At 33.6% G+C, this 288358-nt stretch overlaps 1 pseudogene; it reads right to left on the bottom strand.

Annotated features, from left to right (window-relative positions):
- Positions 1-126760: 126760 nt before the first annotated feature.
- LOC103657658 lies at positions 126761-279351 on the bottom strand (annotated as a pseudogene).
- Between the last annotated feature and the right edge of the window lie 9007 nt (positions 279352-288358).

Below are 288358 nucleotides of genomic sequence, written 5' to 3'. Positions count from 1 at the left end.
CCCAGTGCTCATTACATCATGTGTCCTCCTTAATGCTCTTCTCCCAGTTACCCCATCCCCCCCCACCACCCCTTCAGTAGCCTTCAGTTTGTTTTCTATAGCTAAGAGTCTTATGGTTTTTCTCCCTCTCCGATTTTGTCTTATTTTATTTTTCCCTCTCTTCCCCTATGTTTATCTGTTTTTTGAAATCCATGCTTCTATTAAAATTAAGTATTCAAAATGACAGGAAGCAATTAAAAATGCAAATATATGTATATGTGTGGAGATATATATATATATATATATAGATATAGATATAGATATATTTGTATATATGTATATACGCACCTGGTAGTAAAAGTATATACTTTTGCATGAGTACATTTGAAATCAAAACATATTTGTAAGAAATAAAAAACTGTCTTAAAAATTTCTCCTGACTGAATTTTCAATCAATTACAAAATATTTCCCTTAATAGAGTTGCAATGTAAAGTAAGTATACTGAAGTAAGGTCAAATTTTTTGTTATTTGAAATATATACTTCTTAAGGTTTTAACTCAATTTATTTTTCAGTGAAATACAGCAAATTTTCCAAAGTGATTTAAACTTTTAAGGTAAATTGGTTGGAATATCCAGAGGAAAGTATCTGTATCTTGAGTGCATGTGACTAATGGTTACATTTTCATCTCATAAATCTGTAGATAAAATTTAGTCATTTACTAACACTCTGATTTACAGCATATATGGATTTTTGTTTGAAGCAAAGAAGTCAGAATTACATTAGGGGCAAGCAGCTACAAATAAAATATCTTGACCTTCATACATGAAGACGAAACTTCTGACATTCCTTGAATTGAATGAAACATTGAGTGATTTTTTCTGTAAATTAGACGGTTGGGCTTTAAATTATCTAGTTTCTTGTTCTGTACTCTGAGCTAGCTATGATTTTTTTCACTCTATTTCTCTATGGGCTACTGGCAATATTTAAAATTTTAGTTAGTGAATTTTTATGTTTCAAAACATTTCATATATATAAATAGTGAGGCATTAAAATATTAATAGGCTTGAGTAAAAATAAATGCAACAATATTCAAATTCATTTGAATAATGATGTATTATAAAAGTATAAATAGGTTTAGATATTTTAATAATTATTAATAACTTTGAATATTAAAATATAGATGCACTATTTGATTTTCCCAAAGGAATTTGAATATATGATATTAAAATTTAGAAGGGAATTGTGTTCTACAGAATTACATTTTTAGAAATTCTGATTTATTCAAACCTAATTAATAAAATAAAGCCTGTTCTTAGCCATACTTTCAATGAAGTTTTAATGAGTTGAGAAAGGTACTGCACTCCAGTTAAAGTTACCAAAATTCTACATAAGATACATTTGTTCCCCAACACTAACAAATATATTTCAGACACTAAAAATGTCATTTTTTTTTCCTTTTTCAAGTTTTTATTTAAATTCCAGTTAGTTAATATACAGCATAATGTTAGTTTCAGGTGTACAATTTCGTGATTCAACACTTCCACAAAATACTCAGTGCTCATCACAAGTGCACTCCTTAATTCCATCACCTATTTCACCCATCCCTCTGCTCACCTCTCCTCTGGTAACCATCAGTTTGTTCTCTATAGTTAAGAGTCTGTTTCTTGGCCTGCCTCCCTCTCTTTTTTTTTCTCCTACGATCATTTGTTTTGTTTATTAAATGCCACATGTGAGTGAAATCATATGGTAATTTATTTAATATTTTCCACATAACTTAAACAAAATTTTGAAAAAATTTAAATTCAAAATGTGTTAGTGCTAGGAAGCATCTTTCTTCCCAAAACTGTGTCTTAAGCTGCAAATGCCTTAATGTTTATTATTATTTTTGGAAAAATATGTTTATTGTCTCTTCTCTAATTTTTAGATACTACCCAATGAATAACCAGAGAAACCATCAAACGCATACAATTATCAAATGCGATTGTTTTTTACATTCAGAAAAAAATCTATATAATAATTATTTTAATAAGAACACCAAACTATTGATAATAGTTTCTTTGGGTGGTGGCTATACTTTAATTAAATATCTAGTGTATAATGTTAACTTAGTCACAATCCTCTCAATTCAATGGGGATTCTCAGCAGCAGGCTCTTGTTACTTTTTGTTGTTGTTGTTGTTGTTGTTAAAAGTTCTATTTTCTTTTCCAATTCTTACTGCTCTCTCCTCATGAGGACTTCAGATAAAATTTGTATTTTTCACAGATATTTAATTATATTTTACACAAAGACATTGGGTTATACATCTTATCATTCCCAGTTAGCCATTTATAAGAACTGTCTATGTAGCTCTAACTATATCTAATTTGTTCCCAATTGTTGCATAATTTTTCACAGCATATATCAACCACATTTTGTTATTGTGCCCAGCCAGTGATAGGTTTCCAGGGTACTCATCTACCTTCAACCAAAAGCAATAATAATATGAATATCTTTGCAGATATCCTATCAATGAAATGTGTTAAGAATTACACCAGGAAGTATGCACATGCATTTCTATTTTGACAATGCGAAGTCAGAAAAATATATTTTAGCTTGCACTCCCTTCCATGAGTGTTTCTATATCCCTTCATTCTTGTCAACATTTGGTATTATACAGATTTCTAATATTTGCCATACTATTGAATGTAAATGGATTTAATTGCTATTTTTATTTGCATGTTATTATTTTTAATATCAGTTTGAACACCTTTGTATATACTTGTCAGGAATTGGCTTTTTCTGTCTATAATCTACTTTACCTTTATTCTTAGGCAATTTTCCCTACAGGCTCTGGTGTTTCTATTGTTATAAGTGAGAATTTGCTAAATATTTCAAATATTAATTCCTTCTTAGTCTAGGATTATCTGGATATAATCTCAAATCTTTTCAAAGTAGTTAATTTTGTCTAAGGTGTTTTTTTTAATTAGAATTTATTTATTTATTTGTTGGTTGGTTGGTTGGTTTGTTAATCAGAACATTTAAACTCACCATAATCAGTTCCATCATTCTTTCTCTTTATTTTTAATGCTTTTTTGGAATTGTGTATGAATTTACTCTTCCATTTTATATCATTTTCTCTATAGATATTTTGTAGAACACATCTCAATTTGAATCTGTCTAACATTTTGTCATCTTATTCAATATGGCAGGTATACCACAGAAATACTGTTGTGGCCTTCTTAGTCTGTTATATCAAGAGACAGATGATGGCAACCATTGCTATTTACTTTAATCACCTGGTATGATGATAACTCTCTGGTTTCCTCATTGTAAGATAATTATTTTCTCCTTTTAAATTAATAATTGCATCGTGGGAAGATACTGTGAGACTGTACAAACATACTATCTTTTCTTTGTTCATATTGCAGAAAACAAGGAATCATCAGAATAATGAAATTGTTTAACATTAAAAGTTAAAAAAATATACAGTAAAAATGAGACAAAGAAAGAAGAGAACAGAACACATTCAGGGATGAAAAGAAAAGTTTAAAAAAATTAAAGAATGTATAGTTAACTTCCTCAAATGTTGTGCCTATGTGAAACAATAACAGAATTCTACAAAACTAGCACAAGCGAGCAAAGAGTTCTTAAAAATTAAACATAATATATATATATATATATTTGATCATAAAGTTTGAAAATAGAAAGAATGAGAGACAGAGCCAAAAAGAGAAAGAAATGGGGAGATAAAAAGGAGAATTCAGCCTTACAAACATTAAAATAATCAAAGTTAACATAATAAATAATGTCTGTGGTTCATGAAAAAATAGTTTAATGAAGATAGGTTAGACACAGTATGTGTGCATGTACATGGTATTCATTTATACACATATATTGACTTGATATGTGACAAATGAGACACCACAAATAATGTATAAAATGACAGTTTACCATATTAAATAATAATAAATGCAACTAAATGTAACTCATGATCTGATATTTTCACTCGTTAGTTTTATTGATGAATCTTGCCTGAATAATTTGGCAACTTCTTAATTCCATGATCTCTTATACAATCAGCTGGCTTCTATTGTAAGGGAGTTCTTTTCCTGCTACACCATTTATTTTGGTATTTATGTATTTCTATATTCATTTCTTTATTTATAGCAGTGTGTTTAGTGGTTTCTTATTTTATTCACTAATAATATCCTTTTTGTACCACCGGTCCTTTACATTCATGCCCTCACTGTTGTTTGATGACTACTTTATTTTCTGCCACCACAAAATGTGTCAGGCTCATTTTGTGCCTATATGGCCCAGACCTGGAGGCAATCATTTATTTCTCCAAGGAACACTGGTTCTTTTTTGTGAAGAATAATATTTGTGTAGAATAATATTTGAAACCAAAGCTGGAATGATAATTGTGCTCATTTCTTCTGGTGTGTCATTGCTTGTCAAACCTCTCAGTGGAAAAATCAGGAAGGAGATGCATGAATTCTCAGACTATATATACATATATACACAAGTATGTGTGCACACATGTACACATAAATATGTATCTATATTTCTACACATAATGTCATGAATTCATGATTTCAAGCCAGTTCCCTTTTTTCTGTATTCATATTTCCCCTCCCTGTCAGTGAAAAAAACATAACCTAGGGGCGCCTGGGTGGCACAGCGGTTAAGCATCTGCCTTCAGCTCAGGGCATGATCCCAGCATTGTGGGATTGGGCCCCACATCAGGCTCCTCTGCTGTGAGCCTGCTTCTTCCTCTCCCACTCCCCCTGCTTGTGTTCCCTCTCTTGCTGGCTGTCTCTATTTCTGTCAAATAAATAAATAAAATCTTTAAAAAAAAAAGAAAAGAAAACATGACCTAAAATATTTTTACTTATTTGCCAGTCCACAATACATAAATAGTATATTCTGGTTTCAAAACTACTAGCCTATGGCTATGTAAAAAGGAAAAAACCCTATGAATTAGAGCTTATATTGTATATTTTTTCTTCAGCCTGAGGGTGTATAAATTAAATACTGAACACAAATTTTAGTTACTTTCCCTTGCCTATCTATTCTTCACTGTTGTTATGTAATTCACTTAAAATATGTTTTAGTTCCTTTGTTTCCTTTTGTAATTCATTTTAAGTATCATTTCCCCACTGTTGTTTACTATAATTACTTTCTTTGGGTATGTGAAACATTACCATGGTTCCAAAAGTCAGAAATGTGCAGAAAGAAACAGAAAAGTGATTTCACTCAGTATTACTGCTACCCTCTTCACACAGTTCCTATCCATCTTCTTTAGGTAACCCAGCTCATTGCACTGTTGTATCGTGTGTTCTTTCCTTTTACAATGTTCAAATACATGTATATTTTACTGTTCTCCCTCGCTTTTTTTTTTTTTACACAAAATGCACTGACAAGTGGCATTTCTCAAAAACGATAGAAAGTAGAGAATGTGTTAAGAATGAGTACGTTATCAAAGCAGATCAGAAAATGCTTTTAGGTCAAAGTAATATTTTTACTGAGAAACAAGATAAAATAGGAAGTCCTGTGAAGTACCAGGTTCTCTCTCTCTTGAATGCTGATGTTCATCTTCATGTTCTACATTTTCAATTTTTACATGTCTTGTGAATTGTTTTGGCTTCATGATATTATCCCAACATTTCAGAACATAATATATTCTTATATTTATCACTTAGATAGTGAATACAAATCCATAAAATAAATACTATTCCATAGAAAAGATCTTGTGAGATCTGATTAGATCATTTCTTGATGTTACAAATCATAGAACAATGTAATGTAAAGTTGACATCTATTTCATATTTGCTATCATTATATTATGCTCTAGTATACATTATAGTGATGTATGAAATTCAATCTCTTGTGCAGTCTGATAAGTAGAAATGTAAATTTTAGTAATAGTAAACAAAGAGACCTGGTAAAACAGTCATCAAATGTATGTCATTGTTAAGTGATTTTACTTGATAAACAATATAGCTAAATGTTAAGAGAAATGGGAGGAATGTAAACCAAGAAAATGAAATACAATTGAAAATATGAGATGAGTTAAATGATATTTATTATCTAATTTTAAGATCTTATTATACATCTATACATCTACTTCTCTGTCTCACTCTCTCTACAAAGTTACAGAAACAAGATTTCATACTGATTATCTCTAGCATATTTAATATATGCTTAGACACAATATTTTAGTTATTTGCTCAATCCTAGAATATACATAAAACAATTTTAAAATTGTTAAATCACACTCTGAGTAACAAATGTACTGACTGAAGACAATGTTTGTTTACTGTTCTTTTTGGCTTTAGCCTTACATTAGATAGTCAAAATGTTGTCTTCCAAAGTTACCTAGGTTCATCCCTCCTACTTGCTTCTGTGTGGTATGGTTATATTATTCATTTGAAATTGAGGGATTCATTTAGTTCTATTTTTATTTCATTTTGAGTTTTCTTTCCCTCTTTGATTTTATTTTGTAGTATGTGAAACATTAATGTGGCTCCAAAAGATCTATATAAAATGACATATTCAGAAAATCATTGTCTCCCTTCCTTTTGTTTCATTTTATTAATGACGTATAATCCATATGCAAATAATTTACCTTTTTTTTTAAAAGTGTACAGCTCGGTAGTTTTGAGTATATTTACCATATTTCATTTTCCCATTCATTCCATCCTGTCCCCTAGCCACACCCAACATTAAACAAAGTTAATAAATTATTTAACTTTAATTCTGTATGAGGTATTGTCTTATACTTTATAAGTATTACCTCATATTTATAATACATTTATATAAATTATAAATTATAGAAAATATAAACTTTGTTTATGGTTGAGGATACTAAAATTTAGAGTAAAATGTAACTTTTATGGTATTATAATTCTGTGTTTATAAATTCAGTTTAGAACCTAGCTCTTCTGAGGCCAAGATCCATGTCTTACTAACTCCAAAATGACTCCTCTACTGTTATAATCATGGTATAGATACCATAACACCTCATCGGGATTTTTGCAAAAACACCTAAGTCGTATCATTGTTCTTCCTTGCCTATGTCTGTTCTTGGCAATGCAACCACAGTGATCTGCTGAAAAACAGGTCAGATCATGTCTCTTCTTTGCTTGAATTTGTATAAATTTTACCCTTTAAATGAGGGTAAAAGCCTAAGTACTTAAATGGCCTAAAGTTACAATATGATTTTTCAACCTGCATTTTTGTGGTTTCATCTTCTAACACTCTGTCCGATGCATCAGCCAAGCTAGAGACCTTGCCAGACAACAAATGGTATCTTAACTATTCTTAATGTCCTCACCATTGTTCACTCTCTTTCCATATATCTTAGCTTATCAGGAGGTCACTTTCTGACCACAATCCACTCTTGCCCTGCCCCACCATTTCATATCACTTCCCTTAGTTATTTTGCTTTGTAGCACTTATTACTGGTGTCATAGGTTAAAAGACTTATCATCATTCTTCTGTCTCCATTAGGAGGACAGCAGGGAATATGATGGCTTTGTTCCCTACATAATTCCCAGCACCCGTAACATATACTCCTCCAACAAAATAAGAGATTAAGTTTTTATAGACCAAACTGATGGTGTGCTATAATATGTGGAGTGGATTTAGTTTTATTCTCTACTCCAGAAGTAACATAGAAAAGAAGTAAACTAAATAAAGATATAGTATACTAACATCTGCTATTGAATTGATTCTAATTATACTAATGAATCTTGATATTGCCATTTTCTATCATACAGATAATTATATAGTAGCTTTTTTGCATGTGCATATACATGGGTGTAAGTTAATGCAATTAAGAAAATGAAGAATCACTTCATGTAAATTATTGTGACCAGTAAATTATAGAAGATTTTATTATGAAGAATTTCTAAACTTTATAAACTTCCTTAAAATTAGTTTATTGCAGTAAAAAATAGAAGAAGTTAATACAGCAATCTGTTGCTGGGTGTCTAGTTCTGAATTATAGACATTCATTGCATGAACAGCTTTAGCTAAATATGGACTAATGAGGATCTTTTGGAAAACAGAAACTGCTAAATATTCAAAAGTTATTTGTTCACCTCTAGTTTAAAGGTAAAGTTGAAAGAAAAGATATTTAATGGACTCTGACAAGTATTTATAATAAAAACATGTTAAAAATTACAACCATGAAATGCTTATCACTAATGAAACAAATATAAATTTTTCTTTATTCCTTTTGACTGATAAAAGGAACAGTAAACACCTTTTATTTAAACCTATCTAGACTCTTGATTTGAAACATTTCTCATTAGCTGTAATTGATCTTTGCTAGTGCATAGTGACTAAGGAAAGTCTGATTATTTCCTTTCTTTTCTTCCTTTAAAAAAATATATATATACTTCTTCAAAGAAGCATTCTAGAATACATGGGGGAAAAGATCAAGGATATTGATGAGTATTTTTATTTTGTTGTCTACTTTAATGAGATGGTGTGTTTTCTTAAGGCAATAGACTTGCAGATTGGAAAAAAAAAGTCAGTCAAAGGATTGGCAAAAGGAAAGTAAGGAAAAAAATAATACCATAATTTTGAGCATTTTTAGATTCTATTCCACATGAAGTTGTGATGTATGCTATAAAATGTTTTCAAAACACCATAGCTTAATTATTTACTCATACAACAGAATGAAGGATTTTATCAAGACCACCTCAAAAATAGATATGAGTATTAGAGGAAGTAAAAAATGTAAAAGATGGTATGACTGTGCTCTACTATTTGAAAATACTCAATTTTTTTCTATAAGTAATAAAAACAACAAGAAGGGTGAAATTCATGAGAAAAGTTTAACATAGATAAGTAATCTATTTGCTCTTGATATCTAGGTGAACTTATAGGATATTTTTAATATTCAAGATGAGTTAGTGGTATAAAATAATTAGATTCAATTAGTGTGTTAAGTGTATAGTACATTAAATGTAAGAAAGAGCAAAGATAGTAGCAATAAATAAAGAATTTGATTTAAAAAAGTGTGCTCCTTTTAGATAGAAAGACACAAATAAGTAATGATTATGACTTATCTGGGCTAACAGCATTGTGTCCCCTAAATTGGCCACCTATTGGTGACACTCATATGGTCCTATTCTGCCCATATGTGCTCATCCCAAGAAAAACAGATAAAACTCATAACTGTTCAGCAGGATAACTGGCAAGCTATAGCTCTTGGCAAGGCATATTTTCACCTATTCTTATGAATAATTCTAATAGAGGATGTGTGTGTATCATTGGCTGGGTTGTCTTCCATTTGTTGGGGACTTTTTGCTCAAATCTTGACTCTAGTTCTTATAACCACACCTTTTGTGGAGAAGCTGGTGGTGGTGGAGAGAAGATAGAGAAAGACAATGTATAAACATTGCATAACTCAGGGATGCTTGGGTGGCTCAGTCATTAAGTATCTGCCTTTGGCTCAGGTCATGATCCTGGAGTCCCAGGATCAAGCCCCGTTTCAGACTCCCTGCTCAGCAGGGAGTCTGCTTCTCCCTCTGCCCCTCATCCTGCTCATGTGTTCTCTCTCAAGTAAATAAATAAAATATTTTTAAAAAATTGCATAACTCAGGATTAAATAGTGGTATTCTTTCACCTATGAGTACATTTTCCTAAGTATATTTAGAGGAAGTATCTCCCTAGTAGCTTTCTCCTTGCTTCTCTCTGTGCATTTCAATTTAATTTGATAAGTTATCATCTTAAATTGGTCTGTGAGAATTTCTATTCCATGACATCTGGGATAGCTACCTGGTTTTGTACTTGGAAGCTACTACTTCATCAAGATAATTGACAATGGCATGATAATGGTATGATGTGACAAGGCAATACTGCCCTTTAACCCTGGCAAAAGATCAAATGCATCACCCTTGTTTTGGAGCTTTACTAGATTCCATTTCTACACATCCCCATAGACCAAGGGAATGTTCCCACTTAGAGCATATGCCTCTGTCTTTGAAGATTATGCATTGGGTACTTGGGACTAAAATTCTGAATTCAAATGATTCTCAGACCAATATCAGAATCTGCATGTGCCTTTACCCCAGATCTATCCTCAAAGTAGCCAAGAGGAATTGTTTTCAGAGCACATGAACAAAACTTGGTCATATGGACAACTGGTCCACCTCCATGTGTTCAAGGCCCATCATAGTGCAGGAGGGAACTATGGATGGAGAGAATGTATATATAGGCTGGAGGCCAGGGCTGGCTCTCTCCACAGTGCCTTATTTCATTATGGCAGTAGAAGGAGTCTAACAATTCCAAATTCAAACCTGGCTTTCCAGGACTTTATAAAGGTATATTTGTCAAAGTGGAAAGATAGAATATACTTTATTTCACAATCTGTTAACTTGATTTTTAACTTTTAAGTATTTGGACATATGGTATGTGGGCTGCCATTTGTGCCCAACCTTCTTGCAAGTACCAAGGCTGGGACTGCCTTTAGGCCTTTATTTTTCTATTTAAAGAAGGGAAGTGTAATACCATGTGAAAACAGAATGATTTTTGAAGCAACAGCGGAACTTCGATTCAAATATTACATAATTCTCAAACAATTTTCTTCTTCTACAAAGTATTTAGCAAATGGGTTGTTTGAAGTTTGAGAAGCATTTCAAACAGAATAATTGAAGTTTAAGGAAAGGCAGGTTTAAATAGATAAATGAAGTCATGGAAACTGGGCAAAATAAGGTTTGGTGGCACAAGTAATGCTTTCTGGAAAAGGTTAGATGTTAGAACAGTGTATGGACTAGACTGATATGAATGTAATATTTCAGTCAGTTGAGCAGATATCAAGCTACAATACTTAAGCAAAACAACTCAAGGGCAAAAGTCAGTTACTCTTCACCTGATCTGTTATTTGTTGGGAATTTTATTACCTACCAATCCTTTCTTAACAATTTCTGCTGTTAATGTTGTTTGATATATGGAAAAGTAATGACTATACATGCTTTTGAATATTTAATTATGCAATGTTCAAAAGTACTTACTCATGATTTTCCTGACATTTCTTGAAGATGCTGGTAAAGGTGGTCATGGTTTTGACTATTGAGCAGTTTTTATTAGAAACTTAAGAGTTCCTTTCCTGTCAAAGTATAGTCTACCATTTTATCATCTATAGTACATAAAAGAAAATTGAGGACCAGGAAAAATAATTAAAAAATGAAGAAACAAAGATAATTTGAAGCACAATAAAGAACTTTAAAAAAATGTGAGCTTCTAAAAGTTATCAGAAAATTTTTGCATAACCAAACATAAAAGTAACTTCTATAAAAGAACAGTAACTAAAGAAAAAAATGTGTTACTGAATATTTTTAAGAGGGTGTAATCTGTATTTAAGAATTGTTGAAGAACAGAAAGGATGTATCTAAAGAATCAATGGTGTCTTGTACACAATAAAAAAATGTGAAGTATAAAAATGTGAGAAACCATACATTTCTACATTTAATTATTTTTATTTCCAAAAAAAAGAAAGGAAAGAAAGAATAATATTGGAACAAGAGTTGAAAAAAAAAAACAAATAAAATGTTAAAAAAGAAGTTACTGAAATCAACCTAAGAAAAATATGTATCTTCAAATGGAGAAACAGTGGCAAACTGCCAAATCTAATGATTTTTGGCATATATAATGATGTATTCTGAAAAAAAAAATCAGCATTAAAAAAGTAATATTCACAGAAAAACAAATACATAAATTGGTAAAGTTTGATAAAAAAAATTTGAACCTACAACTCCAGACCAACCAGAAATGCCCTCCAATTCTAAGTAAATGCTAAAATTATTTTCAAATGTGCAAGGACTCAGAACTTGTAATACACATGGAAATATATATAAATATATATTTATATATATATCTTTATATATATAAATATATATTTATATATATATCCATGTGTATTACAAGTTCTGAGTCCTTGCACATTTGAAAATAATTTTAGCATTTACTTAGAATTGGAGGGCATTTCTGGTTGGTCTGGAGTTGTAGGTTCAAATTTTTTTTATCAAACTTTACCAATTTATGTATTTGTTTTTCTGTGAATATTACTTTTTTAATCTATAAAGTAGACATAATCCCAATAGAAAAATAGAAAAAATATATTGTGATTTTGTGAAAAATGATGACATATTGTAGGTACTGATATTATTACATTTAAAATATTCACTTTGAGCAGCACAGGGTTAGTAGAGTTTCATTTCTTTCTTAATGTCTTTATACATTCTACCAAGTTCTTCAGTCAATAATATTAAACAGTTAAAAATTAAGAGTGACTTATTGTACTGTATGTTGAGAATGACACCAAAAACAAGCAAACAAACAAACAAAGCCTTAACAAGAAAAAAAGACATAATTATGGAGAATAAAAAGACAAATGTGGCTTAAATGTATAAATTGACTTTCACCCCAAATTTTCACGGTTTCTTCCATCTTTCTCCTGCATACTTCCACTACCACATTGAATCAATCATTTGCATTTAGTGCTTCAATATCATTTATCAGTAAGAGGAAAATATGAAAAGAGAAATCAGAGAAAACAAAGAACTGAATTTTTTTTTTCAAGATTTTATTTATTTATTTGACAGAGAGAGGCACAGCGAGAGAGGGAACACAAGCAGGGGGAGTGGGAGAGGGAGAAGCAGGCTTGCAGTGGAGCAGGGAGCCTGACATGGGGCTCGATCCCATCAGGGATCATGACCTGAGCCAAAGGCAGACGCTTAATGACTGAGCCACCCAGGTGCCCCAAGAACTGAAATTCTTAACTGCATATTCTAAAATAGGTTCTTTAAAGCCAATACTTTTGAGGAGTAAGAACTATTTTGCAATTTAAAATGTTACACTCAGAAAGAACAAGCATGTAATAGTTGTGCCACAAAAACAGATTGGAAAGATAATAAATAAAACAACAGATCGCCTCTGAAAATTATTTACATTTTTCTGATGAAGGAAAACATTCAGAAGCAGACATGAGACCTAAACAGTGCTACATTACTCTCATTTAAATGCCAGTGGAAGATTTAACTGGGATTATAAAATTTCCATAACATTTGAGAACTCCAGGACTCAGACTGCATCTTGATTCTTAGGTGACGTTGAATATATGACAAGCCTCACAGAGCAATCTTCCATTTAAAAGCACCGTGTGTGGACTTAAAATATCAAGAGCAGCATGCTGTGTTTGTGTATGGAGGTCCAGGAGCAAACTTGGGTGAGTTCCATACATAAAGAATGTATCATGTGGTAATCAGAGAGCAGAATGGGAAACATGCTTGCTGTGTTTAAAATTTGAAGGTACAGAGTAAACTCGTCTCAAACAAAAGCACACAGTGAATGCCAAAAAGGCACACATTGGAAAGGAAGTGTAAAAAAGGCAGTAGGTAACCTACAGCTCAACAGAACCCATTTGGGAGACGTAGATGACCAAGAAGCAGAGAGAGGGTTCGCCTTTTTGCCAGGAGGAAACCAAAGCCTTCTATGACTACACCATTCCCAGGGAAGACTTACATGTCTTTAAGAAGATATGAAAGGGATAAGTCAGGGGGAAAAAAAAAAGGCAAAAACAGTGAATCTAAAACAAATGAACGAACAAATGAACAAAAAACCAGTGACTGAGTTTCCCTTAATTGTGCAAAACAATAGTGAATAGTCAGAATTAGGGTTCTGTATGTGTTTTTAAAATATCCAATAGTTGTTAGGGTAAAAGGAATTACCATGTGCTTTTTCAGTGTCATGCTGGACATTGTGCAGCAACCCACAGTCTCCATCCTTGCTCAAGACTCTCTGGCTGAAAAGTAGGTACCTTTTAAATATATATATTTACTCTTTACTATTGATTAGGGTATTTTACATTTCTGTAATTGTAGCTGGTAGCTAGTGAAAAAACCTAATGAAGATGCAAATGAGGCACACAGAGTACGTATGATAGAGTTGCAATTAAGTTCTGTTCATAAGAAAATCTCGAAATTTAAAATTTATTGTCCTATAGAACCTTAATTTTGCTGCTAAATAGTGATCTTATTCAAGCATTCTTTTTTTTTAACCACTATAAACACTTCACACTCCTGCTTTGTTTTGGAATTAACCTTCATATCATGCCAGAGTCCCCATTAATGAGCTACATGGTTGACTCTCTCTCTCTCCTTAGAGTTTCAGTTAAAAATTAAAATTATTGGGACACCTACATGGCTCAGTTGGTTGAGAGTCCAACTCTTGGTTTCAGCAAGGTCATGATCTCAGGGTCCTGAGATGGAGCCCTGCATCCAACTCAGCAGTGAGTCAGCTTGAGATTCTCTCCCTCTCCCATTGCCCTCCCCCTGCTCGCATGCTCTCTCTCTCTCAAATAAATCTTTAAAACTATTAAATTATTGAAAATAATTTGTTGTTTCTATAAAATTCCTAGGAAGGAATTTTTAATACATAGGAATTTTTAATATTGCATGAATTGCAAAAGTAGATTAATACAGTTTGCTTTGTTTGCTACTTATATAAACTATTCTAGAAAAGAGATATTATGGTGTATTTGAGTGACAAACATTGAGGGACTTTAGAAATTAGTGTGTAAATATTATCAAACTTACAAAAATACAACAAAAATTATTTTATCTAATAAAGACTCACTTAAGTCAAATGTTGTTGCCTTGAACACAAGCCCCAGATTTTTCCCAATTGCTTTTTTATAATCCCCTGGAATTTAATTGAGGCCAAATTCCAGCATATGCTCTGAAAATAGACAGGTCAATTAGTGAAGTCCATACTGGAAGGCACAGACACCAACGTTTTTAAGTAATTAGAGATTGCACTTCTAAAATGACCATTACCTAAAAAAAGTAAAAAATTAAAAAAAAATAAAATGAGCATTACCTAATATAAATTACAGATAATTCTTTAAAGCCCATGGGCTTTGTACTCAAGATTTTCTAAAGCCTGAGTCATTCGAAAATCTGAAAATGGCAGGATGCCAAATGAGTGTGTGGAAAGGCGAAACAGATTATAATTCTGCATAAATTCCTAAGCAATCATCAAAAGGCAGAAGAAACTGTTCCTGCTGGGGTGTTGGACTAGGAAAAATAAAATTTGCAGAAGGCAGTGATGGAAGAAACAAATGAAGCTCATTTTTATCAAGGCGCAGTAATATCTATTCTCAAATAATTTTTCATGGGAGGCCTCTTCCCACAATCCTCACCAAAGTTAATTTAAGGGAGGACCTAATTTCCATTAAAATAGTTTTACTTCATTTGTTTTTGTTACACATACATCCATAAACAATGTCACACGCTCACAGATACACTGCAACACACCACCAAATTGGAATTATTTTTAGGACAACTGTATATCTGCAGAATCCCTCTCATTGAAATTACATTACAAAATTCTTAATTTAGGTATTGATGTAAAACAAATACTAAAGTAGATGTCGTACAATTTAAACATTAGCAGTCAGAAGTAACATAGATATGACCTAGCAAGTTGAATTCGAGATTGTGAAAATAAAATATTCCAAAAGTGAAGGTTAGTTATCTGCTTAACATAATTATGTAGAATGAAGACGTACTAATTTCTAGTATATATGCTAGATAAATGTGGAATACTTTAAGCAAACAAAACATAGTGTCAAACACATAGTAGACATTGAACCACTACAGTGTAAACGAACAAACAGCAAACCTAATTCCAGATACTTTGTCTATCTTTATCCAGTTGTCTTTATGGTAGTGATGATATTAACTGAATTTAATCTAGCCTCTTTAAAGTTTCTCACACTGTTGATCCATGATAATTTGGATGAAGGCATATAAAAATAGAAAAGCGAAAAATATACTACCTTTTTATAAAATTGCATATGTGAATCTGATCTTTAATATAAGAGTTTTCAGTACTGGAGGAGGTAAAGAGAGTGATCAAGATACATTTCTAGTCTATTTTATGTACATGGGGAAGAAAAGACCTGTGCATGTATAACACTTAAGGAATCAGTGATTTGGGAAATTATTATAAAAATATTCCTTTAACAAAGATTAATGACCAATCACATTATGTTAACAGGTTATAAGTAATCTGACATTAATAATAGTTTTCAGCTGAGAGGTAAATCAGGACAAAGTTAAGTATCCCAATTCTCATTTCTGGATGTACTGGTACATAATATGTACATTAACAAGTATACACAGTTGACAAAAATAAGCTATGAGAAGTAGGTGTGAAGATTAAGCAAGCTGCATGCAGCTAAGTCAACAGGAAAATCACAGACTATGTTATTAGTAGGTGACTCACATAGCACAAAAAATGCTGAAATGTACAACAGCCAGAGGCTACAGTGTGGTGGAAGATGCCACAAGAAAGGATGACCCGTGCATTATAACGTGCGGACATTTTGCCAAGCAGGAAACAGGCGGTAGGATAAGTAACAGTGAGAGCCTGCTTCAGGCAGGAAACACTGAGGTCATGTTTCCTTTAATTCAAGGTGAAGCAAATAGATACTTCTGTAGGTGGCCCATGGGGCACTTTACTGGGCCCTTGAGGATCACAGAATAAACAGAGAATCAGAGGATAATGTAGAATAAATCACTTAATCCTTCTGCATATTTTGATTATGATTAAAGTGTTAATGATTGTACATTTTTCACTTCACTACAATGCTAGGGAAATTATAAGTGGAAGAAGAGAAAAAGAAAGCCTGAAGAGACAAGGAAAAGCCTAAGAGAAAATGAATAGTAATATCACTGCACTAATCCCACCTCTACCCTCACCCTGCTTTTGAGTAAATGCCACACTCATGTGAAATAGGAGGAATGTCAGCGCCCAGGGATGCAGGGTCAATGGTAAGTCAGGAGTTTCATGTAGGGCACAACAGAGAAAGCTATAGGTCCCAGACTTCAGGTTCTCTCTGCCTCCTCTGGGGCTAGAAAGGCTATTTGTAGAATGATCCTAATTTACCACATTGCCTGGGATAGTCTCCATTTCAGGGTCATATTCTAAAAACAATTCATAATCATACTTAAATTCTTATAAGCATCTTGTTTGGAAGATATATTATAGGGTCAGCCTAGCTATGGGGCTTATAGTGGCTCACGTGAACACAAGGACTTGGAGGAAGGGGTGCACTAAAGTGGTAGATGGATGAATTAATAAAATTGGGCATTGACCTCACTCCCACTGTGTGTGTGTGTTTAGGAAAAGCAAAATGGTCAGTATCGTCGTTCAGTTTGGAGGCAAGGTGTGAGATGCAAATTCTCATTGGGAGTAACACCGTACCAGGGAGATAAGAGAGATTTTGAAGCTGTGACAATCAAAAAACAATTAAATTATGCCATTGTTCTTCATACAATAAGGTTAATTATTATTTTATTGTTAAAATAGCAGTTATATACCACATAAGTATACCTGGCACTTTCCTTTTTTCTTTTTTTTTTTAAGATTTTATTTATTTATTTGACAGAGAGAGAGAGAGAGAACACAAGCAGGGGAAGCAGCAGAGGGAGAGGGAGAAGCAGATTTTCCATGGAGCAGGGAGTCCGAGGCGGATCTCGATCCCAGGACCCTGAGATCATGACCCGAGCCAAAGGCAGATGCTTAGCCGACTGAGCCACCCAGGTGCCCTACCTGGCACTTTCCTGATCACCTTATTTCCATTACCCCCTTAACTCTCATGGGAACCCGAGGTGGTAGGTACTGTAATTTGGATTATTTTGTAGAGGAGGAAACTAGAGCAGAGAAATTCAACTGATTGTCCAAGGTCACAGAGTACTAATTGGATAGAAAATATGTCAATGTAGGCTATTTGGAGTTTCAGCATGAACTTTCAAAAATAACCCCTCAAACAGTGTTGCCTAATAAACACTCAGTAATGATGGAGATCATGATTTTGCTTGTAGATATTCTTAAAATATCATTGATAAGTAAAAAAGAAAATATCTTTATTCACTTAAAATACATTGAATAATCATTTTTGATTAGTGGCTTTTACAACATTGGCAATCAGCAAGTCACTGTCTGTTTTTCTAACCAACTTGGAGTAAGATTGTGTATGTAAGACTATTGTAGACACACTGCCAAGCTACATGAAACTTCCATAACCATAACGGATGCAACTGAAAATGATTTGCTATTTGCACAAATCTTGTATACAGTTTTTACCAGTGTTGCTTTTGTAATTTTTGTTGTTCCTGTCCCTGGTAGGTTTTGTTTTTGTTTTGGTTTGGTTTTAGTTTTGTTTTTTTTTAGGTGATGGGAATCAGGAATTCTAAGATACAAATTTTGGGATCAAATATATATGTATATATTTTACTTAATGAAAAGTTTGCTCTGTAGGCACAACCAAAGCCTAAAACAAGCTGAGTTTTGTTTCTATAAAAATATGAGCTTCCCATTTCTGTGCAAACTTTAAACACATGCAAAATTTTGTAAAATGAATGAATGCTAGAATAAATACCATGCTATCATTCAATATTACTGTAAAATATTTTTATGTTAGTAATGAAGGAAAATCTGTTTCCTATTTTCTGAACTTCAAAATAAATAGCAAAAATGTAGCTGAAAGAACTACCCAAATATGAAAAATGCACAGTTGTATTTTACATATTTAACAATGCCTACAAGAATATTGTGATACTGTTTTTTTTCCAAAGATTTTATTTATTTTAGAGAGACCATAAGCAGGGAGGGGCAGAGAGAGAGGGAGAGAGAATCTCAAGTGGACTCCATATGGAACCTGATGTAGGGCTCAATCTTATGATCCTGAGATCACGACCTGAGCTGAAACAAAGACTTGGATGCTTAGTCAACTGCACCACCCAGGTGTCCCAGTGATAATGTTTAAAATAACATACCATAACTGTGGTATTTTCATGTAGTGAAATATTACACAGCAATAAAAATGAAATTATTGATGTACTCAACAACTATAACCATGTATTTCGTTGTTACAACTGGAAGGAGTTGCTAACAACATGTAGCAGATAAAGGTAGAGCTACTAAGCATAATTGTCTATAGGGCAGCCTATGTAACAAAGCATTATACAGCCCAAATATTGAGTGCTGAGGTTGGCCAAAATGTAAGAAAGTTAATTGCTAAATTCTAAAAAAAAAGAAAAATGTAAGAAAAAATATTCTTTACCTTGTGTTAGGCAACACTGTCTTAATATGACAATGGGCATAAACAATCAAGAAAAAAATTACTTGGACTTCAGAAAATATGAAAGCTTTGGTATTCAATATTGATTGTCAATAAAATGTGAAGGGAGACTCAACCACAGGTTAGGAGACGAGATTTTTTTTTTTAAAGTATCTGACAAAGTACTTGTATTGAGAATATATGATGATCACTTACGGCTCACAAATGAAACAAACAACACCATTAAAATAGAAGTAAATGATTTGAACAAATAGCTGACCCAGAGATATATGTGTGAATATGTACTCATGAAAGATGTGAAAAATCAGTACTAATTAGAGAAATGCAAGTTAAAATAACAATGGAATACAACCAGATACCTGACATAATAATGACAATTAAAGACTGAACATACCAAGTATTATCGAGCCTGTCAATGAAATATCTGGGACTCTCAGCACTACCTGAGAATTTAAATAGGTACAGACATATTGGATAAGAATTCCACAGATTCTTGAAATGTTAAGACTATATCTACCATATCTATTCCAGTCCTAGATATATGACCAAAAGTAATAAAAACCTACTATCACATAAATACACAAACACAAATGTCCACAGTAGCTTGATTTTAATAGCCTTGAACGGGAAACAACGCAAATAACCAAAGACTGACTAAACAAACAAACAGTGATATAGCCTAACACCGAGTAACACTCAATGAACAAAGAACAAAATATTGTTTCACTCAAAAGAACAAGTATTGTTTCACCTAACATCAGAAATGAATTTCAAAATAACTGTACTGAGTAAAAAGAGGAAGACAGAGATAGTGCATTCTTCTCATTCAATATTATTAAACTATTAAACTAAATATAATTCTATTTTTATTGAAATGAGGGAAATCAGACCAGTGGTTGCCCAGGAACTATTTTAGCTCAAGATTAACTAGAAACTGAAAATGCAATTTGACAAATAGCTACATCTTTAGAATATCTTTTCAAGATGTCTGCTCTAACAATAACTAAGCAAATAAGTATTATTAAGATTTTACAGTCACTAAATTCTAGGACACACACACACATTTGTACAATTGTTTTTTGGTTATAAATAGGCAATTACATCATATCGCTAAATTCTTGGGAAGTGTGTATATTTAATAGACTGGTGAATACAATAGGCAGAAAATTAAAATGACAGTGCAAATAATGAAATTAAGTATTTTCTCCTGAAAACATGGCTTCAACTTAGTCCAGTATATATTAATGATGCCTCTTAAAATCGAATTTATTCCTTATTATAAAGCAATGAGCTATGAAAGAATTTCCACATATAAATGTAATTTGGAAATGGGATGGACATAAATACACAATTTGATAGGTAAGTAATGAAATAATACTGAGACAAAATTAGATGATACCCTTTCAGAATTTATGAAACTATTCAGAAGGGAATACTAGATGCAGGAAATCAATTAAATTATTTTCTCTTCTATCAGGTGTTCAATACCCTAGTTGTTTGGGAAAGTCCAATATGCATAAAATATTTTGAAAATGTAAATCACATACAAATATGGGGAAATTATCATCATTCCCTTTCAAATTCTCTTATCTCTAATGAGATTGGGTGTAATAGCTCAAAATTCTGAAGTTGAATTTTTCCTCTAAGAAAGAACTATTGCCTAGTGAAAGAGATTAGTAAGGTGTAGAATGAGTCCCACATGAAAATTTTCAAATGATTGTTGGAAGAGTTTTGGGAGAGTCCAAGATCAGTTTTGTGAGAACAGTCCAAGGAAGCTTTAATGGAATATTACTTGAAATATCGAATAGTAGAGTTACTCAGTTATTTTTGATGTAATACTAAGAAAGGAAGGAAGGAAGTCTTGGAAAAAAGCAAGGGGATGAAATCTTTAGAGTCATACTGTACAAAAATACATCCATTCTTGTGCCAGTGTAACACACTCAATTATCATGGATAAATAGACAGTTATGTTAATGTACTAGGTATGTAAAAGCTAATGGTGATAATTTTAGTATATGCAAAAGTGCATATTCTGCACTTTCAGAAGTTTTATAGCATGGAGCCCCTGGGTAGCTCAGTAGTTAAGCTTCTGACTCTTGGTTTTGGCTCAGTTCATGACCTCAGGGTCCTGAAATCAAGCCCCGTGTCTGGCTCCACGCTCAGCACAGAATCATCTTGAGATACTTTCCCTCTTCCAGCAACCTGAAACCCCCCCCCAAGTAAATAAAAAAGTAAAATCTTCTAAAAATAAATGAAATAAAAGTTTTATAGCATGGTGCTACTGAAAGAAAACATTTCTTGGAGAAAATTCGGGCTTTTATAACTGCCAATCTATAGCCCTGGTGTTTCACAAACCTAGTGTAGTCTCTGGTTTTCAGCATTCCAGTGCATAAAATGCTTTTTCTTGCTTCTTCTGGTGGGGAGTAACTATGTGATTGTTCTAACTTAAGAGCTCTTAGCAGAAAGCATGTGTAAATGTCTGCTGACCGGGGTATTTAATTGAGGTAGCAAAAGGGAAACTGGCTGAGGAGTATACAGGAACTCTGTAGTCTTTGCAATTGTTTTGTAAACCTAAAACTATTTTATTTCTGCTAATACAATATAATACAAGATTTTACTCATTTTTAAACGTAGTAAATTAACTCAAACAGTTAATAAAAAGATTATCACTACCATGTGAGTTCATCACAGAAATGTAGGATTGGTCTAACGTTTGAACATTAATAATCTTTATTTGTTTTATTTCTTAAATCCACATATAATTGGAATCATATGGTATTTGTCTTTCTTTGGCTGGCTTATTTTGCTTAGCATTATACTCTAGATCCATCCATGTTGCTGCAAATGGCAAGATTTCATTCTTTTTTAGGATTGAGTAATATTGTCTTGTGTGTATATACCACCCGTTCTTTATCCATTCATCTATCACTGGACACAGGCTTCTTCCATAGTTTGGCTATTGTTAATAATGCTGCATTAAACATAGGGTTGCATCTATCTTTTCAAATCAGTGTTTTTGTGTTCTTTGGGTAAATACCCAGTAGTGGGATTACTGGATTGTAGGATAGGTCTCTTTTTAACATTTTGAGGAAATTCCATACTGTTTTCCACAGGAGCTGCACCAGTTTGCAATCCCACCAATGGTTCATGAGGGTTCCTTTTTCCCCACATCCTCACTTGAGTTTTTGATTTTAGCCATGCTGACAGGTATGAGGTGGTATCTCATTGTGGTTTTGATTTGCATTTCCTGTTGATGAATGATGTTGAGAATCTTTTCATGAGTCTGTTGGTTATCTGTATGTCTTCTTTGGAGAAATATCTGTTCATGTCTTATACTCATTTTTTTAAATTGGAGTATCTATTTTTTGGGTGTTGAGTTATGTAAGTTCTTTATATATTTTGGATACTAAGCCTTTATTGGACATGTCATTTGCAAATATCTTCTCCCATTCAGTAGATTGTCTTTTAGTTTTGTTGGTAGTTTCCTTTGCTGTGTAGAAGCTTTTTATCACAATTTCAAACTTCAAGTTGTATTACAAAGCTGTAGTAGTCAAAACAGTATGGTACTGGTGCAAAAAAATAGGCACACAGATCAATGTAACAGAATAGAAAGTCCCAAAATAAACCCACAATTACATGGTTAATTAATCTTCAACAAAGGAGGCTGGAAAGAATATGAGTGAAAAAAAGACAGTCTCTTCAACAAATTGTGTTGGGAAAACTGGACAGTTACATGCAAAAGAATGAAACTGGATCACTTTCTTACACCATACACAAAAATAAGTTCTAAATGGATGAAAGACCTAACTGTGAGACCTGAAACCATAAAAATGCTAGAGAAGAACATAGGCAGTAATTTTTCTGACACTGAGCGTACCATCATCCTTCTAGATATGTCTCCTGAAGCAAGGGAAACAAAAGCAAAAATAAACTGTTGGGACCAAATCAGTTAAATTCTTAAATACCTGCCTCTAAACCAGGAAGCCAAGTGAAAATAAATGTGCAAACCTCGCCAAATTTTGGAGGTTTAATTTTTTAATAGAAAGTCTTTGTTTCCCTTTTTTTTAAAAAAGTTTTATTTATTTAGTTTAGAGAAAGACATGGAGAGACAGAGCATGGGGGTGAGGGGCAGAGGGAGAGTGAGAGAGAGAATCCTCAGGCAAGATTCCCTGCGGAGCACAGAGCCCGATGCAGGACTCAATCTCACCACCCTGAGATCATGACCTGAGTGGAAATCAAGAGTCAGATGCTTAACTGACTGAGCTACCAGGCACCATTGCAGGTTTAATTTTTGTAAAATAAAACAAAAATGTAGTTAAGGAAGGGGGCTATGTGGGGTAAAGTTAAAAGGAGATCAAATGAAGAATGAGATCTCAGTCCCATTTTTCTTCTTATAATGCAGAACATGGCAGCCAGGTTTTTATACCAGACTAAGATTTAGGATTGCCTACTTAAAAAAACCCAAATGCCCTGTAGGAAAAGATAATGACCAGGATGAATTTGGGGACAATTAAAAAGTTGTTTTGCAAAGCCCCTGACAGCATGTATTTACAGTGATTTTGTTTTATATGTAGGCAGAGAATGATATATCATTAAGTTTCAGAGAATAATATCAAATGTTAAAGAGGAAAAGGAATTCTGTTTCTACCTATGATATAGCAGTTTGATATAAAGCAATAATCAGATCAAATAGAAACAAACAAAATTTCATAAAATGCAGGGGAAAACAAAATCCCACAAAGAAGTAAAAATCAGTGAGATAAACAAATGTTCTGAAAATCATTTCCCCTGAGGTATTTGTGAATTTATAAGCTGCACCAGGAGCCAAGATGTCAAAGCTTTTCATAGTCACATGGAGTGGTGAAGCAAAAAATGGAGTTTGGGCTACCAGAAAACAGCCGGTGTAGTACACCCAAAAGGTGATGAAACTTAGAATAGAATCTATTACATTAGAGAATTATATTGAAATTCTTAGATTAAGTCCTTTAAGAATAGTGAAAAAATACAAATTAACCAAAACATAAAGAGAAAATCTGCAATAAAAATTGTACTGAATTATTTAAATATCAAATACCTTTATATCATGATATGCCATCTATTTCATAATCAGTGTTTTGATAAAATTATGTAATTTATATTCCTCTATAAGTCCTCTAAATTATTCCTCTTAGTTATTCTTTTATTCCTATTCCTCTAAATTATTCTCAGTGCGAGAAGTGTCATGATCACACTGTAGAAAATATGTGATGGTAGGTGTTACTGTGGCCATCTCTGGAAAATACAATGTCATCTGGAGCAAACTGCACTATAATAGGCAATACTTTTAGAGAAATATCTCTTAGACACCAGTAGACTATGAGTTGCCAGATGGCAATTGATTGAAGCTGAGCATAGTGAACACAGTATTTCCTAACCAACCGTATAATAAATTGAAGCATGTCAACAAAAGTTCATCATCAAGTAAAATTTGTGTTTTAGAATCAGGCTTGAATAATTACCTAATGCAAGAGTCATCTGCATTAGCAGAAGGCCCACACTCTGTGATGGTAAGTTTTATGTATCAACTTGTCTAGGCTGTAGTACCCAGTTATTCAATCAAACAGTAATCTAGATTTTGCTGTGAAAGTATTTTCTGTGTGCTCCTACAATCAGTTGAATTTTTTTTATTATTTTTCTATTTTATTTTTTGTGTGTGCAAGTCCTTTTATTTTTGAACCAGTTATGCTGAAACAAAGGCAGTCTTTCTTGTTTCAGTTATATTGAATATTCACCTTATTTATTAAAGGAGGATTAGGTAATATTTATTTATTTATTTATTTATTTATTTATTTATTTATTTATTTATATTTTTTATTATGATGTTCAGTTAGCCAGCATATAGTACATCATTAGTTTTTGATGTAGTGTTCAATGATTCATTAGTTGTGTATAACACCTGGTGCTCATCACAACATGTGCCCTCCTCAATACCCATCGGTTGACTTAAATAAGATTATTTTTGATAACATGGCTGGGCCACATTCAGTTAATTAAATGACCTGAAAAGTGAAAACTGACGTTCCTGGAGAACAGAGTTATTTTAAGGAATGGGTTCTTGCAATTGTAGAGGGGTGGTAAATTTGAAATCTGTAGACAGGCTGCAGAGTGAGTTAGAAGTGGATTCTACAGTCTTGAGACAGAATTTCTTCTCCAGAAAGTTTAGTTCTTGCTCTTAAGTAAGTTCTTTCAACTTATTGGGTTGGTTGTTTTTTCTCTGGAGAACATTGATTTATATGCACTCCTAATAATTCCTGGCAAACAAGCTAATGGTATTTCCTAAAGGGAGGATCCTAATCTATGAAATAAATTATTCTCTGCAGATTGTACCTAATTTGCCGAGGATTACTTATGTGAAAAAAATTTAGAATCTAATAATGTATGGGGCATGAATCACTGAAAAATCTTATTTAAGCTGTGAACTGAGTAAAACATAGAGATACTTAATAATGGATAAGTATCTTTTTATACCCACTGGGAAACCCATATCTTAATTTGAGACATAGTAAATCCTAACACAAGAATAGACATGGTGAGCTGAACTGGAAGTTCTCTTCCTTCTCCTTTTCACCTGTGGTTTGTTGTTGTTTCTATACCTAAATAATTAGTAAAGCTTGGGATTAGGTTCATGTAAATCTAATTTGATAATTTTTGATAATCCCTTCTTGGTGTAATCATATGTGATTAATTTAGAAATTTTGAAAACTAAAGGGAGGCATATATAAGGAAACTAAAACCCCATTCAATTCTATTTTTAGTATATAATCTGTATTATAATTATTGTGATGTCATTTATTTTGTTGTATGCAGTGCTGCCACTGAGAATTCTGTAACAGTATTATGATAATCAGAAAATTATTTCAAATGAAATATGAGACAAATCTGTTAATGTCCTCTGTATTTCAGATTAAGTGCCAAAAATAATTTGCAATTTATGACAAACCATCCATTCAAAATTCAATGTTTGGATGAAGTTATGTAATGGCCCCTTTCTCTAACTTGTCATACTTGCTACATTCCTAAAAAAAAATGTATTTGAATATTCAGTTTCTCTCTCCACCTACAACTCTTGATATGTCTTGAGTTCTTCTAGTCATCAGGGAAAACCTATTACTCGTATAAACTATTGTAAGGTTGAGTGAGTACATTGGATAATTTAGAATAATTATTTAAATACTCAATTTTTTTCACCTCTAAATGATCTGTAGATGATACTGAAATGATCAACAGACTGCTTTACTTTCCTTTAATTTATTTCTCAGTTAGCTGAATAAGAAGAAATAGATTAAAGAGTTGTACATTTATTTATAAAACCTAAATTCACAATGGATTCAATGAATATTTTTTCTAAAAAATGAAAATATGCTATTGTTTTCTAATAAGCACATTATTTTAATGTATTTAATAAAATATGAATTTATCCCAAATAAATATGCTTAGTAAGAACAGAGTTGAGAAACAAACCTTTTTCTTGTTTAGTATTTCTTCATCTCTATAGAAACTATAAAAATAGGTCAATATTTTATTTTTTCCACAAGTTAGCCATCTAAATTATTTGCTTGTGGTTTTTCAAACACTAATTTTAGTATATTTAACCAAATGCGGGCATTACTACCAAGGAATTAGAAAAGCAGTAATAAGCAGATTTAAAAACAAAACAAAAAAATATGTCATCTCAAGTTGAATAGCATTTTCCTGAATTCTGTACAATGACTACAATAAATATTCTTATCTGTATTCATAAATAAGTTAACTACTTAACTTATTCAGTATTGTTTTGAAGACACTATGACAAAAATAATGTGGTTTCCTATTCCCAAGCATATGCTCTATATTCTTATTTTTTCTCTGAAAATGCTTCCATTTAGAAGATCCTATTTATATACATGTTAAATGTAATACATCACTTTCGTTAAAAATTTTTGAACATGGCTTTTTTAGCACATGTTAAATGTGTTTTTTTTTTTTTTGCTAAGTGACTATTTTAGTATTTTTTTTTTTTACTATTTTTCTATTTACAAAAAAGAATTACTTTTTATAAAATGATGTACAAAATGAGACCACATGGACCGGATAAGGCAGTGATATTAATGTTTGCAGTAATCTATCCACTCTCTAGCTTACAAATGAAGTTAAACAAAAGTGGCAGAACCCTCTCAAAATAATGCATTGAGAACATATATCTAGATACTTCTCTTTATCTAACTATCTATTAATTTTGCAAAAATAAAGCTGTATTATTTTTGCCTCAAGTCATGAATTAAGGCAGTTTCTTCTTCATTTGGTCCTGCAATTATAGTGGCATACTCATCTGTAGTTATAACTTTTGGCTATTTTGAAAAGCAGTGATTGCACATTGCACCTGTACATGACGCAGGATAAGGCGTTAACATATGAATTGAAGAACCTGAAAATCAACAATAAAAATTAGAGGAAAATGCCCAGTATAATTTTGAGGGGAATTTTGAGAAATATTTAACCATATTTTAATATTCTTTTATATCATAGTCAAAACTTGTCATTGTTGTTCAGTTGTGTCAGTGTTTTGATAGTTACAGGTTATAGGAATGACAAGCTCAAATATGCCAATGCATTGCTGTCCAACAATAGTCTACTGTCACTTTAAAAAACAAAAGAAAAAGATCTTTTTTGAAAATTCCAAATATGTAGCTTGTTTACCAAGAGATAACATGTTTTATGTATAGAGAATAATAATTTTAATATCTCAAAATTTATTCATGGTCTATAGAAATGTTGATTTATGTGCTTTCTGAGCTATTTCCTACATAATTTTTTCAAGGTTTATTTATTTTAGAAAGAGAGAGCTGCACATGTGTGGAAGTGGGGGAGGGGCAGAGGGGGAGAATCTTAAGCAGACTCCCTTCTGAGTGTGGAGCTTGACTGCAGGACTCAGATCTCAGGACCCATGAGACCATGACCTGAGCCCAAACCAAGAGTCAGACTCTTAATTGACTGAGCCACCCAGGTGCCCCCATATATACTTTCAATACATATGATTGTTCTTAAAACTAAAACAAATCATGGATATGTTTATCTTTTTGCTCAGTTTGTCAAAATATGAAACATATAAAATCATATCTACAGCTATACATATTGATGTAATTAAGGTATCAGTAAAATATTTCTGTGTTCATTTAGCTGTTTATAAGACTTTCTGAGAAAATATTATTTGCATCAGTTATATTTTCATAGTATAGTGAGTAAGAATTTTCTCGTTTAAATTTTTGGATTGTGATCCACATTCAGCAGTGCTTTGGGAATCATGCTATGTTGCATTAATTGATGACTGCAGAGAGGGACTGACTACTTGTTTTTCAAATGCTGATGGGTACAAGCACATATTGGACAGTTTTAATGATGTCATGGGCAGAGACCCCTGGACCCCAGACATATTTTAAGTTTAAATCACAAATCTTTCAGGCATAAAACAAACAGGTTAGAAAGGAAGAATAATAATGTTTTCATACATAGATAGCATTAATCTATATAGTAAATTCCAAAGAATCTATCAAAAAAGAAAAGAAAGAAACTTTGATCATTGTACCATCTACATTTGACTCTAAATGAATCTTAGAAATAAATGTAAAAGGTAGGGGCACCTGGGTGGCTCAGTTGGTTAAGCATCTGGCTTCCTCTCAGGTCATGATCTCGGGATCCCAGTATCAAGCCCCCCGTGGGGAGTCTTCTTCTCCCTCTGCCCCTCCCCCTGCTCATGCTCTCTTTCTCTCTCTCTCAAATAAATAAATAAAATATTTTTAAAAAGTTAGAAATAAATGTAAAAGGTAAACTATAAGGGCTTAACATAAACATGGGAGAAAACCTTTGTGGCATTGTGTTCAGCATGAGTTTATTATATAGAAAACAAATAACACAGAGAATAAAAGAAAAAATTATAAATTATCAATATTTAAGACTTCTGCTTTGTGAAGGTACTCAGGGAATTTAAAGGTGAGGCAAAGACCTGGAGAAAACATTTGCAAAACTATATTTAGTAAAATAATGGTATCTAGAATATATAAGAATGTATAAAGACAAATATCTAATTAAGAGATCTGCAGAATTTTTTAACGACACTTTCAAATGGAAACACAAAAATAAAGTACTCACATCATGAGTCATTAGGACAATTCAAATTAAAATCCCAATTAAATATCATTGCATACTCTGTATGAGGACTTTTATTAGAAAGTTCGACAATGTCAAGTGCCTATGACCATGAAGAGAAACTGGAATTCTCATACAGGGCTGGTGGAACTGCAAAATAGTATGGTGACTTTGGAAAAATACTTGATAGTTTCAAAAAAGCTAAGCATTCCATTTAACAAATGGTTTATCAGTTCCACTTCGAACTAGTTACCCAAGAAAATAAAAATATATTCACCCAATGAAATGTATGTGATACTTTCTCTGTCATATCTGATATTAGTGCTGTCTGCCCTCTCTTATTTTTTCCTTAATTAGCCTGCCTAGAGACTTATCAATTTTATGATGTTTCCAAAGAACTAGCTTTTGATTTAGTTTATTTTCTCTATTGATTTTGTGTTTTCAATAATCAATTTTTTCTAAATTATATTTATTTTCTTTCTTACTTCTCATTTAATTTGCTGTTTTTTTTTTTTTTAATTTATTTATTTTGGAGAGGGAGCATGTGTGCGTGCATGCTGGTGGGGGATGTGTTGCAGAGGGAGTGAATCTTAAAGCAGACTCCTCACTGAACAACGGAGCCCAAGGCGGGGCTTGATTTCAAGACGCTGAAATCATTACCCTGAGATCAAGACCTGAGCCAAAACTCAGAGTCAAACACTTAACTGACTGAGCCACCCAGGCACCCCTAATTTGCTGTTCTTTTTAAGGTGAAAGTGCAGATTATTGATTTTAGATTTTTAAGCTAATGTATGCATCCAATGCTAAAAAATCTTAAGCACTGGTTTTGCTTCATCTCACAGATTTTACTAAGGTGTGTGTTTATTTACATTTAGTTGAAAATATTTTTTAAAATTTCTCTTGAGATTTCTTCTTTTACCCATGTGTTGTCTAAACTCCATGCATTTGGGGATTTTCCACTTCATTCTCTATCATTGATTTCTAGTTTAACTCTACTGAGTTCTGAGAAGAGACATTGTGAAATTTCTATTTTTTTATATTTGTTAAGGTGTGTTGCATGCCCAGAATGTGGCCCATCTTTATGAATATTTTACATGAGCATGGGAAGAATATGTATTCTGCTGTTACTGGATATAGTCTATACATACCAATTATAACCAGTTGTTTGATGGTGCTAAGTAGCATGTCTTTAGTAACAATGTAAGCTTTAAATTTTCAAGCATAATAATACAGACTTTAAAAATCACTACACTTAACACCCTGCTTCTTGTCTAGTTAATATTTCCCCACTGTTGTTTTGTGTTTGGCTTTTAAAATACTAGGAATTAATTTCCAGAAAAATTCATCCCTTTTGGAAGCTATTGTATTTTCTTTTTAATAATGACTTTAATTTTTTAGGGCAGTTTTAGGTGCACAGCAAAATTGAGAAGAAGGTACAGAGACTTCCCATATTCTCCTGCCTCACACATGCATAGCCTCCTCCATTATAAATATCCCTCACACAGGTAATATATGTATTACAATTGATGAACCTACATTGATACACCATTATTAACCAAAGTCCATAGTTTACCTTAGGGTTCATTTATGGTGTCATAAAATTTATTATATTTTTAACATCAATCTTCATGAATTTTATTCTAAAGGTATACATGATTAGTAAAAAAAAAATATTATTACAAAATAATAACTGCATTTCACTCTCACCCACCCAACTGTGTGTCATTTGGAAAAAAGTAATGAAAACCAGATGACAAATTCCCCTAATGAGTGACCTCTCCACAATAGGTGAGACAATGGAGAAAAATTAATTTTCTTTGCTTCTATGTAGTAAAGAGGCAGCTGTATTCTCATCACCTCTGGAAGGGAGGAGAAAAATCTTTGCTCTTCAGAGATAGGATTAAAAGAATGTTGAATTCTCACACTAACCTGCTGAGATATAAATATTTCTCTCTAAGGGCAGGATAAACCTGAATATCTCCCCAGATTTTCTGACCTAGAGATATCTCCAAGCTCCCTGACCTCATTTTCTCTCGAAAAATAAACACAAACCTCCAGAACTGGGTAAATATTTCTGGAGTTCTTTCACTGTCTATTGTCCTGTAAATTAATTATGCAAGTAATAGTTTTATTCCATAATCCTAAATTTTTACCAGATTTATTCAGAAACCCTCAATTCTGCAGAAATACATGCAAAAATTTCTCAACATCCCACAGAAGCAGCTATAACAGTGTTAATAAATATTCTTCTTTCACATGCTCTCTTCTAGACCTAACCATTTCATCAATTCACATTTTTTTTGAGAGAGAGAGAGAGAGAGAGAGAGAGAGAGAGGGAGAGCAACTGGCATCTAATCCTTTATAGCAGTGAAATTAAGTGGACAATAGCTATGTAGGGTAAGGTACAATCTGGAAAATTCATATAATAGTTGTTTTGTATTGCTGAACCAATTTTTCATGAAGCACATGCCTCTAAACCAAAAACAAGCAAACAAAAAAAGTGAAGACAAAACCTTTCCACCAAATAATTTACTTTCCTTTTATTCTTATTCTTTGGACATACACAATTGTATAGGAACATAAATGTATCGGATTTAAACCATCACATACACGATTCTTTATAATTCCTTTGTGAAGCATTCCTAAATATCTTACCCAATAGTTTTTCATTTTCAAAATAACCATTACACTTATATGCACAAGATAGGGTAAAATATTTTATTTTGCTAGAATTTAGTAAAATAGATTTGAAAGATAAGACTCAAGGGTACAAGAATATTTTATTTCATTTACTTATATCTTTGGGCACTAAGCATACAATATACAATAAAATTTGGAAGAAACACATGGTTAAAGGTATCTTCTGCAAGTTGAGGTATAATTATACTTAGTTTTATTCATACTTGGTGGAATAGAACTAGATAATTCCCTAAGCCACTGAACAATTGTTTTCTCCTCTCAACTGTGAAACAGGCCTGAAAATTTATTCAAATTACCAATAAAAACCATTAGCCCTGGGGCACCTGGGTGGCTAGGTCAATTAAGTGTCTGTCTTCATCTCAGGTCATGATCCCAAGGTCCTGGGATTGAGCCCTGCTACCCTGGCTTCCCGCTCTGCAGGGAGTGGGCTTCTCCCTTTCCTTCCACCCCTCCCCCTGCTTGTTTTCTCTCTCTCTCTCTCAAATAAATAAAATCTTAAGAAAAAAAGCCATTAGTTATCCATATCTCTTAAAGTTCAATTGCTCTTTGGAGTTCCAGATATAGCCTTGGAATTTTTATCAATTTTTGTGTTTTTTTTAATATTGAATGGTTTATATAAATAGAACAAAGCATATTTTCTACATTTTTAATTGAAAACTTCAAAGTTATAACAGCAGTTCCAATTATTTCCAATTTAAGTAATTAATGTAAGGACAAATGATAAATAAAACATAAGCAAAAAGTAATTGAATAGATGAAAATTGAATAAATATTTTATACCACATTATAAAATAGAGGTATTACTTACATAGTTGTAAAACTATTTATATATTAAAATTCCAAGGAGACTTTTAAAATGTGTTAATGTTATAAAATACAGCATACATAATTAAGAGTATTTATGATATATATCAGCATGTTAAAATATTTATAAAATTAATACCAAATTACTAAAATGAATTTTGCAAATAGAATATTACCTGTGCCTTTCAAAGCCTGCCTATTCTTCCCTAAAACTTTCATCCTACTATACACTCAGAAGTAAGTGTATCCTAAATTTAGTATAATTCATTTGTTTTTCATTATACTGTTACCATGTGTGTGTGTGTGTCTGTGTGTGTGTAAAAATCGGCTTAGCCTGCTTTTGAAATATGTGATTTTAAGCTAAATATTACTTGGGATTTTTTTAGCTTCATTTATGTAGCCTTCAATTTATTATTTTCATTGCAATATATAAGCCAGTTTGTTAATATCCCACAAAGTATTGGTTCATTCTAGTGAATCTACACTAGTGCAATTCCTTCTGTCACTTAAGTAAAACAGGAGAAGGATGTATATTCTGCTGCTGTTGACTAATATTATCTCCTCCAAAGAGTATTTATTTTTATTCTACTAGGAAGTTAAAAGAGGGGCATAACACCTTTTAAATCCGGTATTGATGCTATTGTAAATGGGATGGATTCCCTTATTTCTCTTTCTTCAGTCTCATTATTCGTGTATAGAAATGCAGCTGATTTCTGAGCATTGATTTTGTATCCCGCCACATTACTGAATTGCTCTATAACTCTAATAGTTTGGGAGAAGATTCTTTTGGGTTTTCCATATAGAGTATCATGTCATCTGCGAAGAGAGACAGTTTGACTTCTTCTTTGCTGATTGGCTACTTTTTATCCCTTTTTGTTGTCTGATTGCTGTTGCAAGGACTTCTAGTACTATGTTGAATAACAGTGGAGAGGGTGGGCATCCTTATCGTGTTCCTGATCTTAAGGGAAACGCTTCCAGCTTTTCCCCATTGAGAATGATATTTGCTGTAGGCTTTTCATAGATGGTTTTTATGAGATTGAGCAATGTACCCTCTATCCCTACACTCTGAAGGGTTTTAATCAGGAAAGGATGCTGTATTTTGTCAAATGCTTTTTCTGCACCTATTGAGAGAATCATATGATTTATGAATTTTTCTTTCTGGATAAAATCTAAGACACTGATTGATTTGTGAATGTTGAACCACCCTTGCATCCCAGGGATGAATCCCACTTGGTCACACTGGATAATCCTTTTAATGTACTGTTGGATTCTATTACCAAGGATCTTGTTGAGAATGTTGGCATCCATATTCATTAGGGAAATCGGTCTGTAATTCTCCTTTTTGAGGGGGTCTTTGCCTGGTTTGGGGATCAAGGTAATATTGGCCTCATTGAATGAGTTTGGTAGCTTTCCTTCTGTTTCGATTTTTTGCATAGGTTTGACTATTTCTAAGCAGCCTTTCTAAGTGGCTCTGAGTTGACTGGAGATTCTCTGAGGGCAGGAACTACGGTTTAATTGTCTGCCATTTCTAACCCAGACTATGTAAGTGTTTGCAGATCATTGAGTACGTGAGTAAACAGCAGGTGCTACTGTCCGTGAACCCCCTAGTGCTCTTCCTACCATATGGCCCATCCCCCCAGCTTGGCTCACTCCACACTCTTGCTTCCTGTTGTTACTGACGGAAGGGGCGAGGCCTATTCTTGCTTCCCGCTCTCTTCTTCTGGCAAAACTCCATTTAGTAACTGGAGTCGCCATGAAGAAGACAGAGCCCTCGCCACAGGATTTTGCTCAACTCTCTTATTCAGGGCACTCTATGTTTGTGTATATATGATGTGTGGCGTCTGTAAGAAACTTCGTACAGAGTCCATCTGCCCTGGGAACAAGTTTATTAAACAAAAGAGATGATAGTGACCCCAGAAAGGATAAAAACAGTTTTCCTTCAAATGCGTAAATTGCTCTGAACACATCTGTGAGTGAGCATGAGTTGGCTCTTCTAAATAGCCCTTCCATCTGTATCACCTGTTACTTATGTAATAATGACAACAATAGCAACGATGACAGTGCAGAGCCAGGCGGGCAACCTGGAAGCTGCTCCCAGATACGGGCTCTGCTCACAGGAGGGTGGGAGGCAGAGGGGGACTCGCGCACCTCGGGCTCCTTTTGAAGCCTTAGACGCAGCAAGCGTCTCCGTGGGTGTGACATACACAACAAATGAGGGGCTGTCTTCATGTGTAACCGATGTCCAAGCCCCGCAGTACACACATGGTGAAATCTAAGGTGATCTGGCAGCCTCTGTCACCCACATGTGGTGACTGCTTGGTATGGAAATCCTGCTGGCTCCCCCCACTTCTAGCCCTTCCGTCATGAAGCCCGTGACTCCAACAAGCCAGGCCTGTCTCTGGTGCGTGTACATGCATTCCCGAGGAGAGCCAGGTTCGCCGCTTCTCTGCGTGACCCTGATCGCCGGGGCTCACCTGTAGCACCAGAAGTCCACAGTTAATCTCCTGCTTCCCACCCACAGAAAAGACTGGACCTCAAAACTCCAGCTGTGTCCTTGTCACTTCTTACGTGCTGACTTGTTAGATTCTGAGAGAAGAAGGCCAGGCTGTGGACAGACGTACTCCAGCCCTGTGCTTCGTGGGGAGGAGGAAGGAGGGCTCTCTTGCTTGAGTTGCTGCAGGCACCTTTGGCGAGAAGTTTAGTGTCCTGGCCGAACGGATGCCAGGCGGTCTGAGAGGTGAAAGGTAGCAGGCCAGATACAGGTGCTCCGCACAGGCTTGCGGACCCTTCCTTCACAAACAGGCAAGGCCGTGTGAGTGTGGTTCTTCTGTGTGGAAAGTTGCATAAGAAGAATGGGATGCAGCAGCTCTTCTTTTCTTCTTTTTGTCTTTGCTGACATAGTGTGGCATCTGACACTGAGATAAATATACCCTCCAATGATACAGGGAGATGGGATGTTAAGTGTTTGAAGTGCCATTTTGGCTGGCATTGGGGCTCTAAACTGATTTTCCTTCCGGCTCTGTGCCCTTCCTTGCTTATTCCCAGGTGTAAATACTCCCATCTGTATTCTCTTCTGCTGGGCAGGAAACGGTTTCGGGTTCCCAGCTCTGGACAGCACTGGGTATGTTTCTAGCACTCAGTTAAAAATATGTACTGGCATCTGTATGCTTTTTTTCCATCTATTTCAACATTATATTATAGTATTTATCTTAGTCTGAAAGGTATTTCCTGAGCGCTGTTAAGTATTTTTAAATAAATTTGATGAAGACATAGTTTCATCTTTGATCACATCGAAAGCTCAATTTTATGCCAAACTGTTTGGTTTTCACATTAAATCTGGCCGCCCCAGACTACTTTATGGCCAAGACTAAGTAGTAGGAAACTATGGTAAGGTCTTCATGACATCTTTTGTAATTCTTAGGAAATGTACTTTGAAGTATCATCATAACTATTTTAAATTAAACTTAGCAGAAATAAATGCATATACTACACTTAGTGGGTGCAGTACTCTTAATTTTAATTATTTTTCCCTCTCTCGCAAATATGCGAAATTTGATAATTTGCAGACTGTTTTTCTTCATTAGTGAGAAAAATAAGTTAGCTCCATATTCATTTTTCTTAAAATAACTATTTTCTAAAGTTCCCTTTATAAGTAGAATCAACACTCAATTATTTGTGTTAATGGAGGAGGGAAAAGATCCAGATAAAACAATGGATAATCACAAATTGTTTATATAAGGGGAAAGTGCTGAATTTCATAGAACAAAGCTGATTTATGGACTACTTACCCAGAGACTATAGACTCTGAGAAACAAACTGAGGGCTTCAGAGGGGAGGGGGATGGGGGAATGGGATAGACTGGTGATGGGTAGTAAGGAGGGCACGTATTGCATGGTGCGCTGGGTGTTATGCGCAACTAATGAATCGTCGAACTTTGCATCAGAAACCAGGGATGTACTGTATGGTGACTAACATAATATAATAAAAAAACATTAAAGTTTAAAAAATAAATAATAAATAAATCTGGTATTGAAATATTTCAAGATTACGACTGCCTTTATAAGTACTTGATTCACCTGTTTTTTATCCTGAGGATGTAGACCTGGTTCTAAACTGAAATGCTGGCCAGCTAAGGAAGGCTGAACCTTGAAAGAAGTTTCTGAGGTCCGATTTTTCATTTTAGTTTCACATATATTTTGGCAAGTACCTCCCACAGGAAAACAAGCTTACCTCAATGTCTTCACATTGGTTTGGAACCCTTGGCCCTTCCTGACTTTGTTGATCTCTTTTGATTACAGTGTATTTTTATATTTCTAATTTTATTTATTTATTTATTTATTTTTTTTAGTCCTAGAGGAGCAATTGTCGTGATGCAAGCTACTCAGTCATAGTGAGAAGCACAAGTTCTATTATCCAACAACTGTGATTACAACACAAGAAATTGATTCAGTAATGCAATATAACAATGGAGCAAAAGAGGCACTTTGAAAATGGTCTTGCATATATTTCAATTCCTTTTAAATTATGTAAAAATTTTGAAAATTTTTTTTAAAAATTTGAAAAAAACTGAAAAAACCTGTGTGAAAATTTGAAAAAAAAAAAAAAAAAGCCTGAAAAGCTGTGTGAAAGTTTGAAAAAAAAAAAAAAAAGCTCCATGAAAAAAAAAAAGCTCCATGGTATAGTGCATATCATGTGGCAGACAATATGCTAAGTGAGCATGTTTTCCTGTAACAAGTCACTTAACACAATAAACATATATTATCTATTATTATAATTCTTATTTTATAGTTAGAAAACTGAAGTGCAGAGGTTGTTTCTTGCCCAATGCCATAAAAACATTAAATAGCATATAAAGATGTTAACAAAAGGTCTTGGCTCTCAAGTATATGCTTTAAAAATCTTAAAGGAATTAGAATAAAATTAGTATGCAATATTCATAGCTATGGGAGAGAAAAAAATTTAGTAAGTCATAAAAAGCAAAAGTTATAAAGTAAACTTTGATAAACTTGGTTATATCAAAATTAAAATTCTAATTTACCATAAACATTGTTAGAAGACAAGCAACAGACTGAGAGAAAACATTTGCCACATGTTTAACACACAGAGGATTGATATCCAAGATATATAAATATTTCCTACGGAGCAAATAAAGAAAATAAAATCAACTCAATTAAATAATTGAAAATAATTTTGAAGTGGAGCCAAAAAAAGGGAATAAAATAGTCAATACAAAGGTACATCATCTCATTAATAATAAAAGAAATGCAGATTAGAACATTATTAGCATATTTTGACCATTAGCTTTTAATAATGCCAACTGTTGAGAGTAGAAAAGGAATTGCTTCATGGAAAGTAGTCTGAAAAAACTATTACAATAGGAATGTGCATATCTTATATCTAAGCAATTATTTTACTTTGTTTATTCTTTAAAGATTTGCCTTTATGTATGCATGACAAATATGGACACTAATATCTGGGGAAGCATTTTTTTTTTTCTAATAACGAAAAAAATAAGAAAGTGTATACTTACATTGTTAGAAAGTGATTAAATAAACTTAGGCTACACCCATATAATGCAATGCAATGCAATAATATATTCTTATAAAATAATTTAAATAAACATGTATACATTTCAATGTTGAAATTGTAAAAGTTATGAATATATATTCTAAAAATAAAAGGATACATTAAATTTAAATATATAGCTTGTGGAAAGAAAGCACACACACAAGCTGATAGTATAGATTTCTACATTTAAATATGTGTACATACATACATAAAGGAAATTTTTAAAAACCCTGCAAATGTGCACACCAAATAAATAACAATGATACCTCAAATGGGGGACAAGAGGAAAGCTGACATTGGCAGAGCTGTCAAAAGAGGCATCATCTTTAAAAATATTTTAATTTTATGATGAGCAATCATATTAATGGTATATTTAAGATTACAGTTAAAAGAAAATAAAATTAAAACATTCTTCACCAAATGCTACAAATTAATTCCTTGAAAAGAAATTGACTTTGAAAGTTGAAAAAAGGCATAGAGACTGCACAGCTAGATATGAGGGCACGTGAACCCGAGCTAGATAGCATGAGGACCTGAACTGCAGTGAAAGTGAAACTAGTTGAAAATTGTGTACGTGGGGAAGTGCTTTGTAATTAAAATATTGGTGATATATTGGAAAGTCGAAGTGTTGAGAAAATAATTATGTTATGATTTAACCTGAGATTTCTGTTATTATAAACAATGAAATATCCTAATAAAATTCACCACAATTGTAAACACATGGAAGAGTGCTTTTCTTTCTTTGACAAGATGGATGGATTTGGAGCAATATACAAAATCTTAAGTTTGATTTCTCTGCTTGTGAAATATTCTTATGAACACTTACTGCCTATAAATATACTGATAATTAGATTAAATATATTAAGGAACTTATAAATGACTTCAGTGTATTTATGGCTTAAGTAAATTATTGATGGTGGTGCCATCAATTATTCACAATTATGCACTATTTTTGGTAAAATTTACTATTAAAAATTGATATTATATAAAATTAAAAATATCAAAAATACTCTCAAACACGTTTTTGAGTCTGATTTTATGCTATCATACTGACTGACAACAATGACAATGTTATCAGTCAATGGCATCTATCTTTCTATCTATCTATCTATCTATCTATCTATCTATCTATCATCATCATCATCTTCATCTATTATTTCCATCTATCTAAATTCTTTGATATTATCAGGATTTCTATTTAACTAGGGAGTAGTTACTATTGTTGGACTAATGTTTATAGACTTAAACAATAGATTAGTGCCAAATTTTCACTAAGAAAATTATCATTTCTGATGGCTGAGGAATATTCCATTGTATATATGAACCACATCTTTATCCATTCTTCTGTTGAAGGACATCTCGGTTCCTTCCACAGTTTGGCTATAGTGGACATTGCTGCTATGAACATTGGGGTGCATATGCTCCTTCTTTTCACTATGTCATGAGAGACTCTGGACTCCAGGAAACAAACTGAGGGTTACAGAAGGGAGAGGGTGGAGGGATGGGATGGCCAGGTGATTGGTATTAAGGAGGGCACGTGTTGTGATGAGCACTGGGTGTTATACACAACTAATGAATCATTGAACGCTACATCAAAAACTAATGGTGTACTGTATGTTGGCTAACTGAACATAATAAATAAATAAATAAATAAATAAATAAATAAATAAATAAATATTATATCCTAAAAAGAAAAGAAAATCATCATTTCACCGAACTTTACATATTTCCAGGTCCCAGCTATTTAGTTCAAACTAAGACATTTTAGAAAATTACTAAACAAGTTATCTTGTATTTTGAACCAACTAACGGATCATAGATGCTTCCATTTGGTATTCTATTAATAGTAAGGGTTGGTAAATATATCCTTACATATTTCAATAGTTTAAATTTTCATAGCACTTTTATGACTCTAGCTCTGTACACAACATTATGAGGTTGTTATTACACCCTTGTACAGATTGTGGCAGACTCTGTTATTGTTCAGCAAATAAGCACTCCCTTTCCCCATCTTCGGTCTCCATGGAAGGAGTGAACTACTCCACCTCATTGATACTAGACTCAGGGATGTAACTTGGTTTGGTCAAATGAGATGTCATCGATATGTTGCAAGAAGAAGCTTGATATGTCCTTGCAGTGATTGGGCTTTTTCTTATCTCCTGCTTTATGTCATGAGATTAACCTATTTCAGGTAGCTTCTTCATGAAGGAGAATGATAGCTGTCTAGAGCAGACTTAGACCCTCCCATCTTCTTGGAACCAAAGCCATCTGAATTCAACCTGGGTGAACTTCACACCAGCCAATTTACAGAATGTAAGTAAGAAATAAATTGTTATTGTTTTATGTCATTGAAATTATTATACAACAAAAGCTCATTGAAATACAGATTATAAAAATTAATTAAAGATAGTAATTTTCTTAAAACCATCCCTACTATTTAAGAGAGTCAAGTTCTTTTGTTTTTTATGAACCTAAAGGCCTTTTTGGTGTTAGGAGTTATACTTAAGCAGATTTTATGACATCAATACTGAACATAATGTATGAAAATTATTATAAAGATAAATTAAGAAGTTAATGTTTAGTGTATTAGGGTGGACTTGTGGCTCTACAAGAGGTAAATGAATTGCATGAGCAAGTAAACTAATGTTTTTGATATTTATATTTTGACAGCTGATATTCTTCATTAGTAAATAGCTATGCTCACTATTTGCACTTCCCTTGAAGGGTATCTGCATAGCTATTTAGCTGGTAACCATTCAGATTTTACTTCTTCCTTTACATATGTGCCTGAGATTTCTTCCTCTATCCAATAATTTTGCCCCATTAAAATAAAAAAAAAACTTTTAAAAAGATCAAATAATAAAACACTAAGTATCTAATAACCTCTCACTGATGCCTGTTGAATCAACTGCTGACTTAGTCCTTTGTGTAATCATGTTAAAAGTGCCTGACAGTAACCTGTAATTACTGAGAAGGTGAAATGAACAAAGAGAAGCAAACAAGAGTCATAGATATTTCTGACTGGACAGAAATACATGGTTAAAAGAGATTTTAGGATATTCAGAGGTAATGCACGCATTAAAGTTAACTCAAAGCAAGTTCTGACTCCTCAGAATCTGAGGGTCGTCATACATGCAGTTACTTCTAATAATTTCATGAGTCATGCCTAAATTCCTTCTTGCCTAGAAAGTAAACAAAAGACAGAGTGTAATATTTTAAAAAGTGAAAAAGGAACAGAAATGAAATGTGATGTAGGTGGTTATTTCTATTCAAATTTAAATAATTTCTTGATTGCATCGTTATGTTTAGGTAGTGATGACAGCTTCTTTCAGCAAGAGTGATACAGAGAATATTTTAAGCTATGGCACATGCTCTAATTTTGAGAGCCTAAGAGAGGATAAGTGGGTTTGGGGATTTATACAAATTAATTATTAATAATTTCATAGCAGTTATTTGATACATATTCAATAACTGATGTCTAAACTATCATTGAAGAAAATGTTTTCAGAATTTTTTCAGTTCATTTGAAGGCATTATTGTCACTACAGATCATTTTGTCCATTTTTAAAACAAACATTTTGTAAGACTTCCAATTACCTATCTTCATGAGAAAACTAAAACACGTTCAAATCAGTATTTTGAGTTTCTTAGAAATAGGAATTACTTAATGGTTCTTTCACATACACTATACAAAATAATAATTTGGAAGTGCAGTTTACATTAGCAGGAATTTATACTGTGTTTTCTATTGAGTAAACCATTTGATAAACTGTTTTGTCTTATACTATCAGGAACAATTAGATTAACTTGATAACTGAAAGAATGTTTAATGATAGAAAAAGAGAGGGCAAGTAATAAGAAAAAAGTAGATATCATACATAGATAATTTTAATTCTCTGTTCATTAAAAATATTCAAGGATTATCATATTACTCAGATGACCAAATGCATAAGTACTAATGGCTTATGACATCAGCCAGAAGGCAATTAGACTCACTATGGCCAGAATTGTGCTAAATAACTCAGACATTACACATATAATACTTAAAACATTGGGTAATACACTATAATTACCATTTTTGAAATAAGGTGATCAGTTGTTGTGAAATTTAACTAACTTTAAATTATTCAACTTCCCAAATTTAAAAATGGCAGCATTTAAATGCAAACCTAGAATTGTATAATCCCAAAGCCCATGCACTTAACTACTGTGCAATATCAATAATCGTATTTGGTAGGAAAGAATATTAAAGGAGAACTCATAACTTTGTCAGATTTTATTAGGATAGAGTTAAGGGAAAAGAAAATGAGTTTTAAATGGTGTGAGTTAATGTACCAATGAAGGGTAGTCAACAGTACAGGAGTATAAAAAGCACATTATATTGTGATCAATAAACTAGCAGGGCATTACGTTTACAGGAGCAATTACATTAGGACAGAAATAATTTGAAAGTTATTTTAGGAAATTTCAGCCTCTCTTCCAGGTCAGGTGTGAATGTTAAAGGACATCATAAAATATCATTATATAGAGAGGAGTAATCAGTAATCACTTTTAATTACCCAGTTTTTCTTGGAATGTTTATGATTAAAAATATTTATGAAAAATCTAAAATTAATGTTTGTAGAATCTAGTAAGTATCCTAAAGAAGGTAAAAACAAGTCCAAGTTAATGGAATATGCAATTTTCACACCAAACTAAATTTAAATGTTTAGTTCGAGAGGTTCTGCTCACCCAAGAAAGAGAATTCATCTTAAATCACTGAATTGAGAATGTTATTGAACTGAATGTTCCCAGGAAATATTTCCTTCAGGTTTCAGCCTGATGGTTTTCATTTGATACAGAAAATAATTATCATTTCCTTTTTCCTTTCTATTTGATGTTAAATCATGCAGAAATTTTATTGCATCTTTTTGACACATTTTGTTGCTTTTGCAAGCATAGCAGATTTCTTTCTATGCCAAACTTGCCTAACATAAAAGACCCATTAAAATGGCTAAAGAAATTAAGGAGATTTTTTGCTTTTTATTTTTTGTGTTTTAGTAACCTAATTGGAACCGCAGATATGTTTGAAAACAAAAAATGATTTAGTGTATTTTGAGCATAAGGAATGGTATCTAATAAAAAAAAATGTTGGAAAGGAAACTTAAATAGGACTCACTGAGCAGATGGAAGCAAAGAGTATCAAAAAAGCAATTTAGATACATAAAACTTCATGACTAAAGTAATATTCCAGAACAATATCAAATATCCAGAAAGTTATTTGATGCTTTTATTGAAATTTATTAAAATCTAATGGAATATAAAGAGGGAAAGTAGGTATTTCGACATACTGACCATACCTTGTAATGAATCTGCCAATGTCAATTTGCTATCAATCAGTATTAGATGGCACACTTCCAGAGTCCCGGTGGCACCTGGGCATTAGCTTCCCTCTCTGTTACTTTATTACTGCTCTACTGAGGCAAATCCTAGAATTCTAACTACCCAGATTGATCAGCTTGTGCTCTCAAAATATGTACTTACTCATTTTCTTTATAGGTCACACTACATAATACAGATTAGCTATTACTAGGTTCTGTGAGAAAGGATGGTTATGTCTATTTTCTTCTATTACTATACCCTATGAACATAAGCAGTCATTCTCCAAATGAAGAAAGTGGTTTTCCTCAGACACTGATGGAGTTTTAAGTCATAGCTCTTCTCTCCCATTCTAGGACTGAATTAGGCAATGTTAAAGGAAAGAAGGTTTCCTATTTATGGATAAAAGATATAGCGGAGAGGTGCCCTCAGTGCCCTCAAGATACCACAGAGTATCTTACTCTCTAATATCGGCATATTGATCTTTCTCTGAACCAAATAATATCTCATGGCATGATCTTCACATTTACTATGCATATAAGTTGGGTGTTTTGAAGAATTCTTCGAAAATGGTATTACTTTATAGCATAAATACTGGTTTCTAATATAAAGACAAAAATAAATACAGGGCAATAATAATATGTATAATAGGCAAAGGCCATGAACGTTCACTTGGACTGTCTCTAACTGTGCTTCTTAATCAAATAAAATACTTGTGTGACAGCACTAAGGTGCCTGCACTGATAGATTATCTGGTGTCAAACTATTGTCTTTTGTAGGATAAAACCTATTTAGTCATGCTGTCACATGTTGTGAATAAACAGTTGGCTGTAATTAGCTAATATTTCCCCTAAGTGCTTATTTTTATTGACCTTCATAAATGGCATTACACTACTAACCTCTTCATTATCCAGTTTGGTACCAAATGCCCATTAAATGAAGTGGGCATCTTCATTATAGTTTTATTTTCCAGAATGAAATAGAGATTTAACACTTTTAACTAATAAAACATTAAGTTGAACGTACTTTTTTTTGTTTTCGGAGAGGATGCAATGATACGTGTTGTTAACATCTAATTTCTTTGCTGGTTATTGGTATTCGAATTTTCTATTTCTCCTTGATCCAATTTTACACAGTGTTGTGATTTTGTTAGATTAACATTTGTTAAGGAGACCCCCAAGTGGGGTGTCAGATGCTGAGCTGTGGTTCAACAAAGATGGCAAGGCAAAATGAAAAAGAGAAAATTATTCCTTATGGGTCCTGGAAGAGGTACATGGCATACCTCGAGGGGCCACAGGGTACAGGCAGAATCGAAGCTGCAAGATCAGGGCACATGGCTTTATTAGGGTCTGTGGGTGGGAGCGTTTCTGGGGTTCCCTGACCAAGGCCAGATTGTTAATTCAAAGGAAAAAGAACAGAGTTTTGGTTGGCCCCACAGGAGGTCTTATCTAAGTGATGCACGAGGGGAAAGAACTGAAACAGGAGAGGCTTCATCATCAGGGGCTCGTGAAGTCACTTCAAGAACTTGAACTCACTTGTGACCTTGCAGACTGTTATAAAGGCATGTACTCGCAACAAGAATTAATGTCATTTCAAGGTCCCTGCAGGCCACTTAGCCACACAAAATGGATGCCAAAGCAGCAATATTATGGAGTAATCTAACTAAAATGCATATGTTGAGAAACATATCTGTTCCTGATACTAATCCACTGAAATTAAATTTTCAAAACGATTGGCATAAAGTTGTACACAATGTACTTGCATGAATTTTAAATCCCAATTATATACAGAGCTAATACTCAGCTAATAAACATGATGATATGTATAATTTATTAAAATATTGAAATACTTGTGTATCTATTAATAAATAACCTCTGCCCAAACCCTCAAAGAATAACTCCACCCTGACCCACACAAAGTGCCTTTTTAAAGTGACTGGATGCTGTAATTGGCTTCCCATTTCCATGCAGAAGGGATGTTCTGTATCTTTCAGCCTCTTGCCGACTATGCAACATATGAGCTGAGGCACAGGAGCATGTAACGGACTTCTCTGGCATCCCGCATTCTTCACATGAAACCAGCCAGCTATGGGCTGTGCCTGCCTTTTAGCTTTTGCTCTGGCTGGACTGTTTCCTGCCCCCTGACCAGAGTATTAGATCCAAATAGGTTCTAATCCTATTTAGTCCACTGCATTGGTGGACCTGTGCTGTCCTTACCTAAGTTGTCCTGTCTGTATGTGGGAAACATAGTTTCTAAAGATTTGGGCTCAGAATGACCTGCTAAGAGAAGGAAAGCAGAAGGGAGTAGACAACAATGCCCGCACTAAATACACAAGCCATGCATTACAGTCTCACAAGCCTGTCACACTCTCTGACTTCAGGAAATCCTGAGGGAAGAAAGGAAACACTTGAAAGGGTGGGATCAGTCACTGGATCTGAGTCCATATTTTTATCTCTCCAAATTGTTGAACGCTACCTCCATTTAATGGGAAGAGTTATTTAAAACCCATTTACATAAATAATATTAATTCTGTTAATTAAAAATTAACACTAAATCCATATAATTCATGGAGAAATCTGGCAACCCAGTGCATGCACTTTATTGGGACAAATATATCAAGTGACATACCTTTCCTATGGTCCAAGAAGGATAGAATCCAAAGGGCAAAACTTTTATGGTCTGAAGTAAACATTAAAAGAGTGGAGATAGTTGACATTCTCAGCCTTGGATCTGTGTAAACAGGAAAGATAAAATAAAGCTACTATAACTATACTAATATTAGGAAACCAGACTATATAACAAAGTAGATTACAAAATAAATAAGGATGTTTATGATGAGAAAATGTTTTATTCACTAGAAAGATGTAAACATCTTAAATTTGGAGCTAGGATCAGATTCAAAGGTAAAATTGGGCAGAAGTAAAAAGGAAAGTAGAAAGAATCACCATCATCATGGAAAATTTTGACATCTATCCTCAACTAGTAATAGAAGCCAACCAAAAATTAAATAAGGTAAGTGTATATAAGGTTCAAACAATAATATTAATAAAATTGAATTGACATATATAAGCAATACTAAGAAATGCAGAATATTTATTCAGTTATATTCTCAAACCTGTAAATATTGACCTTATAAGAGGTCATAAAGTCTCAAAATTTCAAAAGAATAAAGACATACAGAGTATGCTCTTTGAATGCAATGGAATTAAATTAAAAATTAATAAAAAGAAATAGTTACGAAGACAGGCCTTATCCTACACCATAAACAAAAATTCAACAAATTTAAAATAATTCAAAGCATGGAAGGGATATTCTCTGATGACAATAAAGTTGAAATGCAAACTAATAACAAAGTTAGCAGAAAAATTCCCTCATATTTTGAAAACATTTAATATCTAAAAGCAAATAAAACACAAATGTATGAAAAGAAATCAAATATAGTCTTAGTAGATGCAGGTAAATTACTTAACAAGTCCCACATCGAATCATGCTGAATCTCTTAGGATATTAAAATTAGAAGAGACCTTTTCAACCAGGTAAAGAGCATTTCAAGAGAACACAGCACTAAAATTATATTGTGTGGGGAAAGATCAAATGTATTTTTTCATTAGATCAGGAACAAAGCACGGTTATCTCTTCTCATCACTTATAGTCAAGAACTCACCTTACGTATATATAAAATTACAGAACATATCAACATAGGTGACCCTAATGTAATTGCCAGAATTATAAAACTTTTAGAATATGATGTAGGGGAAAACCTCAGTACAATGAGTTCAACAATGTTTTCTTAAGTACAACACAGAGAACTTGAATGATAGAATGAATAATTATTCAATTTTATCAGCATTTAAAAAAATTCACTCTTCAAAGTAAAAAGTAAAGCACATACAATCTGTACTTACAAAACACATTATCTCCCAAAGTAATTTACTTAACATAAAGAACTCTTACATTTTAATAATAAGAGGACAACAACCTTATACAAACCGGGCAAAATGTTTGAATAAACTCTTCAATAAATAACATATACAAATGGCAAAGAAGTAAGTACATGAAATGATGTTTTACATTATTAGTCATTTGGAAATGAAGAATAAACCCTTTGCCATACCACTAATGTATTAATCATGCTTTTCATTTTTTGCTATTTTAGGATGCTTCAACACTTTAGTATTTGTAGATCCAGGGTAGGAACACACCTCCCAGCTTTAGCTGATTCCTAGAGATAGAGAACAGCTTGCCTATAAGCGAAACTTTGATATGGGAGTCAACAAATTTGGAGTCCATATCTTCACCCACTTTCTTTTATCAATATCCTGCAGTCTAGGACACTATCCTTCTGCACCTGCTGAAGTCAGGTAAAAGACAAGTAGAGACCACTCTATACCCCAGAGCTACTAAAATTATTCAAACCATCCAATCCTAAACCTATTCAGCTGCTTACCCTGACTCACTATTCCTTCCCATGAAAACCACAATAAAAGATTTTGCCCATGCTTTCCCCTCATTCTTGACTTTAGGCCAACTCTGATGCTTTCCTGTTTGGCGATGCAAGTGGTGGTGTGCTCCCTACTCTTCAAACTCTGAGTGAAGAGCTATCTTTTCAATGGCAATCGTTTCCTGATCTCTTGACCTCACCATACCTGAATGAACACAAAATCCCAGGTACATTTTAAACCAACTACACTCACAACAGAATGGATAAAATGAAACAAACAAAAACTAACCATATCAAGTGTTTGTGAGGGTTTGGAGCAACCTGATCTCCCGAGTACCACTGGTAGGAATATAAAATGGTACGGTCATTTCTGAAAACATTTTGACAGTTTTACAATAGTTAAAAATACACTTACTGTATTCTACTTATTTATGTGTAGCCAAGAGAAATGAAAGCATATGATCTTAATAAGACTTGAATGCAAATGTTTATTTGTAATAGGCAATGTGTAAGCAACCCAGATGTTTCTTCACAAGGGGATAAATAAATTTTGGTATGTTCATACAAAGAAATACTATTCAGTAATACAAATATTTCAGCACTAATTCATACAACAGTGATGTTTTTCAAAAAAAGAAGCACTGCTTGATTCAATGTACATACAATTTTACAACATGAAAACTAATCTAGAGTGAGCAGAGTAGATCAGTGGTTGTTGATCAGATACAGGAAAGAGAGTGAGAATGGTCTGCAGGAAAGGATTGCAAAGGGCGTGAAAATACTTTCTGGAGATGTTTTATTACCTTGATTTGGTAATGGTTTCAAACTTGTAACCCTTTGTCAAGATACACCAAATTGCACTTTAAAAGTGTGCACTTCATTTTATGTAAATTAGACATAAATAGAGCCCTTAAATGAATGAGAAAGAGGAGGTGAAAAGATTTGGCTTCCTCACATCTCACCCAAAATACCACAGAAGTCACTCTCATATTTTATCTGTAATGTTGATTTATATTGAATATAACTATGACCCCATATTAACATAGTTAATATTAACTTACAATCATTCTTAAACCACAGTGCTGTGGGTTATTAGTCACATTAAAGGCAAGTCTGTATAGGTTCATTTGCTAATGCAACACTTCATTAACATTAATCGAAGGTAATGCTATGTCAATCACATTGAGACTTCCTTTCACTCGATCAACAGCAATTAAAATAGTATTAAGTACAGCAATCAACATTACACTTAAGATTGTCTTCATGCTATTTCTTATCATTTAACCAACTGTAACTGTTCTTTTGTCTGTTTTGTGATTTTACATGTTAATAGCTCATTTTAAAAGAGCAATAAAACAGTCTCCAGATGTCTAATTATTTATTAAATTTTATTTCAAACAACTAGTTTATTTTAAAGAAATGTACTCATCAATCACATGAACAGCCATTTAAAGCTCATATATATTTTTAAAGAAAGTAACTTCATATTTGTTTTAAACTTTTCTTTTCCTTTCCTCTCTTCTTTCCTTCCTTCCTTCCTTCCTTCCTTCCTTCCTTCCTTCCTTCCTTCCTTCCTTCCTTCCTTAACAGTGTATTAGAAACACAGTAAATAGAAAAAATAGTGTGCTCAAAATTATCCGAAGTTTATATTTAAATAAAGTGATTGTCCTACAAATATACTAGTTAATTAATTAATTTATTTATTTTTTTTAAAGATTTTATTTATTTATTCGACAGAGCCAGAGACAGACAGCGAGAGAGGGAACACAAGCAGGAGGAGTGGGAGAGGAAGAAGCAGGCTCATAGCAGAGGAGCCTGATGTGGGGCTAGATCCCATAACGCCGGGATCACGCCCTGAGCCGAAGGCAGATGCTTAACTGCTGTGCCACCCAGGCGCCCCTATACTAGTTAATTTAAAGTAAAAATCAGTCTTCTAGTTAGATTCTAGTCTAATCCATCTGATCTAGAAAAGAAAATCAAGGTTGTGTTCTTGGTCAGTATTAGAGGCTGGTAATTTCTGTATTATTTTAAAATGAATATATTTTATTTTTGATAGGAAGAAAGTGATGTAAAACTAACTAAATATTTTATACAACACAAATTAACTGATGAAATGTCAGAATTAAATATTATTGATACCTTCAGATGCAAATATAACATTCTTTTTTAATGATTAGGTTTTCCTATCAAGAAAGTGAAATTTCATGATTAAAAAAAAATATATTTTATAAAATTTATTTTTAAAGTCCAAAGAGTTCCGTTTTGTTTTAAAGGGACTAATTAAATAGTAGGATACAAAAACATATTACTTTAAATTCTGTGATATGGATGAAAAGAACAGTTATTGCCATTATACTGCTATACTGATTTGAATAAAATATCTTTAGTAATCAATGAGTTGTTTAACCAAGATATCTTCAGTTGTCACTCTAGTAATGGAAAATAGTAAATTTACTGGGAAATTATTCCTATTACACTGAGATTTTTGGTTTTGTTTTCATACTACATGACACTGCAATATTCACATACAACAGGGTTTATCTGATTGTATATTTTTAACAAGCTTAAAACAAACACACATATATATGGTAAGATGGTCAAAAAAGAATTCAACATGTGGATTTCTTTGTTGCCCTAATTTCCATTAACTAAATTTTTTAAAGCATATCAAAATGTATTTCCTGAAATGTAGAGCATCTTTAAAAGTCACCTTTATTGAGAAAGTCATGTTGAGATATACACGTACACTGTGGTGCAATTTCTGTGTTAGACAATGTTGGAATGTTCATTATTATCATTAAAATAATGTGTTAAAAACCTTTTCCAACATTTCCTAAGTTAAATAGGTCACAGGCATCATGTCGCTTTGACAATATTAAGAAAATACACCTAGGGGCGCCTGGGTGGCTCAGTCGTTAAGCATCTGCCTTCGGCTCAGGGCCTGATCCCAGGGTCCTGGTATCGAGCCCCACATCGGGCTCTCTGCTCCGCTGGGAGCCTGCTTCTTCCTCTCCTACTCCCTCTGATTGTGTTCCCTCTCTCGTTGGCTGCCTCTCTCTCTGTCAAATAAATAAAATCTTAAAAAGAAAAGAAAATACACCTAAAAATCCAAAAAGGATAAATATCCATTGCTTTGATGGAGCTTTCTAGCTTCAAGTCAGTTTACAACATTAGAAAAAGTAATCTATGCTAGATCTTTCTGAATTAAAACCACTAGAACTGCAGTAATGAGTTTAAAAGATACTAGAAATTGCTTGATTTTAACCTTAAGACTTTTTTCCACATTCTCTGACTTAATAGCAGTGACTTATCTTTTTAAATGCTGGGGGAGGGGAGCAGGGAGAAAAAAAGAAAAGAATCATACAGGTTTAGAGCTCTGATGGGTTATCTGGTCCAACTGCATTCTTTTAGACACCCAAGTAACTATCATCCACTTTGTGCGAGGGTATACAATAAGCTAACGGAGAAGTGGATCTAAAGCCAAACAGAACATCTTCAGTTTCAGCATAATCAATGTGTTCATATGCCTCAGCTACCATGGGAGCAGTGTTAATTCAAGGAAGATAGCAACTTTGTTCAGTGTATGTTTATTCCACTTTCCTACTTTCAGAAGTCAAATGAACAATGTCATAGAGCAAAATGGTGAATTGTGTAAATATTTTGGATACTGCTATATATATATATATACTTACTTTTTAAAATATTAAAATCAAGTAGAAAATAATGATTTAGCAGTAACTACTTTCACATAATCCTTCACTTTTACCCCTTCTTTCTTTTGTTTTCTTCTGCAAAATAACTGCTTTTTTTTAAGTTTTTATTTAAATTCCAGTTAGTTAACATAGTGTGATATTAATTTCAAGTGTACAATATAGTGATTCAACACTTCCATAAAACAGCCAGTGCTCATCACAAGTGGCCTCCTTAACGAACGCCTCTTTCCAAGTCTCCTTTTCTTATACTTTTCTCATGTATCTCTCTCTCGTCTCCCTATTTTTTTTTTTTCTGCTACAACCTCTTTCTATTTATTGACTTGTCTCTTCCTTTCTTTTCAGTGTTTTTTCGTACAGTGAGGGGGTGGGGATGCGAAAGCTGAAACTACTTATTTTTTACAAGTCTAAGCTGTAGAAAGAGAAATAAAGAGGAAGGGAAATTTAAGTTCAGTTGGTTTCTGTAATCTGATTGAGTGGCACAACTTTTAATGATAACTTATTTTATTGAAAAATACTTACTTTTTGAATGTGTTTCTTAGCAAAGTGTCCCTAGTAAAGTGTCCCCTATCAATAGTCATTCTTCAATTTGTAAAAATGAATTAAAAGACTGCAGAGCATAGAACGGGTTTAAAATACTGACCCTTACATCTTGGATGCTAAAGATGATCTCATTTCTGCAAATCTGTCAAAATCAGAAGAAATATTAAGACTCTTTTCAAGTGTAAGCATATATATATATATATATATATATATGCTTACACTATAAAAGAGTCTTAATATTTTTTTAATTTGGATCTCACAACTCCATTCTCTGTTTCTGTGTCTCATTAATTTTCTTCCCTTTTAGTCACACACTAATAAAAACAACTTCTTGGTCTTGGCCTCTCAATATTAGCTGTTTAATATGTTTGCTAGTAAGTCTGAAGTCTGATTTTGACCATTATTGTCTACATTTTAGGACTCAGAGAAGTTTACCAGAGGATTTGAAGTCAAAGCTGTTAACTGAAGGGAAATTTCCACTATTTAGTTAACATAAACAGAATTAGAAATATAGGAAGAAGGGCAAGTGTGTGGAAAAAGAGACAGCTGATGACAGAGGACATGGGAACAAACCAGAAAAGAGAGTGTGAAGTACGAATTGGAAAAAAAATGAAAGTCATTCTGGCCATAAAATTGTTGGATGCTACATTAAGTAGATTAAATTTATTTTTAGAACAAGGAAGCATTGTTGAAGATTTTTAAGCATGGGAGTCTTTAAAAATATTTATTTAGAATGGTGTTGGGAAAATTGGACAGCCACATGCGGAAGAATGAAACTGGACCATTTCCTTACACCATACACAAAAATAGACTAAAAATGGATGAATGACCTAAATGTGAGACAGGAATCCATCAAAATCCTTGAGGAGAACACAGGCAGCAACCTCTTCAACCTCAGCCACAGCAACTTCTTGCTAGACACATGTCCAAAGGCAAGGGAAACAAAGGCAAAAATGAACCATTGGGACTTCATCAAGATAAAAAGCTTTTGTACAGCAAAGGAAACAGTCGACAAAACCAAAAGACAACCGACAGAATGGGCGAAGATATTTGCAAATGACATATCAGATAAAGGGCTAGTATCAAAAATGTATAAAGAACTTATCAACCTCAACACCCAAAAAACAAATAATCCAATTAAGAAATGGGTAGAAGATGTTTCTCCAAAGAAGACATCCAAATGGCCAACAGACCCATGAAAAAGTGCTTAACATCACTGGACATCAGGGAAGTCAAATCAAAACCACAGTGAGATACCAACACACATCAGTCAGAATGGCTAAAATTAACAAGTCAGGAAATGACAGATGTTGACGAGGATGCAGAGAAAGGAGAACCCTCTTATACTGTTGGTGGGAATGCAAGCTGGTACAGCCACTCAGGAAAACAGTATGGAGGTTCCTCAAAAAGTTGAAAATAGAGCTACCCTATGACCCAGCAATTGCACTACTGGGTATTTACCCCCAAGATACAAACGTGGTGATCTGAAGGGACACCTGCACCCCAATGTTTATAGCAGCAGTGTCCGCAATAGCCAAACTATGGAAAAAGCCCAGATGCCGACTGACAGATGACTGGATAAAGAAGATGTGGTACACACACACACACACACACACACACACACACACACACACACCATAGAATATCATGCAGCCATCAAAAATGAAATCTTGCCATTTGAAATGTTTGGGATGGAACTAGAGGGTATTATGCTAACTGAAAGAAGTCAATCAGAGAAAGACAATTATCATATGATCTCACTGATATGTGGAATTTAAGAAACAAAACAGAGGATTATAGGGGAAGAGAGAAAAAAGATAAAACAAGACAAAATCAGAGAGGGAGACAAACCATAAGAGACTCTTAATCATAGGAAACAAACTGAGGATTGCTGGAGAGAAAGGAGATGGAAGGATGGGGTAACTGGGTGATGGACATTAAGGAGGGAATGTGATGTAATGATCACTGGGTATTATATACGACTGATGAATCACAGACCTGTACCTCTGAAACCAATAACACATTATATGTTAATTAATTGAATTAAAATAAAAATTTAAAAAACCAAATATAACCCTAGTTGTGTTGCCATAGGAGTTAAGAATGCCAGCAACATGGAGAACTCAGAAAAATAATAACGTTGATAAACTTAGTGGACAAGGTCAGGAGATATAAACTGCATAGATTGGGCCAAGTGATTAATCCCAAGTGTCAATGATGAAAATGGGTTGACCTGTGGTTATCCCAAAGATTTCTAGCTGATAACAGTATCTAGATAGTGTCTTAATTTACCAAAAGAAATAAAACAAAAGGAGCTGATATCATGGGGGAAAATTGTGGAGGCAGTTTAGATTTTTTTTTTTTTCAAAGTTGCCTAATAGAGGACAGCCCCTTTTTAAATCTATTTCAAGGACAAAATTAAGAAAAATGATGTTATTGTTGTTCTTGTTGGTTTGGTTTTTTGTCCCAGCCTGACTTATACTCAAGTTAAGTCTATATGCTATCTTATGAGATAGCAGGTATGTAAAAGAACATATCAAATACACATAATTATAAGAAACTATTTAGAAGTCGTAATTGACTAATTGGAACACGTTTTATCCATTTTTACTATTTGACATTTGGTATATATCCACAAGAAATATTATTGCTTTCATTTTAATAAAATGTTAACTATATTAAAATATGAGATTGTATTCATCAAATTTGAAGTTACATATTTAATTTTATTTCATATTTCAAATTGAGATAGAAAAAAATAGCTAGTTTAAAATAGCAAAGGCTTCTAATGTCATAGATAGAATTAAAATGCAAATGATCATCCCTATATACCATTGTTTAAACTTCAACTGTCTTATTAAAATCATCATTATATTTTCCATTGAGTACTTCAAAGGAATTTTAAAATGAGTGGCTGTAATTAAAGAAGACAGACAAAATTTATAGAGAAAAAGCTGCATTTTAGTTTCAAAGAGTCACTGATGATTAAACATTTAAAAATATTTATATATGTGCATACACACATATACATATATATGCATTATAAATAATGATATTCATAGAGATACTTTTACATATGGGCACTGAGGAGATCAAGGTGAGCATTAAGGCCTGTAACAACAGGAGCATAATAACTTTGCACAAAAGAGTCTTGGTAATGCAGAGCCTGGTTTATCAGAAAAATAATCTTTCTTTTAAATATGTATGAAGCTGTAAGCAGACAATTTTCTATAATTTATCTCCCTACTGCATGCTATCATTACATCTTCCTGGATAAAGAGATCATAATGAATTATGTAAATTCTTGATTGTGTTATCAAGCACTCTTGTACCTTGATAATCATTGCTTGATTCTTTGCAATTTGGAAATAATGACCTCCAGAATGCTCACAGCCCATTTGTAATCTGTTCCAGGAATCAATACAAAGATTGCTTTATATGATTAAGAGTATCCTCCAATTAAAAGCATGACAACAATACGTTCAGAAGCAAAAATAACTCATTGTGTTTTGTACAAATTACTTTTTGAAAGAATGAACATTTTTTGAAATAAATTTGAATATAACAAACTGCCTAACATTATCTGAATTAGCCATACCATTATTTTTATTGATCTTGGTAAAGAACAAGCATTATTTAAATACATCATATATGCAATGAAGTTATAGAACGTGTACTCCTATTCTATCAACTAAAAATCAATCTATACAAAATATAATACATCAGAGCACGATAGGTGAAACTTCATAAATTATACAAACTTCCTTGAAAGCATATACTTTCTCTTCTTTATGTTTATGTTTGGCTATTACAATCATACTTTGACAGTTATGACTTTCATTCTTTCACTTTTTTGTAATAAACACATCACTAAATCCATTAATATTCTCTCCATATTTCTTTAAATACAACGTTTCTGAAAACCTGTAAAGCTCCTATTGAGTGCTACCACCACATTGTACTTACATTAATTAATACTCTTGGTAGCTACTTTAAAATAACAATCAAAAAAATAAAAAATAAAATAACAAACCATGCTCCAAATGAAACAAAAGCTCAATTTTCTCCTAAACCTCCATTGTATCACCTGTCATTTTATTTTATTTTTTTTATCTGTCATTTTAAACTAATACAATGAATGTATTACCCTCTAAATTTTCTTGAATTGAAAAGCAAATCATAATTTTCCATATAGGCAAATATAGTATTGCAAAGCTTATACAAAATATATTAAGTACCTATAATTAAAATTCTCAAATTGTTATATATATTTTTGTTATAAATAAAGTTGATCTTAAAGTAATTTGAAACAAATTTTAAAAAAAAGATCGAAGACTGTAAGCCTTTGTGATTTAAAAGTTATTGGAACTAGGGAAACAAAAGCAAAAATGAACTATTAGACTTCATCAAGGTAAAAAGCTTTGGCACAGCAAAGGAAATAATAAACAAAACAAAAAGGCAACCTTTGCGATGGGAGAAGATATTTAGAAATGACATGTCTGATAAAGGGTTATCCAAAATTCATAAAGAACTTATCAAAGTCAACACCCCCAAAACAAATAATCTGGTTAAGAAATTGGTAGAAGACATGAATAGACATTTTTCCAAAGAAGACATACAGATGGCCAACAGACACATGAGAAGATGCTCAACATCTCTCATCATCAGGGAAATGTAAATCAAAACCACGATGAGATACCACCTCACACCTGTCAGAATGGCTAAAATCAACAACACGGTAAACAACAGAAATTGGCGAGGGTGTGGAAAAAGGGGAATCCTTTTGCACTGTTGGTGGGAATGCAAACTGGCGCAGCCACTCTGGACAACAGTATGGAGCTTCCTCAAAAAGTTAAAAAAGAGAAGTACCCTATGACTCTGCAATTGCACTACTAGGTATTTAACCAAAGGATACAGAAATATTGATGGAAAGGGGTACATGCACCCTGATGTTTGTAGTAGCATTATCAATAACAACCAAATTGTGGAGAGAGCCCAGATGTCCATCAACTGATGAATGGATAAAGAAAAGTGGTATACATATACACAATAGAATATTATACAGCCATTTGCAATGACATAGATGGAGCTAGAAAATATTATGCTAAGCAAAATAAGTCAAAGAAAGGCAAATACCATATGATTTCACTGATATATACAATTTAAGAGCAAATGAACATGGGGGGAAAAGAGGCAACTATAAGAGACTTAACTACAGAGAACAAACTGAGGGTTGCTGGAGGGAAGGTGGAAGGGGGGATGGGTTAAATGAGTAATAAATATTAAGGAGGGCCCTTGTGATGAGCAGTGGGTGTTGTATGTAGGTGATAAATCACTAAATTCTATACCTGAAACTAATAGTGTATGTTAACTATACATACATACATACAACATAAAATAAAAGTCATTTGAACTAAATAAGAAAAGGTTAAAATAAAAAACCTCATATTGAAACTTTTTAGACAATGTGTAATAAAGGCTCAAAGCTTAACTTGTTCATTCACTTGAATTTGGTCTGTTACCTGAACTTCATTTTCATTTTAAAGGTCACAAAATAAGGTTTATTAGTAGATAAATATGAAGGATCTATGAAAAACAGAAAAATCAAAGTGAAAGAGAAAGAATGAGAGGTTGACTGAGGGACAGAGGACACAGGCAATTAAAAAGATTAAGCGAGGACAAGTAATAGCATTGCAATAGTGGTCTATGTTGTAAATAAGAAAATGTGTAAATGAAAGCGTAGGCTGTGTTTGACATAACAAACAATACCAAAATATTTGTGTCTCCTACATTTGTTAGACTCACAAGTTCTGATAGCATTTCTGTAGACTTAGTACAATTTTCTATGTAGAAAATTTTTACTTTTACTTTTTTCCTGGTGACTTATTTATTTTTCTAGGTTTTTTACACTGGCTACAACCACAAAATAAGTAGTAAGAGTCAACATCCTTGGCTTGTTCCTCATCTTAGGGAGAAAGCACTCAGTCTTTTACCATTAAGGAAGATGTTATCTGTAGGTAGGTTTTACATAGATGTCTTTTTTGAGATAGAGGAGATCCCCTTTTACTCAGAAGTTGCTAAGAGTTTTTAGAGAGAATGGATTTTTTGATTTTAGCAAATTTTTTTTTCTACATCCATTGAGATGCTCATTTTTTTTTCATTATAGTAAAATGAATTGTATGAAAGAGAGAATGAGAGAGAGAGAGAGAGAGGGAACCAAGAAAGGGCACTTAACTATAGATAACAGAGATGGTTGTTGGAGGGGAGCTGGACGGGGGATGCGTGAAATAGGTGAAGGGGATTAGAAGTGCACTTGTCTTGATGAGGACTGAGTAATGCATGGAACTGCTGAATCACTATATTGTACACCTGAAACTAATACAGCACTGTACGTTAACTATACTGAAAATAAAATAAAATACCTCCCCAAAGCAAACAAACAAAACCTTATTTGTATTAAAAATAAAATTAACATGTCTGGGTTCATTCCAAATTTAAATTCAATCTTTATAAATTAAGAATTTGGCACCTTCCATTTCTGAGCATCTCTTTTGGAAAAATTGCCTTATTTCCTATGGCTTCCTTCCCAGATCTTGTCAGCTTAGATTGCATCTTTCTCTCGTGTCAGATAACTTTGCATATCTACTTCCTAGCTTCTAAAATTCTCATGACACCTCTTCTGCTACCTTCTACTAACCTATTTGTCTTTGTGTGTTCTTGACCTTTCATTCCAACTGGTTACTACAGTAACTTTCTCTGATGGAAAAGATAAATGCCTATATCTAACCCACTATAATTTAACTGTTTATCTGCCTCAGACTTTTACCTGACTTTTAAGGACCAAATGCATAAACAAATTATTCATTGTCAGTTATATAGGCAATATTCTTGGATCATTTCATAACTGAGGCCTTATTGAAAATAGGAATCAAAATTATTATAGAGACAAAGAAAAAGTGAATTGAAATAAAACACTCAGTTAAGCAGAACAATCTGTTCTGTTTTCTTAGATTCTGTATTTGTATATTTGGTATTCATTAATAACAAGGTCAAACTAACAACCAAAGCATTGGGCATCTCCCCTGATAACCAGAGCCCCTAATCTGAAACACCCTCCTACCTAACTCTCATATTCCAAGCCAATGTTTCTCCTGCTCTAAATCACCCAGTATCATCTACTAGACCACTAGAGAACAACTCTATAGCCCAGAGCCCACACACATTATTCAAACTACCAGTCCTAACCTGTTTCTCATGCCCTCCTTTGAGATTCCTACAGAAACTTGAATAAAAACTCTAGCTTAAGCTTCACCTCACTTCTCCTTTCTACTTCTTGCCCAAACCTCATGGTTCCCCATGTGTCCCTGCATGGCATAATGTGCTCCCTTCTCTTGAGAAATGTAAGAAAAATCTCTTTTCAAAGGCTTAACCCTCTCCATGTCATTGCTCATCACCTCTATAAATTAATATCTCAGGGATACAATTACTACACTGTTGTAACAAAATTGTCGGTGAGTATTCTATTTCAAACAAGTTTTCAAAAACTGGGGACTTCAATAAAACAAAATTTGTATATACTTGTTCTCATCCATATGAAAGAAAAAATAATACAAAGACCTTGAAATCAAGTATTGCTCCATAAAATATAATGCAGAACCATTTGTCAATATCTAATATAGAAACGTGGTTTAGAATAAAGGTGTTAAAACTCTAAAATATCAGTGCTTCCAGTGATTTTTATAACCTCAGTAGAAATTAGTTGAAGTAACTGATATGCTATATAATGAAGAAATATTTGCATACATTTTGGAAATCTTTCTGTTTATCTCTTCCTAAATGCAAATATATTCAATATATAAACTTTTAAATACATACATATAATTATTTCATTCTTTAAGAACCTTCTTCCCTTCACCATTTTCCCTCCTTTTATCTTCTTTTATTTATATAGATTTCTTGAATGTTACTTGTTGAATGATATCACTGGTGACTTCTAGAGTACTGGTTTGCCCTGATTTATTTATTTATTTATGTTTTTGATATTTTATCTTTTCTTGATAATTTTTATAAGCCTGAACTTCTTATTAAAAAGTAAATTAATTATATTAACACAAACAAAAAAAGACAAATATCTTCTACAAGGTAGTCTTTGGATTTGGAAACAAGAGAGTAATGGAAATAAAAATGAGTTTAGTACATTTACAAAATAATATGGAAGATGAATAATTAAATGGGATGACATTAACCATTAATGTAAGAGTTTTTCACAGACAAATAAATATCATCAGGATTCATCATGATGACTTAGTAACAGATATGCCCTTAACTCCATGTTAACTGCTGAATTTCTTTTGCACTAGAGTTAAGGCAAGTCTAAGAACTTGGCTGCATGCCCACAATTAATGCCCAGAGATTTGGAGCAATATTTATTATGGCTGACGTTCATGTGGTAGAGAGATTACTAACAAGCCCAGCCCCATCAAAAGATACCCTGTTAGGAAGCACAGAATGAGTTTAACATTATTTATCTTGACCTCACCCCATCTTTTCTCTCCCTCTCCAATTCTAGGCTCTCCTACTTGGAAACATATGACTGACCTTCTATGTAAAACTTAAATTCTAATGCAGGAAATCTATACCACTTCACCTCCCTGTGACTAACACTCACAAAGCTCAGACAGTGTTGTTCTATATAGACATTCTCCAAAATCAAAGTAGAAGCATATTTGTGTGACCAAAGGTGTACGTTTTTGCAGAAAAAAAATTCTCATCAAAAAAGAAGCTCTGACAATTTGAATAACTGCAATCTTATACCATGTTTTCTTCATTTTTTTACATTTCCCAATGTGCAAAGGACATTACTTAATATTGCTGATTATGGAACTTTTTTTACTAATCCATGAGACACAAGCATTTGTGGAATTTATTTGCTGGATATGTGTAATTTTATGCATATTCATGAAATCATAAATACAAAGTATCTTTCATAGAATAGCTGGGTCCTTTAAGATACATTCTCATATTTCATTTTTGAAGAAGACTTGTAATTGCTCATTAAAGCATAAGTACATAGAATGAGTCTTCAGTAATTCCTGGAGAATCCAATCAGTTATCAGTTACTTTGAATAGCCTGAAGTCTCTTATTTCTGATCCCATAGTCTGGCGTTATATAAATATCTTGCCCAAAGGACAATACAAAACCCACTGCATAAGCCTGATCATTCTAATTGGGATGTTGGACTAAAAGCTAAATCATGTGGTATTTTCCAAATGTTCACACTTAAAGTCTCTAGTATGGATATCTTATTTATTGTGGCTCTCATTCAATGATTTGGAAAACAAAAGTGACTTTAAAGAAATATATTTTACTTTTGGGGCGCCTGGGTGGCTTAGTCGTTAAGCATCTGCCTTTGGCTCAGGGCATGATCCCAGGGTCCTGGGATCAAGCCCCGGATCGGGTCCCTGCTCTGCTGGGAGCCTGCTTCTTCCTCTCCCACTCCCCCTGCTTGGGTTCCCTCTCTTGCTGTGTCTCTCTCTGTCCAATAAATAAATAAAATCTTAAAAAAAAAAAAAAGAAATATATTTTACTTTAAATTAAAACAAGAAACAATTGCTGAGTGATTTCACAGGGAAGACATCTGAGAGAAAGGCTATAATGATGAAGTCCTAGAAAAACAAAGGTAGAAAAACAAAGTTCTAGGAAAGAGACTTATGCTGTGACAGTTTTTAAGCCGCATACAAGTGGAGCAAGGTTTCAAATATGGAAGCATGAATCTCAACAGGAGCCCCTAGAGAATTCTCTGTATAACAGAAACATCGAGGAGAAAATTGAGCATAGTTGGCAGAGCAGTGCTTAGAAAGTGGCAGTTTTTTGGAGGAGTAGGCTGAAAGCTTTGAAGATATTTTATTAGTAAATGAGAAAGAGAGAATTTAAAAGATGCAAGAAACAATGCAACAGTGAGAGAAAGAAATGGAAAGATTAAAAGTTTTGTTAAGAAAAGAAAATTCAGTTTTCCATGGGCAGAGGTCCAGTGTGACAGCTACATTTGTCAAAAATTGTAAGTTGGGTATGACATGCTCCGTTATCCATTCCCCTTGTCCTGGTTATTTATTTATTTTTTTTAAATTGCTTCATTTACCTCCTCTCTTTCATGAATTTCTGGCATGTGGTCAATACCATTTGGAAATAACTGCTGCTGCTGAATTTCATTTAGAGAAGGTGACAACACACATCTATGACTATGACATTGAACCTACTAAATATAAAAGTAAAAGAGCATATTAACAAATGCCATCACCTACCTGGTGAAGACTGGCACAGGGTATATTGAGAATATCTGAAAACAAAATGTATTTTAAACCTGCAAATACAGAGGCCCTACAGGAAATTATATTTTATTTAGATGATAAGTTAGTCACTTTAAGTAAATAGTGATAAACACCATAAGTATTTTATGAATTTATAATTTTAGTTATTAATTCCTTAAGCTTTCATGCCACTATAGATTCTCTGATTTGTCAAATTATTTTAGAGTCCATTAGAATCATGCATTAACAAGTGAGGACAATGAGTAATTTACTTTTATTGATTTATGTCAGAGACTAAGTGCCATTATTTTGATGTCCATGGTGAAATAAAGCACTGGGAATCAACAAAACTTAATTCTTTTTCTGAGGTTTTAAATAATTGCTCATTGTGAATAAAATGTACATGTACTTCAAATATCTCATGACTATCATGTAGAAGGAATGAATCATAGCCCCTGCCTCATGCATTAAGCTTTAGACACTCTTGCTAGGTAACTTTGTATATCTAAAGCCAATTTAAACCTTCTGTAGCCCAGGCTCATTGAACAATGGAATTTAGTGCTTTGTAATAAACTGGATTTTAAAAAGAAGAGAAAATTTGTATTATATGTGTATACAAAAGAAACAAACACGGAGTGATAATCACTTCCTTGCTTTTTGCTTCTTGACACACACCTTTGTAGTAGAAGATTCTCATAGATCAGGAATTCCCCTTCACAGGAGAGATATGACTTATACTGAAAGAGTTGTTTATTAAAAGCCTTTTATTGACCATCTCAGCTGTGCAAAACCCGATCCACCTTAATTAGATAGAGTCTAAGAAGTTTGTTTCTAATTGCATACTAATGTAATCAATGTAAAGCCCACCATAGCAGTCCATACCTATCTCTAGGTTCAGAATACCATACCTTCCTTTTCTCAGATTTTAGCTATTTAATGTTAAAATAGCTTAGGAGAAGAAAGGAAGGATGAATATGATGGCTGTCATTGTCAAATTCCCTGCTTATATTCCAGGTAGAAAGAAAATCCTAATAATGATTTACTTAACTGCTTCCTATCACTTAATAACATATAATTAATAAAATATTACATAGTCTGATTTAATCTTCCTAAAATTTTAGTTAATCTATGTGTTAATCTTGTCAGGTCTGAAAGGAAATAGATGATACAATAAAATTTATTTAAAGATAATTTAATGAATTTGCTATTTGTCACGGTAGATGTAGAGTGGAACTAGAATGGATAGTGAAACCCCCGGGGACTAGCAATAACTAGAAGCTATTAGCCTACTTAACTTTGTAGGATAGAGACTACTTTTATCTGAGGTTAGTAAGAGTTACAGCCATGGAAATGGGGCCACCCAAATGTCACTATGGTCATAGAAAATGCAGCCATTGACAAAACAGTGGCCTAGCATGGACTGAACAGATGGAATATATACTAAGCTGTCTCTCTCACCCTACCTTTTGCCCAAAACTACAACCAATGAACAAAACATCTCACGGTCAGCTTTCTACAGCACAGAGGAGTCAAAAAAAGGCTGAAAATTAGTCTTGTAGAGCAAACTGAGTAAAGTCATCACCGGGATATACTAAAGTTAAAACATAGTCCATATCTAAATACACATATTTAAACTATTTTAGTTAAAATTTACTTCTCAGGGGAGCCTGGGTGGCTCAGTCGTTGAGTGTCTGCCTTTGGTTCAGGCCGTGATCCCAGGGTCCTGGGATCAAGCCCCACATCAGGCTCCCTGCTCTGCTGGGAGCCTGCTTCTTCCTCTCCCACTCCCCCTGCTTGTGTTTCCTCTCTTGTTGACTGTTTCTCTGTCAAATAAATAAATAAAATCTTTTTAAAAAATTTACTTCTCAAGATTAAATTATTGCATAGAGAATTTTAAGAAGTATGCAATTTGATGTTCAAAGAATTTAAGGATTTAATTTCAGTAACCAGTTGTCTAACATCAGAATAAGACAAACAGACTCATTGCTACCTCACAATCCACCTCAGATTCTATTCCTGTAAAGAGAATGGACAATGGTATATATTCCTGAATTTACTGTAGGAACTCTATGTGGTCATTAAGCAAAAGATTCAGTAAAGAAATGATATGGAATTTAAAATATGTGTTATCTAACATTGAGGTAGCCCTACTGCAAATTTACTTTAGGCAATATGTCAGACCAAATGCACCGGGGGAAGGGGGAAATCTCTTACTGCAAAATGACTGAGGCCTGATGAAACATAATAACTTCATGAAGTTAGATGACTCTGTATCTGAGAAGAACGGGCAGTAAGTAAGAAGATAATGTGGTTCTCTTGAAGGATGTAGGAAGTAGAAACAAGGAATGGTAAACACACACACACACACACACACACACACACACAAACACACTCCTCATATTCTATATTCAGAAGAAATACCCTTGAAGGATAAAGAAGAGATAAAGACTTTTCAGACAAACAGAAACTGAGGGAATTTATCATTCATGACACTGCCCTTCAGAAAATGTTAGAAGTTCTTCAGGGAGAAGTAAAGTGATATGAATCAAAAACTGGAGGGTCCATAAAGAAAGAATACTGGAGAAGGAATACATAGGTAAAATAAAATTAGTTTTTGAATTTTTAGGATAAAAACTATTTAAATGATAAATTGGGTATATGTAGCATATAGCTAAGTGAAATGAACGGCAGCAGTGCCATAAAAAACAGGAGAGATGAATTGGGAATACTTTTCAATACGGGCCCTACACTATGTAAGAAACAATAGAGTGTTGCTTGAAGGTACTCTTAATTAAAAACTGATAGACAAATTCTAGAACAACCACTTAAAAAAATACTGGAGGATGGGTTAATGTGAGTGGACATGATGTTTGCTAATCAAAGTTAGGCTCCTTCTTGCTAATAGAAACTGGGAGATAGGGGTGTTATTTTTCTTGATGATTCTTTAATGATAGTTACATTTCAAAGGATGGCACCCTGTCCCTCAAGAAATACATTTCTGGGTTAGAAAACTGGCAAGGGCTAGGAGAGATTTTACATTTCAAAGGAGGCAGAAAAAATAATATACACTTGCAAGTTTTCTAAAGGAAATCCTCTGAGAAATGGGAGTTCAGAGGCCAAAAGTCAAGAAGAAACTTACCCATTGTTTAATCAAACTGAGGGAAACAAATATTCAGGCCATCTCAGAAAAACTTATTCAGACGCATAAGAATTTGGGAGTTGATTGAGATTTATTTGCCAAGGAAACAAGGGACCAGAAAGATATGGCACTTTTCCTTGCCTTACTTGTACATTTTACCATGACTTGTTTCAGTCAGACGAGGCAGGTTGAAGTTAGGGGCTCAATATGAGGCCTGATATTTGTGAAGACATTTAAGATTTCTTTTGCCATCATGTGTAATCTTATGAAAGCTGTGGATTATATTTTGGTCAAGAAACTGAGAAGAGACCTAGTGGAAGGCCATCTGGGTATCTCAAAAGTCCACCATTGTGGATAAAGTATAAACCTGTGTCCATTGCCTATCAGCCTCAGGTGGTTGTGCCTTGACTTTCTTAGAATGTCTCATAATAGCTAGTTAAATAAGCATCGTTTTAGATATGGCATACCACGCCTGCGTTTTGCTGCTTAATAAATTATTTCATCTATAAGCTATTTAAAAAGAGCACAGATTCTTATTAAACCTATACAAATAACCATGTTACTATGGAAATAAGAATACTCAACAAGAGGTTCCTGAATTCTGGAGGGGTCAGGCAGGAAGAAAAAAAAAATGTTTCACCTCTACTTACAAAAGCATAGTCTACTACTGTTATGAGTTGTGGACAGTTCAAGAGAAAAGAGAGAGGTGCCACCTTAGATTGAGAAAATAAAATGTTAAGACATCAATAATATTTTTCAAAAAGCTGCAATCATCCTCCATCAGTTCATTCTTCTGCATATCCTGATTCAATCCATTAATATGTTCTCAAAATTAGTTAAGTAATGAGATAAGAAGCTATACCCAGAACTACCTGGCATACTCCTTTTCCACAGGACTCTTCTTTGTTGAAGATGCACCCTGGCACGTAGCTGATTTACAAACATTTTCAGGAAACCATCAGTATAAGACAAAACAAAAACAAAACAAACAAACAAAAGCCTATCTGGAAATACATAACAAAGACTTAAAATAGCTATAATTAAATTATGATTAATGATTTTTAAAAGTAAATAATCTGATGAGAATACATGACAAGAATAATGCAACTGAAAAGGAAATTTCTTTTTTTCTGTGCCATGCAAGAAAGTCAATCTAAACAAGTTCGGACAAAATATCTATAAAAATGATATTTTCATTTTCAAAGAAGATTGGATATTATGTCTAATAATGAAAATGGATAAACATAATCCTTACAGAGAAAAAAAATTCTTAAATGTAAAATATAGTAATCCTGACAACACTATACCAAGAATATATGATATAGATAGAATATCTCAAGAATATATCATTAACAAGTAGAAAGATTGAGTATGTCCGAAGTAGGTCTTACACAGGTAACTGAATATTAATAAAACTTCATAGGTAAGTGGGATGAATTGAGATAAGGTTAATATTTAAAAAGTAACTGCCTTTATAACTGATACTATAACGTTGTTATCTAACATAAGGCAAGGCAGACCAGGATCCTGATAAATAGAAACATGTCATTGAAAATGAGGAATTGACGAAACTCTAGGAATTTCCCATATGCATACAATTCCCGAAGCATTTATGCTAATAACATTTTACTCATATACACTTAACCTAAGAAAGGCTGAGCAACAGATCTGAATTCATGATGCTTCTCAAGAAACCTATCAATAGTAACTTGTCAAATAAAACTAATTATTTTTAGCATCTTTCTTTTTTAAAAGTGAAAAAAAACTAATCCTTTGTGATGTTTCTGGAGCCCTCTGGGAAATTGTAAAAACAGTTTTTTTTTCAAAAGGTATCATTTAGGATGTTATTTTTAAAAGGCAAAATATTAATATTTGTCAGGAGACTTGAACATTAGGTTAATAAGATTCTGGCTTATTAAATAAAAATACTTGATGATCTATTCAACTAGAGAGACAAAAAATATATATTAAAAGCCAATATAGCAGGTAACATGATTGTAACTCCTTCAAAAGTGTGATCAAGAACATGGTCAAGTCAATGTAAACACGGAAGACTAAAGGATAGTCTGATAGGACATGGAATCTTTGTCTTTAATGCAGATTACTAGGAAGGTAAAGAAAACCCTTTTGTAACCATTTATTAAAAGCAGACCAATAGCCCAAGACAGTTTTTAAAATTTTAACAGAAAAAAAATAAAATTCTAACGTTTTATTAGGATAATATTTGATACTAAAGTTCTTTTTGGCAATCTTATAAATAAACTCACCAAATCCTAACCAGCTTTGACCAGGAAAAATAAAATTCCATCTCCATGAATTTTCTACAACTTTATATATCCACTCACATTTTGTCTGGTACTTTCCTCTCATTCTGGAACAACCAATCATTTCTCTTTAGGACAAAACTACTAACTATTCCTTAGGAAATTCACACCCTGTTTACTTTGCATATAAAGTGTTTCTCTCTATAAGAAACAACAGGTGCTGGTAAGGATATGGAGAAAGGGGAAACTTCTTCCACTGTTGGTGGGAATGAAAACTGGTGCAGCCGAAGTTAAAAATAGAATGACCTAGCAATTGCACTACTAGGGATTTACCCAAAGGATACAAAAATACCAATTCAAAGGGATACATGTACCACAATGTTTATAGCAAATTATCTACAACAGCCACATTATGGCAGCAGCCTAAATGTCCATTTACTAATGAATGGATAAAGAAAGTGGTGTGTGTATACACACACACACACACACACACACACACACACACACACACAGGAATATTACTTGGTCCTAAAAAAGAATGAAATCTCGCCCTTTGCGATGCCATAGATGGAGCTAGAGAGTATTATGCTAGGCAAAATAAGTCAGTAAGAGAAAGACAGACACCATATTGTTTCACTCCTATGTGGAATTTTAGAAACAAAACAAGCAACAGGAAAACAAAAAAAATGGGGGGGAGAGAGAGGCAAACCAAGAAACAGATTCTTAAGTATAGAGAACAAACCTATGGTTACCAGAGGGGAGGTGGGTGGGGACATGAGTTAAACAGGTGATGGGGATTAAAAAGTGCACTTCTTGTGATAAGCACTGGGTGTTGTATGGAGATGTTGAATCACTATATTGTACACCTGAAACTAATAATACACTGTATGTTAACTAACTGGAATTTAAATAAAAACCTTAAAAGATACCCCAAAACAAAAGATTAAGTGTAATGTGGTATCCTAGATAGGATCCTGGAGGAGAAAAAGACATTAGGTAAAAACTAAGGAAATCTGAATAAAGTAGGGACTTTAGTTGATAATAACATATCAATATATATTCATTAATTGCAGCAAATTTGCCATACCAATGCAAGATTTTAGTAATAGAGGAAATTGTGTATAGAGTTGGAAGGTGTATAGAAGGAACTTTAATTTTTCATAAATTTAAAACTGTTCAAAAGTGAAAGTTGTTATTAATGAAAATAATATAATAATAACAATAGTAAAAAAAAAAAAAAACCCACAAAACGTTTCTCTCCGCCACTAATACTCCCATTCACATATATTGGTTATTACTTAACCATAGTAACTTTTCTTTCAGAGAGAAAACTAAGGGATGGATCCTTGTGAACTGTCATATATTTTGTCAGCATTTTGAAGCAGATTAGAAGAGCTTATGAATATACATTTCACAGGTTTTGGTGTGAAATATGTGTCCTTATATTACAACTGCTTTAAGTGCCAAAATTGAACAAGGACATAAACAGACCTAAATGTATGTATGCTGTAAAAATTAGAGGCAAAAGTATATCATTTTAAAAAAAATATTACAAAATTTGCAAACAGATGGTGCTTACATGTAATTATATATTTCATTTTTATAAATGAATTTATAATTTAATAAAGGAATATTCAAAGCAATAATTTTTCTTTGTAAATTTAGATCATGTTTTTAAATTCAGTTAATGTAAGTTTCCAGAGGCAATTAGGGTGTAAATTGTGTTTAATACTTTGGTTTATGGGCTTTTTCTTCCTTTTCTTTAAGCAATGATATTTTTGCAAAGCCACATATAATTGCCACACACTATAAGCCAAATTTTTGAAAATGACTTCAGTATGAAAGAAAAAACAACAATTAGCGACCAACTGCTTCATGTTATCTTATCTACAAGATTTCTGTTTCTATATTAAAAAAAAAAAACCACATAAGAACCCTGCAAAATCTGTAAATATATTATAATTTTACCACTTTTTAAAACAAGCCTATGCCTTTGTTTCTTTTTTTTTAAAGAGAATTTCACAAATTTATATTGTCACTAAAGTACAAATGAATCTCAAAGGAAATATTAGAATTAATTTTTTCAAGTTTACAGCTGAGATATTCACAAGCCATAGCTAATAGCCTATCTTGGGAATAATTACTGGTAATGGGTATCCAAGGGAAATTATTGCCTGCTGCTGTGAATTAGGAGTGCCACAGGTGGCGTTCATCAATTGGAATTGGTTGGAGGCGAGTAGCAGTCTGAGCCAAGACTCCTTAAGCTTGATTTGTGGAACCATTGTTTCTGGATGCTTCAAACACAAATTGATTACTTACAACAATGACCTACAATTTTTTTCAAGCAAAGCAAAATGGTGTATGTATAAAACAAAACACAGATTTAGCATCATGTCTTTAATGTGTAACAGTGAAATGCCTTCATGGTGGGAAGAAATGCAGTTTAAAGCAGATTTTTTTCTCTTTCTATCCTTCTTTCTTTCTTTCTTTCTAAAGATTATTTATTTGAGAGAGAGAGCGAGAGAGCGAGAGCATGAGTGTGGGGGGAACCAAAGGGAGAGGGAGAAGCAGACTCCCTGCTGAGCAGGGAGCCAGATGTGGGGCTGTATCCCAGGACCCTGAGATCATGACCTGAGCTGAAGGCAGATGCTTAACCAACTGAGCCACCTCATCGCCTGTAAGGCAGATTTCTGAGTAAATATAAACTATACTAAATTGAGGTTAACAATGGATAGTACAAGTTGCTTTGGTTTATTTTTGCATGAACTTAAAATAATTATTAGCAAATTGCATTAATTAGTTATTTTATGGTATATGTTTCTAAACATTTCAGGTGTCCAGTGAATATATAAATAGCACAATTAATTCCATTACTGTAGTTATTTATCACACTATTTTATGGAAATTTATGATATATCACCAGGAAATTGCCTTCATGTGTTCTGTAGCTCAAAATAAATAAGCACATGGATGCTGTTTAGTTGGTTCTTCTTTATAACATAAAAATACTGAATTTAATCTGAATAAATGTAATTTATTTAAAAACAGATAACAGACATTTGAATAATGTCAAGTTATTTGGGTGATTATTTCAAATATTCCTCAATTCATTTTTTCCTATAGTTCCATGATTATAAAAGTCCTTGAGAGAAAATATTTTAGACAAATAACAGGTCATTCTCCTAATTAAATCAAATTTAAAAATGCCAACTACATTATGACTATGACTGCTAATTTTACTTTAAATATAAATTTGAATTACAGGACACATGTGAATACACATACTTTATGAGAACTCAAAAATAAATTGAAATACTAGCAGACTAAAAAAACAAACAAAACAAAACAGAAAGTGGAAGGTCCAATTGGGATAAGATGTTGATTCCTATTTACCTCTGCCGTTATAACCAGTCAAACATGTCACGTTAATGTAAAACTAATTAAATTTTGTTTTGAGGTCTAAGAAACTTGTGGACTGCTTTCCAAAACCAACCAAGTAAATTGTGAAAGGAAACTATCTCAAACTAGGATATAAAATAAAAGAGAAAAAATGAGAATGTTAAAGCAAATTCAGAGAGCTAAGCAAAAGTTTAAAATAGAGTAGGAAAATTGTTAAAATCCCACAAGCTCAAGAAAATTGTTTTGCATGCTATTTGCTAAGGTTGATTCATGAGTCATCTATATGGTCTAGTTGCAAGCTGAAAAAATTAAAATACCATTCTTGCCATTCCAATAGTTTGCTTTAAAAAAAGCAGACAGTTTGAAATTTATCTGAATTGTATGAAGTCAAATAGATATAATTAAAACAAAATGCACTAAGATATTCCTGTAAGAAAAGAAACCAACTTATTGAGACAATATATTCTCATAGGGTGGTTAATACAGTCTCTCAGAAGTGCTTAAAGTACTACCACAGCTATAATATGATTTAGTCAACAGTAGTGAATGATCTTGAATTAGGAAGTAGAAACTTCCAGAAAGCTCTGATTATAGAAAGTGGAATTTACTCACAGCAACCCTGGGGTCTAATGGTGGTGCTCCCATGAAATAATTATAGTGCTTCCATAACAATAAATTATAAAAGAATATTAGTAAGACAATTTTAGATAAACACTAATTTTTCAGTTAGAGTTGAGTCAGGAAAGAAACCTCTCTGGATATTTAAAGGAGACAAAATTTAATGCATTGGTTATTGATGTGGTGGTTGAGAATCGGAATTAATGTTTGTGAATCAATCCAGTCTAGTAGTACTATGCTTATTCTATTCCTAGGGTAGAGGGACAAATGGAAGATGCAGTGTTACAGGAACCCAGAGGCCAGAGTCACTTGCAGAACCTGGATCATGACAGGCCTATCTGGCAGGAACTGTGCTATACACTGAATGTTTGTGCCTCCCATCCCTCCTCATATGTTGAAGCCTAATCCCCAATATGGTAGTATCTGGAAGTGGGGCATTGGGAGATTATTAGGTCATGAGAGTGGAGCCCTCATGAATGGGATTAGTGCCTTTACAAAAGAGAACTCAGTGCCACAGGTGGTGTTCATCAATTGGAATTGGTCGGAGGCGAGTAGCAGCTTGGCTACTTTGGCTTTTTTTGTGAGAACACAATGAGAAAATAGCCATCTATGAACCAGGAAGTGGGCTCTCACTAGACACTGATTCTGCTGGTACCTTGATTTCAGACTTGCCAGGCTTCAGAACCGTGAGAAGTAACTGCTGTTGAAGTCATCCAGTCTATAGTATTTTTGTTATAGAGGACCCAACAAAAACAAACCACAACCACAGAACTACATAGCCCCTGCTAGAGATGCAACCAAAGGTAAAGAAGGAGGAAATTAATGCACTCCACCTTCTTCACACCCCTTCCCAACTTCCCACACTTACCTCCCATTGATCAAATGCTGCTGGATGCCCACTGAAATGGGAGGCGATTCATGCTGAGATACAGTGCAGAGCAGGAGGACAAAACTACTACTGAGGGAATAGAGGAAAAGTCCCAGAAGAGATATAAGAAACACACAATATATGGAAAGGTGGAGAGAAATTTTAGACAAGGTAGTAAGGGAAAGCCTTTCTGTGTAAAAGAGATGAAGGTGGTTCTTTTGTGGTTTTCCAAATTTTGCTTAATTATTCTTTCATTGTTGGATTGGTTCAAGGTTCTGTTCTCAGAAACTGAACGGCAGATGAACCAAATTTTAGTTTGTTTCATCAATTCCTTCCTGACAGAATAACTGGGTCAATATTTTAAGGATCTTCACATATATTTCATGAAAGCATTTCCAAAAGGTGATTAATCAATTCAAATTCCAATAATAATGTAAAAATTTTTCAAATGTCTAAACCTTAAGTGACATGGTATTTTCATCACTGATTTAAATATATACAATTGAGAGTCAAACCCCACTCTAGGAATACAAAATATACATAGATAGTATTCCTGTAAAGAATTGAAGACACTAGAAAAATCAAAGAAATATTGAGAAAACTGGAAGCTCTACCTGTTTCAAGGTTCTAGAATAAGTTGTAGATATGATATTTATCCAGTTCTGAAGATACAATTCTCCGTAAATAAAAATGTCAAGGAGCAGTCCTCTATAAAATGACATTCCCAAGCTTTAGCTCTGAATTACTTCTAAAATCCACTATAGTATAGGAGAACTCTTTGGGATAGGGTACAGAAGAATTCTCTAGAGTCAAAGAACAATGCTACTCAAACTTACCCACTATTTCAATAAAGAGACAATTAATAGAATGTTATTAGTAATTTCCATTAAGCCTAATAGTTTTGAATTCTTTCTTATTAGAGGTAGGTGAAGGTTTTGGTGAGAAACACATTTCTTTCCTTCAGTAGTGACAGTTTTTTGATTTGCTGGCTCCTGCAGATATAACCAATAACCACAGTTGACCTTTATCTCAATGTATAGCTCACTGTTCATCCATAGTGAAATGTACCATGTTGGTAATCATTTTCTTTTGAAATCATTTTAGCTTGTCAAAAGGGCAGGTTTTATAAAGCAGGAACAAATCCCCTTAGGAATACTTAGAGGCTGTATAGACTGTCTTTCATACTATTCAACCTTTTACTTACAAAGGGCTCTTTTAAACTCCAAGTCTCACGCCAACTGCATCAAAGAAAGTCTGAAACAATGCCTTCTGTCAGTCACTTCCTTGCAATGGTTGAAGGGACCCCCTATTATGAGCTGCATGTTTGAAAATAAACCTGCAGAGAGAATGTGACTTATGTAGGTCCCAAAAAGGAACTTCCTAATAAATTGAAATTTGTATCATTTGGGTGACATTTATGCCCAAATTGGTGAAGCCACATGATATATTTATTAATAGGGAAAAAAATATGGTAAAAATCCAAAGGACATTTATTGCTCCAATTTTCTAATTCAAAACTCTTTTTGTCTTAATCTTAAATAATCCATGTAAGTCTGTAGTTCCATTTGCATTTCTTGGTTACCACCTCAAACCTTTTCTATTCTACAAATTTGAGATTTTTTTATCCTATTTTATGTAGATACAAAGTTTATTCTGTCTGTAAAAATAAAGGCAATTACTTGTGGGGGGGAATCTCACTATTAGGAAAGAAAGTGATGGTAGATAAAACTCTCTTTGGGTTAGGGAAAGCTACTAGATACTGTCTCTTTTAAATTGATAAAGCACAGCAAAAAAAAAAAAAAAAAGAGAGAGAGATGGAAATATAAAAGCCATCCCTCAGATATTGTGTTCTTCCTCGTGTTCACCTAGAACAACACCAATTTTACTTGTTTTAATTAACTTACTTGTCAGATTAAGGAGAGTCTGAAGTACCTCCAAGCTATGATTGAGGATTCTTTCTTGTACCTAGCAGGATCATGACTGAGATGGACTTTCAGTTGGAAGCAGATTAATATGTACAAATCAAGTTATGAAGTCAGAATGATTAAGGCAAGTGTGGGGAGTGGAGTCAGGGGGACAGTTTAGGATAGAATACAAAAGGATTATGACATGGGCAAAGCAGAAAGTGACCTATGTGAACTTTTAGACTTGAGCCCAATGACTGAGATCAGATTTAGCTCAATAGTTTGTGTGAATTACAACCATTAAAAGCTTTGCAGTGAGGTATACAATGTGTTGCTAGGGATCCATAAATGTGACATATGAACAGATCAGAATTATTATATTTGGAAATTTGACTAAACTTTTTGAAAAGAACTTTTGAAATTACTATAGCCAGAAACAGAAAACTGCTTTACGATTAATGTATGGAATCAGACCATTTTAATGGAGTTTATAAGTCAATAGTAGCTTTGTTTGAGGTGAAGTACAATCACCCAAGGCTAGAGTTTGTCCATAAAGATCATATAAGATTAAGGCACTTAATCTATCTATCTCTACAACTGACTACAGTCAACATAGAAAAGAGAAAAACCTACATAGAAAAGAAAAAATCTAATATCTTTCAACAACTGCTATATAAAAAGTATATGTAAAAGCATAGTTGCCAAGACCCTAACCCTATTTTGATCAGGCATTCTCAAAGAACATTTGAGCACCCAGTAGTTTATTCCCTCTATATTCATCCAATATAGGTCAAATTGCAACAGAACACTAGAAATTATTTTCTGAGCTTTCTAACCAATCCCACTCAGATGTGGCACTACATTAATCCAGATTATACTGGATTTTATTTTTAATTCATCACGCTTAAATGAACCATCACTGTCATATTTCAAAATATTTAGATGTAATCAGCAAACTTATTTATATGTAGATGTTTTAGTTGTGAATAAATTATCCTGATGGAAAAAATATAAATCCTATGTATATGATACTAATTATATTTCTGCATAGTAATTATTCGTTTATTTTTTTTTTCATTCATATATTTATAAATTCATTCCAAAATATTTATTAGGCAGCTATAACATTACAAACACTCTCCATAAGCTAGTACAAAAGAGAAATTGTCCTTGACTCCTATGGAATTTATGTATAAAGTGCATAACACAGACAAAAATGGATGTGTACAAAAAGCACTTTTTGAAACAGCTGTATTAAAAAATGCACTTTCATGCAAGTGACAATGGAAAATATTCTCTCAAAAATATCTATCCATTGTTCCTAAAATGTCTTGGCTTTGGGTAAATTACCCATGAATATGCTGTTCTGAGTAATATGTCCAAAGAAGCTGAGATCACATCCATTCAATTTCACCATGCACTATTAAATTAAGGGAAATATCAGTAGGACTACAAGAAATAGGATGAGGCCACCCTACAATATGAACTCCAACTTTATGCCTCATGTAGAGTTGCTAAATTTAGCAAATAAAAATACAGTATATCCAGCTAATTTGAATTTGACATAAACAGTTGTGTAATATAAGTATGTCCCACACATTACATAGGGAACACCTATGTGAAAAATATTATTTATTGTTTATCTGATATTCAAAATTTAAATGAGTGTCCTGTATTTTATCTAGCTAGCTTACCCTCCAGCATCTCCAAACTAAACCAGCTGAACAAATCACATACCATCTGGATCTACTTTAGAAATCCAAGTGGCCTTTTTTTTTTTTTTAATTTAAGTTTTTGTATTGATCTTTACCTTGGTCCAAGGCATTAATCCAGATACAGAAGGATATATTAGCAATGCATGGGCTTTCCTTGGGCCACAAAGAAATCTAGGGAAATCCTACCATCCATTACAATCACTGAACAGAGAACTGAGATTAACCTGAATGACTTCCATGGTCAAGGTGAGATCATTAATCACTTCAGCCAAAGAAAGGAACACATTTCTTACCACATTTTTTTTTTTAACAGAAATCACTCCCATGGTAGGAATAACTGCCAGCAGAATGCACATTAAAAAAAAAAAAAAAAAAAAAAGTCAGTTATCTTTCTAGGAAGCTTCCTAGAGTAACTAAAAGCAGTACCACTTTGAAGCGATCTCCATATTTATCTGATATTCTACTGTATTGTTTTTTTCAACACTTAAGGTCTCTTACGACCACTCCTAAGGTGAAAGTTATCACGTTTTGAGGAAGGAGAGAAGTTTGCCTGTTTCCATATAAGAAATATGGGCCCAGCAGTATTCATGCTACCTCGGAAATGAGAGAGTCAGTCTCAATTTTGAGAACCCCCGAAGTGTTAACTAATCATTCAGGGATCACAGATCATCCAAAGCAAACTTCTAGAAAGATGGTAGGCTTTAGGGTTCCCAGTTTAGTTTTAATAATTGAGTCTAGTTCTTGGTTTTAAAAGGAATGTACAACCCATCTTGTTTTTCCACGTACTCAGGCAGGTGATATTTGTTTGCCCAAGGGGTGATATACAGAAGATGTATTTGACAAATGTTTGGGTAGAGGAGTAAGAACTGGAGCCATCATTTTTTCTTTCTAAATGTCTTCTTGGGAAGATCAGGGGAACAGTGATCAAGTGCTGATCAGAGCTGTCTGGCAAACGATAGGAAACTTAGTGCCATTTAAATTTAAGGTTCAGGAAGCATATTGGAGAAATTGCTCCAGTATATTTTCCTTAATGAGGACGAGGCAACACTGAAATGCAAAGAACACAATGGTCTCTCTCCCCTATAGCTCCCAGGCTCTGAGGGATTGTTTTCCCACTGACAAGATTGTTGTTCTCACTCTATAATCATGAAATCGATTTGTCTCATTCAAATAGCTAAAACTTTACCTTTTCCCCCAATCATCCCCTACTTGCATCTAGACCTTTAGTTTGGATGGATCAATTGCAATTATTTGGAAGGGCATTTTTATAAAACTATAGAGATCCATCATGGCCAGCGTAGGAGAAGGATATGGTAAGAAGTACATTCAAACAAAATGTTTATGTCCTAAATCCATGTCAATCCAATAAAACAATCAAGGGGCAGAATCAGAATCATGTTTGGATCTTCTAAATCCCTTTTTGGCCAGGCTACCACCAGTAAGATGCAGCACCCAGGCAAGTTTGGGGTTAGTGTTAAGGGAAAGATAAATTATGCCTTGGCTGACCATGGTGAAATCCCAAATTTTCAAAATTGGTTTACATAACTCATCTACTCTTATTCTGATAATTATCTAGGAAGACGCCTAGAAATTATTTATTTCTGTGCACATCTAAATTAAATGACTAAACAGCATTATTTGGATGTGTAGACAATGAAAGAAATAAAAGAGTCCAAATCAGAAATCTTTTTAGTTGACTTGAGATTGTGAAAGCATGACAGAGTCTTTGAAAACCATGACTACCAGTCCGTTGTTGAGTAGCTTTTGCAATGACAGACATAGCCTTGTGAGACTGAAAATCGCAGTGATTGCTGAAAACATATGACTCATTAGTTTCAAGAGCTATAATGATGTGTTGGAGTTGGCTGGCCAGACTAGAACCATAACATTATAACTTAAAAATGGGTCTACATCAGGGGAAGATGGCAGAGTAGGAAGGTCCTAAGATTACCCTGTCCCAGGAATACAACTAGATAACATCCACATCAGTGTAAATAACCTAGAAAATGACCCCAAAACTGGCAGAACAGACTCTCCACAGATAAATATAGAGAAGAGGGTAGAAAGATAAGACACAGTTGGGGGTTAAGCAGACATGTGGGAATGTGTTCAGGAGGGATACAACGGGTAACAAACAGACCCTCACACCAAGCACTCCAGGCACAGGGAATCCACACAGGGAGTGAATCCACATAACACTTGATTTTGAGAAGCAGAGGGGCTTAATGTCATGAGTTCTTACAATTAGTGGGTCTTGACACCTGGCATTTTAAAAGTCAGTGAGCTCTGCTCTGGAAGAACCAAGAGGGTGATAAGAAACTGAGTCCCTGCCGTTAAGGAGACAGTACAACAAACAGCCCATGATGGAGTTACAGCATGGAGGCAGCAGTTTGAAAATATCTGGGATGTACTGGAGAGAGATTTTTTTACTAATCTCAGAGTCTGTCCTGGAGGGGCAGGAATCTTTGAAGACTTCTGCAATGACAAAAATGCTGGTGTGCACCATTTCTCTTCCCTACTCCCCCCACCCCCCCACCTAAACACAGTAACACCTGCTGGAACCAACACAACATGAGCTCCCTAATTTGCCAACAGTGCACCTCATCCCTGTTTTCTCCTGTGGACATAACTCCTCCATCCAGGTCTCAGCTCCAGCTCTCCTTCAGTAGCAGATCTGAATGGACTTTGCTGGCACCATGTGTCCCACCCCTGCATTCTCCTGCAGACTGACTCCCTCCAGTACTGCTACAGGAGTTCTCTAATGCAGCTGCCCTCTCACAGCAGACCTGTATAAACCCTGCTAATGCTACCCGTGTGTTCTCTTGCAGACCTGCCCCCTCTAATACACTTTCACTAGAGCCCATACAAAGCAGTGCTGCAAGCCTTGCAATGTGAAAACTACTCCAACAGGGACCACAACCAGTCTAAAGTAACTCCTGCCCCAGGGAGAGGGGAAGATAATTACAAACACTAGTGGTAGACACATGGTCTTTCTGCAGGCTCCATCCACCAATAAAAGCTTCTCAGGGGACAATACAGGGAAAGTGCCCTATAGTTCTGTGTTACTGCATCTCTGGCAAATACCTGGTGTGATTCAACTCAAGCAAAAAGTGGCCCCAGACTGGCCCATTAACAACACAGGGACCAATCCCTGAAGACAACAGGCAAAAAGAATCATTGCTGATGACTGGACTGAAAACAAAAGCAGCTCAGCCACATCAATAGGGTGCACACAACACAGATAGAAGACAACCCTAAAGCACTAAGTTCTGATGAACAGGGGACACTGCACTGCAGGGCACTACAGGACCACTTCTTCATAAGGCCACTACATTCAAGAGCAGGAGTAGCTGACTTTTCTAACATTTAGAATAGACACAGAGAGTTAGACAATGTGAGAAGACAGAGGAATATGTCCCAAATGAAAGAACAGAACAAAATCCCAAGAGAGCTAAATGAAATGGAGATAAGTAATATGCCTCATAGAGAAGTTAAAGTAATAGTCATAAAGATATAGACTTGACTTGAGAAAAGAGTGTAGGACCTCAGTTGAGACCCTTAACAAGGATATAGCAAACATAAAAAAGAACCAATCAGAATGCCTGGGTGGCTCAGTCAGTTAAGCATTTGTCTCTGGCTTAGGTCATGATCGAGTCCCACATCGGGCTCCCTGCTCAGCGAGAGTCTGCTTCTCCCTCTGCCTCTGCTCTCTCTCTTTTCCTCTTTCTCACTCTGTTCTCTCTCTCTCTCTCAAATAAATAAATAAGACCACGAGCAAGAGAAAAAAGGAACAGAGATGAACTAAAAAAAAAAATCATAAAACAAACTATCAATAATTTCTTTCTTTCTTTCTTTCTTTCTTTCTTTCTTTCTTTCTTTCTTTCTTTCTTTCTTTCTTTCTTTCTTTCCTTCTTTCTTTTTAAGTAGTCTCCATATCCAGTGTGGAGAGAGCATGAGCAAGGGGGAGGGGCAGAAGCAGTCTCCCCACTGAGCAGGGAGCCTGAAATGGGGCTTGATCTCAGGACCCTGAGATCATGACCAGAGCCAAACACAGATGCTTAACCAACTCAGCCACCCATGCATCCTGTAAGAGGGAATTTGATAGCAATTGCAGATCTACTTCAGGAAAGAAGAAAAATCTCAAATAAACAACCTAACCTGACACCTAAAAGAACTAGTAGGGGCACCTGAGTGGCTCGGTCATTAAGCATCTGCCTTCAGCTCAGGGCGTGGTCCCAGAGTCCTGGGATTGAGCCCCATATCAGGCTCCCTGCTCTGCTGGGAGCCTGCTTCTTCCTCTCTCACTCCCCCTGTTTGTGTTCCCTCTCTTGCTGGTTGTCTCTCTCTGTCAATTAAATAAATTTTAAAAATTAAAAAAAAAAAAAGAACTAGTAAACAAGAACAAACAAAACCCCAAACCAGTAGAAGAAATAAAGACTCTAGAAGAAATTAAAAAAAAAAAAAAAAAGGAAACAAACAAAAAGAGCAATAGAATAGATCAACAAAACTAGGAGTTGGTTCTTTGAAAAGATCTACAAAATTGATAAACCTTTACCCAGATTCATCAAAAGCGAGAGAGACAGAGAACTCAAAAAAAAACAAAAAACAAAAAACAAAATCTGAAACGAAAGAGAGAAATTACAACAACCCCACAAAAATACAAAGGATTATGAGAATACTATGAGAACTCATATGCCAAAAATTCGGACAATCTAGAAGAAATGCATAGATTCCTCAAAACATAATCTCCCAAAACTCAAGCAGAAAGAAATGGAATTATTTTAATTAATTAATTTATTTTTTAGAGAGAGAAGGAGAGGGAGTGGGAGGAGAGGCAGAGGGAAAGGGAGAGAATCTTGAGCACACTTCCCACTGAACACAGAGCCTGATGTGACCCTGAGATCAGACCTGAGCGGAAATCAAGAGTCAGACACCCAACCAACTGAGCCATTCAGGTGCCCAGGAAGCAAGAGAAAATTTAAACAGAGTGTTTACCAGCAATGAAATTGTATCAGTAATCCAAAATGTCCCAAAAAAACAAAAGTCCAGAGGCTTCACAGGTAAATTCTACCAAACATTTAAAGAAGGATTAATACCTCTTCTTCTCAAAATTTTCCAAAAAGTAGAAGAAAAAGGAAATCTTCCAAATTCATTCTATGAGGTCAGCTTTACTCCGATACCAAAACCCGGTAAAGACACTACAAAAAAGTGAACTACATATCTCTGATAAACATGGATGCAAAAATCCTCAATAAAATATTAGCAAGTTGAATTTGACAATATATTAAAAAAATCATTCATCATGATCAAGTGGGACGCAAGTGTGGTTCAACATTCACAAATCAATTAACAGGATACATCACACCAACAAGAGAAAGGATAAAAACCATATGATCATTTCAATAGATGCAGAGAAAGCATTTGACAAAATATGACATCCATTCATGATAAAAATCCTCTCAAAGTAGGCTTAGAAGAAACATATTTCAACATAATAAAGGCCATATATGAAAAACCGACAGCTAACATCATACTCAATGATGCAAAACTGAGAAATTTTTTCCTTAAATCAGGAACATGACAAGGATGTCTACTCTCACTACTTTAATTCAATATAGTACTGGAAGTCCTAGCCACAGGAGTTAAACAGGAAAAATAAACAAAAGGTATACAAATTGGTAAAGAAGTAAAACTTTCACTATTTGCAGATGTCATGATACCTTACATAAAAAGACTCCACCAAAAAACTACTAGAACTGACAAATGAATTTAGTAAAGTCACAGGATGCCCAGGAAATAGTAGTGTTTCCATATAGTAACAACAAATTCACAGAAAGTGAAATTAAAAAAAAAAAATCATTTACAATTGCACCCAAAATAATAAAATACCTGGAAATAAACTTAACCAAAGAGGTGAAAGATCTGTACTCTACATTGATAAAAGAAAGTGAAGATGACACAGACAAATGGAGATATTCAATGCTCTTGGATTGGAAGAACAAACATTATTAAAATATTTTAATATTTTAATTTTGATCCTCCATCAAAATACAAACGGCATTTTTTCACAGAAGTAGAACAAATAATCCTAAAATTTGTATAGAACCACAAAAGACCCTGAATTGCCAAAGCAATCTTGAAAAAGAAAAAAACTGGAGGTGTTACAATCCAGGATTTCAAGATACACTACAAAGCAGTAGTAATTAAAACAGTATGGTACTGGCACAAAAACAGAAACATAGATCAATGTGAGAGACTGGGAAGCCAAGAAATATACCCACAATTATATATGGTCAATTAATCTTCAACACAGAAGTCAAGAATATGGAATGGAAAAAAGTCTCTTCAACAAATGGTGTTGGGAAAACTGGACAGCTATATGCAAAAGAATGATACTAAATAACTTCTTTACACCATACACAAAAGCAAACTCAAAATAACTTAAGGACCTAAATATGAGACCTGAAATAATAAAAATCCTAGAAGAGGGCATAGGCAGAGAAACAAAAGCAAAAAATAAACTATTGGGAGTACATCAAAATAAAAAGCTTCTGCACAGCAAAGGAAACAATCAGCAACACTAAAAGACAACAGACTGAATAGAAGATATTTGCAAATGACATATCCAATAAAGTGTTAGTATCCAAAATATATAAAGAACTTATAAAACAAACAAAACAAACAAACAAAACAAAAAGACAATCCTACCAAAAAATGAGAAGGTTTGAAGATACGTTTCTCCAAAGAATGTATACCGACGGCCAACAGACATATGAAAAGATGCTCAACCTCACTCATTATTAGGGAAATGCAAATTAAAACCACAATGAAATATCACTTCATGCCTGTCAGAATGGTTGAAATAAAAAACACAAGACACAACAAGTGTTGGCAAGGATGTGGAGAAAAAGGAATTCTCATTCACCTTTGGTGGGAATGCCAATAGATGCAGCCACTGTGGAAAACGACACGGAGATTTCTCAAAAAATTAAAAAATAGAATTACTCTGTGATCCAGTAATTCCACTACTGGGAATTTACCCAAAGAATATGACAACACTAATTCAAAAAGATATATGCACCCATATGTTCACTGTGGCATTATTTACAATATTCAAATTAAGGAAGTGGCTTAAGTGTCCATCAATAGCTGAATGGATAAAGAAGTGTATATGTATAATTAAATATTACTCAACCATAAAAAAGAAAGAAATTTTGCCATTTGCAACAATATGGATGGATCTACAGAGTATAATGTTAAATAAAGTAAGTCAGTCAGAGAAAGACAAATATGGTGTGATTTCACTCATATGTAGAATTTAAGAAACAAAACAAATGAACAAAGAAAAAATGAGATAAACTAAAAACCAGATACTTAACGATAAAGAACAAACTGACGGTTACCAGAGCGGAGGAGGTAGGAGAATGGGTGAAATAGGTGAAAGGGATTAGCAGTGCACTTGTCTTAATGAGCACTAAGTAACATATGGAATTGTTGAATCACTTTATTTTACACCTGAAACTAACATAACACTGCATGTTAACTATACTGGAATTAAAATAAAACAATGACAACAAATGTGTCTACATCAATGATCTTCAAGAAGGGGTTGAGTTCTGATGAAGTTTATCTGCCATGAGTGGACAGAGGTCCTATTCCATACAATATGGCCTCCTGAATTTGTCTATACTTCCGAAAATTGGTAACCCACAGGAAAATGAGGAATTATTCAATATTATCTAAATAATTCTTATAGTCAGCCCTCCACCCTGAAAAACTTAAGAAATATTTAACCAGATATAAAATTAAATATTATCATAACAATGTAGCAGCAAATGTGCCAGATTAAGTTGGAGTATTCAAACAAGTCAACTTCTGGCAGGAGCTCCAATTCTTGAATGCAATGGTAGATCCTTCATCAAAAATAGTCTTGTGTGTGTGTGTGTGTGTGCCCAATTTATGATTGTGGATCCGTTTCTATGTGTCATAAAATGGTGGATCGAAACAGTAATGTAGTCATCTAAGTAAAATAGGTTCAATCCTTAGCTTCTGACCAATGCGATAATAGAGAACGGGCTCTTGTTTTGGGATGGATAAGAGTAACACAGATGGTTATATTAGCAGCCACAACTTGTTTCTAGTTTGTGGTCCCAAACACAAGTAACTTGAATCTGCCAGGCAATCTGTAGCTTCCCAAGAGGCAGACCAAACAGTTAAGAAAGTATCTACAGGCCAAAAGTCAGTAAAAATATAACTAGTTTTTCAAGGGGGTAATTTTTAGAGCTATGAAAATGTTTTTGAGTTCTGCCCACCATGGAGAGCGATCATACTCATTTTATTCTCCATAGAACTGGCCCTGAGGTTAAATATCCACAGCAGCCTAGTGGACAAAATCAGGTTTCAATTTAAGCAAACTAGCAGTGCATCAGAGAGGCATTTAAGGAACTTCTGTGAATCAAGGGATCCTTTGATGAAACAGCTTTGCTCCCTGTAGTATAAAATTTTCCCCAAAGGGATAGCCATTTTTTTTTCATGTGAAGCCAATGCTACTGGGCTGTTCACTGTTCTACCAAATCAACTTTTGATGATTTCTGTCTATGGAAAAGTTTATATGAGGCAACAAGATAACTGACATGATTGTTTCAGTTTCAAGAGTCCCTTGCCTGAACAGCTATAACATATTGCTCTCTCACGGGGGTTGTGGGTTTTGTGCCCTTTGGGTGACTTGGGATTGGATCACACAGTAATTTGAGGACACCACCTTATTCTGGGCCATTTGCTGCCACATTGTCATGACCACCTTTGTTAAATTTTCACTCGGTCATAATACACAAGGAATGTAAATTTTTAGGGTGAAGGGCTGACCTTAAGAATTATTTAGATTCTTTTGGATCAGTTTCTCATTCTCTTATGGGTCTCATTTTTGTCAGAAGTATAGACACAGTGCTTCGTCAGTGATTTCACACAAGTGTTTTTCTATCACAGGAAACTGTCCCTGAGAGGATCAAAGCTCTCTAGCAAGGACCCATTAAGAATAGTCTGAGATTTTTTTTTACTGTCACTTCCAAATGCATCCAAATTTGGAATGTTAGATGGTAGAAAGCTTTGAACCAGAAAATGTCCCTGATGTTGCTATTTTTCTTTGTGATTTCACGCCATGTTAATCAAAATTTATTCTCACTTAATAAATAGAAAACAATTCAGCCTATGTTAAAAAAAGAAAAAACTGATCTTCTAGGATATTAAACAAATTACAAAAATGATTTTCATTTTAGTAAAGCAGGACTCAGCTGAATCTTTAATGCACCTTAATCTGTAACTCCCACTTCTGGTTTTAAATTATGAATGCAGAAATCCTGACACACAAGCATAGATCAAGTGTCCCTCTACTTTTCTCAGAAATAAAAAGAGAGACAGAGAGGAAACATAGATGCCAGGCAAGCACCCCTTTACTTAATCAAGGATCCTTAAAGAAAGGCAGAAGAAATACTCTACACTGGGTGTTATATGCAAGTAATGAATCATGGAACATTGCATCAAGAACTGGGGATGTACTGTATGGTGACTAATATAACAAAATAAATATCATTAAAAAAAAGTAAAAAAAAAAAAAGAAGAAATACTCCATTAGTGTCTATTACATTAACAGTAGTCTAATGTAGAGCAAATTAGAAAAAGTAGAAAAGCAAAAAATCTATATGATCAGAAGTATAATATGAAATAAACAGACAGGTACTTTTGAAGTAAGGGTTTCAGTTATCTCTCAGCTATTCCAAAAAAGACAGATTGTTTTAAAAGTGATATGTATTAGTAAAAGAAATACGTCTGCAAACTATATTCAAAGACCAGTATAGGTGATTAAATGACTATATATCCATGATCTTAGGATGCCCTCATGCTGCCACTGAACCAACTGCAATGTCTACATTTCTATTTCAGAAAAGAATATCCCAAATTTATGAACAAAGAACCAATTCACTTAAAATTATTTTGTGTCTTCATTGATGAATTTTATCTTTATTTTTAAAATTTCAATATATGTATCAGTATTTTTCTATGTCTACATAGACCTACAATAAGCATTGTTCTTCTTAACATTGGCCAAAATATTAATAACTATTATACAAATATACTGTTATAATCCTTGTAAGAGACAACCAAATTGAATATTGATTCTGGGACTATACTACCTAAGTACAATTTGTTTTTCCTTCTTTTGCTAATATGTTTCTTTAGACAATATATTTTATCTCTTTGTGTCTGAGTTTCTTCATCTATAAACTAGGATAATAATGGTACCTATCTTAAAAGTGTATATTAGGTATTGATTTTGTTTCTTTAAAAGTTCATTATAAAGTAATTATTTTATTTCCTGAAGAACTTTGTCTAGTTTGTAATTATTAGAAATGGAATCAATTTTCTCCAACTGTGTGCATATCAGTAACTCTTTTTATTCTTTTTATTTAATCATGAGGATTAAAAATTATAGTGTATAACTCTTTAGGTTCCTTGAGGAGAGATGTACTTATTTCGACTGATGATTGATTTAATCTACCAGAGGGCATAGCACAGCACTGGATTCATTTGTTGGATTTTAAGAAATCTTTGAAATTTACTTTACAGATCTTCCTCACCTTATGATGCAGTTACATCCCAATAAACCCATCGTAAGCTGAAGATATCATTGAGTCAAAAATGCATTTAATACACCCAACTTACTGAACACCATAGCTTGGCCTAGCCTGCCACAAACATGCTCAGAACACTTTTATTACGGTTGGGCAAAATCATCTGACACAAGGCCTATTTTATAATAAAGTATTGAATACCTCGTGTAATTTGTTGAATAATGTACTAAAAGTGAAAAACAGAATGGTTGTATGGGTATAGAATGGTTCTAAGTGTACCAGTTGTTTACCCTCATGATCACATGGCTGCCGGGGGCTTTGGTTTCCTGCTGCTGCCCAGCATCAGCAGAGAAAATATTGAGAGTATTGTACCATCTATTGCTAGCCCTAGAAAAGATCCAAATTGAAAATTCCAAGTACAATTTCTACCAAATCTGAATTGTTTTCATTCCATTGTAAAGTCAAAAACTCATAAGTGGAACCACTGTACATCAGGAAGCATCTGTACTATGTTATCAAGTGAAGCATTTACAAGGACACGGACATAGACATTCATAAACAAGTACTTGTGTGAGTACTTGCTTTTCAGTCCTTTTGGGTATATATCTAGAAGTGGGATTGCTGGGTCATATGGTAAAATTTTTAAGGAAACACAAAACCGCCTTCTGCAGCACTTGTATCATTTTACATTATCACCAACAATGTGTGAGGGTTCCAATGTCTCTGCACCCTCACCAATAACCGGTATTTTCATTGTTTTGATATAACCATCCTAGTGGGTGTTAAGTGGTGTCTCATTGTTTTTCACTAAATATTTATTTTTGAGCAACCACGTGGTCCTCTGAAAAGGGTAATGGCCCTCAAGTAAAAATAACCCTGCTTAGCAAATTTTCAGGATACAATTATCCCGGGGTAGGAAATAAATATGATTTCAAAGGTGACTCATCAGAAAATATGCAAAGGTAATTCTCTTCTATCTTAAGAAATTTTGTTATTTATTATGAATTATAATTTATCTGTACAATTTTTGCTTTTATTGATTGGTTTTCACATATTAAGTATTTCACAATGGCTATAAACATTTCAGCCATTACAACTTACAGTTTTTTTTCAAGATGGTTGTGGTGTCTGTTGGGGAAAGATGCTGTACTCAAAAGGGAATTTGCATGGTGTCTTGCAAGCCCCGATTCCCTTTATCACCAGTGTGCTACCATAGGCAAATGTTTAGCATGTTTATTTTTGGCTTTAGGAAAGCAGCAGCAGAAAACACAGCTGTCCTGTTAAACTACCCCTTGCTACCATCATCCTTTCCTCTAAACATTTTTTTTTTCACATCTACATTAAAAACCAAGCATTTTTTCATGAATATAATTTAAAATTTAGCATTGAAAAATAGAACTCAATGTTATTTTTTCACTGAAGACAGAGATGTTTAGATTTGATTTTTACATTAATATTATGAATTAAAATCATAAAATCAATCTTTTAAAAGGTGTGCTAATTTGTGTTCATTTAGATATTCCCAAGGCATATCTCTCCTGACTTAATTTCCCAATAAAAAGTTTCAACTTCAGTTGGCTAATAACAGAGAAAAAAAGCATTATTGAAGTGAGCTGATACCTATAAACCCTTAAATATAGCCTTAGAGTGATTTTTAAATGGGACTATGAATTTTAACATGACTTTTTTAATATCTAAGTTTTTGTCCATATAACATCAACAAAATTCCAGGCCAGAGTGAAGACAGACAATCTAGTTTCAAACCTTCATTGCTTCCAGACGTATGACTTAGAGCAATTTAGTAAACCTTTCTGGAGTTCAATTACTTCATCTGTGAAATGGTTATCTACTTCATAAAATTGTATGGCTTAAATTCATCAATTCATGTAAAACACTTGGAACAGTGACTGGTGAAGGGTAGCAGAATAAGTCACCCCCAAACATGCCACTGTAGTATATTGATTATTTTGAGCTATGGGCATTTAGAAAAGAGCAAATGCAAGGAGAGGTTTTTTCTGAACTCTCTATCTGTGGAAAGGTAGATTCTCCAAAAGGAACTTAATTGTCATAGATCCCCTCCCCTGGAGTTTTGTCACCCAGGGAAGATTGACTCTTACCACAGGTAAGGAGACTAGAAGTCTACACTATACCTAGACAAACTTTCTCACAAGCTATCACACTTCCCATCTGTTCCAAAGGCCCATTCATCTTTCCTAAAATTTAGTTACTCTCCTCTGAGAGGCCTACATACCTCTCCTTTTCCCATCTTTTAAAAAATATGTTATTTATTTGAGATAGAACTAGACAGAGAGCATGAGCAGGGTGGAGGGACAGAGGGAGAAGGAGAAGCAGGCTCCCCGCTGAGTAGGAAGCCCCATGCAGGGCTGGATCCTGGGACCCTGGGATCATCACATGAGCTGAAGGCAGACGCTTAACCAACTGAGCCGCCCAAGTGCCCCTCTCCTTTTTCCTTATTAAGATGGTAATTAAGTCTGAATTCTAAGTCCACCATGGGGAGTTACTCATTTTTTCTTGGGCATCTCCCATGTATACATGAGGTACACATGTTAATAAACTTCTGTTTGCTTTTCTCTGGTCATTTATTACACAGGAGTCTCAGCTAAGAACTCAGAAAGGTAGAGAGAAAATTATTTTTCCTCCCTTACATTGGCATATATGCTTACATTCTTGCTGTCCACTCCCAATGTATTCCCCACACTTGTAGCCAGAGATACCGTAAGTCATATCTTTCCTTTCACTAAGAATCTCTAATAGCCTCTTATAAACCTAGAATTGAATATCTTCATTATATCCCTCAAAGTTCTAAATGATCTGGCATTAATCTTCCCTCTAACTTGATCTATGTGACCCTAAGGCTTGTGGCTCTTCTAGCCACACAAGCCGTCTTGTACATAAACTTGCCAGTTCTTTATCTGACTTAAGGCCTTTACATTAGTTAATCTCTTCCCTTCTCCTGTTAGAACTTCAAACGGCTCACTTTCATGTCATCTTTGCCAAAATCTCAGTGTCACTTCTTCAAGAGATCTTCAGTAATAACTCTATAAAATAGCATCCCGCCTCCACCAGACTCTGCTTTGTATTTTACTTGTATTTAGTAATAGTTCATATTATTCTGTTTGATACCTTGTTTCCCTATTTATGAGCTATGTCCTCCACCAGACCATACCTCATGTGAACAAGGCCTTTAGCTTATCATGCTATTGCTGGTACCTAAAAGAGTAACTGTCACATGGGAAGTAAATGATAATTGTTTTAAGAATAACTTATTTACCAATTTATTAAAAATCACTATTGAAATCTATGGCAATTTTTACAGTTAGAATACATTTTTTAACCAACTTTAATTGTAAGAAATAATGTACTTAAAATATAACATTACAGCAAAAAAAAGTTGGGGCTCTAGACGGCTCAGGGAAAAATACATGAAAATGGTTCTACAGTATATAGTATGCTTTTTCTCACTTATAATAAAAATAATGAAAATTAAAACTATATGATATACCATATCTTACCTATTGCCATGGCAAAAATCCAAATTTGACAACACCCACTTGATGAACTGTGAGGAATAAGAATATTCATACATCACTGCTAAAAATGCAAAATGGTTTAATCCTTATGAAAGGAAATCTGCCCATATTCAGCAAATTTGTTTAAGCTTAAACACTTTGATCTAGCAATCTCACTTCTAGAAAATCTATCTCAAAGATATAATGACAAAATTTTTAAATACTTATACAAATGTTTATTAGCATTGACTGTATTTGTAATGGCTACGGAACAGCAATACTTCATTAAAGGATGGGTCAAATGCCTGTGATACACTCCTCACAATAGAGTACAGACATAAAACAAGCAGGAATATTTATATACACTATTAAGGAACAAACAACAGACTATTTCATTAAATGATGAGAAGAAACACAAAGAAAATTTTATGGTGAGCTATCATTAATCTAAGAAAGGCTATAAATACAAATTGATTATATGTAAGAATATAGAAAGATAAATCATGAAATAAAGTGTAGTGAGTTGGGGCAAGGATACCATGATGGATGCTAGGCTTCTTTAGAGTTTTTTTTAAACATCTATAGTTTTGTTTTAACATTTTATACAAGTATAAAATGAAATTAAGTTTAAAGTAAAATGACTAAAAATTGAACGCAGAATGCTACCCTACTGTATACCCAGTTGGGGATATAATGACATAGAGGAACACTTCGAAGCTATCCTAAAACATTGTAATTTGATTTTATACACCTAATTAAATATGTCCTAGGAACAAAATGAACTATAAAAACAATATTAACTATTTAGAATAGGCATATTTTTGCGGTTGTCTTGGAATCATTATTCTGATATTGGCAATGCATGCATTATTTATTAAAAAATGAGTAATTATGTTGCTGTCATTAACAGTTGAGATTATTTTTACATGAGAAAAGGAAGATACCCATGTACTATGTTATATAAATAAACGTTTCTTAAAGGTAAAATCTTTTTTTTTTTTTTAAAGATTTTATTTATTTATTTGACAGAGAGAGACAGCCAGCGAGAGAGGGAACACAGCAGGGGGAGTGGGAGAGGAAGAAGCAGGCTCACAGCAGAGGAGCCCGATGTGGGACTCGATCCCCGTACGCCGGGACCACGCCCTGAGCTGAAGGCAGATGCTTTAACGACTGCGCTACCCAGGCGCCCCCTTAAAGGTAAAATCTTAAAGAAAAAAAAAGGATATCATAAACATTAGGCACCATACAAAGATATTAAGTCAACTCTCCTATAACTACCTAGTTTCATAAGATTAAATAAAGGCACTTAACACAGTACTACCTGAAATCCTGACACATTTAATTTTCATATGAATAATTTTTATTTTTGTAATAAATACATTGCGATTTAATACAAAGTCCTTTTCCAAAAGAAAACTGTTGTTTTGACAAAATGATGTGTAAGTTGCTGGCAACTTGCTGTTATGACTATGAAGTCTCCTCAGAAAAGTTACATAAAACTCTTAATCTTCTTGACAAATTTTAATTTGTATATTCATAAAATGCATTCCTATCTTTACACCACTACATTCATTGGGGATATTATTATATTTAAAACTCTAAATCATTTTATTCTATTTCCATGAATCTTCATTCAGCTTCAGTGTTCAACTGAATTTTTTATAATTTTTATAATTTTTGTAAATTATAGAATATTGCTTAAATTTCTATCAATAATGGTCTAAAAATACAATCTTCACTTTGAATATAGCCTCAATTCATATATCAAACATTATTACTTTACTTAATATAATTTGAACTTTAATTTTAGAACTACAGACAAACTGAACTGGAATAATGATGTAACCAACCTCCTGATTCACAGTTAATTTCTCATGTCATAAGCAAAGCAAGGTTTCAATGTTTTCTTTTTCTCTTATGGTTTATCTGTACTATTACCTGGTATATAACTACTTTCTGTTAGTATTTAACATTTTTTTAAGCTTAGCTATAAAACTTATTATTCTTTTGTTAACAGGTATTGTGATATAAACATATTCTGTGTGGAATATAACAAATAATTAATGGGGTAAAAGAATTATATGCATTTTAACAATATTTGCAAAATAATAAAACTTGATTACCTTTTGTGTTATGAAACACAAATAGTTAATATGTGGAAATGTTAATATAATAGGAAATATTGGCTCTACACATTAGTTTTGCACTTGAAAAACAAGAGAAGAAAATCTCATTTCACTGTAATATGTGATCTTTACTGACATTCAAAAAATAGGGAAATTTAACTTTGTATTATTTAATGCAGATAATTTCTTATTCTCATTTTAGAGATTTTTTTTCAGTATATGGAATAGAATTAGATTTAAGGACAATTGTTAGTAATTCTATTAATATATAAAATATCTAGGGGCACCTGGATGGCTCAGTTGGTTAAGCATCTGCCTTCAGCTCAGGTCATGATCCCAGGGTCCTGGGATCAAGCCCTCCATTGGGCTCCTTGCTCAGCAAGGAACCTGCTTCTCCCTCTCCCTCTGCCTGCCACTCCCTCTGCTTGTACTCTTTCTCTCTCTTTCTGTTAAATAAATAAATAATCTTTTTAAAATGTGTATATATATTTATATATATATATAAAATCATTGAATATTTCCTCATTACTGGTCTTTGATTGCTTGCTTTTGCTTACTTTGAAAAATTTATCATAACTAATCTGTAGGTATACTGTGTGTGTGTGTGCGTGTGTGTGTGTGTTTGAAGTCTGAAATATTGGGTCCCATGATTGTTGTTCATCAAAAAAGCATCCTTTTACTAGAAATCTAAGAGATCATTTTGCTGATTGTTCAACCTTTCATAATGCTTTTTTATTGATGAAGAATTTGAAATATGTATTTGTAACTTAAAAGTCATCATCTTTAAAAATTGATTTTAAAAATTAAGTAATGCTAAATATATTTTTTAATTTTAATAAAATCTAATATTTATGATTATTTGAGATTGATTCCATAAACTTAAAAAATCACTTTTATACCTTATTTATAGGAAATTTTCTTTTTTTCAGACTAAAACAACTGTAGCTAATGGACAATTTTTGGTAGTATGAGGAGCTGAATTGAGCAATTATAAAATCATGTAAATAAACTGTTATTAAAGTCTGACAAACATATGGTGGAGACATTACTGAACTCAACGTCTTAAAATTTTTAAATCAAGTTATGTATAAATCATTCTATTAAAATTTGAGAGTAGGAAGGACCAGTTAAAATTTCCTATTTATTTTCTCTAAATATTTATTTCTTTATTTGACAGAGTGAGAGACAGAGAGAGCACAAGTAGGGGGAGCAGCAGGCAAAGGGAGAGGGAGAAGCAGTCTCCCCATTGAGCAGAGAGTCCTACCTGGAGCTTGATCCCAGGACCCTGGGATCTGACCTGAACCAAAGGCAGACACTTAACGGATTAAGCCATCCAGGCACCCCTAAAATCCCCTATTTAATCCCAATGAAATGTGTTAGGCCTTGGAGTTCCTCCCAATAAGAAATTTATGATCTACTAGGATAACAATAATTTACATAAAGCTGTTACAAAAATAAAGCATAATGAATTTAAGGTCCCAAAGTATTATATTGGACTGATGAATTTTGTGTTTGTCTATTTAAGATAAATAAAATAAAACAAAATCAATTATTATTAATTAATTAATATAATTATAATTTATAAAGAAGGTGGATATTGAGTTGAGGATAAAAACTGCTTCACATATCTCTGGGAATATATATAGTGAGAAGAATTCTGGCAAAAGAACAAATGAAAGAATGAAATGAAAAGAGGATGAACAAAGCTGAGGCTATCACATATCTCTGTTCTCTTTTGAACTGTAAGCCCAGTGAAGGTAAGGTGCAGATCTATCTTTCTCTCCACTCTTTTCATTGGTTTACATACTCTGTTACATAGCATGAGTGTAAGAACAACTTTGGATAAATGTATGCATCAAATACCCAGGTGTAGAATAATACTAATATGTATGCACACAAGTATTTGTTTCTATGCATGTATATAGTGGATATAGTAAGACTTTTTATGATGTATGCGATAATAGAGTGTCAAGATGAGTTATTGTTACAGTTTAATTGAATACTGAGATGACATTTTACAGGTCAGATCTGATCAAGAGAAGTTCATATTGGTTGAGAAGATGAAAGCATTCGTCCCTCTCCCGTGTCCAATAGAGAAGTAGAATAAACAGAGAAAGTCATCCAGTATGTGTTAAGGCTGTAATGGTGAACACTTTCACTCTGGACAAAGCCAGTCACAAACCACTTCCTGAACTTCCAATTCACGTATCATCCCGTCTTCCCTTTTTCTAAATCATAAAACAGCCAGGTAACCCCATTTATTATTTGATCATAAATTGTGTTGATTCTGTCCTGGGAACATTTTCTTTCCTGGCAAGTGAATAGAACCTACAATGCAAACTGTAACATTATGATTTCCCTCCTAAACTGTTTTTCAAGGTGATCTATGAGTGTGAATTTATGATAGCAGCAGTCCACTTTTGTGTTTTGCTCTCCCTAACTTAGGTTCTGGATTTTCCATGCTTGGGTCCATTGCTCATGGAGAACTTCCCATTTTTTGAGGTGTGTGTTGAAAGCAAACAGTGTCAAAAAATTGGGCACATGAGGAAATGAGCTTCCTATACATGCAACTTTTTTCATGTTTTCTATGTTTGAGTTCTAAAGGGTGAATTCTGAAATCAGACTTCCTAAGATCAAATTATGCATTCATTGACACATCGGGGCCTGTTGCTTAATTTTTCTCTAATTCAATTTCCTTGACATTCAAATGGGTATATGAATAATATTTATCTTACATATGTGATGTATTATGCAATACAATATATAAAATTTAGTACACCCTAGTACTAACTAGTGCTTAGTACTGAGTATACACCCAGTGAATGTTAGCTTTTGTTAGGGGACCTTAAACCACACTAAACAGACACACACACACACACACACACACACACAAACACCACACATATTTTTAAGCAGCTTGGATTAGTGATTAATGACAATGGAAACAGAACATATCTGGAATGGAAGAAGAAGAAAATAATAATTAAACACTGATTTTAATTCATGATTTGGGGCTAATAAAATGGAAATAATAAAGAGTATCAATTATAACAACAAAGGTCTGAAATTGAAAGTTTTTGGTAATCAATCTATTAAAAGCTCCTACAGGTACTAACAATCACATATATGCAAATTAAAACCAAAGAAAATGATTCACTCAAGGAAATTTTTAACATCTTGGCAATATTCTAAGTGGTAATGAGGGTGTAAATCAATGAGAACTCGTTTGCACTGTTGAAGGAAATGAAAACTGGCACAACTAAGTTGCAGAGCCATTTGATAATATACAGTAATGAAGGTTAGAACATGTCATCAAACACTGATTTCATTCCTAAGCAAGTCCAAAGAGAACGCTCCCACATCTACATGGGAAGATATATGTAAAAACATTTGTATAACTATTACTTATAAAAGGAAAATTTCAAAAATGAACAATAGGTAAGCAAAATCTTACTCTTGATGATATATACAAGTGTGGTAAAAACTATAAGGAGATGCTTGTATATTGTGAAAACCAAATGCAGGACGGAATTCTCTATGGGAAGTAGGTGCCAAAGGTGGGAATGTGACCAGAGAGTAGTACTCACAGAAAACGTGAATTGTATTATCGTGATTTTATTTCTTCACCTGGGCGTTGGTCACATAGGTATTTGTTGTACTGTTAATAGGTGCATGTAGTCTTTCATTCTGTACTACATCTTAATGAAAATAAAGGAACAAGATATTCTGAAAGGAAATAGATAAGGAGTATAAAACATAACCTATGAATATTTAGGAGCTATTAAATTTAACAAGAGGAAAAAAGAAACACCAAAAATACAGCATAAAGAATTTCCCATGGTTGTTAAAATGCCACAGCGTGAGGGTAACAGTATGTGTTATACTGAAATCTGAAATTAAAATTTTTTTCTTTCACACTCCTTTTTTTTTTTTTTTTTTAAATCTCATAGAGAAAAAAAAAAGAGGATGATTTGGGCTTTCATTGAAAAGAAAGCTGTCCTAATACTCACCAAATATAAGCTACATATGACTCGCTCATTAAACTGTTTGGAAATAGTAAGAGAGGCTTATGATTCTTGATGAAGGCTCACAATAAAACAAAAAGATCGATTCTGGGAGCATAGGGAGGCTCTGCTTATGTGAGTGGACCTCAGAGGTTATTTCAGTGGGAAGCTAAGCTTGACTGTTAAAAAACACCCTAAAAATGTACTGCTTCCTTGTGTGCATGTCCATTGTGAGTTGGCAGGGGGTTCTTGTTATCATTATTAATCAAGTCTATTGGCTAATGGCCACTATCAGTGGTCATGGTGATCCTGATTGCAGTGACTGAAAAGATATCCTAGTGAATTACAATGTTACTCTTTTTACAATATTACTCTTAAACCTAGAAATGACAAGATAATCTTTGCTAACAATTCATTCATAAGTACGCAAACACACACAGCACAAGAAATAAAAAACATATGACCACAAATTTCAAATCAGAACACAAAAATACAACCCCACCATATGCCTGGAGCAAGAGAGGCAACATCTGTGAAAACCCTCAAGATACCACAGGGGTAATAAATTGATCTTCAGATATAAGAGTTGCAGGTAAATATCTGCTTACCTCCCACATTTTGATATACAGTGTACTGTCTAAAATTTATTTGATCTTTTAAGACACGTAAAAATAAATAAAAATGGAAGATTTATTTAGGCAGTTTACACTGTTAGCTTAGTGTGGGCCATTTTATTCTTGCCTCAATTTCCTTTTCCAAATCTTTTATTCCTATTCAGACAAAGATATGACAGCTCAGTGATAGGAGTCAAAGCTCCTGAAGGACCCTTGAAAATTTCTAGTTCTTTAAGCATGGAGGGATAATGAGAAGAGAGCCTTAGGGAATAACAATCTATCATAAAAGGCAAGTATTAGGAAAATGTAGGCTGAGAAATAAGAAACTACATGAAGAGACATTCTAGCAATCTCTAAAACAAAAAATCATTTGTATATTATAAAGTTATAGTTATTTGTGTTAATTAATCCAGCAAATATATAATGGTTAAAATCATAGATTTGTTATGGAATATAAAAAAAATATACATGAACAAACAAAATAACCTATAATTCCTTCAAAAATCACTAAATAGCTTCAACATTTGATATCATTTTCTGTGCATATATTTCAATGCATATATTCTTAAAATAATTTAATTATATGAGACACATAAATTATAAAATTTTATTCTAAAATATCCATTATTTTACTCTTTAGATGTAACAAGAATGTCAATATTCAATTAGAGAGAATATTAGAATGGAAATAAAATAATAAATTACATGAAATGCCTTTAAATGTCTCTATGCCTATTACATATATAATTGTACAAATTGGGGCACCTGAGTGGCTCAGTTGGTTAAGCGTCTGCCTTCGGCTCAGGTCATGATCCAGGGTCCTGTGATCTAGTCCCACATCAGGCTCCCTGCTCAGCAGGGATCATGCCTTTCCCTCTCCCTCTCCCACTCCCCTTGCTTGTGCTCTCTCTCTCTCCGTCAAATAAATAAATAAAGTCTTAAAAAAGTAAATAAAAAATGTAATTGTACAAACCATACAATAAAATACTACTATCCAGGCATTAAACAAATTAAGGCTATTCTGTTTGGCTTTTACCTAGAATGACAAATTTTTGTAAATCTTTGTAGTCAAGCATTAGTTACTATTACATGCAGGAATCATAGTGAAGCCAGTAAACCTTTTTACCAGATGTTTGAACTGAAGGTCACAGAAACTAGAGAGGAGTAAATATTGTCCAAGTAATTAGATTACTTGAATATAAAATGTATTATTAATTTTAAGATATTCAATATTCAAGATCATAGTTTTGTTTATTTTTAGTATTGTGCTTAGTGAAGCCTATAAAGATATAAATATGATAATCTTTTTTAAAAAAGATTTTATCTATTTATTTGGGGCGCCTGAGTGGCTCAATTGTTAAGTGTCTGCCTTTGGCTCAGGGTGTGATCCCAGCGTTATGGGATCGAGCCCCACATCAGGCTCCTCCACTGGGAGCCTGCTTCTTCCTCTCCTACTCCCCCTGCTTGTGTTCCCTCTCTCGCTGGCTATCTCTCTCTCTGTCTCAAATAAATAAATAAAATCTTAAAAAAAAAGATTTTATTTATTTGAGACAGAGAGAGAGAGAGCACAAGCAGGGGGAGCTGCAGAGGGAGAAGCACACTCCCCACTGAGCAGGGAACCCGACATGGGGCTCAGTCCCAGGACCTCGAGATCACGTCCCCAGCTCAAGGCAGACACTTAACCCACTGAGCCACCCAAGTGCCCCCAAATATGATAATCTTAATGACTATCTCCTCACCCTGGTAGTAATTACTGTATTAATCACAACTGGTCAGGAAACAGTAACAATTATTTTAACAGAATATTAGAGAATTGTATGTCAAAAGAGGAAGCACTGATATCAGAGAGGTAGTGTCTGCAGAAAACAGCTATCATTACTAAGGCTGGGTCAATAATGGGAACAGACTGAAATTCTAAAATTTGATTTTGGAAGACGGTCTCCATTCAGATGATGCTCAGACTTTTGAGGAAGAGATATTACTTAGCAAATACACAAAGAACTTGAAAAAGTTTCTGTACATAACTAGTACCCAGACCCCTGAGGAAGGTTAGCAGCTGAGACTGAGACCTCTGGAGACCAGCACTGAAAGACAGATGCTGTTCAGAGCTCAGAGATGGCGACCTGCAGGGCTGGCACTCAGGCCCCTGTGGAGAGGGCGCCGAGAGAAGGGTTCCATTAAAGACAGAAAGTCTGCCAGCTGGAACCCACTGCTGCTACTGGATAAAGAACTTCAGCTGAAATAACATGAGCAAAAAAAAAAGAAAGTAAATAGGACAAATTTCCTTCTTCCTCGTCCAGCTTTCTAGTCTGCTTCTAGCTACTCCTAATGACAAAAACTAAAAGGAAGCCAGTTGGCAAAGGAAAAATATGACGTGCTACATCCCAGCCTGAGAATCAGGTGACACAACATAGAAGTGTGACTTAGAAAATGAGAAACCATACAGTTTGCAAATTCCTTTCTAATAAATTTGCATATTTGACAATGAAAATTTTGTAATTACAACTTACAAGTTAAGGAGAGTAAATATTATATGTAATGAATGAAATTTCAAACTTGGGAATGCTAATTGGTAATTTTCTAAGACATACAAAGTATATGTAGTCAAGACAGACCACAAATTCAAGTAAAGAAAACTTGGAGTCAGTATTCATTCAAACATGTTATACAACACTTAAAACTAGAACAAGTTCATCAATTTCTCTAATGCGTAAAAAGCTCAAGATAGTATCTGTCAATTTTTAAGTGAGCATACATATTTTACATGCTAATATATGTCAAGAGTACAGTAAGAATTTTAATTATGAAAATAGAATAAATTAGGTTCATTTTAAAATTCAAAAACTTCAAAATTTTTGCTAACCTAGCATGAAACTTATCTATGAACAAAAATCTTGTCCCAAATCAGAAATCCATTGACTCACCCAGATTTCATTCTTTAATGTATAGTATAATTTATGTTAGAATATCTCACAATCACATTGTAAGATAATTTTATAGAAACAGAATATGAGTATTGCATTTAATATGGGTTTAGATATTGAATTTTACAATAATCTTCTGTGATCATTTACTACTTTTAAGTAATCAAATTTCTCCATGAATGATGGAACTTTGGGTGACTTTACTTGTCAGCCAGCAGTTAAGTCATCAACAGGCTATTGAGAAGTAAAATTAGCTGTGTAGTTTCAGAATATGAGTTACTGAGTTTGAAAAGAATAAGAGTATTTAATTTTTTCCCTACTTTTCAGCTTATACAGAAAATCTTAATTGATAAATGTCAGATGAAAGGCAAAGATAAATCTTATATGAGGTTGGGGAAATGAGATTTTTACATTCATCCTGGTACGTATGCAAGCTGACCTAATAACATTTGAAAGGATTATTAATTATCATATAATGGGATTTTTCCTAATTATTCCCCATTGTGTCTTAGTGTTTTGAATATATCCCTGTTAAGGAAATTTACACTTTACATGATTATTTCTAATAAAATTCTAGTTAAACTGGTTGACTAATAATAAGGTGAATAATGTAGATAAAATAAGTAGGAATTTTGAGAAACAGGCCTAGAGTTGAGCATTTGTTTTTGGAAACATTGCCTAGTTCTTAGGACTCAAAATCATATAAAGAAATCTCTTGAATTTAAGAATAATTTTACTTCATGACTTCAGGGATCACCTATATATCTGCGAATCTGAGTTTAATAATAATAAGTAGTTTAATCTCTTATGAGAAGACATAATATTTGGTTTGTTAACCAGAATAACTTTACTACCTAAAATGGTCTTTTTTCATAAAATTAATTCTGAATAAATATCTAATAGGTTAATAAACAAATAGATCAGTAGTAGTAAATTGCAAGAGTTAAAGGACAATATCTCTTCAGTACTGGAAAGCAAATAAAAAGCTATCAGTAACACAGTTTAATTCATTATTACAAGTTTGCATTCCTATAATTCACGTTCTTTAGTTTTTGCAATTTTTAACTACTCAGAGATGGATGGATAAACTGGTAAGCAATCATGATTTAAAATAATGCATTAAATTAAGACTTAAATACCTTTTTTGAATAAGTTACAGTAACCATAGAATACAACTAGAACATGGAATTTATTGCTACATATACACTGAGGCCTCATATTTAACAATGACCTGGAAAAGAAATCCAATTAGGTCTTTAACTATCTAATCCATTAACCTTCAGAATTACACATGGTATTTAATTGTATATATATATAACTCTATACTAATTGTAGGGGGGGAAATCCAGCAGTTTTGAGTAACAGACTTTCCTAGGCAGAACCTTCCCATTATTGGGTACAATCTCTGCAACCATGAAAGAGAAATCTACTTTTCCTTATCTTCAAAGTCAAGAATGTCAAAAGAGGGTGCAAATATCAGCTACCAAGATAATTTTGGGGCAGAAGTCAATCTTATTGCCTACCATAATACAAAAATTTTGTGCAGAAGCCACTAATAAACATGCTTACCAACAGGCCGATCAGATTCAGTCAATAATTTGAACTATTGATTCCATTGCACAGTGGTTGATGATTTGGGACCCACACATACACACATTTAAAAATTAGAACTATTTTTTTTAAAAAGTCATTATAAAATTACTAAATTTAAATATATAAGGCCAAGTTATTCATATTTTTAAAGTTTATTTTATTTCTGCACCACTTTAAATGGTATTCATTTAGAGAGAAATTGGATAATTTAACAAAAAGCATAGGGAATTACTATTGTTACAAAAACTTGTAAACTGTTTCTGGAAAGAAGTACTATTTATAAATGTATCTGAAAGTAAATTTTTTGCTCCTTAACTTTTGTTTAACCAAGCATGTCATGATAAAAAGCATTATTCTGCTCAGACTTTACTTTTTTTTTGGTTTTAAATTTGTGACAACTTATGAATCTTATTCCATAATATTCAACACACAATTTTCTAGTTAAGTATCATTCATTCTCAGAATTCTGCAGTGCAAAACCTCACCATGAATTCGTAATTAAATGATTCTAATAATGCACAGATGACAAATTAATGTAGCATCTGTCCATCTTTATGGCAGCCATTAAGTGACAGTTTAATTGTTGGCTAGTTTCCTTATTCATTAAGGATAATTTCTGAAAGATTTTTACAACCAAGATTATCATGAGCAGAATGCGCAGATCATATAAAGCTAGTTTTTCCTCTCCATAATAGCTAAATAATTTGTGTTCTCAAAACCATTAATTTCTGTATTGCTGAGCTTGAAGAAAATAACACTTTTCTATCTACCTACCTACCTACCTAGAGATAAACATATCAGGAAATATATCTGTAATTTTACACACTCACAGAATTGTGCCAACATTAATATTCTGATTTGTGAAGAGATATTTGTCTTTGTTCATATGGCTATAAGAAAACAAAACAGACTGGGAAGTTTATAAACAACAGAAATTTATTTCTCACATTGGTAGAGCCTGGGAAGTCCAAAATGACTTGTATGATTATCAGATTCTGGTAAAGGCCTTCTTCCTGGTTCATAGGCTGCACCTTCTTCCTGTATCCTCACACAATGCAAGAGCCATCGATCTCTGTGGGGCCTTTCTTTTAAGAAAACTAATCTCATTCATAAGAGCTTGATATTCATGACTAAATTGCCTCCCAAGGCCCCATCTTTTAATATTAGTACATTAGGCATTAGAATTTCAACATACTGTTTTTTGGGGGGGGTGAGGGGGGATAGGGGAGGCTGGTGAATTCATACAAATATTCAAAACAAAGCACATATAAAAGTAAGGATTTAAGAGCACCTGGATACCTCAGTTGCTTAAGTGTCCAACTCTTGATTTTGGCTCAGGTCATGCTCTCAGGGCCGGGGTCAGCCCTGCCTCATGGTTTATGATATGGAACAAACAATATAGAAGCTATGAAGAATAACATAAAGCTTTTAAAATCCAAAGCTAACTATAATATTCAAAGTATAAGAAATAAATACCTCAATGCAAAAATACATGAGAAAACTTTAAGATTGTAACTGTTGTTTTTGTAGCCTAGCACATCCACTCAAATGGCCTTTGGGAGGGGTTCTAACCATTAAAAAGATAAATAACGAATCAAATACAGAGTCGAGCATTAAGAGAGATCACAGAAATGCAAAGCAGGCTGAACCTATGAAACATGGAAATCAGTATCATGGAATGAATTAATTATGCACCAAAACTTTTGAGAAATAGGAAGACTCCTAGAAAATTATAGTAGGGTTAGGGAGAACATCTTGAAAAGAACAATAAAATAATTAAAGTGTTATCATATACCAATGGTTCAGAATCATCATGCTTTTGATAGTGAAGCTACACAGTAAACAAGACTTGATTAACTTTGCTCTAGAACAAAAGCACTGAAATGCGAAGTAAACAAAATTAATTTTTTAAAAGATATAGTGTGGAGTTAAAATCTAATATGTATTTTGCTATGATGTTGCTATTTTTATATCATATATATATATACACATATATGTATGTACATATTGGTGTGATATATTACTACTGTATATATACACATATATGTATGTGTGTATGTGTTATGTACATACATGCATGTATGTGTATATATATATAGGTGTGTGTGTATATGTTGCTATGAATGAAAAGTGGAAGACACATAAAATTACTTCGGTCAAGCAATGAAAGATAGAGGATAAGATTCTCTCAATGTATTTTATGTGAGCAGAGGAACCTGAGTAAGTTCATTAATTGGAAATCTCATGGTGCTTTGATCCACCTTCAGTCAAGGATCTACCTCCACTTGATTGGCCACATGAACAGCTGAAAACATTGTTTCGATTTTTAGATTATGGTAAACTTCAGGTTTCAAGGGAACAGAGTTAGATGTGGAGTTAAGGTACATGGTGGCATTGTCCCTAAACACATGAACTACCATAGGGTAGCAAATCCACATGAACATCCTGTTATTTAGTTTTGATCTGTGGGGCCATGTAGCTAGTAGAAGTTCCATAGATGATGTTTTTAAGTCCTCCTCATTAGGTTTAAAAAGGTGGGTCTCGAATAGTGCGTTCACAGCATTCTGACAACTTCCTCTCTCTCTACAGTATTTTACTTCTGAATGAACTGTTAAACTTGAGTTTGATTACCAAAATTGGAAAAAAAAGTTTGATGCTGTAATTTTGATAAGTCTATGTGGACTGTCCAGAACTGTCAAAGAGATCTTTATGTGGTGATGGCGGTATTTTATATCCACACCACCAGGAGTTGACACTTGCCACATGTGGCTAGTGCAACTGAGGAATCAAATCTGTACTTTAATTTTCATTTATTCGGATTTAAATTAAAATCCACACATTGGCTAATGGCAGCCATATCACATAATGCAGAACTAGAAACTAATATTCAAATAATGTGGTAGGTATGCTTTGTAACTTCAGTCCAATATACATGATGTTAAAATGTATCTCAGGTCTTCAACTGCAGTAATTAATTTGTACATCATATCAGACCAATCTTTACACTAAGAGAAGCCACAAAAAAAAAAAAAAAATACATGTAACAACTGTCAGAAGTCATTGAAGAATAACTGGGATAGGCAGGTTGAAGACCCAAAATGCCTGAGGTAAGAGTGGCGCACAAATGAGAGCTGCATATTTTCTTCTCCTCCTCCTTCTCCTCCTTCTCCTTCTTTTTGGTTGATTCATTGTTTCATGGGTAAAGGAAATGTAGAAGGAGCCAAAAAGAGCAACAGGGAGTTTGCCGCATTCTCTATGAGGTGAGGATACAGAATAAGGGGTTCCCTGTTTCCATGGAGACTGGGATTTGAGGAGGAGAAAAATATCTTAGGAAAGGTTCCCTAAAATACTGAGTGTTATTTTCTGTCAAGGCTTTTTCCAAATCTTAATATAAAGAGCGTGAATCTCCTAGACATCAACAGATTGATGTCAAACAAAACAAAACAAATGCAAAAAGAAAACTCCTAAGACTCAAAACTAAAATGTTCATATAGAGCTTATCACTAAAAAAATCATACATAGAGTGAGGGTATGCAAAACAGCCAAAGTCTGCCTCCAACTAAAAGGGTAAGATAAAGCCAGGTGCAAATTTCTAGCTCCCTTTGTACAAACCATGCTGAAAGAGTTTTCTCTCTTGGATGGAGAACTACTGACACTGATGGAACAACTTAGAACCAGAGAGTACAAAACAGAGTCTCATCCAGAATTCCTAACATCCTGCTGGTCTAGAAGGCATATTCTTACTATGTAATGAGACTTCAATGGCAGAGCCCTATGGAATTCTCACTGAGGACAGGTGCAAATCATCAATCTCACTGTTACCATAAAAATACTGACAAGCTGGTACAAACCACTTCATATATCTTCAGACCCATGATTACAAAACACACTATTAATCAGTAAACTGTATGTCTTCACCAAGGGTCAGTGGCACAGAGATACATATCACATGTTAATAAAACAGCTCAGCCTAATTCTAGGCCAGCTGGATTTAAACCTTACAACACACTGGAAAAATAAGAAGCTGAGCAAAGATTCCAGCAGTCTTAGGTTCAGGATATGGAAAAATGGCAAAACCCTGAAATGTAACAGTGTTTCATTTGTGACCCCACAGACTTCTGTTTCTTGCTAAGATGGAGTAGCAGAACTCACATTTACTCTGCCTCTTATAACAACCAAAAATAACAAAGAAGAGCCCTGATCCTAAAGACACAGGAAGCAAACAAGGTGAGACCCATTCTCATGCAAACTTACTGCCTTGAGAGGACTTACTGAATGCAGATCAGTGAAGAATATTCAGGTAAAATCCTGTGGACACCTTGAGTAGAGAAGATGGAGATGATAATCTGAACAGGACAAGGCATCTAGAATTTATAGGACAGAATAATGGAGAAAAAAAGATGCATGGAAAGAGAAATCCAACCACCTTCAGAGAGTCTTCTTTTGTTATTCTTTAGAACATACCTGTGAGAAAATTACTTGAGTCTAGGGAAGAACCACCCAAACCAATTAGAAATAACATTTCCAAGAATCCACATAGGTCTGGATATGCTGCCTGTTTCCACTAGCCAAAAACCTCAAAAACCTCCAAGTACAAGAAATATGAATATAAGTAACACAAAGTCACACCATAATCACATTGCTCAAAACCAGTGATAAAGAGAAAAATCTTAAAAGTGGCCTAAGTAAAAAGACTCATTTCACACAGAAGAACAAATATAAAGAGACGACCTTGCATTTAGCATCCTTTGGGCTAATTCAGCGTTCCACTGCTTCTTCTACGTGAGAATGTATAATAATTGATGTGCTGTATAGTTGTAATTCTTCATCCCATAAATGCTAGAGCAAATATATTGATTAGGAAGTGGTGCATATAGAGAACTGCATATCTACTGACTCCTGTGATCTTCAAATCTATGAGACTGATGATTTTCTTAATTGGAACTTCTAAGAGAGGCAGCCTCCTCCCAGGCTTCCTTTGGGGTTTGGGCTCTTAGCCTCGCTGATATGACTCAGCTATTAGCGTGTAAATGGAGTCTTTTAAAAATCGGGATGCCAGACCCTCAGGGGACCTGATGATTCTCTGGCCTAGTGTTCAAATTTTTGTGTGAGAATGGGGACAGTTCGCAACAATTTGACTTTTTAGCATAGAAGCATCATTCTAACCATGTTCACTTTGAAAGAAAAGGGTCTGTCCAGCGTAAACCGAGTTGGTATTGTCATCCTACTTAGAAGTGATCCTCCAACGTGACCAAGACAATGGACCCATGAAAATGTGAGTATGTTGAAATTTCTCTGAATATTCATGAAATTTACTTTTACTCCCTGACTTGAATTTATCATTGTAGATTATCCAGGATATCTAATAGACATCTGGGTAACAACAAATCCTTTTCACCAGTACCAGTTATCAATTTAGAAGTCCAGTATGTTGCTATAGGGTATACCAAGACAATCAAAATTTCTATGGAATGTAATATGGCAGATAGCAGGATAGTTAAAGATAATCTAGAGGCTAGACAGTGATGTGCTGCTGCCTTTTTTATTCCACTGGAAGATAAACTGCTTTTGATTCTCCCTGCTGAGTATTCAAAAGAATACCTTCATAGAATCAATAGCTGCATATCATGTTCATTGATTTGTTCCAGTGAAGACAACACATCCTGCAGAGTAGAGCAGTAAGGACAAGACCTTGTTGTGTTTACAATAAACACCATCATCTGCCTTGACCCATCTGGCTTTCACAGAGAGCAGACAGGTGAAGACATGGGAATGCACTGGTGGGAGAAGAACCAGCATCAATAAATAGCTCAGTGGTGACTACCTCTTGTCGACAAGGGCTGATAAGAAGAGATGCTGTTGCAGAATTGGGTTCCCTGATAGTAATAGGCATGGTAAGAGCCAAAAAAAAAAAAAAATAATGGAGGCCAGGTGGTAGTACTTAATCAAATGAAGCCAGGTGAATCCAATTATTGTAATGAACTGAGATCTAAAATTGGCAGTTAGGAAGGCTTGACCCATGGAGAGCTATGAAGATACTTTATAGCACATGGACTTCTCAGGGATAAGAATCATGGGCATTCAGAAAAGATATTGCCCTATATACAACATAAAATAAATCCAGGATGGATAATCAGGAGGCAGCAGGCAGCACCACTGATGAATTGGCATAATCCCTCAACCCATTTTCAAATTTGAACCATTTCTTAGCCAAGAAACTTCTTGACTGAGGGGCGCCTGGGTGGCACAGCGGTTAAGCGTCTGCCTTCGGCTCAGGGCGTGATCCCATCTTTCTGGGATCGAGCCCCACATCAGGCTCCTCCGCTATGAGCCTGCTTCTTCCTCTCCCACTCCCCCTGCTTGTGTTCCCTCTCTCGCTGGCTGTCTCTGTCTCTGTCGAATAAATAAATAAAATCTTTAAAAAAAAAAAAAAAAACTTCTTGACTGAAGGGAAGGCTGGCTCTCTATAAGGAGAAATGGTGGAACACTATAGCAAACATATAATAATAATTTCTCCATTCTTCCCACAAAGTGGTCTATGGCCATTTAGTCAGGTAAACATATACCAGGAAAAAGGAAATACTAAAACATATTTTAGAAATGGCTGAACACAATTTCCTACTGAACATTAATACCTAAGGACTCAGCATTGACCTTTGCAACATTTTTCTTGATATGTTTCCTGAAGCAAAAGAGACAAAAGCAAAATCAAACTATTGGGACTACACCAAAAGGAAAAGCTTTTGCAAAGTGAAGAAAACCATCAACAAAACAAAAAGGCAACCTACTAAATGGAAGATATTTGCAAATGGTATATCTAATAAGGGGTTAATATCCAAAATATGTGAAGAACTTATAAAACCCAAAACCAAAAAAAAAATTTTTGATTTAAAATGCCTTTTTCCAAGGCAGCCATACAGACGGCCAACAGATACATGAAAAGATGTTCAACATCACTCACCATCAAGGAAATGCAAATCAAAACCACAATGAGGTATCATCTCACACCTGTCAGAATGGCTAAAATAAAAAACACAGGAAATAACAAGTGTTGGTAAGGATATAGAGAAAAAGGGACACTGGTGCACCATTGGTGGGAATGTAAATTGATATAGCCACTGTGGAAAATAGTATGAAGTTTCTCCCCAAATTATAAACAGAAATACCATATGATCCAGTAATTCTACTATTTGGTATTTACACAAAGAAAATGAAAATACTCATTTGAAAAGATATATGCAGCCCTATGTTTATTGCACCATTATTTACAACAGCCAAGATATAGAAGGAACCTAAGTGTCCATCAATAGACAAATGGATAAGGACAGTGTACACACACACACACAAATGTACAATAGAATATTGTGCCACCATAAAAAAGGATGAGATCATGCCATTTGAGACAATGTGGATGGACCTAGAGGTATTATGCCAAGTCAAATAAGTCAGGCTGAGTTAGACAAATACCAGAGGATTCCACTCATAAGTGGAATCTAAAAAAAAAAACAAAAACAAAAATAAAAACAAAACAAAAAAAGAATAAAAAAACAGAAAGCAGAATCAGACCTATAAATACAGAGAACAAACTCATTGTTGCTAGAGGGGAGGAGGGTGAATGGTTGGGCAAAATGGGTGAAGGGGAGTGGGAGATACAGGCTTCCAGTTATGGAATGAATAAGTCAAGGGAAAAAAAAGGCACAACATAAGGAATATGGTCAGTGATATTGCAATGGTTATATAACTGGGCAGAAGATAGCTACACTTCTAGTAAACATAGCATAATGTGTAAACTTGTCATTAAGTTGTACACCTGAAACTAATGTAACATTGCGGGTCAACTATACTCAAAAAATGTCTCTCTCTCTCTCTCTCTCTCTCTCTCCCTCTCTCTCTCTCTCTCTCTATATATATATATATATAAATGTCCATTTTATATATAAATATATATAAATGCCTATTTCATATACATACACACACACATATACATATCCCCCTGGATATTTGAGTCATAAGAGATGCTGAAAAAGTCTTTATTATACAAAGCTATCGTTATATTATAGGACATCTAATATGTCTGGCTTCTGCCCAGTAAATGCCAACACACAATTATTGTGTCAACTAAACCATCCCCAAATGCCCTCTTTTTGGGTGTACTACCCATTTGAAAACCTCTGCTCTCTCATTCTGTTCTAGGATTGTCCAAAAACTGAAACATTTTTGAAAGTATATTGCTGTCACTCTGTATCCTCATGACACTGCATGACACCTAACCTGTGGCTGAATCTCAATAAATGTGTATTAAATGATAATAATTTAAGAGAAGCAGCTGTACAACTGTTAGCCAGGGTCATCTAAAAGATCAGATAATATTTTGATCTCAGGATTCTTCAGGTCTACATTAGTCAATGTAGATTTGATTCGGAGTCTGTGGGAGTTGGCATCCAATAACTTTCTCTTTTCCCAGAAGACATTACCTAGCTTTCATGTTGTTTCCTGACTTTCAAGTTAAGGAAATAAACTTACAGCAAAGTCCAATTTGCTTCATTTAAATATTCTTTAATGAATTTTTCAAGATAATGTCACCAGTTGTACCAGAAAAATGCCTGAGGTGATTGTTTCTGCATTTTCTCCTTCACCCCCAAAGACTTCAGAAAAAAAAAAAAAATAACATTTGTAATTATCACATGTAGTATGTGTTGTGTATGATACACAATTTAAAATTTCTAGTTAAAGATCTTGTATACATAGGAAAATCTTATCATAATATTTCCTTAATTGCAGTTACAAAAACTTGTCTAGCTATGAAAATAATTTGGGGTCATCTAGATCTAGTACAGGAAGCAATTACACTTAGGAAAACTTCTCTTTGTAAAATCTATATATAATGTGCCAAGTGATAGATGGAGAAAAAATATGGACACTCCAATTCAAATATGTCAAATGAAATTTACTGGAATTACTAATCAAATTACACTTTGAAACTTTCTAGAATGAGATCTCTGCTTTATTTCTTTCTGTCTTACCAACACTGAGCACAATGATACTTTATTCACATTCTGTGATCAATAAGTTAGTGAATAAAATATATTATGATAGATGTGAAGCAAAATGGCCCTAATGTCACAATGAATTTTCTTCTGACAGCTGATAAAGACATAACTAATCCAGCTCAGGAACATTTTGCCACATGTTTTCAGACTATAATGCATATGCTAAAAATTGAAATGAGGTTGTTGTGAAGGTTAATAAAATGTCTTTTAAAGGAAGTTTGTAGAATTCTCTCATCTCTGTAACCTAGGTTATTAAAGTTGTAAGTAAACAAAGGTTTCACAGAGGCACTGCCTGCTGCTGTATATCATCCTGGAAATGAGGATCAGTTAAGGCTTCATTGTGACAGTTCCTGAATGCCATAGCTGGGATATCAGTGGCAGTACGGGACCGCTCAGCTCTCCCTGGTGCAGCCAGCTCCAACTGATTCTGGTAGATGTAGATAGAGCATATCTCTTTTACACTGTCTTTGCCTGTCATTGCTACTCTCTTATCTAGTTTAATTTCCTATTTTTATATTTGTGTGTTACAGTGATTGTATCTCCAAGAGGAAAAAGTTTAAAATATAATAAGGGTATGTTCACTGTCTGGGTGAGGTTATACTGGCCACTCCGATGCAAATTTGAACCATTTCAATATTTGCCAGTGTATTGCCAGTCTCACTACAAATTTGTATCATTCACAATTAACCAGAAAAATATTTTACCCATGGGAGAAAATGTAGATAAGGGCAAATTTATCTTAATGTATAAGGTATTTATGTAGCACTGTTTATAATATAAGCTGTCAGTATACTGAGTGACTATTAGGGGGTGTGTAAGTGGTTATTAATATTTAGTCCTTTTATTTCTAGTTTTGTATACTACCAACTCTGATAAAAACATTCCTGCAAGTAAATCTTCACTCTTCTGCTGGCATGGGATGAATATTGTTTGGCCTGCCTGTCAAGATGGAAGAAAGAAAAACCTGAGAGTTCTAACTGCTTCTTATCTACATAAATTATAACCAATATATAATATAACCTATATAATATAAATGACTTGTAAAACACTTACAATGTTTTATAGTCTGAAAACTTTGGAAGGCACATATGATTTTATTTCCTTAATAAATAAAATAAATAAAATAATAGTTCCTTGAACTATCTGGGCTGAAGTATAGAAAACAGTGATTATTTTCTAAACTACAGTATTTTAAATTCCCTTTATACCTCCCACCATCCATAAATTCTTTAATGAAATAATGTGATTCTTCAAAATGAACTTGGGGCCAACAAAGCAAAAAAAAATTACATAATTATGGCTTTAGGATGGATCATTAGCCTTAAATAGAAATTATTAAGTATACCATATTTAAAATATTAAGATAATTACATAATGGTTAAACCATATTTACAAAGTATATTTGAAACAACATTACTTAATATTTGAAGAGTTATAAATTTTTCAGACCAATAACACTAGGAAATACGGAAAGAATTTGAAGAATAGTTCATATTAAGTGAAATTACAATTAACAATTTAAACATATGTCTCATTTTCTTACAATTAAAGAAATTTGAATAAAAACAATAATACAAAATAAATTTTTAACCTATCAGCTTGGCAATGACAAAGTTTTAAAAAGAGTTTTGCAGAAGTAGACACTAGATACTTTGAGAAACTCATTGTAAGTAATTGCGGTCTTTTTTACATGCTCATCCTCTATATTTATCTAAATTAAAACTTCACATGCACTTGCACCAGAAGTTCCATTCTGTGTTTTTAATCCTATTGATATATTCTACTTCTGCTTCCCATCCAAAAACAAAGATAGAAGAGTGTTAATATGTGTATTGCAACTTTGCAATATTGTTCTTACTTCCCAAGTGAAGGCAGTAAACTAAAAGTCCATCAATAAGGTCTGACTAAAAATTATATTTTATTTAATCTAAGACACTATTGTAAATTGCATCATTACTTTATGCACTACTTATAAAAAAAGAAACCAATTATATCAGAAAGACTATCATTATATTATTATAAGACACAACTTAGCTTCAGAGATATTTAAAATAAAAGAAGGTATTCTTAAAATCAGTGAAATATGATATACAGTAAAAGGACAAAGGATATTATGAAAACATTAAAATAGCATAAACACAACAAAGTGAAAGACAATCAAAACCTTCAGTAAAAGAAAAGTGAGTGGAGAATATTGTAGATGATTGTTCTTATATACATAATTTTTGAAGTAAATGGAAAAATCTAGTTAGAGCTTGCCTTTGGAAAAGTCATTTTACTTTTCAGTAGGTGACTGAATGAAGGAAAATTTATTTTATTAAAAGTAGTATGCAGTATTGCATATGTTGTTATATTTTAACATAAAATTGTTTTAAAAGACTCATAAAATAAAACAAGTTTTCTCATCTGTCGACCTCTAATTCTTAACCCTTACACAGACAACCACTTTCAATTACTTCGGTAATTTCTTTTTTAAAAAATATACTTCCATATTTTTAACTGACATGTGTTTGGAATGTTTGTGGCCCCCAAAATTCTTACGTTGAAAACTACTGCCCAAGATGAGGTTATTAGAAGGTGGGTCCTTTGGGAAACAATGAGGTCATTAGGGTGGAGCTTCTGCAAATGAGAAATTCACATCAGTGTCTGTGGTTTATAATCCTTACCCCTAGAAGCAACTCTCCCCAGGGAAATAAGTGTTGCTGTCAGTATACTGAGTGCCTATTAGGGGGTGTGTAAGTGGTTATTAATATTTAGTCCTTCTATTTCTAGTTTTGTATACTACCAACTCTGATAAAAAACATTCCTGCAAGTAAATCTTCACTCTTCTGCTGGCATGGGATGAATATTGTTTGGCCTGCCTCTCAAGATGGAAGAAAGAAAAATCTGAGAGTTCTAACTGCTTCTTATCTATATAAATTATAACCAATAATTTGATTTTATAGTTATCTCTATTTTCTTTTTCAGGGATATCTGGCACTCAAATTTTTGAGGATTTTGGGATTCAGGTAATATAACTTGTCTTGGGCTGTCCTAAATAGGGGCACATTTCTGTTTCCTCTAACAAACTTAATCAATTAACACTGCTCCCTTTGTTCCTGAGGTTGTGTTTTTTGTGTGTCTTGTCTCCTCTTCTTCTTCTTCTTTTTTTTTTTTTTTTTTTAAGATTTTATTTATTTATTTGAGAGAGAAAGTGAGTGAGCACGGGGTGGGGTGGTGATGGGGGTAGTGGTAGGGGTAGAGGGAGAGGGAGAAGCAGACTCCCCACTGAACAGGAAGCCTGATGTGGGGCTCCATCCGAGGACCCCAAGATCATGAGCTTAGCCAAAGCCAGACACTTAACCGACTGAGCCACCCAGCTGCCCCTGTGTTATCTCTTCCTGATTTATTTGTTTTTTTGCTGTTCATAGTATTTCATCTTTCCATGTATCCCTGTATTTTCATTTTACTACTTCTTAAAGCTATCAGAGGTAAAGTGTACTTTAATTCCTTCATATTTAACTGAAAACTATACATATCATTTAAATATATAAATATATATTGATAGTATATCTACTGACACATTTAAATATATTAATACAAAGTAAAGTAGATGAAGTGGGAGAAATAACTGAATTACAAAGCATGGATCAACGAAAAATAGTAATTTCTATATAATTCATTATATACAAACTAAATTTGAAAAATACATGCAATACATGAAAATAAAATAGAATTTAGGTAAGGATAATTTTTGAACAACATGTTTTACAATTTTCAATACTTAGCAATGTCTCTTCTCAATATATTCTCATATTGGTCACTTTAGATTCATAAAATACACAAAATTAATCTGGTTTAATAATGAAGGAGTTGAGAGAGAAATCTTTATAGTTCAGCTTAAATATATTTATTGAGTTCCTACCAGGGATTCAATTATTGACTAGGCTCTCAAAGAATAAAATTTATAAAGATTTTCCTTTCTCCTGAGGAGGTCATTCAGTGGGCAGCCAAACAAATACAACATGTCAAGTAATAAGATAAATACATAAACAGAGGAGATGAAAAACAGATATCACAAAATTTCTCACAGTAAATGCTTAAATATTTAATGCATATTATGCGACTTAGTAAAATATGTCATTTTCTAACGTATAAGAAAAATTTGAATGCTTGCACGTAGTTATAATTCAATGATTGCGTGCTCATAGGGTAGATATTTTCTGTATGCATCTGAAACCCACTCTATTCTTTCCATCATGCTCTGTGTCCCTGAAAGGATGATCTCTAATGACTGCTTGAACTTCAGGAACATTGGATTCCCTTGTCCTTTAGTTTCAAGTTGCATTACTTCCAAAAGATGCACCAACTGAAGAATAGGTGGTTCACTCTAGGGTTCATTTCTTAAGGGTTCATGGTTTAGGCACTGGCTCTGTTCCTCCACAGAAAACCACAGCTGTTGCTAGACATCTCCTCACTCCAGCTACAGTTTTACTGAACTCCAGTAACAGTTCAGCATCACCCCCATCATTATCCCTTAAAGAGAGAGATAATGGCTTCCTACCTTTCTTGATCTTGCAGTGCTTTACTATTTCTAATGGTTCTCTGGCCTTGTCTATATCTTTGTAAAAAATTCCCTTCATTAAATACAATGATCCATTTTGTGTATGTCACCTCTTTGGGGAGTGGGAGAAGGCTGTCACTTTGCCTTAAAACGAAATTTATATGAAAAGTTTTCCTGTGAAATACAGACCACAAATTGAATCATAGAATCACATAGCTCACAATTTTTATAAAAAACATTAAAATATTCTTTCTGAGGAAACAAAAATGAGACACTGCAGTCACTGGAGTAACAATTGGAGTAGTCATTGGAGTAACAATTATCCATGCTAGCACATGATAAAGGGCAAATAGAGCAGAAGTTGGTGAGATATTTTGTAAATACTATACATTTTCAGCAGAACAACACTTGTGATAATAAACATTGTGACATAGCCTGGCTGCCTCTTTTGATCCTAGAGTGGGTAGTGAAGAAAAGAATGAATTTATGGCTTTAAATACCCAACTCAAGGTTATGTCTTGCTGTCAGAGAGGGATATTACCAATAAACAAGAAAGGAAGGCTAGAATGAATCACATTATATCAGACTTGAGCTGGAGATAACATAAACTCACGTGTAATTTAATATACACATAACATGGATTGATGCAAGACTGTAGAACAGAGACTGTTACAAATGTATGTATATATGGTTAGTATAAACACATATTTCCTATTTCTGTTGACTGAGAATGCCTAGAAGTATTGAAACTCTCGGAGACATGAGAACATTAAGCATGGAGATCTGGGTTTCCAAATACCATTCTCCAATAAAAGAAACCAGAGTTACTTGGTAAAATGGTTGACTCTTTGAGCAAGGCAGGGAGAAGTACAAGATGGATTTAGGATATCTCGAAGTACCAAAAAGTAACGAAATGCTCAAAAACCCCCAAATGGTAGCAAGCCAAAGTGACACAGAAGTCAAACTGAAAGGGTTCCCAATGGTCAAAACTGAAACAACTTGAGAAACAAAATAAATAACACAGTATTTGACTACAATGAAAAGTATAGAATACACATAGTTGAGCCCATAGCAATATGACTAAGTTATTGAATAAATCAAATAAATGGAGAGGATAAGACAAATCTTTTGTACAGAAGAAACCCAAAGAACATTTGTGGATACCTCCCCTTCCAAGAGGTGGAGTTTCATTCCTGGCCCTCATCCTCTTGGCAGTGAGTTAGTTTTAGTGAATCACTTTCTAAGAGTAGAATAGGAAAGAAAAAGGATAGCAAATATACAGTTGACAAAACTGGCAAACACTACTGAACAGATCAATACAACCAATAACGTCTTGTGCCACCTGATATGATGTGACAGGAAGACCACTTCACTTCTTTCGTATATTTGCAGTCTGATCATGAGAAAAACAGTCATTCTGCAGAATATCTGACCACTGTTTTTCAGAATTGCGAAGATGATGAAAAAGAAAGACTGGGAAGCTGTCACAGACCAGACAGGACTGGAAAAAATATGGTGACTAAATGCAATGTGGTAGCCTGGATTGGATGTTGGAATAGGAAGAAGATATTAATGGAAAACTGCTGAAACCCACATAAAGTCTGGGTTTTGTTTAATAATATTATACAAATATCATCAGTTTAATCATATTAGAAATGCACCATAATAATGTAAAATGTAACAATAAGTAAAACTGAATGAAGTGTATCTGGAAACTCCCTGTACTGTATGTTCAACTTTTCTGTACATTTAAATAGTCTTACAATTAAACAAAAAATATATATCCAATATTCTAATTATATTAGATTCTGGAAAACAACAAAGAATTGACAAGAAAGTGATGTGACAGTAGATATGAATCATTGATAGCACCAGACAATGAAATACTATCCTCAGCTACAAATTGTGGAGATACACTTACCTGTTTTTGGCCTTTGCATTGAAGAGGAGATATTACTATTATTATTATTATTATTATTATTATTATTATTTTGTCAATTCCTAACAACAAATCTGCTCTCACATAGGTTTGGTATAAAAAAAGATCTGCCTGTGGTTATTTGGGGTTTGTTTGTTACTTAGTCACTTGGACAGAGCAAATGAAAAATTAAAATCACTGCTGGAGAAAAAAATCTTCAAATTCAGACCACAAACAATACAATAATATTTTAAGACTGCCAGCAAATTAGGCCAAATGCTGAATCAATGTATACAACTTCTTACTTTTTATAAAATTATACGAAGCCTTACAAGATAAGGAATGTATTTACGTATTTAATCTTGAGTCTTTTGCTTAGAAAAATTTCTGCAGGATAACAAATCGAATGTTTATAAACACATGTAAAAGTAGATCTGAACTAATTTAGTCATTGCCCACCGCACTGCTCTTCATTGTTTCTTTCTTTCTTTTAAGTTTTATTTATTTACTTGAGAGAGAGAGAGAGAACATGCCCAGGTTGGGGAGAGGGACAGAGGGAAAGGAAGAGACACCCCAAGAAAACTCCCTGCTGAGCATGGAGTCCTTCCTGGGGCTCAATCCTAGGACTCTGAGATCATGACCTGAGGTGAAATCAAGAGCCAGTCACCCAACCGAGCCACCCAGACGCCCCCATTGTCTCCTTCTTAACCAAAATATTTATGCCTTATATAGCCTAAACTCAAAAGATTTAAAATATTTAGGTTTGGCAAGTCAAGAGGTATAGAAATTGTTTGAATATATGTTTAAATCTATCATTTAAATAGTTTAATATAGTTGATTATATTTATATACATATGCTTATATATTTATATATATAAAATAGTTTAATATATTTCACAACTGATTTTTCAATATACATCAAATGAAGTAAAAGTTTTATATGTAAGAATTACAGTTAAATAGTAAGTCATTGAGTTCTCATGTTTTGATTTTTTTCCAATCTGCCAATGGTGGCTTTCCTATAAATCTTTATAAAGAAGACATAGGAGCCTTTTATTGTTTTCAACTGACGCCTTGTTAACAGTATACGAAAAAGCATGCAAATCACAACACTTTTAAAAAATAAAAATATATGTTAAGTTTAAAATGCTGAAAGGCATATAATAATGCTAAAATATTGATAGGTAAAATTTCCTCCTAACCATCAAAGCTAAATAATATTAAAATAAAAGATCATTTTGTTAGAAGAAATGGTCTAAATGGGGGATTAAAAAAAAAGAGAGTATAATCTCTAAATATATTTCATGTTTCAGAATTTACCATATTCACAGATTAAAAGAATTTTAAACATTTTTATTTCTAAGGCATCTGTAACTAAATTAGTTACAGCAGAGAACTATTTTGTAAAAGATTTTATTTATTTATTTATTTATTTAGAGCATGCACATGCATGGGAGAGGACGGAGGGGCAGAGGGAGAGGGAGGAAGAGTCTCAAGCAGGCTCCATGCTGAGCATGGAGCCTGACTGGGGACTCGATTCCTCCACCCTGAGATCATGACCTGAGCCAAAATCAAAAGTCCCAACACTCAACTGTCTGAGCCATCCTGGTGCCCCAGAGATTTGTTTTTAAGGATCAACTGAAAGCAGTAATTTTTCTGTAAGTTGAAAAATAAACATCTCATTAGGAATATTAGACTGTCAATCTTATTTTCACTAACATGGTATTAATATCAGTATGTTGCAGGTCTCTGATAGTGGTAATTGGTTCTACACTTAAAATTAAGGTTACAGAAATCTATAAAATATTTCATCTTTGTGGTACACATAAAGAATATAAGATAAATACAGTGGGGAATGGCATCTGGCATCAGAGTCCTTTGTGAATTATTCCCGTCACTAGAGGATAGAAGCAATATTTTATACATATTGAATTTTTATAGCCTACAAAAATAATTACTTTTGAGTTCTATGTTTATAAAAATTTTAATATATATCCAGGTGGTTATGGATCTTATGATTTTTCAAAATCAAATAAATAGCTAATTTTAAATTAAAAATGAGTCTTTTCAAACATATGATTTTTGGGATGCCTGGGTGGTTCAATCAGTTGAGTGTCCAACTTGATTTCTGCCAGGTTGGTGATCTCAGGGTCTTGGGATCCAGCCTCATGTCGATCTCCCCACTCAGTGAGGAGTCTGCTCTCTCTCTCTCTCTCAAATAAATAAATAAATAAATAAATAAAACTTTAAAAAATACACAATTTTTTAAAAAATCGGTAAAAACTGTTTTAAATTTTGAACTCAATTAACATATTGTAACTGTAAAGTCATGAACAGATTGTTCATGCCATACCATTAATGAATTGCTCTATAATTTGTAGCTGGGTATTTTATATAAACATATTTTTGGCCAGTAGGTAAGTAAACAGAAACTGTTTAGGCCATGTGGTAAAACAAGATATATGACTGAGGTAAAATAAAGTTCTTAAAAGTCTGCAGCTTTTCATCACTTAAGGGAACTGACTTCATTTTTCACAGAATATCAAATCTATGAATTAGGTAACTGTCACCTATTAATATAAAGTCAGGCAACTGATGAGAAAACAGCAATATTTAAGAATCATATATGAAGTTTTAGAATAGATGATAGATGGCACAAATATAGAAATTTATGCTTATTTTATATAATAAGTATATTAAGAACAATTCAAATATAATCCTCTTCCCAAATATAAATAAAACAAAAATTTAAATGTTAATACATTGGGTCATTTCTTGTTTTTATTCCCACCTTGTAGAGAAAAATGTCCCCTTTTGTATCTCATTCTTCTTATCTCTTATTTTTAAATTTAAATTCCACTCTAAATAATTAGTCTTCTTGAATCAGTAGTCAGAGATGGGTGTCTATTTTCAGCAGATGTTGAAATGCAAAGACGCTCACCACTGCATCATTACATAATAGGGAGCGATTTTTGCCAGGGTATGGAAGTTTAATTTTGTCCTCTTACCCCCAGCTCCAATAGGTGTAGAAAGGTATGCACAGAAATAATAGCTTCTTTCCAATGAGAATTTAACCAAAATGTCATGCAAAGTCCTTTCCTTTTGTTATTCTACTAGGTATAATTTTGTGACTCAATAGTACGTAGATGGTGATCTGAATCTGGGAGTGCAAAGCAGCAGGTGCCATCGCTTTGAGGATTACTTTCTGGAATGTTGTTCATACAACTCTCCAAAACTCTAGTTAGAGAACTGACATATTAGATCCAATGACTCAAAGCAATGTACAGATATTTTCTGAATTATTTCATGACTGCTCCCAAAGTCTATCGATCTTTTCTTCCACTTCCCCAATCCTAGTGACAGACTTTCTCCTCATCAAATGATGTCTCATAATAAATATCTGGGCACTGTCATGATTACGTGTATATATGTCCCTGATATGGGCTTTTGTATTTAAAAACAAAACAAAACAAACAAAACAAGATGAGAAAAAAGTGTAGCCCAGCATTTCAGTTTTACAATAGTAGACATAAATGACAGCACAGTACAATTTTTAAAATAATCCCACGATATTTTATTTTCTATTCATTTTTATCAAAAGACATTTTCTGGTAGATTCCCCATTGTATCACTTCACAAAATATTACTTTCTGCTCGACTTTTCCAAACCAGCTTTTTTTGTTTGTATACACAAGGGAATCTCCTGGCATTCCTGGTTTCCAATTTGAAAACTCAGTATATAATTTGCATTTTTATTGTGGGTATCCTATAGTTTACATTTAACTGAAAAAATCCTTTGGGTTATTTTCTGCTGCTAGAAGGACTGCTGTGACTTGCATTGACTGGCAGTGATTTTCCACAGGCAAACACCTGCATGGGAAACACCTGCAGTTACCTGCCTTTGGGAAGTAACACTTTTAAGCAGAAACTCTAGGGGTAAACCTGAGCATTTCCAAACTGCCTATGACTAATCAAAGGGGAAAGGAACTTTAAAAAATATAACACCTATTATATATTTATTTGGCTACCCAGAAGTAGACAGTGAATTATTTGGTATAATACTAGTAATAAAGGCACAAAAGAGCAAATATAGTAACATACACTTAAGGTAATAATTTTGAAAAATATTTAGAAAATATTAATATAAATTAAGTCTTTGAAAAATATATATTATGGACAAGTGTTTTCATCTTTCAATCATATCTAGATCACTGGGCTTTTTACATATTCATAATTTTTATTTATTATTATTTCTACAAATTTGAAGCTGGAGAAAACACTACATATTATAAACTGATTATTTTGTAAAACCATTAACGTAGTTTGAGGTAACACTTTTCGAATCCGGCACATACATTATAAGAAATAAATCACTTCTTGAGTTTAGGGGGGAAAACTATTTTAAGATAGAAGAAGGAATTTTGTAGATTTCAAAACAGAGATGAAATATTACCTTTATTATACCCTGATTAAATGCCTTACTAATTTTGAGATAATGGAAGAATACCACTAAAGAAATATATTGAGTTCATTTGTCATAAGAATAAAAATGCTACTAATTTTAATATACATGGCATAAACTTAATCTATATGCAGTAAACTTGGCTCTTTTCTCTAAATACAATAGACTAGAACAAACCTCATATACACTCTGTAAAGTTAAAAAAAAAAAATGTGTGTCTGACCGTTAATATCAGCAAAATAGTTTTCCAAAAAGATTAATTCCAGGGAAACCTTCTGAAGTAGGGAAGCTGAAGGGATTCCATTTTAGAAATACTCAGTCTATGCCATTTTTCTGCTAGGTCCCATTTACTTAATGTTCAATATTTTGCCTCTTGAATAAGCCACAGAAGCTATGTTCCCACTTCACGGGGGAAGCAACACAGTTATTCATTCTCTGAGTTTTGTCCTAATACCACCTGATACCTGATACAGCCTAAGAAAAGCCAGATCCCAAACATGTTCCAGAACATTAGCTTCAAACAAATCTTGGCTGACGCTGGCAGTAATTGCCCTATTTTTGGCAAGTTATGGAATAATACCTATTGTTCACCTGCCACTTGTCTTTGATTGGACTCTACCTTGGATTCCTGGAGTAACACATACCCTGGACCCTTTTCTAATATAAGCCCGTAGCCCCAAGCAATGATGAATCTCATTTTCCTTTCCTTTCTGAGTCTCCCAGACACTCCATCTACTATTCTTTGTCACTCACACTATTCAATAAACTCTGTTTTCACTTTCTCAGGTCACATTTGATTTCTATCCTACATGAAGTCAAGGACCCTCCTGGTTGGTCCAGTGGGACCCTCCCCTGGGTTATCCAAACCAGGCTGCCTGCCTCACTTCCTTCTGTAGGTTGATATAATCTGTGACACTGAAATATAATTTACATATTAATTTATTAATTAGATCTGCTTCAAAATTCCAAGCATATTATACAGAAAATTGAAAAAAAATAATGTATTCTTCTTTTAAAATAGAAAACCACAAACTGAAGTCCTACTCTGAACATAGGGTTAGAATTCTAATAATCAATATATGAATTAACTAAAAAAATTTTAGAATAAAACATAATGTGGGCCACCATCATTGTGCTGTACTATAATATATAGTATACATATAGTATATGGTTTATAGCACATTGTAATACACAGTGTAGTATATGTGATATACTTTTATATACCCTATAATCTTGGTTTTATGGTCCAGCAGCACAAGCATCATGTGGGAGCCTTTAGAGATGCAGAATCTTAGCCCAACCTCAGACCTATGCATCTTAACAGAATATGCTGTTACGGTAATGAATGTGCTTAATAAAATTTGAGAAGCATGGGTATAGACCGTGCCAAAAAAAAAAAAAAAAAAATCTTGAACCTGAAAAATATATATTATTCCTCAAAAGCAAAGATAGATTGCTTTTTCACTGTAGTGGTCTGGATAGGAGTGGATGACATCAAAAGATGTGAAAGGACATTTTAAATATGTGTGCAATCTTTACAATACACTTATTCAAATGAACAGTTTCTGGGTTCTTTTGGTCAGAGAGGAAAGAGAGAGGGCAAATTTTTATCTATGCCTGTTATTATTATAATTGGAGTGTGGGAGAGGCAAGATATGACAAAATTTTAGTTGATAGAAAAAAAGCTTGAGACTCCTAGTTCAGAAGACATTTTATGTTTCTCCTTCACTCAAGAGAGCAAAATGATGTGAGACAATGAATGCAGCTAGAGAATAAAAACTCTAAATCACCTACACTCCATACAAAAGACCAGACACAATTACTTTTGATATTTTGTGCAACTTCATGTTTTGTTTGTTAGCTACTGAAATGATTGTATTTGTCTTAGTTTGATACACTTGAATAAATCTCCATTAACTGTACTGGAGATTGGCAAACTATGGATCATGGGCCAATAATGGACAGTTACCTCTTTTAGTAAATAAAGTTTTATTGGAACAAAGAAATGATAATTTTATATGTATTTTCTATGGCTGCTTTTGAACTACAAAAACAAATCTGAGTCATTGAGAAACAGACTATATAATCTGCATTGTCTAAAATATGTACCATCTGTTCCCTTACAGAAAAAGTTTGCTGACCTATATGATGAAGGCTAACTATACGGTTTGTTTTAAGATTTCCTTTTCACTATGCTTTTGGTATCCATATATCTTTCTAGTGTGCCAGTAAAGGAAACCTCACTAAAGTGGACTTGAGATGTTAGAAAGGGAGGCTGGAAGAGGGAGCTGTACTACTCAGTGTCAGTTATAGGAAAAAATGATCAATTCCAGGCCCCGACAAAAAAAAAAGGGTATATAGCACTTCCTACAATGAATTGACTACCCAGCAAATGAGAGCTGTCAATTCAACCAATAAGGAACTGTCATCACCCTACACCCTCACTTTTTATCTATTAACTTTTGTTCAAAACAACCCCTCCCAGCATTCCCCTCTTCTCCATAAAATAACATTCCTCTCCTTTCTTTGTTGGACTTGCCTATGGTTTTGCCATAGCTTGCTTGCCCCAAATTGCAATTCTTAGTTATTCCTGAATAAATCCACTTTTTACTGGTAAAATAACTGACTTGTTTTAGTTTTAAGTTTAACACCAGCATCTGGAGTATTGCTTAAGAATACAGGATCTTGGATTTACACCATTTTTATCTCTAAAACTATCCAATTGTATATGTGGCTTTTAAAGGATTACAGGCAAAAATCAATTTAAATATATAAAAGTTTAAATGTAAATTATGTTTTAAAACTTATTATTGCTCTCTGAGCAGGCAGAAGTAAATCAGTGCCAGCTAAAATTTTCTTTCAGTTACTGTGGGTAAAAAGAAACAAGTTCAAGTATTATTATTTTGTAATTTCATGTGTGAATATACGCTATATACATAATATAGTTTCCGTGTGCAGTGTTCTAAGACATAAATTATATTCATATATATATAAGTTATAAAGATATGTACTGATACATATATGTGTGTGTAACTATTTCGGAATACATTACTGTTTTGTCATGCTTGCTGACTACCCTGGTTCCTGTAATGCACTCATGTCATAATGGTTATTTCCCAGACTGGAGGGTCACTGCTAATGCCAGTTATAACAGGATTGAGAAAGACACATTTTCTGTATTGTAGGAATTCACAGACAGAAACAACTGTATACTGTGTGAATCTATTTGTATAAAAAGCAATATAGAGAATCAAAGAAGCAAATTGGTGATTATCTGGAGTGTGTCTCACACAGAGGAACAGATTTTCAAGAGAAGTGGGAAATCTTTTGCAGATGATGGAAATACTCTCTACCTTGTTTGAGGTGGTATTTTCACTCATGTAAAAAGCTGGCAAAAACCCAGATAATAGTCCATGTGAAAGGATACAGTTTATTTTATATAATTATTTTCTTCATAAAGTTAAGGAGAAAAAATGAATTTCACTATATGTTTCATATGCATTTCAAAGTAATGTATATTATTCTACAGTTTCTGACTGCTGTGTTCTAAATATATAAATTACATTTGTTTTTTAGGTAGTCCTGGTGCAGCATAATATGCCTTTTGTTTTGTTTTTCTCTTTATTCTATGTTGCTGTGTTTAAATTCATGTTTATAATTGGGATGTGTGACCTGTACTTTTATTTCTGTTACAAACACACACATTATTAGTATTTAATAGTAGCAGATATTCCTAGTGTATTGTCTTTATGTCATTACCCATTGTTACCTAAATTGAATATTATTTCCTTAATTCTGTAGTGCCAGGTGTTAGCATAGCATCATGCAAGTTTTAACACTCTTTTATTTCACCATCTCTGTTCTTTCCTATATCATTATATTTTAGTGGTATCTATTTTAAGAAATATATGATTAGATTTTTTTAATACACCAAATCAAAAATTTTGTCTTTTAAGTTGAATATTTGTTTTTTTTAAGCTAAGAACTTCTGTTTTTAATGAATTACAAACTAAATTACAAATAATGTTAATAGCAAGAACACTCGAAGACAAGCGGTGGGAGAGGAGAAACGAAATCATTAAAAAAAAATACTTTTAACATTTGCATTATGAAACCCCAAGGTGTACATGGCAACAAAGTCACCCATTTTCACCTAAAAAACTACTATAACCTGAAATGTAAATATAATTGTTCATCCTTCTTTTAAAGAAAAACATTCTCCCAATGCCCTCACTCACAGCCCTATAAAAAGGGTCAGCATTCTCGAAACGTTGTCTAAACCCTAACTTCCACTCCTATGGGGTGACCTTCAGAAGAAGATGGGACCTGGCACATGAAAAACTAAGATTGTTAAAAGGAAAAGAAAAATTCACACAACTTTTACTTGCCTCACTTGTAAAGCCATGATGAAGCACAAACCTGGTCCTAGAGCCACCCAGGCACCTCCTGCCCATGGGAGGGAAGAAAGGGGACTGGGGGCAATCATTTCTCCTGCAGTCTGGAGTCTCCCGGACTGTTAGGTGAGGTGAAACACGGAAACTAGCGTATAAACCGGGTGCATCTACTTTTTAACCTAATTCTTTAAAACAGGCCCCTCCCTATGTTTTTGTCTTGCTTGATTTTCAAAAGTTCCAAGGTAGGTCCTAGCACATCTCATACTGAAGCTTCTTTTCATTTTCACCTATTTCTCTGTGCCACCCCTTACATTCCCAGAGTTGGCTGGCTAAGAAGAGGAAGTGAGTATTAAGGCAGCCAGACAAGATGAGAGGGCAAACAGCCCAGGGCCAAGCCAGATCAGGTTCCCACTGGAGGAGAGGGTGAGACAGGGTGTAGGGGTTAGGGGAAGGACATTAGAGCAGAAGGTGGGGTACTGGCTTGGTCACATTCTGGAAGAAAGGGGGAGTCAGAAAGAGAAAGCCAGAACTGCCTTGTGGAAATCTGCTTGTTGGGTTCATAGTGCAGCATTTGAAATAGGAAGCACCATCCATCCTCGTCCAAGGGAGGAGCAACTTTGCTAAAATCTTGCCGGGACCACTTGGGGAAATGCAGCTTATAATCAGGCATAGAAGGAACTCCTAACCAGACCACTTCATCCGAGGTCCCCAGAATCCGAAAGATTCGGAAGAGTTGGTCGATTTCAGAATCTCCAGGAATATAGAGCCCGGTGGGTCACTATCTCAGTAAAGATGCATGCAGCCCAGGCTCCAGTTATCTACAGCTGTGGAGTAATACTTGGAGCCCAGAAGAATTTCAGGTGCTCGGTTCCACAGGGTCACCACCTCATGAGTGTAAGTACAAGGGTATACTCCAAAGGCTCTGGCTAGTCCAAAGTTGACTAGCTTCATGGCCCTCTCTGCTTTGATAAGCAGATTTTGAGGTCTGAGGTCTTGATGCAGAATCAGATGAGCATGGCAGAAAACTAGACCCTGGAGCAGCTAGAACAGACAACTTGTGATGAGGGCAAGAGGAATGCCTGTCAAAGCAGAGACATCCAAGAATTTCTTCAGATCCTGGTGCAAAAACTCAAAAAGCAGGTAGAGTTCGTTTTCTGTTTGCATAACATCCAGCAGCGTGACAATGTGAAGGAGGTTAAGCTCCTTAAACAGAGAGATCTCTCTCCTACAGCAGTACTGGTACACCATTTGTCTCAGTGTCCAGACGGATTTTTTTAATCGCCACCACTCTCCCGTCACCTTGTTTTTGGCTTTGTACACATCTCCGTATGTGCCCTCTCTGATCTTGTCCACTTTTTTTTTTTTTTAAGATTTTATCCATTTATTTGAGAGAGCGAGATAGCTAGAGAGCTAGAGAGAGCACGACAGGGAGGGAGAGGCCATTCGATTTCAGGACCCCGGGAACATGACTGAGATCATGACTTGAGCGAAAGGCAGATGCTTAAGCACCCAGGCGCCCCTCCTTTCTACTTTTTGGAAATTCTCCATGAATCGCTAGTAAGTCAGGTCCACCCAGCCCTGCAGCCAGGGCCTGGGAACTCTGCAAAAGGCACAGGATTTCTTGGTGGGGGAAGGGGGCTGAGGGCTTGGGGGGTGGGGAGTGGGAACAGGGCTCAGCGGGCCCCAGTTTGGGATCGAGTATTAGGTTTTGTTTGTTTGTTTAACATTCATTCTAAGTATTTGCTTAAGGTCAGGAACACTACAAAGATGTCCACTATCACCACTGCTGTTCAACATAGAACTAGAAGTCTTAGCTTCAGCAGTCAAACAACAAAATGAAATAAAAGGCAAATTGATAAAGAAGAACTCAGACTTTCACTCTTCACAGATGACATGATGCTCTATGTGGAAAACCCAAAAGACTCCACCCAAAAATTGCTAGATAAATACCTAGTAGTGCAATTGCTGAGTCGTAGGGTAGCTCTATTTTTAACTTTTTGAGGAACCTCCATACTGTTTTCCAGAGTGGCTGAACCAGTTTGCATTCCCACCAGCAGTGTGAGAGGGTTCCCCTTTCTCTGCACCTTCGACAACATCTGTTGTTTCCCAAGCTGTTAATTTTAGCCATTCTGACAGGTGTAAGGTGGTATCCCATTGTGATTTTGATTTGTATTTCCCTGATGCTGAGTGATGTTGAGTATTTTTTCATATGTCTGTTGGTCATTTGTGTGTCTTTTTTGAAGAAATATCTGTTCATGTCTTCTGCCCATTTCGTGATTGCATTATTTGTTTTTTGGGTGTTAAGTTTGGTAAGTTCTTTAAAGATCTTGGATATTAGCCCTTTATTTGATATGCCATTTGCAAACATCTTCTCCCATTCTGTTGCTTGTCTTTTGGTTTTGTAGACTGTTTCCTTTGTTCCCCTTGCCTTTGGAGACGTGTCTAGCAAGAAGTTGCTGTGGCCAAGGTCAAAGAGTTTGCTGCCTGTATTCTCCTCTAGCATTTTGATGATTTCCTGTCTCACATTTAGGTCTTCCAACCATTTTGAGTTTATTTGTGTATGGTATAAGAAAATGGTCCAGTTTCATTCTTCTGCATGTGGCTGTCCAATTCATACAACACCATTTGTCGAAAAGACTGTCTTTTTTCCATTGGATATTATTTCCTGCTTTGTTGAAATATGATTGAGTGTCCATTTCTGGGTTCTCTATTCTGTTCCATGGATCTATGTATGTGTCTGTTTTTATGCAGTATCATACTGTCTTCATTACTACAGCTTTATAATATAGATTGAAGTGTGGAATTGTGATGCCACCAGATTTGCTTTTCTTTTTCAAGTTTGCTTTGGCTATTTGGGGTCTTTTATGGTTCCATATTTTAGACTTATTTGTTCCAGCTCTGTGAAAAATGTTGATGATCATCTTTATAAATTCTCTTCTGCTGGTGGATTTAGGCTTTATTTGCTGTTTTTTTCTCCAGCTCCTTTAGGTGTAAGGTTAGGTTGTGTATTTGAGACTTTTTTTGTTTCTTGAGGAAGGTTTGTATTGTTATATTAACTTCCCTCTTAGGACTGCCTTTGCTACATCCCAAAGGTTCTGAAAACTGTTGTATTTTTATTTTCATTTGCTTCCATGAATTTTTTAAATTCTTTTTAAATATCCCAGTTGACCATTCATTCTTTAGTGGGATGCTCTTTAACCTCCATGTATTTGTGTTCCTTCCAATTTTTTTTTTCTTGTGATTGAGTTCAAGTTTTAAAGAACTATGGTCTGACAATATTGCAGGGAATAATTCTAATCTTTTGGTACTAGTTGAGACCTGATTTGTGACCCAGTATGTGATCTATTCTGGAGAATGTTCTGTGTGCGCACAAGAATGTGTATTCTGTTGCTTTGGATGAAATGCTGAATGTATCTGTGAAGTCCATCTGGTCCAGTGTGTCATTCAAAGCTTTTGTTTCCTTGTTGATCTTCTGCTTAGATGATCTGTCCATTGCTCTGAATGGGGTGTTAAAGTCCCTACTATTATTGCATTATTATCAACGTGTTTTTTAAATTTTGTGATTAATTGGTTTATATAATTGGCTGCTTTCAAGTTAGGGACATAAATATTTATAATTGTTAGATCTTCTTGTTGGATAGACCCTTTAATTATGATACAGTGTCCCTACTCATCTCTTATTACAGTCTTTGGTTTAAAATCTAATTTGTCTGTAACCTTTATTTTTAACTTAGTACAGTATTCTAGGTTGGTTGTTATAGAAATATTCTTTGAAGATATGACTTCAGTATCTTCTGGATTTCATTTTACTCTGTTGACCAATAAAGTGACCTGTCAGTCTCAATGGTGAAAGTACTTGAAAGCTACATATGGTTACCACTTAGAGTTTATTTTTATCTTTACGTTTTCACATATTTTCCAGTTGGTGCTTTGTAATTTTTAAAATTTTTTTTCTTTTCAGTTTTGTCGTGGTTCTTGAAACTATAACTTATCGTCGTTTCTGATTTTAGAATATTATCAGCCACTATCTCCTCCACGGTGTTTTCTGCCTCATTATTTCTACCCTCCTTCTGGGATTTAAATCACATGTGTGTTAGACGTTTCACTATGCTTTCTTTAAAATTTTCTGTATTGTGTATATTTTGTCTCTTTTGTGTTTGTACCTGGATTCTTCCTTTTTAAATGTATGCTTTCACTGATTAGGTCTTCAACTGTGCTTTATCTGCCATTAATGCCATTTGCTCAGTTGTTAACTTAAATATTTGTATTTTCAGTTATACAATTTACATTTGTTTCCATTACATAGTTTTCAGCTCTCTGCTGTAATTGTCTATTGTGTTATTTAATTTCTTATCATATTAATCATAGTTATTTTAATTTGTTTGATTGACAACTCCAATATTTGGAGCTCTTATGCAATTGTTCTTTTTGTTTTTTTCTCTTTAAAAATTAATTCTTACTTCTACTATATTCTTTCCCTTTTAAATTTGTTTATACTTTCTTTTTTAAAAACAGAATTCCAGACAATATGAATTAAAGATTCAAAGGAATATGAGGTCCTATATTATATTAATTTTCCCAAATGGATTTACTTTTACTTCTAGAAGCTAGCTAGAATAAATGCAGATATCCTTAATAGGCTCAGATATTAAGACGATTTGACACTGGGTTTCAATTATTACATAAAGTCTATTTTCTCATCTCTGTTACTAATAAGGTAACACTCTTAAATTCCAAAAGCATGATTTATCAGAGCTCTTCAAATGAGTGATACAGATGAAAGCTCTATTCATATTCTCATCTTCTCAGTTTATATTTTTTCTTCTGAATGGACAATTGCCTGGAGGGAAATGTAGCCCTCCACTCCAGAGTAAGTTGTTTTAACTTTCTTCCTCTTCCAAATAAATACACAAAATTTCTTAATGCCCTCAATCTTTCTGAAACCTGAAAAAGGAAAATATCTATATTTTTTCTACCTTTTTGAATTGTTCTTTGTGGGAATCTTGGTCTGAAAAAGAATTACCTATATATTGCCACATACAAAACTCCTTCAAATTTAATCCTATTTGTAACCTATCATCCAGCTGAGTAAATGTATTGATTATTGGCTTAATGACCTGTGTTGTAATTTTTTAATCTTATTATGTCTTTATTTTTCATCTTATTATAAACATTGAAGAAATGGCATTAATTAAAAAGCATTAAATGCTTACCAGATTTATACACAATGGAATATTTTTCAGCCATAAAAGGAATGAAATCTTGCCATTTGTGACAACATGAATGGGCCTAGAGGGTAGTATGATAATTAAAAAAAAAAAGTCAGAGAAAAGCAATATCATATGATTTCAATTATATGTGGAGTCCACAAAACAAAACAAATGAACACACAAAACAGAGACTCATAAAAGCAGAGAACAAATGTGATTGCCAGGGATGGGGGGAGGAAAGGAGAAGCAAAATAGATGAAAGAGATTAAGAGGTATAAATTTCACGTTATAAAAAATGTCATGGGGACATAAAGTATAGCATAGGGAATATTGTCAATGATATTGTAATAACTTTGTATGATGATAGATGGTAACTACACTAATTTTGGTGATCATTTCATAATTTTTATAAATGTTGAATAACTATGTTGTATACTTGAAACTAATATAATATTGTATGTCAGCTACATTTCAATTAAAAAAAATAAAAATTAAGAGCATTTAAGTAAAAGCAGTTTGTCTCACAATTTCATGTTAAATGAGACTTGAATTCCAATTCAATAGGTCTTTTAAAGAAAGGATTTGCCAGTTATATTATTCCATTTCCTATTTTCCTCATAGGATTATTATAATGATCAATTGTGATGTATTCTTAGCACAAAACTTGAAACATAGACTCAAAATATCACCATTATAAATATAATTGTATAATATTAGTTTCACACCATAGTGTCTTTACATATAATGAGAAACATTTATCGAGGGCAGAAGTTTGCAAACTCCACTAATTGCTTTGTTGGAATCTATAGTTACAAAGAATGGAGGTAAATGCAATTTTATTTCACTTGTGAATCATGATTATCTAAGACACTCTTGGTAGATTGCTAAGTTTCTTTGAAATAGTAGAAAACTCAATAAAAATGAGAAGGGAACACTATTAAGTATTACACAGTTCTTCCTACATTCTCTGATTAGGTCCGTAACACTGAAAGAGCTTTGGCCCTCACAGACAGTATCCAGGACGTAACATCTGTCAGACATCATTATGGAAGCTAGTGAATTTGTTATCAAACAAAACAATGTTGAACAATGATATATTTATATCCTATTTGATGTGATAATAAAAATTCCTAGTGTTCTAGGAAAAGAACAATTTTTTTTTTCCTAGCCAAGATAAAACATAACCACTGGAACTAGTTTATATTCATTTCATAAATCAATGACAATTCACTTCAGTGAATGCTTCTGGAAGTCAGCCAATAAGTAACAGCAACAATCCATTAAATATACTTCTACAGATAAAGGTCAACCATTTCTAAACACTTCCATTTCTGAAAGTCTGCCAATTCCTGAACTTCATTCATACTTCTTTAAACCCTACATAAGATCAGCACCTTTTGCTGTGCTCAAGGAAGCTGCGATTTACAAGGGAACCTCATAAACAAGCCATGAATTTTACTTCTGTTTCAGGCACTACAGCACTGACCGTTGAAGGCTTCAATGATATTTTGTTTGATTTTTGTTTTGAAGACCATCTTTTCTGGTTTTCCTCTCGGGGAAAAAAAGTTGCCCACTAGTGTCTTTGTGTCCTGACAGTCCTTTAGATTTGCTGCCAGATAATTCCTTAAACGACAGTTTAAGTTCCGATTGAGATTTTCTTTCTTAATTCGCTTAGTTATCCTGGAATTTGTAAGCAAATAGGTCTTTGTATAAATTAATTAGATCCTTGACTCGGAAGAACATTATTTTTTAAGTATTCTTGACATTAAATTGCTTATTCTTTTATCGATTTATTTATTCTCGATTTTTAAAATAAATTTTTATATTATAATAGTTTTAGATTCACAAAAAAATGCAAAGATAGTATGGAGAGTTTCCATATACTCCACATTCAATTTTCTCATCTTACATTAGTATCACACATTTGTTACATATATTCATATTTTATTGTTAACTAAGTCCATAATTGACTCAAATGTCCTTAGTTTTTACCTAATATTTATATTCTGTTCTAGGATCCCATCTGAAATACTGTATTATATTTAGTCCCCATGCATTCTTAGGCTTTTCTTGGCTGTGACAGTCAATGCTGTTTTTCGTTTGTCTAGTTATACAAAATCTCATCTCATTTGATTGTTTTGTCTCTGTAGAGTTTGTGAGGGAGTACTCCATAAGGAATGGATGAAGCATAATTCTAATAAGTCTCAAATCTAAGCTGGTACAAAAGACTAATATTTTAGCTGCATTCATCTAATGACTAATTCATACAAAGACAATTGCTCAGGGTGCCTGGGTGGCTCAGTCGGTTAAGTGTCAGACTCTTGGTTCTGGCTCTTGGTTTTGGCTCAGGTCATGATCTAAGGGTCATGAGATTGAGGACCTTCAGGCTCTGTGCTCAGCGCACAGTCCGCTTGTCCCTCTCACTCCCCCTCTGTCTCTCCCCTGTAATGTGTTCTCATTCTCTCCCTCTCAAATAAATACATAAATGAAATCTTTATTAAAAAAAAAAAAAGACACTTGCTCAAACTTTGTCTTAGATCCCTCATTAGAAACTTCAGAACATTCGCTGGCATGAAAAAGGACAAAAGAGGGTTATTTTGCTTATTTTGTATTCCAGATCAATGGTAGTTGAGATGTAAATTCTATTACCAATTTTTACCTCTGCTTAGTTTGGAAATAGAGACTCCTTTTATAAGCGTACATGTTAGCATTGTAGTGGCTTCTTTCTTACGTGCGGTGATTTCATCTAAAAGAAAGTTGCAGTCTCCTCCTGGGGAGCACTCCCCCTGCTAGTGTGCTCCCTTGCTCTCTTGCTCTTTCTCTCTGGCATTCACTCTCTCAAATTAAGTAAATAATCTTTAAAAACAAAACAAACAAACAAACAAAAAAAAACAACTCTAGAAAGGGGAGAAAATCAGATCAATCAATAGTTCATTTTCTTTGATTTATATCCTGAGGCCTCAAAATTAAAGATATCGTCTCTTCAGAACTCTCTAGTGATATCCTATTTTAAAAACTAACAGAAGTCATGGAAAATGATTCACACTCAAACCATTTTAAACCTAAACTTCTTAAAACCTGCCTCTCTCTATTTTTTTTTTTTTTTTTATTCTACCATCCACTTAAATTTCTCCTTTTGCCTGCCCCTTCTTCTGGTTGGTATAAATGAACTACTCTTTCATTAGTTTTTGTTCTAAGGGGAAGAACAATCTTATTGCATATATTCCATTAAGATTTCTGGACCAAATGCTAGATCTCTACAAGTTGCATTTAAACCCTGATCTACAGCCAAGACAAGGTCAATAATTAAAGATTTTCTTAAATCAGGAAGACAGGCAGAATTTGCTTCTGAATTAAGGATTTTGTTAATACTTATTTAATCCAATAGTTCATTTAATTGTTAACACCTTAGAGAGAAATGTTAAAAGCAGCAGAGTACAAAAAGCTGGTACAACATTTAAATAGTATAGCTGTTCATAATTCAAATAAATGTGCTTGAAAAGTACGATATGAACCACATAAAGCTATTCCAGAAAACTTCCCATTAAGACTAGACTGAGCAGAGATTCCAAATTGCAAATGAAATAAAGCTGAATCAATAAATCATTTTAAAAATTGATTTTAGAAAATTTTCAAAATATTCTGAGAAAACAGAAGGTAAAAGAAAGGGAAGTTTCTCCCCATTTTGCTAAGTATCTCAACCTCAAATAGGTCTTAGCAAGGAAAAAAAAAAAAAAAAGAATTGGAAACTGACATTCAAAACATATGGCTTGGGGCACTTGGGTGGCTCAGTTGGTTAAGTGGCTGCCTTCAGCTCAGGTCGTGATCCCATGGTCCTGGGATCCAGCCCTGCATTGGGCTCCCTGTTCAGTGGGGAGTCTGCTTCTCCCTCTCCCACTTGTGCTTGCGCTCTTCTCTCAAGTAAATAAATAAAATCTTACAAAAAAACAAAAAACAAAACATATGGCTTAACAGTTTTAAAGAGCTGTGAATCCAAGTGTATCCACACTAAGTCATCTTTCATTTAAGTGTGTTTAATAAATCATCTTCCTAAATGGCAATAAATAAATAAATAGCAACAGAAATTAAACATTCTGGAAATTACAACTTTGTGGCTCACCAGATGAAATAATTGGTATCCAAATAACAGAAGACAGAGAGGTTCTCTCTTATCAATGCATTGTGACCTTATTAATAGAGACTCCTTATAATATTCAAGCAAAAGATCCATTAAAAGAACCACTATCCCATATTGCCTAAGAAACAAGAGGACCACTATTAAAAATAAATCAAACCACGCTGTTGTTAGAAGAGCTAATAATACTCCCTGATTTCTTGTCCAACTCCCATGGATCATTATCTGCAGATTTAAATGAACAACAAGAGACCACCAAGCTCAAAGAGCCCCCTCCTGATTTTGAGTTCATCACGCCCCCCCCCCCGCCAATCTCAGCCTTTGACTTGGACATGGTGAAGCTGACAGCTCAGTTTATGGCCAGCAATGGCCGCCAGTTCTGACCCAGCTGATGCAGAAAGAGCAGCAGTCTGACTAGGCTCTTGAATCACCTGGAATCTGTAGCCATCATGTGTCCCTCCAGCATATAACACAAGAGTCCTTGGAGTACTAAAAGACCTAGTAGTGGAAATTTCTAAGAATTGGTAAGTCCTTTCCCATATCCCAAACTCTTAACTGTTGTAATGGCACCATTATCATTAGAATATTCCTTTCTTCTTTGTAGCATATTTTCAAAAAAAATCAAGTAAGAAGAAATCATATTTTCAAATGGAACTACCAGATTAAATAAACTTTATGTTCACATATGTCAGAAAATTATTCTATATGTACGATCAAATTACAACTGACCTATACATTAATATTCCTACATGAAAAATAATTTAATAAACAGTAAAAATTAGCTGTCATCCCTGAATCTACCTAAGAGCAAAAGATTCCTCATACATAATTAGAAAAGTTGGAGCCCAGAGTCCAGATTGTTGTATCTAAACTGTTTATCAAAGTTCCTCAATATTTTCTTAAAGCTGATCTTAGGATAATCAATTATAGCCATTTTGAGAGAGGAAGAAAAGAATTAATTAATAGCTCTTTTTTCCACGCTCTGTAATTCACCTGCTTTACTTTCTCAAAATCTAATAATGAAGGATATAAACTTGTCCAAATTCTGTAAGGAATTAGCAATTGCTCCACAGCAATGTCTAACAAAATCAGCTTGGATAAATTTGAAGACATTTTTAGTGTAACAACTTTTCATTGAGCTTTCTTCAGTGTCCCAGTTGCTAAACATAGTCAAAATTAATTGCTTTCACCTGAATAGTTATCCATTAGAAATTTACTGTAGCTCCGTTCTTCTTCCAAATCTAAAACCAAAAACTTGATAAAATTCATAAATAACTGTTCAGTAAAATGAGTTCCTCTCTTACTGGGTAGAGATATGCTGGAATACCACAGGCAGTATTTTTATTTTAGGGATAAATAGAAGCACTCCTCTGTTGAAAAGCCACAGTACACATGGTGACCAAAGGGGGAAAAAAATCCTACCTGTAATATTCTAATTTATCTATCTGGTGATAGAAGAACTCCCTTTACTATATAATTAATTATTCATTAATTCTACAAGGTTTTATCACCTAGTCTCCTTATCATTCCAGTCATTTCTCGTAAGGTAGGATGGATAATGTGCAGATAACCTATGAATCTGAGGTTCTGAAAACTGGTGGATGGAAGTGGGTGTCACCATTTCCAGGACTGGGCATAAACGCCATTATGTGATCAATCATGGCCTTTTTTCCTCTTTCATGGAAAATAATGTGTTCTGTTGTTGGATGGCAACTTCTGTGAATGTCAATTAGGTCACAGTTTTGAAACTGTAGTTCAAATATTATACATCCTTATTGATTTTCTTTTTCTTTTTATTAATAATCAATGAAAAAGGTACTGAAACCTCCCTGTATAACTGTGGATCTATCTCTTTCTCCCAGTTGTTCTACCTGTTTTTGCTTCATGTGCTTTGAAAAACTCTTATTAGATGCATAAATAATTAGATCTTTGTGTTCTTTTAATGAATTGTTCACTTTATCATTATAAAATAACCTTTTTTACCACTGGTAATATTCTTTGTTCTATAATCTTCTTTGTCTAATTTAAATATAACCATTCCAACTTTCTTGTTATTAGTGTTAGTGTGATAAAATATATCCATTCTTTTAAATTTTAACTATGTGCACCTTTATATTTAAAATGAATAAAAAAATAAAATGAATAACTTGTAGGAAGCATATAGTTCAGCCTTGGTCTTTAATTCAAATCTGAGAACCTCTACCTTTTAACTGGGTCAATTACATTTTGTGATTATTGATATAATTGACTTTAAAATCAACATCATGTTATTTTCTGTTCATGCTGTTTCTTTCTTGATCTGTCTAGTTCCAGATTAATATAATATTTTCACAATTCTATTTTATTTCTTTTGTTGACTTATTAGTTATTACTCTTTACTATAATATAATATTGGTTGATTTAGTCCTGTGGTTGTTTAAATTGTGAATTTTTTCTCCCTAGAGGTCTTTTGACAATGTATCAAGACACACCGAAGGGTGTGACTAGCAGGTAGAGGCAAGGAATACTACTAAACTTCCTATGATGCAGAAGACAGACTTCCACAACATAGAATCACTCATCCAAAAATGTCAATGGTGCCAACTTAGAGAAACCCTGCTTTAACCTTCATAGTATATACCTTAACTTGTTACAGTCTGCTTTTAAGTGATTTTATACTATTTTGCATGTAGCATAAGAACCTTAATGTACTATGCTTCCATTTCTCCCTGATCAGGCTTTGTACTAGTTTTGTCATGTATTTTTCTACTAAAAAAATTATAACCACAAAAAACAATATTATTACTTTTGTTTTTAACAAATAATTATCTTTTATAATATTCAAGTAAAAGAAAATATATTTATATTATCTATGTAGTTATTTTTCTTCTCTTATGGGTCATATTTTCCTGTTTCTTTACATGCCTGGTGATTTTTCTGATTCCAAACATTGTTGAGTTTTACTTTGTATATTTGCATATTTCTACAAATATTCTTGAGCTTTCTTCTGTTTTAATGTAAAGTTTCTTAAAAACAATTGGTCCTTGGGGCGCCTGGGTGGCACAGCGGTTAAGGTTAAGCGTCTGCCTTCGGCTCAGGGCGTGATCCCGGTGTTATGGGATCGAGCCCCACATCAGGCTCCTCCGCTATGAGCCTGCTTCTTCCTCTCCCACTCCCCCTGCTTGTGTTCCCTCTCTCGCTGGCTGTCTCTATCTCTGTCGAATAAATAAATAAAATCTTTAAAAAAAAAAAACAAAAAACAATTGGTCCTTTTGTTCTTGGTTTTAAGCTTTGCTACATTCAACTACAGCAATGTTTATTATAGTTCTCAATCCAAGACTGAGATAAACCCTATGTCCTGTTATATCCATTGTCCTATGACTGTGGCTGATGAGGGCAGAAATATTGCCATCCCTGTATGTGCTCCTGGGATTGTTCTAATTCTTTCGTATGGTTCTTTTCTCAGCATAAAGTTTTATCTTCATATACATTCTTATAAATCAGTTTAAGACTCTCCAGGGGTCATCTGCAAATCTCCACAGATCTCTGTCTCTGTGTAGCTTTCTCCTTTCTGGTATTCTGTCCTATGGACTCTTAATAGAGTCCTTGCTGCTCTCCCTGGCTTTCCATCCCTGTCCTCAATTTAGAGAAACTGCTGGGCTCTGCCTCCTTCTTTTTCCCTATACCACTGCCTGGAAAATTTACTAAAACAATCTGCTGGGATAATCATAAGGATCATTTCATTAATAAGCTTTTCCAGTAGCCTCTAGTCAGATTTCTCTTCAGTTGTCTTATGGACCTCCTCTCCTACTTTAATTTATGACTAATGCACAATATCCATACAGAAGAAAAAATAAAGGCAATTTTTAGGGAGTTCTGTTTGGACTTAAAGCCTTCCACTTGGTACACAATTTTTAGGTTAAGAATTAGAGTGGCTTTCTTGCCCTTGTGGCACCAATAACTGATTTTTTTTTTTTTTTTTTTTACTTGAAGTCTGGCTGAGGGTTAGCTAACCATGTTACTATTCAAAAACTTTAACTTCTGAAGATAAACTTAGATCTTATTTTAAATTTTTAAATAGCATCTGTACTCATTCAGGAAAGAAACTATAAACTTTAATTCCTTCTGTTTGATTTTGTTAATTTTTGGTTTTCCTCTAAACCCAAGGTCTTTTTAGTCTCAATTATATCAAAAAGCTTCTGCACAGCAAAGGAAACAGTCAACAAAACAAAGAGGCAAACCATGGAATGGCAGAAGATATTTGCAAATGACACTTCAAATAAAGGGCTGGTATCCAAGATCTATAAAGAACTTCTCAAATTCAACGTCCAAAAAACAAATAATCGAATAAAAAATGGGCAGAAGATATGAACAGACACTTTCCCAATGAAGAAATATGAATGGCTAACAGGCACATGAAAAAATGTTCAACATCGTTAGCCATCAGGAAAATTCAAATCAAAACCACATTGAGATACCACCTTACACCAGTAAGAATGGCAAAAATTGACAAGTCAAGAAACAACAAATGTTGGAGAGGAAGTGGAGAAAGGGGAACCCTATTATACTGTTGGTGGGAATGCAAGTTGGTACAGCCACTTTGGAAAACAGTGTGGTGGTTTCTCAAGAAGTTAAAAATAGAGCTACCCTATGACCCAGCAATTGCATTACTGGGTATCTACCCCAACGATACAGATATAGTGAAAAGAAGGGCCACATGTACCCCAATGTTCAGAGCAGCAGTGTCCACAATAGCCAAACTGTAGAAGGAGCCGAGATGCCCTTCAACAGATGAATGGATAAAGAAGATGTGGTTCGTATATACAATGGAATATTACTCAGCCATCAAAAAGGATGACTACAAAACATTTGCATCAACATGGATGGAACTGGAGATTATGCTAAGTGAAATAAGTCAAGCAGCAAAAGACAATTATCATATGGTTTCACTTATCTGTGGAACATAAGGAATAGCAGAAAGATCATTAGGAGAAGGAAGGGAAAAATGAAGGGGGAGATGAACCATGAGAAACTATGGACTCCCGGAAACAAACTGAGGGTTTCAGAGGGGAGAGGGGTGGGGGGATGGGCTAGCCTGGTGAAGGGTATTAAGGAGGGCATGTATTGCATGGAACACTGGGTATTATACACAAACAATGAATCATGGAACACTACATCAAAAGCTAATGATGTTCTGTATGGTGACTAACAGCATAATAATAAAAAAAATTCTCAATTATATCAAAGTCTTTGGTATTTCAAGGTGAATGGGGCCTACAAATTTGCTCACTCTCAGTCTTCCTTTGGCAAAAGTAAATCCACTTCTTTTGGATTGTTCTTCATTTGGATTTATCTCTCTTATAAACATGGATTCTTTTTTTTTTTTTTCTTTTCCAATCTCTTAGGGGCAGATTTGTTTTACTAAATCTATTTTAATGTTCTCCTGTGCTTTCTTATTGCTGCTGTAACAAATTCCTAAAACCGAAATGTTGACAGAGCTGCATTCTGAAGGCTCTAAGTAGAATCAATTTCATTAATTTTTCCAGTTTCTAGAGTATATCTGGATTCCTTGGCAAGTGGCTTCTTTCCATCTTCAAAGCCAGCCATAATAGCCAGTCAAGTCTTTCTCATGCTGCATCACTCTGATATTGTCTCTTCTATATTTTAAGAATGCTCGTTAAATAGTGAGCTTGTTCTAGTAATCCAGAACAACTTCTTAGAGTCAGTTGATTTGTAATTTTAATTCCCTTTTGCCAGGTAAACAATAGGTATTTGCAGGTTCCAGAGATAAGGCCTTAGGTATTGTAAGGGCTACTACATCTGGCTACCACATCTCAGCCAAGTCCCTGATTACCTACTGTAGCTTCACTGGGTCTGCACTAAACACACAAAGGGATGAAAAAAAGCCCTTGCTGTCTAGTTAGGTTAGACCCTTTCTGTTTTCTTTCATTCTGGCTCCCACACAAGGACAATCCTATATTTAGCTTTTCTCCTGGATTCAAAGTGTCAGAAATATGGGTACTCTATTAATTAGTCTAATAATATACCTTTCCCACTTTTAAATATATTTAATATACCTTCTATATATATTCATAAAGAAAAAGAGTAGGCCTCAGAAGTCTAATTTTTGTTTTCTGAGTTCAGACAACATAGAAATATGGTCAGAACCAAAATTCCAAACATATCTATACCATCTATTATGGACTGAATTGTGGTCTCCCCAACATTCATATACTGAATCCTAAACTTCAGTAGTTCGGAATGTGACTATGATTGAAGATAGTGTCTTTAAAGAGATAATTAAGTTTAAATGAGGTCATTGTGGTAACCCCAAATCCTATACAAGGGGTGTCCTTATAAGAAGAGGAAACTAGGACAGAGAGAGAGAAAGGGAAGATCATGTGAAGACACAAGAGGCAGATGGCCATGTCCAAGCAACAGAAAGAGACTTAGAAGAACCCAACCTTGCTAAGAACTTGATGTTGGACTACTAGCTTTCAGAATTGTGAGAAAATAAATTTCTGTTTTGCAAACCACATAGCCTGTGGTATTTTGTTATGTCAACCATAGCAAACTAGTACATCCTTTCTGTATTCCCCCCCGCCCAATAAATACTTGGTCAAGATCTGGACTTCCTGCCATATTTCCTCTATATCAGTTAATGAATGACATGTTTAACTACACAAAATGATACTTGACTCATTAATGTTTTTCATTCTGTTAAAAAATGCATTTTCATTTGGAAGGTACCTATTCATTTAGGAGAATAATTCTGAGTCTGCCTCTAGGAAAGAACCTTTTCAACCCAATTATTTTACTCAAACAAAAGGCTGGATGAGTTACATAAAACAAAACATATTTATTACTTACAGTTTAAAAATTTGATAGAAAATCATAGCATATCAACTAATGTAAGTACTAGACCTTATTTTTCCCCTTTTATTCAGCAACTTTTTTCTCATTTGAATAGCTATATCATATATTGGTTCCTTAACATTTTAATATAATACATTTCATAATTTTATCATAATATTATCACTATTAGGGCAAATTGTACTTTTAAAATATATTTAAGATATGTCATAACTTTTATTAGTAGTCATTAGCTTAAGACTAAAAATCACAGCTTTTACTCAAATGCATTTTGTGGTGAGAAATTAGCTGTGTCAGTCATAAACCATACCATCTTAGGCAAACAAACCCACATCTCTCTTTTTTAAATTCTTCATCTAAAAAGTTATAACAAAAATAGTACTCAAATTAGAGCTCAAACAATTCAACATTGGCAAAGGACTCCAAAGAGCATCTGTATGTATAATCAATCAATCAATCCATCCATCAATCATATTAATCACTAGCATAATCATCATCTTCAACACCATTATAAGTGTAAACAGTCACAGATTTTATTTCATTTATATTAAAAATTATGTAGGCTATTCCTAAATCTTAAAATGAACTAATTTTCAATCTTATAACTTATTTTTCTTCACTTAATTTTATTTTGCAATAAATTTATTAACATTCACCACAACTTGTTTTACAAACACACACACACAAATACACAAACGTGCATATACAAGTTTACTGTTTTTTGAAGACGACTGACGAGTTTTAAAATCTGGTTTAGCACATTTCTTTTTGATTAAGTAATGACTTACCTATTATAAAAATAAATATAAATAAACTAAAAATTAATAAAAAACATTTTCATCCTTATGGGGGAGGGATTTTTGTGTAATATATAATATATAATATAAAGTATTGTGAAGAACTGACAGATGTAATTTGGATAATGGAACTACAGTAACACCCAGACTTTGGAACAGACCTGTCTCCATAAAGGGATGAAATAAGAATCCTAAAGCCAGAGCAGGGGTCAGTGCTCACTTGAAAAGATGACGACCGTCTTACATAATGCAATGCATGCCATTTTAGATTGGAGACAGAGAAAAAATGTAAGAGAGATATTCTCAGCCTTACAGCTAGTCCAAACTCACTATAAGTATTAAAGAAAAAATAATAAAACAATGAATGGTATTAATACTCTGTACTCTTCAAATTCCTGTCATTGATAAGCAATCTATTATTTTTATTACTTCTCTTTCAAAGTTGGAATGAGGTGAACACTTTTTGTTCTTTTATGTTGCAAGTAATATGAGTAGATAGAAAATGAAATAAAGACTGTGCTTCCAGTGACTCACAGAGATAAACTATTTTATCTAGGTCAAATCATCATTTTAATAATAATTATAATTAGAAAAGTCCCATGTAAGAAAAAGTCAATTATCAAGTAATTTCAAGTATGATTATTCTAATGTCTCATCCTCAGTATTTCTATTCCCATTTATCTTTTTTTATTATGCTTTTTCTTCTCTATTTTTTTAAACCTAAACTCAACTCTGACAAGAATTTTATACACTATTTTATAGGATATGCCTAGAAGTATTTTGAGGTGTAAGCAGTGTTACAGAATGAAATCTTTCTTGGTCCTGAGAGTGGGATGGCAGTCTCTGTTTTGCTGCAGTTTTTGCTAACTGCCTGAATGTCTGTCCCTGAAGAAATCAGGACTCAGGCATCGCGAGTGGAGGAAAGCCTCAAACCTGTCTCAAATGAGTTCATCATTTAAATCTTTTTATTAGGTCTCATAATGAGACACTCTGCCTAATTAAACCAGGATAAACTACTATCAAGATTCCAATGAGTTACTTCTGCATATCAAATACTCAGAAGTTACTAAAGATTCCAAACCTTTTTGTAGAACAGAGATGACTTCATAATCCAAGTTGATGACTTCTGGACGGATATCTGTGGCTGGGGAAAAAAATGGAAATTTTTAAAATGCATCCTTTTATTTTGAGACTGGCAGAGATATGTGGAGTCTCTTTCCTTTAATAGCAAAGTCAAAGGATATTAGATGTCATGGTCTCAGGGCAGCAGATACAGCTGTAAAGACAATGCACCCTGATTTGCAGATGAATTGTATTATTTTCTTTTAAAAGTGTTGGGACATTACTTCACTTTTTGAGCAGATTCCAAACAACTCCCACTGAACTGTGTTTTTAAAATTAAATAAACTATGGAATATGTCACAAAAGTTCAGATCTATATGGACGCCTGGGTAGCTCAGTCAGTTAAGTGTCTGACTTCAGCGCAGGTCATGATCTCAGGGTCCTCGGACTGGCCCTGCATCAGGCTTCCTGTTCAGCAGGGTGTCTGGTTGTCCCTTTCTTTCGGGCCCTCGGCTCCCCATTCCCCCTGCTTATGATCTCTCTCTCCTCTCTCTCTCAAATAAACAAGTAAAATATTTTATAAAAAAGTTCAGATCTATAAGCTATATATATAGGCTATATATATAATTTATTAAAAGCCTTCCAGATAGGAGTGTCAAAAGTCTTCTGACTATTCGACAGACACACTCCTTACATGGCAGATATGGAGACCCAATCACACCCTATAAATGTAGTGCATAACTGGCCTTATCTGCAGATAACTGCAGTACAAAACAGTTGGAAAATACCACTTAGATGTCACTGGAATTTAACTTGTAGATTAGTAATTTGCACCTCCATCTGACCTGGGGGATACTTTTTATTAATTTCACTACTAAATAACCTGAGAGCACTACTTTACTTTGGCATTATCTCATTAGGTCAACCCTTATTTACCTTGGTACTAGTGTCTTTGTCTTTTCCTTTAAAGTAATCAAAACTCTAATTTCTATTTATAAATATAATGGTCACATGTGTGGTCTTTTCTTACAGAACACTGGGGTGTGGTATCTGTAAAAATTTCCTCTTAATTATCTGTTATTTTGCTGTTATCATACCACCTTTCATTTTAGTAACAAATAACAAATTTAGGGTTTTTATTATGTTCATAAGATTTTTAGCTCACTAAATTAATGAAGATGTTAAGCAGCTTAAGTTCACTGTTTTCTTCTAATTGTGTATCTTAATGACAAGCAAGTACTGGACACATAATTGGAGCATGGCAGTATTACTTGTAAGAAGATAACCCAATTTACAAAAGATTGAGGAATTTTTAATGCTTCTAATCACAATTGCTACTAATTTTACTAAATACTAAAATACACCTTCCAAAATCAGTTTTAGATCACCAAAATTTAAAATATTGTCACATTATGGGTGTGTTTCATCTTGAAGATTAATGGATTCTTGGTTTAAATATTATATTTTTGTAATTTTTCAGAATTCAATGTATTTTCACATTGATTTTCATTATTTAGAGAAGAAAATACAATTCCTTCATCAACAGTACTCAACATGGCTTTAATGTTAGCAGACTTTCCCTTAAAATATTTTCATATATTCTGAGTAGAAAATGATTGAAAATTTAACTTTATTATTTGGGGCATCTGAGTGGCTCAGTCAGTTAAGTGACAGAATTGGTTTTGGCTCAGAACAGGATCTCAGGGTCCTGAGATCGAGCCCTGTGCTGGGCTCTGTGCTCTGGGGGGAGTATACTTGAGATTCTCTCTCTCCCTCTGTCCCACACCCCCAATAAATAAATAAATGTATCTTTAAATAATTTAACTTTGTTTTAACAATATAAAACATTTTAATATCCACTAACAAGTTATCTTGAAAATAATGATATCCTTTCAAACAGATTCTCATATGGTCTATATCCATAGTTTATTTTCTTAAAGTATCTTTAAATTCTTAAGGGATAATTGCAGGTTTCAAGGACAAATTTAAGGGCATATCTATTACAAATTTAATTTTGAGTAATATAATTATGCCAAAGAAATAACAGAATTATGTCAATAGAAATCAAAATTAGAGTGCATTTGAATTTAGTGAATGCATGTGCAAAGGACACTAGAATCTGTACCTGTGCTTTTAAGAACCATCTGGTTCCATTTTAGTTTGCTCTCTTGATCCCTTAAGTTGAGGGAATAATGGACAATGGAAGATTAATATACTGATTTCAAATGTCAAAAATGACTTATTTAATTAATCAAATCAATTTTGCACAGAAAATGCTAAGGTTTCTTGAATATATACTCCCACAAAATTGTACTCCAGGATACCAGGAGACTAAGAGTCATATTCAAAAGGCTTAACTCATAAATATACATTTTTATTGTAAATATACTCATATCTTTGGAAGAAAATACATAGAATATTCTAAGCTTACTTTCCTATGTTCTTTAATGCACTCATAAAACTTAGCAGTTATAAATATTGTTAATATGTGTATTAATATTTACATTTAATTTGTGTGTTATTTACTACATAATAAATCCACCAAAAGAATAACCTTGCATTTTTTCTTATCTATATAGTGCAGTACCTACGACATTATATTTTTGAATATATATTGAAATTATTTAATGAAGACACCCTTCATAGTGGCTTAAATATAAAATGATATAAATGCATTTAAATATATAAATACATGTGATGCTTTTAATGAATACATAAGTGAGAGTTAATTAGAATTTTAATTTCATGCAACTACATATAGATGTTTTATTTGATAGCTCTGTAAATATGTTGTTTAGTAAGTGAAATGTGTACAGATATTTGATCAATCCAATAGTAAGTTTTAAAAATAACCTATGCATTTATTTTCATACATTATATGCCAGATATCATTTGGACACCGAAGATGAAATGTAAAGAGATTCTATTTTCTATGTCAATTGGAGGTAGTTAAGACAGATATGTCCCTGGTATCATTGACTTTTTGTTTTCTAGTACGTATTAGTGTACTTTATCAGAATTTGCATATAAGTCATGGCTCAAGGGGTCATAGGGAAACAAAAGTCTACTACCTACCTGTATTAATCTATATAAATTTCATTAATGAAACTGTACACATTTTGATCCACCACAATATTGAATTGTGAGATTACTAGTATATTTAGTTGCTTTAGATTAGATACATTCCTTAGGTCATAGGTAGAAGAATTGAGTTAGTTATAGTTACATAGTAAGGCATATTTAGTATATTGTACTCAAATAAATGTAGAAAAAAACATTGCTCTAGATTAATAAACTGTGTGATGGTCTAAAAAGACTATAAAATTTTTAACATATAAATAAATTATAAACAAAGTCAATATTAGAGTAAGATCTCTCAAAACAGTGAATCAATCAGATAAATTTTACTTATTTGCTGTATATTGAAACTTTGCAAATGTACAAGGCAATTAACTGGAAAACATGGAAAGATGTATTTTATTTGATATATTGTTTCCATGAAGTGAACTGTATAAATCTTAAGTACACACTCAATAAATTATTACACCTATGTAGATAAAAAAACAATCAAGGTATAGAATACTTCTGCCACTATACTCGGGTTCTCTCCCACTCAAACCCTTCCCAAAGATGTAAGCTAAATTAAAAACTCTATCAGTTTGTATCAGTTTCAGTATTTTTATATTTCATATAAATTCCAGTTAGTTAACATACAGTGTAATATTAGTTTTAGGTGTACAATTTAGTGATTCAACATTTCCATGTAACAGTGAGTGCTCATCACAAGTGCCCTCCTTAATCCCTATTACCCATCCCCCTACCCACCTCCCCTCTGAGATAATACAGATTTTATAAACTTGGCATTGGTAACTATGGAATAATGGGAGGAAATACTGTTTCTATAATTTTAGAGGGAAATATATTATACTTCACTAACCAAATACCGGATGAGGCAAATTTATTTTCCTCCTCTCCTATACTCTTTTCTCAAGTATCCTGTGTCTCTCTGGCTTTTCTTTCTTTCCTTCTTTCTTTCCTTTCCTCCCTTCCTCCCTTCCTTCCTTCCTTCTGTCCCTCCTCCCCTCCCTCCCTCCCTTTCTCTCCTTCTTTCTTTTTCTTTCTTTCCTTTCTCTTTTTCTCCCTTTCTCTCCCCTTTCTTTCTTTTTCTTTCTTTCTTTTCTTTCTTTCTTTCTTTCTTTCTTTCTTTCTTTCTTTCTTTCTCTTTCTTTCTTTCTCTAGTTTTCTTCTAAATAAAATTTGTTTTTAAGATTTTATTTATTTATTTGACAGAGCTAGAGACAGCCAGTGAGAGAGGGAACACAAGCAGGGAGGGTAGGAGAGGAAGAAGCAGGCTCATAGCAGAGGAGCCTGATGTGGGGCTCAATCCCATAATGCTGGGAGCATGCCCTGAGCCGAAGGCAGACACTTAACCGCTGTGCCACCCAGGCACCCCTCTTCTAAGTAAATTTTTATTAAGTGAAACTCTCCCTCTTGTTTGGATCAAGATTTACATCCTGTTTCTCTCCTGCTAACTTCAAACCTGTCCCAATTCTGACCATTTTCCAGGACAGCTGTTATTTCAATTCAAGATTACCATTCTAGATTCTACCATCTTCCTGTTCATTTATCTACTCTTTACTACAGTAATATTAGAGGATGTTCGTTATGTTTAATTCAACACTTTAGGTGTTTTGATTGGGGAAGAGTTTCATTTTATTGAGTAAAAAAAATTTCCATATCTATAAAGAAAATACATTTCTAATGTTATAATTTCAGGCATTTGAATTGTCATTGAGGGGGATATTTTTATGCAAAATCATGTTGAATGTGAAAATCTATAAAGCTGAAGACTAACAGTGTAAACTTTATTCATACTTTTCTACGATAAGGAAAGAAAAATTATTTCTAACCTATTTTTTTGCTCTGATTGGCATTATATTACATTCTTAATGCTCTGTGGAAGCCAGCTAATGTTGGTGGGACATTATTCATATGTAAAATATCATTTCTTACTTGTTGGAAAAAAGAATTAGATATATTACCCCTTTAAATTTTCTAGCACTTGCTTTCACCATTGTATAGACTGAGAAATCTGGCTAGGTTAAGTAGCTTCCATAGAATTTAAATGCAAGCATTTTAAAAGAGCTGACAAGATTTCCATCACATTGTACCCTCTGTCCCTTAGTTTCTTCTTCATTGGAAATTTAAAATTTATTCCACCATTTCTGCATAATAGTGGCACCTGCACCTTATAAATTAAGAAATAGAGTCAAAAAGAAGTTAATTGCCTTGCTCAGGGACACACAGTAAATCAATGGTAGAATCAGTAATAAATGGATTCCTTGGTCACAAATAACCACTCTTTCCTACAAGAACATAAAGCTAATGTGAATTAAACTTTAGTCAGCCTAAATAATAAAAAAGCTCTCAAATCCAATGTATTTTAAAACAGCTGAGCCAAGTAGAAGAGGCTACTGCAACAAAAATATATTCTCCCTTTTATATTTTATTCCAGGAATATCTACAGCATTATTTCTCTGGAAAGCACTCCATTTCATTGTAGAAATAGAAGACAAGAAGTACATCTATTTTACCTGCTTAGCAGGGCTAAAAATTTAACTGATTTTAATAACCTCTGTGTAGTTTAAAAAATGTATCTTAATTTTAAAAAATCCTTCCCACTGAATTTAGTCAACAATTTTTTTTAACTCTACACTGTGATATTTAAAATAAATATTATGTAATTATTGTTTAAGTATTTGTTTACCCTAGAATTATTTAAAATTATATTATTGTGTTTCCAATAGAAATGGATGCAGAAAGTACTACAACTCCAAATTGGGAGCAGAAATACTGGGTAGATGTATCAAGTTTATCAATTAATTACTTAGTAATGCTGCATTCTAACAAGTCTATATGAAGGAGACATGCCAAGAGAGACTATTTCTCTTTTTCTACATATTTGGTTTTAAACCTCCATGTAAGCAGCCTTTGTGAGTGGCATGGGTTAAGCCTTATTGGAATTGCAATGACTCTATTTACGTCATTGAAATAAGAACTTCATTAGCAATTTCTCAATTGCTTATATTATAAAGGGTGTATGTAGTAAGAATGCTTCTCTCAGAAGCCAAAGGGAGGCCCAACTACTTAGCAGGTGAATTGTTACCTACAATGATCTACAGAAGATAAGAGGGCATGGTCATTTCCATGAAGAGAAGACCACACCAGGAAAAACTTCCTCCCATACTGTGCTACCCTAATTACTAAAGTCTTATTCTGGAAGGATTTATGAATATCTGCATTATGCCAATAGGTGGGTCTCAGGGGTACAGATTCCTCCTCAGCTGTTGAGAAAGCTGCTAATGGGCAGATGTCATCCAATAAAATTCCTATAAATGCTCTCTATAACTAGGTGGAAGAAAAGGTTGGGTTTCCAAGAGAACCTGGAGATTTCCATGAGCCTTAAGTGTCAAGGAAAATGTAGCTGTTCATTTATCTCACTTGTTAATTGATCTTATTTTGAATAATTCATCTTTATCTTTAGTCTTTTATTTATTCTTTTTTTTTAAATATAGCTGGCTTATGCAGATATATTATAACCATTTAAAGATACCAGAAAATTCAGCCTTCAAAACTGGTGCAAAGTTTCTAGTCCAGTATTATTACATCTTTGAGTATGGGAGAAATATAACTATCTCTTTGTTAAAGATTCTCTTAGACATAATATCCTGGATAAGTGTTTGCATCCCTGAATCTTTCTACTTTAAACTTCTTCATGTCAAATTTGCCATAAATTGTCTTCTATATTACATTTTAAAAATTAATTATAAGTATTAATCCAGGTATTTTAAACATTTGAACTCTAATGTTTTAGTTATCTGAAGCATAATTATCTTATCTCTACTCTTTTATTTTTCAAAAGTTCTAAAAAGAACGAGAATGATTTTCCTGAAGTAGTATTTTGATTCTGTCAAGATATTCACTTCTCTGAACTCTCTCGTGGTCTTTAATTGCTCTTTCATGAAATCACAACTTTTAATCCAAGACAAAAAATGGCATTTTGTCTCATTATTTGCTAAAATATTTGTATTCCTATTTGTTGGTGGCTGTTTTTTTTTTTTTTATTTAAATTCAATTAGCCACCACATACTACATCGTTTCAGATGTAGTGCCCAACAATTCATCAGTTGTGTAGAACACCCAGTGCTCATCACATCACTGGCCATATTTCTAATTTCATCTCAATAAATATTTCATTATTTAAGCACATTTTGTCTTTCCTACTAGATAGTTACAATGTTCAACTCTCTATTGAGGGCATTTTCAAATGTTCTTTAAATTTCACTTTATTCAAGAAACTTAAATCCTAACACAATCTTCCTGAAAGCATGCCTCTGTTCCAAAAATGTGCTACTTGTCTTTTGTCACCAAAACTAATTTATCTGGAATTGTATTTTTTCTCAATTCAGACACATTACATCTAGTTAATATTTTATTCTATGTAGCCCTTTATTTTATTCTCAAGTTCTCAATGTGTTTCAAGAGACAATGTGTGTAATTAGGGAACTCAAAGCTCTCTTACCAGTGACATCCTAGAATGAGTAAACACAATGTCATTTGTTCATGGCAAGCCTATTTGCCTTTTTGATTTTTATCTATTTCAGTGTTCTGTAGTATAAATATACTAAAACTGAAAATATGCCAATTTTTCTATATATTGTTGGCCATGTATCATGGTCAAAGTAGCAATTCATGTTATCTATGTGTCATTTATTCCTTCCTTGCCTGGTTTATTCCATCTTTTATTCATCTAAAATACAATCTGGGCCCAATCTTTGATTTCATAATGAGAATTTATTAAATGTTGCAAAGTAGAACTTTTTTATTATCCCTGAATATTTGTGATGCCAGTGAGGAGAGATGAACCTGGAGTTGTTGATATAATTGGGAGAAAACATTATAGTGTTCTTTTACTACTCAGATCCTCAAAAACTGATGGAGAATAGAGAATGCGAAAGGTGCAATTACCAGAACAGGAATACAAACCCATGTAAGGCCTCAAGTTATAATCACAGATACTGGTCTGTTAGCTAGTTATATCTAAGTCAGTGGGTTTAGGAACAGTTGACAGTTTATATGGTACTTTAACCCCACCAAGTAACTGAAATTTGCTAATATGTAGTGTGACCCATTTAGAGTATACTAAACAAGAAGAACCTTATATACTTTAAGCTAACATATGCCACAGAGAAGTAAATTGCATATTTTGAATGTTTTTGAAAACAAGGAAATCATTGAGTAAATTGAAATTTCAGTTAACTACATAGATTAATACCTATGAAATGGATCATACTAGCTATATTGCCTTACATGGTAGGGAGAGGATAGTCTATTCAATAAAAGATGTTGGGAACACTGGACAGCCACATGCAAAAAAATGAGGCTGGACCCTTTACTTACAGTCTACATATAAATCAACTGAAATTGGATTAAAGAATTAAATGTAAGACTGGGAACCATAAAACTCCTTGAAGAAAACATAGAGAAAAATCTTGACATTCACCTTGACAATGATATCTTGGATATGACACTTAAAACAAGACAATAAAAGCAAAAATAGACAACTGGAACTACATCAAACTAAAAATCTAAACAGCAAAGAAAACAATCAACAAAGTGAAAAGAGAACTTATAGAAGATTCTTATAGACTTTACATTTGATAAAGAAGTACCTAAGTAACTCTAACAATTCAATAGCAAAAAAAATAACTTGATCTAAAAATGAGCAAAAGAGTTAAATAGGTATTTTTCCAAAAAGACATAAAAATAGCCAGCAGATATATGAAAAGGTGATTAACATCACTAACCGTAAGGGAAATGCAACTCAAAACCATAATGAGATGCCACCTTACACTTGTTAGAATGGCAGTTCTCAAATAATAAAAGAGAAAACAAGATACGTGTCATTCAGGATACGGAGAAAAGGGGACCTTTGTACTGTTGGGAACGTACATTGGCATAGCCACTGCAAAAAAAATGGAAGTTCGTCAAAAAAAAAATTAAAAAAGGCACTATCATATCATCCAGCATTCCCATTTTTGAGTATGTATCCAAAGAAATTGAAATCAGTATCTTTCACCTCCGTGTTTATGCATTCCTGTGTTCACTGCAGCATTATTGACAATAGTAGCAACCTAAATGTCCATTGATGGATGATGGATGAATTTATAAACAAAATATGGTATATAAATATACACACATACATAATATAATTTGATGTTAATCTTAAAATAAAGGAAGCATCATCATCTGTGACAACATTGGATATAGCTAGAGGATATTAGGCTAAGATAAATATGCCAGCCGGAGAAGGACAAATATTACGTGATACGTCTTATATGAGTATTTTAAAATTGACAAATTCATAGAAGCTCCTGGTTGCCGGCAGCTGGGGGAAGGGGGAAATAGGAAATATTAGTCAAAGGGTATAAAGCTTCATTTATATAAGGTGAAAAAGCCCTAGAGCTGTACTAGACATCATAGTGCCTATAGTTACTAATTTATTGCATTTATAAAACTTGTTATATTTTTGTATTTATTTCCCGCACACTTAAAAATTTACTAACAGTGCAGGGGCACCTGGATGGCTCAGTCAGTAAGTGTCTGCCTTTGGCTCAAGTCATGATCCCAGCATTCTGGGATCAAGACCCACATCGGGCTCCCTGCTCAGCGGGAAGCCTGCTTCTCCCTCTCCCACTCCCCCTGCTTGTGTCCCCTCTCTCACTGCCTCTCTCTCTGTCAAATAAATAAATAAAGTCTTAAAAAAATTGCTTGTTAAAAAAAATTACTAACAGTGCAAATCTTATGTTAAATATTCTTATCACAAAAAATTTTAAAAAAAAGATGGTGGGAGGAAACTTTTGGAGGTGATAGTTTCATGGCTCTATAGTTAATCTCCAAACTCATCAAGTTGTATATATTAAATGTATACAGCTTTTGGTATTTCAATCATAATACCTCAATAAAAGGACTATAAAAAGACTAGTTGTGGGTTGCCTGGCTCTTACTAGTTGTAGTTAGCCTGGTCAACTAGCTCAGTCAGTTAGGCATCCAACTCTTGATTTCAGCTCAGATCTTCATCTCAGGGCTGTGAGTTCAAGTTCCGCATTGGGCTTCACACTGGATGTGGAATTTACTTAGATTAATCGTTTAGTAACCCTTCTGAGATCAGTTTCTTCATTTTTAATATTACAAAAATAATTCCTATGTAAAATCCCCAGCAACAGACTTCACTCTCTTATCCAAAGCTGCTTAATAGATATGTGGATAGTATATTTCGCTCTTTTTACGGTAATAGGTCATATATCTGTAAATTTTATATGTGACTCATCTCCAACTCATTTTATGTTCCCTATAATCTCAACCAGCATCTGAATTGTTTTGTTGTTTGAAAATACAGCAGTCCCCCTTTATCCACAGGGAATACTAAGATCCCCCATGGATGCCTGAAATTGGAGATAGTACCGGACCCTATATATGCTGTCTTTTCCTATACATATACAGCTATGATAAGGTTTAATTTATAAATTAGGCACAGTAGGAGATTAACAACAATAACCAATAATAAAATAGGACAATTATAACAATATACTGTAATAAAACTTATGTGAATATGGTCTCTCTCTCTCCCTCTCAAAGTATCTTGTGTACTATATACACACACGCCTCGTGATGGCATGATATGATAAAATATCTATGTGATGAGATGAAGTGAGGTGAATGCTATAGGCATTGTGAGCCTATATAAAAACATATATATATATATACATATATACATATATCCTATATATATAGTATACTATATATATACTATCACATATGTCTATGTAATATACATATATACATATATATGTACACATATGTGATATGTAATATACATGTATACTATATATAGTATACTGTATACATATGTATACACTATATATACATATATGTACACATATGTGATATGTAATATACATATATACTATATATATAGTATACTATATATATACTATCACATATGTATATGTAATATACATATATACATATATATGTACACATATGTGATATGTAATATACATATATACTATATATAGTATACTATATATACTACATATATATCACATATGCATATGTAATATACATATATATACTAACACATATGTATATGTATATATACATATATGTGTGTGTATATATATTTAAGGTATACTTTGTGATGTTTTGATACATGTATAAATTGTGAAATGATTACCATAATCAAACTCACAACATGTCCATCATCTCAAGTAGTTACCTGTGTGTGTGTGTGGTAACGCTTGAAATTTGTATGTTCTTAGCAAATTTCTGTCACACTAAAGCTCACTTTTACAAACATAATTGTGCCAAAAGCTAGGAAAATAGCCATCACAGAAAAAATAAATTTCAGCATCTGTGAAATAAACCATAAACCATTAGATTAGTCATTTTAGCAAATCTGGCAGATGTAAATGAGCATAGAAACTGTAGTTGACAATTACACAAAATATTTACATTTTGAAAATTTCAATAATATTTATAATTTTTTCATGTTATGTAAAATTTATTTTACTGTTTTCAAAAGATAAGAACTACTTATAAAATAATTAAGTAATGGTAATGCAATATATACTTTGGTGATTATAGTTAATAATACTGTATTGTATATTTGAAAATTGCTAAGAGTAAACTGTAAAAGTCCTTATCACAAAAATTTTTTGTAACTCTGTATGATGACAGATGTTAGTCAAAATTATTGTGGTGATCATTTCACAATATATACAAATATTAAATCATGCTGCATACATGAAACTTAGATAATATATGCCAGTATATCTCAATAAAATAAGTAACAAAAAATATTTTATTTTGAAGTAGTAATACTCAGAGATTTCAATATCTAGTTGGCTCCAGCATAGTATTTTTCAAATGTGCACAAGTATAACATCCTAAAAATGATTGAAAAATACTTGAAAAATATTGGTCTAACAAAATCTATAATGACAGTTCAGTTTAAAACAATGTGGGTTTTCTCCAATTTAATTTTTTTTGAAAACTTTCTATAATCAGTGATTATTATTATTTAAATCAAGGATCAGCACTCTTTATCTATACAAATGACAAATAATTTAGATTTTTTGGGACATATAGTTTCTATCACAACATTCAACAATAATGCCATAATGTGGAAGAAACCATAGATAATACATAAACAAATAAAGTGGCTATATTCCAATAACATTTTATTTATAAAAACAGGTGGTGGACCAGATTCGACTCATGGGCTCTAGCTTATAAACTCCTGATTTAGATTATACTATATATTATATTTTTATACAGCCAGTGGTTAAATTTCAGGAATTCTTTATAATCCTTCTTTTAGAAACTTGCAATACTAAGAATGTTTCCATTAAACCTTTTTACAATAATTTAGGAATGGACTACAAGTGATTAAATAAATAAAATTATTTGTGTGACTGGACATTATCCAAGAGAATAAAATTATATTGAAAACAATGCAGAAAAGATGAGCTGAGGAATGTTATTAAATTAAAAATATTCTTCTTATTATTTTTAGAGAGAGACAGAGGGTGAGCAAGTGGGGAGGGGCAGAGGAGAGGGAGAGAGAGAATCTTAAGTAGACTCCATGCCCAGCACAGAGCCTGAGGCAGGGCTCGATCTCACGACCCTGAGATCATGACCTGAGCTGAAATCAAGAGTCAGACACTTAATCGACTGAGCCACCCAAGTGCCCCCCAAATTAAAAGTATTTTTCTATCATAAACTAATTTACAAACAATAATAAATATAATATATATATTATGAAACGGGTATTTTTTTAATAGAAAACAAAATAAACATAGTCATATGAGACTTATAATTTCCATTCTGACAGGTAAAGAGCTTGGAAGCCATCACCCTCATCCTCACAACAAGAAAAAAAACACAAGAAAAAAATTTCACAATGTGAAAAATCAACAACTTTTCTTAAATCCATCAGCTAATTAAGGTCACAGGTAAATTGCTGCCCTGAAATCTGGAGAGACAGGCAGAGACAGGGAATCACAGTTTCTCTGGAGCAGAAGCTAGAGCTACTATAACAGGAACTCTGGAAGCTGTAATTGCCAAATTATCAAAGTTCAGTGTAGACTAGTTTGAAAGGTAAAAATTCAGCTTTGTGAGTTTTATCTCTGGATGCCATACCAGGTTCTCAGGGTGAACACTGGAGACCTAAGCCAAATGGGAGCAAGTTACTTTGTGGATATCAATACACTTTTTCTAACATTTATATGAAAAGCAAGAGACCAAAATAGCCACCATAATATTTTTAAAAAATTCAGAGTTGGAGGACTGACACCACTTCAAACTACAGTGATGCAGGTAGAGTGGTATGGGCAGAAAAATAGACAAATAGATGAGTGGCACAGAAAAGACATAAATAGACATGCAGAAATATAATAAATTAATCTTTGAGAAAGCAGCAAAGGCAATCCAATGGAGAAAAAAATAGTCTTTTCATCAAATGGTGCTGGAACAATTGGGCAAAGGAAAATAAATAAATCTGATGCAAACTTTACATGTTTCATAAAATTTGCCATTAATTTTTAAAGCACAAAACTATAAAAATAGTAGAATATAACATCGGAGAAAATCCAGATGTCTTTGGATATGATGATGACTCTTTAGATAAAATATCAAAACATGATCTATGAAAGAAAAATTAATAAGTTGGACTTCATTAAAATGAAAATATTTTTTATGTCCAACAGACATAGTCCAGAGAATTAAAAAAAAAAAAAACATAGTCTGGTAGAAAATACTTGAAAAACTCATATCTGATAAAGGATTGGTGCTCAAAATATATAAAGAACTCTTACAATCTGACAGTAAGAAAAGAAACAACCCAATTTAAAAGTGGGGAAAATATCTGAATGTCACAACAAGAAAGATAAATAGATTGAATATAAGTACATGAAAAGATGTTCAATATCATATGTTATTAAGGAATTGCAAATTAAAATGAGACACTAGTTACATCTATCAAAATGGCTAAAATTCAAAACACTAACACGACCAAATATTGATGAGGGTATGGACAACAGGGACTCTGATTGCTGGTGGGAATGAATAAATGGTACAGCCACTTTGGAAGACAGTCTGACAGTTTCTTACAAAGCTGAATATAAGTCACACAATACGATCCAGGAATCATGTTCCTGGGTATTTACACAAATGAGTTGAAAACTTATGTGTATACAACCTCAACAAGAGTGTTTCTAGCATCTTTATTTATATCTGCCAACCAGAAATCAGTAAGAAAAAAAGTAAACAACTTAATAATCTATTGGTCAAAGAATAAGTTTCAGTGAAATCAAACAAGACATTAAACGGAATGAAAATAAATATAAAAATATCAAAGGCTATGTGTTACAGCTAAAGCAGTGTTGAGAGGGAATTCCTACTGAGGAAATGGGGGGGGCAAAATAGATGCAAAGCAAGTAGAATGAAAAAAATATACAGACAAAAGCAGAAAAAATGAAATTGATAACAGAGAAAAACAGAGAAAGAATGAAACAAAATTGGTTCTCTGGGGTGCCTGAGTGGCTCAGTTGGTTAGGTGTCTGACTCTTGGTTTTGGCTGAGGTCGTGATCATAGGGTTGTGTGACTGAACTTTGTGTCTGGCTCCAGGCTCAGTGAGGAGTTTGAAGATTCTCACCATCTGCCCCACCCCCACTCATGCACACTCTCACTCTCTCTCTCTCTCTCTAGCTCGCTCTCTCAAATAAAATAAATCTTAAAAAAAAAAGTTGGTTCTCTAAAAAAAGTCAAAAAGTTGACAAATGTCTAAGAAAGCTAACAAAGAAAAAGAAGAAAAAATTAATCATATGAGGAATAAAATAGGGGATATCATTATGAACTATACAGACATGAAAAGGGTAGTAAGCTAATGCTACAAACAACTCTACGCACCATAATAAACTTGACAATTATGTTAACAGGCATCAATTCTAAGATCAGTAAATACTGCAAGTCTTTCAGTATGAAATATTTGGAAAAGCCCTATAACTATTAGGGAAAGTAAATTTGTGGGGAAAAAAATCCCCCAAAATATTATCTTCAGAAGCAAAGAATTCCACCGAATGTTTGAAGAAGTAACACCAACTGCAAGTGGTGTAAGGAAAATGAAGCCACTTTCAATAAAACTGATGGTATATACCTGGGCATATATGTTAAGATACAAAAAAAAAAAAAAAAAAAAAAAAAAAAACCCAAAAAACAAAAAACAAACAAACAAAAAAAACCCAGGTATTTAAAAACCAAAATGATAAAAAACCTGCAAAAAAATCCTTGAGCATGCATGTACAATCTTAGGGGAGGAAATACATTCTTAACTTAAAAAATATAATCGACATTAATTAAAATGCAGACTTTTACTTAAGTTAAAGAAAAAAATCATAATAGCTAAAATAAATAAAATTAACAAAAAATATTATTAAAGAAAAGCGTTTGCAATACAAAGACGAAGTACGTCACAAGAACAGGACAGAATCCCTAATAGAAATATAAGGAGGAGTATGAAAATACAAGACACATTCCAACAAATTCAAACGACCAGCATCCATAAGAGAAGTTGCTGAACACTGTTAGCAGGAGAAAGGCAGGTGGAGGTAAGCATGAGGTATCACATTACACATAGCTGACTGACAAGATTAAAATGAGTGATAACATCTATTCTTAGCCGGAATGAAGGCAAAAAGTAACTCTCCTACATTGCTGGTAGAAATGTGAATTGTTAAAAAAAAAAAAAAAATCTTAGAAAGCCATCTGGCAACCTCTACAAAAATTAAAAATATATTTACACTCTGTTCCAACAATTCCATTTCGATGAATCCATTCCTTAGTGTAAAAAATGCACTTGTGCATAAGAAGTTCGAAGATGTTTATTGCCATATACTTTGCAATAGCAAATAAATAAAAATAAATAAATAAATAAATAATAAACAATCCATTGGTTAATGTTCTTTTTTTTTTTTAAAGATTTTATTTATTTATGTGACAGAGAGACAGCCAGCGAGAGAGGGAACACAGCAGGGGGAGTGGGAGAGGAAGAAGCAGGCTCACAGCGGAGGAGCCTGATGTGGGACTCGATCCCACAACGCCGGGATCACGCCCTGAGCCGAAGGCAGACGCTTTAACGACTGCGCTACCCAGGCGCCCCCATTGGTTAATGTTCTTATAAAACCATTGAAAAGAATGAATTGGACTGATGTCAATTTATTTAAAAAAATAAACCTAGCTTTGAGTGATAAATTCAGAAAAATGTGCATGAGCACTGTGTAAGTTTTAATAAGGCTAATGATGACAAACAGTTCCGTATATATGACTAGACAAAAGCAAAATGAAGAGAAAGAACAAAAGCCACCTTAGTTAACATGTGTTAAGAGGATATTGGGTACGCTGAGGTGCATGGATGCTGCAGTAAAGAAGGGAGATCTAAGTAACAAATAAAGACAAAAATTGTATTATATATGTATGTCTACTTAAAAAAAATAAAGAAAACAACAAATTACAGATAGCTTATAGAAGGCACTGTTTTACAGCTGAAAGAAACTATTTATTTTAGTAGACAAAGTGTCTGCTAACAACAGTCTGGCAGTAAACACATCTTAGAACAGCTTTCTTTTAGTGCCAGATTTCGGGTTCCCTTGGTGACTATAGCCTTTAAATAGAAAATAACTCTTGAGCAGAAGCTCAAGTCTTTGAACAAAGATTTAGTGGATTTTCACAAAAGCTTCTAAAGCTAAATCTTTCAGTCTATATCTGCATCATTTTCTTGTTGTTTCTATGATCTCTCCCCTAATCGCTATGTTCGGATATCCAGAGGAATTGTAGTTTAAGTGAAATGATATAAAGTTCATTAAAAATAAATAACTACAAAGAGATTTAGTAGAATTACATGTTTTCTTTAGTTGTATATTTAAATAGTATTTGTATATAATATTTATTTTTCTACTTGAAATAATTTAAGGCAAAACAATTATAAAGAAAATGCCTTAATTTTGTTCAGCTACATAGCTTTAGTTTCCTGGTTTAAGAAACTAAAAGGCATTGCTATTGTAAAAGTGGTACTTCAGAGAAAATCATCTATCTTCAATGGGAACATTAAGACTTTTGAATGTATGTGTTTAGAAGACACAAATGACCCAAGTAATAATCTATTCTGGAATTCTTAGCTGTCCTTTACAAAGAATGCATCTAATGTAATTTGCAGGTATATCAAAATCTCATTTTCTGAAGCACACTTTTGCAGCTCCCATAGTACAGCCTAGGAAAGGCAATAAGCAATACGGGCTTTAAGAAGGAGGCATTGTTACAAATGAGATTCCTATTAAAAATATATAACAAAATAACAACAAATATATATAGCACAAGCATAATCAAAAGAAACTGTGTGATATACGAGTTTTAAATTATATTTTTAGATAAACCAAATCAGGATTCATCTGCCAACACCTAAAAATTTAGAAAACAAAGAGAGTAACACAATATTCTACAATTTCTGAAATAAGGGATCTTATTCAGTAATCTGTTAGTCATAAGAATAAACTGATAATAATAAAGTGATAAAAATGCACATGTAAAATGCTGGGTAAGAAGTTTAGCTATAACAGAAGAAAATATAATATGCCAATCCACCCACCACTATGAATATCCAACTAAATGTGGGTGAAGTTTTCACTGTTCGAGGAAAGCTTGATTACTTTTTCCTGATTCATCTGAGACATTCCCACTGATACCTTTTTTTTTTTTTTAATATCCATTCCTGAAACTATACTTTTGAGAGGTATAAATCTTGATATAGAGTGGTTGGATGGGGCTAAGTAGTGTATTCTGAATGTAAAATCATGAAGTAGTAAAGTTCACCATCTTCTGACATTGTGTAAATGAGGTAGTCTGAAGTTTGGAATATTTTATGCATTATTTACAATAATAAGATATATCAGCAATGTCTGTATATTTTATGAGCCCTCTACAGCAAGACATCAGAGTAGTAATCTATAGCGATAAGTTAGATGATTAAAGATGTTATCTGGCAAGAAGCAGATTGGGGGGTGTCTATTTTCTCTCTTTCCTTCCTTCCTTCCTTCCTTTCTAAAATGAGTGAATGACCTAAAGGAAAAAAATAAGTGAGGAAATAGTATTTTGTTGTATTTGAATGTAATATTATGGGTGGAAAAAAAAAACCTATATAGTTAGCAAAAGTAAATACAATCATATAGCACATCTACTTTTGTTTCTCTATAAAATTCAAAGAAATGCATCCTTCTTCATACAAGCACTTCAATATGAGAAAATGATTGTGACAATAGAAAAAAAAGATGATGGAGGAAATGTTAATCAAGATGGATGGAAACTAAAAAGACAAATCTACAATCAAATCATTATTAGAAATAGTAGAGTAGGGGTTTTTGGTTGGCTCAATTAGAAGAGCATGCAACTCTTGATCTTGGGGTTGTAAGTTGGAGTCCCACCTTGGGTGCAGCAATTACCTAAAAATTAAATCTAAAAAAAAAAAAAGAAAAGAAAAGAAAAGAAATAGAGTAAAAGTGGTCCTACTGCCCTGCCAGGAGTGAGATAAAATAGAAATATATAAATAAAGATAATTATGTTATCAGAATAAAAATATCAGTAGAAAAATGAAACTTTCAGTAGACCAAACAGCAGAGAGAACTAGTGGATAGCAACAACAAAGTAAAGGGGTAAAGAATGTGATTAAGAAATTATAAAATACTGTAATTACAATGGGAAATTTAAAAATATGTGTAGTAAGAATTCCAGAAAATAGAATAAGATGAGGGAGAGGCGTTATTTGAAATTATTTTTAGAGTATTTTAAAGATTTTTTTTAAATAACCATAAATGAAAAAAAATAAAAAAATTAAAAAAAAACATAAATGCATGGATTGAAAAAAATCAGAAAGAGTAAAGGAGTAGGATGGAAAGAGAGAAAAAAAGTAGACTATGATAGTGATATCACAGATTCTCAAATAAAAAACAAACTTAAAAACATACAACAGAGCAAACACAGATTACTCTGAAGATACATTCTGTATAATGGGACTAAAAGGTAACTTCTTATCATAACGTAGAATAATATATTTAAAATTCTAAAGAAAAATAATTTAATGTGGGATTTTGTACCTAGTTTCAATGTAATTTGTAAAACACAACAATACAAATGATAGATTGAGTTTCTGCCCAAAAGAACCACAATTAATATAAACTAAAGGATATTCTTGAACAGAAAAACAATAATAACAATCATAACATATCGTCTGAACTCAACAGGCAGAACTGCAATAATTTTGAATAACAACAACAAAAATAAAACTTTTTGGCAAAGCTAAGGAAGAATTTAAAGATATATTCATATGGGTTAGGAATCTATCTATTTTATTGCTGTAGAAACAAGTTGGAAAAAACAAACTAAATATGAAAGCCTGAGGGAAGGCATTCTTCCAAGACAATTTAAGGAGTGTAAAAAGTATTGCATCACTCAAAAGGAAATTGATATACCCAATATAACTAAACATATTTAATAAAATTATAGCAATTATCAATAAAAATAGAACCCCAAAAAGAAAAGGAAAGATGGATGACACACAGAATGTTTTTTAAAGGTTTATTTATTCAATTAATAAATAAACTAAGAGAGAGACTCTGAGAGAGAGAGAACATGAACAGGGGGAGGGACAGAAGGAGAAGGAGAGAGAGTCCCAAGCAGACTCAGTGATGGGCGTGGAGCCCGACATGTGGCTCTCACAACCCTGAGATCATGACCTGAGCTGAAACCAAGATTTGGATGCTTAACTGACTGCATCACCCAGGTGTCCCCCAAAACTTCTGAGTCTAACACAATAGGAGGGGAGAAAAAAAATAGCATAATAAAACTTGATAAATAAAACTCCTTGTGAGTTAAACAAAAACACACAAATAATACAATGTACAATTACACATAAGTATTATGTAACTTAAGACATTAAAAAAAAACAAAGAAAAAGAAAAGGGAAAAGTACTGAAGATGATATGTATCTATAACCATATCTGGAATGTTTTTGATGTTGTTTGTAACAACTCTCTTTATTGAATGTAATTCACATATCTCCCTTTTGCCCTTTCAAAAACAACTCAATAGTTTTTAGTATATTCACACAGTTGTAAAATCATTATCATTATCTAATTTTAGAACATTTTTATCACCTCAGGAAGAAACCTCATACCCATCACCAGTTACTCTGCAGTGTCCTCTGCCTGCTAGACCCTGGGCAACTGTCTCCATGGTTTTCCCTATTCTGTATATTTCATATAAATGGAATCACATAAAATGCACCCTTTTGTGTCCAACTCCTTTGGTCCATCCATGCAAAAATGATTGACGTAATTAACATTTCTAAATTTTTGGTGGTGAGTTACTGTTTCTCATCTTAAAATAACAATTTTTAAGGAATTGTAAAAATTATGTCTATAAAATCTTAAGTGCAAAACTTACACAGTATTGTGTAGATATCATTTGTAACATAGATTACATGTTAAATGTAATGAAAATTTAATTCTTAATAACAAACAACAAATTTAAAATTTAATAGCATCTGGAATGTTAAATCCCAGGGAATGATAAATAATGGAAAAGGCTAAAGTCCTCTTGCATATACCTAGTCTTTATTTTCTATAGGGAGAGTTACTTGATATTGTTACCGGAATAACCCATGATATTAATAATTAGAAAAAATTATACATTAAAAAGAGTTTTAGCTTTCTTAGGTGAAAGGACATGTGTTCAATGTATATTAAATTGCATTGACTAATGACATATATTTCTGGAGAGGAGATAAAGAGTAAAATGAAGAAAAAAAATAAAGAAAATTAGAATAATGGGAAACATTAAATACTTAATTGGAAAAGGTAAAAGATTTCTGTAATCCTGCCAAACTTTTTCCATAATAAAATAAAATGTTTTCTGGATAAAATCAAAATATAAAAATTAAAAAGTCCACCAAAAAAATCCAACCCAAAGTCACCTAACATAATTTTTGTTTTCTCCAAACTGAACATCAATATCCATGTGTCAAAACTTGACTCATACTTGTCTTCCAAAATATGTTCTATCTGAATTAGTGAGAAGTTCCAGCTTTCGCCCTGTTACCAGCAAATCATTAGATTCGTTCTTGGTGTCATCTCACTATGTACTCCCCAGTTAATACATTGCCATGCCCTCCTTAAGATATCTCAGATTTGTCTATTGTTTCCATGTGCACATTTCCCAAATTTAGGCTCCCATCATCCGTCACCTGAAGTACTGCAAAGTGCCAATCAGTCTTTTTTTCCTTTGAGCTTCTTCCACTTTAAGCATTTCATCAAAGTAAGGTTGGTGAATTGAATCAAATTTAATAACTTCTCCTACTACATTAACTCATAATTCTCATTCCTTATTGATTTTATGTTGTTCCAAACTGTTAAAACAATTTGTAACAACATTTATTTGCTTTTTCAGCTGTTAGTCTCAACAGTGTCCCATAACACGTGCACATATACATATAGTTTTGTTTCCTCTTTTTCCCTCTCTTTTTCTTCTTGCATCAAGCTTAACTTTTTCACTCACCCCTGGTACTTCACACATTTTTCTTTTTCTCCCTCCCTCCCTCCCTTCTTTCCTTCCTTTTTTTCCCTTTTCTCTTTTTTTTTCTTTCTTTCTTTCTTTCTTTCTTTCTTTCTTTCTTTCTTTCTTTCTTTCTTTCAAATTAAGGTATTTTTCTTACTACCGTAATGGATATTAGATATCTATCTATTAATATTATATTGAAACATAAGCATACAAACTCACAGTAAACAAACTCAAAACATTAGTTCCGACGTAATCTATTTTTCTTATTATATTCCTCTCACATCAGGGATTTGACAATGGTGTAATTGCTGCTTGTTAATCATAACACAATTTTTAATAAGACTTAATAGGAACATATATTAAAATACTTCTTAAAAAATGTAAACTCTTTCACAGAATATACTGTTTTAACTTAGAGCAAAAAAATGTAAAACTTACACCACAGTTTAATTTTATAAACATGAACTTTGTTTTATTTTCGTAACAGTCTAATCTGCATCAAACACTTGATTCCATTTGTATAAAGTATAATCACTTGAAGGCAGGACTCCGGAACATTATTTAATATCTGCATCACTTGGGGCAAGTATTATATTTCTGCTTATGATCAGAGAGATTTTGTATGGGGTGTCTGGCACATATAACAGTACAAATCCTGACAGAGGCTCATCTTAACAGCTATCCCTTGATTTAAAAGTAGAGATAGACCACTTTAATCCCTGTCGTCAGTTGTTGTATTGCTAAATTTGCTATCTCTACCTCAAAATGTGCATCTCTTATGTTGGAATTTTATATCAGGAAAAGCTTTTAATTCTTAGATATTATGAATTATAAAACATTCCCTAAACTTGAAATATAAGATGAAATATAGCTACAGTAGGATAACATAGTGTTAAAAGATCATAGTTTTAAAAATTATGTTCATGGGGCGCCTGGGTGGCACAGCGGTTAAGCGTCTGCCTTCGGCTCAGGGCGTGATCCTGGCGTTCTGGGATCGAGCCCCACGTCAGGCTCTTCCGCTATGAGCCTGCTTCTTCCTCTCCCACTCCCTCTGCTTGTGTTCCCTCTCTCGCTGGCTGTCTCTATCTCTGTTGAATAAATAAATAAAATTTTTTTAAAAAATAAATAAATAAAATTATGTTCATGAATTTGAATAAGGAAGCAGAGGCTCAGAGGAATGGCTAATAAGGGGTGAGTTATTAGTATTAAAAGTTTACAAACATGATACAATAGGGGGTAAATATGTTATATAGGTTAACATGTAATATAAAACATGTTTTCATTTCTAAGTAGTAGAATTAAGGAGATTATATTCCTCATGAAATATTTTTGGATAAAAATGGCAATGTGAATTGACAAATACAAGCACATCTCTTTTCGTAAGCATGCCCATTCTTGTATTATAAAAAATCTCAGAGTTCACCCTGCTTTGACAACCTTCAAAAAATCCACATCCTGAGAGCTGTTCTAGCAATGAAGAAGCCTTTCAGCATGGGGTTGTTATCTCAGCTCACACTGCTGATAGCTCTGCTTGCAATGAAAAGCTAGTGCTGGGAAAAACCATGAAGTGGTCTTGAGGCTTAAATCCCACAGGCAAATAGAGCCTATTTTGTGAGAAGGCATTGGGAGAAAAGGTTCCAGGCAAGGGGGTAGGAAATGTCTTACTGGCATACAAGTACATTTTACAGGGAAAACATTAAAAACAAAACAAAACAAAACAAACAAACAAAAAAAAACCACACACACACAAAAAACAAAAACAAAAACTACAGTATATTGTTCTTTAGTTGCATCTTTGGATCAAAAGTCTTAACTAACCACATAAAATTATAACTTTAGTAGATTGACAATATTATAGTTTGAATATTCTGACAATATTTTTATGGCTACTTCTTCTGAGATGCACCCACAAACTAGCCAGGACTCCTTGCTGCTGATTAATGGCACACATTCTTATTAAGAGTTCCGAAGGAAGAAATTAAAAAGAATGTCAAATGATTCATCATCACATTATCAGCCAGCTGTCTATCACTTATGCTCAAGGGCACTATTTTTGTCTCCCAACATTAGAAACTTCAAAAAGAAAGCTGAAATTATGTTCCCGAGTGTGTAAAAGCACCTAAAAAAAAGACTTGTCATGTATTATCATCTATTCATTCTCTATGACCATTTTAATAAACCCACCAGTATTTATTGAGCACATATTTTGAGTCTAGTCTTGACCTAGCAACCATCAGAGACTCATAAAAAGCATACTATGTCCCTGATCTAAATAACTTAAATCTAATAATAAGCACAGTGTGAGTCACCAAGCAATAGAAGATAATATATAAATTCTAAGCTTTAGAATGTTTGAAATAGATACATCTAAGATGCAGGCCAACATCAAGGAAGACTGGAATAGTAACTTCAAGTGGTCAGCGATGAAGGGAAATGTGAACATGTAATTGAAGAATGGATGAATATAAATAAGAATGTATCATATGTGTACATATTATAAGCTGGGAGAACATGAGAGGCTAGGAGTTTAGCATAAATGCAGGTAATAATTAACTACTTCTTGGGTGAATGCTATGTGCATGTTCTAAGATACAATACAAAGAAGCACGGGCCCTACGTATTGATAACCTAGTGGAAAACATGTCTTAATATAATAAATACTTTATAGTTCTTTGGTTATAATAAGTTAAATGTATTGTAAAACACCATATAGGAATTAATAGAGAGTGGGAAAGAAAAGGAAATCTTCTAGGAGTTTAAGACACAAGATGTAAGTTTTATATGATGAATAAATGTTCCCTCAAAAAAAAAAAAAAAATCCTTCGTGTCAGTCAATTCCAGGCAATAAACACAACTTCAAAGGTAGAATGATATGCCAGAGTGTGAGACATGGAGGCATTAATAAGGCAAGACTAGATCTTCGACTATTATAGGTGTCAGAGTAATGAAGTACTCAGTAAAGGCTAAGAGCTAGAGACCAGGTGATAAAATTATTTACTGTTATTCTAAAGGATTTGAGTTTGAATGTGAACACACTTGAGAGCCCCTCAAGGATTTTTTATGAGGGGTGATATTTTCACATTGGAGAGAAATAACTCTTTCTTCTTTTGCATCTCTATTCTGAGAATTATTTTCTCATACTCTAATAACACATATTGCCTAATAGATATAGATATCTAATTGGCATTGTAAAATTATTCTTTGGTTATATCTGACAATGCTGATTACAAAGTGAGTAGGAAGGAGGGATATTAACTTTTTTTTTTGAAAAGTAGCAACCAATTAGAGAAAATAAAATACACAAAGGAAGCACTGAAGAATTTTTAAGATGATTTCGAATAAAGATGAGACATTGTCCCGTAGATTGTGAAATAAAAATGTTAAAAAAAATGACATAAAAAGATGGAGGTAAATACTTAGAATGGTTATTTCTTCACAAATTTCACTAGAGTCTACCCAATTCAAAAGTTAACTATTAAAAATGAGCCTATTAGCAACTATATTCATATGATTCTTTTTTACCCTGTGCATAAACTTTCATCAAGGAAAACCCATTTGGGGAACATATGTAAATCAGTACTGTATTTTCTTTAGTGATAAATTATGCCAAAAAACAATCAGCACTTATTTTGGTGCAGGTGTTAGAGTTTCCCAGTTGTTGACAATAATTTACAGTGCTTAATACTATTTTTTTTTTGAGAGAAAGTTTAAGTTTACCATGAGTTTAGTTTTGATATTTCTCCAAAAATGTATTTATCTGTTTTTCAACAATTCTGACTTCGATATTTCAGCCCATAATTTTCCTGGGTTCTGAAGCAATGTAAATAAGAAACTGAGGAAAAAGTTGACACAAACACTGTAAAAATCACTGGTTACCAGGTACCCATTTACTTCTTATAGTAATTTCTAGAAAGTGAACCGGAGCTGGTGCACAAGATAGGGCACATGTCCATGTTGCTTCAGGGAAGTAAAAAGATTTGGCAAAAGAATACATTGAAGCAAATGATATGTAAATTAGCACTGGCTTTTCACATACTTTGTACTTACTAGTAGAGATAAGAAATTGAATCTGGGCATGCAGAAGTAGAGATTTCATGTCAAGATAACTGCAGAAGGAAAAACAAAACATAGGGTTTTTGTTTATCTATGTTCTCCCTGCAAGATCCAGACTACCAACAATGAGCCTCATGGGCTAGTTAGCTGGGTAAATGATAATAGTTTTATAATTAAACATACCAATACATAGTGTTAGATCTATTGTCATCCTTGCTTCTCATCAGAAAAGATATTGGAATATTTATTCCCTTAACTTATTGGGAATTATTATTATTTTAAAAATTATTAAAATATATTTTTTAGAATTTTTTATTTAGAAAACAGAAGCTGAATTAATAACTACATATTTCTGTATATAGATGCATATTTAGAAATAATGAATGGTTACTTTAAAATATTTCAGGATAATGTTTTAGGGAACTTATTTCAATTATGGAAAATTAAGTGGTATAAAAACTAATAAGTAGAAAAGTACCTGGAATATATTATAGAGTAAGATAAAATTTTAACAATAGAGATTTACCATCTGTAATTCCCATATATCGAAGATGATATATAAAGCTTTTTTCTCTATTTTGTAGAATTCAATTCATTTACATCGAAACATATTTTTCATTTGAAAGTAAACATCTCCCTCTTCAGGAATTTTTATTAAATTCAGGAATCTGAAGATTTCACTGAAAAGGCTAAACAATTTCATTTTACCATGTGGATATATATGACAACTTAGCAATATGTTTTAAATATAGCTCATCATGGCTTTGAGATTCTATGCAATACAGATCTAATTAATTTTACATTTTGTGTCCATTACTTATAATTTTATTGTTTTAATATTAGAATATATTTAAAATGAGCAATCACAATATTTGCTAATAAGTAGAAATATATATTGATGATTAATACACATTTATTTTATTTTTATATCTAGTATTTCATGTGCATTTTTAAAGTTTGTTTACTTTCATGGTTTTCATTGTGTTCCCAAGTTTTCCTAGTTATATTTATTTAGATAAAGCTCATCCATTTCCACAGTACTCTTCACTATGATTCAAGTCAAAATGAAAAACAAATGTAGAAGTAATGTTTTAAGTAAACTCTGTACAAAGTAATTAAAATACTAAGAACCTTCATTCTCCAACCCAAAACTTCAAAACATCTAAAAAATAATATATAAAAATAGTGGCTTTCAGACCTCAGTTTTTCATAATTTGCAGGTAGACTATTTTTTTCTTAACCAAAAGGTACATGTGTTAACATGAACAAATAAACCTTTTAAAAATAAAAATCTACAAAATCATACTTAGGACCTTACAAAATTGTTTCTGATACATATGCCGTTTAGATCATTTAAAAAAATGTATTTGTTAATAAAATCCCAAATAAAGTTTAAAAATTTAAAAACACATTTTAGAAAAAATATTGGTTGCTTCCATATCAGCAATGCCATATGATGATTTGAATCAAAATCATAGGTTTTGTAAAAATTTACATTTATTTTTATTTATTTATTAAAGATTTTATTTATTTGAGAGAGAGAGAAAGCCAGAGAGAGAACAGGAGCGGGGAGTGGGGGAGGGACAGTGGAAGAGGGAGAAGCAGACTCCCAGCTGACCAGGGTGCTTGACTGGGGGTGGGGCAGGCTCTATCCCAAGACCACAGGATCATGACCTGAGCCAAACACAGATGCTTAACCTACTGAGCTGTCCAGTAGCCCCAGTATACATTTAGTTTTAATCTATAGAACACTGGCATATGAACTTGAAAATAGAGGTTATCCAAGGTGATACAAACGTTCTCAATGTTGTAGAAACTTGAAAATATTTCTATTCATAAAGCAGAAGTGAAATAAGACATATCTGATTTTTTAGAAAATTTGATTCAGAAACATTGATAAATTATTTGTAGTAATTCTTAATTTTCCTTAATACTACATGAAAAGATAACAATTTTCTTCAGCAAAAGAAAAAAAAAAAAACCTCAATAAACTACAGGTTAAGTCTTCACATACTAAAATCAAGAGCAGTAACACAGAATTGGCTGTGTTCATAAGTTCTTAGTCTGAAGCTCTTAGGCTCCCTTACCGATGGAACAATTTTAGCAGGAGACAGACATTGTGTATCTTTTTATCCTGTTTTCTCAAAGTTTATGCCACTCTTCTATAACAGATAGCAATGAGAAAGCTCTTGCAGTATGTGAAATAAGACTGTAACTATGTTCTAGACAAAGTGTTTATCTGTCTTTCATCCAAGTTTCTCACTGTAATTCCTAAAGAGGTGTCAAATCATACCTATCACAGAATTGCTTAAGAAAAAATGGCTTAAAGAAAGAGTTGAGAAGAGTCTCCTCTTGCAGTTGTATCACAGATAAATATGGGGAATCGTCTTTGCCACAGATGGAGAATTTGTGGGAAAGTAAACACCAATCTTAGGATGAGAATAAGTTGTTGTTTTTTTTTTTAATTTTATTTATTCATTTGAGAGAGAAAGACAGCCAGCGAGAGAGGGAACACAAGCAGGGGGAGTGGGAGAGGAAGAAGCAGGCTCCCAGGGGAGGAGCCTGACGTGGGGCTCGATCCCATAACACTGGGATCATGCCCTGAGCCAAAGGCAGACGCTTAACGACTGAGCCACCCAGGTGCCCCTGAAAATAAGTTTTATCATCAAGCTGATCCAGAACCAAAATCATCAAATGGTCAATGTACACTAAAGCAGAATATGTGATTTTTTTTTTTTTTAATGTGAGCATTATCTGCCAAATGACATTTATATTTTGGAAATGCTTCAAGACAGAATTCTGTAATACTCTGGTTGTAGAAATCCATGGACTTAACTGTGCTCCATTTGCTGGGAACCTCTCTCCCTTCCCCAACAGAGAAGCTTGTATTAGATTCCCACTTTCTAGTGTTCCTTCCACATTTTTTTGAGTTTGAAGTGAAGAAACACTTCAGAGATATTCTTCTTTGCTTGGATGTTTTAAAAAATCCCCTCTTAGAAGGTACAGAAGCAGCAAACTGATGTTGGTGCCCAATAGAAGCTGCAATGGAGGCCACCCCAAGAAAGGGTGCACCTGGTGCAGCCTGCTGGGGCCTGCTCCCCACTTCACAGACCACAGTTGGAGAACCAGCCATTTTTCATGAGGTTCACTCTAGTTTTAATATGCAATATACATAAAAACACCTGATATGCCAGTAAAAGAGAGTACAAATGTCTAAACATTCATTGCCCAAGTTAAGAAATAAAACTTTACCAGCTTTGAATCTCTTTATGTATTCCCTTTCTAATTTTTAAAATGTCTATACAACACAAAGCTACAGATCTAATGCGATCTCTATCAAAATACCAATAATGTTCTTCACAGAACTAGAACAACTCTAAGATTTGTACGAAAACACAAAAGACCCTGAATAGCCAAAGCAATCTTGAAAAAGAAAAGCAAAGCTGGAGGTTATCACAATTATAGACTTCAAGTTATATTAGAAAGCTGTAGTAATCAAAACAGTATGGTGTTGGTATAAAAATGAAACATACATCAATGTGACAGAATAGAAAGCCCCCAAATAAACCCACAGTTGTATGTCAATTAATCTTTGACAAAAGAAGCAAGAATATGCAATGGGAAAAAGACAGGCTCTTCAAAAACAGTGTTGGAAAACTGGACAGCTACATGCAAAAGAATGAAACTGGACCACTTTTTTATACCATAAAGAAATAAACTCAAAATGGATTAAAGATAGAAATATGAGAAGTGAAACCAAAAAAATCCTGGAAGAGAGCACAGGCAGTAATTTCTCCAATACTGGCTGTAATAACATCTTTCTAGATATGCCTCCCTAAGCAAGGGAAATAAAAGCAAAAATAAACTATTGGGACAACATCAAAATAAAAAACTTCTGCCCAAGAAAGGAAACAACAAACAAAACTAAAAGACAATTAATTTGTATGGGAAATAATCACTTCATTTTATTTTTATGGCTTGCCATATTTATACTTAAGTGGTGAATCCTGGTAATATCAAGAACTGCTTTGTACTTTTAATTGACTCTGTTTTCTCAAAGTTAGAGAAGCCAATTCAACTTTTTTTTTGCTTTTGAAATTAAAAAAAAAAAAAAAAAAGCAAGTGGACCAATAGAGAAACAGACTCTTTCCTCAATGGGATAAAAAATAAATAAATAAAATACTGGAAAAAATAAAGCTACAAGAAAAAATGTCTCTGGTCATTAAGTGGGACTCCTGTGGTACACATTCTGCTTGTGGGTGACACTGGTGAAATCTGCACTTGGAGTCTGGTAGGAAACAAGATTCAATGAAGATAGTTTTCATAATATTTCACTGTTAAACCTTGCACCAATCCAATAGTTAAGTGGTCATCTACATGGGTATGTACCATGTTAGAAATGGGATTTTGAGAAAGTTAGGAAACTTAATTTATTTTTCACATTTTTTTATTCCCTCAAGATATAGAAATAATTTTTTTCTTTTGATAGCCATGAATGAGATAGCCGAATTTTAATCATCAGTACTGTAAATTATAGAATTTTGGGATAAACTGACAACTTCGCTAATATTCTGCAATATTTTTAATTAACTTAAACATATGTAAACAAGTTCCCAAGAAATATCTGAGGGAAACTGCAACATACTTTGACTGAAAACATTAGGAAGATTTTTGTTTTGTCTTGTTTTGTTTGTCTGGTTTTTTGGGAAGATTTTATTATTTATTTAGAGAGTGGGTGGGGGTGGGGGAGAGGGAGAGAGAGAATCTTAAGCAGGCTCTACACTCAGAGCCCTTCATGGGGGTCTATCTCATGACCCTGAGATCATGACCTGAGTCAAAATCAAGATTCAAACGCTGAACCAACTAAGCCACCTAGGTGCCCCCATCTTGCTTTGTTTTTAATCATCTTATAATTCTCTTGCTATCAAGGACCAGAAAACGATTTTAATTAAAGCAATCTGATAACAGGAAGAAGCATCTTATTTACAGATGTACAACGCCAATGTGATGGAGATATGCTTTCTTGGAACTGAAGAACTTGATCAAAATAATACTGTTTCCGAAGCAAATTGTTTGCAGACTTTATAATTTTTATTTTTGCAAATCATAGTAGATATGTGTACACTGATTGACAAAAAAATTCTGAATGGAGATGTTATTTATTGTTACCATTTGTTACAATAAGGTTTAACTCCCTTTGTTCAGGTGAGATCATTTTCTGTGCTTTCATAGAAATCGTTGCCATTGGTCACAATTGATTTTCAGAATGTAGTTATTTAGGAGATGTCTGTATCTCTTGTTGGAGCAATGATTTCTTTAGAGTAAGAGACTTAGTTTTATCCATCTTACATCTCGATCACTTAACACAATGTATATCAGATTTTTGGAGATAAAAAATTAAATGAATTAATTTATCCCATCTTTATATATTACTCTTAAAAATGATGCATAAGCAAAGTGTAATTATTAAGATGAGGTTAGTCCATACACTAGTAAACAGAAGTCAAATGGTATATCCTATCTAATTTGCACTGTAATATTCCTGAGGGAATTTCTCCCAGAAAAGATTGCTGTAGACCTTTAATGATGAATCCCCCAAATTGAATCCATAATCTAAACAACACAAAATGTCAAAGTCAATGACTTTGGGAGTGGATTTTCCAGACCATAAAAACATTGCAAATTCAGTGCTATGGTGATTATTTGACCACTGGATTCTTCTCACTGGCCATGCTTCCAAGATGCATGTTCATCTGGGTGGCTGCAGCTCCAGATGGTAGGGTCCACCTTGACCCAAGGCTAAAGATTTCCCATTTTGAATCCAGTGCACAAGTCCACTGATGTCCTACCCCCAAGGTCTTCAGTTCCACAGTGGGGGACACACCTCATCCTGGAACCACTCTCATCTCACCTTCCTGAACCCCATATAAATACTGCTCTACTTCCTACTCTCTGGGAACCCATCTAATTGCTCCTGGTGATAGGTATCTCATAAAATAAAACAGATACATTTGATTTAAATATATATATAAACATTAAATAAATAAAGGCAGAATACAGTACAGGCTAATCGTGTCCTATCTATTCAAAAATATGTTTATTTTATAAGTGCACGTAACATATTAGAATAGTGTTATGCTTCATGTAAGAAACCATACTTTCCATAAAATTATAAAGCACTTGATGTAGAATGTAGACATGAACCAGAGAGGAATTTTTTACAAATTCTAATCAATTGGTCTCATAACTTGGCTTCTCTTATTAATCCAATTCCATTGTACGTACGTTTTTGAAAACATCACACAACTCACACTCTCCGTAGTTTTACTCATTTGTCTATGCCATCATGAAGCAAATTTTTGTTGCTAATGCGCTTATCTAAGTTATCCTACTTTTGCAGAATACCTCAAATAGTATTTTTTGACATATTCTGTGTATAATAATAAAATTATCTGACATGGCATCAAAAATAAAATTTTAAACTAGACATAATCTCAATTTCAGTGGCTTATAATTCAGGTTTCTAGAGAATCTGGACTATAACTGTTATCTAATCTTCAGCCATTTCTTAAATCATTTCCAAGTTTTGCTTATATTTCATACCAGCAAATGCTACTTTTATTGTTACTTATTTTACATAATTTTCCCATTCTCTACAGAGTTTCCCAAGAGAAAAGAAGTTATCTAAAGTATTTTGTGCCCCTCAATTGAAAATCACATCAAAGAACTTGCCATAAATGGCACTAGCTGGGCAAGCCATAATTTGTGTTAACTCTATAGAAATTGTTTTAATTAGAGAAAAACTATTACACAAATATTCAGACTAAGAAAATATGATTTATTGAGCCATTAACTCAGAATTGTAATATATGTTTTAAGGGAAGGATTGTATTTCTGTATGAATTATTCTTTTATTTTTTAATTGTTTCATTTGATTTAGATTTTAATGGTTTGAACTAAAAGACAAGGCAAATAGGAATTTTTCAATAATGGTTTAAAATGATGTATCAGGCAAAGCAAAAGTAAATATAGGAAAAACTAATACATTATACAAAATTAGCCTCTCAGCTTTAGCTTATATGAAATTTCTGGGTCTCTAATACCTCCCTTCAAAAAATAAAGGAAGTAAAAAAAAAAGCAAATAAATAAAGGAGGTAATACAACATTTCTAAAGTCAAATACATGTCTAATATTTACGTATCCAACACTTAAAGTTTTATTTGTTTTTAATATTCATTTCTGATAACTCCACTAATATTTAAGGACATAATAATTTCTTGGGAGAAAGTTTTGCTAGACTAATTCAAAATTTAAAACAAATAATTATATGCAAATAATGAATCATGGAACATTGCATCAAAAACTGGGGATGTACTGTATGGTGACTAATATAACAAAATAAAAATTATAAAAAAATGAAATAAAATTAAAACAAATAATTAGCAAGAAATATCAAAGAATGTTTATGGGGATTTTGTAAGTATATTGTTATTAAGGTATTGCAATTAAGATTGCTTATTTTAGCAATGGGAATAAATAGCTACAGAAACATAAGTATGCCCTTTAAATCAGGAAGACTATGGATTTTAGAAAATGATTATAATTTTGATAAATAGATTGATCCAGAGTATTAATCATTTCCTAAAACATTTTTATATTCACTATAAACCAAAACAGATACATTAAAGTGATGCTGAGACACAATGCCATTTAAGTGTTTAAAAAAAATAAATTAGAAATTGTTTCTTTGCACTATCTTAAAATTTATTCCTGTACAAAGAACCTGTCTACCTCCTTTGGTGGTAGTTATTTTCTATAATTATCGTACAGTGAGTCTGCTCTTATAAGCAAATGTTTACTTTTAAAATAACAGTGAAATCTAAAGTATTAAATACAAAGAATTTTGCTATGTGAGGGGGTAAGATTTTAAAACTGACATATAACTAAAGGTACTTTTCAGACACTCTTTACCAGAGTGAAACAATATCTTGAACTTTATGTGTAGACTGACCAACCACTTATAGATTTTGATGACAAACTACTTAAAATTGGTTACAATATGAGAAAAATCAGTATATCTAATAATTATCAGTTAGTGACACTGTGTAGAAATATGAACGTTCATTTGCCATTTGTCTCCTCTAATTCTTCAGTGTCAAGAAGAGAGGAGGTGGAGTCTTAAAACAGTTTCTTTTTCAGCTCCCCTTTTTGATATATGAAAAAAATCACAGCCCAATGAGTAACAGCAGATTCCATAAATGGCTCATTTTAATTTCCCATGCCAACAGCAAAAAAGAACCAAGGATGTACACAGAAGATCACGGTGTAAAACTTGTTCTAGATTAAATTGTATTGTTTTACTTTCAAGTGTCTATCTGTGCCCCTGTAGACCATTTGAATGTACCAAATGATATTGAATTAATATGTTAATAATTTTAAGTTTTTGTAATTAAGCATTTAATGTTCCACACATTTAATGAAATTAATCAATCTTAACAAGAACAAAATCTTAGAGAGTAAATAGTTATGACATAATCTGTTAATATCTATTCACAGATACATGTATTTAACATGTATGTGAAAATATCCAGACATGGAAATAACAATAAAATCATCACTATTACTATTTTGTTGATCTGACATATACAATACACTGTACTAATCTCATATAAAATATTATTTCTGTAGAAGTCTCATAGAATTGACCCCATTAATTGTTACACCATTCATGTTTGGGGATTCATGGATAATGTTAGCTCCTTGTGGATAATTATCAAGAGATTTGCTGTTCACATGAAATACTTTGTGCAGAATAACCAGAACTTGGTTAACTTAAATGCTAGCAAAAAAAATGTCAGGCTTGTAGCTAAAGTGAAGTATTTTTCTCTGTTTCTAAAATTAGAATTTATTTTTATGTTACTCAATTTTATTTTGTTTTATTTTATTTGGTACTTCAAAAAACAGTGAAATGTGTGTGGGGGTATGTGATTTGATGTGAGCACATAAGTAGAAGGAACTGGATTGGTCAATGGGGTGCATTATGGGGACTTGAAGAGATATAAAAAGAATGATGATCCATTATCCACTTGAAGAACTGAGTTGTATTTGGATGTTTTTCCTAGTCATAGGTACAGAAACAGGTTGTTTTGTTCTTCAAGAATAAAAGGTATAACACATACAGTTATGTAACTACTGGGTAAGGCTCTAGCCCAATCACTGATAGAATATGTTAAATGGATGAGTCACTTAAATTTTCTGAGTTCAATTCCTTCATCAGTACACTGAAATTATTTGTTTCAGGGTTCTGGAAATAACACCATGGCCTAATCCTCTCAGTATGCCTCAGGTTACATACAATTGGATCCTATAATTGGTATTCCTATAAGATTCAATAAGCACTTTGAAAAAAAAAAAGATTTTATAGAGGCCACAGATTTTCATATAAGAACAAAAGAGGACAAAAAATGAATAGTGCTAGCTATAGGTATCAATAACAAATTCATAAAAAGAAGTGGCATTAAAATTAGTTTTGCAGATTATATAGAAATTTAAAACTAAAGAAAAAAAAAAAGGAAAACAAATGAGACCATAATGAAGAAAGAAACTATGTTCTGACAAACCAGGTGTTAAGGACAGAACATCACTGAGATAATCTGCAGTTGGAGGCAGCAGGTACATTAAGATGGGGGGCATCTCCGACTAGAGAGAAGGTGATGTGTCAGAGACGGTACAGCATCAGGCAGTGCTGTATCTGATGGTAGCAATGACTCTGTATCAAAAAGCTATGGGTAGTTGTTCCCAAACCAGTGTAAAACACCAGAGAGAACTCAGAATAACCTTGCAGAAGAGACCTCAAGAAGTAAGAATTAAAAGGTTCCCAAAAGAAAGAGTGTGCTGTCTAATTATGAGCACCAAAGGTGATTAAAAAGATTAGCACACAGAGGTGCCTGGGTGGTTCAGGCAGTTAAGTGTCTTCCTTTGGCTCTCAGAGTCCTGGGATCAAGCCCCACATCAGGCTCCCTGCTCAGCTGGGAACCTGCCTCTCCCTCTCCCCCTGCCCCTCCCCCTGCTCATTCTCTCTCTCTCAAATAAATAAATAAATAAATAAATAAATAAATAAAATCTTTAAAAAAAAAGATTGGCACACAGTCAATAGTCATTACATATTTAAGGAACGCGTACATAAGGAAATTTATCAGAGCAAGTAGAAGGAAAAGGAAATCTTTGGAATAAGCATTACCATTATCATCAAGAGAGTTTCAAGCGAATGTCTATAAAAGAGGAATCAAAAACAGTCTTGGCAGTTAATAACATGATTACTGAAATCAAAACAATTTAAACAAATTAGAAGAAACATAGAATAAATTGAAATATAATTTTATATACATTATTTAATAACTTTGATTAAATTAATAGTTCTCAAGGAACAGTAAATATTCAAATTATATTCCAGAAGTGACAGAAAACACAAATAAACCAAGAAACATGAAAATTGAAAATGGATTAAAAAATCTTCTCAAGAAATGACAAGGTTTAGATTGTTTTACAAACAGATTTTACCAACTACTCATGGAATAAATTTTTCTAAATGTATACATTTAATCATATGAGAGGGGAGGAGTAGGAGAAGGACCTGAAGCTTGCCTCCTCTCTCCAACACAGCTAAATAATTATCAAATCATTCTGAACACCCAGGAAATTGATCTGAGGACTGAGGGAACAAACTGCGGAAGGGGAAGAAAGGAAGAGGAAGGCACATCACGGAAGGTAGGTGTGGTGAGTTGATTTGGAGGAGAAAAGATTCATGGGTCCTGCAAAGGGGAGGGAGCCCTGATCACCTAGAGGGAGAGAGAGAGAGAAAGAGAGAGGAAGCAGCACACAGGGGATTGCACAAGAAAAACACTTCCCCAAAACCATTCACTGGGAAAATGAGAGAGGAAATTGAAGAGGACACAAAGAAATGGAAAAGCATGCCATGCGCATGGATTAGAAGAACAAATATTGGTAAAATATCTATATTGCCCAAAGCAATCTACATACTTAATAGCAATCCCTATCAAAATACCACCAGCATTTTTCACAGAGCTGTAACAAACAATCCTAAAATTTGTAGGGAACCAGAAAAGACCCCAAATAGTCAAAGCAATCTTCAAAAAGAAAAGCAAAACTGGAGGCACCACAATTCTAGACTTCAAGAAATATTACAAAGCTGTAGTAATGAAGACAGTGTGGTACTGGCACAAAAACAGACACATAGATCAATGGAACAGAACAGGAAATGCAGAAATGGACCTGCAACTATATGGTCAACTAATCTTTGACAAAGCAGGAAAGAATATCCAATGGGAAAAAGACAGTTTCTTCAACAAATGTTATTGGGAAAACTGGACAGCCACACACAGAAGAATGAAACTGGACCACTTGCTTATACCATACACAAGAGTAAGTTCAAAATGATTGAAAGACCTAAGTGTGAGACAAGAATCCATCAAAATCCTAGAGGAGAACACAGGCAGCAAATGACCTCAGCCACAGCAACATCTTACTAGGCAAGGGAAACAAAAGCAGAAATGAACTACTGGGACTTTGCCAAGATAAAAAGTTCTGCACAGTGAAGTAAACAATCAACAAAACTAAAAGACAGCCTACAGAGTGGGAGATGATATTTGCACATAACGTATCTTATAAAGAAAGCATTAGTATCCAAAATTCATGAAGAACTTAAACTCAACATCCAAAAAACAAATAATCCAGTTAAGAAATGGGGAGAAGACATGAATAGACATTTTTCCAAAGAAGACATCCAGATGGCCGACAGACACATGAAAAGATGCTCAACATCACTCATCATCAGGGAAAAGCAAATCAAACCCATGATGAGATACCACCTCACACCTGCCAGAATGGCTGAAATTAACAACACAAGAAACAAAAGATGTTGGCCAGCCTGTGGAGAAAGGGTAACACTTTTGTACTTTGGGTGGGACTGCAAGCTAGTGCAGCCACTGTAGAAAACAGTATGGAGGTTCCTCAAAAAGTTAAAAAGAGAACTACCTTATGGCACAGCAATTGCACTATTAGGTACCTAAACCAAAGGATACAAAAGTACTGATCTGAAAGGACACATGCACCCTGATGATTATTGCATCATTATCAACAATAGCCAAACTATGGAAAGAGCCCAGATGTACATCCACTGACAAATGGATAAAGAAGGAGTGGTGTATGTATATATAATGGAATATTACTCAGCATCAAAAAGAATGAAATCTTGCCATTTGCAGTGATGGGGGTGGAGCTAGAGTGTATTTTGCTAAGTAAAATAAGTCAGTCAGAGATTGACAAATACCATATGATTTCACTCACATATGGAATTTAAGAAACAAAACAGATGAACATAGGGGAAGAGGAAAAAAAAGAGAGAAAAGCAAACCATAAGAGACTCTTAACTATAGAGAATAAACTGAGGGTTGATGGAGGGTAGGTGGGCAGTGGATGGGCTAAATGGGTGATGGGTATTAAGGAAGGCACTTGTGTTGAACACTGGGTGTTATATGTAGTGATGAGTAACTAAACTCTACTCCTGAAAATAATATTATTCTATATGTTAACTAGAATTTAAATAAAAAATTGAAAAAAATAATCATATGAATACTAAGTCTACACAACTCACTTTCCAAGGTAACCATGACTATTCTAACCTTTTCCCAACCATACAGGATGTGTTAGTCTACCCTGTCTTCCATAATAAAGCATGGCTTAAACAGCAAAAATTTATTTCTTTGCTATTCTGGAAGCTGAAAGTCTGAGATAAGGGTGACAGCTTGGTCAGTTCCTGTTAAGAGCTCTCTTCCTGGTTTATAGATATTTCCATCTGCATGTGTCCTAACACTGCAGGGAGAGAAAGAGGAAACAACAATCTTTGGCTCTTCTTATAAGGTCACTAATCCCATCATGAGGACTCCATCCTCTTGACCTCATCCTACCCTAATTACCTCCATGAAGGCTTACTTTCAAATACCATCAAGTTAGGGGTTAGGGCTGCAATATTGAATATGGGGGAGGAGCACAAACATTTAGTCCATATTGTAGGGATTTGACTCTACTGTAGGTGCTTTGAAGAATGTATATATGTATAGTTTTTTTCTTTAAATTTTTAAGCATATTTCAGGTAATGCAATGTAAGTCTATATAATTTATGAGCACTTGTGTAAATTTTTAGGCAAAATAATAAAAATTAAAATCTAGCATCTAATAAAAAGTAGTAAACTATGACCAAGTTAGATTTACCAATAAAACCCAAAGTTAGATAACAATAATTATATCAATTAAATCTTACTGTATTAAAATATTAAATGATAAAAATATAATGATAAACTCAAAAGAATTTACCAGCTTACTTTTCTAATTCTCTGAAAAATTCTGACCTTCCTTGCCTACATCTTGACTGAACAGCTGGTTCCACGTCTTGATATTGGGATTAGGCAAATACTAGGCAGTTCATGACTGGAGCTTGAATCGGGGCCCTTGGCTTCTACAATCTGTGATTTAGATATCTTTCTTCTTCTTTTCTTTTTTTTTTTTAAGGATTTTATTTATTTATTTGATAGAGAGAGAGACAGCGAGAGGGCAGCACAAGCAGGGGGAGTGGGAGAGGGAGAAGCAGGCTTCCTGCTGTCAGGGAGCCAAATGCAGAGCTTGATCCCAGGACCCTGGGATCATGACCTGAGCAGAAGGCAGACGCTTAAGGACTGAGCCACCCAGGCGTTCTGTGATTTAAATTTCTGTCTTTTTATCTACACTGACATAATCTACTCCCCAGCCTATCTTTTCCTTTTTATTCCCCACCTTTATTGAGGTATAATTGACAAATAAATGTGTACATAAAGTGTACAGCATGATTTGATACATAGTGAAATATCTTCCATAGTCAAGTTAATTAACACATCCATAACTTTACATAATTCCTTTTTTATGGGTGGACAAGATGTGTTTTATATGTGCTTAAGATCTACTCTATTAGCAAATTTCAAGTGTAAAATAAAGTGTTACACACTATTGTCACCATGCTGTACATTAGTTCCTTAGAATGTATTTAGCTTATAACTGACAATTTTTACCTTTTGACCAATATCTTTCCATTTCCCACACCTCCTAGCACCTTAGTTCAACTTTTCTTTTTTTTTTCTAGGTTCCACATGTAAGTGATACTATACAGTATTTGTGTTTCTTTGTCTTATTTCATTTAGCATCATGTCCTCCATTTCATTGATGCAGTCACAAACGTCAGGATTTCCTTCTTTTTAATTGCGTGTTTGTGTGTGTGTGTGATTCATATTTCAGTTAGTTTCCAATTTCATTTTGAATTGCTCATTTAAAAAAAATCACTGACTCTGACATTTAGGATTAAAAAAAAAATTCATGGTCATATTTTCCCCCTTATTAATGTCAGCTTTGTTTAGCACATTCAAAGTTGACTTAATTTTACCCTGACACTTATGTGGCCAAATCAGAGGGAAAAAATATTTCTAAATAGCCCAACATTGTTTCTTTAATTTCTCCTACCTCTATCTAAAACTCATTTTCTAACCTTATCTGTGACACAGTAATGTTCTATTGACTTACTTGTTAGCATGTGCTGCTATCAGCTACACATGAGCACCCCAAGTTTGAGAGTATTTGGGAATAGTGCTTGGTTTATACAGGATTTCAGCACTGCTCTATGTTCATGACCTCACCTCCTAGATTTTTTTCAATTTAGCTAAAGAAAAAAGTCTCTCCATTTTTGCCAGTGAAGGCAAAATGTTTAACATGAGTATATATCCTATCTTTGTTACAGACTGGATTTATGTGTATTCTCTATTTTTTTTTATTTCTTATTTAATTTTTAAATTGTGTGTCAGAAGAATGAAGTGTGTTTATAATTACAAGCCTTCAATTTTACTGGATATTATTAATATAAATCTAGTCGCTCCTTTTGTTGCCTACTTGAACTCTGGAAAACATTTTATGGTTGAACATGTTTAAATAAATATTGAGAAATACTAATCAACCCATCTTTGGTATCACCAACAGTGTAACATGTAAAATCAAACTGAATTTCTAAGGACACTGATATACACAACTTTATGCATAAATAATAAAGTCGTATATAAAAATCAACAATCTCCTTTGAGGTACAGGTTAACAGAAAACAATCCAGTATAGCAAAACTCACTAAAAAAAATAAAGTTACAGTAAATTAAAACTAGAAACTTGTGACTATTATATAATGCATATACATACTTTTGTGCATAATCAATACAATTAAAACTAACGAGGGGATATAGCAGGTAAAGTATTCTGGGGCTGAGTTCCTATACAATAACGCAAAATAACGTTCTGTTGGATTTTTTGAGTTGTACCCAGTTCAAAACTTATTACTAGTGTCCCAGCAGAAACAGATGAATCATTGACAAATATGTGAATATTTTAATGTTTCTGAATAATTTGAGGAACAATTAATAAAAAGACCACTTACAAAAATGTGGACATCCTACAGTGCATTATTGTTGTGCATGTCTGATGTTATGGTTTGGTGAACCAGATGAGAGCTGCTCCGTGATACAGATATCTGGGAGCATAGTCACTTTGTGCCTCATGGTCATGATTTCGATATCTTACAAAGCTTAGTAGCAAAGCAGGTAAAACTTTTAAAGTTTAGAATATTTAGCGGCAGAGGAGAGCACAACCTTTCTCTTAAAACCACAAGTTTCCCTGTGATTTTCCTATGGGCTTTGCAGAATGCCTATATACATCTCTATCTGCCTATAAGCATTTTCAATACCACTAGATGTGTCTCTCAAAATTCACACATTGAAACCCAATCCTCAATATGATGGCATTTGGATGTGGGGCCTTTAGAAGGTGATTAGGTCATGAGAGTGGAACCCAAATGCATGGGATTAGTGTCCTTATAAGAGAGATCCCAGAGAGCTCCTTCATCCTTTCAGCCATGTGAGGAGACAGCAAGAAGACAGCCATTGCCATCTGTGAACCAGGAAGATACAAGATCTTCCAGCTCCTTACTTTTGGATTTCCCTGCCTCAAGAACTGTGAGAAACAAATTTCTATTGTTTATAAGTCACTGGTCTATGGTGTTCTTGTTATAGCAGCCATGACAGGCTAAGACAGGATCTCAGTGTGTACGTATGCAATTACAATATTTCACACATGGGATGGCATACAAGCTTGAAAGTAAAACAAGGCTGCAAAGCCTTATAAAGAACAATAGAAAGTATACCAGGCTAGTGGTTTTCTTCCCATCTCAACAAAAAGGTGAAAGAAGGCTGAAAGAAGGTAAATGAGATGGAAAACTTGGGGATAGAATTATTTATTTATTTGATCCCACTGACTGACTTAGATTATTTTTCTTAAAATGCTAAATCCTTTTTGATATTGAGCAATAAGCTTTTAGAAATTGACATGTCATTTCAAGATGCTAACCAGAAATAGCACCTGTCAGATTTCATTTCCAGAGTGATTATACTTCACCCAGCAATTGGGAACAGGTCTCTATATTCTAACTCTCTAATTACTTTGTGACACTGTTATATTCAAATATTTGAAAATTTAAGGAAACAAAATAACAAACTGAGTTAATTAATCACACATTAACTCTGGTGTTTTGACTGCTTTTGTCACTAAAGTAACACTTTCAGCATGGTACACAAAGGACTAGATGAAATGATTCAATTAACATTAATGTCAACTTCACAAGAGGCATTTCCTATCAAATAAAACTGGGTTGTATATGTAATAAAGTACACAAAAGGGAAAAAATAACACTCAGATTTAAATGAGCTTAAAATATATACTAATCAATTTTATAATGAAATAAAAATCAATTCGTATTATCAGAGAATTAGCTGATTAAATAATTAAATTTCTCAATTAATTGAACCTCACTAGTCATTACTAACAATAGCGACCATTGTTGTAATGATTTGTCATATGAGGACATTGAGAACTTGGTATTGTCACCATGATCAGATTGGAAATGTCAGGCATGATTTTAATCCAAGCCGAGCAGAGATAGAAAGGAAATGCTATTATTGCTTTTGCTGATGAAATTCCTCTTCTACACATTTCAGTCTCAAATCCCTTGTATATAAGCTTACATGTTTATAAGTAAATAGAATTTAATATTTTTCTGTAATTTATGAGGAAAATTCATGTTGTTTTTACAGTAGGTGAGATGTATGATAGATTCTAATATTTGCCTACTTTAAACTGAAGGCAAATACTTGAAACTAATTTTATATGCTATTAAACCAATAAAATATAGCTTGCTTTTCAGAAGTAATCTTTTAAGTCACCCCATCACTCTACTAAAACACTGAACTGATGAAATATACAATATTCTGTTTTGATTCCATCAGTTGTCACAATGTATCTTATCTCTAATACAGAGAACTCTGAAAATTTAGGTATTTAACTTTTACCTATGAATTAGTTCCGTGATCCAATATCTGACCTTGAGCCTTTACTGCTACAGTGATGTATTTAGAACTACTCAAAGGGAAAACAAAATGTAGTCTATAAAAATATTTCAAACATAACACACTGGGAGAAACAGTGGAATAAATTTGATCATGAGAAGAGACATGTAAGTATATATACTAAAAAATTAAATAGGAAAGTGTTTACTTCAAGAATATTCCTCTTATTACTATTATTTGCAGGATTATTTTGAAATTATTACTGTAATAAAGTTTGGAGTTATCACATTGGATCATATACTCCTTAATACACTATCTTATAAGGTGACTCCTGAAATCATCCTTACTTATGGAAAACAAACAAACAAACCCTGAATTATAGTATACTTTTTAACTGTAAAAACCATACATAAGATGCTATTATCAACTCAGAGAATTTAGATATTATAGTACAATATGGAGAATTTTGCATCAAAAGATAAGCTCTATTACGTTTTAAAAAGCACAATTAGCCTAATTTTTCAGGATCATTTTGATATCTCCTTTATATTTTCCCCTGTGATATGGGTCATTAAAAAGTCCCACTGGCAGGAATAAAATTCATACATGAAAATATTTTATTTTATTTTAAATATTTATTCATTTATTTATTTTAGAGAGAGAGGACGAGAGCATGAGTGGGAGGGGCAGAGGGAAAGGAAGAGAGAATCTCAAGCAGAGTCCACCCCTGAGCATGGAGCCTGATTCAGGGCTCCCTCTCATGACCCTGAGGTCATGACCTGAGCCGAAACCAAGAGTTGGTCGCTTAACCAAGTCTGCCACCCAGGCATCCCATATATGAAAATATTTTAAATTATTATAACATAGCAATGTATGCTTACTGCATGCTGTTACTTCATTAAGTAACAGCATTTGAGAAAACTGAGGGAAAAAGAAAATTACTTTTCTATTCTAAACTACAATTCTCTCATGTCCTTATCTCATTTATTAGCATCCTTACTTTGACAGATTAAATTTTGGAGTTGAAAAGAAATTAGAAAAGTTAATGCTTATAAAAAATACCAAAAAAATAAAAGACATACTCTTTTTTAGCTTTTTAATCTTGCCCCAATTATTATTTTTTTCTTTCTCCACTGTCATTTGTTTGATGCATGTCCTTCCATAAAAGTAAGCGCAATGTCTCTAGACTAGAAAGCCATGGGCATAATCCAGGACAACAGGAAGGCATGTGGGTGCATGATGGGAGGATAAAACAGTGGAATTTTTGGTCACAGTGACACCCAGAGACCACATTATTTAAAATTGCACTATGAGTACACCAGTTGTTCAATAAATATTTATTAACTTCCTGCGAGGCCCTCTACTACGAACCAGAGTTCCTCAGACAGAAAAGAAAAAAATCTCTGCCTTTCTGAATCTTGCTTTCAAATCACTTTGAGGAAAGGCTGTATCACTATAGTTTGTGTGGACAACAGAAGAGGAAGGGCAAGAGTGATGCTGGGAGACTTATCAGTCACTATTGGAGTAGTTTTGGTGAGAGATGATGATAAATGATACAACCGTGGAGGTAGTTATGCAACATGCAGTCATGAAAATTGGTTAGATATGGACTCCACTTGAGGAGCTACTGAAATACGCAAGCTCATAAATATAAGTGTAAATAGTAAAGGTATAACTTGTAAGAGATGATGTATTTATTAAATTGGTGGAAACCAACATTACTAAAGGAATCCATTGTTAAAATTTTTACGCAGTCATTTATTTGAATTTTTCTGAAGAGCTGTATATATTTGCAATGGTTTGAAATGTATTGGCATTAACTTTTTCTTATCATTAACATTTAAAAAAAACTTTATTGTAGATTTCTTTTTTTTTTTTTTTGGCATTTAAACAATTACATAACCTGAATATTTTCCTGTATAAAACACCTAGCAACAATAGAAAAATATAACTTATTTTGTAACATAAAATTAAATTCCTTGAATGTAATCAATTACTGCAAGAACAAACAAAAAGTTTTCTTAAATCCAGATAATCCTGAGTTGAAGCAATAGCTCATTTATGTAGACAGAGAAAGGATATTCCTAGGAGTATTTATAAAAACAAAAACCCACATGCAAAACCCCCATAAATTCTAAAGCCTAACTGGGGGTAAAAGACCTCAGCTTTTCAGGAAGAAACTGAGACACCCAGATAATACATATGGTTCAAGAATTATACCCTCAAATACAAGGATATTTAAAAAGAGAGAAAAAGAAGAAAAACAGTTAAAAAATACTTGAATGACAGCATCTTGTCAGAGAGGATAAGTCTTCAGGATTTCTTTTCAGAGAAGTATGTACATAAAAATAATATCCTAAGAATACTAATATAAAGTACTCTCCAACCTTTAGTAGGGAAATAAATCAAACATAAATAATGGAAAGCAAGAGATTTTTGAAAAATGAAAAATAGAAACTAGAGGTTTACTATCAAACACAAAATGAAATGCTAGAAATAAACCTAAATATAAAAGATTCACAGAACTAGCTCCTGAGCTAGATTGCTTTAGTGTAAATTCCCCTTATTCCACATACCTCAAGTTTACTTAAAATTCCATAAAATTCTCAAAAAAATCTCAGTAAAATTCTCTGTTTCTCAATATATAAAGTTATATTGAAAGGAGTACACACCTCACCTCAAGGGGTTTGTTTAAAACAGTGCCAAACTCTAATAACAGATATAAGATAAATAAATGTATTATAATATTTTATTTATTTCTTTTTAAGATTTTATTTATTCATTTGAAAAAGAGCACCAGCAGAGGGGAGAGGCAGAAGGAGAGGGAGAAGCAGACTCCCCACTGAGCAGGGAGCCTGACATGGGGCTCCATCCCAGGACCCTGAGATCGAGACCTGATCCAAAGGTAGATGCTTAACCATCTGAGCCATCTGAGCCACCCAGGCACCCCTTACTATATTTTTAGTGTTAGTCTATCAGTATGGGTTTAATCTGGAAAGAGTAAGTGCACAGTAATTTAAACATGGAAAGTATAAAAATAAATTAACTATATCAGGAAATTAGAGTAACAAGGGATTGGCTAATAAGAGTAAGTAGAACACTAAAAAATGCAGGAACAGAAGGTATAAGCAGTAGCCACTACATTACAGGGCTGAGATAAGCACTGAAGAGAGACGTCTTTGACTCCCCCTTCCCAAAACTGAAATTCAGATATTTGTGGAGAAGGCGTGGCCTTGAATCACTGAATGCTGAGGAAACACTGTGTTAGTAGAACCTGTTACTAACCCGTCCTGTCCTCCAGAACCGGCCTGAAAACCATCCTATAGGCAAGAGTAGAGAGTTGACTTCATCAGAAAACCACTCAAGGGCTGCCATTAGAAGCTACTGATTGCCAGGCAATATAAGAGCCAGGGACAGGAAAAGCAGTGAGCCCAAGTAACCTGGGACTGGAGGAGGTACATTCACCACAGAAGGCAGGAGCTGGGGAAGTCACACACTGACGGAACCTGCTGAGCAAGCACATTGGAGCCAGGAAACAAAACCCTGACCTCCTGCCAGGTTTCTCTAGTGCTTTCTATTGATAAAGGAAAAATATTTAACGGACTTGATCCATTTTCACAGAATAGTTGGAAGAGTGAATTTGCAGTTGGGAGGCAATAAATTGATAACTGATGATGTTAAGTTGGGTAAAAATGTCATCAAATGGAGCTTATCAAATTTCTTTAAGAATTCAAGTTATAGGGGAACCTGGGGAGCTCAGTCGGTTAAGCATCCAACTGTTGGTTTTGGCTCAGGTCATGATTCCATGGTTGTGAGATGGAGCCCTGAGTTGGGCTTCAGGCCCAGTGCAGAGTCTGCTCAGAATTCTTTCCCTTTCCTTTCCCCACCCTCCTCTGTCCCTCTCCCTGTTTGCTCTCTCTCTCTCTCTCTCTCTCTCTCTCTCAAATAAATAAATAAATATCTTAAAAACAAAAAAAGAATTCCAGTTATATGTTATTAAAAAGACATCTCCAAATTATACCACATCTAAAATGTGGTGAGCAGAATCCTAAAAGTACTTCCCAAGATTTCTCAACATAATCCCCAGGACGATGAACTTGATGAAATAGCATGTCTGTGATTATATTTAATGAAAAATAAGATTTTTACAGATACCATCAAGGTTACTACTCAGTTGACTTTGAGTTAATTAAAATAGAGTTTATCAACATGGAACTAATCTAATCACATGAAGCTGACAGTTACAGCCAGTACAGAAGACAGAGATTTAAAACATGAGAAGGCCTTATACCCGGTGAGGATGAAGAGGACATATGAATAGGAATTCCAGAAGCCTTTCAATCTCCTAATAGTCAGCAAAGAACCAGGCAGTTTTTATGTTATAAAAACTTGTGACTAATTGTAGCATCAACCTGAATGAGTTTGGAAATGGATTATTTCCCAAAACCTCTAAATAAGAACCCAGCCTGGCCAACACCTTGATTGTGGACTTCTGAGAACTTGAACAGAGAACCCAGTACAGTGCATTTGTTCTTTTTTAAAAAATAGACTTTATTTTTAGGGGTGCCTGGGTGGCTATGTCAGTTAAGCATCTGACCCTTGATTTCAGCTCAGGTCATGATTTCAGAGTTGTGAGATTGAGTGCACCCCCCCCTCCCCAGGTCAGGCTCCAGACTCAGCAAGGAGTCTGCTTGAGATTATCTCTCTCTCCCTCTGTCCCACCCCTCCTTTCTCTCTTTCAAATAAAAAAAATAAATCTTTTTTAAAATGTGCTTTATTTTGAGAGCAGTTTTAGGTTAACAAAATATTGAATAGAAAGCACAGAGATTTCCCATATACCTACTGCCTCCACATGCGTATATAGCCACCTTCACTATCAAAATCCCCCACTCAGGTTGTACTTTTGTTAGAATTGATGAGTCCACATTAACATAGTATTATCACCCAAAGTCCATAGTTTACATTAGGGTTCACTCTTGATGTACATTCTATAGGTTTGGACTAGTTTATAATGACATATATCCACCATTATTGTAACATAGTAACTTCACAAAAGACAGTGTCTTCTGCAGAGAAAAAAAATTTCATCTTAGTGAAGTACAGCTGATTAATTCTTTAATTAATGGATTGTAGCTTCGGTGTTGTAGTTATGAAGTTATCACCAAACAAAAGGTCATCTAGATTTTCTCTGTGTTATCCTCTAGGAGTTTTATACTTTAGTGTTTTATATTTAAGTTTGTGGTCCACTTTGAGTTAATTTCTATGAAGGATGTAAGGGCTGTGTCTAGGGTTTTGTTTTGTTTTGGCTTTGAATATTCAGTAGTTCTAGCATAATTTGTTAAAGAGACCCTCTTTGCTCCATTGCAATGACTTTGCTCCTCATCAAAGATCAGTTGACTATCTTTACATGAATCTGTTTCTGAGCGCTATCTTCTATTCTATTGATCTGCTTGTCTATTCTTATACCAATGTCGCACTGACTTTATTACTTTAACTTTTTATTTAGTCTTGAAGTTGAGTAGTGTCAGTCCCCCCACTCTGTTCTTTAATATTGTGTTAGTTATTCTGGGTCTTTTATCTCTCTATATAAATCTTGGTGTCAGTTTATTGATATCAGCAACTTTTTTGCTAAGATTATTATTGCAGTTACATTGAATCTATAGATCAAGTTGGGAAAAGCTGACATCTTGACAATATTGAGTCTTCCTATCCAAGAACATGAAATATCTCTCCATTTATTTAGTTCTTTGATTTTGTTCATCAGTCTTTTAGGTTTTCTTTATATAGATCTTGTACATATTTTGTTAGATTTATATCTAAGTACTTTATTTTGGGGGGTGCTAAAGTAAATGGTTGTGCTGTTTTTTTTTTTTTTTTTAAGATTTTATTTATTTATTCGACAGAGATAGAGACAGCCAGTGAGAGAGGGAACACAAGCAGGGGGAATGGGAGAGGAGGAAGCAGGCTCATAGTGGAGGAGCCTGATGTGGGACTCGATCCCGGAACGCCGGGATCACACCCTGAGCCGAAGGCAGATGCTTAACCGCTGTGCCACCCAGGCGCCCCTGTTGTTGTTTTTTTTTAATATTCTTTTTTTTTTTTTGAAGACTTTATTTATTTATTTGACAAAGAAAGAGACAGCCAGCAAGAGAGGGAACACAAGCAGGGGGAGTGGGAGAGGAAGAAGCAGGCTCCCAGCAGAACTGGGAGCCAAATGCGGGGCTTGATCCCAGGACCCTGGATCATGACCTGAGCCAAAGGCAGATGCTTAATGACTGAGTCACCCAGGCGCCCCAAATGATTGTGTTTTAATTTCAAATTCTACTTGTTCATTGTTCGGATATAGGAAAACATTTCATGTGTGGATAATTATGTATTCTGCAACCTTGTTATAATTGCTTATTTAATTTAGGTCGTTCTGTGGATTTTTTCAGGTTTTCTATATAGATAACCATGTCTTCTATGTAAAAACACAGTTTTTATCTTTCTTCCCAATCTGTATACCTTTTATTTTCTTTGTGTGATTCCACAACTAGGACTTCCAGCATGATGCTGAAAAGCAGTGGTGAGAGAGAACATCCTTGGCTTACTCCTAATCTTAATCAGAAAACTTCCAGTTTCTCAACCTTAAGTTTGATTTTAGCTATAGGCTTTTTGTAAATAGTCTTAGTCAAGTTAAGGAAGGTTACTTCTATTACTAGGGTACTGGATTGTGTCAAATGCCTTTTCTGCATTCTTTTAATATCCATGGGATCTGTAATAATGTCTACTCTTTTATTTCTGATACTAGTAATTTGTATCCTCTCTCTTTTTTCTTAGTTATCTTGGTTAGAGGCTTATTGATTTTATATATCTTTTCATAGAACTAGTTTTTGGTTTCACTGATTTTTGACCCACAAAACTGTGAGATATTAAATAGGTGCTGCTTCAAATTGTCGTTTTTGTGGTAATTTGTTTCATTGATTTTCTGTTAAATTTCTATTGACTTCCTGTTTTCAATTTCATTTATTTCTACTCTGAGTTTTAGTATTTCATTTCTTATGCTTAATTTGAATTTAATTTCCTCTTCCAAGTTTCTGATAATGAAAGCTTAGATTATTGATTTTAGATAATTCCTCTTTTCTAACATATGACCTTAATGCTATAAATTTCCCTCTAAACAATGTTTGCTGCATCCCCCCCCCCAAATTTTGGTAAGTTACACTTTAATTATCTCTTGGAGTCGTTCACACCGAGCTTCCAGTAATTCTTCAATTATAGTTTAGGTTTCCTTACTTTAGCACTGGTTCCTGAAAAGGTTTCAACTCATGGACTTCTATTCTGTTAAGTTGTGATTCTCCGTATTTGCCTATCTGTTGATCCAATTTAAGGGGAGTGGTTTTTCCTATGACTTCAATTTTCTTATGGATCTAAGAAGAGTAGTTAATTCTTTGGTTCAGATTTTTACTTGTTTGGACAGAGTGGCAACTTCCAAGCTTCTAATATGATGAACCACAAATCCCCACCTGTATTTTTTTATTTATCTAGCCAATGTTTGCATGGAGATGTTAAGAAAGTTGATAGATTTATCAGGAGTTCAAGGGAAAAATCTGAAATGGAGTTATTTGTTTAAAATGATCAGTTTAACAATACCCCCTAAAATCCACACAGTTAGATTATCTAAGACAAAATATAGATGAAGAATATAAGAGTTCCCAACAGTGACTCCTGTAATGTTCCAAAATTTTTTTTAAAGATTTTATTTATTTATTTGAGAGAGAGAGAGAGAGATTGCACAATCGGGGGAGGGGCAGAGGGAGAGAGAGAGAAGCAGACTCCTCACTGAGCAGGGAGCCATATGCTGAGCTTCATTCCAGGATCCTGGGATCTTGACCTGAGCCAAAGGCAGCTGCTTAACCAACTAAGCCACCCAGGCACACTTGTAATGTTCCAAATTTAAGTGGAAGAGAGACATCAAAATATGAGATGCTTTAATGGAAAGAGGGAAAAAAAATAATAGAATAAATCCGAGAGAAGAAGAAGGCTTCCAATGCTACTGGGTGGCAAGATGACAGAGAAATACTCATTGGATTTGGTCATATATCATTGACTTTAGCACACAGAGATTTAAGGGAGTGATGAGGGCAGAGAATGGGGTAACTTGATGGGTACTGGAAATTGCTGTCAGTAAAGACTGACAGTTACTTCAAAAATGACTTTCCAAAATAAAGGAAAATAAGGGGAGAGGTGAAGTTAGGGTGCACATCGTGTTTATTTTTAAGATGGGAGAATTTCAAGCTTTTACACAGCTAAGGAAACAGTCAACAAAACTAAGAGGCAATCCACAGAACAGGAGAAGATATTTGCAAATGACATTTTGGATATAGGGTTGATATCCAAGATCTGTTAAGAACTTATCAAACTCAACACCCAAAAAAACAAATAATCCAGTCAAGAAATGGGCAGAAGACATGAACAGACACTTCTCCAAAGAAGACATACAAATGGCTAACAGAAACATGAAAAAATGTTCAACACCCCTAGCCATCAGGGAAATACAAATCAAAACCTCAATGAGATACCACCTTACACCAGTTAGCATGGCAAAAATTAACAAGACAAGAAACAACAAGTGTTGGTGAGGTTGTGGAGAAAGAGGAACCCTCTTACACTGTTGGTGGGAATGCAAGCTGGTAGAGCCACTCTGGTAAATAGTATGGAGGTTCCTCAAGACGTTAAAAGATAGAGCTACCCTATGACCCAGTGATTGCACTACTACGCATTTACCCCAAAGATACAGATGTAGTGAAAAGAAGGGGCACATGCACCCCAATGTTTGTAGCAGCAATATCCACAATAGCCAAACTGTGGAAGGAAACGAGATGCCCTTCAAAAGATGAATGGATAAAGAAGATATGTGGTTCGTATATACAATGGAATATTACTCAGCCATCAGAAAGGATGAATACCTACCATTTGCATTGACATGGTTGGAACTGGAGGGGATTATGCTAAGTGAAATAAGTCAAGCAGAGAAAGACAATTATCATATGGTTTCACTCATACATGGAACATAAAGAATAGTATGGAAGACCATAGGGAAAGGGAGGGAAAACTGAAGGGGAAGAAATCAGAGAGGGAGACAAACCACAAGAGACTCTGGACTCTGGGAAACAAACTGAGGGTTACAGAAGGGAAGGGGGGGTTGGGGTAACCGAGTGATGGGTATTAAGGAGGGCATGTGTCAGGATGAACACTGGGTATTATATGCAACTAATGAATCACTGAACACTACCACAAAACTTATGATGTACTATATGCTGGCTAACTGAACATAATCATAATTTTAAAAAGATGGGAGAGTTCCAATCATGATCATATACTAATCACAATTATCAAAAAACAAGAAAAACTGATGATGCACAAGGAACTAAGCATAAATGGAGAGGCAAAGATTTTGAAATGGCTAGGGAACACATGATACAAAAAATAATTAGATAACATAAAAAGAATAACATCTCCCATTTTAACAGAGGGAAAAACAGCAAATATCAGTCTGGTTCAGATGGGTTTATAGATATTTCTGGTGGAAAGAAGAAGGTTTTACCTTTGATAAATTGTAAGTGAATCAACATATGAATAGCTTTCCTGATACAGAGGAGACAGCAAATATAGCAGAAGCAAAAATCCAAGGTCCCATTAACTAAATACTTTTTTGTGAATTATAGACAGATACATGTGTTTGAATTATAATAGCTTACCATTTTTTAGAAAAAAAATAACAATACAGGCTGACACTTGGAAGTAATTTAGCAATACTTTGCACTGTCATGGCAGGAATACAAAAAAAATCGATAAAACATAAAATCACAACAAAAAATGAAAATGAACATCCATGAATAGTTCTGCATAAAAATTAATATTATTTATCAAACAGTATTTTACAGTAACATAACTGTTATTTATAATGTATTTTGCAATAATGTAACTTTTATTTACAGTAGATAGTATCTTATTTTGAAAACCCAAAATCCATTTCACCAAAGATGGTTAAAACAAAAAGACATGAAAATTTTCATGCACATAAATGAAATGGTAAATTTTAAGATTAAGCAAGGCTCAGAATATATGCCATTCTTATGTTATTTTAAAATATATTTCTTGAAATATATGTACTCTCTTTTAATAATAGATTATGCAAAAATACACAAAGCAAACATTTTAAAGTAGTAGCATAAAAATATGGCTGGGAATTTAAGCAGTTAAAATGAAGATGGCTTAAATGTATAGGAAGACTTACACTGTAAAAGCATAAATGCAGTCCAGTGATTAATGACACAGGTTTTGCAATCAAATAGATCTCAATTTAAATAAAGCAAATAGCCTCTGCTAGCTATGTCACCTTGGGCTAAGTTTTGAGACCGTGTTAGTACTGGTGTCCTAGTTTGTATGATGGGAAGCACACCATCTGTCCTGTATGTAATGGTAAAATTTAAATGACAGACTATATGTGAATGCTTATCACACATCCTCTTACTGATTAAGCACTTAGGAAAAGCAGCTAGCCGAGGTAGAAAGTAGAAATGACAGTACTATAAAATTCTTGTAAATCTGTTTCTAACAGATTTTTAAGAGTGTACGGCCCGCATGAATACCACAGCATGACAGCTATGCGGTACAGGGTTTCACAAAGAAAGTATGAGCTCAGAAATCATAGTGACTCTCCAAATATGTCCTGTAAAAATCTCTATAAAAACCCATGTCTATTATGGAGGACTGAAAAACCTTATCAGAAGAAAAAAAAAGTTTGCTGATATCACCTTCACTATTTTTTTCTGGGATCTTTTATCACTTTTCCTACTACATATAATGGCCCTATACACTTAAGCACAAAAATATTAAATCCTAGATTGTATATAAAAAAACAGTAGAAAACCTATTATTTACCATTTTGACCTTACTCCTGTTAAGGCAGTACAAATGAATACAAATTTTAGAGTGTATATTTTAAACAAAGTCTCCTAACTCAGGTAAAAGTAAAAATGCTTAAGAATATCTATTATATTTCCAGACATCTATTTAAAATCACCTTGACTGTGGGCTGCTGGGTGGCTCAGTTGGTTAAGCATCTGACTCTTGATTTTGGCTCAGGTCACGATCTCAGGGTGGTGAGAGTGAGCCCTGCCTCTGGCTCCTCACAGGGCATGGAGCCTGCTTAAGATTCTCTCTCTCTCTCTCTCTCTCTCTCTCTGCCCCTCCCCTCCTTGCTCTCAGTCTCTCTCTCTAAATAATAAATAATAATAATAATAATAATAATAATAATAATCACCTTGACTGGAAGAATTTAGGCAGAATTTTAACTATTCATTCTTTATTTTTTAAAATTTATTTTAGAAAAAGAGAGAGTGTGAGCACATGGGGGAGGGGCATAGGGAAAGGGAGAGAGAATCCCAAGAAGACTCCATGCTGAACGTGGGACCCCATGCAGGGCTTGATCCCATGACTCTGAGATCACAGCCTGAGCTAAAACCATGAGTCATATGCTTAACAAACTGCACCACATAGGTGTCCTAGGTATTCATTCTTTAAAATGTATTTGATAATATACTCCTTGGAAATTGTACAATTACTGGAGATGCAGTAATAAACAATAGATATTATGCCCCCTCATTCCTGGACTGGTATCAGAATAGTCTTAAAAACTGACAATCCAATTAACATCATGAAATTGAGATCTGTAGATTTATCTCATGTTTGACAAATTCAGAACTCATCGGCACCAGTCATTATACAGGGCATACTGCCAGTACCAGCTGGAATATGGGAGATTAACTTAGTAATGCCCATGAGGTCATTCAGAATTTAACCTGCCTAGATAGGTGTTCAGCAGTTACACAGACCGTAGTAAGGACTAAAGTAGATTTGCAGAAGAAACCATGTTTCTCGGCAAATTGTCAGTAACCCATCTAGGAGCATTCCCACATCTAGAGTACCCAAAACAAACTCCAAAATAATCTGCCACGGATGGAAAGACCTTATTTTTTGGCTATTGTTGATAATACTGCTATAAACACCGGGGTGCATGTATCCCTTCAAATCAATACTTTTGCGTCCTTTGGGTAAATATCTGGGCTTCTAACTATAGAGAATACACTGAGGGTTGCTGGAGGGGAGGTGGGCAGGTGGATGGGTTAATTGATGATTGGGATTAAGGAGGGCACTGGTGATGAGCACTGGGTATTGTAAGTGATGAATCACTAAATCCTACACCTGAAACTAATACAGGGAAAACTTTACATTACGTATCTACTGATATGAAGTATGAACAGCACCATAAAACATTTTTTGGGAAACTGTTAAGGCTGATCATTTCATCTGATGACATCAAGAAAAGTAAAACAAAATAATTGAAAATATTCTTGAAGGGCTTTATTAATATGTAACAAATGCTTTAGCAGTTCAAAAGCTGAAAGAAAATAAGAAGTAAGGATGTTGAAGGAAGAAAAATCACAACTGTGGAGTAACCACCCAGAATTTATACTGGAACTCTGGAGGGCTAAATCCTAGGAAAGGAGTGGATTGGAAGTAAACATCAGGAGTTTGGGTAAACAAACTGCAACACAGCTTCGGGTCATCTACAACACAGGAAAACCACAAATCCTAAAATTGGTTTAAGATGATTTCAGATTACTTCCTGTCCTAGGTGTGTGGCAGAAGCAAAGGACAACTTTTACTGGACATAGATAATTCCCTAGGTCTGAAATTATTAATATAATTCGTACTGCAAACACAAAGTACAGCACACTTCTAAAGATAACTACAAAGATACAAGCTATAGAAACTCATATCAGAAAGACTGATAGGCACCAGAAAACAGAACATTGGACCTCTAGATATTGGAACCATCAAATGCCAAATTTACAATTGGTGGGTCAACTGAGAAAATTTGAATATCAAATTTAAATTAGATATTGCAATCTAATTTTATTAGCTATGATCATGATTTGTGTCTATATTTTATATATTATTTAGGAATTGCATGCAGAAACATTTGCAGATAAAATGGAACAATGTCTTTATCTTACTATGAAGCAGTGGAGGAAGGAAGGAAGGAAGGAAGGAAGGAAGGAAGGAAGGAAGGAAGGAAGAAAATCTGACAAAATATTAATACAGGTTCAACACAGGTGGTATTTATATGGGTGTTCATATTAATCCACCCTTATATTTTCTCTATATTTAACTTTTTTTAAAGATTTTATTTATTTATTTGAGATAGAGAGGGAGAGCAAGTGCGAGAGCATGAGCCAAGAGACAGAGGGAGAGGGAGGAACAGCCTCCCCACTGAGCGGGGCGCCTGATGCAGGGTTCAATTCCAGGACCCTGGGATCATGATTTGAGCCGAACGCAGATGCTTAACTGACCAAGCCACTCAGGCACCCCTATATTTAACAATTTTTAATAATAATACTTTGAAATAAAAAAATAGATTACTGAGTACACTTTTTTCCTGGTGTTCAGTAGTTTATAATTTGTTTTGAATCTGCATCTCAATAATCTTTATAAAATTTTCACAAAACAACATAATCATGAAAATGGTATCATATTATCAGGTTATGGAGATTTGAACAGGGTATCTATGTATTTAGGGGAGTTTCAAAAATTCTGCTTACCACACCCCTCTGACGCACGTACAATTTATTTTTCTTTTCAAATTCATTTTTGTTTTCCCCCCACTATTGTTTTATGGTCTTTTTTATTCTTTTTTTTTTTTTATTGTCTCTTTCTAATTGTAAAATCCAGCACAGTCATAATATCATNNNTATGTCCTGCATTAATTTTGATAATAAAAGATGGTATAATATCTATTCTAATTTTTAAAGGCTGGATATCTTAAATCTTATTTTAAATAACTTAGAAAGGTATAAATGTAAGGTCTTTATAAATTAGAATTATTCTTTTTAGCTTTTCATATTAAAATGAGACCAGTAGACCAATATTTGCTCAGAATTGTTCTTTATACAAAAAACTGGGGTTGTGACTTCATATTTTAATGAGAGCTTGAATTGATTTTCTTTCTTTTAAACAACATCAATAAATTTTGATGGATTATATCTCCATTCTCATTTCCCTTTTTTATTCCTTATCTTCCACTTCGTACCTCACTCTTAAGTTTTAGCTCAAAATATGTAATCTAGAAGGGATGTACAAAAACAGAATGAAGATATCTGAAGAAATAAAGCAAGAAAAAATGGTTAAAATTTTTTGTTTTTGTTTTTTCTTTAGTTTGTCAAAAGGACCTCTATTTTTTATAGAATACTGATAAAGGTAGTAATAGCAAATGAAATAATAACTAGTATTTATTGAAAATCTGTTCTTTGTTAAGACTCTGTGGTAGGAGTGCTATACATTTCAGGCTTGTGGATTTCATATTTTTCCACAATCTGCAAATAAGGAAACAGTTATGAAGAAAGTTAAGTAATTTGGACAGTTAAATACTCAGAATTGTAAATGTACCATCTCCCAATTTAACTATAATTTTACATCCCTCATTATAGTTTCACTTTCCTCTTTTATGAAATTGCTAGAGAAACAGCACGGTGCAGTAAAAAAGAGCACTAGAAATGGAGTTAAGTAGTCTAAGTGCTAATCTCAGCACTCCCAATTACTACTAGTGTAGTTTTGGGAAAATTGTTTAAATATGCCTATCATCGTTTTTCTCGTTTCAACAGGCACAGTACATGCACAGATGTTGTGCAATCACATAAGGTAGTGGAAGTGAAAGTACTTTTCCCAAAATGAAAATTGCAGTGTAATTCTATAATGTGGTAATGATGGTATGAGATATACACAATTAAAACAAGGCACAAGCTGGCATCTCTCTGTCACCCCTCCCCACTCACCACAAGCAGGTAATAAAATCTCCCCTCTTCTTTGTTATCTTAAGGAGGAAAAATATGATTCTCTCTACCAACATTTTATTTATTATTTTAATAGCAAGTATAAGGGAAGTTGAAAAATGATAATGAAATCATAAAGTAAATGAAAGAATATTCAATTTAGATCAGCAAATCTGAGTTTGAGTTCTTCCTCCACCAATGAATATTTATTTGACCCACTTTAATTCATCTACTTGCTTTGGGGTGTCTGGGTGGAGCAGCTGGTTAAAGTTTTATCTCAGGTCTGATCTCAAGAGTCATGGGATTGAATCCAAGGGGGGGGGGTCTGCACTTAGTGGGGAGCCTGCTTGAGATTCTTTCCCTTTCTCTCTGTCCCTCCCACTTTCTCTCTCTTCTCAAATAAATAAATAAATCTTTAAAAAAAAATAATCTACTTGTTCTGAACCCGATTTCCTTCATATATAAAACAGAAATTACAATATTTTTTTCTTCCACCTAAAAAAATTTTCATGAATTTTAAATACAATAATAAGAAATGTAATACCAGTTGGCATACTATATGATAAGACAGTATAATAGTAATGATACATTATTAAAAAAAAAACTATACAATAACACAATATGAGAGTAAGATACATTATTAAAAAAACTATACAATATAGCATAAGAATGACACATTATTACATTTTATAATGATACATTAGCTAATATATTATTAGGAATTTATTTATAAAATATGACCTGGAAAATGTGTAGGAAATATAGAGATATAGAGGTAAATCAAAGTTGGATTATTATTTTACACAAAGATGTATAAATATGGCTTAAGAAGATGAATGAGACGAACTCTAGCAAAAGTCAAAACATATGGGATACTGGAAGGAATGGTAATATATCAGCATAATTTATATGATTTACTTTTTTATATGGAAAAAGAATGGTAAGCAAGCTCACATCTTCTATTTGAGGTAGGGAGAAAAAGAGAGAGACAGATGCACCATGAAATTACAATATAATTCTCCATGTGCAATTTAGGGAAATATAGAATATTAAAAACTGAATGGATCAGATTCTAAGCCAGACCAGTAAGATTAGCTTTCTAGGCAAGTAACTTCTACACTGAGACTTGAAAGATTAAAGGGTGTGAATCAAGAAAGGTGAAGGGAAAAAAAAAAAAAATCTCAGCAGATGGAACAGCATGTTTGATAGCCTAAGAGCAAATCAAACCATTGTATGATTGAAGATTCAAAGGAAAGTCAGTATCAGATTTGGCTCTAAGGATAAAGATGATGAGAATAAAAAGATAAGCAGTGGAAATTTATTATAGGACTCCAATAACTTCTACTTAAGTATTTGGACTGTATCATATAAAGAGGGAGTTTAAAACCAAGTTGAAGTAGGCAAATAAATTTTTCTTACAAGGTGTACATAATTAGAATTACATCAAAACTGTAGACTGAAAAACAAGTTGGGAGGCTGATGACATAACTCAGAGGACAAATAATGGCAACCTAGAAGTGGGAATAGATTGAATAATTCAGGAGTTGTTTAGCATAACAAATAGACAGCATGTGCTTTTTGACTGAATGAGATAATGACGCACAGGGAGCCCAGGCTATATAACATACATAATATATAAGGGACAGTAAACCAATATAAGTTTATCCTCAGTAACTTTTACTCCTGGTTTTCAGTAAGCTCCCACGTCAAAGCAAAGTCTACTAACATCAGATCATAGTGCTTCTTCCAAAGTCCTTTGAGCATACTCCTTTCTATTACGATTTACATGTCATAGAGTATTCTTGTCTTAAAGGGAAAAACATCATACCAAATGAGATTCATCTGTATCAAGAAGAAGAGGAAGTATCCTTTCTGCTCTAATATGAGCGGAAACAGAATGCATGAGCATAACAGAAGAGAGACAGAGTTAGCATGCAAGCATATTAGAATTGCTTTTCATCTCTCAGAAAAACTATTGTAGGAGATGTTCGATGTAGATGCAGAACATTTTTCATTACTTTGCTGCTGGGGTTGTGTAAGGAGATGCTTCAGAAGGTTCCCTTTGATAACATAGGGAAGCCGTTAACTGAAGTACAAAGAAACTGCATGAAGCAATAGAGCAGAAGTAGGTCCTGAACTTGTGCCCTTGAGTGTCTTTTGACTACTTCTGTGCTATGGGATGACTTGAAAAGATTGTGCCAGTCCCTCAAGGCACATGGAAATAGCTGTTCAGAGAGCCAGTGGAATTGCCATGGGGCAGTCATGATGAGAAACAAAACCACCCTGTAACAAAAGCCATATGATAAAAAGAAAAGCCAGGGGATAGAGCGTGGGAAGACTTGGCATTTGCTGTGCCTGGAATAGCTGGTTGAGACAGCACCAGCAAAGAAGGACCAGGTCCTTAGTCAATGCAAGACAGCACAAGCTCATCAGCTGCCTGTCTGAAGTCAAGAACACAGGATGGCAAGGGATTATCTTAGGACACTCATCCCTAGAAGAGTCTAGGGATGCCCTGGAAGGCAGCTTGATGAGATTTGTGCAGCTTTGAACCCCCAAGTTGATGCAAGCCCCTACCTCAATCCCAAATATATACAAGCAGCATTTAGGAAAGGAGTAGGGGGATGTAAAAATAAGAGTGTGTACTGAGAAGACTGAGCTTTTCAAAACTCACCACTGAAGCTTAATAATTGGCAAATGTTTCCATACACTATCTTCTGATGTTTAAGTTTCTTTGGTGAAAGTGATTATCTACAGAAAATAAAGACCCTGTATTCTCTCTGCACATCTTCTAAATAGATGGAAATTTATGAATAAACCACAACTGACTATAAGATTATAGGCTAGAGCAAAAACAAGTGGATCATTTCACTAGTCCATTAAAAATAATTTATAAGTGTATCTCTGATGGAACCTAATACACAAGTTTGAAGACCCAGAGAGAGTTTAGGTAGCATCAGCATTTAAACATTCATCAGTAACATGGGAACAGATTAAACTACATGGAGAATGATATAAAGTTAGGAGAGAGGCAGAACTAAACTGAAACTAACACATACATAATTGAAAGATAGACCCTGAAGAGAAGTACACAAACAAGATTTAGTAAAGCACTTCGTAAATATATCCTGATACATCAAGAGATATAGCAAAGCGTTAGGATAAGTTCCCACTCAAACTTTCTGGGATGTTAAATACATACAATGTTATGGTGTTTATTTATGGATGAATTAGTGAGTAGGCAACCAGAGCCTAGAGTGCTTATGGTACAGTGGATTTAGTAACCTATCCATAGAACCCCAGAAATTATTAGAGCCAGAGAGTGTCATAAATAAATAAAATAATGGATAAGGACAGGAAGGATATTTAAAGAAATAATAAGAGCTTATGTCCTAGTAAGGGAAGAACCATTTTTCAGATGTGCAGCAATATCTAAGTGTAAGCAAGGAAATCCACATGAAGTCACAGCCTCATGAAAATGCAAAACTTTACATTTTTAGATCAGTGAGCATCGTTTATTTTATTTTATTTTAATTCAATTATTCAATTATTTAAATAAAAATAAATAAAAACAAAACCAGTTCATCCTTTTCTCCCCCCACTCCAAACTCTGCCTCTCGCTACCACAAATTTGTTCTCTGTTTCTATGAGCTTGATGGTTGTTTAATTATTTGTTGACTTATTTATTTATTCATCTATTTATCAATCCACACATAAAAGAGAACATATGGTATTTTTCTTTCTCTCTCTCACTTATTCACTTAACATGATGCCCTCGAGGTCCATCCATGTTGTCACAGATAGCAAGTTTTCATTGTTTTTTATGACTGAATAATATTCTTGTGTGTGTGTGTGTGTGTGTGTGTGTGTGTGTGTGTGACACAATTTCTTCAACCATTCATCCATGGATGGACACTTACGAATGCAGAAATCAGTATTTTGTCAAAACTAGCTTTTGGATGTGTGACATTTCTAAACTTTAGAAATGAAATAGCATTACTCAACAGTTTGGCAAACAGATGGATAAATAGCCTTTGGGCATGTATTCATTTAATTTCTTTATTTTATTATGGTATGAATTTTTCTACACCTTATTACATTAACATATCTTGGCAGCAATATGAACTACTTATAAAAGCACCATGTTTTAAATTTATTGTAACTGAATGCAAAAAATATATTTTATTCCACTAATAGATTTAATAGAATTTGTTTTTAAAAGTAGTAATGGTAATATTTTTAATATTTTAATATTTATGCTTTAGATACTCTGAGAAATGTTCTTTTGAATAGGCTGTGTGCTATTTTGAATAGCATGTTCACATGGGAACGTTACAAGGCATACACTTAAATTACTAAATTAATTATTATTATTAATTATTATTGCTATTATTAAATTACTGAGCAATATATTCAATATAAGCAAGTATTATTGATTGCTTTGTGAAAACATTGTGCCCTCCCTGGACATGTAAATTATGCTTATAATGTTATTTGAAATATATTTCCAATATAAATAATATATGCATAACTGTTAAACATTTAAATAGCTAATAATGCTGTTTATTTTTCTTCATTTTAAATCAGTTTGCACCTGTGAGCCTTGTCTGGCTTTTGAATGGTCTTATAGGTGTTTCAGAGTTAGAATATTACATCAAAATTTAATTTATAGTACTTAGCTTTACAAATAAAATCAGGAATGTTTCAGTTTTTTGGTTTTTTTAATCTACTCAAGTACCTTATGGAACATTTTTATCCTTTTTGTAGGTGAGTGAATGCATTTTGTGAACCAAACCAGCTAAGCTGTAAGCTCTTATTTGGTTCTATTAGCCCGTACTAGACATTTGAAAGACTTTGAAAGATTTGTTCTAACCTAATATATATATATTTTTTGTCAGAAAAATACTGGCCTTGGTATTAGCATCATTCCTCCTATCTGAGTACAGCACCCAGTGACAGGCCTGTTTACTAGACTTTTCAGAATATCAGTAGTATTTACTTATTAATTAGATTCAGTAAAAACTATTTATTGTAACAAAACTTAGGACATAAAATAGCTATTTGTCTCCTAGCTCTTTCAAGAATTTCAGCGGCTATCAGAAAGCAGCTCTCTGAATATTTTCAATGACACTGGTGGCTTTTTGTCACATATCATCCTGATGCCTTGTGACTATTTAAAAATTAGACAGAAAAGAGAAATTAGCAGAAAGAGAGCAGGAAATTTTAACAATGCTGATGAGACCCCTTTCGCCCCCCACGTAAAAAGGACACATTGAAAAATTTTGTGCATCTTTTAGGTCCAACCAGGTGACAGTTTTGCTTTGTTTTGTTTTAAGATTTATCTATTTATTTCAGAGAGAGGGAGAGAGAGAGCACGCATGACCAGGAGGGGCAGAGGGAGAGGAAGAGAGAATCTCAAGCAGAATCCACCCTGAACATGGAGCCTGATGAGGATCTTCTGACCCTGAGCTCAGGACCTGAGCCGAAATCAAGAGTCTGACACTCAGCCTACTTACTGTGCCACCCAGGAGCCCCTGGATGAAAGTTTTTTTTGTATGTTTCACCTTCCACATTTTTCTAAGTTGTGACTTCATGTCTTTATGATATGGAAATTACTTCTAAATATTGCCAAAGTGGAATTAGTCTGAATGTACAGAATGCATTCATTCTTTACCAAGACTTTTTACTCACCGTAAAATTAGATTTGGCATTTATTTATAGTTCTATCACTTGTCTCCATAACTAATAAATTTGTTACTACACATGGGTCAAAATATTTCCTCTACAGTGAAAAAGCGTTATAAATACATATTTAGAGTCACTAAAAATTAAATAAAATTGTTATTTCTTCCCATAAATATGGAACATGTGTCTTCAATAAAATATTTTAATCAGAACAGTACAATGAAATATATATATATGTAATCATTAGTATATATTTGTGTCAATGGCCCATATAAATAATAATGATGATGATGATAATACTATCTAACATTTACTAATATATTGAGTGATAAAAATTTAAACATTCAATAAGAATTTAGTTTATTGCATGCATTCTCACAGTGGCGATATCTACCCAAGAGGCAGAAATTGGTTCTGGAGTGGAAGAAGAGAAGAATATCTTCGCTATTATGGTAATTTCTGACCCTCCAAAGGGCCACAGTGTATAAGCCAATATACAATACATCCATGGTATAAAAATTTAATGGTGAGGAGTTAGGATAAAAAAGTATCCAAAAAAGTTTTTTTAATGGGGCAGTAAAGAAAAAAGAAAAGTTCAAAAAACTGGCTCATTTAATCTTCACAGAGAACCAATGAGAGATAATGATACTATCCTAATAAATAGGGCCAAACCCAGAGATTTTTGCCCAGAGTTATAGATCTAGTCAGTGGTAAAACAGGAACGTAAATGCAGGTCTGGATTGTAGTGCACTCTCTAGGACTCCTAACCAGTATGAATACTACCTCCTTATACAAAGACAGAACTCAGTGTATGAACTATATTTTGTTAAACAAATTTTAAAAATTGCCAAAATATAGAATAAATTTATCTTGTGTCAAAGTTATTATTATTAATTAGTTATAAAAGTAACACCCTTACAAAATTTTGAGCTAACTTAGAGATTTGGATATATAACTAGTAGCAACAAAACATACATTGCCTTTACTATATTATATTTGCTTATCAATTGACTTTAATTTTTCATTGATGATGTTTAGAATTAACAGTAGCTCCAGCTTATAGAATAATGATGACTTTGAATGTATATTTCCTATTTCCTTGAAAATATAGGCTTCATATTTTGTACTTTACCCTTCACTCATTTGATAAATTTTAATAAGAAAACCCACCTGGACTTGGGTATTACTTACATGTTAAATGTTAAAAAAAAATAAAAAGTCTGTTTTCTTACTCACAATCTATGCTTATCCATCCCATCACTGCAGTAAATACTGTCACTCTTTCATTCACATTTTCTCACAGATAGCAGTCGAGGTTCATTAGTCTTTCTGCTGCAAGATAAAAATTAAATTTTTATTAAGTAAAGCAAGTATTAAGTAAGCATCAAGTTGTTGTAATAATCTCTTCCACCTTCATGCATAAGTGATCTACAACAACCAAAGAAAAAAATGGCTTAAAAAACTCAGACAACACATTTCTAGTTAATAGGAATAATATGAAAACAATATACATTAAATGTGAACAAATGAAATTAAAAACATTTTCATTTTGGACATCTTTTTAAAAATATTCTGCGGTCATATCAAAGTATCTAAAAATAAATACAGAAAGGCCAACAAATACTAGCCAACAAATGATAGTTTCATTGAAAACTTAATTTTTCAGGATCTACTACCCAACCAAAAATTTTAGCCCACTTCTCTGTGATTCAACTCCCAGGTCAGTATAAACAATAGTATGGTTGGAAGTAGTTTTTCCTAAACAAAGATGTACATAGTTATTATTTGGTGAAAAAAATGAATATATCAGTTAATTTTCATTGATATCAAACTATAGGTATAGATTTCTCTAAGTACAGTGTCAAAGAAACAACAACAAATCCTTAAGGAATCATGAATGTGGAATAAAAAGGTCAGTCATCTATGAGAAATATTGGAGCAGATAACAATTTATATGTCATGTTTAATTTTAAGTAAATTCAATGTTTCTAATCAATTTAATTGTATTGATTACATGTGCATTAATTAGAAATAAAAAATTAATAGTGTCATTCTTATTTATTTTCAAAATCTAATACCACCATCTGCCAAACTATTTAAGTACTAAAAATCAATTTTAAAATATGCAATAAAGGCAATTCTGGGGAAATAATGTATTTTAAGGTTTTTCATATTGAAATTTGTTTAAGGTAGTGTCTTATAATCAACAAGTACTGACTATACTCCTTTTTTTTTTTTTTTTTTTTTTTTTTTTTAAGTTTGTCTACAGTGCCCCTCTGGGAATATTCTGGTGCATTCTATAAAATGAATTGCCAGGCCAAGCAGCCACTGCAATTAATTAACCACAGCAATCTGTCACTTCTGGTTTGGCTATGAGATACAGCCCAGGGCAATTTCCCTGCTTTATGAATGACTCAGAACTGGAATGAGTAATGGAGAAGAAGTCTCTTTGGCCTTAGCACTATCACAGAATTGTTTTTGTCTGTTGCTCGTTTTGCATTTTTTGGTATCAGAGACTAGATACCAAGTGTGCATAAAGTTGTAATATGTAGATTTTTGAAGCCTATACCAAAACATGTTGTTCTTGCATGTGAAAGAGGAATGGTGTGTAGGACTCTATATGTGTGATAGTAACAACAGAAATCTAATTTGATGAAAATAGCAAGTGATACCTCCATTCATTCAATGTGGCCGATAACTTTTTGGAGTGGGATAATGCACAATTAGCAGTTATATGGTTTATATGTTATTGAAGCATTCACATTGTCAAGACAATTGACAGGAAGTCATATTTGAGAGAACTACTGACACAAGAGCCAAAAATGAATAAGCATATATTAACTTAAAAACCCTGGTTCTGTAGCACATCTCTAAGTAATAATGAAAATCACATTATTCATTTTCACATAAATGAAGATGCTTCATGAGTTTTATATTTGATTAATTGAAGATAGGAAGTATTGAACTACATATTGTAATGAAAATAATTAAATATATAATTAGATGACAAAATATATCATTCTGGAACTAACAAACAAATGTATTTGTTGCCTTCAATATATTATTTAATAAAGCTCTGACACCGAAAATTATTTTCTTTATATTACACTTTTCCATTCAATTTGTATGAATAAAAATTATTAGCATCATCTGATCTGAACAGCTATGTGTCACTGTGTATAAGGAAACTGAGCAAAGATAAATGAGATAATATGAAATATCAGTACAGGCTGACAGTGAACCATATTGTTCTAATAAATATTCAGTTCAATGATCCATGGTAAGAAAAAAAAAAATATATATATATATAGCTTAAACATTCTGTGGAATGCACATAGAGTAAATGAGCTAAAGTTATGTGGAAATGTAATGTCCTTTCAATGATGCCCACTGAGTCATCTGATATCTTTTATAATAATATATAGAATTATTCAATCAACTTAGAAATAATACAAATGCAAGAAAGAGAAAATTTATGTTAGGGATCTGGTAATTTCTCAGCATCATAAATACAATGAAAAAATAACACAATTTCTCTCTTTAGTCTGCATGCTGAGAAAAGTCATATATATTACCCAAGAAATAAGATGAAAATTAAAAATATACATGTAGGTATATAAGCCAGAACAACACATTATAAAGTAACTTTTATCCTCAGCTATACTGTAAAATGAAAAAAAAAAATTAGCTCCTAAGTGTTATCGAAAGTACTTCAGGTGGGGTACCTGGGTGGCTCAGTCAGTAAAGTGGACTCTTGATTTCTGCTCATGTCATGATCTCCTGGTTGTGAGATCTAGCCCCACGCTGGGCTCCATGCTGGATGAGGAGCCTGCTTGGGATTCCCTTTCCCCTCTCCTGTTCCTTTGCCTATACCCAAACCCATCTTTAAAAAAAAAAGTATTTCGGGAAAGAAATGTTTATTATAAAAATAGTATATTTGACCTCGTAAACAATTTCCTTAAGACAGGTATTTTGAAATCCAGTTAGGCTACACATGTTCAATAAAGTATGTTGGGTGGGACAAGCAAGACTAAACACGCAGGACTCTAAAACGCTTTAAAATAGTGTCAGAAACTGGAGCCTTAGATGAAATACGGAATGAAATGTACACATAGTGATGAGACAATACGAATTAGAATTACAGTCACCAGGACTTTGCCATGATAGACTCAGCTGCCAAATAACAAAAGTACGAAGACTTTTCAGTTCTGTGTTATTGTTATTGAGAGCATTGGGAGAAAAAAGTAAGCATAGTTTGAACGAGAGAAAAGCCAAACTGTAATTACTATGTGTATGATTAAAATAAATTCCCAACTTCAAAACTCAGTTCTTTCTTCTGTAAAACGGAAAATACTATCTCATACAAATTGATTATGCTGGGCTTTGTTTACATTGCTTTTTGGAAGGAGTTATTTCGGCCCTGTTATATATACTTCAAGCTTTTAATAGCCAGGGTAACATTTTGGGCAGCAGTATAAATCCTAATTCAAATTGGCTTTAATGAAAATGAATTATATTATATCTTATTTAATTGAAAGCCTCAAAGTAGAGCCTTGCCTACACTAGGGCATACGTGTGTCAACAGAATGACAAGGGCATATCCATGCACTGATAAGCGCAGGAATTCAATATTATAAAGTGTCGTAAAGACACTCAAAAGTGCTAACATCCTTTACCACTTTCCTTCTTATAATGAGGCTTAAAATTAACCAGAATTGTTGGTAAACTTCATTGAAAATAATATTGAGAATAATGATGATGAAATGATGATGGCAGTGACGATGACAGGAAAAGGAAGGAGTAAATAATTTATACGAAATACTTCTACTTAATTCCTGTTTTATATAAGGTACTTGAGAAGCTGTTTAAGGTTCCCATGATGGAAGTAATATAAAAGATAATTTTTAACAGCTTTATTGAGATATAATTTTTATATCATGCAATTACCCAGTTATGGTACGTAATCCAAGGAGTTTTGGATATTCACGGAACTATGCATCCATCAACACAATAAATTCTAGAATATTTTTATTCCCTCCAAATGGAAAACATGTACCAATTAATTGCCATTCCCTCAATCCCCAGGCCTAGGCAACCATAAATACAGTTTCTGTCTCTATCCATTTCCTTATTCTGGACATTCCACATAAATAGAATCATGTAACATACACTTAACATAAGCTTTATAAGATTCATCCACATGACTGTTAAGTAAAAAACTACTTATTTTTACACATTTAATATTATGATTACACAATTAGCAATAAGTAAAATAAAATATTAAATATATTAGGGCTGTGCTATTCTAGTGATATTCTAATTAGGAAATTAAAGTGAATACTGCTATTCAAGATATTTTCTAATAATCTCTAACTCAGGTGGTTAACAATTTACAAGTTTGACCATTTTAATACTTTAGAGAATGTGTTTGGGGGTTCCTTAATAGATCATGATTTCTTAAAAAGACAGATGTTACGTCTCATTCAGATTTTTTACTCTCAAAATACACGGAATTATGCTCTGTTCAAAATAAATACTCAGCAAATGTTTATTGTTTTGCTCAATATATTAATGCAATTACCTATAATATATACAGGTATCCCCGACTTTTCAAAACCACTTCGCGTTTATGAAAGACTTATGTTAGTACTTGTTTTCACTAACCTAACGCAATTCAAAAAGGATTGTCATCTTTATTAAAAAAGGTTTAAAGCCAAAATAGTGTTTAGCGTTTGTTTTTGAGGGAGCCATTAGAGGCAGTGTGTACCCTCAGCAGTGAGTGTGGTACCGCCAAGCTCCCCCCCCCCCAACTACACTCAGCATCTCAGCATCAAGCTGCCATAGCTTTGAACTGTCTCTGAGCATCTGTGCTTTATCTCAATTTATTGTGTGCATCTGTTAGCGAGATGTGTCCTACGGTATCAGAAAAGCCTAAGAGATGTTAGTTTTTGGGAAAGTTCAAAAATTTTTTCATGTAATTTAATTGTAACTACTTCTTTGTTTTACACCATTTGGGCCTTCAGTTTCCTAGGAACACTCTAACTATCGGAGGGCAGGAAGAACCTGTACTCTTAATCAAAAATACTTTTAGAAGTCATAATTCTCCAACATTAAGTATATTGTCTTGCTTCAGGAATAAACAATATGTTCTGTATTTCCCTTAGAAATATAACATCTGCAACATTTTGTAAAATAAGATTTTTTTCCAAACTAGTAATGGCATCCACAGGAGACACTCAGATGCTCATGGGGTATCCTACAAGGCAACACTGGGCAGGGTAAATAGTAGCTTTGGTGAAAGGGAATTTAACAGCTATTCCCCAGCAAGTGCTTTTCTCAGCGTGATGATCACATAATTGTGAGAAAATGAGTGAAACCCAGAGTTTGGCACAATTAATCTGGTTCTTCCTGCCACTGAGTGCTTGCAAGGGTGAATATTACAAAGGAAACAAGAGGAGGAGAAAGGCAGTAAAAATGAGGTGGTCATGCTGAGTCTCTGACTGCTTATGTTCTCTCAAATCAACTACTACTTTTTGAAATTTAACAATGAATCTCTCAATACTATAATAAAACAAAAATGAATCCAATAGTACAGAAACACTGCCTACATAATGTCTGCTTATTCTTTTAAACAAACAAAAAGAGTACAAATGTCATTATGTAGAACTACTGCTTTGTAGTATTCTATGGTAGCCAAAGAACTTATTGGATAGAGCAGTAAAATCAGACAAGTACTATAATTTTCTCTAATATTCAACCTGTATTTATAAGGTTTTGTGTGACATTACTATCCATTATCAAATGATCTATTGTGTATTATTTTTTAAACATTTATTTATTTATTTTAGAGAGAGAGAAAGTGAGAGAGCAGTGGGTGGGGAGAGGAAGAGAATCCCAAGCTGACTCCTGCTGAGTGCAGAGCCAATGCGGGACTCGATCTCACCACCCATGAGACCACAACCTGAGCCAAAACCAAGAGAGAGACGCCCAATCGACTGAGCCATCCAGGTGCCCTGATCTATTGTGTATTATTGAAAAGGTGCTATGTGCAGGTACAAATTCAGTCATGCCACTAGAAGCACAGGTAATGGAGGTCCTTGATTAAAAAAAAAAAAGTTTAAAAAATGTTCTGAGACTTTAAATGTTTTCTAGTTGTTTTTAACATTACCTGAATTTTGAGGACATTAATTTACTTTTTGTTTTAAATTAGTGTAGATCTGAAGTGGTCTTCTTTAGGAAGAATGTAATTGGCATTTCTAAACAATCATTGATTTAAAATATAATTAGGTAATTTTCAAGTTTTACCAGATTACATAATGCATAGACAGACACACCTCCAAACCCACAGAGATACATGAAGAATAAAAGTAGTCAAACATTCCTGTTTTTCCTGTGAAAGTCCGGGGAAACTAGTAAAACCCAGTGAGTTGTAGAAGACTACTGAAATTCCCAGAGAAAAGAGTTTAGATGGGAACACAGAGGCCAGTCTCATAATGGGATTAATTCAATAGTTCCTGGGTTGGATGGTGGACTTATATGTTTTGTCATTACTCCTCAAATCCACATAAATATCAAGTATAGTCTTTCAGACTTCTCAAACAGTACATAAAGCAATTAAAAACAAAACATATATACACCAGATCATATAGTTCTTTAATAGAAATGATTTTTATTTTAATCTTTTGCTAAAAAATGGAAAAAGTTAACAGACCATGGGAAAGGAGTTTTATATGACACTCAGTATATCAAAAAAATATATTTATGAATCCTGGATTAAAATCTACATGTCATCTACTATTCTTTTGAATAAACATCCAAAATATTTTTCTTAATATTTAAAATAAGATTTTACTTACACCCCTAATTTAAAAATATATTTGTACCAGATTTGTAACAGAGAGAAGGGTACTAATAGGTTTGGGAATGACCGTTGGTAACTATATTTTACTACTATCCCCTGCAATCACTAAACTGTGAGTCCCAGTTTCATTATGTATATAAAAGTAGGAGGCTGATAATCACTAATATTCCTTCTAATTGTAAGATCCTTGATTTCATATACAAAGGAAATTTAAAATGCTATAAGCATTGTGGATCACAAGCTATAGACTGATTCTGTTAGCAATCATAACAGGTTTATTTCACTTGAGCTAAGGTGTTATGTTTATGTTCTTACATGTTTGCTGCTGTGAAACTTTTTGTATACCAAATTTATAAAAGTAAAATGCTTTCAAAAGTTTTGCTTGTTATCTCTAGGCATTATAAGTAAAAACGCCATGAGTATCTTGGTGTTATTAAATTTTTTCTTGATATTATATATATGAATATTTGTATTTGAATTGTTTTCTTAAGTGTCCAGTTCCCTCTCTCTGGAAATCAAATATAATTTAGCTATTTTCTAATGACACTTTTTAGTCCTTAATCAAACTTGCATTTAAATACATTTCACATAAAACATGGCATTTCTTACCTTACTTTGAAACATGTGAGAAGCAAGCAGAGTTTGAACAAAATGAAATAAATTATCCTGATTTTAGTGCACAATTATACATAGTATCTATATCAAAGTATTTGTGTGTGTTGTACTTCATGAATAATATTCAACATTTATTTATGATGGTATAATATTAATCTTCTTCTACAGACCATCTTTATGTTGGAAATCATACAACAAAAAACAAAGCAAAATTGCCTTTTGCTGAAAAGTACATGTTGAATGACTATTTGACTACTTTTTAAAAATTTTACTTTGTTTACATTCAATTAAATAATGTATAATGTATTGTTAGTTTCAGAGGCAGAGTTCAGTGATAAATCAGTTGTATATAACATCCAGTGCTCATTACATCCCATGTCCTCCTTAATACCCATCACCCAGTTACCCCACCCCTCACCCACATCCCCTCCAGCAACCCTCAGTTTTTTTCCTTTGGTTAAAAGTCTCTCATGGTTTGTCTCCCTCTCTGATTTCATCGTGTTTTATTTTTCCCTCCCTTCCTCTATGTTCCTGTTTTGTTTCTTAAATTCCACTTATCAGTGAAATCATGCGATAATTGCCTTTCTCTGATTGACTTATTTCACTTAGTATAATACCCTCTAGTTCCATCCATGTCATTGCAAATGGCCAAGATTTCATTTTTTGATGGCTGAGTAGTATTCCATTGTATTTATATTCCACCTCTTCTTTATCCACTCATCTGTTGATGGACATCTGGGCTCTTTCCATAGTTTGGCTATTGTGGACATTGCTGCTATAAACATTGGGGTGCAGGTGCCCCTTTAGATCAACACCTTTGTATCTTTGGGTAAATGCCCAGTAGTTCAATTGCTGGGTCATAGGGTAGCTCTATTTTTAACTTCTTGAGGAATGTCCATACTGTTTTCCACAGTGGCTGCACCAGCTTGCATTCCCACCAACAGTATAGGAGGGTTCCCCTTTCTCTGCAACCTTGCCAACATCTGTCATTTCCTGACTTGTTAATTTTAGTCATTCTTACTTGTGTGAGGTGGTATCTCATTGTGGTTTTGATTTGTATTTCCCTGATGTCCAGTGATGTTGAGCAGTTTTTCATGTCTCTGTTGGCCATTTGGATGTCTTCTTTGGAGAAATGTCCGTTCATGTCTTCTGCCCATTTCTTGATTGGATTATTTGTTCTTTGGGTGTTGAGTTTGATAGGTTATTTGTAGATTTTGGATACTAGCCCTTTATCTGATACATTATTTGCAAATATCTTCTTCCATTCTGTCAGCTGTCCTTTGGTTTTGTCAACTGTTTCCTTTGCTGTGCAAAAGCTTTTTATCTTGATGAAGTCCCAGTAGTTCATTTTCACCTTTGTTTCCCTTGTCTTCAGAGACATGTCTAGCCAGAAGTTGCTGTGTCTGTTCTTCCCAGAGCAATCTGTACATTCAATATAATCCCATCAAAATGCCATCAGAATTTTTCACAGAGCTGGAACAAATAATCCTAAAATGTGTATGGAACCAGAAAAGACCCCAAATAACCAAAAGAAAGTTGAAAAAGAAAAACAAGCCAAACCATCACAGTTCTGGATTTCAAGCTATATTACAAAGCTGTAGTCATCAAGACAGTATGGTACTGGCACAAAAACAGACAGATAGATCAAAATGGAACAGAATAGAGAACCCAGAAATGGACCTTCAACTCTATGGTCAACTAACTTTGACAAAGCACAAAAGGATATCCAATGGAAAAAAGACAGTCTCTTCAACAAATGGTGTCAGGAAAATTGGACAGCCACATGCAGAAGAATGAAACTGGACCATTTTCTTATACCATATTTGATTACTTTTAAATTTAGGTTCCTTAAAATAGATATTTCTCTTAGTCATGTGTAGCTTATACTTTTCTGGCTAACTACTCACTTTTAAAATACATTCAGATTTCCCTTCTTCTAATTGCCTTCCACATCACCAATATACTATGAGGCTGTTTAGTAGTAGACAAGTTTCAAATAGTAAATGGTACATTTGTGAATGCCTCATAGTGGGTTTAAAGGCATCGAAGTCATTGATTAACTGTATATTGTTTGCCCACTTGTCATTTTTCTTTATTTGACCTAAGGTCAGTATCATTCTGACTTTCAGAAAAATGTATGTTTTCACTCAATTCAATTGTATTGATTACATATTTTAATGACTATTGTATCTGTTTCATTGCAATGAAAATTGTCATCCTTATTATCAAATCATATCTTAATGGCTCAGAATAAGATTGGCTCCATTCTCTAAATATATATTTTGCACCACAGACTAGTATGATTCTATTTGTACAAAATAAAATACTGGAAAAGAGTTAATTTTAATTTCCACGTGAGCTGCTGATGAATGGCATTTAAAAAAAATTACTATGGTTTCCTTTTTCTTGGAGACTCGTTATGTTAATTTTTAAGTCTACATGTAACTATGATGATATTAATAAACAATTCCTTCATTTGTAAAATAACTAGAGTGGGAAATTAATAAATAATAGAAGGAATGAAGAAACTCAGAGAAAGCCAACACTTTTTATTCATTATAATTACACTAATGCAACTGATGTCATGAATTACGCTTTCTTAAGTGTGTATTTTTCATCATAATTCTCCAATCCTGACAGCTATGGATGTGGCAATATTCTCCTTTCCTGTATAATTTAAGCTTTATTGTTGATTATAGTTTTGGCTGTCATCTATTAGCCCTAGCCTCTGTAAATCTGTTGGAAACAAACACACACACACACACACACGCACACACACACACACACTTATATAGACATTTTTATTCCAATGCAATTACCTCGGTGGTGTAGAATAATTACTACACTATTACAATATTTGATGAATCATGAGGTAATGAATATCATAAGATGGAAAATATGATCTTTTAAAAATATTTTTCATATATCTTGCTCTCTATTTTTTATTCATAGAACATTATCTAAATATATGTTATATTTAAAACTAAATATTTTTATCATTACCTTGAAAAATCACAGTTATAGAAACATATTCTTGGTATATAGAATTGATATTTTTAAGATCTAAAATACACATATTTTAGAAAATTGTGCCAAATTTTATACTGGTTGGTATCTGTTGTTGTTCTTTAAAGCAATGTAATTTCAAATTCTGTTCAGGGATACTTCTAGCTACTGTTTTAGCTATGTTGCCCTGATATGGCTTCCAAAGAAATAGAAACTTGGTTTTCCTCCTGATTCCCCCATGGAGTCTATGGCACACAACATGAGCCCTATAATCTGCTATAAAGCAATATTGTATAAATGATGTTTACCTGCATACATTTTTTATGGCCATTTGGAGGCTTCGATTCTGCAGGGAACCCATTTCCCTTTTACCCTGGGATCCTTTCTCATCACTATTAAACAAAGGCCCCCTCTCTAACACAGCTGAGATAAAAGGATTTGTTGGACCTCTATCACATCAGGCAGGTGATGACAGATCCCCATCTATTTCAGGAACAAACTTCAAACTAGCCACAGGTGATTTCCTTTCCATGCTGAATGGCACAGCAGACATCATGTTTCCCACCATAGCAATTTCTAGCTTATTATTTAGCCCCACAACAGAAAAACAAGTAAAAACTCAAGATTTTAAAATACAAGCTGACACATTCAAAAAAAGGAAATTCATGTAGTTCTCTTTAATCTTCAAAGAGTGTTTCAACAAGCATTCTAACCTATAATATTAATTTTGCAAAGACATTTCAATTGCTTACTCATCTGTACTATAAAAATAGAAAGGGATAGATAAGACAGATGATATAAGTGGATGGATGGATGGATGGATGGATGGACAGATGATAGATGCAAAGCGATGTGGATATAATATTAGAAAGATGAATTTCTAAAGTCTATTAAACTATGAATCTACCTATTCTGCACATAGCGAAGAAGAATAACTTTCAAAGTGAACTTATGTAGAATTTAATAAGTCTTACGTGCATTCAAGGTCCCAAAGGAACATAAAGAAGATAATTATATTTCTGAATTCTATCCATCGTCATCATCATCGTAAAACTTCACTAGATTCACAATGTGTGGCCATGTTTCTATTTTTTTGCATTCACTCCAGCATTTGTTCTGTTTCATAGCTCTTTGAGGTAGGAGCAAACAGAGGGTAGAGATGTTAAATACCAGCTAAAGGTCACAGAGCTGGAATATGTGATTTGTAATAAAACATCACTTTGTTTCCTTGTGAACAATAGCATCACTTATGATTTATATCATGGCAGCTCCCTGACTGGATTGTTTATCTATTAAATTAGTTTTAAAATTCTTGTCTTGTTTCTGACAATATACAATTTTTGTCCTCAAATTCTGCCTGTTAAAACATTAGTTCTATTGGTTAATGATAGCCGTTATATAATTAGTAATTTTGAGAAACATTGCAGTAAGGAAATTTAAGCATATCTATTCATTACCAGAATTATCTGAAATACTCAATTGCTAACATGTATTGTGATTCACAAAGAGGGTCATTTGACCATGGCAAGCATTTGACCATGGCAACACTTCTTTTGTTGTTTCAGTAAAACAGATTATTTTCTTAAGGAGTCAGTGTTAAACAGTTCAATAACCTTACAAAACATTTTCTAAGATATTGGCAAAATAGTAGAAGGATGTAGGAGGACTCTTCTCTCTATATTACTTAACTTCACCTAAAGTGTGGCCACGGGTTATACACAAAGTCAAACAAGGTGTTCACTTAGTACACACATACCACAAGAAATGTGGGTCAATATAATATAGTGTGTGTGGGGGGGAATCTATCACTAAATGACAAAAATTTGTTCAAGGGACTTTCTCTAAAAGGTATATTAATTCATATATCCTATTATGCCTTATTCTTGAAGATGACATAATATGTATCATTCAGTTCTTACATACTCTCCTATGTTATAGTGAAACAAGTAGCCTGAACATACTGTAATGATAATTCCAATAATTAGTCTGAAACTGCATATTTCAAAAGTTGTTTACTTATTTGGGTATTCATCCACTTAGTCATTTATCTAGTAAATATTTTAGGTCATTTATTCTACAGTCTAGGCTTGTACAATCATGCAAAAATGAGAGATGAACAATTAATTAGAATAATAATTCAAAACCAGAAATCTTAGTCTTAATATTTAATACTTACTAGTTTTTTAGATGTCACACTCCTATTCATACAATTATTACTACTACTGATGATTAAAATAATGGTTACCATTTACTTAGCACTTACTACATTAAAAACTCATAGAGAAGAGCACCATAAAGTTAAGAACACAGAATTTGAGTCAACGTGCCTGGTTTAGAACCAGATACACATATTCATTAGCTGTAAGGAGTGGGTAACTTACTTTACCTCTCCACACATTAATTTTCTCATCTGTTATATAGTAATAATAGAGCTGTTCTGAGAAATGAGTGAAATGAAATATTTACATTTTAAAAATAAGCAACTGAAATATATTAACTACTCAAAACATGTTAGGTATTATCTACACCAACATTCTTCCCATTCTTGTTAACGTATTCTCTAAAAGACTTTTCAATAACTTCCTCTTTGCAATTTTATTTTTAATCTGTGAAGCATTTTTAAATGGTATTAAGTTTGGCATTACATGTAGAAATAGAAAAATAAGTTAAAATTCCTGCTTTATTAGAAATAGTAACATTAAAAAAATTTAATGGGCCTTTAAATATGTACAATATCAGTAAAATGTCTCAGCAATTTAATACCCTACATCATCCTTAGAAATGTTTAACAAGTTTTAAGAAAACAATGAGTAAGTGGACCAAAAAGGAGTATAGACATGTCATTCAAAAATGTCATTCTGAACTCCAAGGTTATATGTAAAAAATTATATGATAATCTATCATTAGAATGTATGCCTTTTTACTGCCTTAGATGAAGTCCTCCTTCAATATGTTGAAATAAACAAACAAAAAAGGTAAACCACCTAACTCACAAAAAATATCTTGTTAATCATTAGTGTGGTTCATTTTTTTGATAATATATCAACATTTAAAATTCTTCCTGTGACTACTTTAAAAAAAAAAGATTTATTTATTACAGAGACAGAGAGAATGAGCAGGGGGAGGGGCAGAAGGAGAGAGAGAGGGAGAATCCTCAAGCAGACTCCCCACAGAATGGGAAGCTAAATGTGGGGCTCAATCCCAGGACCCCAAGATCATGACCTGAGATGAAACCAAAAGCCAGCTATTTAACTGACTGAGCCACCCAGACACCCTCCGTGACTACTTTTAGTTTAATTCCCCAGCACAGATCACCATGAAGAGGTTAGAGGCATTCCTTATTTGTAAAGACAGGGTATAGGCTGCAATTTATGGCAGCTGAGTGTGGAAAAGGAATGGGCTGGAGAGTTTCTGGCAGATAATTATTGAGTATGAGTGTATGGAATATACTTATATATATTATAAATATATGTTATATACTTATATATAACATAATATATACATATATAATATATACTTATAATAAAAAGTATATATACATATATATTTGAAGTCCTGGAAATTTATTCCCTATTTCTTTCCATTGCCAAAAAATCATTAAAAAGTTTTCATGAACCTGAGGGGTATGTCTTATTTTGGAGAAAGCAATTAATTTTAGTCCTCAAAACAATCTGGTGAGTAAATGAAACTATGTCCATGTTCATAGATTAAACAACAACAACAACAATAACAACAACAACAGCTTATAGAGGTTAAATTATCTGCCAAGGTCATAAAACTAATGAGTGGCTGATTTGGGATCTATGCCAACGTACTCTAATGTCAGGCTTGTGTTCAAAGCACTACATGTGCCTGAGCCTTCATCACATTATGGTTCACACTGGAGAAAGTACACTTAATTTTGGGGAGAGACTGAATTTTTGTCAGGACATTGGAAGAAGTACATTTTGGAAGAGGATAATGGCATGTGTAAAAATATAGTTGAAATAACTTATTTCATCAATGATGAGATCTAAATTATTCCACATTTTAACTCTAAAACCTAGATGTATATTGCAATTGGCAGTAATAAAAAACTTATTAAAAACTAAAGAGTTTTTTTCTTCTTATTAAAAAAATAGTTTTTTTCTTCGTTATGATACATAGCACACACGTATTTTTCAACTGATGACATAAAATCTAAAGAACAATAAAAACAACTAAGTCAGTCAGAGAAAGACAAATCCCAAGTGATTTCACTCATACGTGGATTATAAGAAATGAAACAGATGAACATGGGGGGGGAGAGGTAAGCCATAAAACAGACCCACCTATAGAGAAGAGGGTTGCTGGAGGGGAAGTGGGCGGGGGGGGGGATGGGTAAATGGATGATGGGGATTAAGGAGGGCACTGGTGATGAGCACTGGGTGTTGTACGCAAGTGATGAATCACTGAATTCTACTCCTGGAAGTTGTATTGCACTATATGTTAACTAACTGGAATTTAAATAAAAACTTGAAACAATAAACAAGAAAAATACTAGAAATATTGTGCAATATAAATGTGGGGAGCTTGCAGGAGATGACATGAGGCTCATTAGAAGCAAAAATATGAGGACCAAGTAAAACCTTATTTTGGTCCCTGTGAATATGTATAAAGTGTTATGTGCTATTAAATATAATATAATCTCTATATTTTACCAATTAAGTGGTACAGATAATTAAATGTTAATTATTTTATAATTATTAATGTTTCTGAAAAAGCTCGTAAGTATTTTGTCCTTGTTCACTGACTGCATATTTTCAAAACTTAAGAAATATAAAATAAAAAGAAATCTAGATAAACTTTTATATTTAGATGTTTGGATTTTTTAATTTTTAAATTTTAGTTCTTGTATAATTAACATCAAATATATTAGTTTCAAGTGTACAATATAATGATTTAACAATTCTATACATTACTCATCATAAGTGTACTCTTTAATCCCCATCACCCATTTCACCCATACCCCACCCCACCTCCCCCCTTGTAACCACCAGTTCATTCTCTATAGTTAAGAGTGTCTTTCTTGGTGGTCTCTCTTTCTTTCTCTTTTTCTTTTTCTTTGTTTGTTTCTTAAATTGCACATATGAGTTTAGTCACATGGTATTTGTCTTTCTCTAACTGGCATTTTGTCTGAGCCTCTGCCTTCTTCTGTGTGTTAGAAAAGCCAGTTATGTCTACTGCTCCTGAACGTAATGGCCTTATGAAGAGGTCAAATATTGTCAAGGGCCTGGTGCCTCAGGGAGTGTCTCCAGTGTGTGCTGCATGCATGCTGCTGTTGTGTTTTGCCTGTTCTACCCTTCAGTCCAGTCATCTGCAGAGTCTGTCCTTGCCTGATATGGGCAGTGTCTGGTCCCTGGCCAGAATGTGGCAAGCTTTAACTAGGTGTGCTCTGGTCTGCTTGTGAAATGAGACCTAACACCAACTCCACCAGATCTGAGGCCCTACAGAACTCTGGTGGGGAGACATGGTGTGGCAGGGTTTTGTGCTGGACTTCAGGGGGAGGGGCCACTGCTCTCTAGCTCCATCCCTGTTGTTGCAAATGGCAAGATTTCATTCTTTTTTTATGGCTGAATAATATTTCAGTGTGTGTGTGTGTGTGTGTGTGTGTGTGTGTGTGTGTGTATTTTATACCATCTCTTGTTTATCCATTCATCTATGGACAGGCACTTGGGCTATTTCAGTATTTGCTATTGTAAGTAAAAATGCTTCAATCAACATAGGGGTGTATATGCGAATTAGTGTTTTTGTATTTTGGGAGGTAAATATCCAGGAATACAATTATTGAATCATAATGTAGTTTCATTTTTAACTTTTTGAGGAAGCTCCATACTGTCTTCCATGGTAGCTGCAACAATTTGCACTCCTACCAACATGGCATGAACATTCCTATTTCTCCACATCTTCTCCAACATTTGTTTTCAGATTTTAACAAACTGACCACATTTATACTCTTTGGCAAGTATATGTATTAAGAGCTGAGTTGATTTTAAGACACATTAGTCCAGATAAATTACTGTGTCATAGCATCTAGAGGAAGAGGATGTCATTTTCTGTGTAAGTGGAAATAAAATGAAGACACTGTGATATTTAAATATCTAAAAGCCTGACTTTCATGATTAATTTACTACAGGTCCAATTATTTTTTCTTTAGTAATACCATCCACTACAATTAAATATTTGCATAATTATGCCATTTAATTAATTTTATTACCCATTGTTAATATTAGATTTCTAAAAGACAATATTAGGAGTTTTATAAATTTTTATTTTATAGTGATTCATATTTTTAGTATCATGAAATAAACAGGTTTTTGTTTTCTTGTCATATTATTAACATATATTTCTTCATTTTTAAATTACAAATGTTCCCCATAATCCATAAATATACTTAGGAAAATTATATAAAACATTAGCTGAAGACAATCTCTGCATAAAGTTTGCCATATGTCTTTCTTGATCCTTCTTTTCTGTCAGAATCAATGTTAATTTTTAAATGATGCTGATTTCTAAACTACTTTCTGCTCAGGATCTGAGCTACCTTCATTAAGTTTCTCAGAAAAGTAATTATATCTGTCTTAAGCATAAAATTAACTTATGTACTTCAGAAGAAAATTTGGAAAGTGGAAAATAAGATGTGTCTAAAATAAATGGCAAAAATTACCCTTTGAATTAATTTCATTACACAAAATGTTATGTGAGTGATATAACACATATAGGATTACATCTTTTTCTACATCATTATATAATTTTGTTGCCATTTCCCCCATGAATATTAATAATAAAGTAATATTTTCATAGCTCATATTTTAATAAAAATATAGTCATGAAACTTCTTAACCTATGCTTCAAATTTTGAATTACAAAACTGCGTTTTCAAATTTCAGGGATTCTCCCCCATTTATGCTTGATAGATACTGACAAATTTCCATTAAATTCAGGGAAGCCCCCCCCCCAACCCCGCCGAAAGACATACTGGTGTCCATTTACCTTCAATTTTGTAAGCATTTTAAACTCTCATCATCTGACAGGTTAAAAAATATTAAATTAAAATTGAAAATCAATGAAAAGGAAATCAATAAAACCAAGAGCTGGTTCTTGGAAAAGACCAATGAAATCAACAAACTTCTTAAATCTGTTTTTTTTTTTTTTTAAGATTTTATTTATTTATTTGACAGAGATAGAGACAGCCAGCAAGAGAGGGAACACAAGCAGTGGGAGTGGGAGAAGAAGAAGCAGGCTCATAGCGGAGGAGCCTGATATGGGGCTCGATCCCACAACGCTGGGATCACACCCTGAGCCAAAGGCAGACGCTTAACCGCTGTGCCACCCAGGCGCCCCTAAATCAACAAACTTCTAATGGAGCTAACTAAGAAAAGAGAAAGGGGACACAAACTACTAATATCAGAAACAAAAGAGGGGTCATCATTAAAGATCCAATGAAAATTAAAAGGATAATAAAAGGGGGCGCCTGGGTGGCTCAGCGGTTAAGCGTCTGCCTTCGGCTCAGGGCGTGATCCCGGCGTTATGGGATCGAGCCCCACATCAGGCTCTTCCACTATGAGCCTGCTTCTTCCTCTCCCACTCCCCCTGCTTGTGTTCCCTCTCTCACTGGCTGTCTCTATCTCTGTCGAATAAATAAATAAAATATTTTTAAAAAAAGGATAATAAAAGAATACTATGAACAAGACTATGCTCAAAAATTGGATAATCTAGGTGAAATGACCAATTCATTGAAAGACACAACCTACCAAAACTCACAAAAGAAGAAACTGACAATCTGAATAGGGCTTCATCTATTAAAAAAAAAAAAAAATGCATCAATAATAGTCTTCCAAAGCAGAAAGTACCAGGCCCAGATGGGTCACTGTTAAACTTTACAAAGCATTTAAGGCATAGATTTTACCAATTCTCTACAATCTCTTTCAGAACATAGAAGCAGGGGGAATACTTCCCAACTCATTCTATGAGGCCAGCAATAACTTAATACTAAAACCAGACAAAGATATTACAAGAAAACTACAGACCAACATCTCTCATGAACATAGATGCAAAAATCCTCAACAAAGTATTAGTAAATCAAATCCAAAAAAGCATATAAGGAATTATACACCACAAACAAGCAGTATATATCCCAGGTATTCAAGGCTGGTTCAACACTAAAAAAATAATAAATATAATCCATTCCATCAACAGAGCTAAAAGAAAAATCACATGATTCTATTAATAGATGGAGAAAAAGCACTTGAAAAAATCCAATACCCACTCATGATATAAATTCTCAGTAAACTAGTAATAATGGGGCATTTGTCACATTGAAAAAGCCTATCTACAAAATAAATAAATAAATAACTTACAGCTAGTATCATACTTAATGGTGAGAAACCAGAAGCTTTCCCACCAAAATCAGGTAAAAGGTAAGGACATCCTCACTCACCACTCCTTTTCAAATCAGACTGGAAATTTCTGCTAATGCAATAAGATGAAGACAATAAAAGATACAAAAACAGGGAAAGAAGACATAAAACTGTCTTTGTTCATAGGTGATGTAATTGTCAACTTAGAAAATCTGAAAGAATCAACAAAAAAACTGGAACTAATATGTGATTAAAGCAAGTTTTTGTGGGGCACCTGGGTGGCTCAGTCAGTTGAGCATTCAACTCTTGATTACAGCTCAGGTCATGATCTCAGGTTCGTGAGATTGAGCCCTGTGTCAAGCCCCACATCAGGCTCTGCACCGCAGGGCATAGATCCTGCATGGGATTCTCTCACTCTATCTCTGTCTCTCCTCTCTCTCTCTCTCTCAAATAAATAAATAAATAAAATTTTAAAAAAATAAAGTCTGTGAGATACAAGATTAAACTACAAAAGTCAATTCCTTTCTTTTATACAAAGAGTAAACAAGTAGAATTTGAAACATAAAACAATACCATTTACATTTGCACCCCCCAAGAATGAAAGTAGTTATGTACAAATCTAACAAAATATGTACAAGATCCATATGAAGAAAACCAAAAAACTCTGATGAATAAAATCAAATAACTAAACAAATGGAGAGATAGTTCATGTTCATGGACAGGAAGATTAAAAATTGTCAGTATGTCATTTTTTTCCCAAATTGATCTATAGATTCAATGCAAACTCAGTCAAAATCCCATCAAGTTTAGTTTGTGGACATTGACATACTGACTCTAAAGATTATGGGTAGAAGCAAAAGACTCAGAATAGCTAGCATAGTATTGAAGGAGAGGAGCAAAGTTGGTGCACTGATGGTACTCGATTTCAAGACTTACTATAAATCTATGGCAATAAAGACGGTGTCAACAGATATCTCATTAAAGAAGATAGACAGATGGCAAATGAAAAGATACTCCACATCATAATGCATCAGGGAAATGCAAATTGAAGCAATGAGATACCACTAAAAAGCTATTACAAATGGTAAAATCCGGCATGCTGTCAACACCAAATGCTAGTGAGGATGTAGAAAAATCCAAACTCTCGTAATTTGCTAGTAGGAATGCAAAATGTTACAGCCACCTTGTAAAATAGTTTGGTGGTTTCTTACAAAACTGAACAAGCTCTTAGCATATGACCCTGCAATCACACTCCTTGGTATTTATCCACCGGAGCTGAAAAACTGTGTCTACACAAAACTTGCATGTGGATGTTTACGGCAGCTTTTTCCTAATTGTCAAAACCTTTAAAGAAAGCATGATGTCCTTTGGTTGGTGAATGGCTAAATAAACTCTAGTATATCCAGACAATGGATTATTGTGTTGCACTAAAAAGAAATGGTCTACCAATTCATGAAAAGACATGGAGAAAACATAACTGCATATCAGTAAGTGGGAGAAATGAATGTGAAAAGGCTACTTATTATATGACCCCAACTGTATGACATTCTGGAAAGGGCAATACTATGGGGATAATAAAAGCCTTAGTGGTTGGGGCACTTTTGGTTCAGTCAGTTAAGTGTCTGACTTCAGCTCATGTCATGATCTCAGGGTACTGGGATTGAGCCTCAAGTCACACTCCCCACGAGGAGTCTGCTTATCCCTCTCCCCCATTCATGCACTCTCTCTCTCAAATAAACAAATAAAATCTTAATATATATATATAATATATATATTATATATATATTATATATATAATCTATCAGTGGTTGCCAGAGGTTGGGGCCAGGAAGGAGGAGACAAATAGGCATAACACAGACAAACATTAGGGCAGTGAATTTCTCTGTATAATATTTAATGATGGATAATGTCATTATAAATTTGTCCCAACTCACAGCATGTACAACACCAAGACTGAAACTTAAACCATAAACTTTGGGTAATTATTATGTGTCAATGTTAGGTTTATCCATGATAGTAAATGTACCTCTCTGGTGCGTGAGTGATGTTGGCAATGGGAGGAGGCTATGCAGGTGTGGAGCATGAGGTTTATGGGAAATCTCTGCACCTTCCTTTTTTTTTTTTTTTTTTTTGGTAAACTTAAAACTGCTCTTAAACATAGTCTCTAAAAAATAAAAAAAATAAAAAAAAAAATTGGGACACCTGGGTAGCTCAGTTGGTTAAAAAGTCTGCCTTCAGCCCAGGTCATGATCCTAAGGTCCTGGGATCCAGGATCTAGTCCCACATCCGGCTCCCTGCTCAGCGGGGAGTCTGCTTCTCCTTCTGCCTGCCACCCTGCCTGCCTGTGCTTGCTCTCTCTCTCTCTGACAAATAAAATCTTAAAAAAAGAAAAAAAATTCGACCAACTTCAAACTCACACCAGTAGTTTCAATGTCCTTACATGCCATCCTATAAATAACATCCTTAATTTCAGAAATCTTCCAAGAATTTGAGCCATGAAAAGTTCTCAAAACTAACTTTGACTGAGCTTCTTCAACTTCTTCTATCAATCTATTTATTAATCTATTAAGCTAATGGTTTTTGGCTGGTTTGCTCCATTCTTAATTATTATTATTTTTTTGTTAAAGATTTAATTTGAGAGAGAGAGAAATAGTGAGAGAGAGCAGGAGCAGGGAGGAGGGAGAAGCAGGCTCCCCACAGAGCAGGAAGCCAATGCAGGGCTAGATCCCTGGGAGCATGACCTGAGCCAAAGGCACAGCTTAACCGACTGAGCCTCCCAGGCGCCCCCATTCTTAATTCTTAGTAAGAGAAGTGTGAAGAGTTATTAAGTCCTAAGGTTGCACGACCCGAGAGAATTTCTTTAAATCATGTATTTATAATTCAAACAATAATTGTTTTTTTCAAATATCATATGTATTTATTTGGAGTTTTTAAATATGGATAAATTTTTCTAAAAACATTAAAATTTTACCATATCTGAATAATGAGAGCTCTCAGAGAAATGACATATAAGCAATAATTATTGAAGACCATGTGCTGATACAAATATAATTGCTTGTCATGATTTGTTATGTCTATAAACAAAATCCAGTACATTCAAATGTCATCAAAAAAACAAATGAACATTGACTCCCTAGTATATTCCAGATACTTAATTGTTATTCTAACAATATAGTCTGAAAATCATTGGACCTCAATCTAGTTTTTGTTAGTTTGTTTCTATTGCAGGTGTGTGGTGCTGTGTTTGAACCTAGAAGAGACATTTTTATCAAAACCTCTCATATCCTATAAAATACAGTGGAAAATTCACAGAGTTTTATAAATAGAATTCATAACCTTAGACCTCCTCTTTGACTTTCAAGATATGTCTCCATACGCATTTACAAGTCCCTGCTGTTCTGGTTATGCTAATTCTGGTCAAACTTTCTGAGAAACGGTGCCAAAAATGGCTAACCATTCCCCTATGTAAACTTGAAAAAGGAAGATTCCAAAATAGATCCAGCGTTTCAAATTTAATCTCTTGGGCTTTTTTTTTTCCCCAAAAATTTTCTGCTTCTAGTTTATATTTGCTTATCTTCCTTTGTGACATTCAATTATATTTTGTATTATCATCTCTAGTCATGGTCCTAGCATTTATTTTGATTGATGCCTTGATCTTATCTGAAATTATGATTTTGCTTTGAATTGTATTTGAAGTTTATGGATATTATTCTCTCAGGAAGACATGGTCTTGCTGCTATTATTATTATTGTTATGTTTCTTTAAGAGGTGTCAGCACCTCTTTACTTCCCCACAATTACTAATCAAGTCAATATGTTAGATCACATAGTACTTTCAAATCATAAATATATGCTTAAATACATTTGACTTATAGAGTATAATCAATTTGAAATAGGAGCATTCTCTCCTACTGTTAAAATTAATTAAACAAGGTGACCATTAGGGTGAGGTGTTTTTAATGCCCTGGCAGCCTATGTAAGCAAACCAAAATCTAAGCCTGTAAATGCCTCAAGGTTACAAAATCAAAACCTAAGGACAACCAATCACTGACAACCAAACAGGCTTTAAGCTATAGACAACTAGTGATTTCCTTACTTTGCTTCTGCCTTTTTTCTGTAAAGATTTCACTCTAGGTTCCTTCCGTTGGAGTGCTCCTAACCACTTCCTATTTTGTCACCGCCTTATATGAAATTGTAAATAAAGATTAGAGGGTTTAAAAAATTCTGAAGGGAGAATGGAAATCACTATTTCAAGAAAATTCTGTAGAAATAAATAATAACCAACCCAATGAAAACGCAAACTCTATTTATTTAGAGCTTACTATAGCAAAAGAGTAGTCTGCCATCATATGCGTGTTGACAGAGACTCAAAAGCAGGCAGAGTAGCTGAGAACTTCCCAGTGGAAAAAGGGAAAAGCTTCAAGTATGTCCTATTTGAAGGCCACTGGCATGGGGAAGCTGGAGGTGTGCTGACTAGAAGCAGGGAACCCTATACGATTGGTTAGGGATGCACATTTGTTTAGCTCTGGCTAATCATAAGTTGGAAGTGGGGACAAATTTAGGAGAGCTATTCATTGTGAATAAGTCCTGACCATTTTGAACCAACTGTTACAGAAGTTATTGTTTGGCTTCCTGGATTGTCACTAAAGATAGCAATCTGACTTCTGCAAGTCTAACGAAGGGCAGACTGGCTTCCTGGGTTCTTTAATACAGATAAAAGGGTTGGTTTTCTTGCCATGCTGCTGCAGGCTGGACTGGGGGTCAAAGTTCTGCTTTTATGTATGATCTGGCCATTGTCCATTTGTATATTCAGTCTCTCAATTCAAATACAAGTGATACACGTAGATGAGTGAAGTATACCTTAATGCACCAAAGAAGCCACAAGACCCACCTTACTTAATGGGCCTTTAAGCTGGAATATAGTAATGATAATTTTTTGGTTATAAACCTTTCCTTATTTTCATATGACTAAATTAACAACATATTGTTATTAATTTTTTAGTACATGCTGATCAATCTGGTGAAACAAATTGCACAAACACACCCCATAGACAAACATACATACTAAAAGATAAAGAGAGGGAAAAGCACTTACTTTCTAATATTAGTTATAAAGAAAGGCTAGATTTAAAAAAAAATGCTGTTGGAGGTTTTTTTTTAAGTTTATATTATTTTTTAAGTTTAAGTTTAAATTTAAACTCCAGTTAGTTAACATACAGTGTAATATTAGCTTCAGGTGTACATAGAGTGATTCAACACCTCCATACAACACCCTGTGCTTAATCCCCATCATCTATTTAACCCATCCCCCCACTGCCCTTCCCTCTTGTACCCATCAGTTTGTTGTCTATAGTTGAGTCTGTTTCTTGGTTGCCTCCTTCTCTTTTTTCCCTCTTTTTTCCTTTGTTTTATTAAATTCAACATAAGAGGGGAGCCTGGGTGTTTTAGTCCATTGAGCATCCGACTCTTGGTTTTGGCTCAGGTTATGATCTCAGGGTCATGAAATCAAGCCCCTCATCAGGCTCTATGCTGAGGGTGGAGCCTGCATGAGATTCTCTCTCTCTCCCCTGCCCTTCCCCCTGCTCATTCTCTAAGTAAATAAATAAATAAATAAATAATGAAAAAAAAAATCCACATGAGTGAATTATACAGTATTTGTCTTTGACTGGTTTATTTTGGTTAGCATAATATTCTCTAGCTCCATTCATGTCATTACAAAATGGCAAGATTGCATTCTTTTTTTTATAGCTGAGTAATATTCCATTTTATATATATATATTTTTTTTTTGCAAATCCATATAGATATGCATTTATATAAATGGATATATCTACATCTTCTTTATTCATTCATCACACATGGGCTGTTTCCATAATTTGGCTATTATAGATAATGCTGCTATAAACAACAAGGTACATGTCTCCCTTTGAATTAGTATTTTTGTATTCTTTGGGTAAATACCTAGTAGTGCAATTGCTAGATCATAGGGTATTTCTATTTTTAATGTTTTGAGGAACCTCCATACTCTTTTCCAGAGTTGATGTGCCAGGTTGCATTCCCACCAAGAGTGCAAGAGGGGTCCCCTTTCTCTTCATCTTCACCTGCACGTTATTTCTTGTATTGTTGACTTTAGCCATTCTGACAGGGGTGAGGTGATACCTCATTGTAGTTCTGACTTGTATTTCCCTGATGATGAGTGATGTTGAGCATCTTTTCATGTGTCTGTTGGCCATCCGTGTATCTTCTTTAGAAAAATGTCTTTTCATGTCTTCTGCACATTTTCTAACTGAATTATTCATTTTTGGGGTGTTGAGTTTCATAACTTCTTTATATATTTTGGATATCAACCTTTTATCAGATATGTTATTTGCAAATATCTTCTCCCATTCCACAGGCTGCCTTTTAGTTTTGTTGATTGTTTCCTTTGCTGTGCAGAGTTTTTTATTTTGAAGAAATCCCAATAGTTTATTTTTGCTTTTGTTTCCTTTGCCTTAGGAGAGAGGGAAGTTGCTGTGGCCAATGTCAAAGAGGTTACTGCCTGTGTTTTCTTCCAGGATTTTTATGGCTTTAAGTCTCACATTTAGTCCCTAAATTCATTTTGGATTTATTTTTGTGTATTGTATAAGTGGTCCAGTTTCATTCTTTCGCATGTTGCTATCCAATTTTCCCAATACCATTTGTTGAAGAGACTGTCTTTTTTCCCATTGGATATTCTTTTGTGCTTTGTTCAAGAGTAATTGGCCATATAGTTGTGAGTTCATATCTGGGTTTTCTATTGTGTCCCATTGATCTGTGTGTCTATTTTTGTGCCAGTACCATACTGTCTTGATCCCTCGAAGTCCAAAATTGTGATTCATCTAGCTTGGTTTCTCTTCTTCAAGGTTGCCTTGGTTTTTTGGGGTCTTTTGTGGTTCCACATAAATTTTAGGATTATTTGTTCTAGCTCTGTGAAAAATGCTGGTGGTATTTTGATAGGGATTGAATTAAATGTGTAGATTGCTTTGGTAGTATAGACATTTTAACAATATTGGTTCTTCCAATCCATGAGCATGGAATGTTTTTCCATTTCTTTTGTCATCTTCCATTTCTTTCATAAGCATTCTATTGTTTTCAGTGTACAGATCTTTTACCTCTTTATTCAGGTTTATTCCTAGGTATCTTATGGCATTTGGTGCAATTATAAATGAGATTGAGTCTTTAATTTCTCTTTCTGCTGCTCCGTTATCGGTATATAGAAATGCAATAGGGGCACCGGGGTAGCTCAGTTAGTTAAAATCTGACTCTTTTTTTATTTAAAGATTTTATTTATTTATTTGACAGAGAGAGACAGCCAGCGAGAAAGGGAACACAAGCAGCAGGAGTGGGAGAGGAAGAAGCAGGTTCCTAGCGGAGGAGCCTGATGTGGGGCTTGATCCCAGAACGCCGGGATCACTCCCTGAACCAAAGGCAGATGCTTAATGACTGTGCCACCCAGGCGCCCCAACATCTGACTCTTGATTATGGCACAGGTCATGATCTCAGGGTCCTGGGACTGAGCCCTGCTTTTGGCTCTGTGTTGAGAGTGGAGTCTGCTTGAGATTCTTTCTCTCCCTCTGCCTCTGTCCCTCCCCTTCCTTGTGTACACTTTCTCTGTCTCTCAAAATAAATAAGTAAAAGCTTAAAACAAACAAAAAGAAATACAACAGATTTTTGTACATTAATTTTGTATCCTGCAACTTAATTGAATTCATTTATCAGTTCTAGAAGTTTTTTGGTGGAGTGTTTTGGGTTGTCCTTCCCCCCCGCTTGGGTTTTATATAGAGAGTATCATGTCATCTGCAAATAGTGAAAGTTTTATTTCTTCCCTGCCCATTTGGATGGTTTTTATTTCTTTTTGCTGTCTGATTGCTGTGGATAGGAAAGTTTTTTTAATAGGGAACAGAGCCACTTCTTTTAGGATTTATTTCAGAACTTCACATGTTCTACAACTAAAACCATAAGATTTGTTGATTATGTTATGCTATTGTTTGGTCCAATAGCTATCACATGATCTCTGTAAAGTATTTCATCAGAATGTTAAAAATATGAGTTCATATTCACTCTTATAATGGCAAAATGTGGCAACCCATCTAAATTAACCAAATAAAAATCTATTTTTAATCTTACATAAGTACTCTGACTACAATAAATCAGAGCCTACACAGAAACTCAATAATACATCAAAAGATGAATTTGGAAGTACATGAGTTTGGAAGTCCTAAGTTTGATCCATGACATTATAATTTATTAAATGGATGAATTTGCATCAGTTATTTAATCTGCAATCTTCATTTTTAAAAGTTGTAGGATGATAATGACTTGTCTACTCAATGTATTTTTCTTAACAAGAATCAAATAAGATCATGTACATTTAGGTAATTAAGTAAATGATCTACATTAAGGAATCCTGACATGCTATCCAATGTAGAGGTTTTAATAACTCTATTTAGCAGAAAGATGAGCTCATCCAAAGCTAAAGACTGGGATGGACAAAATTACAGAAAATTTATTTAAATATATACCTGGATATTTAAATCATGTTTCATGAAAAAAATATATTGTTGTGTATTTATTTTTTGAGACTTTTTAATGTGATTTTTTTTTTCTTTTGAGACATTTGGTTAGTATTAAATTCACACCAGGCTTTTATGATCTACTTAGTACTCCTTGCAACTTTTTTAGTGTTATTTTTCCATAAGTACACAAAACATTAAGTTGTATCAGTTCTAATATTTCAAAATAATTATCTATTGGTATTAGTCTAATATTTTAAAAAGTACTTTTATTTGAAAGTGTTAGATAACTGTAATTTTGTATCTAATCTTAAGGTATATTTATGAGAAGCCTCATTACTTTTTAGTACATTTGTTCTGCACTTTTCCTTAAACCTCATTTATGAGATTTATTACCATCTGTATTAACTTATTAATAAATAATACAAATGAAATACTTTAATAATTAATTAACTGATATCAATCTCTTGCATTATCACTAGTCTTACTGGAGGGGAATGTGCAGTAAATTAATTGCATTGGTGCTGCTCTATCATTATTCATAAGTTATTTTGTTGGGAACAGCTTGCTGTTCATTCTCACATTCAACATTCACACATAAAACCAGTAATGAAAATACTTTTCTTTGAGGCTGAATATTGTGGGTATTCTGCTTAAATGACAATGTCCTAAAAATCAGATTTGTTTTTGACTGGCAGTAGTTTAAAATTAGATGAAGCAAAAATAAGAATGAGGGGAAGATATAACCATGGCACTAGAAAATGATTTTTCTCTTTGAAGGTATGTGTTATCCAGGAGACAGGGTTTAAAAAAGTATAAAAGGGAAGATCAGCATGCATTGATTTGCAACCATGAAACTTTGTTTAATATATAACTCCAACTATCAAAATAATAATTTTAAAATAAAATTCAAAATAAAGTTATTATTTTGATAGTTGGAGTTATATATTATATAATAACAATTTATTTTGATAATATTGAAAATATAGTCAATAAACTAATAATTTTAATAAATTACATAAGAAATCTGTATAAAATAGTTTGGAAACATAAAACATAACAAATGTGGCCTTATTGAAAATGACAAAGTAAAATTTTTGTCAATATGAGTTTCTGTTTTAATTGTATCCCAATGTCAATTAAATGTTTGAGTTTCCATTTCATTGGTGGGAAATAAGATATAATCTAACAGCGTTGCTATTAGTATCAAATGAGGCAATATTTTTGGAAATCCCTTTACAAAATATAACATTTCCTATAAACACAAGATTATTACTATCCATTAATATTACTATTGCAAATTATATTTGTGTTAATTTTGTGTTAATAAAATGTAAAGAAAAATCATAAGCACAGAAAAAATTGAGTGAAAACCTAGACATTCCACGTGTTCAAGTAATCTGGATTAATGAGTACAGTATTTTTGCAACTACAAGAATCAAACATTTGAACTATAGAAGGATGAGGAGATGCTCTACACAGATCTCTTTCCAAGGATTTGCTGCCTAGCTTCAGGAAGAGTGTTCAGTAGACAGCCTCCAGCTGTCAGTTCTTTCAGGGACTTTGTCAGTAGCAGAGTCATCTTTCCCAAGGGAATGGCCCTCCTGGATTGGTATGGGGGTGTCATCTTATGACCAAGTTAGGACTGTAAATACTGAGGAATTTCAGCTCAACTCTGTCAATTCCAAAGGAAAAATTTGTTTTAGAGCTTCCCATCGAAATAGCCAATCTTTGTCAGACCTGCATCCGAGTTCAACTTTTTCCTCTGCTCAAAACTATCTGCTTCTTCCTTTCACAGGTGATGATCCCTACTAGGTAACTGGAACCTGGAAACCTACCTTAACATTTATGATCAGAGAACTACCACCATTCTCCAAGGTGATAAGATTTCTGAGCTTAATAATTCAGGCGCAGGCTGTCACTGACGGGGCCACTAGTAATGGTAAATGGAGCGTCTACCACCCATGGCACACTGTGGTGAAAGGGTAATGATGGAAGGGAAACCACTAGTCAGTGTGAGGTAGTTACACTCAATGAAGACAAGTGTGTTATTCCCCAGCCATGGATCTAGTGTGGAAAACTTGGGTCTCTTATACCTGGCCTGAAGCCATTTTAGGGTATGCCTCCAAAGACTGACTCCCCAGATTCCACTTAACCTTCTGAATTTGCAGATATGGCCTACTCCTTCATATTTACAGTTAGTACTGGAAGAAAACTGTACTGGGAGAAAATTTGGAAGCTTTTTCTAAAAAGAGTACATGTGCTGCTCTTAGAAACAGCCCCCATTTCCCCTACTAGGCCACTAAGCTTATCTCAGGTGGACTGCAGTATACTCAGGCTGGGGATACACTGGTCTGATAAGAGAGGAAAAGGCTTTATCCAAAAATACCTGCAAGAACTAGCCAGCATGCACTGGAAGAAGCTGGAACAGTAGCCATGGGACTTGATTCTGAGGATTTTTAACGAGAAGGGTGATAGATAAAATTGGATAAAGAAAAATGTGTTGACTTGAGAGCACTGTATTTAACCCCTTGATGAATCACAAAAGGCTTTTGGAAATGAAAGCATCCCAGCCCAAATTTTGTGAAGGTTAAATGCCTAAACTGCCACAAAAATGGTAAAAGATTAGACTCTATGACAGAGAAATACACACTTACTTAAATGGATACAGTATGTATGACTAGAAGACGCACCAGAGATTATGTTCCACTGGAAGACTTACGGGAATACTCCATATACCAAAGCTGTAAGAGGTTGGGAGGGGCATCAGGATCATTAAAAATTATTGGGGGCTCTTCTCCACAGGTTAATGTTAACAGTAGGAGAGAAAATAACAGAGTGGGATGTTTTTCTAGCAAGTACATGTTAGTATCACAAAAGAAGAGAGGCTAAAGGATGGAACTTAACTGACAAGAGTAGGGATCTCAATTTTCAGAATGACTACCAAGATTATATGTGGACATATTATTTAATAATAAAATAATTACAGTTGTCAGATTATAACTAAAACCAATTTAAGTAAAGTGATAATTTATTGGTCAATGTAGCTAAAAAAAAATCCAAGGGAAAAACATATTTCTACTTCTGGCACCACTGGATCCAGGACAAAATTATTTCTATGGCTCTCCTCTGCATTCTCTGTCGCCGGATCTCCTATCCTCTGAGTTGGCAAAACCAGGAGACAGATGCTGCCTTCTGGCAATGATTATCACCAGCTCCAAGAATGCCTCCCATTCTCTTAGGAACACCAACAGAAAATGGAACACATTGCCAGGATCTCCCAACAATCTACTAGTGTTGAGTCTCATTTGCTGTTAGTTCTTGCTTCAGGTTCCTGTTTATTGATAACACTCACTGTGACCAGTGTGAGGTAAGGTACAGTTCGGCCAGTTCTGAGTCACATGACAACCCCTGAAGCTAGGCTATGAGTTGCTTTTTTTCCAAAATACATTGACTAAGGGAAGAATAGAAGTTTTGCCTCAGAAATTTGTGGTACTGGAAGTAGCAGGCAGGCAAAAAAGAAAAAGAAATTACAACAACATTCAGATGTTTATTTTTAAAATGAGATACAGCAGCTTAAAACCACTAATACAATATCACTATGCCTATACTACCAAAAACAGTGTCAGTACCAACAAAACTGACTAGTTGATTGTATAAACCAGGTATTTGTTATCCACAATTACATGGGAAAGAGCAAACTGTAGAAACATATTTAAATTTTGCATTAATTCTGTGTTCTATAACTTTAAATGGTATTATGAAGCGAAAATACATTTATTTCACAATTTGTATGAAATTATTATATTATTTACATTAGATTATTTTAGTGTGGGATGATACATATTAAAATCATTTAAAAGAAACAACTGTATTTACATTGACATGATTATTAATTTTGAATGTTTCATTTCAGTCTATAAACTAATTTAAAAATGGCTCAATTTGCCAACACACATCTCAGCAAAAAAAATTCACATTTCAGTATGTTATTTTGTAAACAACTTCATTTCATTCTAATCATTTTAGGATTCTTGTTTAAAGAGAACATCTTTTATATAATGAAATTACTATCCTTATAATTACAACCAAGACATTATGTTAACTAAGGATAGCAATAAAATAGAAACCCAAGGTTTCCTCTTACTTTTCTCAACTTTTTTTGGATGTGTCCAATATTCTAGAACAAAAGTTATTAAACTATTTTATCATTATAACTTTTATGAGAAAAAATATGCTTAATTATCCAATATGTTCAAAACAAGTTAGTATAAATATAACAATAATTAGACAAGTGGTACTCATGGAATTTTGCTTCCCAAGTTTGTCATATTTATATAACATACTGGGAGAAAACTAAGCATATGCTGTGTTCTCATAAACAAAACAATTCTGGAAGAAATTGCCACTTTAGGGGAGAACACAAGTACTCACAGGTTTTAAGTGCTATGTTTAAAATCCAGGTATAATTATAAAAGTTGGCAAAATGAAATGATGAGAAACATCATAGATCTAAAAAAATTATGTCTAGACTAACTAAAATACAAGTGTTCGAAAATTGCCTAAATTACTAGAAAATGCAATATTGACCACCACATAGTTACATAATGCAAATATTTTCCATGTTTTAAGTGATAATAATTAAAAGAAAATATAACATTATGGATTTACCTGGGAAATTTTTAGTTTTTCACATTTTAAAATGCCACCAGTACTGTTTAAGGCTGCCTTCATCTATGAAAAATATTTTTAAATGAAACATGTTGATGACATATAAGAAAGCTTGAAATTTTATTTATTATTTTACACTATGAATTTTCTAAATAGAAGGATTGAAAATGGAGACCATCTCAGCCAAATTATATATCTGTTAAACTTCATTAGAATGCAGTTTTCAAAGAAAAAGATGTTTTCCTTCTTTTCAAAAAATATGCTGGTATAAAATACTAACTTGCACCAAGAACTAAATCAGTAATAATAAATCTGTCTCTATAGTAATTTTTAAATGTAACCCTAGGATAATAGCTAAGATCTTATCCTGAACATTACACCTCTTCATTTAGGCAAAGTTAACCATAGTTTATTCTATTGTGTTCTAGATTTCCAAAAGATATGAATAAGTTTTGGGGTGCTTGGGTGGTTCAGTTGGTTAAACATCTGCCTTTGGCTCAGGTCATGACCCCAGAGTCCTGGCACTGAGCCCCACATCAGGCTCCTTGTTCAGTGGGGAGTCTGCTTCTCCCTCTCCCTCTCCCTCTGCCCCTCTTTCCACTCACACTCACTCTCTCTTGCTCACTCTCTCTCTCTCAAATAAATAAATAAAATCTCTAAAAAAATATATGAATAAGTTTCTCACAGCTGAAGGATATATTTTTTTAACAAGATATACTTATTTTTAAAGCTGTACATACAATTTAAAAAAAGATTTTATTCATTCATTTAAAGACAGAGAGACAGAGCATACAAGTGGGATGAGGGGCAGAGAGAGAATCTCAAGCAGACTCCATGCTGAATGCAAAGCCTGATGGGGGGCTTGATCTCATGACCCTGAGATCATTACCTGAGCCAACACTAAGAGTCAGCTGGTTAACCAACCGAGCCAACCAGGCACCCCAAAGCTATACATAAAAACAACCTTATATAAGACTTGAAATCCCCCAAAGGAAAAAAAAAAAAAAAAAACTATTTTTGTTTAAAATAATTTGTCCACTGCATAACCCAAACATATTAGAATAAACCAGCATAAAGCAAGAATATAATAAGTATATAATAAATTAACCAGTCAATGAATAAGGCAACATTTCTCAAAGTTATTAATTGGAGTTCTTCAGTTATAAGCACCAAAAAACAACTATGCATAAAAGTAAAAATCAAATTTTTGTAAGAGTTAGTAGGCAGTACACAACGTTTCCCAGGAACTGGGAGAACAAATTTTAGAAATAGTACAGAATCTAGGGCACCAGACAATGGGAATCATAGATAGATAGATAGATAGATAGATAGATGATAGATAGATAGATAATAGATAATAGATGATAGCTAGACAGTTTATATAGATATAATATCTTCAACAGTTTTCTTCTTAACCCTGACATCAATCCTCTCATTTAAAATTTTTAGGTTAAGTGGACATTTGTCATTTTTGCCTACGCAGGATTTAACTGAGTCCTCAAGTGGCACCCTGATTACCATTTGAAGTATTTTCTCTCTGCATTAAACATTGTCTTTAAGCAAGGGCATCCCTAGATGATCCCCTATTAAAATGGCATGCTTAGCTGGTCATAAACCTTGCAGTACTTTGAATCGTGAAGGAATGACAAAGAGGAGAAATCATGACCATAATCATGTATTACTGTAGGATAATTTTTGAGTCATGAGGAATTTGGTCATTGAACAGAATGGCTGCTCTTTTCATACTATCAAATGACAAAAGCAAGAGAATAACAAAAGACACACACACATGTACTTTATACTATACATATACATATAATTTAATGTGTACTTGTGCTTATATTTATATATTTGCATTTATTTACTTCAAGTAATTTATTTATGGATTCCCAAATTTTGAAAAAACGTGAACCTGTTTTGGTCCAAAGGATTCTTATCTACTCTTCTGCCCCTCTCCCACCAAACCCATTTTATGTGCTTCTGGCTGCCTTTGCTATTTTTATTTTTTCCACAGGTTACACAATTATGACATAGGAAAATGATAAACCATTGAAGAAGTGTAAACTAAAATGAATTCCTGGATATGAAGCATTTGGGGGGCTAACAAACATTATTCCACTTAATAACATTCAATTTGTTTTTATTGAATTTCCTCAAACTTCCTGATCAATTAAGCAAAGCTGAAAATGACTAAATATTTTTTTACTCCATAATTATCAGAAAAGGGCAGATGACCCAAACTTGATTGACTAAATATTCTTAACTGAGACAAAAGCATACAGGGAATGTTTGAAGAGCTAGAATACCACAAGGGGCATGCTAAGTAGTTTGAAGAGCTAGAATACCACAAGGGGCATGCTAAGTAGTCTACTTTTTATTTTATAGCTTCCCAGACATCTAATACTACCCTAGGTTCTATATTCCTAAACCTGGCCTTCAAAATTCCATGGACATTTGATATTCTCTCCTCCCAGTAACCTCTATAAATTTCCCTTTGGTATATTTTAGACAATGTCTGTTTCTTTTTTCTTATTAAAAAACCAAACATTGTTTTTGCAAAATATGTATATGATTTTAAAACTTGTATTCAAAATATACAAGTAACTTAAAACTCAATAATAAGAAAACAACACCTCATCAAATAAAACATACAGATAGTAAATATGTGTATGAAAAGAAGTTCAACACTGCATGTCATTAGGGAACTGCAAATAAAATGAGATACCACTATCTATCTATTATAATCACTAAAATCCAAAACACATCACTAAATGCCAGTGAAAATATTGAGCAAGAGGAACAATCATTCATTGATAATGGAAACACAAAATGATACACCCACTTTGGAAGACTGTTTGGCAAGTTCTTTAGATTTTGTTTTTATACTGCTTAAAAAGCTAAACATAGACATTCCATAGGATCTAGTAATCATGCTCCTTGGTATTTACCAAAATGAGTAAAACACTTATGTCTACACAAAAACCTACACAGGAATGTTTATAGTATTTTTATTCATAACTGAAAAAAACTGGAAGTTCCAAGATGTCCTCCAATAGGTAACTAAATAAACAACATATGGTATATTCATACAATGAAATATTATTCAGTATTAAATAGAAATGAGCCATCAAGCAATGAAAAAAACATGGTAAAGTGTTAAATGCATACTGTTAAGTGAAAGAGGTCAATCTGAAAAGACACTATACTGTTTGATGCCAACTACACGATATTCTGGAAAAGCCAAAATGACAGAGACAATAAAATGATCAGTCATTGTCAGGATTTGGGGGATATTAGAAGAATGAATGGGAATTTCCAAGGCAGTGAAACTGTTCTGTAAGATACTGTAATAGAGGATGCATGATATTATGCTTTTATTAAGACCTGTAGAATTGTATAACACAAAGAGCAGCCCTAATGTAAACTATGGACTTTAATTAGTAATTATGCATCAATATTGGTTCATTAATTATAACAAATGTACCACATCAATGTATGATATTAATAATAAGGGAATGGGGGGTGGTATATGAGAACTGTCTGTACTTTCTGCTCAATTTTTCTGTAAACCTAAAACTGATCTAAAAATAAAGTTTGGCTGTTAAAAGAATGATAATAATATTTGTAACTAATATAGTTTAAATACGTTATCCCTATTTAACCCAACAAGATCATAGTTTGCATGCTGACACAATCAAAATAAAATCTAACGACTACAAAAGACATAAGATCACATGACCACATTCATATGTGGAATTTAAGAAACAAAACAAATAAGCATGGGAAAAAGAGAGAGAGAGAGGCAGAGGCAACCAAGACATAAACTCTTAATTACAGAGAACAAACTGATGATTACCAGAGCGGAGGTGGGCAGGGGAATGGGTTAAATAGATGATGGGGATTAAGGAGGGCACTTGTTGTGATGAGCATCAGCTGTTGTATGTAGTGACGAATCACTAAATTGTACACCTGAAACGATATTACATCATTTGTTAACTGACTGGAATTTAAATAAAAACTAAAAAAAAAAAAATCCTTTGTGTCTGTATATGTTTGTAATTTGTGGTGCCAAAATTAAGAAAGAGAGAGAGAGAGAATAACAATAATAAATTGACTTCTTATGTCTAAAGAAGAATCTTTAGAACTTTGTCTTGAGAAATATGGGATTTGATGAGGTATGTTTTGCTAGTTCTTTCGCACACTTTTAAGGCCAGAAAACTGTTAAGACCATAAATCAGACCATGCTAACTAAGAGTCTGGAGGGTAGGTGCCCATACTAAAAACCAAATAGTTGAAGTTAGAAAGTGTTGGTTGTGAAAGAAACCAAAATATGCCACTTTGGCTACTGACTATTATGGATGAAAGGCACTTAAGATTCAGCAAATACAAGAGGAACACTCTGACTCTCCTTTTGCTTCCTGAAAGCAAGGGATGAAACTCCCACGTGAAAGGTACCCTCTCTGTAGTAGGAAGAAATAAAAACATTCTTAGCCCAGTAATGGGGAATCTGCAAACCAACTAGCTCCCTTCCTCATATTTACCTTCCCACAGTTTGTCACCATTGGAAGCCTGGAACTGTTGTCGTTGTTGTTGTTGTTGTTGTTTGTCCTGCCATTTCTCTACAAATGTACTGTTCTTTGTTGAAGATACTATACAGACTGGAACTCTAAGCCACCACTTGAGTTACTTTGGGCCCCACATGATGTGTTTCTCCCACGTGATGTGTACTGCACATGCTAATAAACTGCTTGCTTTCCTCTTGTTAATCTGCCGTTTTCTGAAGAGTCCCAGCTGAAAATCTAAGGTGAGATGAAGTTCTGCCTTTTCAACAGCTGTTTTCCTCATACTCATCCCCTACCTTCTTACTTTCTAAAAGGAATCCATCCTCCTCTACTTAGTCACATTTTGCCAAAGATAACCATGATAGTGTCATTCCCCTTGCCGGTGATTGGTTTATAAATAAGTAGTTGATCAAAATCTGGTCAAAGAGATATAAGGGGATTTCTGTTAGGGGACTTCTAGGAAAAATAAAATTGTAAAATGATTCACACAGGAATACTGGAACTGTTTTGAAATGATTCTGTAGTTTTGTGACATTTTTTGAAATTGGGAAGTATGATGCTTCCAGCTTTGTCCTATCTTGATGACTATTACTTTAAAAGAAGACAGGAAGTGTTGGTAAGGATGTGAAGAAATTGGAAATCTTGCATACTGTCGGTGGGAATGCACAATGGCACAGCCACCCTGGAAAAGAGTGTGACAACCCTGCTATAAATTTAAAAAAATAGGCCTACCACAGGATCCAGCAATTCTACTTCTGGGTATTCATCCAAAAGAATTGAAATCAGGATCTCAAAGTGATATTATGATTCCCATGATCATTACAGCACTATTCATAAAAGCTAAGATATAGAAACAACCACTATGTACATTCACAGATGAATGGATAAAGAAAGTGGGGTGTATACATACAATGGATTATTATTCAGCCTTTAAAAAGAAGGAAATTCCGTAATATGGAATGACAACGATGAACCTTGAGGACATCATGCCGAGTAAAATAAGCCAGCCACAGAAAGATGTATACAGTGTGATTCCACCTATATGAGGTAACTAAAATAGTTGAATCTGTAGACTCAAAGTAAAATGGTGATTACCAGGGACTGGGAAAACGGGGGAAAAGGGAGATACGAATCAATGGGCATAAAGTTTCAGTTAAACAACATGACAATGTTCTAGAGAGTTCTAAGGAATAAATTAAACAAGATGAGTAAATTCTATACAACATTGTACCTTTAGTCAAAACAATAATGGTATGCTTAAAATCTTGTTAACAGGGTAGATTTCATGTTCAGCACTGTTGCCACTAGAAAATAATTAAAAATATATATGGAAGAAAATGCCAATCTTCAACAAACTCTTTCAAAGTTAGGAGGGAAAAACCATTCCCACAGTTCATTTTAAATATGTCAGTATTATCCTGGTGCTAAAACTGGAAAAAATATTGCAAGAAATGAAAATTGGAGATGCACACCTACCATTAAGTTGACAGAAAAATTTTTAACAAAATAAGAGACAATTAAATCTTGCAATATAAAAATGGATAACACACCATCACCAGTTGGCTTTATGTCTAAAATTCAAGACTATTTTAGGATTTAGTCAATGTGGACTTTTGTGTCCAACTGGGATTAAGTATTTAGGTCTAGAATTACTTGATAATGATTAAGAAACTGAAAATATATATGAAACAAGTTTTTTTTTTTTTTCCCCCAGACATAGAGCAACGGATAGTGGAAGATGATAATCTTTGAGAGAAAGTAAACAGATGAGGAGAAACTCACAGTGTCTCGGGGCAGGTTTTAGAACACAGGGAAGAAATTGAGACTCTGAGAGAAGGAATTCAGAGTCTGAAAGTCTCACTGTAATAAGCGCCATGGTAGATTTGGGAGGAGGCATAAACATCTAGAAGTTGTTGAGCAATTAATCCGAAAGAAACTATGTTGAGAAAAAGCTTTAGAAATTTGTGAAAAGTTCTTTTGCATCTTTGGCTCAATACCAATCTGCACGCATGGTGTGAAACTATGAGGCCACTCAGATAAAAATATAAAGAGATATGTATGTTCCTGGGCCACTCTAGACTGAAAAATGGTTCAATACTCAAATAAATTAGGTCAGAGTGTAGAAACCTCACTGAAGGTAAGGGTAGAAGACTCTAATAAGTTTACATAATAATAGAGGGATAAAAAGACTTAAAGGAAACACTATCTTAAACGTATCTTAAAAACTTTTTAAAAGTCTTAACCTGAAAATAACTTAACTATCCAAACAAACTCCAAAATATTTAAAAGGATTTCAATAAAACCTGGTGTTCAACAATATATTCACAATATCCTCCCTTCTATCATAAATTATGAGCAAGTGGAGTTCATCTACAGAGTGCTAAATGGTTTTAACTTTTGAAAATTAGGTGATGTGATTTTCCACATCAACAGATTTTAAACAAACATACACATCTGTTCAACTGTCAGGTGCAAAAAATATTTGACAAAATTTAACAATCACAAAATTCTCAGCCAATTAGGAATAGAAAAAAATGTTAAGATCAGGTAACAGGGATCCAAGGAAAACTACAGAAACCATCATACTTGATGATGAAAAACTGAACGGTATCCCTCCAAAACCGTGGACTGAAATAGTATCTCATCATTTAGTTGGACTGAAATGAGTAATGAAAATCATACTTTAAATAGCATGAATAAACACATGCCTTTCTAGCTTTCAAGGTTTGGACGGGTTACTATTCGGCAACTGATAAAAATTTTTTCAAAGTGGGTTTGGAGAGATGGGCAAGATGGAGGATTCAAGCAGTCAGAGAAGTCAGAGAAATCAATGCAGCCCAGCTCCAACGTACACAACTGCCCTCTCTTATCATTTTCTGGTATGTGAGTTACAAGTGAAGCTTATCAATGTGAAAGGACACATTTGTACATATATTCAACCAAAAAGTACATATTATGTGGAAAATCTGTCTTTGTAGAGGTTAAAGTATCCACATGACCTCAAAAGCAATCTCCAACGATTATGCTTTTCCTTATAGGCACAAACTCTCTGAAATCTTAAACAGTATGGAATGCAAAGAGTGAACTACTTAACTTTCTACATACTACTTATGCTTATCTTAATATCATATTAATATACCAACATTTGAGGACATACTTCTTTACATTGGTGAATATTACAAATAATTATTGTCCTAGTTAACTACCTTTTATTACTTCTGTGCAAGATAAACTGAAAATTCTTTTGATTCAGTCATGTTTTAAATTTTTAAAATTATTGTTAATATATAATATTTAATATCAATCTTTCTCAAAAAAAAGTATCTCATTGACTCTGGAAATCTATTTCCTATCAATTTATAATCTCTAAAAGCAAGGACATTTCATAAATTTAAACAATTTTAGAACAAGACAGAATTTTAGGGGTAATCTAGTCCACTGCCCTTGTTTTACAAATTAGGAGATTGAAGCTCAGAAAGAAGGAGTATGTTAATCAATATTGAATAGAATGTATTAATTTTTAGGTTACTTATAACTCATCAGACTATAAATTAGTAACTTGAAAGCAAAGTTAAAGTTTAAAAGAACTGGTGCAATATGGGGAAATAGGCTCAATATGAGGAAGAAATAATAGGTTAATATTTATACATTAAATGAACGTAATTGTGAAAGTATATGATATAAACATATGTAGTCACACATTGAATAGAAATGTGACCATTTTATGACATAAAACACAAAATAATTGAAGAAAGTTTTAAAAACATATTTATTTATTTTTTATAATATATTTTAGAAGAGACATTCAGCTTCAGTTTGACTAAGAATATACTAACAAATTAAACATTTTTAAGCTAGGATACGGTATTTTGCAATTCATGATCTAATACTCATTTCAGGCTTTTGGATTTTCTTTGTCAATTAAATGAGAAGCCTTTTAGATTACATTTATAAATCCTTATGTCTACAGCTAAAAGTCACTTCTTTTCTTAAGGTGTCACAAGAATCCCTCATACACTTGACATCTATTGATCTCATCTACTTAATGGTTTTCTTTTCCACTATAAATCTATGTCCTGGTCTTATTTCAAAATGATAATGACTCTCTCAATGTTCTTTTATCTTAAAAAGAATTAACTACTACATTTTAACATTCAAGTTGGACAGAAACATAATTAGATATCATTTTAGCTACTCAAGTAAATTACCCTGTTTTTTATAGGTATATATAGACAAACATTCCAGAAACAGCAATCAAAAATTTGAGAATGAAACAATCTCCATTTAATGTGGACTGGGAAGTCCTACCAGTGACACCATATATTTATTATCTCATGAGCCTGTACCTGAGCCCACAAGGCCTCCTCACAAACCTCAATACTTAACTATATAATTCATACAACTTTCCAATATTTCCTTCCCTGATTATGAAGGAAGTGGGAAATGAATATTATAATGTATATTGATACTACTATTTGGCAGCTACACCAATATGTCTTCCTATGCAACTTGGGGATTTCAGAACCAAATAAAGGGTTTAGGAAACTGGGAGAACTTTTTGTAGTCATTGTAACAGGAGTTATTCCAAGGTGACTAGGAAGCAGCTAAGAAGAAGTGATTTTAAGTGAAGGAAATTCCCTTAATCATTGTTTAAATATTTGTAGAATAAAACTTACATGGAGAGAAAAGTAAGATAGATAGCTGGGAAGGAGCTATTACCCAAGCATGACTGCAAGCTCTCTTTCCAAGTCTATCATGATGATAAAGGTTAAGGGTACACAGCTAATTGATGCCTGGTGGTTTGAAGACCATGTCAATTTGGCAATATGTCTCCTTGCCATTAACCTACTGTATCCTTACACACTAGGTCATAATATTCAAAATAACATATTATGTATAAAAAAAGAAGATGATAATTAAAACTAAGAAGATTAATTAACATTCCAGAATAACGGTTAGTTTCCAAGCCATAGACTTAATGTCAATTGTCCTCCATCTGTAAGGTTGAAATGGAAGTAGAAGGTAAAGAGAGGGAAGATGAAATCACAATGAGAAAAGACCAAATTTCATTAATCATCAACAAAAAAATAAAAATGAAAGTCATGCTGCATGTACACATTTTTTCTAAAATCATGAGTAAAAGCATATCTGCTCTTACTGAACATTAAAGTTTTTATTAGAACAGCATTTAAAACAATCTTCTAAAAAAAAAAATAAAACACTATTCTATTTATCCTTTCCTCTTTTTTTTATTTTTATTTTTTTTAAGATTTTATTTATTTGACAGAGACACAGCGAAAGAGGGAACACAAGCAGGGGGAATGGGAGAGGGAGAAGCAGGCTTCCCACTGAGCAGGGAGCCCGATGCGGGGCTCAATGCGGGGCTCAATGTGGGGCTCAATGCGGGGCTCAATGTGGGGCTCGATGCGGGGTTCGATGCAGGGCTCGACCCAGGACCCTGGGATTATGACCTGAGCCGAAGGCAGATGCTTAACGACTGAGCCACTCAGGCGCCCCTTTTTATCCTTTCCTCTTTGCAGGAAAGGAGCTCTGACCTTGAATACTTGTGTTTGATGCAAATGTACTGAAGTCACACAGTGATGCTATCAAGGTTATCAATGACTTAAATGTTTCAAAAATTTCCTACAGAGTAATGAAAAGTTTGTAAATAAAAAATCTGTAATTAATGCTATCTTAGTGATTTAGAAGTTTTTATGTATGTACTTTGAAACATGAAGTCTGGGATTCATATTTGCACATGTTTTCTTCCTTGGTATTTGCATAGCAATTTAACCATAAAAATTTCCAATATTTACAAATAGTTTGTTGTTTATGTTTCATTTAAAATTGTACGTAATTTTATAAATAATGATTTCTTGGATATTCTGGAGAAAAATAAACTCTGGAAGTGCTGGCAGATGACAAATCTTATGCCAAATTATTATTTTTCTCTCTAAATACCAAATACAGTTTCTCTTTTCCAGAACAAATATACTGTACATAAAATATGCTTTAATGGTTCATGCATTCATCAATTCATTCAATAATTTCTTATTAAATATTTACCCTATATTATCCACCATTTTAAGTTTTGGAAATATGAACATACCCACGCTTTCACAGAGTGTATATTCCACTAGTAGAGACAGAGTAGTACACAAAAATATTGTAAGAATTACAGTAAAATTTTCATAATCTAAACCAAAGCATGCTTTTATTTTGCCCTTACTGAAATTTGATATGGAAGCAGAAGATATAAGTAAAATGATTAAACCAGTTATTCATTAATAAATTTTCTAAATATTGCTTAACAAATCGCCATACACTGACACTGACAATAAGCTGACATTTTTTTATAGAACTTAAGTGTATTTGGAAATAGATATACTAAATCAATAATTATTTTAAAAACTTATATAGGTGTCTTAGGTGACAGAAAGAGGGAAAACAGTTTGAAATAAGAGCATATAATGTGTACATTTCATAGTAACAAGAAATATCAGAGAAAACATTTGTGACAAAGTAACTTTGACACTGCCATAATGAGCCACAGTTAGTTATTAAAATTAAGGACTAATGGAACAATACTAAAGGTAAAGGAAGCAAATATGTGCAAAAGCACTAAGTCCAGAGGGAATTTGCTTGTTGCTTAACAGAAATTTAAAGCAGCAGGAGTACCCATGAATTCATGCTATGATGACAGATGTCAGAAGAGCAGACAAAAGCCAGATGATAAAGATTTTTAGGCTATATTAAGGTTTGTTTTTTATTTTGTTTTCTTTTTGGAATTTATCTTGAGAATAACAAGCTGTCTGGGGTGCCTGGGTGGCTCAGTTGGTTAAGAGTCTGCCTCTGGCTCAGGTCACTCCCCCAGGGTCCTGGGATCAAGCCCCACATCAGGCTCCCTGCTTGGCAGGGAGTCTGCTTCTCCTCTGCTCCTGGCTCACTATCTCTGTCTCCCTCTCAAATAAATAAATAAAATCTTACAAAAAAAAAAAAAAAAAAAGAGTAACTGTTAAAGAGTACTGTAGAGAACTGGTAATTTTTTCTCATTATCCAAAAAGTAGCTCAATGACTACTCTGTAAAACTTGATTAAAGTTGAGAAAGATGGATATATAAAAACAAGTTAGGTGATTATTTCAACAGCATAGGAAAGATATGATGAAAGCTTCAAATAGTGGCAGTGGGAATAAATAGAAATTTATAGATAAAAGGAAAGAGTAGGAAGGAGTTGGGAGATGTAACAGGGGCATAAGGGGCTCTGGTTAAATACTGCCATCTTCCAGACAGGAGACTCTTAAGGACTCGAGAGGGTAAAAAGAAGTTCAATCTTGACTGAGTCAAGATGTGAAGACACCAAAAGAAGATTTGAAGTATGGTTGCCTATATGGATTAAAAAAAAAAATGGAATTAGCATTGGTATGTATCAATGGGAGGATTATAGATGGAATTTGAAAACATGGGAATCGTTAGGATTGCCTAGATGAATCTAAAGAAACTGCAAATTATCAAGGTTGGTTTAAGGAAGGTGGCAATGAAAAAAAAAAAAAAGGGAGACTAGTATGGTGACATGGAAATCAAAGAAAGAAAGCCAAGAACCTGCATGGGCAGTGATAATACTGTCAGCTATAGGCCACTCAGGCTCTTACCTCCTTGGCCAAACCTACTTCCCCTGACTGAAGTGGGCACATGCCAGTCAGTCCTTACCATATGAGTGTGATTGTGGTTGTCATCACATTAAGGTTTGTAGAACATTAATTTCTTGTATCTTTTGCATCAGCAACACAGAGAAATTTCTCAGAGTGAAATAAAAGAAAAGGCACTAGCCTCAGATATGAGTTATTTAGAAGAAAAATGTCAGCAACGAAGGTGATGGTCAACACCTTGGTGATGTAAGAATGACAATTAGGATCCCTGCAGTTATAAGTACAACTGAATAGGCTAAAAAGTAGATGCAATTAAAGACAGTCTTTCAGAACATCAATGACTTCAGAGAAAATATAAACAAACTTGGGAACATCTTTTGTCTCTCAGTGGACAGCCACCAGGTGAAATTACTTGAAATTTCATGAAAATGAGATTACATGAAATTACATGAAAAGTTCATGTTTTTATGCATCAATTCAAAACATAACATGGCCTCCTTTGAATGGTATGATGACATGTTCCATTTGTACTTTTTACACAAATGTCTTCATGATTACATGAAGCTTATCATACTACTTAAAGAGGGAAACAAATAAAATTATCAGAGATTATCTTCCAAATTAATATATGGTTCTGAGAGTTGAGTTCCCAGATTGGTACCATTGTACCATTAATTTTTATATGGCATACAGTGGTAAGCCCATTAAAACATTAGAAAAATGTTCACCTCATAGGGTTTTCTGGAAGAGAATAATGTGTCCAAATCTGAAGCTGGCACCACTGTGCCCATGATGGAACTGTCTAAGCATGCCATGTACATATTTTGTCTACAACAAGTGATAAGAACATGGAAAGCATCTTAACCACATTATGCAACCACAGTTTCTATAGCCGAAAACTGTCATTAAAGAAGATAATGAGAAAATAAGGAGGAAGGTAATATTCAGGGGACCTTAGTATTTTTGTTTAATATGATGCTACATACATAGAATGTAAACAACATGTAAGGTGGCTGACATGCTTTTAAGAATTTCAAAACTACAAGAAATACCGAAGGGCATCAACTGTTGAATATCATTTTGAAGTTAGTGAAATAAAAATCTTCATGCATCTATTGAATGCTAAAATTTTCTCTAGATGCTGCAAGTTGAAATTACAAGTACTAGCATTTCTGTCAACCGATATTATTAAACATATGACTTATAAAGCTGAAAGTATTGTTCAGCAAAAGAGAGAGCAGATGAAAATGTCAAAATTATTGTGGATGTTAGATTTCAATTCCAAGATTTTCAAGGATTCTAAATTTCATAAAAACAAAGAACGATATTTGATAAAACTACAAATTTATCTTGTGTTTATTTAAACCTTGCCTATGTTTTATTAAATGGCTCTTTTGGCATCAAGTAATTATTTCTAATAAAAATAAAGAAATAAATAATAAATATAAATAAATAAATAAACAAACAAACACTCCAAGAAAAAATAGTACTCTTCACTTAATATTCTAAGCAGATTGTCATGTCCTAGTGCCTTTCATATTAACCTGGTATCTCCAGAAATTCTCCTATGGTTAGGGTTCTCTTACATCAATAAAGAAAAAACATATATATACATATATTCTGGTCCTCCAGATTACAGTCCCACCTGTCTACACACTTTCAAAGACATCCTTATGTCCATCATTTATAAACAGTAATTACCAATGATAACCAAGTGTCTATTTACGGCTAGATTTCCTATAATTTTCTTCTACTAACTTATTAAATTATCTTTTCCCCTTATCTATTGTAAATAGTTTCACCTTACAGATTTTAAGTAGTATTTGTAAATCTGCATACTACTTTCAAGAAACTGTTATTAATTTTAAAAATACATTTAAGTATAGAACTGGTTATTAGATGGCTATTTATCAGTTGAATTAGTATCTTTCAATCTGTTTAGGAATACATGGTGGGACACTGGATTGTTTTAGAGTATAAGTTCTGACTTCCTACTAACACAGACTGCCCTGGACATATATTGCTTAAAATCTGACAAATAGTTATTTTTTATATTATAATCCATTTTTATGTGTCTCTGGAATAGATCTGCATTTGAAAACAAGTAATTCTAATGATTTTCTAAAGAAACTGTAATATACAAAATCAAAAAAAGTAATTTCAAAGTCATAATTCAACTTTCTACAAATACACTTAAAAATCAGGAGTTTCTTAGGTCCAATTTGTAGACCACTATGATGGTGGGCATCCTTGTAGTGGTCAGTGATATGGACCCTTAGAGTTGCACACTGTCTTAAATATATTTGCTAACTTCCACTGTGTATGTATGGCTAATTTCTTCTTTCCCAGAATGTGTGCCCACAGATGAAATCTGTGGCCCATGAAATCCTTCTACCTTAGTCAGAACCCAGGAATTTTCTGAGGTCAACACTCACTGATACTGTCAATGATAGTGAAGTTTCACCATGGGCTAGTGGCTAAATTTCTAGCCCTTGACTATTAGGTCTGTATGCTTCACTCTGGTGAACTGCTTGGCAAGCCTAACAGTAAAAACAGCTATCAGTGCCTGCCTGGGGTCTATCGAAATCTCTCCTGCATCACACATCTGCCAAAAGAGAGGAGCAGGAACTCAGCAACTCTTTAGATATCACATACCCTCCTTTTCCTACAGCTGCCCCTATTTGATAAAGGAATCCCTTTGTGTGATGATGTTCTCTAGGATTTTCAAATACAGACAAGACTTGAGAGCACAAGTCTTGTCTGTATCTGACTGTCTTCCAAATAAATCTGTAAACTTTTGTACAAAAGTGTTTTATACAAAAGGGCAAAGCCAGGACATGTATCTCACTAGCTGCCTCCTTGAACCTTTCACTTTGTCTTCTCCCTTTTTACCCTGAACCTTGTTTAAAAAGTGGCTTTTTTTACTTCCCCTTTCTGCAGTAAAATGTCACCGTCCATCTATCTTGTTCAGGAGTTCATATATAGTCCCTTAAATTTCCTATGCCCCAAATAGTGAAGTAGTTGCTAGGAAATGTAAAAGATACGGGCGGGAAATGGAAAAAGAAAATCAAAAAAACTAGCTTTGTTTTTAAATTATAAATATCATCAATCAATCAATCAATCATAAATATCTCCATTACACATGACGCTCCCTTTCTTTGGAAACATATTCTTCTAGAGTAGGAGTGAGGACCAAGGCATGACACAGAGTCTGGTATAAAACAAGCACTTCAAAAAAACTGATGAATATTGGGTATAAAATAAGACAAATATACAACTACATAATGACTATATTGTTTTTATATTTTTAAAACAATTTTTAAATGTTACTTCTTGTGGTTTAGTTATTTATTTGTTCATCAGAAATCTGCTATTATTTCTGCTTTGGTTATGTATATTTTATTTTTAACAATTAAATCTTGTTTATTTTTTTCATTCCGGATAAATAATATTTCACAAAACATTTGGCAACATTTAGCAACTTCAGCAACTTATAACCCTAAAAGTATAAATGTTGCAACTCAAAAGTTAATGACAAAATAAGTCATTCAAGGTAATGTCATTCAATAATAATCTGACGAGAAATAAACTGGCTTTGCAGATAGATACAAGAACACAAACAAGCATGTTTTTCTCTTTTCTGATTGAAATTTCATTTCATGCCAAAAAAAATTACTACATTGTAATTTGTGGCGATATTTATCTAAGATAAGCATAAGATATACTTGAAAGATACCTCTGCTCTTTTTTAATACTTGGATAGTAGATCATGCAATTCAAATTTAAGTTTCACAGTGGATCTTCCATGCATCGCATTAAAATTGATATTTTGACAACATAAATGCTTATCTCCATTTTATAGTCACTTAATAAAAATTTGAGAACTTGCCAAGGCCAAGATTTTGCCTTTTTCAAGGAGATAAATGTCTTAATAAAACTCCCTTTCATCTTCATCTTAGTTTAAGATGCATGCCTGGTACTTCATCTGAATGCAAATTTTGCATACCAGTAAAAACTATAAAGTCTAATTTCTTAAATCTCTACTCTAGGCTAGTTGCTGTAACCAGTAATAATTAGCAATGACCATAAAACAATATAACTTAAAATTTAAAATTAAATAAATGGACAAAAGGAAGAGTGATTAAATATAGATTTCTTTAAAATCACTGTGGTAACTTTATGTCTCCATTTTACTAATAAACTGTAATGACCAATTAAAATGTACAATTAGATTAGTGGTTAGAATCATGTATACTGTTTATAGTTTTTATTTTTTTATTATTTTTAAAAATATTTTATGTATTTATTTGAGAGAGAGTGAGAGAGAGAGAGCACGGGCAGGGGGAAGAGTAAGAGGGAGAAGCAGACTGCCCTGCTGAGTGGGGAGCCAGATGCAGGGCTCAATCCCAGGACCCCAGGATCATGACCTGAGCTGAAGGCAGACACTTAACCGACTAAGCCACCCAGGTGCTCCTATTTATAGCATTTAATTTCACCCATGTTTTAAAATACTAAATTCTTTTAAGTGCTTTTATGGCTAACAGCATGGGCACAGAATGTTGTAGAAATACTTTTCTACTACCCCTAATTAGTTAAAATATTAAATATTAGAGAAGAGTCCATAAAATTAATCACATGTTCTAAAGAAACAATGTTTGTTCTTGAAGAAGCTAAAACTCAGAACTGACTCTTTGTACCATTTGTCACCACACACACACACACGCACACATCCTGTCTAAAGGTGAAACAAGACTTATTTAATATAAGTTCCATGAGACATATTGCTTATACTGTGAAGCCGTGGCCATCAATGTATCCCTAGCTCCTTGGAATGCTTAGCACAATTAGATGCTCACTAATATTTGTTGAATGAATAAATGAATGAAGGGTTTGCTTTATGTGGTGGTTTTGACAATCTACTGGTGATATATTAAATTAGTTTTTAATTATATGTGTAAATGATTCATTTTTAAATATATAAGTAATAAACATCATTCTCTAATATTAAGTGCTAAGATTACTAGGGTTCAATTTATACAATTCTTGGAATGTCTAAGCTTGTTTTTAATAGTTTGCAAACTTTACAGAAGAACTGTCATTGACTATAGAAAGGTTAAGAAGGTTGTTATACCAAAGATATCCAGAAATAGTAATTGTGTACAGATAGGATTTTTCCCATATATAACCATGAATGATGGAACAATTGTTTTATGAATGTGAGTATACTTAATGAAGTAAACTATTCTAAATATTTCACTGTATAATTTTTAATAGTCACTCCTGTTTTCTATTTTTGATGCAAGTAATATGGAATAAAATGTTTTCTGACCCATGTTTTAAAATTCTAGTTTCTTTTTGAGGAACCTCCATAGAGTTTGCCAGAGTGTCTGCACCAGTTTGCATTCCCACTCTGGAAAACAGTGTGGAGTTTCCTCAAAAAGTTGAAAACAGAACTACCCTATGATTTAGCAATTGCACTACTAGGTATTTACACAAAGAATACAAAAATATTAATTCAAAGGGATGCATGCATCCTGATGTTTATAGCAACATCCACAATAGCTAAATTATGGAAATATCCCAATGTCCATCAAGTGATGAATGGATAAAGAAGATGTGGAATATATATATATATATATGTGTGTGTGTGTGTGTATACGTATATGTATATACGTATACACACACACACACACACACACACACAATGAAGTATTACTCAGCCATCAAAAAGAATAAAATCTTGGGGTGCCTGGGGGCACAGTTGGTGGCACCCGACTCTTGTTTCACCTCATGTCATGATCTCAGGGTCTTAAGATCAAATCCCACATCAGACTCAGCACCAAGTCTGCTTGAGTTTCTCTTTCTCTCTGCCTCTTCCCTCCTCTCTCTCTCTCTCTCAAATAAATAAATAAAGTATTAAAAAAAAAAAAAAGAATGAAATCTTGCCATTTGCAACCACATGTATGGAACTAGAGAGCATTATGCTAAGTGAAATAAGTCAGTCAGAGAGAGACAAATACCATATGATTTCACTCATATGTGGAATTTAAAAGGAACAAAACAAATGAGCAAAGGGGAAAAAAAGAGAGGCAAAACAAGAAACAGACTCTTAACTATAGAGAACAAACTGATGGTTACCAGAGAGGAGGTGGATGGGAGGATGAGTAAAACAAGTGATGGGGATTAAGGAGTGCACTTGTCCTGATGAGCACCATGTGTTATGTGGAACTGAATCACTACATTGTACATCTGAAACTAATATTACACAGTATGCTAATTAACTGGAATTTAAATAAAAACTTTAAAATTAAGTTAAATTAAATTAAATTAAATTTTATTTTATTTTTTTTAAAGATTTTATTTATTTATTCGACAGAGATAGAGACAGCCAGCGAAAGAAGGAACACAAGCAGGGGGAGTGGGAGAGGAAGAAGCAGGCTCATAGCGGAGGAGCCTGATGTGGGGCTCGATCCCAGATCGCCGGGATCACGCCCTGAGACGAAGGCAGACGCTTAACTGCTTTGCCACCCAGGCGCCCCAATTAAATTAAATTAAATTTTTAATTAAATTAAATTTTGGTTTCATTTGACTGGAAAAAAAATACAGGACCTCATTAATTGTACTTCTCTATTTGTACTTTCTTTTTAATTTTTATACTATGAACAAATTTTATGAAGCAGTTGTTAAAATACTGTTTACTGTTGCTCTGTACTATCATGCTAGGAGTAAAGAAAATTTGTTCCACGTTGCTTCAATACTAACTGACAAAAAAAAATATGTGCCTTTAACAGCTGATGACATTTAATAAAGTGCATTTTTCAACTGGACTATAAATTTGGGTTACTATCATGCTACTATTTCCCCTCTTCTAATATTCAAATTGCCAATAAGTGATATTTTAGTATCCTATCAATTTTTAACTGTCAGATTTCACATTCCTAATATATACACAAACTCTGTTTAGACCTGAAATACCTCTTTTCCTAGTTAGGTGCTGCCCTCTAAAGATGATCTGAAATCATTTTCACCTGGAAATCAGTTTTTAAAAATGTTGCTGTCTTTCTGCATGTAACAGGTAATTTTCTACTTTGAACATAGTCTTTAGATAGAATTATATATTTTTGGAAATTCTCTATGAATAAAAATCAGCCTTTACTGATTTAAAAATGTATTTCTAATATACAGTTTTGTTGTTGACATAATACAGTATTGTATTTTACTTGATGTTAGATAATAAAATGTCTTTTTTGAGAAATGATTAGAATTGAGTGAATCATCAATAGTATGATTTATAAGAATTAGCATAGTTTATTATATATGCTAGATATATATGCAAATATTTTTAAATATACTTTTAAATATTTTGTGACATTGGTTTTTGAAAAACACATCCAATAAATATGTTAGAAAAATAGACAAACATTCATAAAAGAGATCATGACCTGAGCCAAAATCAAGTCATGAATATAATACAGTGGCATTTATCCATTTAAGAAATCTGTTCAACAGTTAATTGGGAGATGTGTTATCAAGAGAAAAATATATGAGCTAATTTCACAAAAGGATTTTCTTTGGGGACACTGTGAATTATTTAAAGAAAAGAAATCTTATTTTACACTTTTTAAAATGCTGACTTATGGGGGGGCTGGGTGGTGCAGTCGGTTAAGCATCTGACTCTTAATTTTGGCTCAGATCATGATCTCAGGGTCTTGAGATCAAGCCCCACGTCTGGCTCTATGCCTAGCATGGAACCTACTTAGGACTGTCTCTCTCTCTTCCTTCCCCCCCCCCAGCTCTTTCTCTCTCTCTCAAATAAATAAATAAAACTTAAAAAAAATAAAATCAAGACTCATGGAACAATACCCTTAATTGAAATATATGATAGCTTTGATCAGTTACAATTCATACTCTTTAAGTTCTGGGTTTAACTTTAGTAGACATTTTCAAATGGTATTTTTTTGTACCTTAATACTCAGTTTCAAGAAAATTAATTGGATGCTTTTTCAACTTTTAAATAAATATTATCAAAGAGCTTTTATTATATTTTAACTGATGAGAAATTTCAATTATTCAATAAATACTATTCACAAATTTTATTGCAAGCTATGGACTTAGGGGACTGATTTGTGTCATAAACATGTCTATAATAATACAGAAAAAAGATAATTTAAAATTAATTACCAAGCAAACTGAATTTTAAGATAGTAAATTTGCATATCCATACTAAAATGTGTTACCTACCTGAATTTTTCTTAAAATAACACTGTTTTCACAAATCGAAAGAAAATGTTAGTTCCACTTTATGATGTGTAGGCTATTTTAGTAAAATTTGTACTAAATAAGGTGTTTTTTTTTTATTTGAATCTAGTTCACACATAGTATTACATTATTTCAGGTGTACAACACAGTGATTAGACAACTCTATACCTTAATGCTATGCTCACCACAAGTATAGCTACTATCTGTCATCATACAACGCTATTACAATACCATTGACTATATTCCCTATGCCATACTGAATAAAGGGTTTTAAGCAGTTAGAACACATATTAAGGATAAAGAAAATTAAGGGAGGAGAATATACATACTCCTGTTACTTTTTTTTTTATAAGATTATTTATTTATTTGACAGAGAGAGAGAGCCAGCGAGAGAGGGAACACAAGCAGGGGGAGTGGGAGAGGAAGAAGCAGACTTCCCAGTGGAGCAGGGAGCCTGATGCCAGGCTCTTAACGACTGAGCCACCCAGGCGCCCCCATAGTCATGTTACTTAACAGTTAGATTTGGATATTTTCTCTAGAAGCACGTCTCAAATGATTAATCTTATCTGTCTATGCCAACCTGGAGAAATTACATTTGCAACTTCGTAAAACCAACAGAAACAACTCTGAAATATTGTATACAAATTTAAATAATTAAACTTTTTTAAAACAACTTGATTATATCATACCTCTGTGCGTATGTGTGTGTGTGTGTGTGTGTGTGTATTTCTGACAAAGGTAAAAATGGTATCTTAAGTAATTTAGTGGGCTTGGACTTTATGATGACATTTAAGAAAACAAGTTAAATAAAACTGTATTTTGCGGTCAAACAAAACATGTGAGGAAAAAAATCAATGTATTAATCTGTTATAAAATGTTGCTTTCATTTAAATATTTTGGTTATCATCAAATAAGTTAATAAAGTCCCTCCTTCACTGTTTCTCTCCATTTCTCTCCTTTTCTCTTTTTTCTGTACTTCTCTCCTCTAGTATATATACCAAACACTACTATTGAAAAAATAAGTGATCTCTATAAAACTTAGTGCAGCTTTGTGATCATTCCATGTCCACTGACAGCTATGAATTGATAAAACAAATGTATAGTAATCTCTTGGTCTCAAAATGTTCTAATAAGTGTTTTGAAATATATAACATGTATTTGCTCAACAGTTTAGAATTTATAACATACCAAGTATACATTATTCATTTTATTTCCCCAATACTATGTGAGCTACATATTATTGCCATCTCCATTTTTTAGGTGCAAGAACTGATACATAAAATGTCTAAGTGACTTGTCATATTTATCAGCAGTAAAAAGAGAGAAATCACTTAAACAACAAAATCTACTTACTTCCTTCAATGTTCCACAGAGGAAATGGTAATTATTTCTCTCATCTTTTGTTAACAAATATTAAAATATATAGACTTTTATGCATTATATAAAAACTAGCAATTCAGAACTTGTTTAATTTGTATATAAGTGGGATGCATTAAATGTACATCAGTTTTTCCTGAATGAAATAGCCCAATTTTTCTCTCACTTGGAATTCTTAGTAAGAAACATTTTATTAGAAAAGTAAAGTATAAGGTTATTCTGCTCCCTCTATGAAGATTAAAGAGCTACTGTATGAATGCATTAGGGGTGAGATTACTTTAAGATCCAGAAAAGAACCTCAGACAGCTCATAATAGATTGGTTCTAAACCTAAGTAGGCAGGAAGCTAAAAACAAACTCAAGATTGATTTAGTTGTAGAACTAGCTGCAAGATAACAACAGGACAATAATACTAATTTTTCCAAAGCTTGGCAAGAGGTTATAAGTGTCTTGTACATTACTGAATACTGATCAATTTTTATCTGTTTATAAAAAGAGAGTTTATAAAGCAAATAGTAATAAAATTACCTGGACAGCTGAAATAATATTACAGATAAACAATACATCCTTTGCATTGCTTCAAATTTTAAATTTTGATGAATACATCAAAATTAATAAGATAATTTTATATTATATATTTTAGTTGTAATACTTAATAGGTAGTCTTTCAGAAGGAAATACACACAACCTTCAATGAAAACCTGACAGTGTTATTATTTCATAATAAAAAAAAGACATAAGGACATTTATTTTGCATGAATTTCTTGAAGTGTCCCTTCAAATGACAATTATATTGAGAGCCTAGGTAATGTTAAGTACAAAGTACTGACAAAAGCAAAACAAAACAAAAAACAAAAACATGTTTTGCTTCCTCATAGGTTTTATGTTCTAGTGAGGAGTTAAAGACATTAAGCTAAATAAGTAAAACTTAAACTGTGTTAGATGATAATAGAAAATATGAATTAAAAATGAGAAAACAAATGGTTAGCCAGTTGTAGGCTGATTGCAACTGTAAATGTCATGGCCAGAGAAGGTCTCACTGAGAAGGCGAAATGAGAAACAAACAAACAAACAAACAAACAAAAACCAGACTAAGAGAAAATACTTGTAAAACACGTATCTGATAAAAATCCCTTATATATCAATAAGATAAACAGTAGAATAAAAAATGGGGGTGCCTGGGTGGTTCAGTTGGCTAAGCGTCTATCTTTGGTTCCGTTCATGATCTTGGGGTCCTGAGAATGAGCCTTGCATCAGGCTCCCTGCTCAGCAGGGGAGTCTGCTTCTCCTTCTCCCTCTGCCCTCCCCAGTGCCTCCCACCCCGCTCATGCTCACTCGCTCTCTTGCATGCACATGCTCTCTCTCTCTCAAATAAACAAAATCCTTAAAAATAAATAGATAAATAAGTGGAAAAAAGATATGAGGAAATGAGGAAACATTTTACTGATGAAGATATGCAAATGGTTAATGGATATTCAACACCATCAGTCAATAGGGAAATGCAAATCAAAAATTACAAGAAGAGACCATTTTCTACCTATTTGAATGGCTATAAATAAAACATTGGTTAGGATATGAAGAAACGGGATGCCTCATACATTGCTGGTGAAAATGTAAAATGCTGTAGGCACTTTGAAAAATAATCAGTTTTGTGACGAATCAAGCATAAAACTACCATACGACCCAGAAATTCCAATTCTAGAGATAAACTTCAGAGGAATGTAAACATATGTGTACACAGCCGTGTCTATGGATGTTTATAGGAGCAGTATCCATAGTGGCCAAAGAATGGAAACAACCTAAATTTTCATTAATTGGTAAATAGATATAAAAACTGTGGTATATCCATATAATGGAATACTATTTAGCAATAAAACAGGATGAGCTAGTACCTCATGGAAGAACCTCAAAAACATTACATGAAATGAAACAGGTCAGGTACATAAATCCATGTGATATGACACTGTATTATATGAACTGTCCAGAAAAGTCAAACTTACAAAGACAGAAATTAGATTAGTGGTTTCCTGAGGCTGTCCTGGAAATGGAGCATGAGTCTACAAAGGTATGACAGATCTTATTAGGGGATGAAAATGTCCTAAAACTGATTTGTGGTCATGGTTTCACTATTCAGGAAAGTTACTGAAATTGTCAAAGTGAACATTTGATGTGAGTGAATATTACTATATGCAAATACACCTCAATGAAGTTGTTTTTTTTTTTTAAAGACAATATTACCCAGTGTAAAGGTATAGAGATGCATTGTACAATGCAGTAGCCATTAGACATATATGGCTATTTAAATTTAAACTAATTTAAATAAAATGAAATTAAAAATTAGGTTTCTTGGTGGTACTACCAGATTTCAAGTGCTCAATACCCATATGTGGGACATAACTACACTACAGACAGCATGAATGTAGGATATTTCCATAACTAAAAAAATATCTTTTGGATATTGCTGTGAGAAAAACCAAGATGATAATGGTGAATGAGAAGTGCTGAGATTCAAGATATAGTCTGAAGACAGAATATGTGATGTATTGTTCGTAGGCGTAAGACCAAAGGAGATTCAAGCAAGACTCAAGGTTTTAGCTGAAGGTAAAAACAGCATAGAATTGCTATGAACTGAAATTGTGAAGAATATAGTATGACTAAGTATGAAGGTGGGACAGTCAATCCTAAAGTTGGCTTTAGGCATACACATTTCTATATATGTACCAGACATGCATAAATAACGTCAATTAGGTATATAGACATGTTTCTGAGTGATATATGGATTGAGCCCCAAGGCATCAGTATTAAGTGATCTGGCAAAATAGAAGTAACTAACAAGAAAGCCTGATAAGGGAAATTGATAAGAGAAAGAACACTAGAAAGCGTACAGTTCTGGAAACCAGTAAACAACATATCTAGAAGGAGGGATTGAAGGACTGCGGCAAATGATGCTGAGAGGATAACTGAGGTAAGAACTGAGAAATGAAGGGTCCTTGAGTGGCACATTTGGTTAAGCAGCAGACTCTTGGTTTTGGCTCAGGTCATCACAAATAATACATATATATTATATTATATTATATTATATTATATTATATTATATTATATTAATATATATTATATTATATTATATTATATTATATTATATTATATTATATTATATTATATTATATTATATTATATTATATTATATTATATTATATTATATTATATTATATTATATTATATTATATTATATTATATTATATTATATTATATTATATTATATTATATTATATTATATTATATTATATTATATTATATTATATTATATTATATTATATTATATTATATTATATTATATTATATTATATTATATTATATTATATTATATTATATTATATTATATTATATTATATTATATTATATTATATTATATTATATTATATTATATTATATTATATTATATTATATTATATTATATTATATTATATTATATTATATTATATTATATTATATTATATTATATTATATTATATTATATTATATTATATTATATTATATTATATTATATTATATTATATTATATTATATTATATTATATTATATTATATTATATTATATTATATTATATTATATTAATATACATTAATATATATATTAAATCCTCTCCCTCAGCAATGTTGTTGTTAATAGATTTGGAATGACAAGTTTTTGAAACCAATAGTTCTCATGAAGAATCTACATTCTCTGTCCTTGTATTGGTAAATAATATTTTAGTTATTCTTCTTATCCCTAAGCCTTTTTTCTCTTCCAAACCCTGCCATATCTACAAAGATTTGGAATATATATTTCCTGTGTTCCTCTTTTCTTTCCTACAAGAGGCGTCTGTCCTTGTGAAATGAACAAGTTATATCAATCTCATTATACAAATAAAGATTGATAAAAGAAAATATGAGTTTCCATTAAAATTCTACCACTTACTTGGTGCAAACCTTGAGCAACTCTAAATAATATTCTGGAGTTTAATGCTTTACTATGCAACTTGGTAATGAAGAAAACAATGCTGAAGCTTGTAAGTCTTTTGTAGTAACTATAATACAATAAAAGAGTTAAAAATCTTATTTATATTGTGAGATATATTGTAAATAACTTCTCCTCACAATAATCAGCTTGTTCTCAAAAGGACCCCAAACTAAAAATAAGGATTATAATATGAGCTTTAACAGACATAAGAGGCAATTATATACATTATGTATACATGTATATAAGCTATGATTTATTATTTAAATCTCAGTCCAATTTAGGAGGGTTGGTAAGAGATATACTTTCAGTCATCTGACAAGTCCTTCAAATGTCCCACTGTTAGGTGAAAAAGGGTGGAATCAGAGATAAGTTGGGTGGGCACCAAACACTTAAATTCATGGAGCATTTTGGGGAACACTATCTTTAATGTTTGCTTACTTTAATTTAAAATTACATCCTTAAAATGTAAATGCAAAAGAAATAGGACACACCGTCTTAAAATTTTCATTTTCCGGAGTTATAAAACAAAATTTCTGGAAAATCCAGGGCAAAGATTAAGTTTACTTACATAATATTTGAAGAAGAACTTACTTTGACTCTCACTCCGGGTTTTGTTTTGTTGTTTTGTTTTGTTTTGTTTTTTGTCTAGAATATTCTCTAATATATTTTCTACTGGAAAAATATGTTGTGTCCTTACAATATGATATTAATTGACTTTATTGATTTAAAAGTCCATACAGAATCATTCAAAAAAACATAATCAAGGAGAAAAAATCTGAGATTTTAAAAGGCCAAAACACAAATTTTACACTATTTTATCCTTACTTCCACAGATCGGGAAGACTATTGCTTCAACAAAAATAAACATTAAAAGACGTTCTCTCATAATGGAAATTGCACGTTTTGTGTGTAAGGATAATGGCCTTTCTCTCTGGGTTATAGCTTGTAAAAAAGACAAACTTTTAAACATTCCTGAAATAGAGGCTGGGTTGTAAAATTATAAAGCATGTTTGGAAACCTTGAATTAGGCAATTTTTCAAAGTTTCTAAGGTTTTTAAAAGATTTCTGCAGTGTATAAAATCTAAAAAAAAAACAATAAAATTAAAAGTGAAGTAAAAATTCTAAGGAATATAACTGACACTTAACAGCCTTGGGTACTCATTGTCTAGAAAAACAATTACACTAACTTTAATATCAAGTTGAATAAGTAGTACTTTACAATTAGATGATCTTAATTCATATATCCAAACACATTTTAATATAATAAAATTGTTCTACCAAAATGCAAGATTTTTATTCATCTCAAATTTTCATCTCATAAAACGGTATGACTTTACTTTTTTAAATGAATATGCAGTACCCACAGCAATTTACAATTATATACAGCTTGGAGAATAAAACTTATTTATATAAAATCAACCCTGTTACCCCATTTAAGGTTTATTAGTTGGGTCTATGAAGATGCTAGATAAGGTGAGGACTTCTAAGCTTTGCTCTTCTTCTGCACATCTTCAAATAAAAAGAGAAGTCCTTAACTGGTATCTTTCTCATTACCATGAGTAAGGTTTGAACATGTATAACAGGGGAATGCCCTCGGTTACGGTAAAATAACAAGATGGATGAAATGTGTGTTCTTGAATGAACAGTGGAACAGATCTGTCTGTTCATAGACTACTCTTCTCAAGTATATTACACACGAGAGAAATACGCTGTTAAACACTTTAGCGTTTTTTTTGTTTGTTTTACTTTTTGGGGGAAAAAAAAAAGCTGGGGAAAAGGTATTTTCTTCCTGTGCGGGGAAACAAAGTCACAATATTCTTGGGAAGAGTACACTTTAACTGTTGATTGATTGTTTATTTTGTGACAGATTGAGAGAATTCACGTTCCATACAATTTACCCACTTAAAGTGTACAATTAAACAGTTTTTAGTATATTCACAGAGTTGTGCAGCCATCAACACAATTAATTTAAAATTAATTTCATTGCACCAAAAGAAATCCATCCCCTTTAGAAGTCACAATACACACTCTACATCCCTAGCCACAGGCAACCACTAGTCTATCCTCTCTCTGTCTTTATAGATTTGCCTATTCTTTATATTTCATATAAATGGGATCTTATAACTTGAGGCCCTCTGTGCGTGGATTTTTTCACTTAACATGTTTTTGGGATTCATCCATGTTGTAGCGTTTGTCATTACTTCATTTCTTTGTATGACAAATAATATTTCATTGTAGGATATACTACATTTTTTTATCTGTTTATCAACTGATGGACATTGGGTTGTTTTCACTTTGGGGTCATTGTGAATAATGCTGCCATGAACATTTCTGTGAAAATGTGTGGGAATATATGCTTTCATTTCTCTTGGGTATATACTAAAGAGTTGAACAGCTGGATTATACACTGACTCTAGGCTTAATCTTTTTAGGAAGTGACAGACTATTTTCCAAAGTGACTATACCATTTTACATTCCCTCCACACATGGGAATATAATTTTCCACATCCTTGGATTTTCTATCTCTTTGACTATAGTCATCCCAGCAAGTCTGAAGTGTTATTTGATTATGGTAAGAATATATTTATTAAATCAACTTAGCCTTTACTCTAATCAATATGTCTTTTTATCTTGATGATCATAATTCTTGAAAAAGGATGAGAAAAATAAAATGGACATGAATATAAGACCACAATTTGAAGCCTATTGTGAAAGATAGGAAATGAAAGAGTGGCAGCTGGAAGGGTGAGAGAAGCTGAGAGAAGTATTCACTTTTTCCTTTCTTTTCTGAGAAATTTGTAAGCTAATATGTATGATCTAGAGAGTTTTAAAATGATAATATACAAGATGAAGTAATGACTGCCTGCTGAAGCAACTCTTTGAGTAGTTAAATGAAATCTTATTTACTCCAAAGGGAAACGGGGCAGATTTAGCTTTGAGTCTACATGGTTAATTTCTAGTAATAAGAGAAATACAGTTCATTTATAGCAATAAGAGAAACTGTAAAACTTATGGGCGCAAATGCTAACAGAGTTCTTTTTAGAGAATTATTTATACTCCACATATTTATTTCTCAAGTTCATAGATTCACTTCTCAGCTTTGAAATCTGATTCTGTCTAGTATAAAATAAAAGATTTGTCACTGATATTACAGGTGAACTAACTCTTAATAAATTGCATATGATACTTTTCCTTCTTATCCTAATTAGTATTTCAGATAAATTAGATACAACAACCTGAAAATTTCTCTCTTCTTTGCTGCCAGGTAATCAGGATGTGTTTTTCTCTAGATCACTATGCTCATATCTTTTTTGCTAATTTCCTCTAATTAAGTCTGTTAAAAGTTTCTTTTCCTTAAGGCTCACTCTTTGAATTACCTTCAAAATCTCTCCTGTGCTCCCCTCTTTTTTCCTGAATTCCAAAATCTCTTTAGGCAATGTCATATTATACCTATACTGATCATTCAAAGACTATATTTCTAGCTGAGAACACGTACACCCTAGGATTCATACGAGGGGATATCTCAGTGTTAACATATGGCCAAACATTATAAGCTTTCTCAATAAATAGCACCACCATCCATCTAGTTGAGCCAAAAATGTATGTCACTTTGACATAGAACTATTTATCAGTAATTCTCTAGAAAATAATTTTGGGACATTTTTCTGTCATTTTATTCAATTTCTGATTATTGGTCTTCATTCAGAGTTTTAGAACTATGATGATTTTTATTATTCATTTAAAAGAAAATGTTCACTGCTGGTTAAACATTGAATATTATATGTATTCAATCAATATTATCAATCTACATATATTTTATATATATAAATATTTTATGGATATAAATATATTTTATATTTTATATATCTATATAAAATCTCCTAAAGGTTGGTTCTAAAATTATAACACACTTCTCTACGTCAATTGGAACAACATGATGGTTCAGATACTATGAATAATCCTCCCAATTAAAGTAACACATATGTGAGTATACATGAACATAATTTTAAGGGCACTGATAAGCTGGCATGAAAATAAAGAATCAGTTAATCCCAAAATGAAATGAAATAAAATTAAGAAAATATCATGTAATTTAATCTAAAAGCTAGTTTTTAAATTGAGATTATCTATGACCTGTAGAGACCATAAATTTCTGCAGTAATTTGTGAAAAGAGTAAGAGAAGAAAGAGTAAACACAGTCCTACCAAGTGGGTAATCCAGTAAAATACCACAGCAAAAGCCTGTCTTTCAACTTTCTAATCTGTCAGTGTAAAAACAAATGATTAAAACAAACAAACAAGCAAACAGACAAAACCTCTGAATAAGGTTAACTGCAAAAACTCCTGTATTGTCTTTAGCACCGAGCGGGTGGGGCAGGAACATAAATTAAAAGCAACAAACAAACAACATTTCTGCTAACAACTGATGAACACAAAATCAGACTTCACACATTTTTCATTTTTTCACAGTGGGTGTAAGATTCCAAAATATCCAACTTGAATATTTAATTTTATTTGGTTTTGTGTTGGTAGCACTCCCACCTCAAAATAAGTGGCAAAAGCAAACACACTTCCCACCTACAGAAACTAAAATTCTACTCAGCCTTCAATAAATTACTACAGGAAATTTTTCATAAAAGTAAGTTCTTGAACCTCCAAGAAATCAAGGCCACAGGAGCAAAAAATCATTAAGAAAAAAAAAAAAAGGTGGGACATATAAGAAGGCCACTGATACTTTCAGATATTGGAGTTATCAGTCAGAAAACATAAAATGACAATGTTTTATACATTTAAGAAGAAACAAGAAGTTAAAATATATAAATTAGGAATCAAAGACTATAGAAGAACACAAAACTTCCAGAAATAAAAAATGCAATAATTAAAATTAACTGAAGATTTAGCATATCAGAAGATATAATTAGCTAAAGTTAAAACTGTAGAAACTATGCAGAATACCCGACAAAGAAAAAATATGTAAAATATAAGTTTAAAAGTCAGTAATGAAAAGAAAATCTAATGAATCACAATTCAAATAAACAATACACACACATACACACACACAGGCACACTGGTGCACACACAGACCTGGATACATTCTAGTTTAATTCAGACCACCAAAGAAAGAGAAAACAGAGATTATCTTCAGATCAGTGGCGATTACACACACAGCTGGGTTCTCAAAAGCAACAATGGAAGACAGAACATAAGTGTTGTCACATTGAGCTGCTGATAAGTAATTGAATACCTAATAAAAACGTCAATAATGATGGAAAAATGAATTCATTTTCAAACAAAAACAGAAAACTTTAAGACGTAAGACTTTATGTAAAAACACTAAAAGTAAACGTACTCTAATGGAACTTTGAACTAAATGATTCTAAAGGATGTGTTTTAGACAGAAAGAAAATCATTTTAGATGGAATGTCTACGGTGTAACAAGGAATGCAGAGCAAATGTATTGGTAAGAATGTTAGAGACGTTAAGCAAAGACTTATTGTTTCAAATAATATAGTAATAAATTATTTCTGTTAAAAATACCAGAGTAGACCTAAAATATTTCTTAAAAGTAGTGTTTATTTAGGTGAGGGTGATAGTAAATATTCTAAGATCTTTGTGTTCCAGAGAAACCAACAGTATCAATTCATATGACTATAGAGACAACAGTATCAATTCATGCACATTTTTGGCAGACTGCTATTTGTTGACTAAAATATATTTTTCCTTATTTCAATAGGAATGAAAAAAAATTACTTGTGTACTTAAAATATCAAATACAAATGATGATTCTCAGTCTTCCTTGCAATTAGGTACAACCATGAGACTAAAGTCACACCATATCACTAGGTTAATGGAAACACTTTATCTGGACATACTCTCTCCCCCTTTTCCCTCCAGAAAAAACAAAACAAAACAAAACAAAAAACTGTGGCGCTGAAACATGCCTGACCATTCACACAAATAATTACCTTGGGTTGACAGAGCAACAAAAAAGAAGGTATCAGGATTTTAGAATAATCTTGTGAAAAACAGCTCCAATATACCTAACCTGCTCTCATTCCATTAAACCATTACAGAAAACAAAACAAAACAAAAGCTCTATTTTAAAAAGCCAAACCAAAACAAACACACAACAAACTATTATAAAGTCACTCTGTTATAGAAGTTTAGCTGATACTCTCTACAACACACTGTTAAAATAGCTAAAGTTAGGGGTGCCTGGGTGGCACAGCAGTTAAGCGTCTGCCTTCGGCTCAGGGCGTGATCCCGGCGATCTGGGATCGAGCCCCACATCAGGCTCCTCCACTATGAGCCTGCTTCTTCCTCTCCCACTCCCCCTGCTTGTGTTCCCTCTCTCGCTGGCTGTCTCTATCTCTGTCGAATAAATAAATAAAATCTTTAAAAAAAAAAATAGCTAAAGTTACCATTAAAATAGTAGACGTAAAACTTTATGTAAAAAGATAATTCTTGATAAAAGTAAGACAAATAAATAGCACACAATGAAACAGTAGAAATACATCTTAATTCATCCATAAATATAGTAATTGCATGTAAATAAACTTCCAAATTAAGAGGTAAAGATGATAGGACATGCTTAAGATTAAAACACACATACATACACACACATGCACACGGACACACACACACACCCCCACACACACAATGTTTACAGGAAACCAATATCTAATACAAAGTATAAGAAATTGAGATATATCATATAAGGGTCAAAACAAAACATCTGATTTCTCCATTAATATTGGACAAAAATTTCAAGGCGAAAATGGATAAAATAAAGACAGTGACTCTATAATAATTGAATTGTTCAATAAGTTAGGAATATGTGACAATTCTATCCTGATATAAATGTAATTATATAGTTTCAAAATATAAAGAACAAAATCATACAATATAAACAGAATTAGAAATATCTGCCAGCATAGTGAAGATTTTAATATATCTTTTTCAGAAATCAGTAAAATAGGTCAAAATAGTTAATAATGCAAAATTTTGTAAAGCACAATAAACAAGGTGATTTAATAGATCTATATTATGTATCATAACATGTACACACATACAAATTAAAGATTTATGTTGTTAAGAAGTACATACAGAAATCTATTAAAACTATGCACATTTTAAACTATACAAATTTGGTACAAAAAATCAAAGTGATGAATATTGTACTGTCTACATTATCTAACTATAATACAACCAAGAGTTAACTCAATAAGTAAATGATAACTAGAAAAAGTACATTCCAAAACTTACAAGCACACTTCTAAATTTTTTCGTCAAAGAAATAATTGTAACGGACATTAAAATGACCTAGAATAGAATCATAAAAATACGACACTTCATCTCTGCTCCTTCATCTGAGATGCAGCTCAAGGGTTACTTAGAGGGATTTTATGGCTTTAAATCTTTACATGAGCAATTGTAAAGATTTAAAAGTCAGACACAATCTAAGGTGTCAGAAATCAATGCGTGATACGAGGATTTACATGCAAGTAATTCTTTGGAAGATCATCCAAGGAAGCCAGAATGAGAAAAGAAAACAGGGAGTTAAGGTAGTATAGACTCAACCAAAACAAAACAAACAAAACAAAACAAAACAACCCACTATGAAAGAGACTACCATGATGGACAATTAGGGATCCGTCCTATGGGGAAGCCTTAAGCCAATTATGTAAATGCACCTCAGAATTACCACCTTCTCCTACAGATGGAAGGCTGGGGCCCTCATCTGGGGAACATTCTGCCCCCTTTCCTCTGCTGATTTAGTGGTGACCCCGGTGGCATTGTTTCTTTTGTAATTCTGGATGCTGCTAGCTCTTTGCGAGTGAGCTTTTGAGGATTTGGAGAAAATCCTGAAGCAGGAATGCTTAAAGATAAAGTACTTGCTTAGACACTATCAGAATGCTTGGATGTTTCCCGCTACAGTTGCATCCATATTCAGAGGTAGATAGATAGGACATAATGCCTCATTTTCCCCAAGGCTGAAACCAGGGGCAAATTAACTGCTGTGTGAGACTACAAATGCAGGCTGCAGTGCTTGACCACCTTGCAAAACAGGCAGAGCAAGGACAGTAAGAAATGAACCTGAGGAAAAAATTACCTCAGAACTTGCAGAAAAAGGAAGTCATGCATTATTCCTTCTCCCCCAGTGTGATGTCATTAGTGTAGTGGATTGGTGTTGTATCTTGTGGGATCATGATGAATTCAAAGTCCCCAAGGATATTTTGTGGCACAGCATGAGAAGAGAAATACATCTCAGGAAGACCGAGAGTTTATATGTTTTCCTTGCCATATAACAGGAAGCTGCAAGCAGAGACAGTGTTTAATTTGATACAAAAAAACTGTGTCTATAACAAAAGCAACAACTGAAGTCACATATGACTAGGCTTATGATCATCACCATTGTCCTAGACTCCCCAGTCTAGGACACCAGTCCATAAAAAAATATGAAAATGCAAGAGCAGTCAACACATCTACACCTTTTATGTTCCAAACACTCATGGCCAATTGTATTAATTTTGATTTGTTATTTGATTAAAAAGAGAGATACAAAGACTTCTAATTTTGCCTCATTACCATCCTTGCTGATTCCTATAACTCAGCTTCAAGGAAATAATCCAAGGATCCTTAAAGGATCTGTATTTATCCAATGTACACATAGGAACTGAAAAAATACCCATGACTTTTGTGGGGGCTTACTGAGTTTATTAGAGCAAACTTCTTTTGAAACCTAAATAGTCTCAAGCCCCCACACTCTGATGGTTAGTCCCAAACCAGTATTCAATTACCCTCAGAATTTGGTTATTTCTCCTTTCTCATCTAAGAATAAATTGACATATCTTTTTAACAAACGCTAGAAGGAAATTGCATAGTAAATAAATATGAGGCTACTAGAGTCTTTTCTCAAGAGTACTTCAATCTCCTTTCTTTTAAGGGTCATTGACACATATTTGGATGTTGAAAAAAAAAACATCTAATTTTTTCAAACCAGAATAAAATGCCTTAGCCTACTGAAAATTTACTTGCCAAATGTTTAGTTAAAAAAAATGCAGACTTGTCAGAGATTAAATTAAAAAAAAAAAAACTACAAAAACATGACAACTATCTTTTTCCTAACAATTTGATATAAATGTGCACAATTACCTCAAGAGCCATTGAAAAGAAATGTCATAGAGTGTAGATAATGCTCTTACGCTGAATTTGAATGACCGTGCCTGATGGCTCTAATCTGTGTCTTCATGAGATATACATTGCAAGGTCTGACACGGTACCTCATTCTGGGTAATTCACTGGGTGGTGCCTGTGAATCAACGTGTTTCTAAAATACTCAGGCTGAGCTTCTCACATAATCAGTCAACTTATAAAACTGAAAACTGATAAAAATATTTAGTTGAGCTTATAAAATATTTAATTTCTTTAGAAAATTTATCTGTTAGGTCATGCTATTTTCATTTAGTAATTATGCCAGTAAATACCAGCTATTAATCTTTGTTTAGCTATTGCAGATTAGAGAGGATAAACCACAACTTAATTATGACAATGGTATTTTAGAGAACTTTTTTTTCTCTTAAGTAGCTACTGAATCAAAAGAACTATTAGTGACATAAGCTGAATACTTTATTGACATCCTTATAAACATCACAAGCAATTAATTTCCCCTTCATATTCTAAAGTTACTTTCCAGGATAACAGAATTAACAACCACGAAAATATTCATAGCTCTACTCAATGAAAAAACAAATGAATTAGTACAATGGGCTATATGAAAACTTCAGTGGTCCAATTTTCAATTTGCTATTTCATTGTTGTAGGTTGACTATCAGTATCTGGTATAAAGTGTCTTTAAAATTAATAAATATTTGAAGAATAAGTAAAATCAATTATATAAGCATTTCTTGATACTACTGTTACTGAAATTGTAATGAACATAGGAAGACAACGACAGGAATCTCTGAAAATGTCATCACCTCTGAGAGGCTTTCCTTGATTTTACAAAATGAAAGTGGTAGTTTTATTTTGCATAGCCCTCTTGTACTTTGAATAAATCTCTATGCTTACGTTATAATGCCATGCATTCATTAGATTAGAGGAACTTCCTCTCCACAACCACTAGCCCCCTCTCCTCATCAAAGGTAAGTTTCTAAAAGGTAGGGAAAAATCATATCCATCATTTCTTCCCAGGTCCTAATAGAATGCAGTTACTTGATATAAGGAACAAGTTCAGTATAAGTTGATATTAAATTAAAGTGAAGAAGAACAGAGAGAAGAGATGGTGAGAGAAAAAAGGAAGGAAATAATGAATACATGTATCTCTCCTACCCAATGTGTCTCTTTCTACACCATTATCATTGTAACATGCATAAGTGAGGAGTACAAGTCACATGGTCAAGACCACCATCAATGTGGCAAAGTAGGTAAAGTTACCTTGCAGAAGGGAATAAAAAGTGAAGGACAATAACCCACTCTACTACAAGCACGACTGCCCCCCTACATAAACACAGAAATGATATATTTTGGATTCAGCACCTCTAAACATTTACCACAAATACACAGGCACATATATTCATACACTACACTACACACAGACACAGACACAGACACACACACACACACACACATCTTTTGTTCTATTAGTCTAAGAGATGGCATTACTTAGATATTTTATAGAAATTGGTAAGTAGATTCTATGATTTGGAAAAAAAAAAGAAATTATGTGTAAGTCTTCATTCATCATATAGTACAAACAACACAGCATCAAATCTGATGATTATCATTTCCTTGTACCATCAGTAAGGAATTTTAACCTCTGTCCTGACTTCCTCACTTATAAAATGTGAATACTTTTATGTGTGAAGTTGTACAATATATAGATTCTTCTCCATTTTTCATCTCCTACTATTTTCATCTCATACCAATTTGTCTGAAAATTATATCTCCAGATGCTGATAGTCTTTGCTAGTCTGATGTTCTGGGAATATTTCAGTGGAATAATCTGAGCTTTTATTGGCAATTACGTACCCAAATACATAAAAGTTTATTGAGAGATCATTCAGGGTAACATCTAAGGCAATCATTTTGTAAGTAGATAAAAGAAAATAAAATAATATGTTTCTCTAGTACCGCATTTTTATTTTTTTATTTGTATATTTATTTGAGAGAGAGAGTGAGAGAGAGAGATCACGAGCAGGGGGAAGGGTAGAGGGAGAAGCAGACTCTCCACTGAGCAGGGAGCCCAATGTTGCAGTGGATCCCAGGACGGATCATGACCTGAGCAGAAGGCAGATGCTTCACTGACTGAGCCACCCAGGCACCCCTCTAGTACTACATTTTTAAATGTAATTATTAAATTAATTTAGCTTCCAAACAATGCCTTATTCAGGCATTGAAGCAAATTTTCATAATTTATAAAAATGCAATGAGATCTATTCTTAAAGGGGACCAGACATTTTAAGCCATATTCTTGTGTTATTAATTTAGATAATACCAATCATTTCAGTTCTTTGAACACTATGCTTCTTATGTATTAGAAAATATATATTTTCTATAACATTTACCAATTTATTGAGTGATATTAATTTAGCAAATTTAAAAGCTGTTTCACCGTGAGGTGGAAAACTTGATTCATGGTTTTCCTACATTTTAGTTTCAAGCAGGAGTAAGAGAAGCATAAATTCTAAATTTTGCTTCATGTCTTGTCCTTTTGAGTTTAAATGAAGTTTTTATTTTTTTGAAACATGAGAAAAATACTTAAATGTTTGGTTATTAATTTTTAACATTTATTGTCTACTCTGTGTGAAGTTCCAGTCTGAGCTTCAACAATGCAGCAGTTAAAAACAAGAAAAGAAAAAGAAACATGCACCCTGCCTCCACTGCCCCAAGCATGCCAGTGGGGAGACCCTGCAACCACAGGAGTACAAGCCAATAGCCACGGCCCTTCAGCTGCTTGCGGGCTCTGATCCAGCCCTGTCTCTGGTCACTGGGCTGCACCACCAGGCTCACCTGCAGCTAGCCACTTCAGCTACGCATCTGCTTACCCTGGCCTGATTCCAGACACCAGCCTCCACTATCGAGAGACCACGGCAAGACCCAGAAGCCACGATAATATACACTGGCAGCCAGGGACCCCATACCACTGGTGAATCTGCAGTTGGCCTCCATGTCTGCCAAGAGGGCAGCTAGATGGGAGGCTGGCTGTAGTTGAGCCTAATGGTGCAGCCCAGTGACAAGGGATAAAGCTGAATTGGGGCCCACAAGCAGTTGTGGAGGCATTAGTCATCAGCATGCAGTCTCCCAGCTACAGGATCTCACTAGGGACACACATGTCAGTGGAGACTGATGACAACAGGCCAGTAGTGCCCAAGTGCACAACTGAAGGGGCTACCCTAAATGTGTACGTGGCAGTGGAAATGAACTGCAGGTATCTAGGTTAGCATCTTGTCCTCATACAGCCACTGAGGCCTCAGCTGGTTGCCAGTGTGGATCTCAGGCTCTGGCAAGGGTGGAGAGAACAAAGCAGAGAGAGACTCAGGTGGCTGAAATCTGCTAATGCAAATATTTCTGGGGCAAAAACTGATGAAATCTGCGGGGGGGGGGGGAGTCTATGACAGCTGTGCTGTCCCTTGGTTTCTTTGCTAATGATAGTTGCTGGGGTCCTCTGCAGAGCAGGTCACTGGGAACCACAGCTGCTTCTGTTATGTGGCTGAGACTGATGGGCCCTGCTCCTCTTCCTTGTTCACAGCTGTCTTTGTATCTTTCTGTCTTTGCTGATGTCTGGGTTAAGTGAAACATAGCACAGCACTGAGCTGTGCCAGCCTGGGGGATATGATGCTATGAGAAATATAAAGCTGTCCTTCCTTCCTTTCGGGGGCAGTTATTCTCAGGTTTTTTTGTTTGCTTTTTTTTTTTTTTATTGTTCCACTATGTTGCTGAAGTCTCTTAAGTGGACTCGTAAGCTCTCTCAGAGATGTCTGTGTTCTTGGATAGCTGTTCAATTGTTGATGTCCATGGGGCATGGATGCTGGGGTCTCCTATTCTGCTAGCTTGGTGACACCATCCCTCAACTTGACTTTTTTTTTTTTTTTATCACATCGACATAAAATATATTTAATGACCACAGACCTAAGAAGTTCCTTGTCATGCAATATAATTGAAAGGAACAATATAATCCAAATTTCATTAATTTCCATATTGATTTTCACTGTTTTACAAATCTGCTAAGGATATGGCTCTTAACACAGTATAATCATTTATATTCCTTGAATATTTCAAGTAGAAATAATTTTCCCAAGCATTGCACCTTAATATTTATGTGGTTATCTGGCAACAACTATTAAAATCATAACCTTTTCTTTTTCTAGGTGTTCTAGAAAGTCAAAGACATTACCAAGTTTGTTTAGTTTCAGTAATTTATCAATGGCAAACACAAAACGTTCCCAAATACTCCATTTATAAAGTTCATTTTGAAAGGCCCCAATACTGCTGATACTTATATAACTCCTCTTTGTTTTGTTCTTGCAAAATCCAGAAGGCACTAGGGAATGACTGCAATGGATCACAAACATGAATATTTCAGTACTTTAAAGACTCCTCCTCAGCATATTGCAGGGTATAAAACAAAGTGCTATTTAAACCAAGTTAAGGAAAAAAAAATACCAAGTATAAGATTTTCCAAAATGAAGCCAACCAGTAGCAAATGCTTTTCTAAATGAAGAGTTATTATGATAATATAATGGTATGAAGGAGGATGACTAAAATGGATCTAACATTTTTCATAAACAAACAAAAGAGAATTTTTGGTCATTTTGGTAATTTTAGAAAAGCGAAAATCATGAGACCACTTAAGTGTTGGGGGAAAATCAGGTTCTATGTTTTTAGTCACATTCATACATCAACATGTTCATTCCTGTTATGTTTGTTTGACAAACTGTCTGTTATTTAAAACACGTTAATTATTATTTTCCTAATTTAAATATTCAACTACAAAAATGAAAATAAATGATAGACTAAAAATAAGATTTTTGGGAACGCTGTAGCTCACTTCTCCTATCTCTCTCTCTCTTGTTGGAGATCAAGGAGAAAACAGATTACATTAAAATCATGGAAAATTCCATGATAGTTTAAAATGAGATGGATAAAAAAATTCATAATCTTTTACAAAGAATACCTAAACAGAACAGTAAATCATTTGAGAAAACTATTCTAAAGAGCATACTTAAGATAAAGCTAATAATGGTATTTGAGAATGGGGAAAAAGTAGTACAAGTTAAAACACCTTACATAGCAGAATAAAGGTCAAAAGTTTCAGATCAAAATATGGTACAACATGATATGGTCTAGCACACATGTAGTTTGGTTGCTAAAAAGGAGAGGAGAGAGAAAGTGGGGCAGAAGAAATAACGACTTAACAAACGAGAGTCTTCAAAAATTAATGAGAGAGATCTACTACAAATTTAGGGTTAGAAAACCCAAGCTGGATAATTACCAACATGTTGCCCAGGAGATGGTTAATTTTATGTGTCAATTTAACTAGGTTAAGGAATTTTCAGATGACTGGTAAAACATTATTTCTAAGAAGGTCTGTGAGAGTGTTTCCAGAAGAGATTAACATTTGGATGACAAACTGAGTAAATGAGATTGTCCTCACCAATGTAGGTGGGCATAATCCAATCCTTTGAGGGTCTGAAAAAAAGACTGGGAATAGGAAGAGTGAATGCGCTCTCTGCTTGAGCTAGGGTATCCATCCTCTGCCCCTGGACATTGGTACTCCTGGTTCTTATACTTTCAGATTCAGATTGGTACCTTCCACCATCAGCTCCTCTGGTTCTCAGTCCTTCAGGTTTGGACTGGAACTATACCACTGGCTTTCCTGAGTCTCCGGCTTACAGATGGCAGATTTTAGGACTTCTCAGTCTCCATAATCACAAGTGCAAATCACTCATAATAAATGTCTTCCTATAGGGGTGCCTGGGTGGCTCAGTTGGTTGAGCCTTGACTCTTGGTTTCACCTAAGATCGTGATCTCATGGGTTGTGAGATTGAGCCCCACTTTAGCCTCTGCACTCAGAGGGGAGTCTGCTGGAGGATTCTCTCCCTCTGTCCCTCCCCCAACTCCTGTGTGTGCATGCACACATGCGTGTGCTTGCTCTATTTATTAAATAAATCTTTAAAAAATCTCTTCATATATGAATGATATCCCATTCTGTTTCTCTGGAAAGTCTGACTAATGCACCCCAAATAAGTATATACCCAGGCGTATACATATGCCAAAACTCATCAAACTGAACAATTTAGATCTTTGTACTTTATGTAAATAATACAACTAATTTTTAATAAGGAAGTGAGAAAAAATGAATGGTAGAATAATATTTAAATTCATTAACATTATATATTCCCTTTAGCATGATATAATTTAATTCCTAGAGGATAATCAAATTTTAAGGGCAAAAGACTCAGAAAATTTAAATTACATTAAAAAAAGAAATTTAGAAAAAAGTGGATAACAATGAAAATCAGTGAGAGGTGGAATATTATGATGGGACTAACTGGCAGTCATGAGTCAAAGTCAGGCAGATCAGCATCTATAAACACATCCTCTAAAGGTGAGGAAACAAAAGAAAAATGTGACTCACAGAGAGACGGTAACCTATTAATATTTCTATTCTTTTCCAGAAACGCCATGCTAATATACTTAGATATCTGACAAGCTGATACTTTGATGAATTAGTAAATACTCTGTTTTCCTGGCTATTGGTATAAATCTACAGAATGAGCAAGGCTGCATCAGGTCAGTGCATCTCGTTTTCTTAGACTTTAAGATCTGAAAGGCCTATACATAAAGCTGTGGCACTATTGTATGACTCATCTTATTTTCTCAAACAACAGTAGTGTATAAGGTATTTATGAATAACATAATTTATGTTCTTTCAAAATAATCAATAAGCTGTTATGTGTTATTGAACTAGGTTGCAACACAATACCCATGTACTGCACAATTTTAAGTACAGAGTTGGTTATTTCTTTTGCTAATCTATCAAGCTTTTCTTCTACTTTTAATGGAGACTTGAAAAAATTAGTTATCTCCATTGTACTATGAAATCTGAGAAAAGAACTTCATTTTTTGGATGATCATTTTATCCTCTAGCCTGGTGACAAATGACATATAGTTGCCCAATAACAGAATAAATGACTTGGACAAAAACTGGAATTACCTTTTTACACTGTCCTCCACCATAGCAAGAGTAGGTACATTATTTGGATTCTAGATAAATAGAGCTTATTTGAATCATAGTAACTCTTTCAACTATGTTTCAAATCAGATTATAATATTCTAGATTTATTGACATTTCAAACAGACAGCTTGAACTCTAGAAATACATGTCACATATCAGAGCTGTGTGTTTTCCAATATAAGGCTATATCTGTTCTTCTTTGACATATCCCTCTTTAGAAAATATCAGGATATTATAAAACTACTGGAAATAAGATGGCTATTATAATCATTATATATATATATATATGTATGTATTACATAATATTTGATTGTATATCTTTATTCTATTATCAATTTCTCCATACTTAGAATAGAAAAAGAGATTTAAAAAATATTTTCCTACTAAATAAAACATAAGCTTCCAACAACTCCTCTTCTGTTACTCTCAATGTCTCAGATCCTGAAAATACTAGTAAATTATTCCAATGAATATTTCAATGGAAATATTTCTGAATTATTAACTCCTAAAATGAAGACAGTTGGTAAAGGATGTAAAATGAGAAAAGGGAAATTACCAGCTTTGAAGTGCAGTTTCAGACAGCCCCACAGTGATTTGAGTCAGTAATTCTAGTGTCATTGTAAAAGAAAATGTCAGTCTTCTGCACAATAACAGTGCAGTAATATTATGGGCTTTTTAAAGACAGTAACAACTCAGTATTTCATCTGAAGCATGTGTCTGAAACTCAAGCTTAAAATGGAGGGTCATAGATACTATCGGGTACCTATAGTGTTAAAGACATTTTGTTATTTTATTTTTGAAGACTCACTAGATATGTATTTGCTTTTAGTTCTAGATTTATAAAGAAGGAATAATCTACCTATTACTCTGCAGATAACTAGCAGGGAAAAAAAGCAAATATTTTGTCACTTAACTAATACATCTACTCCCTCATTACTTATAATACATAAGCGTAGCCTCTCATTGCTGCTTTTTTTTTTTTCATGATATGTTATTCACCATTAGTTTTTGATGGAGTGTTCCCTGATTCATCATTTGTGTATGACACCCAGTGCTCCATGCAATACGTGCCCTCCTTCATTGCTGCTCTTAGTGAAAGTTCAAGAGCCCAAAGGAAAGACTAATAATAGACTGAAAGGGGAAGAAGGCTGCTGAAAGTCTATTGTAATAGTTGAGTTTTTTATTATCATGCCAGAAACAAAAAAGGTTTACCAGTTCTTTAAGGTAACAAACTTAATGGGATATGAACCCATCACTTTTATCTGTGCACATACACCATACATTATGGATATCTAAACTTATAGAAGTTATAAAAAGGAATATGCAACATAAAGCAATACAAATTTTATTCACACTTTAATTTTTCCATCTACCTTTTTAATGATATCTATAACTTCCTCCTCTTTTTTCACAGGTTTTTCCATACAGCCTAGCAAAAATGGCTCAAAGCCTTTTTGTTTTAGAGATCATAAAGTTGAACATGAAAAGATGTAAAGATTAAGAGCTTGTTTTGCAATCTTTAACATGATGTGGGTTAGGAAATTTTGAAGATAATACTCTAATTCATCCAGAAATAACAGTGATGAGAAAAGTAGGGTAGTATATTTTGTGATCTAGATGCAATTGAATACATAATTGTGTATTATGTACCTGAGGGGTTGCATTTATAGAAGATGCTGGTGTGGAATTAGTAAAAAGGCAATATAGAATAAAATGACATTTGAGGCAACTAGCAGAAGGAGATAAGCAAACAAAAAGTACTTATGGAAATCTTAGTATCTTTTCTTCCAAAAAAAAGTATAAATCAGTCTAACTGCATATTAATGGGTATTTCATCTCTATTGTATCCTTGAACAATTAGATGAATATATTTCAGAAAAAAATATTATATTTTTTTTGTTTTTATAGAACAGAAATGAAGTTATCAATGAAGGCATCTCATTTAGAATTTATTTTAAAATACATTTTATAGAGCATTTTCAGTTTACTTTTATGTGATTATATACAAGAAACTATTTTAAATAGATTATCTCTATTGACCCTAGTTTTATTTTTCCCAGATTCAGTATAGTATTTTTCTTGTTGATGGTAAAATAAGATCAATTAAGATAAAACAACACATTCATGTCTTAGTTTGAGGTGTGTATGTGTGTGCATGTTTGAGCATACAAACACACATCATTGTATATTTCTATATGTAGTTTTACAAGAATATGGTAACTTAATATAACAGTTTTCAAAGATTTCCTCTTATATTTTAAAACAAATGCATTATGACTATTAAAACTTGGACCACCTAGAAATAAAAAAATAAGGTCAAAGATACTTTTTGTGTTGCAAAGATTTCTGTACAGGGTGTTTTGGGGGGCTTATGCAATACACGTGTGTGTGTGTGTGTGTGTGTGTGTGTGTGTGTGGTGCACGCATGTGTATAGAGCTGGATGAATAGGTAGCAGAGTTGTAGGACAGTAAGGTCCACAAAGATTCACTGGAATCTGTTTACAGTGGATTAAGGATTTGGATGAAATTTGAAGGCAAGCCCCTAATCTTCAGAGTTTCTAATGAATCTAATCAATTCCTCTTATGATCCTCCTTATTCACTTTGCTCTAAGAGCCTTCAGATATTCTATGATGTCAATTGATGATACCAAGTTAAACTACAATTTTCCCCACAGAAATTTAAAATGTAATTACCATCAAAACTATATCGTAAATGGATGCTACCGCATATAAGTTCTGTAAGGGGTCTCAAGGTCTCCCTTATCCCTGGAATCATTCTGATAAAAAAAAAAAAAAATCAACTTTCCCCCCTTTCATAGTCTTAATTGTTTTCCTGGTCATGACAAACATAATGCTCTCTGATACACTCACATGATTACTTAAAAATACCCCCCCGCCCTATCTTGCTGAGAAAAAAATTTAATGTGTTAACTGTGGCCAAATAATACCTAGAACTTATGATTCATTCCCCATATTATATGTAGAGATCCTTAGAAACAGATTTACTTGCTAGTTACCTTCATTAGATTAGGATAATGCATAAATAAGAGAATATTTAGGAGGAAAAGGTAATTAATCCTCCCTTAAGACAAGGTACAGAAAGTTATATAGCAAGCATCCTATTTCATTCAATTAATGTCAGTCATTTAGTCATTCATTAAATCATACTTTTATTCAACAAATGAGTATTAAGTACCTACTATGTGTCAAGAATCTAAGTTACTCAGAATGGTAAATGTTGTGCCTGGCATAGTTAAGTCCTCACTCATTTTAAATTCTTAAGATTACAAAATTATTGTGGGTGGATATATTTCCAACTGGTTTTAAATTTATCTAATTCATCTGAAATTCATTAGGTGTATAGTATGAGGCAGAAATTTAATGTTGTCATTTTTTTTTAATTTGGGGCTTATATTTTTATTTTTATTTATTTTAATTTTATTTTGGTGAAACTGATTAGAATGTTTAGATTAGAAATGTGATACTTATCATACACTAAGATGATACAATGTTGTGGTTAGGGGCTCAAATTTTGAAGCCAGATTTCTTTTGTTCAAATCTTGGTACATATTTGCAAAATCCATTTGGTTGGGTTTTTAACCTCCCTGTGCTTCCATTTCTTCATTAAAAAGAGAGAGAAGAGGGTTCCTGGGTGGCTCAGTTGGTTAAGCATCTGCCTTTGGCTCAGGTCATGATCCCAGGGTCCTGGAATCGAGTCCTGCATTGGGCTTCCTGCCCAGCAGGAGTCTGCTTCTCCCTCTGCCCCTCCCCCTCTCGTTCTCTCCCTCTCTCTTAAAACAAATAAATAAATAATCTTTAAAAGCAAAAGAGAGAGAGAGAGAGACAGAGAGAGAGAAAAGCAGTTCCTGCAGTTTAGAATTATTTATATAATATACTTAACATATAAAATATATGCAGAGCAACATCTGATATAAAAAGAAAAAAAATGGCTATTTTTATTCCCTGATTCACATATATTCGTGATTATTTTTTATGGGCTTTTGAGTGTTGCTTTTATCTATTTGACATTCTTATGCTCAAATTCTGAATTTATTTTTATATCAATAGGCTTATCCTGCTTCTTTGTTGTTGTTGTTGTTGTTGTTATTTTGCAACTGTATTTGCTATGTAGCATATTTCCAGCCACAGTAAAACATCATTATCAACTCAACTAGTTCATACTCATGTGGAAACCATGTATTAATTTTGGATAGAACAGACAGTTCTCAATATTAGTTTCAGGAACATGATATGTTTTGAATTAATCCAGACATTGTTTTCTGGCCTTTATAAAGATCTGCTAGTTGATTTTTATTTATTATTATTATTTTTTTTTTGCTGGTTGATTTTTTAAAAATATTGCACAATTATTCTATTAAGTTTATTAAGGTATTTGATCATTTTATTTTCATTTTGAATGAAATAATTCTCCAAATATTTTCTAACCAATGTTTACAGACATACTGGAAATCCCAGGGTTTTGGATTATCTCCGTTTTAAGCATGTTGTACCATCTCTTTAGATACAGAGATTTCCCCATTAATTTTGTAAATCTGTGTATAGAGTATTGTTTCCTCTGAGTACTTTAAATAATTCAATACCTTATAAACCATACTTGGACTTTGGTTAGGGTGTCATTTATGCATAGCATTTCCTCCTGTTCCCAGTACAATACCCATTTTTTCCAGCTTCCTTCCATTTAGCTATTCTTCCCTGTTTCCGTATTTGCTTAGTTATGAAGAGAAACAAATAATAATTTCATGCTGGTGCTTTATAATCATTCTAAACGTAAGGAACTACTCACACAGGTGTACCTGTGGCGCGCAGCTTGGGCTCTGCTGTGATGCGCAGGAGAATTTGTAGTGAACAGACCTGGTACGGCAGCTGCTGAAGACAGAATATGAGCGAGAGAAATGGATTTACATAATTTCAGAAGAA

Source organism: Ursus maritimus, unplaced genomic scaffold (assembly GCF_017311325.1).
Source record: "Ursus maritimus isolate PB19 unplaced genomic scaffold, ASM1731132v1 scaffold_10, whole genome shotgun sequence".
Classification (NCBI taxonomy): Eukaryota; Metazoa; Chordata; class Mammalia; order Carnivora; family Ursidae; genus Ursus; species Ursus maritimus.
This window is presented reverse-complemented; position numbering and strand designations above follow the sequence as displayed.